The sequence below is a fragment of the Stegodyphus dumicola genome, chromosome 4, assembly GCF_044657685.1.
Source record: "Stegodyphus dumicola isolate Sdum_Otavi_A_Nest chromosome 4, ASM4465768v1".
NCBI classification, from domain to species: domain Eukaryota; kingdom Metazoa; phylum Arthropoda; class Arachnida; order Araneae; family Eresidae; genus Stegodyphus; species Stegodyphus dumicola.
In genome coordinates, this window is record NC_140771.1 from 205,506,833 (window position 1) to 205,774,948 (window position 268,116).

General features: G+C 32.9%; 2 protein-coding genes across 5 annotated transcripts; one reads left to right on the forward strand and one right to left on the reverse strand.

The window, feature by feature from the left end:
• The first annotated feature begins 44,768 nt into the window (after window positions 1-44,768).
• Chc (clathrin heavy chain) lies at window positions 44,769-120,031 on the forward strand. Of its 4 annotated transcripts, none has more exons than XM_035376535.2 (31): window positions 44,769-44,950; window positions 58,040-58,247; window positions 61,704-61,715; window positions 62,073-62,222; window positions 65,216-65,334; window positions 65,517-65,678; window positions 65,758-65,871; window positions 66,041-66,214; window positions 77,216-77,413; window positions 82,743-82,943; window positions 83,593-83,700; window positions 85,285-85,467; window positions 85,570-85,707; window positions 85,975-86,067; window positions 86,354-86,425; window positions 87,533-87,713; window positions 87,925-87,995; window positions 88,092-88,310; window positions 88,672-88,937; window positions 90,020-90,400; window positions 90,714-90,897; window positions 96,691-96,883; window positions 100,630-100,787; window positions 107,063-107,227; window positions 107,428-107,584; window positions 111,136-111,254; window positions 111,347-111,628; window positions 112,789-113,070; window positions 116,091-116,312; window positions 116,404-116,479; window positions 119,013-120,031. In XM_035376535.2, exons 1-31 carry the CDS (start codon window positions 44,906-44,908, stop codon window positions 119,114-119,116), a joined length of 5,037 nt encoding a protein of 1,678 aa, XP_035232426.1. In that variant the 5' UTR covers window positions 44,769-44,905; the 3' UTR covers window positions 119,117-120,031. The 4 variants fall into 4 exon arrangements, with proteins under 4 accessions (XP_035232426.1, XP_035232428.1, XP_035232427.1 ...); XM_035376537.2 differs by having other exon boundaries at window positions 44,770-44,950; window positions 83,608-83,700; XM_035376536.2 differs by lacking the exon at window positions 61,704-61,715 and having other exon boundaries at window positions 44,770-44,950.
• An 8,772-nt stretch (window positions 120,032-128,803) lies between these two features.
• Sbds (SBDS ribosome maturation factor) lies at window positions 128,804-169,827 on the reverse strand. The gene is made up of 5 exons (XM_085815917.1): window positions 169,603-169,827; window positions 151,989-152,118; window positions 146,096-146,296; window positions 134,315-134,476; window positions 128,804-129,136 (listed from the first exon to the last, which is right to left on the reverse strand). The coding sequence occupies exons 1-5, from the start codon at window positions 169,728-169,730 to the stop codon at window positions 129,008-129,010; spliced, it is 750 nt and encodes a 249-aa protein (XP_085672043.1). The 5' UTR covers window positions 169,731-169,827; the 3' UTR covers window positions 128,804-129,007.
• Window positions 169,828-268,116: the final 98,289 nt, after the last annotated feature.

Consider the following 268,116-nt stretch of genomic DNA (forward strand, 5'->3'; position numbering starts at 1 on the left):
TTCTCTATATTGTAATATAACTTTTTCAGGATGTTTAAATTATAAGTCTCACTAAAAACTGTCATCGTTCATCAATTATAAAACGTGTTTCACATTTTTTTTTTGTAAAAATATAATTACTCGGAACGGAACTCTTGTAATTGCACAGCACATTACTTGGATTATAACGAAAGAATATAATAATATATATGTAATATAATATCCTGCATTACATTGTGCAAGGAAAGTAAGGCACTTCTGCAAATTAGCAAAAATCATGTGCGGAAATTTCTGAGAAAAATCTTCGAACCTTAATCTTTTTTTAATACATCTAAAACATATATATTATTTAGAAAACAAAATATATGCGAACCTGCTTAGCTAAAAATGGATAATTGTAAAATCTGTAGGTAGGTAAATAATTCTTTTCTTTTTAAATGACAATATTAGGCAATGTAGCCCAATTTCGCAAAGTCCCAAAATTTCAGATTGTACTTTAATGCATTTCCAGATATTTAATTTTCGGAATCAAAATGTAAGTAAGAAACAAACACATACACATGCAACCTTAATATCTATATTCAGTGAGATCTCGCTTCACGAATTTAATTGATTTCTGAAGGCCGTTCGTCATCTCAAAATCTCGTAAGCTGAAACTTATTGTTACGTTTTTCTCTGACACCAGTTTTTACGCTATTTTCTTCCTTCACGTTCGTACGGGGTTCACGTGGATTTGGAGTGAATAACGATGAAACTACTTGATGAAGTATCGAAACACACTTTATTAGCCAGTATTATCAGGATAGCTCCAAAACACGTTTTACAGTCGTCGATGAAGTACTATAAACACGCTGACACGATCAGCGACGCAGTCTTCAGGTTATCGGGCTATCACGGTGAAGACAGCTTCACTGCAAAGCACCAGAGTACAGCTCCCGGATTTGTTCGGTCGTTCTGGGAACTCCACGTACTCTCGAGACTCTCCACGCTACAACTCGCGATGCACCCTACGACACACAGAGCACAGCTCCCGACTCTTCGGTTCAGTCGTTTCCGGAGCTCAAGACACTCTCTCGACGATGTACTATCCACGATACACTAAGAGACACTTTCGATGCGCTCGATGACCCACTCGGCACTCGCTGCCAGGCTGTCAACTCGATCGACTCCGCACGGACTAACTAGATGAGACACACTAACTCGCCCTCTCGACTAGGCACTCTCATTGACTGCGGACGAGCAGGGTTTATATAGATTTCGGCTTGTGTTCGAGAACATTCGGGGCTAAACTGGTAAGAATTCGTTCCAGAATGTTCTCCATCCTTCCATGGCATATCGCCAATTTTGTCGCCAAATGGGCGATTTCCCGCCAAATTTGGCAACTTTGTTAACTTTGCTATTTTATGGCAACCCTAAAATCGCTTTGCGGGAAAGCCATCTTACCGCGCCTGTACATTTCGTAGCATTATTTTCCTATAAGAATAAATGTAAAACTAATTATTCTTTCTTGAAGCACAGATGACTGTTCTCTTTGAACTTTACAACAATATTTTGTGTTTAAGTTTACAAAATCAATGTAAATCATTAAATCTAAGACAAAAAAGGTAAACGCAATATTAAACAGATACCATGGACAAAATCTTTGTACCTGTACAAAAGGAATGATGAGCAGGATAAGTGGAAAGTAATGAAGAAAAGGGAAGGAAGATATTTTATTGTTTCGATGAGGTGTGCCTTTCCATAAAAACATCATATAACTCTATTCCTGGGAAATCTTTTTTCACTTTTTTGTCTTTAAACGCCATTTCACTCTCCTTAAGATTCACTAGGTATCCGTCTCACTAAAAATTTTCCCCATGTCATTTGTTGTTGGGCGCGTTTAAAAGTGGTTCTTATCAAAGGTATGCATATTAATTGAAAACGCATATTCTGTAGCTTGTTACTGCTTTATCAGGGTGATATCATTAATTGAAAGCTTTGCTTCTTGCTCCTTTCCCATTTTATAAAAATTTCACAGGTCGAAAAATATAATTTCTCCTTTCCTCTTCCTCTGAGCACATTTCCTTGACATCGCCTCTTGTTGCTGCTTCTGAAGTTGTTATAGTTATTTCGCCTTGTGTGTGTGTGTGTGATTATGGCAAAGCCTCGAGGGCTATCCGCCTAAGGAAAGGGATGCCTTCGTGGAGGACTTTCTAAGGGAAACTGGCTCGTATACACGTTACACATGAGGAAAACCACAAAAACGCCCATGCAGCCAGCCCGTTCGCGGGATTCGAACCTCGGACCGAACTACCAGTATTCAGCGACTTTACCGCTCGGCCGCTGGTGGGCGATATTTCGCCTTGAGTTCATTTTTCAGGTCCTCTAGTAACTCCTCTGTGTGATCATTAATAACTTCCAAGGCCAAGCCTAGAAACATTTTATTGTAGATAACGGAAAATGCTCAAAATACGGTCTGCTTGCAATGTTTCCTGCAATGCAAACGTTTCTGCTTCCAATGCAGTCTCGCCGTAATTTACTCTGAGCTGAGTCACTTACTGTCAGGCTTTTTTGATGAGAATTAAGCAACAGAAAATATTAAAACGATATTTCATAAAGTCCCTTTATTATATAAAACAGCTTGCCTCAGAACACCTTTGAAAATCATGTGTTGCCGATTTGAGAGTTCTTTAACTGCAGATGTAATTCGCCATACGAAGTATATTTCGTGCAGATAATTTGTTTATGAATCAAACTGTTCGTGATGTGAGGCGTTCGTGATACAAGGATCCACTGTACCCACATTCTGCCCTAGGCATACTTCCATCCGGTTACAGTCTCTGCGAGTCCTAATTTCTCTTGCTTTATGTCTTCTTAAATTTTAAAAATTCTGCTACCCAGTTGCCTCTTCTAAATTAAAAAAAAAAAAAAAAAAAAAAATTGTTATCCCTAAATTTTTCTGCTTAGCGTTTTTCTAATTCTAAGAATTTTACCTTCTCTAAACTCTGCCGCGCGGTGGATGGCGTTGGTTGCACCGTTTCTGGCGCCAGCCCTGACCGTGCGTGAGTTTGGTGCATTTTTTTGTAGCTATTACTTTATGGTTAACAACATAATTGTTTTCAGTCAATGTTAGTTAACAACTTTTATAGTAGCAGAGAAGGCATACATTTCTTTCATAAGTTGAAATTAAGTAAAGGACAAAAATTGCAAACGATTCGGCTCATTTAGCAATACATAATTTTAAAAACATTTTCTATTAAATCGATGTATACAGACAGTTAAAAATGTATAAGATTATACTTGGCAGTACTGTGCTGTTTGCGACTTTTAAACGAATCAAAATGGGATCAATTTTGACAGGAAGTTTGCTGTCAGCAGTTAAAAACTTCATATTTAATAATTTAATTCTTGATTTTCGATAGGTATTTCAAAGTTAATTTTAACAGATACTGAATTTTTGCTTACACCTCCCTCTCTTAATATGCAGAATCAGTTCTAATTTTTTCAAATCCGATCTGAAGTTCAAGCTTGATCTTTCTTGTTAGAGAGAACACTGACTGTGAAATTAGAATTCTTTATTTTCTGAAGTCTTTGAAAGACGGCATTCAGTTAACTGACTTTCTATTGCATAAAATGTAAATTAAATTTTATCTATTTGAAATATATTCAATATTTGCATATTTTCGGCCTTTTATCGCAAAACCGAATAAGAATCTGTACCATCAACTAAAGTCTGATTAGGCCCCGGTCGAAGAACATTAGGCCTTAGAATGATCCAAAATCGTTGTACTTTTTTTAACGTTCCGTTCCAACAATTCCGTTTCTTCCTTGTAAAGGCTAGCAAAGTATTCATTGAGGATCCCTGAAGAAAAGCTATGACTATTTCATTTTGTTTTGAAATTCAAAATATTTGTCTATTTATTGCATTTATTCTGTGCATTGCATATTTTTTAAAATTTTAATATATTACACTCCAAAAAGTAAATAAAAAGGCATTAATGTATATATATTTCTCAGATTTTGAATTACGCCCAAAGGGGCTTTTATTTAATGTTTTGTGTGTTACCTTCATTTATCAAATATCGTATTCAATTCAACAGCAATATCTCAAAACAATTTTAAAAGAGCATATCTTTAGAATTTCCGATACACAGTCTCGCACGCTGGACATTTTTTTTTTTTTTTTTTTCTTACGGTGTTGCCATTGCTCGCTTTGGAATCATTGATTAGATGCCCATATTTGGGCGGAGGATTGCCTTATTCAAAATTTGATGGCTCTAGGTATCATTGTTTTATCGCAATGTTAGAAATATATATATATTAATGCAGATTCTTCATTATTTAATTTCTTTAACTGCAATGTAGGGTTGTAACATTTGGTGGCAACAATTTGAAAAATGATACGCCGTTTATAGTGATTCGGTGCAAAATGCCAAAACGAAATTAATAGCCCTTCTGCGCTAACGCCTTTTGGAATAAAAATATTTTTAATGTAGACTGAATATTTTTCTGCATCGTACATATTGTTTTTGAAATATTAAATATTATCTAAGGCCGGCGTCGCTCAGTGAAATCTTTGCGGCTTCTAAATTATGAACTCACAACCTCTCCAAATTCTAAAAATTTGGGTGCAAGCACTAATGCCTCAGTTGCACCCGTCTCTGGCGCCGGCCCTGATGCTATCAATATGTATATATATATATATATTCTTTTTCTTTAGCCCCTTTTCCATTTTCCTTTTAAAACATTTTCCCCTTGACAACACGTTTTGTATTCTGTAATCTAACATCACATGTCTTTCAACCCTCTTCCTCAACAGCCAGAGAAAAATCTCGTTTACTATCTCTCAATTTGCCATTCGTAACTTTCTGCTCTCAAGTGGATTAGTCCATGAAAAGAAAATATTGCTTCAATTTGCTGTGCTTTTGGTTACGAAATACGCTGAGATAGGACAATGATGCTCAGGTACTTCACTTCGATAATATTATCGCCTTATTCATATATAGTTATACTACCCCCTCTTCTTCTCGACCGGTTCAACAACTGGCTGCATGCTGGTCTACACAGAATAAGTCAAGTGTCCTGCCAATACAGAACGGAAAAACAAGTGAAAGGGGAGCGGAATTGTCGCCACTGCTACTCAATACGGAGCGACGTATCATAATAATGTAAAATCTCAATTTTTAACTTCTAACTGTACTCCTAACTATAGCTGATGTGCAATGAAGCTCAATTTCATTCTGAACATTTTTTTTTTTTTTAGGTTAAATGCATTTTATACTTTTGCGCAGTTTTCTAATTTAGTTTTTTCCGAACTCACAGTTATTAATAAAAGTTCACATGCTTGGTTACTGTTATTTGAAACGTCGAACAACGGGGCTTTTGAGATGGCGCCCGCCTGCAATGCACGCCTTACAGGTCTTCGTCGGCTAGTACCATGGACTACGAGTATATAATTGCAGTGGTTTAGACTGGGTTTGCAAAATATGAAGTTGTTTCCTTTCCCTGCTTTATCGCTTTAGTTCATCCACACTAAGACTAGCGCCAGAGACGATATAGCAGTAGAATTTAGGGGAGGGGCGGGGAAATTTTATAATTGAAAAAGTCCCGAGTGGCAAAATTTAAGAATCACAGAGATTGCACCGAGCAGCACAAAGAATGCAGCCGGCGCATTCCATACATATTATTATTTTGCAGGCCACATACATCCATTTGCTAAGTTACACGAGCTACAACACAGAATAAAGTATCTTCTAGTTTAATAATATAGAAATATAAATAAACCTTAACATATCTATCCATGTTTATTAACATGTTTATTTAAAAATTAGTGAGTTTTTGACGTTTGGACAAATCTTTAACTATTTTTGAGTAAATCAGGTTTATGAATGCTACATGAAACTATATATATATCATCAAGCGGTGCTATCAGTAAGTCGATTTCTGTGTAAACTTTTCGAATATTTCATTTTAGAATAGTATGATTCACTAAGACATGTTGATGAGAAAAAGGTGAGCAACCTTTGTGCACACTTTTGCACAGCATTTTAGTTTTCTGGTACTAACTATCAAAATTCGGAATACGTTTTTTCTTCTCTTTTTTAATTTCAAAATAACTCCCAGATTCGAATCATTTTTGAGCTCATCTCCTTAGTTCTAAAATTGTATCCTAGCGCAGGGTTATTTGGTTTAAAGTTATTAATTATCTAAATTAATTTTCTCAATGGAAAAAAGTTCTACTGTATTTCTTTTTTTGTACATCTAATTGTATGTTTTCCATACATGTGTACCGCACCATAAAGCTCATAATTACATATTAGTACATGATTTACATGTGCATTTACTGTCTGCTACATATAGCACGTCCCGTCTTACAACACAGGATGTTCGTGTAATCGGACCAGCCGGTTATTAGGACCAAAACGATCGCTTCCCGATGTGGTCCGATTAACCGAAATCAACTGTATACCTCTTCTATGTTGCAGACTTCTCTAAGACTATCTGCCAACACTATGCTAGCGTTCTGCGCAGTTCTACACTGCTTTTGCAGTGAAGTCTTAAAACATAAATCATGTAATTAAGACACAATAACACGCCGAACAATTGCTAGTTCAGAAGTCAAACAAACTGAGGATGGTGGTTCGGTAAAACCATCGAAATTAGTCCTGTGAAATTTTGAAAATATAACGCTGATTTTTGTTGTTTGACTTCTGAATTAGTATAAATCATGTAATGAAGAAAGTATAAATAATTTAATTAAGAAATCATGCAAAAGCACATCCGCATCACAGAAGAATGGTATTGTTAAGGGAAAGCGTGTATCAATGGCCAAAATTCCCAATTACTTCCGATCAAGAGCAGAAAAAGAGAAAGACATATTAAGAAAAATCATCACCTTTTCGACGAACCAGTATCCTCTCTAAGCAAGCCAAGTATATAGGTGTTATCATAAATAAAAGAATGACTTTGACTCGCCACCTTCAGCAGATCAGAACCAAGGTTAAAAAAGTTATGAAATACTAACTGCCAGTAATAGAAAATACTTCAAAATTGATCTGGCCAAAAAACGGTTGGGCCGACGCAATTAAAAGCCGATATAAAGAAACTCTAAATTTCGCAGAACAAGTTTCTTAGATTTATGATTAATGCCCATTATTTTGTAAGAAACAAGATTTCAAAAGAGGATATAAAATTTGAATTTCTGAATGAGTTTTTTCGAAAAACAAACGAAAATTCTTACAACATTGAATGCAAAACGTTTTGCATTTTTGCACTTTGGCAGCTGAGGGGGACGGTTCGCTAAAACCATCGAAACTAGACCTGTGAAAATTTGCAAATTTAAAGCTGATTTTTGTTGTTTGAGTTCTAAATTAATACTTTTACTAAGTTGGATAGTTCCTTCATATTGCAAAAGCCATTCCTAAACTGACTGCTGTCAGTCGTTGTCTAAACAGGGGGACGATCTTGAATATTTTGCTGCTTAGATCGTTACCAACCTCATTTAATTCTCCCTCGTTTTCGAGAGATTGGTGATAAAAAAGCATATTATTTATCAAGTTGTGGTGTTGCGCGGCCCCAACCTACACGCAACAATAATAGTGACTGCTATGAACTGGAAAGTACACAAAACTCTTAAGAAGGGTTTAACTCCCTTTTTATTCTACTTTAGAAGTTACAGATGCGTGCACTTGACGCTCACAAACTACGCCGACCCGGCGGTAAAATAAAAATAAGAAACTAAAAATGAATAATAACAAGTTACTACCTACGAGGCTCTCTAAACGTAACTAACCTAACCGCGTTCTAAGATACCGCTGATATTTCAGCAAACTTCTGAATATTAAGTTGAAAGATTCAACTATCTGCCGAGGCAAGCACACAGGCCGAAACGCGCGGTTCTTCAATTTCTACATAGCCACCTTCACGCTCGTGAAGCAAGAAAGCACACTTTCGAACTCGTTTCCATTCTATTTAACTCAAATTACTTCTGCTTAAAATTTTAATACTTTGCGCGTTCTACTAAAATTGACATACTCTGGCATTGGCAATTCCAGGGGAAAGTAAGGCTTGACAGGAAACATAGTTTAAACTTAAAATAAATGTTAGTTAAAATAAATATAAACCCTACATTTGCCGCTGCCATAATTTGGTAAACTTGGAAGCAGGTCCTAGAAACGACCTGTTGAAGAGTTTCCATATTCTGAACTAAGAGCCTCGTTTACATAAAACAAACTGTTCTCTCACAAATTAGAATAAATTTCTGTAGATAATCATTTTACCCTCTCTTCTTACAGCAACCTTTCCTGGACTTCAGCAATCAATCTGTTCTCTTCCTTCCAGCATCTGGAAGGAATAAGTATCAGTATCTTTCTAAATACATTATAATTTACACTTTCTTGACACTGAATAAAGTTTTTGTTCGTTTTATTTTTCTTAATTACTGCTTAATTCACATTCATTCAAGTATTCAAACATGAATTTAATTTTACCCTGGCTCTCCACCATGTGTGGTGCCAAACGGGAATATTCGTGTTTTAGTATTGCAACGCTTCCCCTAACCACAATGATTTGTTAGAATTCAACGACCAAATAGACACTCCTTACTCGACATTCTAAAACTCGATGAGCTATTTTAACATTCTTAAAATTCAAGTGTAGGTGGAGAACCCTACAAAACACATTCATTCTAACTCCCCCCTCATTCATCTTTAGACATGCAGGCTTTCGCTCTAAAGCATGATTTTTATCTGCTGTTTAATACTTAAACTTTAATTCATTTCTTTCGAGTATTATATATCTTTCGAGTATATAGTACTTTTAGCATCTAAAATTTTATACTTCTAGACTAAATTCTACTTTTACATAACTTTCAAGTATTTACGTATATTTACAAACTTCTAATACATATGATTTTTACAATTTACCATAAAATGAATAAGAGAAAAATAAATTTTTACCTCACGCATTCTTCGACAAGCTAGCGGCACTGAAACTAAAGTTCTCATTAATACAAGAATACGAAGTTATTTTACTTTCGGCCAAATTTTGGCTTTAACATAACAGAATTAGTCTTTCGACCAACAGGAACTGCTTGTTCTTAGATTTTATACTTAAAGAAAATAATACTTTTTGCCTTAGCTAAATAAGGTAAAACAAAACTAAGTCTCAACCGAGACAAATTGACTTCCCTCAAAACATAGAACTTCGTATTTACGCATAACATTTCGGAACAAAAGAAAAATTTTATAGAAGATTTTAACTTATCTTTGAGTTTTCGACGATTGGAACTCCGACATCCTCTTCTGGCAGAACTGCTCCCACGTTATGGAATTCATCGAAGTCAGTCGTCTCCTTTGTGTTTTACGAGTTTCGTCCATGTTGATTTTTCTTTTTCGCCCTCTGTATGCAGGCCTCTTGGAGTGGTAGTCGTCGGGTTGCTGTCTTTTCCGTTTTGCCCCTGGACGGCTGGTCTTGGCGTCCTCCGGTCTGGAATCGTGCTTGAATTTCTTCTGTTGGTGGTGGTCTTTTCGTTCCTCCTGCTGTCTTTTCGTTCTCGTGGACGGCGGCCTTGTTTGCTCCTGACTATCTGGCCCTGGAAGTGTTTTCCTCGATGCAGAATTTCTACTGCGATACGTTGTAACTGATCTTTTCCTCTTTATCAGAGATTCTTTACACGGCGGCGTTGCTTTCTTGTATTTCTTAAATGCTGGAGTCTGAACGTTTTCCTTTCTTCTTTTCGGTACCGTCGCATGACTTGTAGAAGGGCTAGGTTTCTCTTCAGTTCTTTGCTTCTTGGGTGGTGGAGCGGGTGACGTTACTTCTTGACCTTCCACTTCTTTTACCCTTGAGTCCTGCAAGAAAATTTTAAGGATTTCAAAATCATTTTGATTATAATATTTTTTCACCTGGTCGGGACTTGCTTTACATATTTCCCCTCTCTCGTTCAATATGTACAATACGACTCCCTTGATTTCCTGAATTAAATAGGGGCCTTCAAATTTTGGAGCTAACTTTGCAGTAAAATTGTCTGGGGCACTTGATAAAGAAAATTTCCGCTTCAACACTTTATCTCCAACTTTAAAATCTGCTTCACGGCGTTTTCTATCATAGTATAATTTTTGTCTATTTCTTGCCGTATCCGAGCTTTTAACCGCCTGGTCAATGAGTTTTTGCACATCTTTTTGTTTAAACTCCTGCTCTCTTTGTTGCACAAGAATAATTTATCTAGTGGCGTAATTAACTTCCGTCCTAAAAATAATTCTGCTGGAGTTTTTCCCGTAGTATCATGATTTGCTGTTCTTAAAGCATAAGCTAACTCATTTATGTAGCCATCCCAGCGCTTGTAATGTGTGCTAACATAACTTCGAATTATTTTTACAATATTTTTATTAACTCTTTCTGCTAAGTTTGCCTGTGGTCTATACGGAACCATTTTGATATGGCGTATGCCAAGTCCAGTGTAAATGTTTTCAAATATTTGGCTAACGAATTGTTTACTGTTATCGCTAATGACTTTTATCGGTGCACCGTATTTTAAAATGTATCTGTGTAAGAATACATCTGCGACTGTTTTGGCTGACGCGCGTTTAAGTGGAACAATTTCTGTCCATTTTGAAAAATGATCTACAATTACTAAAAGAAAACGATTTTTATTTAACTTACTATGGGGGAAAGGACCAAGAAGATCTATGCCTAAAATTTCATTCGGAAATGTAGCGCGAATGCTATTTAAGTACCCGGCCGGGCTGTAATTAATATAATTTATTAACTGACATTGATTGCAGGACCTGACATACGCAGTTACTATTTTGTATAATTGCGGGAAATATACCACCTCGCGTACCCTTTTCAAAGTCTTTCTGACCCCTAAATGACCCGCTGTTTTCGCGTCGTGTAATTCCTTCAAAATGCTTAATCGAAGCGAGGCTGGGATGACTGGTTTGCATTCGAAATTTTCGTTTGTTGTTTTCGTATAAAATAGCAAATTATCTATTATTTCATAGTTTTCTGCTCTATTTCTTATTGAATCGATATCTGTGTGTTCAAAGTTTTCGGGGTCTTTCAAATACGCATAGATACTTCCAAATTCAGGATCAGCTTTCAATTCAGCAATAATTGTTTCTCTAGAATCTAAAATTTTTGAAGTCAACACAGCGCATTTGAGTTCATTTCCTTCATCGTCCAATTTTATACGAGATAGTGCGTCAGCTACATTGTTTACCTTACCCGGTTTATATTTAATTCTGAGGTTATACTCTTGAAGTTTTAAAGCCCATCGTATTAACCTGGGCGTTAGGTTTTTCCCCGAGTAAAGTGTACCAACAGCCGCATGATCCGAAAAGACTGTTACTGGCGCTTTGCCGAAATAAACTCGAAATTTGTGTACAGCCATTATTACGGCTAATGTTTCTCTCTCTGTAGCTGTATAATTCCTTTGCGTAGGGCTCAAAGTTTTACAAAAAAAAAAAAATATTGCCAAAGGATGGCCATTTTGCATGAGAACAGCACCTACAGCATAGTCTGACGCATCTGCTGCAATTTCCAAATTTTCGTCTCCCTCCGGAAATTTCAAAACAGGGGCATTGATGAGCGCTTCTTTTAACCTTTCAAATGCAGTATTTGCTTCTGCTGTCCACGTGAATTTACTTTTCTTTCTTTTAATTACTAACAAGGGTTCAACAATATTCGCAAAATCTTTTATGAACGACCGATAATAAAAACATAACCCAAGGAAAGAAGAAAGTTTCTTGACGGTGTTGTTAGGTGGGAAATTCTTGATGGCTTTTATTTTTGAATCCTGGGTTTCTATACCCTTTTGCGAAATTTTATAACCCAGATATTTAAGTTCTTTAGTTGCGAACTTGCATTTTGACGCGTTAATTGTAAGACCGGCCTCTTTTAATGATTTAAAAACTTCTTCTAAGTCTTTAATATGTTGTTCCAACGTACTACTCGTTACAATTATATCATCTAGATAAATTAAAGTCGATTTTTCTAGGACAGGCTTTAGAACAATGTCCATAGCTCTCTGGAATGTTGACATGGCATGCGCAAAAATGCATAAGTGCCCGATTTTGTGATAAACGCGGTTTTGTGTATGTCTTCGGGTCTCATCGCTATTTGATAGAAGCCAGACGTTAAGTCCAACGTAGTCATGTATTTCGTAGACTTAATCTTTCTAATAATTTCCTCTATAACCGGCAAAGGATAAACTGGGAATTTAGTAACATTATTAAGCTTTCTGTAATCGATAGCAAACCTCCAAGCCCTTTTATCCGTAGGAGGAAAGTCATTCTTTTTCCTACATAGTACGACTGGACTCGCGTACTCACTATTTATGGGCGTTATTATTTGGTTCTTTAACATTTCCTGAATGTATTCTTCGATGATTTGTTCTTTCTGTTTATCATAGCGGTAAGGTTTAGTCCTACAGGGTTCGTCGGAAGTTAACTGTATATCATGGGTAACAATTTGACAGTTACCAGGCCGTTCTGAAAACAAATTCGAAAAAGTACTCACCACTTGCTGGATGGCTTGACTTATATGGTCATTCAAATGGCTACGGACGACTTGCGGCTGTTCCACTGGTTCCACCACCCTCCGATCCATCTCCAGCACAATAGAACTTTCCTGAAAATTCAGTTTGGCCTTCGCGGCTTTTAAAAACTCCATACCTAAAATAAGTGGACTTTGCAAATTTTTTACTACAAAAATTAATACTTTAAGGCTTTCGTCTTTAACCTGTATCTGTAATGATAATTTGCCAATACATTGACAAGTTTGTCCTTGCGCTGCTATGATTTCTGTGTTTTTATTTTTAAATAATCGTAACCTATTAAAATTCTTCTTAAAAAATGTATCACTCATAAAGTTACCTACGGCCCCTGTATCGATGAGGGCTTCTAAAGGTACATCGCCAACCAGGACTTGTAAAATCGGTAATTGTGAGTTTTTTACGACAACCGTATTTAAGTACCTTCTTGAGGGTTTTTTCGAAACTTCCGGGGTCTGGACCCTCGCTTTTACAGGCCCCTCTACTCGTTTAAAGCTTTCCTTTCAACTTCTGCCTTCTGGGTACGGGGGCGGTTGTTTTCAAATTTCCTTTTTGGGCCTTGACCTTCGAGCTTCGATGAGTTAGCTTGATAGCTCTTTCCCCCATAAGAGCGATTTGCGTTTCTGGTCTGCTCATTTGAAGATTGCCTACGGAGACCTTGAGAATACGATGCCCCTCTAGCTTTTTCCGCTATTCTGCGATTTTGCAACTTGACCGCCAATTCGAAGAGCTCCTGCAATGTGCTTGGGTTTCTAATTTCGAAGTACTCTTGAACAGCAGGTAGCAATCTTGGTAAGATTATTTCAATAATCTCCGCGTCGGGTTTCTTCCCATACAGCATATCCGTCAGCTTAATTTTTCGCAGAATAAAGTCCGTCAACTCTTCTATATTCCGTTGATAAAAACTATACAGTTCGGCTTCTAGCTTTACTCGGTCTTTCACTATGGGGAAGGCCTTTAATAATGATTTTTTGACATTTTCAAAGGTATATGCTTGGCCTCCGAATTCCCCAAAAAAATTTTACCTATATTCTTCCACCACAGCGAGGCCTGTCCTCTTAGTGCAGATGTGGCAATGGCAACGTTTTGTCTTTCAGGCACAGGGTAGAGCTGGAAATGATTTTCGAGGCCTTCCAGAAATATCGCCACCGAATTTTTTCCGTCGAAATTCACGTTATGCTTGATTGATGCTCTCATCGTCTGGACCAGGTATCCCAATCCTTCCAATTGGCTTGCCATTTCTTGTTGTTGGATTTGTCCAGAAGCTTCCTTCCAGTTTTCGGCCATTTCAGTTCGACAAGTGTTCGGGCGCCAATGTGGTGTTGCGCGGCCCCAACCTACACGCAACAATAATAGTGACTGCTATGAACTGGAAAGTACACAAAACTCTTAAGAAGGGTTTAACTCCCTTTTTATTCTACTTTAGAAGTTACAGATGCGTGCACTTGACGCTCACAAACTACGCCGACCCGGCGGTAAAATAAAAATAAGAAACTAAAAATAAATAATAACAAGTTACTACCTAATAGGCTCTCTAAACGTAACTAATCTAACCGCGTTCTAAGATACCGCTGATATTTCAGCAAACTTCTGAATATTAAGTTGAAAGATTCAACTATCTGCCGAGGCAAGCACACAGGCCGAAACGCGCGGTTCTTCAATTTCTACCTAGCCACCTTCACGCTCGTGAAGCAAGAAAGCACACTGACGAACTTGTTTCCCTTCTATTTAACTCAAAATTACTTCCGCTGACAATTTGAATACTTTGCGCGTTCTACTAAAATTTACATACTCTGACATTGGCAATTCCAGGGAAAAGGAAAGCTTGACAGGAAAGATAGTTTAAACTTAAAATAAATGTTAGTTAAAATAAATATAAACCCTACAATAATAATAAAAAATTAATTTTATTCAAATTTCGTTTTAAATAATTGTTACAATTTGTTCACTACAGAGGACAGCATGCATATACGTACATGCTTAAAATCTCTTCCCAACGATTTACTGTCATTGCATTTGAAATCCTTTCCTGCCTTGTTTGCAGTGATCATTACCATCTTCTAAATGGTAAATCTACAACTGACATGTACATACAGATCCCCCAAAATACCTTCATTTCGTCGATTGTGATTGAATTCATTTTGCTACTATTTTGTAACCTGTACCTATTGGATTTAAATGTCAAATGTTCTAGAAATTCCTTGCCAAACATAAATATTTCCAGTGGTTTTTTTGGCTTGATAAGCAGTATATTTGGGTTTCAATTCACTCTTTTCGGTAGATCTTTATCTACCCACTCCACAATTTTCTCAAACTGACATTTAAAATAAAATGTCTAAAATTACTTATTATGAATAAGAAATGGCAGTATAAGAAAATGTAAGCAATATTATATAATGTTTACTATAAGAAATTGTACTAATGTGGAAACAGAAGTAGCAGCCATTTTCCAAATAGCAATGCTTTACTTAGTGATGCTATACTGCCATCTATGATCAACAGTTGAAACTTCTAATAATATAGAATGAATAAACACAGGAATGGAATCTGTTAAGGCATTTATAGAAGAATAAACAAATTTAAACTTTTGTCTACTAGAGTGGACATGATGCAACAAAGGGTTAAAACCTTGACATCCGTCATTCTCAGGGCTTTCTGTTTCTCAGGATACCGGATGATGTCGATGAAGTACTGCATGGACACTATTTCCTTTGTTTCTGTTGTGCAGTGCGAAAATGCGAAATGAGACAGCCTTTCAACATCTGTAGCGACCTCCTGGTGCATTTTCGTTGACTGTTGACGAAATTTTAATTAAATCCCGTTGAACTTCTAATAATATAGAATGAATAAACACAGGAATGGAATCTGTTAAGGCATTTATAGAAGAATAAACAAATTTAAACTTTTGTCTACTAGAGTGGACATGATGCAACAAAGGGTTAAAACCTTGACATCCGTCATTCTCAGGGCTTTCTGTTTCTCAGGATACCGGATGATGTCGATGAAGTACTGCATGGACACTATTTCCTTTGTTTCTGTTGTGCAGTGCGAAAATGCGAAATGAGACAGCCTTTCAACATCTGTAGCGACCTCCTGGTGCATTTTCGTTGACTGTTGACGAAATTTTAATTAAATCCCGCTACACTCTTTTAAACACTTCTCTAGGATCTGGCTAGAAGAGTTTGAAGGATATCCGCTGCGTCTGTTCTCAGAGAGACGGTTAGATAGTAGGCTTTAGCTTCCGAATCCCGTCCATTTGTGTTTGCCATTATTAAGAACTACGTCATGTACCCTTGCTAGGAAGTTTTTCCATCATATGCAAATAGCTTTAGAGAGGGTCGGGACGATTTATGTTGGAATTTAAAGGCGATAGAAATGTGACCAGCTGTTCTTACTGATTTCTTTAAAATTTCATCTTCCTTGTAGAGAGCAGCAGAGAACCTGTCATCAATTTATTGTCAATTTATTGTTATTCGACAGCAGAAACTCTTAAATTTCTGCAACTTTGTCTTCGACCGTTTCTACTTTGCCCTCCATAACCTGGAATTTGTTTTCTAAAATGTCAGTAATTTCTCTTTTCATTTCTTCTTGAGCTGCTTCAAGCTTTTCTACGTACGCTTTCATCTGTTCTTTGACAGAATGGACAGAACCTTCCGTCTTTTTTCGTATGCAGCAAAGGCACTCATCAGCTGTCTTATTTTCTTTTCCATCGCTCTTGTCACCGCCATTCAACTACACTTCTACACTTCTGACACCAAAAATTGTTGCTTGCGTACAGGTTCGTAGTAGATTAAATGAACACAGAATTGATAACAACTTGATTAAATTTAATTTTCCAATTATAAAGCTTTTCAGAAAATAGTTATGTTAATCAACTATTTATTCATCCTAATGCTAGATAAAATTTTAACACAGGTACAGTTATTGCTGATATTGACAAAATCAGCAACTTTGTATTTTGAATTTCGCATATCATGTTACGAATAGTAATGGTGTTTACACATGATATAAACCTACGTATAAATTTATTTTTAATCTCAAGAGAGAAATATAGAACATTCAATTTAAATAATTCGTAGGACTAGAGTTTAAATATATTAAAATTTCGGATAAACTGAAATCAACAGAGGAGAATTTCTCTGCATTGAAGAAAATTCGCAGATTAGCACTTATTATACGAATCAATCTTTTCGCTTGTTTTTTTGGGCATGTTATAGTGTTACAAGACAACTAATTGATTTCACATTTTTCGATACATATTTCTATCTTGAGGGAGGAGGGGAGAATTGTTCTTCTTGTGCACTGGCTTTTTGTAACCTGTGACTATGCTTTTTGATTAAAATAAACTGAATTTTCCCTTCGCATGTTGCTCTTCCCATAGAAATTCAGTCATTCATTCTAATTTTAGTACCATTATAAGTTTCACTAACTGTTAAATAAAATATAGCATTAATATCTTCTGTTAAGAGTGTTTTCCTTCAATATTGCAATACAGGTATACAACAGAGTTTGTCTGATTTGAAACTCCAATGCACTTATCAGGTTCAATGTTCCTTCTTACCTTCTTCGGGAACATGCAAGGACCTGACTCGGAACAGAGAGCTTACTAAAGCTATGTTCACTAATTGTGGGAAGTAGACAGGATACACAAGAAGGGTATATAAAACCCTTTATTTTTCTCTATTTACAAGAACTTCCGTACTTCGGAATACACAGACCCGCCACTTGGGGTCTAACGTAAAATATAAAAATAGAACTAAACTCTAATTTAACTTTAAAATAATAAACGTGGAAGATTGGCGTTATATTAACAGGAAGCGTATGTAGTACAGAGAACTGTGAACACTACAATACGTTTAAAAATTATCAAGAGGATTAAAACCTCTGGCCTGGAAGGCAACAAGCAACTGCGTAACTTCTAAGGTAAGCGGCCTGCTTCGACTCACTGCTTCCTCTCTCTCGCTTGGCAAAAAGCCACAACTTAAATACTTGGCGTTCGCCAGACAAACTTTGCATAAAAACCTTAACGCTTATAATTCTGGCCGGAAGTAGAAAATAAGAAGTGATAGTAAAGATTTAAAATAAAATAAACGTTAGTAAAACTTAAGATCCTTACATACTTCCCGCCAGAGTTAATTAGTTTGAAACTGAGGTCTAAAACGACCTTGTTGAAAACTTTTAGCTCTAGAATCTAACGCGAGGCCAATCTTTTACAAATATTTTTCGCTAGAAACTAGAAATTTAAAAGAAAGAAATTTGTTTTTACAATAGCAGCTCCCAGGATACACAATATTTTTTCATCTGCACTGCATCCAAACAGGAGCTCTTATTCAAATCTGATTCCTTCCAGAGATCTGGAAGGAAAACTAGTTTAATGAAATGTTACACAATGAAAATGGCAAGTAACATGTATAATTATACTTCTCTTAACATTCTTATTTCATTCATGACTATTTTAATTATCTCTCCCCGTGCTCTCTGACATGTGTTGTAAAAGAACACCAAACACGAATATGTTTCTGTCTACGTGTTAGTGTTTTGATCTTACAATCAAAACACTAACGTGTTAAAATTCAACATGCCAAGACCTCGTAACACACCCTAATTCCAACTCTAAACCCTGAGGTACTATTCTGAAAGTGTCTAACTCTGAAGTGTAGCGTCAGAGAGCCTAACTACATCATTTAACCTTTAACACATATTCACCATGATTTAGTCTTTTTACAGTCACACGAATAAAAAAAATTTTAACATTGCTTTCACTTTTACCATATCACGGTATTTCTTAACATTTAAAATAACAGTTCACATTGTATATAAGAACATATTAACATGCCGTTAATTTTACATATTTGAAAACATACATTAGTAGTACATTGTTAACTTCTATTCTTTTCAAAGCAAGTGCCAATTCTTTCTACATTGAAATACTACATTTCAAAAAGTCTTTCAGACTAAAACTTCTTTCTTGCTAGAATGTTTTAAATAAAATTTATACAATAACTTTTTACCATATTTAAGTCTTTACACAACGCTATTATACATCAACTTTAGTTTTACGCGCGAGTAATTGAAGAACATAATACCAAAATCGGTAACAACTCATTTCTCGCCCTTTTGGCGATAAAGGTAGACCTCGCATGAGGTAAAACTTCTTGAAATCTGCCACTTGCAGTAAGAATGAAAGATTAACTTAAGTTTGCAAAGTAACATAAAATTTTACTTATCTTTGTGATATTCGGACATCCTTTTCTGGGCCCAGTCCTTAAAGGTATTGCAGATAGTTGTTTGATTTATCCTCCTTCTTGTACGGGTTCGCCCTTCAGTGCCTTCCTCTAGATGCTTTCTTTTTTCTCCAGTTCGGTCACCCTTGAATACCTTCTTTTTTGCTTCTGCCTGTGGTCTTGGTCGTTTGATGGCAGCTGGTCTTGGCGGAACCGGGAAACTTCTTTCGTGTTCCTGCTTGGACCTCGTTGCTGGCCATTCAAATTTTCCTTGTAACTTTTCCTCCGCCGCTGATGGCCCTTCCGCAGTTCGGCGACATTTGCTGCGGAGAGTCCTGTCGGATGAGTAGATCTTATGTTTTAGAGCCGGGTTATAGTTGCCGTCATTTCTCCTGGTTCTCTTCACATCCGTCGTCCTTCTCCCTTCTTCATTCTGGGGGTGTTCGTAAACTCTCTTTTCTGGACGGTGGAACGGCTTCTTTTTCTTGCTACCTTCAATTTTTCCGCGGGAAAATTTTCTTTTCACTTGCTCCTGCCTCTTAATGGCTTGCCCTTGTACTTGTCGTTTTTCCACCTCTGGATCTTGAGCCTGCGGTGTCTGCCGTGCCGGATCCTGCAAAAGATCTGGAAATATTTGTATTTTATTACGATCGAAGTAGGGTTTGATTTGATCAATGTTTGCGGAGCAGGTTTCACCATTTCTGGCTTTTAACACTACTACAGCGTGAGTTATTTTTTCTATAACATATGGTCCTTCAAATCATGGAAAAAATTTGGCAGTTTTATCTTTTGGTGCTGAAGAAAGTGAATGCTTAATTTTTAAAACTTCATCCCCTACTTTATAAGTTACTCCCCGTCGTTTCAAATCATAATAGAGCTTCTGTTTTCTTTGTGCTACTTCCGTATTCTTTTTTGCTTCTTTTATTAGTTTTTCTATATCACCCATTTTAAATTCTGGGGCTCTTTGTTGCACATAAAATAATTTATCTAACGGCGTTATAATCTTTCTGCCTAAAAATAACTCAGCAGGAGTTTTGCCCGTTGTATCATGTTTTGCGGTCCTAAGGGCGAAAACAAATTCATTGACATAGTTATCCCAGCTTTTATGAAAATTTTTAACATAACTACGGATAATTTTCACTATATTTCTATTGACCCGTTCCGCTATATTTGATTGCGGCCGATACGGGACCATTTTTAAATGACGTATGCCCAGTTTTTGGCACATGTCTTCAAATATATTACTTACAAATTGAGGACCATTATCCGATATAACTTTTAGGGGCGCCCCGTATTTTAAAATATATTTATTTAAAATAGAATCAGTAACTAATTTCGCGGAGGCTCGTTTTAAGGGAACAATTTCGGTCCATTTACTAAAATGATCAACCATAACAAGGAGATAGCGACTTTTATTTAACTGACTTTTTGGGAAAGGGCCCAATAAATCGATGCCAATTATTTCATTTGGAAATTCGGATTTAATACTATTTAGAAACCCGGCCGGGCGGAAATTAATATAATTAACTGCTTGACATGTTGGGCAGGACTGGACATACGCCCTTGTTAACTTTTGCAGTTCAGGAAAGTAGACTGCCTCGCGTACGCGTTGGATAGTTTTTCGAATACCAGCATGAGAAGCTAAAGGGCTGTCATGGAGCTCCTGCAGGATATTTAATCTAAGACTAGCTGGGATAACAGGTCGAAATTCGTTGCTGGAATTCGTAGTTATTGTATAAAATAATAGACCATCTATTAGTTCGTAATGGGCCGCCCTATTTCGTATCGCCACAATATCTTGGTGGCTAAAATTTTCAGGATCCTTTAAATACTCATAAATACTTCCAAACTCAGGATCCTTACCCAGTTCGGTTATTACAGTTTCTCGGGAATTTATTGTACATGCTATGAGCATTGCCACCTTTACGGTATTACCTTGTTCATCTATTTTAATTCTTGATAGGGAATCTGCTACGATATTTTCCTTTCCAGGGGTATGCTTGATTACCAGATTACATTCTTGCAGCTTGAGTGCCCATCTTATTAACCTTGGGGATAAATTTTTCCCTGAGTACAATCTAGTTACCGCCGCATGATCAGAGTACACTGTTATTGGCACCTTTCCAAAATAGACTCGGAACTTTTGCACTGCTAACAGAACTGCAAGTGCCTCTCTCTTGGTCGCGGAATAGTTTCTTTTTGTTTGATTTAAAGTTCGGCTAAAAAATGCCACGAGCTGCTGATTTTGCGAAAGTACCGCTCCTACCGCATAATCCGAAGCATCCGCTGAAATTTCTAAATTCTCATCCTTTTCAGGAAATTTCAACACAGGGGCTTGCGTTAATGCTTGTTTTAATTTTTCAAAAGCACTATTGGCTTCGGCCGTCCACGAGAATCTTGCCTTTTTTCTTTTTAATTTTAACAATGGCTCCGCGATAGCTGCAAAATCTTTTATAAAGGACCTATAATATGAACGAAGTCCTAGAAAAGAAGAGAGCTTCTTTGCCGTGTTTGGAGTCGGATACTTTTGTACAGCAATTATTTTTGATTCGTCTGTCTCTATTCCTTTCTGAGATATCTTGTAACCTAAATATTTTAATTCAGGGGCTGCAAATTTGCACTTTTCGACATTAACTTTTAGACCGGCCTCATTTAATAAAGAAAACACCTGTCTTAAATCCTGTACATGTTGGTCGAGATTATCACTAGTAATAATGATATCGTCTAAATAGATAAATGTGGACTTTCCAAGAACAGGTCTTAACACAATGTCCATGCATCGCTGAAATGTTGCCGGGGCCCCTGAAAGGCCAAACGGCATACGCAAAAATGCATAAGTGCCAGACTTTGTTATAAAAGCAGTCTTAGGCACGTCCTCAGGCCTAACCCCTATTTGAAAATAACCAGTCGTTAAGTCTAGAGTCGTCATAAATTTGGTTGATGTTATGTTCCTTAGAATTTTTTCAATGATCGGTAACGGATATACCGGATATTTAGTTATGGAGTTTAATTTACGGTAATCAATAGCGAATCTCCACCTTTTTGGATGCGTCAAAGGATAGTCATTATTTTTCTTACCTAAAACCACCGGGCTAGCATAACTACTTGAGATGGGCGTTATGATCTTTTTACGTAGCATATCGGTGATATGCCATTCTATAATTGTTTCCTTATTCTTATCATACCGGTATGGTTCTTGGCGAACTGGCATTGCATCTCCGGTGTCAATACTATGGTTAGTAACCTGAGTAAATCCTGGAATATCACTAAATAACGAAGCAAATTCACTTACCACTTGTCGGATTCTTCCTTGCTCGTCATTAGGGAGGTGGTCAAGTTTTAACATCGGCGGTTCAGCCTTTTCTGCACGAAATGGTTTCATTGTCAGCTTAAGGGACGCTTCATTAAAATCCAGAGTTGCTTGTGCGTCTGAAAGAAAATCTATTCCTAAGATTATATGTGCTTGCAGATTCTTTACTATAAAAAACATCACCTTTACTTGTTCGTCCTTGATACGGATATACAAAGGTACTTTACCTATGCACTTACATTTTTCTCCTTGCGCAGCTAACACTGTCGTATTATCCGAATTATATATGCGATATTTACGAAAATACTTCCTAAAAAAATCTTCTGCCACACAGGAACACTGCGCGCCTGTATCCAGGAGTGCGGTGGCTGGGATATTATTCACCAACACTTCAATATTCGGAAGAGTCAGATTTTTCACCATTACTGTATTTAACTTGTAGGAAGAGGGGTTTTCGTGGCCTTCGGATTTCCGCACCCTCCGGTCAGCAGAAATCCGTTTTAGTTTAAATCCTTTTTTGTTTTCATGCTTTCCTTCTTTTTCCACTTGAGACTTTTTTCCTGGATTGCTATTGAACTGTCGACGTTCGCCGGCTGTTTTTGAATGCTCGGGTTTCTTTGCCCACTGATTCGCTTTGCCTCCGTAGCCGTGTGCTTGAGTTTGCTGTAGTCTTGGCGTACCAAATTGGTTTCGCTGTTGATACTGGCGTCTTGTTTCGACGTCCGCCGTTCTTCTACTTTCAAACTGGATTGCTAGCTCAAATAACTTTTCCAGTGTAGTCGGATTTCTCAATTCAATAAAGTCTTGTACTTGGGGCAGTAACCTCGGCAAAATCACTTGAATTATTTCAGGATCCGGACGGTTTCCATACAAGAGTTTGAAGACGTGAATTTTTCTTAAAATAAAGCTTGAGAGATTTTCGATTCTTTGTTTATATATACTGAAAATTTCCGTTTCTAATTTCGCACGATCCCTTACAACAGGGAAGGCTTTTAGTACGGCAGTCTTGAAATTTTCGTAAGTATAGGTGGGACTTCCTGCTTGACCCAAGAGACTTCTGCCTATACATTTGAACCAGTTAAGCGCTTGGCCCCTCAAAGCGCTGGTAGCTAAGGTAACTTTTTGAAACTCGTGCACGGGGTAGAGCATGAAGTGGTCATCCAATTTTTCCAAAAAACTGGTTACCGGTGAGTTTCCATTAAATGTTGCTTCTGGTTTCATCGAAGCGCGCGTGGTCTGGACGATGTAACCAAATCCTTCCAGGGCGGCAGCTGGCATTTCTGGATTCTGAGCCGTTTCTGCAGGCAGCACAGGTTCTTCTTGAAACTCGGCCATGGTTATTCTTCTTCGTTGGGCGCCACTATCAGGTTCAATGTTCCTTCTTACCTTCTTCGGGAACATGGAAGGACCTGACTCGGAACAGAGAGCTTACGAAAGCTATGTTCACTAATTGTGGGAAGTAGACAGGATACACAAGAAGGGTATATAAAACCCTTTATTTTTCTCTATTTACAAGAACTTCCATACTTCGGAATACACAGACCCGCCACTTGGGGTCTAACGTAAAATATAAAAATAGAACTAAACTCTAATTTAACTTTAAAATAATAAACGTGGAAGATTGGCCTTATATTAACAGGAAGCGTATGTAGTACAGAGAACTGTGAACACTACAATACGTTTAAAAATTATCAAGAGGATTAAAACCTCTGGTCTGGAAGGCAACAAGCAACTGCGTAACTTCTAAGGTAAGCGGCCTGCTTTGACTCACTGCTTCCTCTCTCTCGCTTGGCAAAAAGCCACAACTTAAATACTTGGCGTTCGCCAGACAAACTTTGCATAAAAACCTTAACGCTTATAATTCTGGCCGGAAGTAGAAAATAAGAAGTGATAGTAAAGATTTAAAATAAAAATAAACGTTAGTAAAACTTAAGATCCTTACACACTCTCTCTAGAACTGCAGTTTTACTCAAAAATTTGAGCACTGAAATCAGACATATTTTACATTTCTTAAAACAAGTATTGAAAGCACATTGATCTGGTTAAATTCATAACTGCAAATTATCATGGCAAAAGAAAAATCTTTTTTTAACGTTATATTAACTATTGAGTTTCTTGTATTATGCAGTTTGCGTATGTCTTGAATTTTTACTTTTATATTTATTGCCTATGACGATTAAATTTTATGATTTTTAAGTAATTTTTATTTTTCAAAGCACGATCAAAATAGAAATATCGTTTGAATTAAATCCTTGAAAAGACCTTTGTTTCATTTTCAGCTACCATTTAAATTTCTTTAAAAAGATGTTTCACTTAATGTTACAAGTTTATGTGAAATTTTGAAAGAAGCGGAGAAATAAAAATAAACATCTTTAAAATAAACCAATTTAAACTAAACAAATTTAAACAAAGCTAAAGAACTTTCAACTTATAAACTTCAAAGTCGAACACTCGCCTTTGGATAAAAATGTTACCTGAAGCGTAATAATAAATTGCGCTAATTTCTGTGCTGAACAATGAACAATCATTTGTGTCTGCTTGAGTAATAGGATAAAAATGGCTAACTATTTCAACTTTGCGGAAGAAAAGGAGGGATAAAGTTTTCCCTTCGCCCCCCTCGTAAATTGCATTATTTCATTAATGATACTGGTATATGGATAGCGGGCAAAGGCAAAACTTGGGAAGACATAACAATGTGAAACTTGTTATGATTTGAATTTCTCATTCTGTCAGGCATCCAAAAATGTTCACGCTGTAGTTTTTAGTGAAAAATAATGACATAGTAATTTCGTTCATCCTTCGACATCATCCTTTGCTCTAACATGTTCACTTCAGAATTGCAGTTCATAAAGACACGACCGACACGCCTCACAACTCTGCACCTGTTGAGGAGAATGTCATCTTGACAGGGTGTCAGACGCCTTTCATTTGAATTTCACTTTTCGCTCCAGAGGCACGAAACTTTTAGGATGCCTGATAAATCAAATCGATGATGCAATGCAAAACTGTATATTTGAAGTAATCAGTAAGGCATTTACGAGTCAGTTAAAAAAAATATTACTTTTGCACAGTTTCAAATTTAGCCACATTTTAAAACAGAAGTCCTGGGTAATTATACACGATGAACTAGCTATTCAATTCAAAATTAACTATGTTAGGAAATTTTTAGACAAGTTTGATTGCTCACAGTTTGATGTTTTAAGCCCCTTTTCAGGAATTACAAACTTTTGCAATATCTACGGAGCAAAACATAACTGACTATTCAAATAATTTCGAAAAATGTCTTTATAAGTTTAAACCTGTGTTTCTCAATCTTTTTTACCCCATACATCCATTTTAACATTGCTTGACGATCATTTCCCCTTCCTTACCAAAACTCGGTAAATATACATGTATTTATTTAAATTTAGATTATTTTTAATGTATTTAAATCAAACATAAATCAAACAAGAAAAGGTATACAAAAATGCTGATGAATAATAAAAGTTGAATAAAAGTAATCTTTTATATTTCTTAACTAAAACTAAATACTTAACAAGTAATAAAAGGCTGACCATATTCTCCTCCCTGAAATTATGAAATTCTCCCCCCCCCCGTGTTGAGAACCCCTGATTTAAACCATTAATTATGTAGGCATGTATACACATAGTACTTTCTAGATTCAAATAAAAGAACACTGGGCTCGCAAATTAGATGCAAATTTTAGAAAGGGATCGAAAGAACTTCATGGCTGCCCACTATTTCGAAGCTCAATAATGTTAAAAAATTAGCTGAAAATTATAAATTAATGATTGAAATGGTGTTGTAACTGATAACTGATAGCATGTATATGTAATCATATTTAGTAGTACTGCGCTGTTTTGGCAACTTTCCGAAATGTTAAGCTACTACTAAACTTCGCCAGAAAGTTTGCCTTTGGATCAGAACTTCACAATTTTTTCCACAGTATTAAAAAATATATATCAGGTACTTTTAACTGATATTATTCTTTTTCGAAGCAGAGATTCAGTGGTATTTTTTTCTAATCTTGTGTGGAATTCAAGCTTGGTAAACCCTTATCCTTTCGTGGGAAATATTTGCAACAGAGCGTCCAGAACTTCTCGCATCATATTATGGAACTTTGAACTTGAAACTTCTTTCTTCTACTGGCTTCTACATTCGGGTGTACTTATCAGTTCATCACAATGGTGCCTTAGGATCTTTCAAGGTATTTAGCAATTATGTGCTTTTGTACAGTCATTCGAATAGAAGAAAAGAAAATATCAGAAGCGTTGAATAGGGCAAGGAATTTAATGCACAAGATGAGATCACGAGGCTAGTGCCACGTCTGTTGGCATGAAAGTAAATTGTGGTAGTATTTACTTGAAGATATAGTTCAATGTACAAAAATGGATCATGTATCATCACTTTGCTGCTGGCAGGAACTACTTTGAGTTTTTGCAGTAAATCGAAATGGCCCCTAAGGTCTTTCATGGTAGTTATAAAAATTAAGGTGCTACGCACCACAGCCGAGTGCGAAAGAACCAGTAGTGACAAAGTCAAGCAAGCAGTTTGAATTATGTTAGCATGTAACTTTGAATTATGTTAGCATTCATAAAACAATATTCATGTTTACAGCTACAACCAGTGTGAATTTTGATGAATAGGCTTGGGCGTTTTACAACATATTCTGTTGAAGGATCATATTCGGTAAGTTCTTTAATTGCAGGATAAAGTGAGTTCTTTGTTTTTTCGAAAACGTTATGAGCAGTAATTAACATTTGGTAATGGATAGGATTTATTTTTAATTCCTCGCAGATGATGGAGTTACACAAAAACCATGAGAGATTCATTAATAATCTTAGAATTTTGTTCTACAAGACATTTGTTTTTACTCTTTCCGTTTTATTTGCAGTGGCCCAAGCCGGAACTGCGTATAATAAAATAGAGCGAATGAGGGATAAGTACAGTGTTCTTTCTACACGAATATTCAGTTTTGACTTTCTTCCGATTAAACAATAATTGTCCATATAAGCAAAACTGGCATGGTTTAGTAAAGAAGGGATATGATCTTGGAAGGTGAGATTTTGGTCAATGGTAACTCCTAAATATTTGCACGAACTTGCAACGGCGATAATTTCAACGTTTATTGTGATGTTAGCGTTCACTTTTATTGTAGTCCTGTAACGTATATAGAGCACCAAACTGCATTCAGAGGTGTTAAGACTAATTTTCCACAGGTTATACCATTTTGCAACGATACTAACATGCAGCTGAATATTATTTATGGCAGTTTCAGGATTTAAGGACTCGGATAAAATGACCGTATCATCTGCATACGCCTGATTTGTGAACGAATGCTTGATATAAATTTCATAAGATTTAAGATATGGTGGGTTGTGATATGGTCTTTTCTAAATCCTAATTGATAGTTATCTATTCAGTCATTGAAGGTGATCTGTTAAGCGTTGGTTTAAAATTTTCTCAAAAACTTTTCCTATAGTGAGGAGAAGGCTAATCGGCTGATAGCTAGAAGTAAGTCTATAAGGTATTTCCGCAACTCTCCTAGAGTGCCTTCGTGGTGTAGTGGTTCTGCACGCTGGACCGATATTCCTGAGGTGCGTGGTTCGATTTCCGGCGAAGGCGGTTGCTAATTTTTCATCTCTTCTGCTTCTAAAAAATACCTAATGTGTCTACAGTGGCCCCCGAACAAAAAGGGTGTAGGATAAGGTTTCTCCACACCCAAGATTTGGCGATAGGGTCCGCCCTTTAAAAGGGGGAGTTTATAAGGCATTTCTTCCGCCTTCCTAGCTGCCTTCGTGGTGTAGTGGTCAGCACAATAAGCCGGTATTTCAGAGGTCCGTGGTTCGATTCTCGGTGAAGGCGTTGCATATTTTTCATCACTCTGGCTTTCCCAACTATCCTAATGTCTCTACCATTCTGTTAGCGATGTCGTGTTCTGAGTGATAAACACAGCCCATGTGAGTTATTGGATGTTTCTGAATTCTCCTGCCTTTTCTAAGTGAGCGTGTGACCTTCTATACTGTATTTCGGCTGCATATCCATGTTGAGTAAACGTTTATCCCAACTATCCGATCTGAATTCTTGGGTAATTTTCTTTAAAGGTAACTTTTTCTATAAAGAGAGTTTACTTCTGTCTTAATTCTTGGGTATATTGTGAGCTGACGGTGCTTTCCTAACCTATTTATTTCTTTAATGAGGTTCCTGTTGTTGTCGGGTAATTTAAGATTTTCCGAATCTTCTGATACAGTAGAGGATTTTTTAATGGCTTCTTAAATTTTGGGGAAGAGCTTGTAAATTTCTTTCTTCACATCACTACAATGTTGTAAGGCAAAGTTACACGGGAGATTTTTGAGATGATCAGGGAATTTTTTCCAGTTAGTTTTGGTGCGGGTGAATTTAGGAGAAGGTTAGAACCCATAGAAATAAAGAAATCAATATTACTGGAAAATGGTCCAATGGCAACTCTTTTTTAAGATAATGTTCGGCAAGCACCAAGGCAAGCAGTAGAAACATGTGCACTGTGAGGGCGGGCATTATTTTGACGAAATGTAAGCCCAGGGTGGCGTGACATGATGGGCAACAAAACGGGCCTTAGAACTTCGTCGACGTACCGTTGTGCTGTAAGGTTGCGACGGATGACAACCAAAGAGGTCCTACTGTGAAATGATATGGCACCTCAGACCATCAATCCTGGTTGTTGGCCTGTCTGCCGGAAGGCAGTTAGGTTGATATAACACCACTGTCCGGGGCGCGTAATGGCAAACCGCACATTGAGTTGATCAATGTTAACGAATTTCGTTTACTGCGAATGCTCATTGGTGTACCGTTGGCGTGGCAAGAAATACTGGCGACTAAGCAACGGTTACACAAGCCTGTTAATTATGTAGGTCTTATCGACTATTCACAATTACAATACTACCGAAATTTATTTGTTTCATTTCTTTTTGGTTTATTTTGTTCATAAGCGTTATATTTAATATCAGTTATTTATAATAATTTCCTTGACTTTAATTCAGTAATTTAAACTGGATTTATTCTTTAATTTGTTAAAGTATATATAAATGGAATATATAGTCATTTACCATACCCAATTGCTTTTATTCCTCACAAGTATATTCAATAAAGATCCAGCTAATATATCCTGTAATGTTTCCTGTGTTGTAATCATTCTTAAACGAAAATTTGAGTAGTTTACAATCGATAGTTACCCTCTAAATAATTGTACAACCTAACAAGTTTTAAAACCCCGAACTGTTTACGCCCAGATAAACAGAATATCAACCAAACACCACATTTATCTTAGTTTAAAGTTGTACCGTAAGTCGTAATTATGCCAAATTCTCTTCTGGGCATGCGCAGTATAAGAAATTCGTTTAACATTGATCAACTGAATGTGCAGTTTGCCATTACGCGTTCGGGCCATCTCCAGACTCGCCTTCGCTGGTCATCGGGGCTCAGTTCAAAGCGGGACTCATCACTGAAGACTATTCTATTCCAGTCAGTGACATTCCAATGCGAATGAGCCCGACACCACTGCAAACGGGGTACGGAGGTCAATGGTAGTCGGCCAAGGGGCGCCGTGACCTTAGCCTCTTTTCTGCGAGCCGTCTATGAATGATCCTTGCGGTCACTGAAGCACTAGTTGCACGTACAATCAATGATAATAATGCATCTGGGGCTGTGACTGCCGCTCTGACGATTGCTCGGTCTTCACGTTCTGTCGTTTCTCTAGGCCTAACACTTCCTTCTTGAAGCGGTGTGCGGCCATGATTCACCCATTCCTGCCAACATCGTGTAATAGTGGCATCGCACCTGCTCAAATGTCGATCTATTCGGCGATAAGACCAACCGGCTTCTTTGAGCCCAACTAGAGGACCTCATTCAAATTCTGACATCTGCGCTTATCGTTCGCGCACCTGTATGCGAGGCATAGTTACTGTCTACCAGAGTACACGGAATGAAATTCGTGAAGAATTTATGACCTGGAATCGTAATTTCTCCTCTTAAATATCCTGCTAGTTGCGCTGTAGCCACAACCGTTCATTCATTGGCAGCCAAAATGTAAAATTTTGCATTTTCCGTCGAAACTTGTATGCATATCATTTTGTGTCCAATTTGCTTTATATCTTCTCGGTGCGTCGTGGTGCGTCGTTTTCTTTCCTTTTCTTTTTTTCCTTTTCTCTCTCTCTCTCTTTATTTATTTTTGTGTGTGTGTGTGTGTCTAAGAGTGTATTTGGAGCACGAGAGTTCTAAGTAGCATGCTTGGCCTTTAGGTTGCCCGCGATGATAGTAGGTAAACCAAATAACTTGTCAGCAGTCTCTCTCCGTGTGTGTGATCAACCGAGATGAGAAGAAATTTTTCATTTGCAGCGCTGTAGATTACTGCAGGGGTAAATTCCAACCGGGAGGTGCTGGGAAGATAGAAACTTGAGTGTATGATGCAATTTTTATGAGAAAAAGGGTACCACCCCTCTTATTGTGCGCGCGATCTGTACTGATAATCTGGTATGCATAAAGAATTCTTCTGCTTTTGATAAAGGAACTTTGATCCAATCCAAAAATGAATTATCTTTGGGGGGAGGTTTGTCCTTATTATTGCTCCATGCCAAATTTGCTTTTTGAGTACTTTCGGTTTCTATTCCTGGTAAAGAAGGAAAATCTCCTGTATTTAATTTAAAATTTATGTTCTTTTTAGCAGTGGTGTTAGCTAAGCTTCGAGAGTCCTTTTCTCAGGTTTTTCGGATATTTACGACATCAGTTGTAAGACGAAACATTGTTCCCTCCATAAAGGGCGCAGACGGCAGGAGCTTCCTTTTTTTTGCTTGTCTGCTGCTTTTTTCTGCTTCTTATAAGATTCCTGAGGACCAGCGCATTTCAGACATCTCTCTTTATAGTGTCAGAGCTCGCGGGTTTTCCATAGCGCTGACACCTATGACACTGAACAGGCCCAAGGCGGGTTTTGAAGGACTTAAAAATAATAGCGAGGCCTCGCAGAGTGTCTATACCGTAATTTATTTTTGCTCCCGGCGTTTCGTTTTACCTCAGCCAATTGCAAAAAATTACAATAAAACATATATATATACATACACATGCATTATATATGTATTATATATGTATACATATACATATATATGTATACATATACATATATAATGCAAAACAATTTATACAATCTTAGTTGAAAGTCAAATTTCTCAGTATCAACTACAGAAATTCTGTTCTTTAAGTTTCTAGAGAGATGCTCTTCTACTGTGCTGTTAGTCTGCATGAAGATCTCACTTACGTGATAGTATGAGAAATGCTGAATAAATACGAACTACAATAATTTGATTTTTGAGCAGAATGAAAAATATACAATATATATAAAATTATCAATGCACATTATGATGAACAGTTCTCGGTCTTTGACCGTATTTTTTATTGCGGGATCATAGTCGATAATTCCTGTAATTGCAATGTTTGCAATATATTACGCGTTTTCTGAAGAAGTTGAGCGCTATAGTTAGAATCTCATGCAGAAGAGTTCGGACTTTTAGTTCAGTGCATCTGAGAATTTCTCACGTACCAGGGTGCACTAAGTATAAGTACAGGGTATTTTATTTTGGAAAACTTTTAATATTTTGGGAAACGTTTTCCTCACAGTTGCCCATGCAGGAACTTCATTAAAATTATTGTGCGAGTTAGGATAAGGTACAGCGTTCGTTTAATTCTGTGAATTTTCTTCTGTGATTATAAATGTACATGTGAGCTCCATTTGCTTTGCTCAAAATTGCAATGATGTGGTCTTTAAAATTCAGTCGGTTGTCGATGATTACTCTCAAGTATTTCTAAGAGTTTTTCACAGGCAGAAGATCTGTATCAGTGACAATGCCATATTAATTTTGATATTCCTCCTGTATCTTTGATAGAGAACAACACAACATTTAGTAGTATTTAAACGCATTTTCCATTGTTTATACCAGTGTTAAGCTATGCTCATATATAGCTGAAGATTATGGATGGCAAGTTTGAGGGTTCATTGACCCTGCGAGTATTGCGATGTCATCTGCATATACAATTAGGTGGAGTCACCTGCATATTTTAAGAGAGCTTAAAATGGAGTTAGAAAGTCATTAATAAAAATGTTAAACAGTATGGGAGCTAGGATAGGTCCCTTTGTGACTCCCATATTAAATGACATGTTTAGAAGAAAGGGTTTATCCACATCTTACTTGGTTGTGTTCTTAAGTAAAAATTTATGAGTTTAATAAAGCTGATCGAAAACACAATGTCTGTTTATCTGTGAATCAGACCCTTTTCCATACTTTAGTACATAGTGCTATGGCCTTTGCGAAAATCAGATTGAGAGATATTGAGAAAATCATATTTTTCCAGATGATCAGTGAGCCTGGAATCTTTTCTATACACGGAAGCAGGCTGATGGGTCTGTAACTAGAAGTTAATTTGTGATTTTTCTCAGGCTTGGTTAATGTGAGGATAATAGAGTGTTCCCACTGTTGCGAAATATGGCACTGCAATATGTTATGGTGGTTCCTGTCATATTGTTACCTATATGTTTTACCACCAATCCTCGCATTCCATATCACAGATTATGTTCTTACTGCATTAATATAAGTATTAACAAGACATAGTGCACAATAAAAATTAAGCTTTATTTCGGAACTTCGCGCACACCCGGCGACAGTCGGCCTGTTTTGCTGTGCTCGTTACTCGTAAGAAACTTCTCCTCTAGGGTTGCCACACTTATCGGAGGGCGCCAGGCGCGCTGCTTATCGCCATCACCACAGAGTTTCCCCCCAGCTCCTTTGATGGCTATTCAAAGGAACGACATCAGGTTATGAAATTATCTCAGAGGATTCGTACTATCGGGTATTTTTTTTCATGATTACAAAATTAGAATATCAAATTAGAAATGATCAAAATGCAGTTCAATATATAACAATGTAATGACACATATACGTAATAAACATGAAATAACAAAAAATATGTTACGATATGAATTTTAAAAAAAAAAAGGTTTTAAATTGTTATGTAAGGAGCAAATTTCTTAGGGAAGTGAACATGTCTTCCCGATCTGGTGACAGTTTGTGTATTAGAGAGTTCGTTTGCAGATTTATTCTGCTGAACTATCTTTAAGACTTTATTTGTTTTCAGTTCAGGCAAATTAGAGTCCGAAAGCAAATAGGCTGGTTTCACACGGTCTATAGACACAGTAGATTTCAGACCCTTAATATCAATTGTGAAAGTTTTGTTCGTTCTAGAAAAGACTTTATGCGGACCTGTATATGGTTGGCACAGAGGTGGCTTTACTCGATCGACACGTAAGTATACATACGTACACGACTTTAAGGTAGCACTTACTTAACACATTTCTTTGCAAAGTGCAGATGTTGCTATTGGATTTGATTGTTGCATTCTATGCCGAAGATTCGTTATAAATTGAGTGTCATACGGAGATATCTTAGATGACGTTATCATATCACTAGGCAGCTTGAGAGTTGTGCCGTACACCAGTTCAGCAGAAGATTACTGTAGATCCTCTTTACGGCTGTCCGAATACCAAGCATAACAACTGGTAGTGTTTCAGTCCAGTTATTGGTCTCGTGAGCCTTGAGAGAAGATTTTAAATGTCGATGAAATCGTTCAACAATGCCGTTGGACATTGAAAGATAGGCTGTTGTTGTGATTCTGTTCGTACCTAGAATGCGCGTAAATTCTGCAAAAAGTGCGGATCTCATTTGAGAACCTTGGTCTGTTGTTATGATCGATGGGTAGCCAAAACGAGATATCCAACAGTTGAAGATGGCTCTGCAAATAGTTTCCGTTTTCATATCCGGGATGAGAATGGCTTCAGGCCATCTGGAGAATCTATCTATTAGAGTCTTTAGGTACACGTTGCCTTTTTGATGGAGGTAACGGTCCGACGATATCCATATGGATATCTGAAAAACGTGCATCAGGAAGAGAGAATGTGCCCAGTGGTGCTTTAGTATGCCTAGTAATTTTCGATTTTTGGCAAGATTCACAGGATTTCACCCAATTTTTGATATAATTTTTCATATCGGGCCATACATAACGAGAACAAATAAGCTTCGTAGTAGCTGCAATTCCTGGATGTGACAGATTATGCAGATGGTTAAGATGAATCTGCGAAAGGAATTCGGAACAAATGGACGAGGAATGTCCGTTGATATGTCACAAAGAAGATTACCATTAGAATACTGGCACGGTTTAAATTCCAGTTTCAAAGATGATGTGTTGTTTTTGAGAAGGTCTTGTACCTCCGGATCATGCCGTTGAGCTTCCGAAAAATTTTTAAAATCCAAAAATGGAAATTTTGTTATGGAATCAATTTCAATTCTTGAAAGAGCGTCAGTAACGACATTTTTTGAACCTTGCACATGCCTAATATCAGTAGAGTACTGAGAAATAAAATCTAAATGTCGCAATTGTCGAGGTGAACATTTATGCGGGTTCTGTTTAAAAGCGTATATTAACGATTTTTGATCCGTATAAATGATAAAATTTCTGCCCTCTAACATGTGTCGGAATTTCTTAATTGCAGAATAGATTGAAAATAATTCCCTATCGTATGCGGACCATTTCTGTTGACTTTATCAAGGCCAATGTTCCTTCTTACCTTCTTCGGGAACATACAAGGACCTGACTCGGAACAGAGAGCTTACTAAAGCTATGTTCACTAATTGTGGTAAGTAGACAGGATACACATGAAGGGTATACAAAACCCTTTATTTTTCTCTATATACAATAACTTCCGTACTTCGGAATACACTGACCCGCTACTTGGGGTCTAACGTAAAAGTATAAAAATAAAACTAAACTCTAATTTAACTTTAAACTAATAAACGGGGAAGATTGGCCTTATATAAACAGGAAGCGTATGTAGTACAGAGAACTGTGAACACTACAATACGTTTTGAAATTTATCAAGAGGATTAAATCCTCTTGCCTGGAAGGCAAACAGCAACTGCGTAACTTCTAAGGTAAGCGGCCTGCTTTGACTCAACTGCTTCCTCTCTCTCGCTTGGCAAAAAGCCACAACTTAAATACTTGGCGTTCGCCAGACAACTTTGCATAAAAACCTTAACGCTTATAATTTTGGCCGGAAGTAGAAAATAAGAAGTGATAGTAAAGATTTAAAATAAAAATAAACGTTAGTAAAACTTAAGATCCTTACATACTTCCCGCCAGAGTTAATTAGTTTGAAATTGAGGTCTAAAACGACCTTGTTGAAAACTTTTAGCTCTAGAATCTAACGCGAGGCCAATCTTTTACAAACATACTTCGCTAGAAACTAGAAATTTAAAAGAAAGAAATTTTTTTTTTTTTTTTTTTTTTTTTTTTTTTACAATAGCAGCTCCCAGGATATACAACAATTTTTTTTCATCTGTACTGCATCTAAACAGGAGCTTTTATTCAAATCTGGTTCCTTCCAGAGATCTGGAAGGAAAACTAGTTTAATGAAATGTTACACAATGAAATGGCAAGTAACATATATAGTTATACTTCTCTTAACATTCTTATTTCATTCATGACTATTTTAATTATCTCTCCCCGTGCTCTCTGACATGTGTTGTAAAAGAACACCAAACACGAATGTGTTTCTGTCTACGTGTTCCACACTTCCTCCTACAATCAAAACACTAACGTGTTAAAATTCAACATAACCAGACCTCTTAACACACCCTAATTTCAACTCTAAACCCTGAGGTACTATTCTGAAAGTGTCTAACTCTAAAGTGTAGCGTCAGAGAGCCTAACTACATCATTCAACCTTTAACACATATTCGCCATGCTTTAGTCTTTTTACAGTCACACGAATAAAAAAAAATTTAACATTCACTTTTACCATATCACGGTATTTCTTAACATTTAAAATAACAGTTCACATTGTATATAAGAACATATCAACATGCCGTTAATTTTACACATTTGAAAACATACATTAGTAGTACATTGTTAACTTCTATTCTTTTCAAAGCAAGTGCCAAGTCTTTCTACATTGAAATACTACATTTCAAAAAGTCTTTCAGATTAAAACTTCTCTCTTGCTAGAATGTTTTAAATAAAATTTATACAATAACTTTTTTCAATATTTAAGTCTTTACACAACGCTATTATACATCAACTTTAGTTTTACGCGCGAGTAATTTAAAAACATAATACGAAAATCGGTAACAACTCATTTCTCGCCCTTTTGACGATAAAGGTGGACCTCGCATGAGGTAAAACTTCTTGAAATCTGCCACTTGCAGTAAGAATGAAAGATTAACTTAAGTTTGCAAATTAACATAAAATTTTACTTATCTTTGTGATATTCGGACATCCTTTTCTGGGCCCAGTATTTAAAGGTATTGCAGATAGTTGTGTGATTTATCCTCCTTCTTGTACGGGCTCGCCCTTCAGTGGCTTCCTCTGGAAGCTTCCTTTTTTCACCAGTTCGGTCACCCTTGAATACCTTCTTTTTCTCCTCTGCTTGTGGTCTTGGCCGTTTGATGGCAGCTGGTCTTGGCGGAACCGGGAAACTTCTTTCGTGTTCTTGCTTGGACCTCGTTGCTGGCCGTTCAAATTTTCCTTGTACTTTTTCCTCCGCCGCTGATGGCCCTTCCGCAGTTCGGCTACATTTACTGCGGAGAGTCCTGTCGGATGAGTCGATCTTCCGTTTTAGAGCCGGGTTATAGTTGCCGTCATTTCTCCTGGTTCTCTTCACATGCGTCGTCCTTCTCCCTTCTTCATTCTGGGGGTGTTCGTAAACTCTCTTTTCTGGACGGTGGAACGGCTTCTTTTTCTTGCTACCTTCAATTTTTCCGCGGGAAAATTTTCTTTTCACTTGCTCCTGCCTCTTAATGGCTTGCCCTTGTACTTGTCGTTTTTCCACCTCTGGAGCTTGAGCCTGCGGTGTCTGCCGTGCCGGATCCTGCAAAAGATCTGAAAATATTTGCATTTTATTACGATCGAAGTAGGGCTTGATTTGATCAATGTTTGCGGAACAGGTTTCACCATTTCTGGCTTTTAACACTACTACAGCGTGAGTTATTTTTTCTATAACATATGGTCCTTCAAATCGTGGAAAAAATTTGGCAGTCTTATCTTCTGGTGTTGAAGAAAGTGAATGCTTAATTTTTAAAACTTCATCCCCCTAATTTATAAGTTACTCCCCGTCGTTTCAAATCATAATAGAGCTTCTGTTTTCTTTGTGCTACTTCCGTATTCTTCTTTGCTTCCTTAATTAGTTTTTCTATATCACCCATTTTAAATTCTGGGGCTCTTTGTTGCACATAAAATAACTTATCTAACGGTGTTATAATCTTTCTGCCTAGAAATAACTCAGCAGGAGTTTTGCCCGTTGTATCATGTTTTGCGGTCCTAAGGGCGAAAGCAAATTCATTGACATAGTTATCCCAGCTTTTATGAAAATTTTTAACATAACTACGGATAATTTTCACTATATTTCTATTGACCCGTTCCGCTATATTTGATTGCGGCCGATACGGGACCATTTTTAAATGATGTATGCCCAGTTTTTGGCACATGTCTTCAAATATATTACTTACAAATTGAGGGCCATTATCCGATATAACTTTTAGGGGCGCCCCGTATTTTAAAATATATTTATTTAAAATAGAATCAGTAACTAATTTCGCGGAGGCTCGTTTTAAGGGAACAATTTCGGTCCATTTACTAAAATGATCAACCATAACAAGGAGATAGCGACTTTTATTTAACTGACTTTTTGGGAAAGGGCCCAATACATCGATGCCAATTATTTCATTTGGAAATTCGGATTTAATACTACTTAGAAACCCGGCCGGGCGGAAATTAATATAATTAACTACTTGACATGTTGGGCAGGACTGGACATACGCCCTTGTTAACCTTTGCAGTTCAGGAAAGTAGACTGCCTCGCGTACGCGTTGGATAGTTTTTCGAATACCAGCATGAGAAGCTAAAGGGCTGTCATGGAGCTCCTGCAGGATATTTAATCTAAGACTAGCTGGGATAACAGGTCGAAATTCGTTGTTGGAATTCGTAGTTTTTGTATCAAATAATAGACCATCTATTAGTTCGTAATGGGCCGCCCTATTTCTTATGGCCACAATATCTTGGTGGCTAAAATTTTCAGGATCCTTCAAATACTCATAAATGCTTCCAAACTCAGGATCCTTACCCAGTTCGGTTATTACAGTTTCTCGGGAATTTATTGTACATGCTGTAAGCATTGCCACCTTTACGGTATTTCCTTGTTCGTCTATTTTAATTCTTGATAGGGCATCTGCTACGATGTTTTCCTTTCCAGGGGTATGCTTGATTACCAGATTATATTCTTGCAGCTTGAGTGCCCATCTTATTAAACTTGGGGATAAATTTTTCCCTGAGTACAATCTAGTTACCGCCGCATGATCAGAGTACACTGTTATCGGCGCCTTTCCAAAATAGACTCGGAACTTTTTCACTGCTAACAGAACTGCAAGTGCCTCTCTCTCGGTCGCGGAATAGTTTCTTTGTGTTTGATTTAAAGTTCGGCTAAAAATGCCACGGGCTGCTGATTTTGCGAAAGTACCGCTCCTACCGCATAATCCGAAGCATCCGCTGAAATTTCTAAATTCTCATCCTTTTCAGGAAATTTCAACACAGGGGCTTGCGTTAATGCTTGTTTTAATTTTTCGAAAGCACTATTGGCTTCGGCCGTCCACGAGAATCTTGCCTTTTTCCTTTTTAATTTTAACAATGGCTCAGCGATAGCCGCAAAATCTTTTATAAAGGACCTATAATATGAACGAAGTCCTAGAAAAGAAGAGAGCTTCTTTGCCGTGTTTGGAGTCGGATACTTTTGTACAGCGATTATTTTTGATTCATCTGTCTCGATCCCTTTCTGAGATATCTTGTAACCTAAATATTTTAATTCAGGGGCTGCAAATTTGCACTTTTCGACATTAACTTTTAGACCGGCCTCATTTAATAAAGAAAACACCTGTCTTAAATCCTGTACATGTTGGTCGAGATTATCACTAGTAATAATGATATCGTCTAAATAGATAAATGTGGACTTTCCAAGAACAGGTCTTAACACAATGTCCATGCATCGCTGAAATGTTGCCGGGGCCCCTGAAAGGCCAAACGGCATACGCAAAAATGCATAAGTGCCAGACTTGGTTATAAAAGCAGTCTTAGGCACGTCCTCTGGCCTAACCCCTATTTGAAAATAACCAGTCGTTAAGTCTAAAGTCGTCATAAATTTGGTTGATTTTATGTTCCTTAAAATTTCTTCTATGATCGGTAACGGATATACCGGATATTTAGTTATGGAGTTTAATTTACGGTAATCAATAGCGAATCTCCATCCTTTTGGATGCGTTAAAGGATAGTCATTATTTTTCTTACCTAAAACCACCGGGCTAGCATAACTACTTGAGATGGGCGTTATGATCTTTTTACGTAGCATATCGGTAATATGCCATTCTATAATTTTTTCCTTATTCTTATCATACCGGTATGGTTTTTGACGAACTGGCATTGCATCTCCGGTGTCAATACTATGGTTAGTAACCTGAATAAATCCTGGAATATCACTAAATTACGAAGCAAATTAACTTACCACTTGTCGGATTCTTCCTTACTCGTCATTAGAGAGGTGGTCAAGTTTTAACATCGGCGGTTTAGCGTTTTCTGTACGAACCGGTTTCATTGTCAGCTTAAGGGACGCTTCATTAAAATCCAGCGTAGCTTGTTCTTCTGAAAGAAAATCTATTCCTAAAATTATATGTGCTTGCAGATTCTTTACTATAAAAAACATCACCTTTACCTGTTCGTCCTTGATACGGATATACAAAGGTACTTTACCTACGCCCTAACATTTTTCACCTTGCGCCGCTAACACTGTCGTATTATCCGAATTATATATGCGGTATTTGCGACAATACTTCCTAAAAACATCTTCTGCCGCACAGGAACACTGCGCGCCTGTATCCAGGAGTGCGGTGGCTGGGATATTATTCACCAAGACTTCGATCTTCAGAAGAGTCAGATTTTTCACCATTACTGTATTTAACTTGTAGGAAGAGGGGTTTTCTTGGCCTTCGGATTTCCGCACCCTCCCGTCAGCAGAAATCCGTTTTAGTTTAAATTATTTTTCCTTTCCGTGCTTTCCTTCTTTTTCCACTGGCCTTGAGACTTTTTTCCTGGGTTGCATTGAACTGTCGACGTTCCCCGGCTGTTTTTGAATGCTCGGGTTTCCTTGCCCACTGATTCGCTTTTTCTCCGTAGCCATGTGCTTGAGTTTGCTGTAATCTTGGCGTACCAAATTGATTTCGCTGTTGATACTGGCGTCTTGTTTCAACGTCCGCCGTTCTTCTACTTTCAAACTGCATTGCTAGCTCAAATAACTTTTCCAGTGTAGTCGGATTTCTTAATTCAATAAAGTCTTGCACTTGGGGCAGTAACCTCGGCAAAATCACTTGAATTATTTCAGGATCCGGACGGTTACCATAGAAGAGTTTGAAAACGTGAATTTTTCTTAAAATAAAGCTCGAGATGTTTTCGATTCTTTGTTGATATATACTGAAAAGTTCCTTTTCTAATTTCGTACGATCCCTTACAACATGGAAGGCTTTTAGTAGGGCAGTCTTGAAATTTTCGTAAGTATAGGTGGGACTTCCTGCTTGACCCAAGAGACTTCTGCCTATACATTTGAACCAGTTAAGCGCTTGGCCCCTCAAAGCGCTGGTAGCTAAGGTAACTTTTTGAAACTCGTGCACGGGGTAGAGCATGAAGTGGTCATCCAATTTTTCCAAAAAACTGGTTACCGGTGAGTTTCCATTAAATGTTGCTTCTGGTTTCATCGAAGCGCGCATGGTCTGGACGATGTAACCAAATCCTTCCAGGGCGGCAGCTTGCAATTCTGGATTCTGAGCCGTTTCTGCAGGCAGCACATGTTCTTCTTGAAACTCGGCCATGGTTATTCTTCTTCGTTGGGCGCCACTATCAAGGTCAATGTTCCTTCTTACCTTCTTCGGGAACATACAAGGACCTGACTCGGAACAGAGAGCTTACTAAAGCTATGTTAACTAATTGTGGTAAGTAGACAGGATACACATGAAGTGTATACAAAATCCTTTATTTTTCTCTATATACAAGAACTTCCGTACTTCGGAATACACTGACCCGCTACTTGGGGTCTAACGTAAAAGTATAAAAATAAAACTAAACTCTAATTTAACTTTAAACTAATAAACGTGGAAGATTGGCCTTATATGAACAGGAAGCGTATGTAGTACAGAGAACTGTGAACACTACAATACGTTTTGAAATTTATCAAGAGGTTTAAAACCTCTGGCCTGGAAGGCAAACAGCAACTGCGTAACTTCTAAGGTAAGCGGCCTGCTTTGACTCAACTGCTTCCTCTCTCTCGCTTGGCAAAAAGCCACAACTTAAATACTTGGCGTTCGCCAGACAACTTTGCATAAAAACCTTAACGCTTATAATTCTGGACGGAAGTAAAAAATAAGAAGTAAGAGTAAAGATTTAAAATAAAAATAAACGTTAGTAAAACTTAAGATCCTTACAACTTTTATCGAGTTTCATAGAGAAAAATGCTATAGGTTCCCATGTTTGTTGAGACAACTGCATAAGTGTGCCGTCTATTGCGATACTGAGGCATCTACCCAGATGCTTAGCTGGGCTCCGGGAATAGGGTGTCTCAAAAGGCTAGCCTGAGCAATGGCATTTTTGGCAGCAATAAAGGCTAGTTCAGCATTCTTGTTCCAGTTTAATTGTGGGGATGAATTCTGAACACGAGAACGAGATTTCTTTTTATTAATATAGCCTTCTAACAATTTTATTAAAGGAAAAAGAATATGTGCTGCTTTAGGTATGAAACATCTGTAAAAGTTAAACATGCCTAAAAATCGACGAAGCTGAGTGAGAGTAGTAGGTTGAGGAAAATCTAAAATACATTTGACTTTGTCAGGAAGAGGTTCAATTCCGTTTTCACTGAGGTGAAAACCTAAGAAATCAATAGACGTTTGACCAAAGGTGCATTCTGAAACATTTATGCAAAGTCTATATTCCTGAAGTTTGGAAAATAAAGCTTTCAAATGAGTGCAATGTTCCTCAGAATCTTTAGAGTTATGAGCAAGTCATCGACGAAAGCATAAACACCTTCTAAATCCCGCGTGACTTCATCTATAAAACGTTGAAAAGTCGCTGATGCATTGCATAAGCCGAATTGCATACGGGTACTTTCGAATAAACCGAATGGTGTGCATATGGCGGTTTTGTGGATGTCGGCTGGGTTAATTGGTATTTGATGGTATGCCTTAATCAGGTCAACATGACTAAAAATTTTAGTACCGTGCAATGCAGGAGTAAGATCGGCCAAGCATGGAATAGCGTATTTGTCTTTTATTGTTTAAGCGTTCAATGCTCGATAATGTCCTACAGGTCTCCATTCCAGACTTCCCTTTTTTGGAACCATGTGAAGTGGGGATGCATAATTGCTGCTCGAAGGTCTCAAATACCCCAATTGCATCATAGTTTGAAATTCTTGTTTTGCTATTTTAAGCGATCTGGAGCTAACCGACGAGGTTTTGCAACCACAGGTGGATCTTTAGTTAAGATATAATGAACGGTGTTGTGTTTAACAGGTTGGTTAGGATCTGGTAATCTAGTAATTGAAGGAATTCTTTTAAAATTTTGTGATATGGTGTATCACTAAATACAGTTTTTACTGAATAAATGCTTCCATTTTTCACGCAGCCGACGGTTTTAAACTGTGTTCTTAAATCTTTGAGACATTTGTTTCTGAGATCAGGCACCAATTCAAAGAAATGGAGAAAATCTGCTAAAAGAATGGGTGTACTAACATTTGCTATAAGAAAAGTCCATGTAAACTGTCGTCTTAATTTGAAATCCAAAGAAAGTGTTTTTAGCCCATAAACATGAATAGTGGAAGAATTAGCAGCGACAAGTGTTTGTTGGGGAGAATTCCGTTTTTGAGAATTATTTGCTGGAAGTAAGGACACGTTAGAGCCGGTATCGACCAAGAATGAAAGGTTTGTTCTACGGTCACGAACGAACAGGCGACGGGAAACTTGAGTTTCATATTTCTAAGCAAATCGGAAGGTTTTCGAGAACCTAATTCTTCTCCAGATAATAATTGGCGAATTTCTTGCTGAGAAGATTCTCCTGAAAGATTTATTAACTCAGTTTTGAGCTTTGTATATGGATCAATAGGATCTGGTTTCATAAGTAAATCCCTCACCAGTGATGCAATATCTGGAGGAAGATGAGAAACTACATAATTATATTTAGTAATGGATTCTGTGATAGGTTTGGGAGTGGCAAGAGCAAAGGTACTTTCACACATAATAAACCATAAAGATGGGTCTGATCGGTTATAAACCGTAATTTGGACGGCATGAACATCAGACATTGTGGAAGGTTTTTAAGCCAAAATGAAAGCAAAAATTTAACTAAAGAAAATGAAATTAAATGATAAGTAGAAAACAGAATTATAAAATGATCTATAATTACTACTCATCTGTGATCCGAAGGATGAAAACCGGTGTAATATATTACTTCTGGTTTGGAGATCTTGAGTAATGGCTTGTAGTCAAAACCGAAAGTGCTTGAGAACTGTTCATACGGCCTGATTTAACACAGTCCGGGTTACCATTATGGTGATTCCTATCATATTGTTACCTATATGTTTTACCACCAATCCTCGCATTCCATATCACAGATTATATTCTTACTGCATTAATATAAATATTAACAAGACATAGTGCACAATAAAAATTAAGCTTTATTTCGGAACTTCGCACACACTCCCTGACAGCCGGCCTGTTTCGCTCTCCTCGTTTTACTCGTAAGAAACTTCTCCTCTAGGGTTGCCACACTTATCGGAGGGCGCAAGGCGCGCTCCTTATCGCCATCACCACAATGTAAGAAATAATTATATTAGTGAGAAGATCAAGCCGATATATTTTAGGCAGGTCTTTAATGACGGATCATTTGAGATTTAAAAGCAAAATGCATGCTCAATACTTAATATCTTTAGTTTGCAATACTATTTGCATTTTTATGTAATGCGTCTAGTTCGTGTGATTTTCAATATACATAACTAAAAATTTTTGTAGTCATTTGTGTTATTTTTTGGTAATAAAAGATGTATTTGAGGCAATGTGCAAATGAAGGATATATTTACCCCTCATTTGCACATTGCTACTCAACAAACTTTTCCATGTGACTTCCCTAATATTTTCCCCATTATTTAACAAAAATTTGTATCCCATATTTTATTAACATACGTACGAAATATTTGTATTATTTCTAGTCGATATGAATTACGAAATAGGATTTCCGGCTTAATATCGGCTCTTCATTAAAGGAAAATCCCACATTGTTACGAGTTGCCTGTTATCTCTGGGCATTAAATATTATAGTGCATAAACAAACTAACACTGGAAATTTTAAAATTATAATTGATACATATTTAGGATGTCAACTGCAATTTTTAGTTAAACGCCCATTCACTTTCATAATTAATAACTTAAAGTCAGATATAAGCTTTTAACCGTTTACTGGTAACGTAAATAAAACTTTAAATATTTTCTTGAATTTGATTTTTGAAAACTTTGCATTATGCAAAATGAAAAAATTTTCATTTTGAAAAATAATTTCATAGTGAAGAAGCCGGGTTTCAGTAAACGCCATTTTGTGCCGTGGTGCGGTGGAGGTTGTAGGTGGTTACATGTCAATCTGTTGGACATTTAAATACATTAAACTTTAATTATTCTCTCTCTTATTTCATTTTTTCTGGAACGTTAAGTGTTCATCATGACGTCTCCAGGTTTACCAATACATTTTCAAGAGCACTTGCAAGTAAGTTTTTGAAATGGAACATAGTATTTAGAAGGCTGATGACCGCAGATATGTAACCGGGAAAGCTATGAAGTTATATTAACTGACCTCTGAAATTTTTAAAATAATAAATTATGGATTTCGACTCGTGAAAATTTCATATTTGTGATAAGAATAAGGTTTTTATTGCGATTTATCGGCTAGGAATTTCTTAAATTAGTAATATGATTATGTATGAAACGCCCCTCGCTAAGATTCTTCTACTTTTGTTTTTAAATGTTGACCTCTTAAATAGAATTAAACTGTATTAAGTGTGAATTGTATAAAATATTCTTGGTTCTGGGAAATTTAGATTCAAGCAAACACTTCAAAATTAGACGTTTGCTGCCATTACGTGGCCTTAATTATTAGCATCAGATTTTCATGCCTAAATTGTGTTATGGAGATTACGTATTAATTGGTTTTGAATCTTATACGTGCTAATGGAAAATATTTATTTGAAGGTAACAAATAATTTTTGTCGGATCTATGATTTTATAATTTGAGATTTTATGTAATATTTATTCTAACTAACCCAATGAAATCTTTTAATTAAATCTTGCCTGTTACAAGTTTTCCGAGATTTGTTTTGTCGGTTTAAAAGTGATTACTTGATTTGAATTGACTTTGAGTAAAGTAACTCATAATCTTGTTAGATGGTTTTCATGTATGCTATTCAATTGTGAAACTTTTTCATTTCGATTTGTATAATTTGCTATCATGCATTGTGATTGTAAATCTAATCTCGGTAAATTCTTAAATAATTTCGTGTTTTAAACGTATTTGCATTTGTTTTGATAGTGTGGTAATGTACGAAAACTTCAAATTCGTAGTATTGAATATATTTTACCTCCAATAATTCGGACATTCCGTATGTTTTCTGAAAGATCAATTTTTAATTTTTTTTTTTTTTTTTTTTGTGTGTGTGTACAAATTCAGTTTTTAAATCTTGCAGGAGTTACTTTTTTTAAAACGCTAAACAAGTGCTCAAATTTATTTATACTGTTCATCTGTGCTGAAAAATAAAATCTTAGACCTCTAACAGCTTACAAATGGAAATTACTTTGATCTGTAATCTGGCCATTATTTGGTGCAACATCTGATGACTATAACTGCATATTTCCATGTATTCAAAATGGTGAAATTATTATGCTTAATATATATGAAAAACAGTTAAAGGTTATAGGCATTTCTTGACTGAAAACAAAAAATCCCTGGTAACACTGAAGATACTATTTTATTAGCACTGCCCCACAATCACTCCACAGTTTGGCTATGTCATCTAGTTTCGGGTTCTATAAAATTATAGCTGTGATTCACAGTAAAATGTTCATATCCAGCATTTCTTAATTCCCCTTTTTTACATCTATTATGGCAGTTTGAAAATACGATGCTGCCATCCGCATTGCTTTCCTTGCACAAGTCCCAAATATCCATTGTTCTGGAAAAATACGTCGAACTGTTTTTTTCTTTTTGTAAAAAGATTTTAAAGTAGCTATTCCAATTTATTGTTGTATTATGTCCGATTTTTAACTGAAGTTAGCAAAATTCAGTCGATGTCAGTTCTTGATACCACAGACAGATAAAACGAACGGCATCGAGGAAAGGAAAATGCGAATCTTCAAACCATGTTTTGGTTTTCAATCCTTTTCCACAGCAAAAACGTACGTAACACCATCATATAGGAGAGGTTCGTTTGAGTCAAAAGTAAACTTCATCAGGCGATTTTGAGAACAAAGTCTATTGCTATGAATTATTCCTTTGTCCTGAAATAATCTTATGACAGCCTTTTGATCATTAAGTAATTGTCAAATTGTGTAATCCATCATGCTAAAAAAAAATGGTGAAATATGATAAAATATCTAGTGATGATACTTCAAACGAGAACTAGAAATCTCTAGCCATGTTATTTGGCGTGTTGTAGCATTATTTTTTTTTCTCATTTTATCTTCATTTTTAACTGATGCCACTCAAACAGAATAGTACCACGCTGAGAATTAATAAAATTTATTTTATTGTAAAAATTTCAATTATATGTAAAGTAAAAACTCATAAGTATTATACACTTTTACTAGAAAAATTTCAAAACTTTTGCTTTTATCATGGGTTTCTTTGGAATGCCTAAAGCTTAGATTTTCATGTATTTTATTAAACTGCATATTCACCGTATATGCTTTAAAAAAATGGCAACAACCATAAAGGCCTATTTTAAAGTAAGATTAAATGTACTTACTGTGTTTATGATGCTGACTTTTTCTTGTAATTCTATTTGTAAAGCTTTAATCTTTTCCTGGATAATTAGAAAACTCAACTATATCTGCTTCTGTATCATATCCTCAATCTATTAACAGAGCTGTTTCCCCATCTCTGAAATTGGACACTGCATATTGTGTTGGTAATGCTTGTGCACTTCAACATTACCACACCTTTCATATTTTTAACAAAGTAAAGTTTTATCTTTGTAGAATGTTGGTTTATATTTTGAACTATTACTGATATAATTTTTTGTCTTCATATACATTATTTTCAATGTTCCATCTAAAGTAATTGCAAGCCCAAATTTATCACTAATACATTGGCTTTAAGTTTTAAATCCATTTTCTGGGTAAATAAAGAAGGAACATTAATGATGATAAACAAGGGACTACACTACCTCAGAAATATTATTTGAATACAAGAAGTTATTCATTACTTTTGCACAGTTACGTAATCCAAATTTACATAAAAGGCGAGGTTATGATCATACAAATACTGAATTACATGCATAGCAGTTTACATAGACACATGTGATTTTTTATTCTTGGTAATTTAGAATTATGAAAATTGTATTTTTTCTTCACTTTAGATTCTGATTAAGAGAGAGGTTAATGTTATTTAATTTAACATTTTGAATTTTTTAAAAACATCTTGATAAAAGGTGTAATTATTGCATTGATTTTAATGGTCATTAAAGGAATATTTATATTTGACTAGACTGAAAATCATTAGAGAATCTTAAAACTGCATATTTTGAGCAATACTGTGCAGAACAGTCTTCATGTTAATTCACATTGGAATTCTATTAATAAAAAAAGCATTCAGAAATCTAAAAGATAAGTATACTTTCTTATCAAGGAGATTTTTACTAGGAGGTACATACACTTAAGCATTTTGATAAATAAAATCTAAGCACTAAAACTGAAAGTTACATCCATGTATAGCAATCTGCTTATTTTAGGTAATCAAATGTAAGGGTTGGGGCAAAAGTCATGGCAATTATTTTTTTCTTGTAGATATGTGAACAGATCACAAAACGTATATGTGTTGTGTGGAAGTTCTGCAGGCATAGTGTGTATGCAGAACAACAGATGTCTCTGTGCTCTGAAATCAGTCAGCTTGTCACGAATAATGGCCATCGATGAATTTTGGGCCAGTTCATACGAACCAGAACTGAAACGTCAGACCGCGGAGTGGCGACATCTTGCATCACGAAGGCAGCAGAAGGTCCGTCAGAATCCTTCCCCAGTCAAGTTGATGGTGATCGTTGCATATGACGTCAGGGGTGTCATTGTTTGCCACTTTGTTCCTCATGGCAGAAGAGTGACAGCACAGTACTACAGGGACTTTCTGGTACGACCTGGCGTTCGAGATAAACGTCCGGATCTTGTGGACAGTGCAATAATTCTGCACGACAATGCATAACATAAAGCAGACTACATATGACATAATGACTACATAAAGCAGAGTGTGTACGGTAGCTACTCCGACGTTTTGGGATGGGAAGAATTGGAGCACCCAACCGTACTCTCCTGACCTTTTACCCTATGATCTCATTCCCAAGATTAATGAACGAATACATGCTAGGCGGTTTGTAACACGAGAGAACATTGCTAATGCTGTGCGCCAACAGATGACCCGATTTACACATGGTGCGGCAAATACTGAGGCTGATAGTATTCAGTGCCTTCCACATTGTTGGCAGCGTGTGGTGACAGTAGTAGAGGATTACACTGAGGGTCTTTAGGCCCAGGTTTGTCATGTCAACTTAGTGCTATTCATTGTCCACACATGTAGTTAAGACCCTGTCCTTTCGTCTGTATATGTCACATTTTCCAACTGGACTGGTTTCTTTAAGAAAAAAAATAAGATGCCATGACTTTTGCCCTAACCTACGTAAATTAGAAATTGGCATAACTAATATCAGATTTATTCATCGAAACCAATTTTTACTGTTAAGTATAGTATTTTTTGTAAGTTCTTTTGTTGTATCTGTAGGATATGAGCAAAAAACAGCATTTCATTCTGTAGTGGGCGTTACGAAATGGTGAAAATGCTTTGATAAGAGAAGAAAAAATTTTCCAAGCACTTTCTGACATCCTATTTACTGTTTTGTACATACAAACAAATCGGATATGTTCTTGTTAGTAGGACGCCACTTAGCATGAAGCATAAATATTGGTACAAATATGTATCGACTAGATGGCATTAACCATAACAATATGTAAAATCTTACTAGATGACAGTAACTGTAACAATAGTAAAACTTCAATGGTAAAAATGAAACTTGTAATGACAGTAATGTATTGTAAAATATATAATTTTCAATGCACACAATTCTGAAGCTGTGAACAATGGATGTACTTTTTATTCGTAAACTAATGTAAAGAACATCACTTTATCGAGCAAGCAAACTGGGATTCATCAAAAAGGAACAGTAGCTCTTTTAATGTTTACCTGTTGCGTGTTTTTTGGAAGCATGCCAGAAATGTTTGATTTCCATTTTAAGGGAGAAAAGAATGTTTATCCCTCTGTGTTGAAAATGAGTTTAATTTTATCATTTCTGAAATGTTTGAACATTTTTTATTATAGAATTTTATTGTTTACCCTGTGTAATTTTGTTAATTTGATTATTGCAAAGCAATCAAGGTTTATCTGCCAATGGGCTAAGGGGATGGATGCCTTAGTTGAAAACTTTCTAAGAGAAACTGGCTCGTATAGACTTTTGGAAAGCCATAAAAAAAGTCCTATGTAGATAGCCAGTCTGCCAGAATTCAAACCACGTACCAAACTGTCAGTGTTCAGCGACTTTACACCCTGCCGCTGGTGAGCAACCACTCTGTGTAGAAAGAAAGTTTAAGGTAATCTTCATGTCTAAGTTGAAACAAATCTGTATAGGTAGATAGTGGTTCAGTTAAGTGAATTTTTCCAATCTCGCTGCTAGTTCGATTCTGCTCTTCGCTTCATCCTTCTATCATTCTTGGTGTTACTTTCTGCTCCTGATCTTCATCTTCTATCATTCTTGGTTCACTTCCTGTTCCTGATCTTCTTTAATGTAACTGTTAGCGAGTGGTAAGTTATGAAGTATAATTTATAGTTATTGATTTATTTTGGTGAGTGATTCCAATCTGATTCGATAAAAGATAATTTTTACCAGCCCATGTGATGCTGAATATGTGCAATTTCTGTTTTGTTTTTTAAATAAAATCAATCGGTCAATATCCCTATCGCCGGGATGTCGCTGTTAGAATGCGGCGTGTCTGGCTCAATGATACTAAGGCCTCATGGATCATGACAGTGCAATGTCTGGGTCGAGTAGTGCGTGGAGTCGGAAATGGAAAAAGGGGGTGACTATGAGAGAGTTGTTAATCGAATATTTTAAGTGTTCATAATGAGTGGATAGGAAAAAAACACACACACAATACATTTTACTAAGTAATTAATACATCTAATAAATATATATAGAGTATGAAAAATTAAATAAGATACAATTAAATATTCTGTAAAGGCAGGGGAGGCGTATGAGAAGTGCTGAGATCAAGTTTTGAAATTTTTCCGATCTGTGGAATGAGATTGTTGATAGCCGTGAGCGCTTTGCAACTTTTGTTCTAGTTAAATTTATTTTTTTTGCCCTAGTTAAATTTATTATTTAGTTTTTAAATAAAAACTCTCTGTGTATATATATAGAGAGAACAGTCTGATACGTGATCTGTTTTTAAGTAAAAGGCACAGCTATTCACATGATATAAACAATTTACCACATTTTGCGACATTTAACTGGAAAATCCTGCAGTTTGTTGTTCACTGTTTACACAAGTTAATACACATGGAAGAATTTACTTGATATATTCATAAATAAGCAGGGATACTTACTTACTAGTTTATGTGTGTATAAGATAAAAGATGCATAACTATAAATATACTTTAAATAAGCAATAGCTCCTTTAATCTATCGAACACATGATGTTGACACATGATGCACTGCACAATTTTGTATGCAGGGATTTACATCAATCCCTGCATACAAAATTGTGCAGTGCATCATGTGTCCAAGAATGATGTAGATTATAAAGTAATACAGTCAAAAGTCGTTAATTCGGACACCCATAATCCGGACCTCAAAGCTACAAACTTTCTGCGCATGCGTCACGTTGACCTTTACGGCTGCGAATATGCGTGTGTGCTTGCGCATAATACGTTTACGCATGCGCGTTTAATGTATAACAAACGGTATAAGCTAAGCTAAAATTATCTAATTCAGTTAATGTTGCAGATTGTGTTGTTCCTTAATCTTCGAATTGGATCCGGCTTATTATTTTTTGCAGACTGTTAGAGCAATTTTATAAAAGTAAGCTTGAACTTTCGATTATGTCAAATAAAATTTCCGATATATATATACTAATATGTAAAGGATCTACAAAGCGAAATTATGTTTCGAAGTCCATTAAACAAAAAATGGAATTGCTGCAAAAAATGGATAAAGGCATAATCCTTTGTTTATCTAACCATTCCGAAATCTGTTTATCAATGTCATGCTGCTCTGCGGCGGGAGGGGGGGAACACTGCGGCGCACAATGAACTGGAAGTTGATCTGTCAGCACTATCCTTATCTTCAGGGCAGATGTTTTTATTTTATTTGGCTTATAATTCCTTACTAAATGTAGTATTTCATCTCGATATACTCAGTCTTTGATATGATTTAAATCAAATTCCTCGTCATTATAATTCGCCTCCGATAGTGAAGAAAGTGACATGGAGGTTATTGAAAACGAAAAAAATTTCGATTCACAAATTAGTCGGTATTCTCGATACAGCAATTATAGGACTTATAATGGACGGTATAAGCTAGCCTAAAATTATCTATTTCAGTTAATGTGGCAGATTGCCTTGTTCCTTAATGTTCTAATTGGATCCAGCTTATTATTTTTTTGCAGACTGTTAGAGCAATTTTATAAAAAGTAAGCTTGAACTTTCGATTACGTCAAAAAGAATTTCCGATTCTGGAGCTGTCAAAGGATCTACAAAGTGAAAGCATGTTTCGATGTACCACTTCCAATAGTGAAGAAAGTGACAGAGAGGTTATTGAAAACGAAAAAATTTCGATTGACAAATTAGTCGGTATTCTCGACACAGCAATTACAGGACTTGAATAGTGGAACTTTGTAACTGAACAAGAAATTCTTTTTATAGAATTAAAGAGAAATTATTTGCACAAAAAAGGAAACAACTTACATTGAAAGAAATGTTTAATAAAGTAAACAAATAAATATTAAGCCTTTTTTTTTTTTTTTTTTTTTTTTTGTAAATTTTGATACCCTTTAGATCATAATTGCTCTTTATTTCATAAATTACGATTTCATATTTTTAATTTTATAATTTCTGCATGCCATCTTACCAGATTTAAATTGATGATCTATAATCAGGAAAAACCCCTAATCCGGAATCGAAGTCCTGACGAGTCCGGATTAAAGACTTTTGTGTTCTATTGCTTTGGCAAATCTTGGCTTAACAACTCGATAAGAATTTGATCATTTAAATGTAATGTAAAAACTAATTTTAGTTTCTGATGAAATATTTGTCATTGTCTTTAAATTTATTTTACATGACTGAAACAAAGTCATCGAAGGTAACATGTTAGGAAATAGAAAAGAAAGAATTTTTTCTTCCAATGCGTTTGAAAATATTCTAGTTGAGCTTTCCGGTTAGTTGAGTGCGAGATAGTTTGGCTTTTACAGTATTAAAAATAGTAGCATTCTGAAATGAAATAATAGATGTACAGTCTTACTAAAATTCAGAAAAATTAATTTGTGTTCTTCAAGTTGTATCATTGTAAATTTTCTGTGAAAGTGTTTACTATCATTTTTGCATTATTAGTTATTTAAAATATTTGGTCAGCATTATTCAGAAAGAGCCAAAAAGTAGTTTTTACTCTTTTCAAATGAACATATTATAAACATATTTAAATCAGTGAAAACAGTTCAAGGAATGATACCTTTATAGCAGTGGTTTCTGATTGGTTTTGCGATAAGTTTCCTTTTAAATTTCTTTTGTGCTTCGTGGTCATCCAGTAATTTATGTGTAAAAAATAACTTCATGAAAATGTGATTTTACTGGATAATTTTGTATTTCCAAGTAATAAGGAAAATTAATATGAACCTGCAAAAAACTGAAGAAAATCAGCCAAGAAAACTGAAATGTAGAAATGTGAATGTAGGTTCAGACTAATTTTATTTCTAATTAGAAAATAAAGAAAAGTGCATACTAAAACTAATTACTAGTACAAGAAAGTATTACATTGTAATTTATCTCATTACATCTTTTTTTGGGGGGGGGCTTTTGCCATTATAAAGGCCTGAAGCAATGGTCATTTTATTATGATGGCTGCCCATTACCTCCTCCGAAGAGACATTTTACATCCATGCCTTCGCTGGGTTTTGAAAATGGGCCCTTTGGTATCACAGTCAGCTCCTCTAACCACTATACCATCTAGGTGGCTGTCATTTGTTATTATTGTTATCTGACAACTTATTAAAATTTGACATATATTCTGATATTCAGTGTTACAGTACCATGTTCTTCACATGTTCTTTTAACATATTTATGCTATTTTAAGTTGTGAAGAAATCTGCTCACAAAGCTATGTACCCCCCCCCCCCCCCCCCCCCGAAAAAAAAGTCCTTGGTGGTGTGCACCTAAGTTTTTTTTGTTTAGTAATATTTCCTAGTTTAAAAACTTCTTTACATTTATTTTCAGTGCTTTTGAATATTATATCAGGGCAAAGAATAAAAGTCTGTAATTTGCGTTCGATTTGTTATCCCCCCCCCCCTCCTCATTGGGTTGATGTCATTTCTGTTATGCCTTATTCCAAGAAAGAATGTTTGTGAAATATGGGCTCCATGGAAAACAGGTCTTGAAATCTTTTAAATTATGAGCTGAATGACAGAAGATTTGTAGCATTCTTAGATGGATCATAATGCAGAATAAATTGTTGGTCTAAAATGAGGGTAAATAACAGAAAATGTTGATAGTTGTCCACTAAGTTGTTCTTCCACAAATCAATTGTAGCCAGATAAGCAGATATTGAGCTCTTTTCCAATACATATTTTTCTCTTCTTTGTAATGTGGTACAGTAAAAGCCTAAATGGCATTCATTTAACTGAAATATTTTAAAATTTTAGAAAAAATTTTGCCGTGAAAAATTTAGAAAATGAGAGATTTGTAATGCTATTATAGAGTTTGTAATACTATCAACACATATGCATTGTCACCAGACAGTGTGATTTAGCGCCAGTAATAGATGAGCATAAGCTCGTTTAATTTTTGTAAAGAATAATATTAGTTCTGTTTTTCCCTCTTCTGACAAAATGAGTAATATTTAGGACTACATGAAATGAATAGAATTTTTTAGTTACAAAATCTGGGTAACCCCCCCCCCCCCCTACAAAAATGCTGCAGTTTTAGAAATAGATAAACAATAGCAAATAGCAGTGCAACTTGAAAGATTATAAGCAGTTTGTGTTTTAAATGTTACATCTGTAATTTATCTCTTTGGTGTCTAACTGAATAGTCTGTCAGTTAAGTTTCTAACAGAAAGATTGGCAATATCTCCACCAACTTTATTTTGGGGGAATATATCATAATCAAAATATGTTGCCTTTTTAGGACTGAAATGTGTTTTTTTCTCCCTGAAATCTTATATTAACTTTAAGTGTAGCCTTTTAATATTCAAATTGGTAACAAGAATGATTGTTTTTATAATTTTAGAGTGGAAAATTTTCCCATTCATTTGGCTTTTCTAACATGAATTGTTTTTATATGCTCAACTATCCAGAGTTCAGCATCTAAGTTTTCTGGATACTTGAGCTTTTAACCGTATTTATTGCATTGAGTTTTGTAGTGATATCGATTAAAAATGTCAAGTCAGCAAGCTACTCCATATAATCTAATTTTTGGTTGTAATTGTTCTTGGATATCAAAGTTTTAATCTCTTCACTACAAAATATATGAAATAAAGTGTTATTTTAAAACTTGCGAAAAGCAATGCAGTTGGTAGCTGCTGCTGCAAACTTTTATCAACTTATTTCAGCAGTACTCGTGACTGTCAGCTGCATGGCCAGATGGATGAGTGATCGTTTGTGCAGCAGTGAACAGGGCTTGTGTTAAAACACGGAATTCTATAACTAATCTGCTGTGCAGACTGTGGAAACGGGCCGAAGTAAAAGTGATAATACTCAAGTATGTGATCAAAAATGCAATGCCCCCTTATGTGACGTGTAATTGTACCTATTTTATGGTTGTTTTTATACAGTCAAAAGTTTTTAATCCGGACGTCCATGATCCGGAATGATCTATAATCCGGACCTCAAAGCTACAAACTTTTCTACGCTTGCGTATGTGCATAATACATTTACACGTGCTTGTTTAACGTATAACAGACAGTATAAGCTAGGCTAAAATTATCTAATTATCTGTTTCAGTTAATGTTGCAGATTGCGTTGTTTCTTAATGTTCTAATTGGATCCGGCTTATTATTTTTTGCAGACTGTTAGAGCAATTTTATAAAAAGTAAGCTTGAACTTTCGATTATGTCAAAAAGAGTTTCAAATTTTGGAGCTGCCAAAGCGTCTACAAAGCGAAAGCATGTTTCGATGTACCGCTTCCGATAGTGAAGAAAGTGACAGAGAGGTTATTGAAAACGAAAAAATTTCGATTGACAACAGTATTCTCCATACAGCAATTATAGGACTTGAACAGCGGAACTTTGTAACTGAACAAGAAATTATGTCTGTTTATAGAATTAAAGAGAAAGTATTAGCACATAAAACGAAGCAGCTTGCATTGAGAGAAATGTTTAATAAAGTAAACAAATAAATATTATTAAGCTTTTTACTTCCTTGTACGAAGTAAAAAGGAAGTATTGTAATCGCGAAAAGTTTCAGGCAGCATATTTTAAAGAAAATATCCGTTTTGACCGCTATCGAATGCAATTTAACGATGTTTTTGCATGGTATCTGTACGTAAGGACAGAATAAAATACTCTTTTCCTTCAAAAAAATTATAAAACTGCTTTAAAATTAATTCTGAAGAGAATTTTTCGTGCCATCTGTACGAACGTATCTCGCATAACTCAAAAACGAGTAGCCTCAGAACGTTGAAATTTTGTATATAGGACTGCTATAACATGTAGATGTGCATCTCGTATTTTGGTTGCAATCGACCGCACCAAACGCATATAAATATATTTATATATATATCCACTATGTTACCAGGCTCGGTGATCTCAGTTTCTTTTCTCTTATATGTTTGTAAATTGTACATTTTTTGCTTTAAAAATGATTGTATTATGTTGTTTTTATCTTCCGGTTAAGGTTTTTATGCCTTTAGTAAATCTGTATGAATATTTTTAGAATTATCAACAATTTTAAAGTTGTCTAAGTGTAGCTAAGCCTTTTTTTTTTAGGGCGGCCATTAATGTTTACATTTGAAACAGGAGACTAGTGGATTTGTTGCTAATCTAGAGAAACTTAGCTTCGCAACAATGAAGATAACGCATTCATTTATTATTGCCAATTAAATCATGCTTAATTCTTTCTGGAATTTTTTCGAGGAAATAAGTGTTTGAGATTTACTTCGTAATTTTTAATATAGATATTTTGAGTTTTTATGTATTTTTGCCTTCTCGCGAAGTGAGAACTGAATTAATTAAACGAGAAATACTCAATCGGCTGTGAAAAAACTGTTTCTTTTTTGTTTTGTTTGCTTAATTTCTTTTATACATCATTCTAGCTTTATTATAGTATTTGAATAGAACATGTGGCAACGATTAGATAATTCTATTCTTTAAATGATATAAATTTTGTGCATTATGAGTTATAATATGAACGAAATATAATACTGAAGGGGAGTCATCCCTTTTGCGCAACACAAAAAGTGAGAATTTTAGCCAATTTTCGAGTTTTAATAAGTCAAATTGTTTTCATCATATATATGTGAAATTTTCAATATGTCTTCTTTACACATAGATGATTATCTTTCTTGATTTATTTTACTTAATAGTGTATAAGAATTTGTTTTATAAAGAAAAAACTAACTGTATTTTCCGAAAATTTAAAATTTGTACTGAAGCAGTGCGCACAAACTGAGAGTAATACAAATTTAGTTACAGTAATAATTTTTAAGTGAATCTAGCGCCAGAGTGTCGCTATGGTAAACAAATACTAGAGTGAATTTTAAAAATGCATTTATTCTATTGTGGTTTGTGCGCTGTCGGCGAAGTAGATTTAATTCAATCCAATAAGTTTAAATTAAATGCAAGAAAAATGCGTATAATTTAATATTCCGTACAAGGAAATCATGTGGTGTACACATCAGTTTTTGTAAATTTTGATAATCTTTAGATCATAATTGCTCTTTATTTCATAAATTACGGTTTCATATTTTTAATTTTATAACTTCTGCATGCCGTCTTACCAGATTTAAACTGATGATCTATAATCCGGAATCGCTGAAGTCCCGACGAGTCCAGATTAAAGACTTTTGACTATATTAAAGTTTTTGTCTGGTGACAACATTGCATTGTGGCTGGCAGGCGCCCAAAAATAGGATTGTGGGCTATGAGATGCCTGCAGTTAGATACCACTGCTTTATAAGGTCTTATTTTTAATTTTATAAATGAAAAAGTTAAGTTTTATGCTGATTTTTTTAAATTAAAATTTATAATGTCTTTTTATGTAATATTTATTATTTAATTTCAATTTAAAAGTGAATAATTGTTCTCTAAACATTATCATTAAATTTATTTTTAAATTTCTTTAGCTTACTACAGTTGGTATCAATGCAGCAAACATCACTTTTAATAACCTCACCATGGAATCTGATAAATTTATATGTGTTAGAGAAAAAGTTGGAGATTCGGCACAGGTTGTCATTATCGACATGAGTAATCCAACTAATCCAATTCGTAGACCAATATCAGCCGATTCTGCTATAATGAATCCTGCTTCTAAAGTTATTGCATTGAAAGGTAAACTGATTTTAAATTAATATAGCATTTTTTAAGGACTAAGATGGTTTTCTTATATTATTTGTCTGCAAATTATTTATTAATTTATTATTATATATATAAGAAACATATAATTAAAATATGTATTCTTTGAGTAATAATTATATTGGCTAATTTATTGCAGTTGAAGTTTATAAAACAATGGAAGATATTTTAATTTCCTAGGTCATCAAATATCTTTGCTAATTTTTCAACCATTTCTTAGTAATTCTAGCAATAGACAGAATAAAATTTGTGACCTTCATTTAGAGATTATATATTTTTGTCATTGAATTTTGCGTTCTTGTAATTTGTGAATTTGCTCTTAAAGAAATATTTTGTGACTTGTAGCCTAAAATTAAACTAATCTTTTATTTTACAGATATACTATGTAAGTTGCTTCTATTTCTTAAAAATTTTGTAAATTTAATATATAAATATATTTAAATCAGTTGTGCATTATTTAATATCCAGAGATAAAGCTGTTTGCATGATTTTCTCACCTTTCATTTTCTTTCACTCTTTCTTATTTTGTTTATAAATTTGTAAGTTTAATTTTTATAAATTTAATGGAATGACTGTTTGGTACTTTTGTAAATTTTGCTTTGGGCAGTTGCTAAAATCCAAGAGAAAGAAATATCCCAATTGCTTTTCTTTTCAAAACATTTCTGATATTGAAATGTACTTTAATTTTGAAAGCATTAGGTGTCTTTTAATTTTTAGCAAGGAGTTTCTTTAAAGTTTTTTCTAAGTTAGGTGTGAATATAATATGTGTGAAATAATTTAATTGAATTTTTGAATTACAGTCGAATTAAATTATTCACAATTTAATTAATTGGATTGTTGAATTGAATAATTTAATTAATTGGATTGATTATTTTACTAACATGTGTTGTGATTTAAAATTTCCTGCTCAAGTTTTAAATTTTATGTACAAGGTTTGTCATACATAATTGAATCATATTTGTCAGAAGGTGTTATGTCTAGAAATGTTAGTTAGGGTTGCTGAGAAGTGAATGAATAAGATTACAGAAAAGCTATTAATATATTTATTAACTATACACATACAGCATATGTAATCAAGCATTTCATACCAAGGCCACTTTGTAGGTAGTAAAACTTCCTTACCACCCATCAGCTTTGCAGTAACTTAATTTAGCATAAATGCAAAGTAATTTTTTGAGTTGAACCTTAGTAAAAAAATGTATAGTTAAATTTATCCAATTTTATGTATATTTTCCTTGTATTTATTATATATTATTAATTATTATATATTTATAAGAGATAGAAAATTCATATCCCACGTAGCTAGCCGGGACATCGGTTCCAACAAAACTATTTCAGCTAAGAAACAAATCAGTGTTAGGAAGAGAATAAATTCGTTTCTTGGAAAAATTTATCCTAGCTTCGCGCTTTAAAATATGATTATCCCATTATTGTGCTGTTGTTGCAGAACAATACCTAAGAGAAGTGGCAAGGCCATATATATAAATATGAAAACATGAGAGAGCTACACTCGGGAAAGTGGCCTTTTCATTATCGGATGGACAAAAGCCTCTACCACCCTAACATTAAAGCTTAAATTGCCAGCTAGTGGCAGTCCCAGTTGACTGTCCCTGGTTTTACAATATGACTGTAAGGTATACACATATAGGTTTGTGAAAGATGTTAACTAGCAGCTATCTCGATGTTTCAGTGCATTTACAAACACACCTTGGATGTGTCCAGCTATTTCAGCAACTCTTATGATGAGGTCATCTTGTACATCAATGCTGAAATCTGTGGCAGTCTTGTTGTGATGAAATTGTTTGTAAAGGTGGACGTTTGGAGAAGTGTCCTATAACATTTCTGCAAAACTTCCTCCAAAAATATGCTGCAGCTTATGCTAGAACAAAGTATGGCCTAATCAGTCTAAATCTGGCTTCCATTCAAATATTGATATTGAAGTACTATTGTATAACATATAAGGGATGTTATTTTGTCATGAAATATAAACACATCGTTACTATTAAAAACACAACATTGTTTTATCAGTGATGAAACCCACATCAGAATAAATGATTTAAGTATGTTGTTGTAGAAAGAGCAAGTGCACATATCATATGCTGATTATAAATTTCTCTCTCTTAACGTGTAAAACAATTATGTGTGATAGTGATGTAAGCATTTTTGTAATATTTGTCATATGCTAGACAAGACAGCAAAGGCTTTAAACTTGCAGCAAAGCCATGTACTCGTACATGAATTACATGCACATTCGGTTTGGTATACTGCTACTTTTATGAATATGGTTGTTCTCAACTGCAGCCAGGCCTTTTTTAAATAATCTGCTTTCATTTTGATATGAACATAGAAATGTTTGGTGATCAGGCATCTGTTATCATCTGTCCATTAGCAAACAGATGCAGTTGTACAGCAGCAACTTGTCAATTTCTTTTTGGTACCTTTAAGACAAGATGTATTTCCTTTTCATAGTGACCAGTTTTGTTTTCATGGCTATTTGTAACATGTGACATGTGAAGATCTTATCTTCTTAAGTTTGCATTACAGCAGTACCATTTTTTCTTGTCAATGCTGCTTTAATAAAGTTCACAAATTACATATCAAACAACTTGATAATTGTGATGTAGTATTAATAATGACTCATATTGCCCAACTTGCTAGTGATGTTTCTAGACATATGTTTCCATAATGAATGTGCTTTTTTGGTGTATGCTTGGCTGCATTTTAAAAAGTTTGCACATGATATTTAACAATTGCACTGTTTATTGCATTATATTGAAAATAAATATTATAGGCTTTTAACAACTTATATCTTAGTGGCTGTTCTGATGAAGTATTTAGAATAAATGAAATGTGCTGAATGTACTTTAAAAGAAAATTGGTTCTTATTAGCTTTGAATTTATAATTCTGTGAGCTAACAAAACAAGAGATTATTGTGGGATTTTGATTAGCAAACAATACACTGTTCCTAATTTTAAATCATGATCTTAAGTATATAATTAGGGAAGATAATTTTTTTCCGAACTCTTATTTTATAACAGTTAATAACCACTATTTGTATAATTAATCAGAATAATTTATCATTAAATCATTTTTCATAAAAAAACTAACAAAATCTCTTGAAATTTTGATACTGAATATGCATATTTTATTCAAGGCTAAAACATTTCATGTATCATCTTTGAATTATTGAATTCAATAAATTGCACTTGATTTTATGATCAGTTCAAAAATTGAATAATTTAGATTGTTTAAATTATATTGAAAGTTAATATTCATCTTATTGCACTGAATTAAATATTAATTTTTTTCCACTTTCTGGCTTATCTTTCCATGATATCTTTTCTATATTTTGATATAATTATTGAAACAAAATTCTGTGTGAATAATTGATTTGCATGCAAAAGTGAAGTATTTCTCTTTTATCTCTACAGCTTCATCAGGAAGTAAGTGACTTTTGCTTATTCCTTTCTATATTTAATATATTTTTAAATTCTTAAGGTAATTAGGTATTAGTTCTCTTATCAAATTAAATCTATTATGATTTTAATTTGAAAAAGAAAAAAAAATAACTTTTTCAGTTTCTATGAAAAATTTATTTATCATTCTTTATTATTCATAGCTTAGAAGGTAAAAAAGTATGTAATAGAAATAATTATTTCTAAGCTGTTAAGATTTCTTAAACTGGAAATTTTCATTTATGTCTAAACTTAATGACTGAATCTTGTTTCTATGTGTATTTATGATTTTTATTTTTAATTGTGAAAGAAATGATGTGCATAATCTTAAGTTTCACTTCTCAGCTATGAGAACCCTGCAGATTTTCAACATCGAAATGAAGAGCAAAATGAAAGCCCATACCATGAATGAAGATGTTGTGTTTTGGAAGTGGATTAATGTCAATACCATTGCACTGGTTACAGAAACAGCAGTGTTCCACTGGAGCATGGAAGGTAAATGCAGTTAGTTGTTATTCTGTAGAGTTAACTTGATATTGTTTAACTTACATTGTTTTAAGTCAAGGAATTTTGTAAAGTATTTTAAAATTATAAATGTAAACATAGGAATTTTTTATTGTCTGTTATATATGAATGTATTATACAGCATAGCTGCCAATGTCCCGGATTTACACAAGATTCCCAACTTTTCATTGAATCTTTTGGTTTTCCAGTAAATCACCAAACTTCTGTCTTTTAATTTTTAACCTGTACTAAAAATATTTACCAGTAATAAAATTTATTGAATTAACAAAAGACAAATTGTATTCTCCCACCTATAGTGATATCTGAAATAATATTTCTTAAATTTTATTTCATGTGAAGTGTTCTTTTTTACACTTCACATTGATACGTTTTTATTGATCATGACTTGTCGTAATCTGCTGCAGACATCTGTAGATTTTTATATGAAGATTCAAGTTATTTTCAGTCAGTTAATGTTATTTTACTTCGATATATGGTACATAACTAAGTTTATCCACACAAATGCTATGCACATTAATTATTAATTTTATTTTCATTATATGTGTAAATAATTTGATAAATAAACGTCCACTATTTGGGATTTTCACTCAGTGTAAAATTGTAAGAAAATTTTTTAAATAAAATTACCAAGAAATAAAATTCAGAATATCTAATTAAAAAGCTAGTATATTTTAAGTCAGAATTACATAATACAGGGCTTCTTAAACTCTTTTCAGTTGTGACACCCTTTTATCACTAAGATTTTTCCACGACCTCCCAGGATCCCATTAATATATACAAAAATTTTGTGGGACCCGATAAGTATTGCGCAAATTCGAAACACGCATGAGTGAAATTGTCAATTTTTTTTATTTGTACTGTAATATACTATTGCAGTTTTAGGTCATAATTTTAATTTCGAATTTTAAGACTTGGAACATTGTGAAAATTTTAAATAAGTAACAGATGAAATGACAGTGTCGCTGCAAAGCAAGGAAAATGAACGTTTCTATTATAAAAAGAATGCCTCGAAACCTTTTTCGTTTGTTTCTTTGTATGCATTGTCCTATCTTTATTTTCAGAAACACTGTGTAAAAATATTTGGTAATTGTAAAATTATTATAAGTTAACTGCTAAAATTTTTGGCGACCCCCTGCTGCAGGTTCCGCGACCCACAGTTTAAAGAAACCTTGGTATAAGAAATAATTCAGTAACTTTAATCTTGCATTTTGAAGTAAATTAAACTCTTCTTAGAGTTAATTGGAAATGGTGTTGCTGTTCAGCATGAAAACGTTCTGATTTCCTCAAAACAATCTTTTTTTTTTTTTTTTAAAGATTTCAAGATTGACAGCTATGTTATAGTGGCTATGTAAACATATCGGTGAAAATTTTAATCCTGATAAGTTTATCCAAGTTTTATTAATGATCTTCAAAATCCCACCTTTCGATAATTAGATTTTAAAATACATATTATTGACTTAAATGTAGCTTTTTAAAATTTTGTTCCCTTTTGTATTTTTCAAAGTAAAGAACAAAAATATACTTGTCATTTAAAGGGGGGAGACTGTTCTTGGCAGTAATATGCAAGTATGCAATTGCTGCATACTTGATATTAGTATGCAGTAATAGCTTACTTGCATATTGAAAAATGATTAATTTATAACAGTATATGGGTGAAATTTTTTATTTGTTAATTTGCTTAACTAGATGGTTAGTAATAACTTGATATGCATATTTGAAAGGTAGTATTGCCAAATTTAGTATATGAATCACCAGATATATCTGGTATAATTATAAGTGATAGGAACAATTTATGGTATCTTAAGTTTTTCATTTGTATATGACTTGATATGGAATTCTTTTTTTCAAATCAAAAAAAAAAAAAAAAAAAAAAAAAACTAATCCTTTTGTGGAAACTTTTCTTCCCACTGTTGAGCAGAATTCAAAAGTTACTTTCCATACCAATCTTGACTTTACAGTATCTAAGTAAATCAGCATTCAATTTTCAATCTGATTACCTTGACTTTATTTTGTATCATAATAGTCTCAGAATTTTCTCATATTTCAGATGAAAATTTCTAAATGTATTTTTGTGCATATGCAAATTATTAAATTTGAATGATTGAAGTTTAAAATTATTTAAGTTGCTTATTAATAAAATTAATTGTAATGCAAAATATACATTTGAAAGTTTACTGTAAAATCTAAAAAGTCAAAAAAGGAATTTAGTTGCATAAGAAAATTTCATTTTACTTTATAAACTGTATGAAGTAATTATTTTAATTTATTACTCAGTAAATCTTAATCACGCTTGAAATTCAAACTTTTATATGATATATTTGTAAACGTAGATTTATAACAAAATATAATTCTTATTGCAGCAGAAATGTTCAGAAAAAGTCCATTTTTGATTTGCTTTTGAGCAGAAAGTAAAATATGCTTAAGAATCAATTGTTTGTTACTTCTCCCAAAAAGCTTCTTTTTTTTTTTTTTTTTTTTTTTTTTTTTTTTTTTTTAAATCTATGATCTTTTACAATAACAATGTTTTTAAAGATTCTACCTTAAACCAATATAATGGCAGATCTATTAATATTATAAAATTCTCTGTTTAAAAAAGCTGTTACTAATTTCAATGTGGAATTTTTTATTATTTTGAATCTTTTATATATATATATATATATATATATATATATATATATGATGCTCAATTTGAAGCATACATGCTTTAATTTATTCTCGTAAGGTCTAAAAATAGGAAGCTTTCCTTCTTCGCATACACATTCTTTGCCATAGGCGTAGTCAGCTGCTCGCCAAAGAAATTTTTCTATTTCTCCTCTTTCCTCCCATAAAGTGAAAGTCATTGACCCCATAAGTTGCGGTTAACATAAGTGTTTGTACGGTAAAAATATGCAAGCATTCATATATATTGTAACTTAACACACGTTTAGGCTTTCTGTTTTAACATGTATTTTTTTTAATTTTAGGCGAGTCTCAGCCATTGAAAATGTTTGATAGACACGCTAGTCTCAATGGATGTCAGATCATAAATTACAGATGTGATCACAAATTGCAATGGTTGCTATTAATTGGCATCTCCGCACAGGTATTTATTGTGGATTAGAAAATTGAGATTATAAAAATGTGTCGCTATATGAAAAAAATGTATAATACTCTGTTGTAAATATGTTAATTATAAAAGTAGTAAATACTAAATAATGAATTTCTTCTAATTGTTTTAATAAGTTTTTGGGAAAAAATCTTTAATAAAATTTTTTTTAATATCAGCAAAACAGAGTGGTAGGGGCTATGCAGCTATATTCTGTTGAAAGAAGAGTCAGTCAACCTATTGAAGGCCATGCTGCTGCATTTGCTCAGTTTAAGTTGGAAGGCAATCCTGAACCATCTACATTATTTTGTTTTGCAGTAAGAACTGCACAAGGAGGAAAAGTAAGAGTTACTTCTTTTATTTCATGAATTTAAAATTGTCTTTGAGGTGCCATTTTGATTCTCTTTGTTTTTCTTCTAGTTGCATATTATTGAAGTTGGTCAGCCTCCTGCTGGTAATCAGCCATATCCAAAAAAAGCAGTTGATGTATTTTTTCCATCTGAAGCCCAGAATGATTTTCCTGTTGCAATGCAAGTAAGTAAATTAGTTTTATCCTTATCAGAATATTAAGTGACAATTTTTTAAAATTATAAAATTTAAATTAATTGTGTTTAATATGCTTTGGGTAGTATTACACTAATAATTTATTTCTATTTTCCCATTTGTTTCTTGCAATTATGTTAAATAATTATTCTCTTTTCAGGTCAGTTCAAAACATGATGTTATATACCTGATAACAAAGTATGGATATGTTCATTTATATGATATTGAAAGTGCAATTTGTATTTATATGAATAGAATTAGTGGCGACACTATTTTTGTTACTGCACCTCACGAGGCAACTGCTGGAATCATCGGTGTTAACCGCAAAGGCCAGGTAAATTCAGTTCACAATAGAAAAAATTTGCTGTTAAAAATTATAGTTATTGCATATTATCTTATTGACTGTGAAAATTGGCTGCCATTAACCTTGAAAATTGGTAGAGTGTGCCAGTCGCTGCTGTGGACTTCTGAAGGACGTCTTACTTAATAAACAATCAGTATTCAACCTACTTCATAAAAAGGCGTACATCAGTTTCTGTTATTTTGTTAGGCCCTTTGATTTTACCAGAAGCTTTGTTTTAGAACACTGAATATAAGGTTTGTAGGCCATATTCAACTGACCATATTATGTCCCTTAATACAAATTTTTTCTTTTGATATTGTAGGATACTATGACTTTCTGTTCTGTAAAAGGCAGGTCCCAAAATTTCTTTTTTTCCCAAAGGGGGGAAAAACAGTAGCAATAACAGATTATCTGTATCCTTGTTCATAAGAAAAGTGGCTTATTGAGAATCAGTTGAGGTAGAGTCAAGTGAAAGTGCAGATTCTATGTCATGCTCATCCATAATAGGCACTAAATCACACTGCTTCATGATAGTTTCACAGTCGCCAGGATAATATGCATGTACCAAAAATATTTTATTTATTTTTCAGGGTAGCTTATTAGTTGTGTTATGTGATAGCTTCCCTGAAACTTCAAGGAAACTGTATCTGTTCTGTGCACGTTGAGCACTGGCATACAGTGCTACCCATCTGTTTGTGTTCAGGTTTTTCAGTGTAAATATGGTTCATATGGATGTACTCTACCTCTGCTTAAGGTTTGTACGAGGACTTATGAGACATCTTGTCCATTAAGCTCAAAAATTATCATAAAATGTTTCTCAGCAGTAGTTTCATTTTAAAATTTTTGGGGAAAATTCTAATGGCTTGAGATTACTCTAAAGTTTATGATAAAGTACTCTGCTACTATTTCTTACAATGTGAATCTCTTAGATTCCAACAAAATATCTCCGATAGCTTCTCAATAGTATGTCAGATTATTAATGTAAATTTTCTGTGCAATCTAAATTTCCTGCTTGTTTGAAAGACACTTGTATGCTTTAAGAATCCATGAAGTTTTATATATATCAAATCTACTTATAGGATGGTTAAAAACAAAATGATTCTGATCAGAGCCTTCTGGAATTGGCTTTGATTTGCGTATGTCGATGGAATTGTCATGTAAGGAATTCAAATGATGAAGAAGGGATAACAGGAAAAAATGCTTAATGTTGGATTGATTGTGTTATTTCTAATCCATAGCTTGTGTATGGAAGAGCTATTTCGGCATGTATATTCGATTCAATTGGAACTTCAATTAAGTCTTAATGACTTTTTATTTTTGCACATCTTTATAATTACAGTATTCACATGATAATTGATAAGTACTTTAATGACAGTGCATTTTAGTTGATTTCGAAATCCGAAGTTCGTCTTTACGCTCCTCAGAGCGACTCAAATTTAATCTCCTTCCCAGATCTCAACTAAGGAAAAAGAAAGGAAGAATGCCCACCATCTATTGGCAAGAATGGGACATCCTTTCCACCTTTTGATTTTACATCGATAAGATAGGAAAATCAAAACAAATTTTATCAATAATCAAACAAAAGTTCAGGTACAAATTTCACAAATGGGAAAATTAACTAATGTTCTAAAAATTAATACTTACAAAGGACTATTACACATCTAGACATTTTCATACCATATCCAGATAACATATTCCAATTTACTACAGTTAAGACAAACTTCTGAGATACTGAAAAGAAATAAAAATGAGTGTAATTTAAAAATACGCAACAGGTTTTACAGTTTTACATCCATATCTAGTTTGATAGTTCATATCACTGTCGCACTCATTGTTAGAGTTCCTCCTGTTCATGTTCAAGTCACTAAACAAGTTAGGTCTATCAAGTTCGAGAGGATAAATACGTTTCGCAGGTCTTAGGAGTTCACCCGTTACAGTTTTCACTTTGACAACACGTACTTCGTTGTCTTTCCCAGGATATGTTTCTAAATGTGACTTATAGGCCAGATTGTTCTTTTCCTTCTGTCGTCCTCTACAAACACTAAATGATCTTTCTTGATGGTTCGCGAAGGTACGGTCTTTGGTCGATGTACTAACAGTCCAAGATATTCATCTCTAAGTCTTATGTGAAATTCTACACGTAATTTTTGGTGGTTTGCCATCTTTTCGATAAGTTGGTTTTATCCAAACTGTCCAGATCTGGAACACCTTCAATTCGCACATCTTGATTAAACATAGATGGAGTGAGTGCACATAAATCGATTTAATCTTCTGACTCGTATGTTAATGGTCTGGAGTTGATATTTGAATATTTCTTCATATGAAAGAAATGCTTTTCCCAGGACTACAAAATTTATGCCATTGTCGCTGTATACTATTTTAAGTCGTCTTTGTGCTGTGAATCTTCGAAATCCGAGGAAAAAATCCATTAGTCGATAAGCTTTCAAATTAATTCTAAATGAACCGCACGATAAACTCCACAGGTAAAAAGCAAGATCCAAGCCTTTCTATTTTCTTTTAAATAAAGTAGTCCTCCTACATCAACACCTGTCACCTCAAATGCATATGCATCTCTGACTCGATCTTCTGAGAGAGGACAAGGAACTGTATCGAGCTTTTGCCGAGTGTCTCTTACACCAAACTCACTTCGATATAACTCTTTGTATTGTTTTTCTTCCTTGTCCAAAATTTTTGACGAATATTGGTCAAAAGAACTTGAGTTCCAGCATGTAAAAGTTATAAATGGTAGTCTTGTATCATTCTTTCTACTAAATTCATGTTTGGGATGGAAGTACAATGGGGCATCGGAAGTTTTTATCGTCATGTTTTCTTAAAATCTTCGTCTTCAACCTTACGATTCCTTCTCCATCTCTGAAAGTAAAATGTCCTTTCAACTGTTCTTCGTTAGAAAATGCTTCTTGTTGAAAGATCTTCAATAATTTCCTCTCCACAATGTCTAATTCTTCAACACTCAGGGTTTTGTCATAATTTCTTCCTCCATGTCTACAATTATTTATGAATCTTAGAATCCAAGAAATCATTCTCACAAATTTAAAGTAACTTGAAAAGTAATTCAGATACCATTTTTCAGCGGTGATATTAGCCAAAGTCGAAGTAATGTACTTTCGCTTTTCTCTCATGATTTCCTCTTTGTTAGTAATCACTTCACTAGTTGGCCACTCTTCATCGTTCTTCATAAGCCATTCTGGCCCTTGCCACCAGCGAGATTTCACAAAACTCTTAATCGAACACCCTCGTGATGGCATATCTGCAAGATTTGAATTTCCTGGAATGTGATGCCATTCAGATTCCGATGACAATTTTCATATCTCTTTTACTCTATTTGCGACAAATGGCACCCTGTGGTCATCTCTTTGGATCCAAGAAAGAGCAGTACTCGAATCTTTCTATTAGTTCCTAGAAACGTTGTCTAATTTGAGTGTTTGTAAAGCAAAAGCTGCGAGTCTGACTCCTATACAGCAAGGTAATAATTCTAGATGATTTATGGTCATTTTTCTCACTCGACTCTCTCTACTTTTAGCTAGAAGAAAATACACCGATACATTTTCACTTTTTTCTTTTCTTAAATCGCACATCCATAGGCTTGTTTACTTGTGTCACAGAATGTATGAATACTAAGACTTTCATTTCCATTTATATCTAAAGCTCTTGGAATTCTGATACTGGATAAAAGTGACAAATCATCAATCCACGAATAGAACTCTTTTCCTAAGTCTTCGGGTATATTTGTATCCCAACCAATTTTTAACAACCATGTCTTTTGTATGAGTAGTTTAGGTGTTAGCGTTATCGGGCAGAGAAAACCCATGGGATGTACCACAGACAATATATTTCTTTTAGTAAGATTCATTGGTTTGTCAGTAGCAGTCTTCACCTCACGGAAAAGGCTATCATCTTCCTTATCCCACAAAATTCCCATCACAGGAGTAGGTTCTAAACTGTCTTCAGATTTCAAAAGAGAAGTGTGCTCCCACCCTCTCAGATCGAATGATGCAGAATCTAATATTTGTTTCAACTCCTAGATGAATCACATAAGTGTTTCTTCATCAGGAACAGATGTGATGCAATTATCTACGTAGAACGATTCTTTTAAATTTTCTGCTGTTTCAGGATATTTAGACTAATTTAGATCAATGTAATGGCTTAATACAGCAACCAATAAAAAAGGACTGCAACTCAATCCCAAAACAACGTTTTTATGTCTAAAAACTCCAAGTTCCTCTATGTCTAAAGTTGTTCCTAAAGTCTTTCCACCATAAAAATAGTAAGAAATCATGATCACTCTTATTCACTGACAATTGCAAAAAAGCCTTTCTTATGTCTGAAATAACTCCTATTCTATTCTTGCGAAATCTTAAAATTATACGTAATTTGTTCCAGCAAATTTGGATCCTTTTCTAGGCAATCGTTAAGTGAGCGTGAATTTTTGTCTTTACAGGAAGCATCGAATACCAGCCGCAGTTTTGTGGTCGAAGTTTCTTTGAATACCCCTTTATGTGGTAAATAGTGACACTGATTATTCATTTCATGTCCAGGGACTTCTTCTATAATTCCATCATTTAACCAATCTGTGAAAACATTTTCGTAATCCTCGAATTTGCCCTTTTGTATCAATCGGTGTGTCGTACTGTTTAAACGCTGTCTAGCAATATCGAAGTTTTGACTTAAACAGTTCTTTTCTATTATCCAAGGCAACTGAATTTCGTATCTTCCCTCTTTAAAGTTAAGTTTCCGTAAAATGATCCAATGCGACAATTTCAATTTTCTTGTTTCAACAGGGTCTCGAATCCCCAATAAATCTAATTTCCACTAATTTCCAATCTTCAATGAGCGAATTAATTAAGAAGTCACTGTGACGGCATGAGTTACATTTTCCCCATCTTTCATATGATCAGTTTTCTCATTTAAATCAACCCATTTTGGTTTCCATTGTAACTAATGTTGAGTCTAAATGTTCAATTATGTCCTTTACTAATTTTCAATAATTATCAGCTCCAATGAGCAACGATACATTGTTGTTATCTAAAGATTCGTGATCAACATCCGTTAAAATTATTCCCCTATCTTTTAACAACTCCTTAATATTTTCCAGGGGATGATAGTCTAGCTCAGCACTTGATATTTCATCAGTCTCTAAAACCTCAATAATTAATTCCTGGTTATCAAAAATGTGTTTTATTTTTACTTCTACTCGCACACAGTTCTGTTTGGTAGGCACTTGAGATCCGAAAGTATGAATCATTGTTTCTTCTTTTCGCACGACTTTTAATCCCAGTTGTTTAGATCTGGATAGATTTCTGAATATAAAAGCGTTGACTAGTGCTGTCAGATAAACAATGAACTAATTTATTGCGTGGCCTACTTTTGAGTTCTACTGTGTCGCCATCTGTAAAAATATTTTATTCTTACCGATGCAAATATGATCACACGCTGAATTTTCTACACATTTTGATTGTGATGCTTCGGGTTTTTTCTCATTTTTGTAACGAATGGTTGCATTGTGTTTTTTGTGGCAGTATACACAAGAGTTTTTCGCAGAGCAATTTGACAATCTATGACCTCGAGCCAGACAAATATAACATCTACCTTAACTTTGGCAATTTCATAGCCGTTGATGATACATTTGTTTCAGAAACAAATGTGTTGAAAGAATTTGCATCTGGTGCACTTTTCAGACAAATTTTCATCACATTTATTCAATCTTATTTTAATTCTAAACTTTGCAGACATAATTTGTTTATTATATTCATCACTTGCAAAAATATCTTTTTCAAATTCTTTAGCATCTTTTAACTGAGTTTCAATTTGTGAATTCAACATTTTCAACGTGTTTTCTCTTTCAAGAATTGTCATTCATCTCCTTCAATTCCTCAATGTTTGTGTTTTCGATATTTTATGATAACAAAGATTCTATTTTTGTAATTAATTTCGTAACGCTACTGTGTTCATTCGTGCGTTTCTGCTTCAGTTTGTCTAAAGCTTCATGTTTAAAATTGAGTAATCACAATATTGGAAGTCTGTTTTTTCTCAAATTTTCAAAGAAAAAAGGAATTGCTTATCTGTTCACAGGTAATTCATCTGCTAGATTCTAATCCAAAAGTCTCTTGGTGAAGGCACCACTAAAAATGTTTTCTATAATCCATAGCTTCTATGTGGGAGAGCTCTTTCTGCATGTATATTCGATTCAAATTGTAACTTCAATTAAGTCTTAATGACTTTTTATTTTCACATATCTTTATAATTACAGTATTTACGTGATAGTTGATAATTACTTTAATGATAGTACATTTTAGTTGGTTTCGAAATCCGAAGTTCGTCCTTACCACGGTTCGTAGCGGTCCTTACAAGTGCTTATAAGTCTTTATATTTGAAAATAAAATATAAAGGCCCTTATAGGTGCTTACTTTTTCTTTAAAGCCCTTATTTTTTTGTTTTTAGTGCTTATTTTTTGCTTTTAGTGCTTTTTTTTAAATCCTTTGTTTTTAATGAACGCGCATTTTTCCCCCATACCAAAAGCCGAAACTAAATAAACAACTTTTCTTCCTTATATGCAATGTCAGATGGTGAATCATACTCCCGGAAATTGCTTTCCCCCCTTCTTCTGCATTAACGTAACCAATGGTGCACGCGAGAGTACAGACAGGTGCACGTCGTTCTATTGGCCAAAGAATTGCAAAAACGGTAGAAAATTCCGGTACATTCGGTATTCTTTCCCTCCCACCCAAATACTACACACGTTTGAATTTCTATCAAGATTTTTATAATTTGCATTCTCGTTCCGCATGGTCGGTTCATATTCGTGTTTATTGTGATCGTTATGCTTATATTAGGAGCATATGTATGAATATTTATAATAATATAGTAGCAGTAACTGCTGAAGTATACATAAACTTCCAAAAAAGGGTGTGTTTTTACACAGATTAGCTTTCTAAGGAATAATATTCGGAATGGCTTAAATAAAAGGAAAGTAATCGAATAGTCAAAATAATTTCATTTTCTTTGCCAATACATTATACAGTACGGAGGTTGGGAGTTTCTCTGCAAAATCTCTAATATTGAAGCAGCGGACTTTTTTTTGTCACTGTCCAATCTGGATTGAATAGGACTAAAAGTTTTTGCGGTCTACCCAACCCAATCCAAGATTGATTCTATTCCGGAAATTTAATACATTTTGTTGAAAATTAGAATCAGAAACACCCTAGATTAGTAAGTCTCTTTCTTTTCCTTTATTTAGTTCTTTATTCTCCGAATACCGGCAGGTGTTGATTCCAATTGCGCAATATCACATATGGAAGAATTATGCCGCAAGTATTGCGCAGTAACGCATCAAAATGTCAAAATCATTTATTTAGCCTAAATTTAAATCTAAAGAACGGCTACTATCTCCCCCCCCCCCACTCCTCTTTTTCCAGTTACTATCCGGAATATTCGGGAATTTCCGAGAATGCGGGTTAGTAAAGCTTTTACTGTTAAAGGATGACTGCATGAAGCAATTTCTCGTCTTCTGATTTCAGAAATGTGCCTCTTTTTTACTTAAATTACTTTGTTTGGGATATATGTTAAGGAAAAACTGTTATGGAATGAAAATTTAGAAAATGTTCAGAATTTTGATTTAAGTTAAATTATTTAAATATTAATATGAGTGGGAAAATAAGTTGTATTTATTATTAGGTGCCAAACGAATACAATTAATATGGCTTATTATTATTGATTTTCTATATTTTCAACTGAAATATCATCATTAAATTTTGTAATATAGTTCTGCATAGTTTTTTTCTCTCATTGTAAACTAATTCTGTAAATTGAACTGTCATTTAAAATTTAAAAAAAAAAAGTTAATTGTTTTTCATTGTTGAGGTAATGCTCATTCTCGTAATAAATATTGCATTGCTCATATTTTAAATTACAAGTCTAATTTTTCTTTTAAGGTTACGCAGTTGTGTATAATGTAATTAGACAGGTGCTTATTTTTTCCTTAAAATGTGCTTTAAAAGTGCTTATAGGTGCTTATTTTTTTTAACTAAAATGTGGCTATGAACCCTGTTTACGCTCCTCAGAGTGGCTTGAATCCAATTTCCTTCCCAGATCTCCATTAGGGAAAAAGAAAGGAAGAATGCCTGCCATCTAATTGCAAGAATGGGACAGATTGCCATAGGGAGTTAACTGCCTTCTTCCTATTCAGTATACTATTATACTGCATTACTTGTCTGATTGTGAGAGCAGACTTTACCCTATATAGGACTCATTTTCTGTTCAGTATCACAATGTGAATTTAGGACATCCTTGCACTATGAATTTTATTGATAATCATCCATACATGCAGTGATTTTTGAAAGTACATCTCTTACTTAGTAGTTAATATATATTCATACCAGATTTCATTAATTCATTCATAATTTCATAAATTCAACATAAAATGCAAATTATCTTAATTTTGCACACGAGTATACAAGTAACAACCAATAGATTGCATTTATTAAGAAGTAAAGGGGTTACATTGAACAACTGTTAGGAAAACTGTAATTAAATAAATTTGAGAAAATAGTGCATAATTTTTAAAAGATTTCTCTCATTTATTTTTTGTGCCATTTGACCATTGATTTTTTTAAATGCAATATGTCCATGGGAATAATTTGCAGAAATGAAATTATTTACCATTTTATTTGTTACACTATTAACAATGATCAGTTTGAAATTGTTTAAATATTTAATACACATTTTGTAATTTAAGAATTACTCATTAAATTACTGATTGATAAAGAAGCCTGTCTGCTCAATTTGTTTCCAGACATTATATAATTTTCAAGATATATTTAAAAAATAAAAATGTTTGCTGCAAGAGAGTCGAATTTTAGGGCTAAAAAATTGAATGCTGCTTGTGAGCTACAGTTTAGCCATGCCTGCTATGAAGCCTCAGTATAAGACTTTCCTGAAAAAGAGTTCCTTTTTAATTGAAAAATGCTTTTGACATTGATTTTTATTTGTTCAGAGTTTTTTGGGCTTTGTACATTGATAATTTTACCTTGGATTATTATTTAACATTTTTTATTATGCACGGAACTCGCCTCATAGAATTTGTAATTTTAGCAGACAATTGTCTCCATATTTGTTTCAGAGATGAGTTGTTAAGACTTCCCTTAAAGAGAAAATATTGCATTATAAAATACTTATGCAGTTTACATGGAGCATATTTAAGAAAGGTTGTATTGTTCAACATCTTGTGTATATTTTTGCTCATGATTTCATTTTAAAAATGTATGTAGGTCTGTTACCTGGTAGTTATGAAATACCTTACAGTAAAAATACTGTGAAACTTTTAAAATTTTTGTTTTGGTTTTGAAAGGAGGGAAATAAATTTTGTCTGTCAAATTAGTTACTTTTCTCTCCTCCTGTCCCCGCTTTTTTTTTTTTTTTTTTTTTTTTTTGTTGTTGTTGTTGTTGTTGCAGGGAGGGGCTCTTTTCCTCCTGTTACATGTTTAAAATTTCATTACATTTTTAGAACCATATACAAGTAATGCTAGTTACATATGCTAAGTTTCCTAAAAGGTACTTTTATGTTAAAAACATTAATTTTAGAGTCATTAGTTTCAAATTCCTATATCTGGAATAGCAGTCTTGTAAAGAATGAAATTCAGTTTTATAAAGCAGCTAAATTCATATAGTTTGTTTTTCAAGTAAATATGGTTCAAGTTATTAAATTTTGATTTTTTTCACAATGAGTTTCTCATCACTGCAACTAATTCTTAGAAATAAATAAATAAAAAACAAGTAAGGTGGTGAAGAAATTACTTACTGTAACTTTCTTTAAAGAGACCTTGTATAAAAATTGAAGTATGTATTTTTATTAAAAAATGTCCGAAGACCAAAACTATCATAATAAACTTCTTCATTTGATTCATTTTTGGACTGAGACTACGTCTACATGACTAACCCTTCAAGAGAAATTTTGAAACACTGTTTATTAAAATACAAAGTATTTGGTTTGTTTTTTAAATTTACAAAAAGAAACAGGTCTTCAAGATTTCATTTTCTTAATTATATATTAGATCTTGAGGAATGAGTATTTTTTCAATTTTCAGAAATTTTATTAATCCATAATTTAAAGCAAGATATCATTTTACAAAGGATGCGTTATAAATAGGGCCCGTTTGTGAATACTGCGTGAAATTTTTTATGCAGGCTTCCAGCATTCTTTATGCAGAATCTCGTATAATTCGCATTCAAAGCATCAGTTTGCATGTTTTGTATTTTGAGGTAAAAGTGTTTTAAGAAAATCACATCCCTAACTGTAAAATGAGCCAGTCTAATTTATTGAGAACCAGATGACTGTGAAATAGTCATTCGTCTGGTTCTGGCTAGAAAGTGGATGTATAATCACCAGATATGTGAAGTATATATGATGGTAAAGTGTGAATATGAGAAAGATTGTTCAAGGAAGCTTGGGAAAATGGCTATAATGAATCTCATTCTGATTGACCAACTGTTATCTCTAACGATTTGGTGCAGGCAGTTGAGATCCAGTTTTCATGCAGTTCAGAGATTTGTTAGCAGGTTGTATAAAAAATGAAAACTATTGGTGAAGAATTAAAAATGATCATAAATAACCAGCCGTCATAAGAGTTCTGTAGCTAGGAGATCCCAAAACTCATCCATTGCATTATGTGTTTAAGCTGATGAAGAAATTGTGTAGACAAATGGGGAATTATATATGAATTCTGGAAATTTTTTTGGTATATATATATATATATATATATATATATTACAAAATGGACCTTTGAAAAATGAAAAATAGCACTTGTAAGTATTACGTTTTGAAAATTATTAACTGTAAACTGATATATTGAGAAGAAACCTTCATGCATTAAAAATATAATACTGTGAAAGTTTTAATTCTGGGGTACATTATTTCATGTATAAAGCATATGCATTATTTCATGCACTTAGCATTAAATGAGATGTAATTTTTTGTAGGTACTATCAGTAAGTGTTGAAGAAGAGAACTTTATTCCGTACATCAATAATGTTTTACAAAATCCAGATCTTGCACTTCGAATGGCTGTTCGTAATAATCTGTCTGGTGCTGAAGACTTATTTGTTAGAAAGTTCAACACTTTATTTACAAATGGACAGTATGCTGAAGCAGCGAAAGTCGCAGCAAATGCTCCAAAGGTGAGTTTAAACTTTTATGATAGTTATATTTGTAAAATCAGAAAATTTATGAGGTTTAAAAAATTAAGAATGTTGGGATACTTTGGTAGAGCTGTAGATTGTTATAATCTTGGCCTAATGTAACATTCTGTTCAACTGTCCACTAATGAAAAGCGTTCTTGATATCGTCGAAGATTTTTGTTAAATAAATGTACTAACTTCTCTTTTGATGCACTTTTTAAAATTGTTGTCAGTTGCTGTAGATATACTTTTTATAAAACTGCTTTTGTGTGACATTTTTAGAAAATATTTTGTTGCCAGGAAATTGAAGTTACCAATTTGAAGGTTTATCATGATTTTGCTGTTCAAAATATTGAAACTGAACAGTTTTTGTCTTTTTTAAGATGTTAATACAGTCAAAAGTCGTTAATCCGGACTCGTCGGGATTCGGCGATTCCGGATTATCGGTTTTTCCGGATTATAGATCATCAGTTTAAATCTGGTAAGATGGCATGCAGAAATTATAAAATTAAAAATATGAAACCGTAATTTATAAAATAAATAACAATTATGATCTAAAGGGTATCAAAATTTACAAAAAAAAAAAAAAAAAAAAAAAAGCTTAATATTTATTTGTTTACTTTATTAAACATTTCTTTCAATGTAAGTTGTTTAAGTTGCTTCATTTTTTATGTGATAATATTTTCTCTTTAATTCTATAAACAGACATAATTTCTTGTTCAGTTATAAAGTTCCGCTGTTCAAGTCCTATAATTGCTGTGTCGAGAATATTGACTAATTTGTCAATCGAAATTTTTTCGTTTTCAAAAACCTCTTTGTCACTCTTCGCTATCGGAAGCGAATTATAATGACGAGGAATTTGAATTTTGAAATCGTATCAGAGTACATAGAGATGAAATACTACATTTAGTAAGGAATTATAAGCCAAATAAAATAAAAACATCTGCCCTGAAGATAAGGATAGTGCTGACAGATCAACTTCCAATTCATTGCACGCCTGCCGCAGGGTTAATGATAAACAAACGTTAAAGTTTAGAGAAACAAAGGATATGCCTTTATCCATTTTTTTGCAGCACTTCCACTTTTTGTTTAATGGACTTCGAAACATACTTTCACTTTTTAGATCCTTTACATATTAGTAAATATTTATCGGAATTATATCGAAAATTCTATTTGACATAATCGAAAGTTCAAGCTTATTTTTTATAAAATTGCTCTAACAGTCTGCAAAAAATAATAAGCCGGATGCAATTCAAAGATTAAGGAACAACGCAATCTGCAACATTAACTGAATTAGATAATTTTAGCTTAGCTTATACCGTCCGTTATACATTAAACGTGCATGCGTAAACGTATTTTGCACACGCGCAAACGCATATTCGCAGGTGTAAAGGTCTTACGTGCATGTGCAGAAAATTTGTAGCTTTGAGGTCCGGATTATAGATCATTCCGAATATGGGTGTCCGAATTAACGACTTTTGACTGTATTCGTTTCAAAGGGGAATTGAGTACTTGATTAGATGAGCACATTAAATATTTCTTAAGTGGATGGATGTTATTAGATGGAACACAAGAGGCTGTCATGGATGGTGACACAGATATTAAGTTGTAAATCTAGCAACATCAAGAAAGTGAGAGGTTGTTATCAGACTGTTGTCAGTTGATCAGTGATAAGCATTGAATGTAGTAAATGATGGTGATCTATTTTTCAAAATTAAGACATTTGCAGTAAAGGGAATCGTATCACAATTTTCACCAACAGTCTTATAGTGAAAAGTACTTTTTCAGGGCTACATGAGTGTAAAAGAAAAGAGAATAGAAATATTGCAATTTATCCATAAATAAGCCTTTTAAAAATCTTTTGCATACATTTTCTTAATGTGGTGGCTTTTTTAAAAGCATAATATTTCATTAATATTGTAGCTTGTAAATAATGGGATATTCACAAAATGTAAATATTTTATTCTTGTAATATTTGGGTAAAAGTGTATTTTAAGGCTCTTAGATTTCATTATGTAATTAGTCAGTGACCTGCTGGTTCACCGAGAAGTTCTGTGCAGTAATCTGGCCATATCCCTTTTAATATTTTTGAAAGATGAGCTAAGTAAAGCTGCAGGACCATATGAAGCTTATTTCTGATTGTTTGCAATTATTAGTTAGCAAATGGGTGAAGCTGCCAAATGTTGATTCCCCCTTCCCCAGGATAAAAAAGCCAAATAATTAGCAGAAATTTCCATTCTAAAATTTAATAAATGATCAGCTTATTTGTTATCAAAGTAAATTTAAAATTATCTAAGATTTTGAAAAATAAGTACATTTTTAATTTGAAAAAAACTGATCATGTAAACTGATGTTTGTATTTAAACATATGAAAGAAATTATCCTGTTATGAAATCCTACTGAACTGTAAAAGTAGGTGAAGGTACTAGCAGGCAAGTCTAAAGCATTCTGGCAAAAGTTTAAAGGACAGATCATATTTATAGAATAATAAATAAAAATTTAAATCACTTGGTATAATTCTTCATGCTGCATCACTGTTGTTTATTAATTTTCAAACAAAATCTTGTATTGCACACTTTTCTTAAAGTCAGGTTCTGTAATTTTGAAAATAGTTCACTTCATGCTGCTTTGCAGACAGGAAGTCCCAAATTTTAATCATGTTTTCAAAATGTGTAGGAAAAATGATTATGATATGAAGATCTTGCAATTATGTTAAGAGTCCAGTTCACTTCAACGTTACTTCGCATCATCAAAACAGTGTGATTTAATGCCGTTATTGGCACAAATCACACTGTTTTGATGTAACAGTGCAAGTATTTTATTTGCCTCTTTTTTATTTATTTATTTTTTAAAGGAAAGCTTCTATTGCTGAATGGGCTTTACTATAGTGTATACTTTTAAATAATATCCCATTTCCTTTTATATTTTTGTTTTAAAAATTGGTACTAATCTTATAAGTAGTGATTGATATTTTTAGTAAATGAAATTGTAAGATACTTTAATTTATGATAATTAAAATACTACTTAAAACAATTGCACTGTTTATATACTAAATAAATGTATGGTTAATTATAATAAAATTACATAACAACTGCTAATTATATGTCTAGTTCAGCTATTTTATTAAGCTTGCATACACTAGACTGGTTACTAGTATACCCATAACAAATTTATAATTATTTTCTATTTTTACTTCCTGTAAAATATTCCATTTAAGTAGATTATATTTAATTCTAATGAGAACCATGCTGTGATCAAACATTCACCTGCATTTTTATTTCTTAAACTCATCATGACATTTTAAAGGGAGCCCTTTTTTTGAATGGAAAGTGTGGTGTACCTATGTAAGATAAAGGTATAAAAACATCCTAACTTAGATTTAAAATAACCTCTGAAATTTCCTGTTTGGGATTTACTCGTTTTGTTCTAAAAATAGTTATGTGCTAATTATTAAGGTGTATCTTTTCACATTTTTGCATAATGCTTCAGCTAATAATGTTAAAATTCGGAAATTTTAATTAGCCAATAGGAAATGAGGTCAAATCAAAATTGTTATTCTTAACCAAACTTTCATTACTGTAACAAGGCCGTTTTTTCTCGGCTTTGCTGTCCACTACTGATCTTTTTTTAAAAAAATGTAAAAAATATCCGTGAAACTATTCAAGAACAGTAAAATGTCTTAACCAGCTTAATTGTGTATGTCTGTCTTTGACAAGCATTATTTTGTTAGTTATGTAATATTCAGTGATAAAATGTTGATGTACAGCGAATTTATATAGTTTGTATAAATTTACTTTGTTATTCAGCTAAAGCTTATAAATTATTTAAAAATTAATATAACTGTAGAATTACTTTACATAGTTTGAAATTTTTGGATTCGTTTAATTTTATATGCTTGCTAACGTGTATGCTTAAAATTGTTCGTAGCAAGGAAATAGTGATTGCTTTATTAATTAGTACACCTTAAAATATTTTAAATTATCATTGAATGCCTTTTAAGTATGTGTTGCTGTTTTCATGGAAATATCAAATTTAATTTTCAGAATTCATGTGAAGTGAATTTAATGAGAGAAATTTTCACCATTTTAGTTTGGATTAATGTAATTAATTTTGAATTTCTAGAAATTTTGAGTTATTTTGAGAATGAGGTAAATATGAAACATGAATGAAATAATTTTGAATAGTATTGAAGTTGAAATAAAAGAATGTAATTTTGAATATTATAAAAGAATATAAAAATAATTATGATAGCATCAAATTATAAAATTACAAAATAATGAATGTGAGTAGTATAAAATATCAAAACGTATGATAAACAATATGTTAATTGAATGTGAAGAGTAGATTGTAAGGGATATTGGCTCAAATTCAGAGGATTATTTTTATGTTTGAATAATTGTTCATTTTATATCTTCATATTTACAGAAGATGAAGGTTAATATTAAGAATTAATGTGATATTTTTTATAGAATTTTAGGAGAGGTATGTTTTAATACAGTTCTCTAAGGCCTAGTTATCCTTGCATAGAATGGAGGCCTTTTTAATTAGCTGCTCAAGCAACCCATAACCATTGGTGAAATATCATGCCAATCAGTTAAACTTATCAGAGCTTAATCAAATTAAACTTATCAGAGTTAAATCAGAGCTTAATGTTTATCAACAAGAGAATTTTTTTTGTTAAAAAGTCTATTCTGCCACATTCTCTTTGAAGAGGATGATATATAAAATAAAATCCTAACTTTAATCTTTTTTACTTTTCTGTCCTAAAATGAACAAACTTGACTCTTTTTAATTTTCCCCTCCCCTCTGAATTTTCAATTTTTTTCAGTATGCAAGTTGGAAATGGAAATAGTAGTTAACTTTTATCCTTCTTCTTAAACGTACCTTACTGAAAATTTATCCGTGTAATGTAAAACCAAGGTGAAGATCTTGTGTGTTGCAACATTATTCTTATTCATTACTACCATTAAACTCACCATTTCTAAAAAATGGTTCATATGAGAGTAGTACCACTCTGTTAAGTTGTAGTTTGTTAATAAAATAAATGCTAAATGTTTTCTTTGCAGTTGTATTTAATTACATTACTTATAAATTATAAGATTGAAAATCTTAATCATTCTGACGTTTCTGTAATTTACCTTTTATGTCCTTGTATGTATGTAGCACATAGTGTCAAGTTTTATACACTTGTTTCAATAACAATGAGAATTGAATGAAATATGAATTGTAAGGTGTAAAACAAAGTATTTTTATAGCTTTTTTTTTGGGGGGGAACAGATAATTCTAACTGTTAATCATAGTGATTTTCATTTTTATTCAATTATCATAGGGAATTTTAAGAACACCACAGACTATTCAGAGATTTCAACAAGTCCCCTCTCAAGCTGGACAAACAGCACCACTTTTACAGTATTTTGGGATACTTCTTGATCAAGGGCAATTGAATAAGTTTGAATCTTTGGAACTTTGTCGTCCTGTCTTGCAGCAAGGACGTAAGCAGCTGTTGGAAAAGTGGTTAAAAGATGATAAGGTATAACTCATCTGTTAAAATTAGTGTGAAAAATTTTATTTTTTTTAGATTATTCTGTCAAATCTGTAGGTAGTTTTGTCAATGTTGGAAGACTTTACTGTATGTTTTTATCTTTAAGTGAACTTAACTTACATCGATATATTTCTTGAGTTATATGTGGTTATATTGTTCTCTTAATATTGAGTGTAGGTTGTGGTCATCTTTTCTGAATTTTACGAGTAGAAAGTATGAAAAGTGCACTTTGAATTTTTTTTAAGATTTTGATAGTAATGAATGTAACATTAGCGAATTTTAAAAATTGCATTACTGTTATCTATTGCCCTTGTACCTGATGTGAGTAGTGATTTCAAGCAGTGAATAAAATTATTTTTAATGTGTGAAATAAATAAAATTTTGTAAATTTAATTAAAATGTGTTTGAAATAATTTGCTCTTTTAATTGATTCCATGGACACATATTATGTTACTATAAAAGTCTGTACTGAGATAAGGTTTGTTCATTTTTTAACAACTAAAAAGAATTCAAGTTTTTAACTAATTCTTGACTTTTAAAATTTGAATCACCTTTAAATTTGTTTTTATTTTGACGTTAACAAAATGCTAAATTTTTAGCAAATTTTTTTATAACTATCTTGTTTTTTAATTTCTAGTTATGTGTTTTACAGCTTGAGTGCAGTGAAGAACTTGGTGATTTAGTGAAACAAGTAGATCCAACCTTAGCCTTATCAGTATATCTGCGTGCTAATGTGCCAAATAAGGTAAATGTTTTCATTAGTTCACTGTGATTTTTGTATATGTTTTTAATGATAATTTTTTAAGGCAAAATAGTTAAAATTTTCTGATAAGTAGATTTTGAAACTCGCTGTTGATTTAAAATTTAAAAACCTGTTTCTTCTTTTCCACTAAACTTTTCACTCATTTTAAGGTATGTTCTATGCTATGATTATGTATAGTTATATGATATATTATATATTTCTATGTTATACATTTTATGAAATAGTTTTTTATTTTGATTTTAAATAAAAAGTTCTTTTATTGCTTGACTGACTAAACACTTAGAACCTTGGCTGGCATTCTGCTAAAACACTTAGAATTTGCCGGCAAGAAGGAATACTATTGAAAGAGGAAAAAGTCCCTGTGCCATCAGGTCTTCCTGTCATCACTAATATTCTGTAAATTTGTTTCATATTTGCAGAAATAAATACAAAGATTAGCATTAATTTGCAACTCCAGAAAGCAAAAATGTTGAATATGTTTTCCATAATATATGAATTTTACGTGAATAATGCGTATTCCATTTTTTACTTTTAAAAATAATGAAACTATAGTTTAAAAAGAAAAGCTGGTTTCCAGCCCATGCCAGTATTATGATCTTCTGTAGAAGAATTTTTTCCTTCCCTCCTTTTCTCCACCTAAAATATCATTTCCCCCAAATTCAAGTATGTATAATGCATGTAGATTTTAGTGCAAAAGGAAATATATTTTTTGTAATTAAATAACTAAATAGCCATGGTAATCATTTATTATCGCATAAGTAATTAACCAATTCCCCCCCAAATGAGTTACTATGCGTATGTTTTCTCAGATATGTAATAATTAAAGTATATATATAATAATTGTTTATTATCATAAAATTATTATAGTTATTACAAGAATTTTTCCCACTAAAATTTTCCCCCTAATTTAAATATGTATAATTCATATATAGTTTAGTGCAAAAAGAATTATATTATATATATTTAATTAACAACTATAATCATTTATTGTCATTCGATTTTAACTAATTAAGGATTTTTCCCCTGTGTATGTTATTGTACATACATAGCTCAGAGACGATAATTATTTATAATTATTTATTATCATAAAATTATTATCAGTTTTATTTATTATATTAAATTCATTTAATAATATTGTAGTGTAAATTATACACTAAAATATAATTAATTTTAATAACGATCATTATACAGTAACAGTTATTTGTTACTTTTTAAAATGTATGTATATATATATAGCAAAATTAAATTTTGAAAACTCTTATTTTTACCAATATATAAATAAGTAAATGTGCAAAAATGTAATTGAACTGTTAATTACTAATCATGATTAGCATTTTTATATTATGTGACTTTTACAGTAATTTTCTGCTTTTTTAAATCTGCATTCAATGAACGGAGATGAATGAAAATGATGAACATAAAAAAAATCCCTACTACATAATTTCTATCCCTCCTCTATTTCAGTAATAAATCGATCCAGGTGGCTGATGCGTATTTGTACTCATGGTCGCGGCTGTTGCAATTGCTTTGTTTTAATTCCTTTCTTTTATTTATAAATTTTTTCAGGTTATACAGTGCTTCGCTGAAACTGGCCAGTTTCAGAAAATAGTATTATATGCTAAAAAAGTTGGATTTACACCGGATTACATTGGGCTGTTGAGGCAAGTGATGAGAATAAATCCTGATCAAGGAGCATCATTTGCTCAGATGTTAGTGCAGGATGATGAACCACTGGCTGATATTAATCAAGTATGATTCAAAAATGAAATTGGATGTAATTTTGCATTAATTTACATTTAATTTTATGGGGGTTTTGAATTTATACTGACATGCATGTATACATGTTTCCAGATTGTTGACATTTTCATGGAGCAGAATTTAGTTCCACAATGCACAGCTTTCTTGCTTGATGCATTAAAAAATAACAGACCCTCCGAAGGGAATTTGCAGACACGACTTTTGGAAATGAACCTTGTTGCTGCTCCGCAGGTAAATTTCATTCTACAGTTTGTATTTAAAATTTATTGCTGTATTAGCTGTATAAAAGTAATTTTATGTTGCATTGTTAACTTCCCTTTAACAACTTAATGTAGAATAAGAATTACATTGAATATTTACATATATAAAAGTTTAGTGTGTAGTAAAACCTATAGTGATTTAAGACTTCCTCTGCACTTTATTTTTCGAACACATCATAAGTTAAACTGTATATGTTTATGATGGAATATGATTAAAATTCTTATATTCATTATTTAGGTTGCTGATGCCATCTTGGGCAATCAAATGTTTACTCATTATGACAGAGCTCATGTAGCTCAACTTTGTGAAAAAGCTGGTCTTTTACAAAGAGTATGTATATACTTTATTGAACAATCTTTAATAAATGTGGCTGACTTCTGTATTAAATATGTAATTAACAATTTTTGCCTTCCACATGCCTTTTTAAAGAATAAAGAATCAAATCATTGTTTTTATGCGAGGGAGATTCATGTAATTTTCTTATTTGTAGATTGCTTCCAATATTCATTGAATTTTCAGACATATATGCTATTGCTTGTATGTGGTAATAAATAAGATCTGTAACTGAATTTAAGATTTTTAATATATTGTGCAAATTAGTTTTTTCTTCTTATAGGCATTGGAGCATTATACAGATCTATACGATATCAAAAGAGCTATTGTTCATACACACTTATTGAATTCTGAAGTGAGTTTATTTTTTGTAATATTAGGATTTAAAATTTTTTTAATATATATCAAGGAAATCTTTAGTTGAATATTAGAAATTATGAAGATTGTTAAGAAATTTATATTTCTAAATAAATGCGAACTTATAATTGTTACTAGAGTAATGCAGATCTTTTTTATGAATATATGCCTGCTTAGTTGAAATGTAAAGCAAAAAAGGAGATTGGTCATTAGTCGGTAGCTTATAGCTTTGTATTCTTCAGAAAATGGGGAATTTTTGGTTTCAGTGTGATCTGATTATTTTATACTGCTCTACTGAAAGTCCTTAAGTATTAAGATAAAAAATATATACTATAAGACATAGAGCATTTGAAAATTTGTGAAGGATGTGTTATGAGAAACATTTCTGGCGGCGGTAATGCAGGTGTTAGACTTGTGTATTTTTGTCTGCCAGAAAAGTACTATTGGCTTCTGTAGTAAGTATTTTGAACACTTTTACAATGGGAGAAAACCTGTAATATAATTAAAAAGAGAAATGAAATCTCTAGCCCTGTGTAACTTTATTATGTAATTTGTTTAAAAAATACAATAGCTTAAAAATTTATTTTCTTTACTTTGCATTAAAATTATTCAGTAATTAAACTGTTAAGTGATTTTTTTAATTCTGTCTATGGTATAGGTTAACCTGAAGTTTAAATAAAAATACTGTAGGATTCTGATTATCTGAATATTTGTTATATGTATTGTCAGATATGTAAGATTATCAAAGGATCAAATAAAAATGTTTTGAAATTCATAATTTAAAAGGGGGGAATTGTTCTGTTATGTTAAAATGCAATAAAACAAAACTTTTTGAAAGAGTTTTGTAATTTCAGTGTACACAGAACAAACGTTTTAAGCAGTGAATGTAACCATATAAGGTAAGGAAGGTGGCCAGGTGTACTAAATGAACGTTTTGTTGCCATGTTAAAAAAAAATGCCTAACTGATCTCGAGTATGTTTTGGTCATATATGTTAGATATATATATTGTCTTTTATAATGCAGAAACAAATTTTTGTTTTTGCTCTACAACATAAGATTTTTTATGTTGTTGATATATTTAGTTATTTTTTATTTGCTTCACAGTGGCTAGTAAACTACTTTGGCTCTTTGTCTGTTGAAGATTCACTTGAGTGTCTGAAAGCTATGTTGAGCCATAATATTAGACAAAATCTGCAGATATGTGTACAGGTGGCAACAAAATACCATGAACAGTTAACGACGACTGCCCTTATAGATTTGTTTGAATCATTTAAAAGTTATGAAGGTAAGAATTTTTTCCCTTTCATGTGAATTTCGTGTGAATTCCCTTTCATGTCAATGTGATTTTTAGCATTCATGCATGCTAATTTTTCTTTATTCTCCAATATTAAATATAATTTAAGGAATTAATTTTGTTGTAAGAGTATTGCATAATTGTATGTATCTGTAATGTGTGCCATGTTTTTCAATATTTACCATGAGCATGTGATTTTTAGGCCTTTTTTACTTCTTGGGATCCATTGTTAATTTTAGTCAAGATCCAGAAGTACACTTCAAATATATTCAGGTAACGAATGAGGTTTTATAAGCAATGTATTAAGAATTTCTATAGTCCATACAAGTTATTGAAATGAATTCTTAATTACTTAATTTTATTTTTCAGTCTGCATGTAAAACTGGACAAATTAAGGAAGTTGAACGCATTTGCCGAGAAAGCAATTGTTATAATCCAGAAAGAGTGAAAAATTTCTTGAAAGAAGCAAAGTTAACCGACCAGCTTCCCCTCATTATTGTGTGTGACAGATTTGATTTCGTTCATGATCTTGTATTATATTTATATAGAAATAATCTGCAAAAGTATATTGAAATCTATGTACAAAAGGTAAGTTTGTGGTACTAGAGGTTTATTTTTGTCCCCTGTAAATAGAATTAAATGTATATGTCTTTAAATTAAAAACAGTATCACATTCTAGTCAAATTTTAGAACATACTGTTTAATCTAAGTAGTTTAATGTGGGAAATTGTATTTCTCTTTACTTATACTATCAAGTATTGCTTTAGAGAGAAATAGTTTTTATCGCAATATCTGTAAAGGAGTTTGTATCTTTATTGCTTTGAGGAAAAAGTATCAAAATATCAAGTGAGATCAAATAGTAAATGTTGATTGAAATTAATTCTGTTAAACATTTGGTCTTTAAACTCAATGAGTTTATAAAATGTACTTAATCTTTCTCATATTCCAGGTAAACCCATCTAGACTCCCTGTTGTCATTGGAGGCTTATTGGATGTCGATTGCTCTGAGGATGTAATAAAATCTTTGATAATGGTTGTGCGAGGTCAGTTTTCCACAGATGAGCTTGTTGAGGAGGTTGAAAAGAGGAATAGATTAAAACTTTTATTGCCTTGGCTAGAGATGAGGGTTCATGAAGGATGCATTGAGCCTGCCACTCATAATGCTCTTGCTAAAATATATATAGACTCCAATAATAATCCTGAGCGATTCTTAAAGTAAGAACTTAATATTTTTAAAGTTTTTTTATATAAGTTGATAAACTTTTGATTGTATTTTTTCTTTTCTTTTTGGGGGGGGGATAGCCTGAAAGTCATAATTAGGGAATATTAAATTTTGTAAAATATATGCTAGCTAGAGTGTTGGAAATCAATATAGTCTGGTCAGATTACACATTTGCAATTATAGAATCTCTGGTCTACCAGCTGTATAATATGTAAAATAAACTTATACCTAATCAATATTATTTCTTTATTAGGTGTAGTAAATTTTTGTTTTATACATTTGATAATAGCTGTAGAAAAGCATCTTCCAATTTAAATATAATTTTGTTTTTTAAAATGTTTGAATAATCATATGGTAGCATAATTTTAATTTTCTTCTACTGTATATTATATCTTTTTTTACAATTTCAGATTAAAACAAATTTACTCCTTGTGGCCAAGGTACTGTGTCAATTGAAAATACAGTACTTACTCATTTGAAATGTTTTAAATATTAACTTTTAAATCGCAGATAAATTAATATCTTTATCCCCTTTTCAAATATGTTGGTTTGTGCGAGTGTAATGTTTTGTTTACATAAAAGAAGATTGTTTGATTTTTCATTGAGGTACACTGTGCAAAAAAAGGGGGGGTGACAGTTCTATATCTCCTGTTCTACTGGGCCAATTGACGAAGTTCAAATTCCATTTTTCATGTCTCGAAAGTGCAGCTTAGGATATGTGTTACATTTATATATAGCATTGTTCTAATTAAGTATTTTGCCACAAAATCTAACTTCTTCTGAAATGACAGGCCAATTTTTTTCCGTATTTCGATTCCAAGACTCAAATTATTCCTAAATACTAAATTTGGTGCAAAATTTACGGAGAAAGTCAAAAATTTACAGTTCTAATGCCATTCTGCAGGTATTTTTTAGAATTTATTGCTCAAATTGGGGGGGGGAGAGCTTAGATGTGTTTTAACATAAGATCAGTTTATTATATTTTTAAGAATATTAATAAATGTTACTTAAACCAATGGTTGAAAATTTTTAAATATATTTTATGTAATTCTGCTAATCATGTATTGTATTACAGGGAGAACCAGTACTATGATAGCAGGGTCGTTGGGAAATACTGTGAAAAACGAGACCCTCACCTAGCATGTATGGCTTACGAACGAGGCCAGTGTGATCGAGAACTTATTAAAGTGTGTAATGAAAATTCTCTTTTCAAAAGTGAAGCTCGCTACCTTGTAAAAAGACGTGATCAAGAACTTTGGGCTGAAGTATTAAATGAAAATAATCAATATAGGAGACCACTTATTGATCAGGTTGTTCAAACAGCTCTTTCTGAAACACAAGATCCAGAAGACATATCTGTGACTGTGAAGGCTTTCATGACTGCTGACTTGCCAAATGAGTTAATTGAGCTATTGGAAAAGATTGTCCTGGAAAATTCAGTTTTCAGTGATCATAGGTAATTCTTTTATATAATAGTTATGTGCAGTTTATTCACAGATGTGTTTTGGTCTTTGCGCATTTATTTTGTATGGATTTTTTGTTTCTGTGCTATTAACATTTTTAATAATTGGCTGGAATAGAACATTATTTTGTATTTTCAAGCCCTTTGACAAAATGTAAACACTTTTAAAATGTAACATGACTGTTAGATTAAAGTCTTGTTTTTTTTTTTTTTTTTTTCCCCCTGCTTAAGTGTTAATAAATTTTTAGTTCTTTATTATAATATACATATATGTTTGAAAAAAAAAATTTTTTTTTTGTATTTTTAGGAACCTTCAGAATCTCTTGATTCTGACTGCTATAAAAGCAGACCGTACCAGAGTAATGGAGTACATTAATCGTCTTGATAATTATGATGCTCCAGATATTGCTAATATTGCCATTGGAAGTGAATTATATGAAGAAGCTTTTGCAATTTTTAAGAAATTTGATGTAAATACATCTGCTATTCAGGTATGTTAAATTTGTATTTGATATAAAAAGTGTTAGATTATTTTATATTCTGTTAGGGAAATTAAAATAATTTCAAACTTATTGACTCTTTGTTCTTGTATTATGAGTTGGTGAGAATTAAGACTCCTTCAAAGACTGAATAAATTAAGACTTACGAAAAATAATTTGCTAAAGTACAGTTCTAAGTCCGAAATCTGTTCTAGTTGGCAATTCCAAATTTGTAATTTTTCTGGATATTAGATCATCAATTTAAATCTAATAAGATGGCTTAAAGTGTGAAATAGTAAAAATTAGGAAGCATTTATGACTATAAGGGAATTAAAATTAAAAAAAAAAAAATCAGTGTTTATTTGCTTTATTAAATATTTTTTCATTATATGTTGCTTAAAATGCTTGATTTTTTGTGCTAATACTTTCTGTTTAATTCTATAGACAGACACAATTTCTTGTTAAGTTCCATTCTTCAAGTTTAGTTATTAAGTGCGAAGAATTCCCATTAATCAATTTTTCATTTGCTATCACTGTTTTTAATATTGATAAAGATATTTTATGGATTTAGAACCGTATTATAGATTTTGCTATTTGTTAGTTGATTGATGGTTAGGGCATTGTCATCACAAATGGAAAGTTTATGTCATCTTCATATATTTCTATTTCTCTTGATTTCTTCAGAAATTCCATTAATTGGAAAATTTCGCTTTTTGTTTATGATGTTTGAAAACCTTCGTATTTGCTGTCTTATCATAAAGCTTAGCTAGTGTCTGCTGTGCACTATTGGTTGTGTATTTTGAGACTGAAGATGTTATTTCACTATATTTGTTTTGCTTCTATAGCATGCGTATGAATGTAAGCCTGAATTAAATTAGTTTAGCTATTTGTTATACTTAATGCCTATTTCCTGCACAAGTTTAATGCTTATCCAAGTCCAGAATGAATTCTCACATATACTTAAGGCTTATCCAAGTCCAATGCAGGACATTTTGTGGCCCAGTGCAATCTCTGCAGGTCTTGAAATTCTGCTGCAAGTACTCCCTAAGTTTTGAAAATTTATGCCTTCCTTTACTTGGTGCTTTTCTAAAAATTTTACCTTTCCTAAATTCTGCCATAACAGCTGATGCCAGTCTTGGCATTATCTCAAAATCAAATTTTTTTTTTTTTTTTTTTTTTTTTGTAGGGAAACAAATTTCTGTTAAATTTCTCTTCAATACTTATCAGTGTAGTAAGCCAAAGTTGGTAATCATCACTGGGCATAATGCCCAACATAAAAGTTTACCATGTTATCTGATATAGCTGTTACATAGCCAAATTGTTGATAATACATATTTATACTATTAAATTACTACTACTTTATTATGGAGGTATTTTATTTAGTGCCAAGGTGAAATTAAGAATCAAGTCTTTGCACGTCTTTGATCAAAAAGCATCAAATGTGTATACATAGAGTGTACCCCCCCCAAAAAAAAGTATTTCTGAAAGAAAAATAAAGTTTGCTGGTTTTTTGTAGGTCTGGTTTTTAATCATTCTGGATATTGGAAGTCTGAATTTCAGACTTTGTACTCTAATGTGTTGTAGATTGTTTCGGTACTTACGTATTAATGCCACCACAGCTGCAGATTTGGTGGATTTTAAATGCCATTAATCTACACCTAAATTTTCGCAATAAATCATAAATTAAAACTCTTTATTTAAAATCAAAGTCAATTGGATTTGGGTAGAAAATGGGCCGATATAGAGTTTAACATAGATTTAAAACAGTCTTTATTTTCTTTGACCTGATGTACTGGATGTTTTATAAAATTAAACATTACTTTCTGAATAATAGTTCCTGGCTTTAAATTTGGCATGGTAGCCATTCTAGAAGGATAAATCATGCAGTATTCACAAACTGTATGGGAATTTTTCCATGGTCTTAAATTTTGAGTGTAGTGTGAATATTGTATTCGTGGCTTTTCCATGTCACTAAATCGGTGAACTGATTGATATGTGTCATTGATGTATGTAACTCTTATTAGCTATCACTAAGAAGTGAATGAGGGAGTTCTAACTTATTTTCAGGTTAAAATATTTCTGAAATAGCTGTCCATGGGCATCTCTATCAAATGTGATATTGGGTTTGCTTGTGCCCAATTACTTATTAATAGAGCTGAGTAACTTCATTGGTTCCCAAGAGCTTTGAATTAGCTGGTAGAACAGATGAGTTGAATAGGATAATGTGTTAAATGAAGGGTTTAGTTTCATATCAACAGATGCACTATGTTATTAAGGCTAAGCAACCACAACAAATATTGCAAAAATCCCTCACAGATATTGTAAAGGAACAAAAGATTCATGATAAGATTTTATAGAGATGAGATAAAACTTTAAAAAAGGGGGGGAATCCTTTTCTATTATATCCACATAAAAAGGGAACATTCTCGAAAGAAATAACAAAAAATTGTTGAAACAGTTGATCCTGTTGAAATTAAAGATAAGAATTATAAACATACGTAAAATTCACAATGGTGGCATTGTGGTTGAATGTTTAAAGATGACAACACAGTTTTAGAGATGAGATTAAAGTTAATCCTTTGTTAAAGCATGAGATTTAAGAGAAATCTTTAATGAAGAAACAGCCTAAAATAATTTTGTATATCCATGGAAAATTAAAGAATAAAATTCCAGAAGCCATAAACGAACAAAATCAGATCTTAAGTGGATATATCAAACTGTTTTCAATAAAGGCCAAAATTTCTAGTTTACAGGATTGCAAATATTCAACCGCATAAATTTAAGGCAACCATTAACCCTTCCCAACACACTACCTTTTAAAGTCGGAGTTTTTTTTTTTTTTTTTTTTTTTCTTTCTTTCTTTAAGGTAGGCAGTCTAATTAGGCCTAGAGGTAACAAGTAAAATTTTGTGAAGCAATTATCGTTTTAATTCTGCGGGTGTGCCCAAAGTGGCACGCTGATTGAATAGAGCTTCGAAAAGAGCGCTGAAACAAGCATTGTTGTCAATGAACTGACTGATGAGATGGGGAGAAACAACGAATACAGACTCTCAGTTGTCCTAGATTATCGGTGAGCCCGGTCTGGGCACACCTAGGGTTCGCCGTTTGATTTTAGGCAAGATTTCAAGGTAAAAATTTTAAACTAATATAGAATAAGATTAGCATACAGCCAAAAATATAACATAGAAATTTCTTTTCAAACAATTCCTTTTATACCCTAAAAAAAAAAATCTGGAAGATTTTGAAAAATGAGGATCTTAAAAAACTAAACATTGGCTAAAATATATGGACTGGTTTTTGTTGAGCTGCCATCTACTATAAATAAAGAAGGTTCAGAGTAACCTATAAATCCTTTTTCATTTGATTTTTCTGTGCGTACGGAAAGAAATTTTTAGGTGTGTCCACACAGGACACACTGTGCCGCAAAGGGTTAATAAAAGTAAAATTAATTTGAAATGGTACCAGATATCGGTTAGAGAAAACCTCAGTGTAGTAAGGTGCTTTTAATGCCAAGAATTTAATCATTTTCACAAGAAATGTGTAAAGGAAGTGATTTACATTAGATGCTCACAAAAAGATCAGAATCGGTGAGATTGCAAGAATGATCCTGAATGTGCAAGTTGCATAATTGTGACTAGCAAGTATAAAATGGTCTAGACACTAAACAGTTCTAGTGTAGAAAAAAATTGTGCGCATCTAAAAAGGCAATTCAGTGTACTAATCGGAAGGACTGATTATATTTTAGATAGTCGTTTAAAAGGGGTTCAAATTTTGAACCTATTTTTCTAGCGCCTCAAAAGGAAAAGTTATTTGTTTGATTTAAGGGACTGTAATAATTAAATCGATGGTTATGGTGAAGTGGATGTTAATGATATAGAAGTTCCTCTTGATGCATCAGTGTTTCAAGCTGAAATATTGGCTAGAAAGAAAGTTTTTGGATTCAGGACATGGAGTAGTGAATGTCTTCTCAAATAGTAATTGTTAAAACGGTTAGTAATCTCATATAGCTAAAATAAAAGTGGTTATGTCGAAGACGTTATACAATTTAGTTTGATACACATAAGTTGTTGTTGCAAAATGCTTTGGAAAGAAATTTTGGAATATTTTTATTGGTTACATGGATGTATCTCTATTCATGAAAGATATTTGTATGCTAAATTTGTTACTGAATGAGACGCTGACATTGAACACATTTTATGTGAAAATTCAATCTTGCTCTTCATAAAACTAGACATAAATAAAACTTCTTCAAAATAAAGTAACAAAATTGGGTTTGGTTAGAATGATAAAAGAAATAACAAGACATGAAAGTATTATTTGTAATATGTAATTAAATTAACTCTGTTGTTCTCATAGTAGAAAGAATTTTTCATAAAATTTAAGAGGTTAACTAATCGAATGACATGTTTATACAATAAAAATTGGATGTTAACTTTGAATAGTATATTTTTGTGAATGAAATGGATGTTATATTTGTTAATTGTATTTTTGACACGAGTACTGTTTCTTTTATGTTCGATTTAAGTATTATCCTTTTGGTTGAGCCCACCAGCAGTCGAGCGGTAAAGTCGCTGAACACTGGTAGTTCGGTCTGAGGTTCGAATCCTGCGAAAGGGCTGGCTGCATGGGCATTTTCGTGGTTTTCCCCATGTGTAACGTGTATACGAGCCAGTTTCCCTTAGAAAGTCCTCCACGAAGGCATCCCTCCCCTTAGGCAGATAGCCCTAGTGTGCTTTGCCATAATTAAATAAACCAAACCAAAACCTGGTTGACTTATTCTCCTGTAAGTATAAGTATTATTAATTGATGTAATACAAGTTGTATTATGCTCTATTCTGTATGTTGTGTTAATTATTTTTTGTTTAATTATAAAGTTTGTATAATAAAGATATATGTTGATGGTCCCAGGAAGGTCTTTCAAGGGAAGGCTTAGTATGGTGGTGGTTAAGGATTATGAATTTTTAAATGATTGGTATCAATAATTCCTGCATTTACCAGATTGGTTAAACATGTATGTTTGAGAAATACTAGTGCATGCCAGATGTAAATACTTACTTGGAGTTCTATGATGTAAAAATAGGTCCCTGATACTAATAAAGCGCAATTGTCAGGGACCTATTTTATGTGAATTGGTACACTTGCATCTTTTTTTTTTTTTTTTTTCCCCCTCCCATGCAGTCCTTTATTTGTATTCCTTTGGAACATGCTTTAGCCAGGAATCTTAATATTTGAGAATAAACACTTAATTTACTGCTTAGAGAATACTTGTTATGTTGCAGAAAAGAAATAATGACTTGGACTGAAATATACTGATTACCAGGTAAAAATATTTAAACACCAATAAATAACCCCAATAAAATACTTTTCATGTGTATCATTTGCTAAGTGACCGTGAGAGATGTATTGATAGTTAAAGAGATAATATTTACACCTGTTTGTTTGAAATTCTTTCCAGCGGGGGGTAGTTGTTATCCGAACTACTGTGCTGACTGATTAATTGGATGTAATGAAAACAGTTTACCAAAACTTATGTAAGAAAGTAGGAAAATAAAGATTTTATGTATAAAATTCATTAAATAAAATCTTATAATTAAAAAATTTAGTCTTAAATCTTTTGAGCAAAATGAAAGGAAATACGATATACGCTTATTACTATCAAAATAATTATTACATTTTATTCAGCTAATGATGCTCATCATTCTAATAATTAATTCTTCTTTTACTATCATGCTTAAGAGATTAATAGCAATGTATGTTTATAACTTTTAGAACTATTGGTTGCCGACATCTTTTTTTTAATTTCCAGGTTTTAATTGAGCATATTCAAAATTTGGATAGAGCTTATGAGTTTGCTGAAAGATGTAATGAGCCTGCAGTTTGGAGTTTACTTGCTCAAGCTCAGTTGCAACAAGGAATGGTGAAAGAGGCAATTGATTCTTACATTAAAGCTGGTGACCCATCTGCTTATATGGATGTTGTACAAACAGCTCATAAAACAGGTATATTTATATTTTTCATATATCAAATAAAAAGAATGTAGTTTCTTCAAGTCATTTCTCTCAAAAGTTGACATAATGCATATTTTTTTCATACTTGGACCCCGAGAAGAATATGTTTCAAGAGATAGTATACAATTCTCAACTGCATAAAAAATGCAGTCCACGATTAATTCCTTCAGAGGTGATTTTATACAATTGTAGAAATCAGTCTGTATACTTTCTTCTTCATTTGCATAGTTCTTTCTTTGGTTATAGGGTGAATTTAATAGAATTTCTCAGTGAAAATATAATAAAAGTGTTTTTACAATGTGCAAGAATTTTCATCCATGACAGTAGTCTCGCCAGTGATCAAGCGGTAAAATCGCTTAACTCTGATAGTTTGGTAAACGGGCTGGCTGCTTGTGCTTACCCATGTGTAACATGGATACGAGCCAGTTTACCTTAGAAAGTTCTCGATGAGATTAATTTTTAACATTTTCATCAATACATCGGAATACAGATAATTTGCAGTATAAGTAGTTTTCTCATGTAATTTAGAATTTTTATATGAAATAAGGTTTATAAGAAATTTTTCGGCACTTGATATTATCACCGCCACCTTACTAAAAGTCATTAAATTCTGACAAACATGTGTATAACAATTCCTCATTTGAGCAATGTTGTCATTTTTATATGCAGTTTTTTGTTACTTTTTAAACTCCAATGGATTTTATAGACAGATATCGATATTTTTCATCTTTTTTTTAACCCTTTGTACTCCACAGTCGTAGCATGGCAACTTTGAAAGATAATTTGATAACACTATTTTCACTGTTGCGGAGTCACTCCAAAATTAGTGGACTCTTGTAAATGCTATGGCATTATTGTAACTGATAACTCTGTTGTTCCTGTAGTTATGCAGTTGTGTAGTATAAGCTGATAACTCAGTTGTTGTGGCACCTAGAAATAACTTTGTTTTTGTATAAATGCAGGGAGATATTTTGGCATATGCTTATTGTAATCAATATGGCAACTGAACTTCTTCCAGTTGTGCCTTTGTCAACATATTCCTTACCTTAAAATGGGAGGAAAAAGTATTTATAAAAAAATAGCATTACTTATCGAATAAATTGGTAGCTTGTATTAAAGTGATTGGGAATTACTGAAAAATTATATGAGAAATTGCTGAGAGTGCATAGGGTAAAAATATGTATCATTGTGAAATTTGCTAGTGAAGGAAGAAACTCCAGTAAAATTTCTACAGGAATACAGTATTTTGCCTTAATATGGCTAAAGAGAACTATAATAAAAGGTATTGGCGGATAGCTAGTGCACAATGCCGAGATTGCACAACTCTGCAATGTCAATGCAGAGAGAAAACAGATCATTGTGTACCTAGAGAGAACAGTGGGAGAAAAAGTACAGGACTTTTTGCAGAAAATTTAAGCATTTTATTTTTTTAATGTATCATATAATCCTTATTTAATAATTAAAATTTGTATTTTAAATTGCTAAAATGAGTACTTTTCCGTTTCGCCGGTGAAAATCTTGCCAAGCAGACTTTATTTGCGAAAACACACAGTATACATATAAAAAATGTTGACAAATGTTAGTTCTAAGAATTTTTTATTTTGAAGATATAAACATTTTTAAGTCGTATAAAATTTTGTAAAAAAGCCAATAAATGAAGACAATAAATTTGTAAAAAGACATTAATTTAAGAGTTTACTATGATTTCATCGTACAGCATCCTAATTCGCCGGTTCATATCATGTGACCCCAAGTGATCTCATTTTGCGTAAACTACGCTACAAAAATCTAATTCTCTCAGTAATTATCTACATTAATTTCAAGTTAAACCTTAATTTGGAATACAAGTTTAAATGCAAGAATTATTTCAGTTCGTACTCAGAAACGACTTAAGCTTATTCAGAAATTATGTAAAATTGCAGTTCTTTACTTCGCTAGTGCATTCTCATTTGAATTGATGAATTTAACCCTTGACTTTGCCTTTTCGATATTTTCGCCACCTGGTGGATGGTGTGATTGCATCCTAATTGACTTAATTACCGCCCGCGAATGGCCTTAGGGCATAAAATTGAATTATCCGGTAAAAATTCTCTGTAATTGTATGCCAGTATTGAAAGAAACAATCGATCTGAAATGGCTGCGACTTGTTTTGAAAATGTTAAAGTAAAAGGTTACCAGTGAGGATATTTTGTTTGGTATAGGTTGTGCCATTACTGGCAACTTTATCACTTGCACTGGCAAAACGGAAAAGTACCCTAAAATGTTTTTATTGATAATGTTTGCTGGCTTTCAATAAATATCGATAATTTGTGAATCTCCCCCTTTTTTAATGTTGTGAAAATCGGTTAATTTGCACCCAGTTTACTCTTAATACCTTTTACTTTTTCATATGTACGAGGGTTGGAACTTTAATAGTGGCAACTATTTTTTTACAAGGAATACAAAAGTGATTCATGTCACCATGTTTTACAGTCCTTCAATATAGTTGCCAGCATTGTGTACAACCCGTTTCCAACGACGTGGAAGTCGCAGAATACCTGTAGCAGCGCCTGTTTTGTTGATAGTTTGAATGGACCGGTCTACTGCCGCAAGAATCTCAGGAACTTCATCTTAAGAATTAAGTCATAGTCACAAGGGCTTAGATCTGCGGAGTATGGTGGATGGTAAAGCACTTCCCAGCCCCATCGCTTGAACAAATCAGTCACAGCTTGTGCTGCATGCGGCCGAGCATTGTCATGCAAAATGAGAGGAGTGTTCTGCAGAAAGTTTCGCCGTTTTTTTCTCAAAGCTGGTCAGAGATTGTGCTGCAAAAATGAGCAGTAATACTGCGCAGTAACGGTCTGCTGTGGGGGAACGGTATGCGTTAGGATGACATCATCACAGTCGTACACGAGAATCACCATAACCGTTCTTCGCGTCACTCCGCATGCGCGTGACGTAGGCAGGACGAGTCTTTTTGCTGAGAGATAAGGTAGGTATGTAGTTCACGTGTGGCATACACAATATTCTTTGGTTTAGTTGCATAGCGTTTTTTCAGCTGTGTTGCCATTATTAAAGTTCCAACCCTCGTATAAAACTGCTAAATTGTAGCAAGGTGGTTGCATTAATATGTAAATAGCATTTTTTCATGATGTGCAAGTCTAACCCTGCAATATTAAGACCATTATAATTTTTATGAAATTTTTGTCTTTAATAAGTCTTAGACATGTATGTAAAGATTATATTTTCAGTGTTTCATTTTCTTCAAAAATTAAGCTTCAGTAGGTTGATTTCTTGTGATACGTTATGATTATAAAATTATACATGACAGTTTGATAAATCTCTACTCACATCAAGTTGTTGGTTGATATAACTGATAACATTCTGAACAGAAATGTTTTGGTTACTTCGGTGTTAATTAGCGAACAAAATCAATCAGTGTATAATGTATGCTACAGTTTGGATACATCTGACTGTAGAAGACATTTTAAAAACTTCTATAATTGTGAAATCTAAAATATTTATTGATTCAAATAAACTGTAAATTAGAGCTTTTTAAAAATTTTATGTTAAATATATTAATTACAGCTATGTTGTTTTTGATAAGCTTTTCTTTTAATGAGGCTTCTTGCTTAAAATGTTTCTAATCCTTTGATTCTTGAAAACTTTTTAACTGAGTTCTGTTGTGGTTTATCTGTAGTTATGAATTTTAAAGTTTTCTTGACTAATAAATTTGTGAACTATATATTTAAATCTAGAGAGCTGGGAAGATTTAGTTCGATACTTGCAGATGGCACGAAAGAAGGCACGAGAATCGTATGTCGAGTCTGAATTAATATATGCTTATGCAAAGACAAACCGCCTTGCAGATTTGGAGGAGTTTATATCTGGCCCCAATCATGCTGATATCCAAAAGGTGCTTTCTTTTAATATTTATAATATGCAAAATACATAAACATTTAAATAATAAGCTTTTAAAAATCTGATATTGTTAAATAAGAAATTAGTTTTTGATGTGGATATATTAAAAAGGATTTCGTTAATTTTGTATATCAAGTCAAATGCAGTATGATGATATGATGAGACTTATCGATTTTTATGTACAGAATATGGCAGTGCCTCGTAACCCCATGTTACGAAAGCTGGAAGAGTGATCTGTTGTGTAAATAATGTGAGTTTACGTCTATAGGACCTATTATAGAAAAGGAAAATGTTAAATTATGTTACAAACTTTAAAGTTCATCTGAAAGTAATAAATTAGATAAATTTATATGTATACATATTTATCTGTTGTACAGATATTTAGGTTTTTGTGCAATTCAGCTCTATTAAGGAAGCTTTGTAAGGTGCAGACAGGCTCGGTCTTCTATTGATAACAGAAAACAAGATTTCATTTGTCAGAGTAAGAGAAATAATTATTCGAAGTATAAACAAGTCTGCACCCTTTTTTAATAAAAAAAATGGGCATTTTGAAAGAATGGTATGTTATGTTTTATCCAAAGTATTGTCCATCGCTAGCCACTACTTTTCCCCATCTTTGGCAGCATAAGGATTACCACATTGGAAAAATGCTTCATCTTTCGATGCTATCCACAAATCAATGCAATTTTTGGTATCTTCATATGATGGGAAGCGCTGCTCAGACATGCCATGGGTCATCAATGAAAGCAAATAATAATCAAAAGGAGCAATGAACTGGTGAATACAGCAGGAGGGAGAAACTTTTTGAGTGTTTCGGAGTAGGTTTTGACTAGAGCCTCAATGTGTGGATGAACGTGATCATGCAGGAGCATAATTTTGTAAGGTTTGGGATAGTAGTGGGCCCATTTCTCTTTGCTCAGCTCAGTCTGAAAAATTGTATTCTGTAGAGAGCACCAGTAATGGTTTGTTTAGTTTGAGCAACTTACAATACATGACACGAAGTTGATCCCACCAATATATACATGATTTTTTTTCAATGAATACTCGGCTTGGCATGATGGCCTCATGATTTTTTCTTTGGATTGTTTTCCATCACATCTGTTTCTGGATCTGTTTTCCATTACAGTGACTATGTAATGTACAAAGGCCTTTCATTTATACCTGGCAAAGTAGCATTTCATGTGTAAAAAATTGTCGTTTAGAGTTTCTTGGATTCAGTTCATATGGAACCCAGTTTCCTTGCTTTTGAATCATTCCCAATGATTTTAAACAGTGTGAAGTTACTTGTTGAGTCGCTTCTAAGAGCAAAATTGCAAAAATAGCTTAAATGATTGCTGCCTTAAGTGAAAAAAGTGTAAAGGAAAAAAGTTCATCTTCATAAAAGAAGTCTACGAAAAAATTTCGTAGAGATCTGAAACTGTTAATAATGTGGAGGCTTTCCATTTATAAAAGTAATTCTGGTGTTTATATTGCAATTAATTATAACTAAAAATTAGGAGCATGAATAAATTTCATGAATAGCACATCATATTGATGCAAGTATATAGCTTTTTCATTTTCTTTTAAGGATTAGGCTTAAAATCCTGTAATACCTTATTTCTTGTGCTCTAAGAAAGAGTACTACAAATAAAAAATGCAGTATACTGCATATATTTTTTTATTTAAATGCTAGTCATGTTTTTGTGTGGTTTATCAATTATATCTGTTAGCATAGCATCATATTATCCTTCCTAATTTTTTGTATGTCCTTTGGTATGTCTTGGAGTGTATTGTTGCTAATAGGGGATTGGTACTATTCTGTATTGATTGGAGAAGGCAAAATTGTATTAAAACTGTCAGGCACAATATGTTTTGGAACATGTTCGGATGCATTGAGCCTGAGAGGCACTTGATTTACTAAACTTTTTTTTACATAAAAAGTTTTTTCTTACAAAAATCAAATCCTATCCATTATTATTAAACTTCTAAAAGTTATAAACGTACTTAAGGGACAATAAAACAGTTTTTATAGTCTTAAAAGGAAACTATATTAAACAAATTTTGCAAAATAACTTTTATAAATTTGTTGTACAAGGGTAATTATAAATTTAATTAAAATTAGAACATAAGTAATAATCTTATTCATCTGATTAATTAGGAGATATCTTCTCTCGTATAGCACTGAGGAGGACACATGAAAACATATGACAGGCAGGTTGCTGTGCAACACTTTTTGCACTCATATTAGCTTAATCTTCTCATAACTCATAAGAATCTCCAAATAACATGTTTCACTTTTTTTTTTTTTTTTTTAAGGTATCTGTGGCTGATCTTAAATTTGAAGTTATTGTTCTTGGTTGGAAGCGTATCTCTTTAATTTTTGTTGTAAAATGTACTGGCATCCCATTAAACTTCGTTGAGCAAGTTGTCCTAGCACAAGTTCATTAAACAGTTGTTTTGTGAAACAGCCTTGTTTTAAGAGCTGTGTACTATTACTGGCATGTATGATCTGAGAATTGATTGAAGTGTTTAACATTGTAAAAAAGATTACCACCGTTTCACATTCCGAGGCGCTTTATACAAATCACGCATTTTATCTACAATATCTACTCCTACCTTGGTTTCATTGTAGAAACTGATAATTTCTGGTTCCTATTTTTCAAAGTAGAAAGATCAATGGTTTGGTCATTGTGGAATGATGATACAAGAAGGATAATTTTGTTTTTTACCTTGAAATGTAGGACATCAAAACATTATCATCACTGCTGAAACTAAAACTACTGGAGTGTTGTGGTCTGGCTTTATCCCAAATAAAAGTCCGTATTTTCCTAAATGTCATTTTCTTTGCAGTGACTGGAAAAAAAGCTCACATGGAAAAATGCTCACTTAGAAATATGCTCACATGGAAAAAAGCTCACATGAAATATGTTCACATGGACAAATGCTCACATTAACCTTTTCAGGGGCAATAAATAAAAGCATGAAAACTGTAGTAAAATTTTGCATGTACTGTAATATTTTTTACCATTGCCCCTGTACGACATTTTTTTCCTAACTGCTAATAATTAATTTTTGCTTCTTTACTCTATTTTTGCATACTTTTGATGTGTATATATAAAAATTGATATTTGAAGGTAGTTATTCAAGTTTTGAGCCAAAAAATTTGTAAAATTTCTGCAGAAATTTTAAATTTTAGAAATAAAATTAGCATTTTTAGGCACTTTGATGATGCCTCTCAGTTGAACATTATGAAGCAGCCTTCGAAAACATGGAAAACTGACATTTGGTAATCGTGAATCATCTAAGAAACTATGATAAAATCGATGATAAGATTAAATATTTTAAGTAATTTAAATAAAATAATCATTCTAAATTATTATTCATTATTCTTCTAAATGTTTATATTAAAAAATATGTAACGTATATTTATTATTTTTTACTGTATAATTCTGTTTCATGTTTACTTCCTTTCTCCTCTCCTTTTAATTCTAAACGGCCCATTTGTTAATCTTGTGTAGCAACTGAATCTATACATAAGTTATAAAGTTTTTGAAATATATACCATAGATGTTTTGGTAATTTAAATAATTTTTCTTTAGAAAATTCAAGTAGGTGGACGATGTTCAAATCAATTAATTATTGTTTCATTAATGTAGGGATATTTCTATGTGAATTATTTATCAATAAGCTTATTTCCATGTGAGCATACTTCTGTGTGAGCATATTTCTAAGTGAGCTTTTTTCTATGTGGGCTTTTTTCCTGTGTGCATTTATACCTGTGGGCTTTTTTCCTAGAACCCTTTTTCGCTTTCCTCTTGTTCTGTCTCTGATCCCTCTTCACGTTTCTCTACACCATCTTCTGAATCAATATAGCTTTCAACATCAAAATTTTCATCTTTGACATCCTCATCTTCTTCATCTGATATGTCCAATAAACTGTTAATTTCTTCGAGGTCCTGAGGGTTTCTCAAATCCATTTTGAAGCCTGAATCAAACAAATATTTATAATGTTGTTGTGAGAATGTCTTAGTCAGATTTTGTAATAAGCAATGTTTTTAATTATTAAAACATTTTACAATTCATGACATGATCAGGTGCAATGTGCTTGAAAATTCAGAGCCCAAAAACATACCCAATTTTGTGGATAATCATAAAATTATTTTATTGTATGAAACTGCTAACCAAAAGATGTGATAGTATTAAAAAACCATTGGAAACTTGTCAAATTGCAACATAATCTGGCACAATGGACCTATTAGATCATTTCATCTGTCAACTCGAAATGAAGAAATATGTTCACTGGCTAACCTTTCGACTGTCAGTGGCACTAGAAGAGGGAAGCTAACTGGATGGAGAAGTTAGTGACAATGTTTGAAGGAGGCAGGCAAATAAAAGTGTTCAAGGTCTGCCTAGCAGATCAAATGTCCCCGAAGAAGTGATAAATGGTGTCACTGAATATTGATAGTATTTCTCTTTTATAATAAATTTGTTGCAATCATTTAAAATGTTCTTATTTTTATTTTACTTCTAAAATTTTTCATAAATTTTTAGTAGTTTTATCCTTTCCTTTTGATAATTCTAACATAAAACCAATTTTCAGTATTTAGTTATCAGTCAGTGAACGATATAAGAAAGCTAATGATCACCCCTAATTTAGTATTAACATTTTCTGTAACCCTATCACTTTTTTACTGGATATTGACATTTCTGAATTTCTGAGTGGAAATAATCATTATATTTTTAAGTGTTTGCATAGAAAATTTCGGTTTCTTGAAAGTATTTATGATTTTTAATTTGAAATAAATATTGATCAAAAATCACTTTTATTTCCTGTAGTTAATATGAATTTCAGAAAAACTTTGGAAATTATTAGCAGCTATTGTGGTGTTGCTGGCCATGATCGTATAAAAGTAATTATACTAAGAGTATCAAATGCGAATTAATTCCGCGTAAAAGTTAAACTAAAAATTTAGTGGTTAGTACATTGCATGAATTTTAATAATAAGAATAAAATGACTTACCCAATAAGGCATGCATGAATCAGTATCTCTCTTTTAAATATGTATTTATTAAATCACAAAAACACACATTTCTTGATTAGCCTAGATAAATCGCAAAAACACACTTTTCTTGATTAGCCTAGATAAATCACAAAAATACACTTTTCTTGATTAGCCTATATTCGATATGTTAAAAAAAAAAGAAAAAAACACTCATGAATGCCCTTCGGCATGTCCTACTCGTTAGTCCTACGGGACTGTCATAGCGTTCAATTTTTACAGTATATTGCAATTCCTAATCTTGATGCATCACAGGCACATTACATATCAGCATCTTGCAAGAAGCTTAATTAGTATGCAGTGCAATTACTCGTGATAGAAGAGATCAAATTTCTGTTAGATAGGCTTGAAATTGGTGCACATGGTCGTCACTTCGAAACATCCAATTGTCAGGATTATACACTTTGAGTCACAGCACAGGAACAATTTTTACCTCGCAGCCTAATCAGTAAAGTTTACCTGAATTCTTATATTCTTCGTACAAGAACAGATTTTCTCCTCCATCTTATGAAAATGGACATCAGATCGAGTACCGTGGACGATGGCGAGAGCTGTGTGTCTGTGTGTGTGTGTGGCCCGAAGGCCCACACACTCGTTAACACGACGACAGGCAGAAAGAGAAAGACAAAACCAGTCCTTCCAGTTTTTATCCACTGCGATGCACGTGGCAGGGCGCGATAACGATTTAAGAATCGATACAGCCACTGTGTTCACTGAGAATTCTGTGTTCTCACAGCTATCAAAAAGAAAAGTAATATCATTTTTATTAATTAAAAAAAATCTAAAAATTAAGTTTTATGTTCTATTTTTCAAATGCCATATAATACATACCACTCTTGTTCTGTGCATAATTTATAAAAATATGTTTTTACACACCTGTTTGTTACTTTTGTGTACTGGAGTAAGTAGTCGAAGGCTATATTAGATTGTGGACTGAAATATAAGCTACACATGTTTTATGAATCTTAGAGACGCATATAATTCAATGTAGGATATGTGATAACATTGATAGCAATATGTATCTTATTTTGCTTCCTTTAAATATTCTGAAATAATTGTCCTTCCTATTTTCTAATTTACGATTCTTTAAATAGCTTTTTGATTATGGTGTCTGAGCATCCTCAAGGTAGATAGCAAAAGATTTGCTATCTCCTCTCTTATTTTCCGGTGTACATATTTTTATTTTGAAATGTATGTTAAATTTGCTAACTTCTACCAGCATCTTTTTTAGATTGGTGACCGTTGCTTTGAAGATGGACTTTATGAACCTGCTAAGTTATTATATAACAATGTGTCCAACTTTGCTCGTTTGGCTATCACTTTGGTGCATTTGAAAGAATTTCAAGGTGCTGTTGACAGTGCTCGGAAAGCCAATTCTACTCGAACCTGGAAGGAGGTAAAAGAATTTATCACATTTAAATTGATTGAAATTCAATGAAATATGCGTAAAATTACTTTTGTAATTTCTCTAGACTGTTATAAAGTGTGCTTAAATATTCTAGTAATATATTGTCATGAAACATCAAAATCAGTACGTATTTAATTTCATGGCTAAAGTATGTTTTCAATAATCGATGACTTTAATGCAATTTTCAGGTTTGTTTTGCTTGTGTCGATAATGAAGAATTTAGGTTAGCTCAGATGTGTGGCCTTCATATTGTTGTTCATGCTGATGAATTAGAAGATCTTATAAACTATTATCAAGACCGAGGATATTTTGAAGAATTAATTAGCCTTCTGGAAGCTGCTCTTGGTAATTTTCAAATGAATATGTAATGAATGTATTTTTAAATGTTTAATATTCACAAAAGCACTATAATCCAACAATAAACAGTCCAATTTATGGATTGTGTGTTGTTGGATTGTATAGTTTCAAATGGGAGTATAATGTGTGTCAAATGATTCCAGTATGTGTGAAAAAGGAATTTGATATGGATCTTTTCTATTGTAGGAACAATATAAAAAGATTAGAAATTTCTATAAGGTACTTGTTCCAATAAACGAACTAAAATAGACTGACTGCAAAAAGTTGCTGACACACTTTAAAAAGTTTTTGTTGGCATGGCTTATTTTGGAAACAAGAACACTGCTGTAAAATACGAGAAAAGCACGATTTAAAGATAGCCCGTACACAACAATCATCTGCTTTTGTGGATTTCTGTCTTTATTTCAGGATTTCTATGTGGATCGACATAATAAAGTACAGTAAGACCCCGCTTAACGCTGTTTCGGTTTAGCGCTCTTTTATTTCAACCCGGAGATTCCATGAAATCGCTCGCAGCATACGGGGATTCCCCGAAATATTATGCAGCGATAGGTTTCAAATACATATCCGAAAGAGTGTACTTGTATTTCTTGTTTGGTGCGGTATTGTACAGACATATTTTGAAGGGGTAAAAATGTGGAAGATGTCGAAGAAATAATTCAAGAAGCAGCGGCTAGTCTTTCTAATGATGAGCTCAAGGAATTAACTGAACAAGAAGAAAACAAAAATGTTGACAGCAGTGATTCAGAAGAAGAGCAAAAAGAACTTTCGATGGTGTTTGTAACAAGGAGTTTGTCTACCATAACTGAAATAATGGATCCATTCATTGAAAATGATCCGAATTTTGACAGGAGCTCAAAAGTAAGGCGTGGTGTTAGAGATGCTCTATCCATTTATGAAGAACTTTTAAGAAAACAACGCAAAAGAAAAAGGCAAACAACATTAGATGCTTTTGTCACAAAAAGGCAGAACACTGAAAACACGGAAGGCTAACTAAATATGACTGACTTAGAATTTTATTTGTTTTTTTAAGAATATTCGTTTTGTTATTTATATTTTGTTTTTATTTTTGCAAGAAATAATAATGTGGTATTAATTTGGGCTTTAAGAAATAAATGTTTGGTTTTATTTTTATTAAAAAAAACATACTTTTTAAATTTAATACCTAACCAATTTCCTAGCCATCTTCCCCTAACCCCAATATTTACATGTAAAGATAGCCTCGTTTAGCGCTGTTTCGCATTACGCTCTACTTTGATGGAACATATCCCCCGCGTTAAGCGGGGTCTTACTGTATAATAAGTACCATAATAGTTCTTTGGCTTGTATTGTCCTATAATGGAAAAGATACCTTGATATTTTAGAATTTTTTGTTCTTTTCAATGTTAAATATGACAAATCACTTTTCATATCTGTAGCATTAGATATCCATGTAATATATTTTATGGTATATTTATATATAGCATGATGTAAAAATGGTAATTATTTAATTCTCTAACAATATCTTTTAACAGAAAAATAATTATTTACTGAACATTTGCATTTAGGCTTTCTTTGGAAATGAAACATCACAGGAGCTTAAAACATCTCTTGGGGAAATCACGCAGTTATGACAGCTACTGTATATATACATACATTAGAAATTCAGAGCCTCTTAATCTTTTAGATGTATTGTCACAAAGCATTCTTATTAGAAGGACTTAATTGTTGGCATCTCTTGTGATTTCTTCCTGTACAAAGTTTTTCTGGCATTTTCAGTTATGAATAACAATTTTAACTAGCTCAAATGACTGGGCAACTGTGTGGTATAGGTTTAGTCAATGCCTTATTGTGAAGAAGCGCTTGTTAATCATATGCAATATTGCTCCTTATCCTTTGTAATCCTTTAATACCATGTCAGTTTGTCAGTGCATTTTGTGACGTGTTGTATTGCTAATGCTGTTTTGTTGAACCATTTTTTTAGCATATAATGTCCAAGGCAGATGCTTGCATAAGATCACAACCCTTTCTTGACTTATCTCCGGACCATTTCTCAAGAGAACATGCTATAAGAGCTGTTAGGGCATTGGCTTTAGCAGTCTTGAAATGTATAAAAGTTTCTTGAAAATTTGTAAAATGTATGGCAGCAGATTATGCTGGACAACTCAGGGGATTTTGTTTGCATGAGTTCTCACAAGATCAAATTTCTTCATGCGTTCACACCAAATAGTGTATATCTGATAATGTTTCTGAACCATATTCGCACAGTAAATGAAATAATTCTTTTCTGATTTGAAGTCACTTTTTCATATTGACTGTAAGTTAAGTTATATAAGGGGTGTTCAGATGAAAAGCTACAAAATGTTGTAACAACCAAACCAGTTGAAATTTGAATATATCGCTCTGGCATAACGTAACGAGACATCTAAGGATGCAAATGTAGTGTCTGACGCGGTTGTAGACAAGCACCTGCACATGATGCCGGAGTGAAGTAGGCAGCTGTGTGTCCCATCCAATTGGTGTGGCAGAACGAGTGATGTAGCATTCACATTGCAAAATTCGATGACTGAGCAGCAGTGAGATGTTATCAGATTTCCGATTGTGGAAGGGTTAAACCTGCCAATATTCATCACCGAATTGTGGCCATATACAGAGCAGACTGTGTGTAGGACAAGTTAGTAAGAAAGTAGAGCACCAGTTTTCGTGAAAGCTTGGAGTGTTTGAGTGATGACCCAAGACCAGGCCAGGTAAAAACAGTAATAACATCCGAACTTGTTGACAAAGTGGCCTTGGTGAGAAGTGACATCTCAAAGGGAAGCACTTCAGCTTGGACGACTAGCTGAAGGACATAGTGGAGGACTGGCTCTTGTCACAGCTACGGGAATTCTGGGAAGAGGGAATCCTCAGCTCCTGAAACAGTGGAATAATTGTGCTCAATCCTTTGGTGTGATTACTCTTGAATAAAGACTACAGGGTAGCTGTAGTGCTGTTTTGTACCTTTTCATTTGAACACCCCTAATGCATTTAACATTTAAATTGGAATAAAATGTACATGCTGTACAAAAAATGTATAAATTATTTAATGCTCTAATAAGATTTACTTTTTGGTATAAAATTGGGAATTTTATAATTTTTCATATATATTTGAAACTAAATATAGTACTTTATGTATGGGAAATACAAGAGGAGAAAAATTGCATATTTAACAGTAACATCAGAAAATTCATCTCGGAATGAGTATTTTTGTATTTCTATAAAAGTATTTTCATAAAGACAAGTGTATGTTAAAAGAATTGCAGTAATAAGACCATGCAGTAAAAACAAGATTAAAAAAGGGTTTATAAAACTTATTGCAAAATATTTTGAACTTGTATGTATTACATTTATTGACTGTGACTAAAACATCTAATCATAATCTGTCAAAAACTAATGAGAAAATATTAAGTAGGAATTTTGTTTTGAAACCTTAAAAACTGTATGAAAGCAAATAAAATATATGCTTGTATTTAGTAATTTCATGTTGACTATTTATAAAATTTTGTCATGGATTTCATTTTTAGGCTTGGAAAGAGCTCATATGGGAATGTTCACAGAATTGGGTATTCTGTATTCAAAATATAAACCATCAAAAATGAAAGAACATCTTGAACTCTTTTGGTCTCGAGTAAACATTCCAAAGGTATATGGTTGTAATGCAACTTTCATATGTTCATTTGTCTGTATTAAATATAAAGTAGTATATTTTTCAGTAATTCAAATAATTTTTTACAGGTGCTTAGAGCTGCTGAACAAGCTCATCTGTGGGCTGAATTAGTGTTCCTGTATGATAAATATGAAGAATATGATAATGCTGTTGTAACTATGATCAATCATCCTACTGAAGCTTGGCGTGAAGGACATTTCAAAGAAATAATTACGAAAGTTGCTAACATAGAGTTATATTATAAAGCTATTCAGTTTTATGTGGACTACAAACCCATGCTTCTCAATGACCTTCTTTTAGTTCTGTCTCCACGTATGGATCATACTCGTGCGGTCAATTATTTCACAAAGGTATTTAATGTTTCAAGTATATGAAGTATTTTTATTCTAATGGGATATTGTACAGTATTTTAGAAATTGAATGAAGTTTTCTATTATCTACTTCTTTTTTTATTTTACCTTAGGGAGAATATATATTTTTGTTACACTTTGGGTAAAGCATTTAAGTTTTCGTGTACATAGTATATTTTCTATACAGTCAAAAGTCGTTAATCCGGACCTCAAAGCTACAAACTTTCTGCACATATGCGTTTACGCATGCGCGGGAAACCTTTACGCATGTGCGTATATGCATGCGCGTTTAATGTATAGCGGACGGTATAAGCTAAGCTTAAATTATCTAATTATCTATTTCAGTTAATGTTGCAAATTGTGTCGTTCCTTAATCTTCAAATTGGATAGAGCTTATTATTTTTTGCAGACTCTTAGAGCAATTTTATAAAAGTAAGCTTGAACTTTCGATTATGTCAAATAGAATTTTCAATGCTGGATCTACAAAGCGAAAGCATGTTTCGATGTCCATCAAACAAAAAGAGGAATTGCTGCAAAAAATGGATAAAGGCATATCCTTTGTTTCTCTAACCATTCCAAAGTCTGTTTATCAATTTCACGCTGCTCTGCGGGGAAGGGGAACATCGCGGCGCGCAATGAACTGGAAGTTGATCTAGCAGCACTATCCTTATCTTCAGGGCAGATGTTTTTATTTTATTCGGCTTATAATTCATTACTAAATGTAGTATTTCATCTCGATGTACTCTGTCTTTGATATGATTTAAATCAAATTCATTATAAATATCACGAATACACATCAAATAGTTTTCTGGTTGCAATTTTCTAATTTTGACTGTGCGTAATATATGCTTTACGCATGCGCGCGTTGAAAGAAATGTTAGTAAAGTAAATAAATATTAAGCTTTTTTTTTTGTAAATTTTGATACCCTTTAGATCATAATTGTTCTTTATTTCATAAATTATGGTTTCATATTTTTAATTTTATAATTTCTGCATGCCATCTTACCAGATTTAAACTGATTATCTATAATCCGGAAAATTCGATAATCCGGAATCGCCAAAGTCCCAACGAGTCCAGATTAAAGACTTCTGACTATATTAAGTTCTTTTGGTGTCATATATTTTAAACATTTAATATTGATGAGATGAAATTATTTCAGGTGAATCATCTGCCTCTTGTAAAACCTTACCTACGATCTGTACAAAGTCTTAATAACAAAGCAATCAATGAAGCCTTAAATGGTTTGCTTATTGAAGAAGAGGACTTCCAAGGCTTGCGTACATCCATAGATGCATTTGATAATTTCGACAACATAGCTCTAGCGCAACGTTTAGAAAAACATGAACTTATAGAATTCCGTCGAATAGCTGCCTATTTGTATAAAGGCAACAATAGGTGGAAACAGTCAGTTGAATTATGCAAGAAAGACAGATTGTTTAAGGTATGTACACATTAGAGACTTATATATATATTTAAATAATTTAGTATTTCATTTACGTTCAGTAACTATTTATTGTAAACTACTTAAAGTTGTATGTTTATCTATACATCAAGTAATACTCTAAATTTGCAAATATATAAAACTATCCAAATTCTTGTTGGAAGGGGGGGGGGAAATTTGGTACGCATCGGTAATCTTCTTTAAAGGCTTAAATTCCAGGGTCTGGGAATAAGTGAACTATATAAAAAAGGTAGATCCATGTCATTCACAGACTAAACGATCATAGGCTTCAAGCATAACTTCTTTTAATTCAAATTTATTTAACATAGTTATTTAAATTTTCCTGCCGTCAAATAAATCATATTTAATGTTATGTGTGTTTCAGTATTTCTCCTCCAACATGCTATTGAACAAATGGTGGATTATCAAAATCTTTATTATGATAGCTGATGTTTCTGAATTTTGATTTCAAATAGATTGATTTTTCGGTATTCAAATCAATTATCGGTATTCAATTTCATGTTGAAGTACTGTAGAATTTTGTTTATCTGATGAAGTAACTGCCATAGCTATATTGCTGGCTCACTTTTTCAGGTAACTCATTGTCAGGTCTCTTTTCATGATAAAAAAGGATAAGTCTAATTTTTTTTAATAACTGTTTTCAAATATTTTTGCATAAAATAAATCTCAGAATTCAGTTTAAAAATTTTTTATTAAAGCATACAAAGAAAATGATACATCGATAATTTTTAAAAATGGTAAGTTTCTGCTTTATTATTTTTAAATGCTAAACCTCATGGATGAAAATGGAAAATCATGGTAAAAATGAATAGCGTTATAGTTAAAATGTTTAAGTGTTTATCTTACCCCCTCAAAAATCTCATTTTTTATATAACCTGTCTTCAATGTCAAAAATACTTTTTCAGAACAGTCTCAATCCATTGGCAGATTTCATTAGAGGACAACAGAATTTGCGAGATACGCACTTTAAGCATTGTTTAAAATATTTTTTTGAAGTGATTGCAATTTTTGTAGTTTATTTACTTTTGGGAAACTTTCTTTGTGAGAAGCAAATTCTATTTGACATAATCTGACAATGAACATACATTTTGAAAGTCATCATGTAGGCCAAGTACTTTGGTCCATGTAGGCCAAGTACAGACCAAGTACTTTGGTCTGTTTTTTCTTACTGTATTGAGATTACTTATTCATAATATAAAATGTATTTGCTTCTAAGTAAGAAGCTGGTGAAAATGATGATTTGAAACAAAATTGGCCATTCCTCATATTAATCAACAGAGCAGTATTTATCTCGACTTCATTTAACTAATGCAGTGAATTTAACTGCTTTTTCCCTCTTATTAGACATTAGCGTATCTGGAGATTTATAACAGTTAACTGCCTTAGTTAAAATGTTCATTGCTAGAAAATGCATTAGCAGAATTTTAAAAATCCTTGAATAGCCTGTGCTCAGTTTTGAATGTAAATAAAATTTAAATTTTCGAACAATTCAACGTGGCAAATTTAATGTCAGTTTTTAAACTTTTTAACAGCATGCTATATTTATAACACATTTTCAGTGAAGATACTGATGTGTGCATGCGGGATCATAGCACACAGAACGAATAATAGCTCGAAACTTATTGTCTCAAAAGAAAAAATTTACAGTTCTGAAACTTGTAAGCTACAAAAGTACTTGTATAGCTTTTCTGAGAATAAAAGAGCATAATCAGTAAGTTCCACCTCAAATTACTGAGAAGTAAGCACAGTGTAGTGCTAACACTTATAAATATCAAAGCTCCCACAGAAATCTGAATACTCCGAAGTCAACTGTTGAACTAAAAACTGAGAACTGATACTCTCTCCCGGCTTTTCCTTCAGTCGCCAAATCTCTAGTACCTTCCATTTCTCAAAATTACTTGAAGGCATTTAAGGTTAAAGTTACTTATAAGGGCCAGATGTAGGAATTAATTACAGGGATCGGACCAAAATGTCACCAAGTTTGGCAATAAAAATTAGTCGCCCAAAATTATAGCCAACTTGGTGTGATAGCCATTTATTTTCAATGTTAGAGACTGGTCCCTGTAGTTGTATTTTTGTGACAAAGCTTAGCTTTCTCAAGGCACTTCATTTTACATTATGTAGGAGATGCTACAATTTCACATAAATTTACATAGATACTAAATTCATGATAGTACAAATTTATTTTATTGATATTATTTAATATTTGTGCCTGTGCTGCTTTTTTCTTTCTTTTTAATAATAAATTAATTTTGTTGCATTTTTTGCTGTAGATAATCTCTAAATCCTTTGGCATTTTGTAAGGTTGCTCGATAAATTGACTTACAGATCAAAATGAAATGTAGAGAATTAGAATTTTAAAAAAATCATTGCAGTTATGAAGTGGTAATTGTTTTAGAATTTTTATATATAAGTTTTCTTTATATATTTTGCTATTTCAAAGCCAATACACACAGGATTAATGTCACATCTCTAAATAGTTTAATATCACATATTGTTTATTACAATGTTGAGTTTGTGCGGCTCTGAATGTAATTTTTTTTTTAAAGTTTTACTTGGAATTGTGTCATACATGGAGAAAAGTTTCATTCTCCCCATGTACATGGCGATTCATTTCCATTTTTTAAAAAACTAATCAGAAATTTGACATTGTGCACATTCTTTCATTAAGCTTTTTCATTTCTTTAAGGTTTGCTGCCATCTAGTTAGATTTCATGCCAATACGTGAGTTTCGTGCTAAATGACATTCTGTTAACAAAAAAGTACTGAAAATAGTATTGTTTTCATAACCATTTGTTTTTATGCTTAGCTTTTTGTTTTCAATATTACATTTAGCTGAATTCTGGAAAACTAAAAATGTATTAATATTTTATGTAAGCATTTTTAATTTGTACATTTAAGTTCTTGCTTAAAACTAAGATATATACAGAATAACATAAACATTTAAGTTCAAAAAATTTTAATATAAAATTTTATTAGGTAACTTTCATTTTCAATAGGATGCAATGGAATATGCAGCAGAATCTAAAATGGCAGAAGTAGCAGAAGAACTGCTGTCCTGGTTTTTAGATGAAAAGAATTATGAATGTTTTGCAGCTTGTCTATTCCAGTGTTACGATCTTTTACATCCAGATGTTATTCTGGAATTATCATGGCGGCATAACATCACAGATTTTGCCATGCCATATCTCATACAAGTGATGAGGGAATACATTAGTAAGGTGTGTAATTGAAAATGCATTTTGAATATCAATATTTATTCTTCTAAAAAAATGTATTTAAGTTTATTTAAAATGTAATTCTTTTTTTAAGGTCGATAAATTAGAGGAGTTAGAAACTCAGAGATTGGAAGAGTCAGCTCAAAATGAGGCAAAACCTATTGTTTATGGTTAGTTCTTATTTTCATGTCTTTTGGAATGCAGTTTTAAATTTGATTTTGTTATTACATTTTCTCAAAATTTCATTGTAATATAAAAACATGAAAAACAAGTAGAATTCAAGTGCAGAGTGATTTCAATTGTTATTAACCCCTTGGGTACATTTGACGTCTGAGACACGTCATTCACTTTTTTACCCCTAGGAGCAGTTGACGTGTCTAAGATGTCAAACCAAAAATTAAACTCTTGGGTACATTTGACGTCTGAGAAACAACATTCACTTGTTTTCCCTAGGAGCGGATGACATGTCTAAAACGTTATTTGAGGTTATGCACAATTCTGTTCAATTCATTGTAGCTTGTATCAGTCATTATAGAAGAGGCAATTACAGTATTTCGGTGAACATTATTTGCGATACACTGCCCCATTATGTCAAAAACAAGGAATATATTTTATGATAGTGATAGCGAAAGTGACTTTGAGAAATCTAAAGAAGAATTGTTTAGTGATCCTGAAATTGACAATTACAATGAAATACAAAGCGAAGGTGATATTGAACTAGAAAATGATGACAATTGTAATATGATATCAAGGTTTTGAAGACACGACGCATAAGACGTCTATCGAGCAGTGATAGTGAATCTTCTGGTGAATCAGTATCAGAGGAATGGATTTGGGAAGAAGAAGAAAATGTAGCCGATATAAAAAGTTTTTCTGAAATATCTGGAATTAATCCTTTGAGCCTGCATAGACTAGGTAGTAATCCTACGCCTTTAGATGTTTTGAAAGAATCTTGAATGAAGATTGGGACACTATAGTAGAAGAGACGAATAAATATGCCAGACAAGGGATAGAAAAAGAAGGTTCAGTAAAAAAAAAAAAAAAAAAAAAAAAAAAAGGTGGTTTCCTGTAAGTTCTGATGAAATGAAAGCTTATTTTGCATTATGCATCTTGATGTCGCACATGAAGAAGCCAAAAATGCATATGTATTGGTCAAAATGATATGCAATAAGTACTCCAATTTTTGCCAGCACTATGGTACGCGATAGGCTTTTGATATTTCAAGCTTTCTACATTTTACGGATGATAAAGAGGAAAATAAAGATGACAGAATAAGAAAGATTAGAAATATAGTGGATTACCTAAATACTAAATTTTGTTACATTTATACTCCTAAAGTGAAGTAGCTATTGATGAATCGCAACCAAAAATTATATCCGTTCCACATGCAAAAATTTTCTCAAATAAATCCGTACCCAAGGGGTTAAGTTTGAATTTGTTTCTTTACATTCACTCTACACAAATGGTTCTCAAATTTTAATTCATGTATCCCAACGTATATGCAACTTTCAAATGAATTTTAGTAGAATGATTAGAGACTCGAATTTTACAACAGATGTTTTTGATCATCAGATTTGTTCATTTTGTGTGCTCAGGAGTAATTTCCATTTTAAATGCATGTATACTTATATTTTCCTTTTTAATCTTAACTAAAAGTATAAAAAATTAAAAGAATACTGTCAAATACAAAACAGTCAGTTTACAGCAACACATAATTACAATTTAAACAACAGGCATAATTAAATCGATGGTTAATCTGAGGGTAGTTGCAGAAAAACACAGGGAAAATGAAGGAATGAATACCAATTAAATATATCCATATCATAATTCACAGAAAAGTACTTAATTTGCAATTTCTCTGAAAAGTATTTAAAATTTACCTATATTTTGTAAAATTTACCTAATACGGTCATTTTTCAATAAATTTTGATGTCAGTTTTACTTTTTTATGAATATTATTTTCTTGCCATTGCACACACTAAAATAATATGAGCAATAAAACTGTTTCACCAACATTGAAAGAAAGTGAAAAAGTATTCATAGAATAACAGCTGATCTATTATTTTCAACATTAAAATTGTGTTGGAAGTATAGTATATTGACAGTGTGTAGGAGCAAATTGAAATGCAACTGATAAATTCAATGATTATTTAAAAAAAAAAAAAAAAAAAAAGCATTTGTAATACTTTATAACAAAATTATTCAGTTTGTTAGGAAGAAAAATCTATCCATAACAGATAAATGTTTACTTTTAGCACTGCTCTTAGTATGAAATGAAATTTTTTGACAGTGGCCTTAAACATACATGTGGATTGCTTGTATGTAAACAAAGGCCTTTATTATAACTGAGGAGTGAAACATGAAATTGAGATTCACTGGTCAACCTTATAATCAGGTGGATATAGTGCAATACTCAAGCAATGTCATTTTGCTGTAAACATTTTTTTAAATCCTAGAACACAAATGTAAAATGGGAAACTATTCAGTGTTGTTTGTTTTATTTCAGTAAAATTATTATATTTTTGTGTAAAATGTATATGAATGACTTGAATAAAATGTAACTATATTAAGAGATTTATACAAAATGTAACTATAATTCAACTATAATTTAGAGAAAAAGCATTTTTCACTCTTAATGTATAGTATAGTAAGTTGCATTTAATTAAATATAATTCCTTAATTGAATAAATTTTCCTTTTACAGCTCCTGAGCCTCAGCTGATGCTGACTGCTGGACCAGGCATGATAGGTGCTGGGTATCAAACTTATGCTCCTCCAATGCCTGGATATCAAGGTTATGGTATGTAGGAGTCAGAAAGCTAGCATCTTCTGTAAAATTAGTGGAGTCAAGCAGCCTGCAGGTACCGGGCACACAGTGGATGAAATAGAACTATTTAATGTTTACATCCTGTTATATGTATATGAAAATGGATGAGGAAATGGGTGGAGTTATAGAGCATTTGAATTGAAATCTTAACATTTTCATCTTGTTAATAGGTCATTATTATTGGGCCCTCATCAGTGTAGAAATATGTTAAAACTTAATTTTTTTGACTTTTTAAGCACTTAAAAATTATGACCTGCATTGGAAAACTTTTTTTCTTGGGTGTATATGTGCGAGTTGGTGAAGGGTACCTGAATTCTTTTCATTTTTAAAATTTTACCCTGGTATGCCATTTTATTCAACTTAACCAAAGGAATTATAAGTTTACTGATCTTTATAAAATACATGTTTTGTTCTTCGTAAATAGTAGTATGTAATTTAAAAAAATATTTAATCTTGTTAGATTGTATGTGCTTGTTGATATTGCTTTGTTAAATCTGTTCTTTATAACTTTGTAAAAACTGTGACATGTATATGATTTGTCATTTTATTTAGTTAATTCATAAATATATGTATAAAATCTAATTGTATGGAATTTCTTTAAACAGGACTTATTATATCACCTTATTAAAAAGTAAATCTGAACTGCTTGCTGCAATGTAGATGAAGTGTTATGTATTATAAGAGATGTATCATCTTGATGCCTGAATATTATGTCACTAATGTGGGCAATTCAAAAGGCATATGGCAAAAGACTATAATTTGTATGCTGAAGTTTCTTCCGTTTCCTGTAGCTGACCTAGACTCTAAATTCAAATATGCAGTGTTGTAAGCATTGGGTTAATGCATTCCGTCTGAAGTGTCTCACTGAAGAATTAAATAAAAAAATACATTATGTCTGTACGGATTCTTATTTAAAATCCTATATTTTTTAATTAATTTAAAATTTAACTCTTTTGAATTCCTTTTTTCATTCAAGTAAATTATTTTTCTAAATAATGCATATATAACAGAAGGATTTTATTTCTGCACAAGTAATCTAAGATGAAAAAAATTTCCATATAAAATGACAGTATTAAAAAGTCTGTTATAGGAATTCCATAAAATAACAGGATTATTCTGAGAACTAATTAAGTGAAATGACCTTGATAATGTTAACTATATTCTGTTTGAAAATTTGTTAAAATCTTTAATAATGTAATAACATGTAAAATTTACTTTTTTAAATCTGTTTAATAAGATAATGAAATCATTGTCAGAAATTTTGATCTTTGACACCTACTCCCCCCTCCTCTACAGTATTTTAAATTTAACCGTTTAACTTTATTTTGATGTAGTATGTCCATAATGATGTAAATAACATACACTGTCCTAGGTCTTCTTTATTCAAATAAGGATACATTATTAGATATGAATTTTAAAGATAGCCTTACATTGAAACCTATTTAAACAAAAAGTGCAGTTGCAGTTTATGGTTTTGAAATAGCTACTTCATGCAATTGCCATTGAGAATTCATCATTAAATGACATTCCAAGTATATCTTAAATTTTAGAATAATCATGAGTGTTAGATGTTTAATCTGAAAAATTCAAAATAAATTCATGTTTACATAAATTCTTTCTCCTGTGAATTATTTAATTAACTTTTTATAAGTTTATAACTGACATTAAAATAAACTTATACGGAGAATTTTTACTTGAACAATTTTCCGATAAATATTTAAAAATTCAAGGAGGAAGTACGGAAAACTATTTTTTCGTTAGATTGTTATGAAAGATGATATTTTAGCAAATTTAAAAGCAGCTTTTTATAATAAGAGTCAAATTTGTCATTGGTTTGTAGACAACAAAGAAACTTAACAATGTCAATGCAGTTCTTTTCTAGCTTAGTAGCATTAAAGCAGATCAATAATTTACCGATATTCTGTATTGGTATAAATTACACAGTCCGAAATCCGGACATCCATTATCCGGAATGATCAAAAATCCGTACCTCAAAACCACCAACATTTTTCTCGTAGACTTTGCACATGTTCATTTGAACCCCCTCCCTCCACGCATAATAAAACATCTGGAGAGTCCCGACTATTAATGTCACTTCGACTCTAAATAAAACACCCTGTTATTGAAGAAACAATCATTTTAGCATAAATTTGTACAATCAGTATTTTGGCTTCATTGCTGCATATCTGCTTTTGGCACAAATCTCAAACTGAAACATTCCACATAGATACATCGTTGATCTGACGCCATCCTGGCAAATCATTATTTATCATACTTTTCTTTTATCACAGCATATTTACCAAAACATGACAATTTGAGTAATGACTCATGTAGCGATGCCTTAACAATTCTTTTATGTTAGTAATTGAATAATAAAGGAGTATGTTAACCTTTTATATTGACATTGCGCTTGCCGATGATTACAGATTTAAGTTAAATGCACTAAAAAATGTTGACGAGGAAAAATTTTACCAAAAATTTCTTTACATATGCTAAAAATAGATTTTGTTGATGATACTCATAGATTACATTTAGGGCTATTTAAATTAAGGTAACTGATTTGTTATTCACATAAACCCAGAGCCAGCGATGGGGCTCGTTATGGCCGCACTGAATCTTAGAATTTAGGACCCACAGTTGCATCAGACAGTAAGATATCTGGTGCCGGCCCTCAATAAGGCTTAAGTCTATGTGGGAATTTATTCAGAACTCTGATAGGCCTTAAGCATGTGCAAGAAATAGACATAAGTATAATAAATAACTAAACTAATACAATTCAGGCTTAATTGTCCCCAGTGCACGATTGAAGAAAGAAAAAAATTTAATGAAACAACTTGTTAGTTGCCAAGCTCATGATGCATAGCTAAATTTGATGATGATAGCCGCTAATTTTAAATGTTTTTGGATATCACAAAACAAAGGTGAAATTTTCCAATTAACAGATTTTGTAAAGAAATGTGGAGAAGCGGTAATAAATGAAGATGATATAAAAATGGTTTTTCATTATGATAATGCTTCTCAGTCATCAATAAATTAATGAACGGCGAAATCTATAGTGTCTCTAGGTCCAGAAAATACTGTTACCGATTGTGAAGAAAGTGACAGAGAAGTTGCTGAAAACGAAAAAATTTCGATTGACAAGTTAGTCGGAATTCTCGACACAGCGGTTACAGGACTTCAAGAATGTAACTGAACAAGAGATTTTGTTTGTCTAAAGAATTAAAGAAAAATTATTAGCACGAAAAACGAAGCAACTTGAACAACTTGCATTGAAAGAAATGTTTAATAAGGTAAACAAATATTAAGCCTCCTTTTTTTATTTATTTTGATACCCTTTAGATCAATGAGTACTTCATTATTTCATAAATCACGATTTCGTATTTTTTAATTTTATAATTTCTACTTGCCATCTTACTAGATTTAAACTGATGATCTAATATCCGGAATCGCCAAAGTATCGACAAGTCTGGTTTTGAGACTTTGTACTTTGCATAGAGGAATTCTCAGTATATCTAGAACAATTTATTCTGAGTGCAGTGTATTTAAAATAAATTTCATGTGATAGATGTAGATCCTTTATGTGAAGAAAGAACATGAATAATTTTTTAATTCTGCTTATTGAATAGATAATTAAAGGACCGCATACAACTTGGATTAATTTAATAATTCATTAGAAGTTAACATCTGAAGTAAATTTGTGGATAACTTAGAAACTTGCAAATAAAATTTCGTGTCTTAAAATGAAATTTTTTTATACACCACGAAAAAATATTTTGATAATGTCTTTTTAAACAGAATTCCAAAGCATGTAAAGATAATAATTTATATCATTCACTTGTATTGCTTGATTTTGATAGAAATTAATATATTTATATTAAATTATTTGGCATAAGGATATATTTGCATATAATTTCTATGTTAATATTAAAATAATAGTTTTTAGCAGTAAGACAGTTTTTTTAATAAAGCATTTCCTTCACTACTGTAACAATATGTACTGTCTACAGCCAAAAAACTAAAATATTTCATTAACACCACAAACTATCTTGTTTATTAAGTGGCAGATGATTTTATCACTATGGATAAAATATGTATATGCATTTTAAGGAAGTAGCAGCTAAGCAGTATTCAATTTAATAACAAAACAATAATTATTTTTTAATAACAGTAACTTAGTTATTCAAATGCAATGAAATCTTCATTGGCATGTTAAAATAAGCATCAAGGAAAATTACCTAGTCAGCATATGATTTTATTATTAGAAAACTTCATGTTTATCAGTTTAACCTTAGAAATGAAACTGTAAGAATATGATATAAACTGTATCAGTATCAACTAATACCTTGACCAGATGTTTCATCATTCCTCCCTGAAGCATAATCCTACACTGAGTACCTCATATCATAACGTTAGCCTGATATTAACCTATATTTAAATTTTATTCTTCCATTACTGTAACTTTCAAGAATGCAATTTTCTTTCAAAAAGCATTTTTCACTCTTAATGCAGAGTAAACATTAAGAGTGAACATGTAAACATTCTGAGTTTATCAAAATCCAATTCTTTCTCACTTCCCTGCTGCCATGCTAACAAAAGAAGACCACCATGAACAACATCCCACTCCAAACAAATTCATTTTGAAGCTTAACTTGCAGTTTCAATGAGACAGAAAAACGTGTTCCTCGCAACCACTTAAAGGCTAAAAGTGTGGTTTTGACCAAAATCAGTACAGCTTCAATCAATATACTGCTGTTTGCTACGGTGCAATTCCAACACGAGCTGGTGTTTGAAAATGACATGCTAATCTCTCTGCAGCTCCAGAAGTTAGAAGCTTCTGTTGGCTGGAACAGAAACTGCTTTTATGGTGCATCTGCTTTCCTTGAGTATTGTAGTTTCCATTCCTAAATACAGTTCAAAGTCTGAGATCTAGACATCTAACAGCCAGAATGATCTAAAACCCAGACCTTGGACATCAATAACACTTTTTTTTTTGTATGCCTTATGCATGCACATTTGATTTCCCCCCGTCCCCATAATAAATCGTGGTGAGTATGATTCTAATTTCACTTCAGCATTAAATAAAATACCTTGTTATTGAAGAAACAATCATTTTAACATAAATTTGTGTGATCAATAATTTGCCTCCGTAGTCCATTGGCGAAAGAAGTGAAATATTCTACATAGAAACATCGATGATTATACACCTAATATTTTATATCCCTGGTGCCAACCTCGCGATTCATTATTATATATTTTGCTTTCAACACTGCATGTTATCTTTTAGCATTAGTAATTGAATAAGAAAGAGTATGGTAACATTTTATGTTTTATGTTGACATTACGCTTGGCAGTGATTACAGGTTTATGTTTAAATGTGTTAAGAAATGTTGACGACCAAACATTTAACAAAAATTTCTTTTCATATGCTAAAAATAGATTTTGTTAATGATACTTATATGCCAAAATATTACATTTAGTGCTATCTGAATTAAGAATAACTGATTTGTTATTCACTTAAACCCAGACCCAGCGCTATAGCTCGTATGGCTGCAGTGGCTGGCAGAATTTAGGTAAGACAGTTTTTTTGGAATTTAGAGAAGCACCAAGCAACAAAATTAGAGGATTGCAAAATTTTAGAATTTATGGAAAAAATGGAACCCAAAATTTAGGGGAGGCCAATATTCAGAACTTAGGGAGGCACTTAGTAGAAGAATTTAGGACCCGTAGGGACTGTATCAGGCAGTGAGAATCTAGCGCCAGCCTTCGATAAGCCTTAAGTATACATGGGAGTTTATGCATAACAGAAGAAGTAACTTTTGTGAATTCAGACTTCTCACTCGCAATGAATAACAGAAAAATTATTCATTATGCTAAAAGTGACGATCATGACAGCAATGATTGAATGGGGCAGACAGCATCACACCGGTCACTTGCCATTGACAGGCTAATATGGCTGAAGCCAAAATATTTCATGAAGAAATTAACTTAAAATCTGAGTGCAAACATTCGATACCTTGGTTAACCAAATTTTAAAATCGCCATGGCAATTAAAAATTTCGGGTGAAAATGCTTCAGCTGATACGGGAGATGCTGAATTATTTGCAGATAAGCTCATTAGTAGTGAAAAGTTATTTCCAGAACAGTGCTGATGAAACTGGTCTTTTCTGGAATATGTACCACGAAATACCTTGGCAATCTCTACAAAAAAAAAAGCTCTAACTGGCTGGAATTTAAAGGAGTCCCATTACATATCTTTCAAATAAAAGAGCATGGGTGACCTAAGCATTAATGAATCATTTTACACCTGAGGCTTGGCAACATTTAAATTCAGTTGGTTTACCTGTTGACGCAAAAATTGTGCTGATTGTAAGCAGCTATTCGGCTCATACTTCTCTTAGTTTTAATGAAAGGTAATGTATCTGTATTATTCTTTCTTCCAAACTGTACGTATATCGTTCAGCATATGGATATCGGAATAGTGTGCACACTCAAATGAAAATATAAAGTAGCATTTTTAAAATCTGTGTTAAATTTCTTGAATAATTGAAAACCTATTCAAGAATTTTTGAAATATTTTAACATAAAATCTGCTGTGTGGAGCATCGTAAGATCATGGAAGGATGTGTTTCCAGTTACTTTAAAAAGTACTCGGCATAATTTATAGCTAGCTACGATATTTCATGGTGAGGCTGCTGAATACGATAGCCATAAATGTGAAGGTTTTTGGATATCACAAACCAAACATGAAATTTTCCAATTAATGGATTTTGTAAAGAAATCTGGAGAAGTAGTAATAAATGAAGATGATATAACAGAGGTTTTTCATCACGATGACGATGTACCAATCATCAGTCAATTAACGGATGGGGAAATTTGTAGTATGGTTCTAGATCCAGAAAATATCGCTACTGATAGTGAAGAAAGTGAGAGAGGTAATTGAAAAATTTTGATTGACAAGTTCGTCAGAATTTTTGATAGAGCAATTGCAGGATTTATATGCATTTCATTTAAACTTATTTGATTGAATTAAATCTAGTTTGTAGAGAGCACATAAACCACAATAGAATAAATGCACGCTTTAAAATTCGCTATATTTGTTTACCATAGCGACTCTGGCACTAGGTTCACTTAATAGCGTTATATTTCATTCATATTATGACTCAGAATGTAAAAAATTTATATCATTTGAAGAATTAGCTAATCGTTGCCACATGTTCTATTCAAATACTATAAATCTAGAATGATGTATAAAAGAAATTATACAAACAAAAGAACTTTTCACAGACGATTCAGTATTTTTCATTCAATTAATTCAGTTCTCACTTCCCAAGGCAAAAATACATAAAAACTCAAAATATCTATATTAAAAATTACAAAATAAATCAAACACTCTTTTTCTCAAATTCCAGGATGGATTAAGCGTGATTTTATTTGCAGTACTAAAAGTAGTAGTATCTTTGTTTTTGCGAAGCTTAGTCTCTTTAGATTTAAAGGGATAAAAAACCTTAACCGAAAAATAAGAAAAACATAATTCAATCATTTTTAAAGTAAAAAATACTCAATTTACAAAGTAAAGAAACTGATATCACAGAGCCGAGTAACAAAGTGGATATATATAAATATATTTATATACGTTTGGTGCAGTCGATTGCAACCAAAATATGAGATGCACATCTACTTATAGCAGTCCTATATGCGAAATTTCAACGTTCTGAGGCTATTCATTTTTTAGTTATGCGAGATACGTATGTACAGATGCCACGAAAAATTCTCTTCAGAATTCATTTTAAAGCAGTTTTATAATTTTTTTGGAAGAGTCTTATTCTGTCCTTACATACAGATGACATGCAAAAACATCGTTAAATTTCATTTGACAGCGGTCAAAATGAATATTTTCTTTGAAATATGCTGCCTGAACATTTTCGCAATTACAATACTTCCTTTTTTACTTCATACAAGCAACCTAACCAACTTACATTTAAAGAAATGTTTAATCGAGTAAATAAATAGTAAGCTTTTTTTTTTTTTTTTTTTTTTTGTAAATTTTGATACCTTTTATATCGTAAATGCTTCAATATTTTATAAATCACGATTTCATGTTTTTTAAATTTATAATTTCTACGTGCCATCTTACAAGATGTAAACTAATGAATGATCTAATAGCCGGAATCACCGAAGTCCCAACGAGTCCATCTCAGACTCAGTATTGCAATACCCCCCCCCCTCAAGTCCTGGTATTCCTGAGATCTGGATGTCCAGATTTCGGACTGCTTTTCCATAAAAAATCCTCCACAAATAAATATGTCCCTCTCCTTAAGTAAAATAATTCTAATGCTTTGCCATAATCAAAATTGGAATTAAACTACCAATATGATGAACTCCTTAACTGCCCCGAGCACACATACCCTTCTGAAATACTATTATTTGCTTTGCACTGCTACCAGTAAAATTATTCGCAAAACTTTGGAATGCAACACCACGATGACCTGGACAGAGTATGCAAAGGAGATACTATTTCGGAGAAGAGAGGGTGAAGAATTGGAGAAAAGAATGTTTCTGAAACGGTAAAAGTAATGGATGCACGTGTTTCTCTTTCAGTATAATGTAATTTGTTATTATTGTTTTTCGTTTATTGTTAGTAGTATGTGCTTTTTTTTACAAATATTTCTGAAAGCGAAATCCATAATTTTCTGTCATCTTCAGGATTGGACACCTCAGAATATATTATGTCAGATGAAGAGGATTGTGACTATTCTCTGAAAGATGCTCAACATTAGGTATCACTTGATATGAAAAACTTGCCTATGACATCTAACCAATTCAGAAGAAATACATGTTTTTTAGGTATGCCAATTTTGCAAGGTATAACACAGAAACCTGATATTATATTACACTTTACCAGTCTAAAAATAAATTGATAGAAACTCCATTTTTTGGATAATTTTTATTAACAACTTTCTCTAAACATTAAATTTTGTATTTTCATTTTTTCTTTAAACAGTTTTTAGACAGCAAAATTGCACTTATTTTCTCCCTAATATTGCATAACTACGCATGCCTATGTAAAAAAACGGTGGCACTGGGGAGTGAATCTTGTCCTTTTTCCGTGGCAGTTAAAGCACAGCAACTTGAGCACTATATAAATGGGAAGGGATACCTTTGTGAAGGAGTTAAAGGAAAACTAGCTCGTATTTAAATTACACATGGGGAAAATGTCCACGCAGCTAGCCTGTCAACATTACTAGATACCTATCAACGGAACTAGGAAAAACTATACTTTGAAATTCTGGAAAATTACCAACTAGTATTGTATTACCAAATATCCTTATAATTTATACTTTTTTTTTTCTCGTATACAAATATTAGCAACCAGTGTTTTTATTACCGTATATATTTAGATGAGCAGATTCATATGTTCATTTTTCAAAAATATTTACAGTTCATACTAGCAAACCTTTTATAAATTATGTGTACTGAAATTCAAAAAAATTATTCATAACCATTCTTGTAAAGTTTCTATAAATTACTATGAAAAATAATAAAACTGAATTTTACTTTTGTAGGCAAATTATGTAAATAAAAAAGTTAAATACTGTAGCAGTAGCAGATGAATCCTGCTCAACAACTAGAATCACTGAACTCAAAAGAACTAATACATGTATCCATAATTCACTTATAATAGCTCCATTTATTAGTTTTAAATAGCAAAATTTAATCATATAACAAATGCCAGAATATATATGGACAAGAAGCAAAATACACAACATGAAAAATCAGGTTTCATGCAATTCTCGCAGTATTCATAAAATATACATATATACATGTTTTAATAATAGAAAAACATACAAAGCTATTAAACTCTCAATGTATTATCACTCTAAAGCTTCATCTCCTTCTTGAACTTCTTTTAAACTGATTACTTCTAGCTGTCCTTTGCCTTTGGTTTCATTTGTAACTATTTCATCAACTTTCCTAAAATTTCCAGGATCAATCAAAAATACCTAAAGAAATAAATTCTATTAAAAGATGTATTTTGTATAAAACTTTTTTCTGAATAAAATGGAATAGACAAAATTCCTAAATTAAAGTTCTAGTTTTCTCCATAAACTAAATCAGCTTCAAAGGAAGGAAATTAATAAAGGGTTACTCATAAATTTTAATACTTGCTGAAAACAGTATGATGGAGAAATATAATATTTTGTATTAGTATCTGCTATCACTAGGAAAAAAATATGCTTTATCAAAGGACCAGTTATGTTATGATAGATCGTGACATATGAGGCATAAGAAATTATGGTTAATATAGTCCTTACTTTACAACAACATTAATTATGCCATGAACCAAATAAAACAAAGATAAAAATAGTATAATTTGGATAGAAATCTACACTGTACTTTACTCATAAAATTCCCAACACTCGCATGTATCAAGATATCTTTGGTTATTCTTTCACCCATATGCTGTTGAAGTTGGCTATTAACACTTCACATACTGTTGTCTATTAACCCTCTGAGTGCAGGTATAAAATTCAGAATAGCATAAAAAAAAAAAAATCATTCCTTCCTGCAAAAGTGATCCCAGTTTCTGCCAATGCGATACGAACGTTCCTCGCATATGTTCAGGATAAAAGTATCATGGATCCTGCATTCAGAGGTTTTAAAGACCTTGCCAAGAAAACCAGTGTGAACAACATCGAGTTCTAAACAAATATGTTTCGAGGATTAATTTACTGTTTAGGTCAGGTAGAAAAATGCCCTCCCTCTCAAACCAACACACAAACATTCAAGGGCCAAAAGGGTGGTTGTGGCCAACTTCAATATTGTTATTAATCAAGATATGATTCTCTAGCCAGTTGGCATTTCAAAATGACATGCAGGGATCTCTGGTAGTCAGGATAAAATTTGGTTTTACAGCACACTTTTTTTTTTTTTCTTTCAGTAATATAGTCTCCATTCATGGACTTTGTAAGGAATCTTTTTTTTCTGTTGTCCCAAGGTCTCTATATTAAACCATTTTGGATAGTGATTTTGGACTTTACCAGCTAGTTTATCTTAAAAAAATCCTCAAACAAACACATCCCTCTCCTGGCAGACAAACAGCCCTCTATGCTTTGCCATTATCCAAATAACCTAAACCTACTCAGGGAACTAGGGGTTAAGTTAGGTTAATAATTAAGGCAAAGTAACTTGAGAGCTATCTGAATTGGAAGCCTTCGCCGAGGACTTATAAGGAGCTTGCATCTATATTACAAATGGGAAAAACTATGCAGCAGGATTTGAACTTGGGTTGACTACCAGTATTTAAAGAATCTATTGCTCAGCTGCTGGTGCACTATCCTAAGAATCAGAAAACAGTATTTTGAAATTCTGAAAAATCAAATAGTATTGTATTGCCAAATATCATATACCTTTATCTCCTTACATACAAATATTAGCAGCTAACATTTTTATTACTGTGATGTTTAGGTGAGCAGATTCATATACACGTTTTTTCAAAAAATATAGTTCAAAATACTAGACCTTCCTTGTAAATTATACTACATATGTACTGAAACAGAAAAGATTTATTCATAACCATTCTTATAACCTTTCTATAAATTACTACGTACATTGGCTTCTGAAAATATGAAACAGATGGACTAGCCAAATCGGTTGTCAGACCTCAATTGTGTGGGACTCTCTCAGAAAAATGCTTTCTCTTCTCCATAACCTTAAACTAGAACAATGGCTGAAGTACATATGATTTTCATTTCTTAATGACATAATCAAGAACTTAAATGTCAGTATAGAAAATATATATATGCATTTTATAGAGGTAGAAGCTAAGTAGAACTCAATTTAATACCAAAGCAAGCACAGCTCTGTGCTTTTGTAACTGAAATATTTTTTTAATAATAGTAACTTAGTTATTTAAGTGCAATGAAATCTTCATTTGCGCTTTAAAGTAAACATCTACAAAACTTCATGTTGATCAATTCAACTTTAGAAATGAAACTAAGAATCTGGTGTAAACAGCCTGCCCTATCTGTTTCTGTATGGTACTTCAAAGGAAAAATGTTGCCAAAAAACTGCATTCTGCTATTTGTAGGAAAATGAGGTTATTCCTTCGGTCATGGATGAAGACAAAGGATATACAATGGCAGAGCTTCTGAACAGAGAGTACTTAGGGACAAAAAAGCATATGAATGACTAATAATAATATAAGACTAATGTGTTAAAATTTATGTTCGTTATATAAATTAGAAAATATGGTGTTTTCTTGCAGATTATATATGTAGGCAAGTCATAAGTTACCTACATGTTTGTCATAACTTTTCTTACACTGCGCACTTTGTCTTCTATCCTCGCATATTTTATTGTTATACTGTTGCGGTAATGTTGTGAAAGTTTGATCTTAATTCTTTCATTTTTCTTCCTTCTGATGCAGATATATCATAGCTGCTCTACTAGAAGTTTGTGCCAAAGAGAAACAACGATCAGTGATCCGATTTCTCTAGTCGGAGGGTGTTAAAAGTTCAGACATGAATAGGCAAATCACTATCAATGAGGTAGCATCTGCTTTGAACATAAGTCATGGCTCTGCCCATCAAATCATCCACAACGAGCTCAGTTTTCATAAAGTCTGTGCATGGTGGTTACTAAGAAAGCTTACTGCAGAACACAAGTTCACTCGTGTTAAGGTCTGTTAATGCTTTGTCAAAACACAGTTTTACATGATAGTACACTTTTCCCATATTGCGATGATAGCCTGTGATGAATGTCTCTGACCCTTTGACATCCTCCAACTAGAGGAATCAGATCACAGCTCATTGTTCCTCTTTGGTGCAAACTTCTAATGGAGCAGCCATAATATATCTGCAACAGAAAGAAGAAAAAAAAAAAAAAAAAAAAAAAGCAGGGGAGGAATTAAGATCAATCTTTCATAGCATTACAACAGTATAACAATAAAATATGTGAGAAGACAAAATATGCAATGTAAGAAAAGTTATGACAAAAGTGTAGATAATTTTTGATTTACCCTCGTGTATATGACCTATATCAATATTCCTTACCTCTCTTCCCCAAGGATATGTTAAGCAAAAGATTTCTTGTTTCTTAACTTTTGAAGGGAAATGTTAATCATTCAGATTTCCTACAAATATAGTTCTGATGAAGAACTTGTCTTCATTTCTTATTATTTAAGGATTTAATAGACACAGCAACAAATTGTTGCTGTAATACATGCAGGGTTAATCTGAACAAGTAGGCAAAATTTAAGGGGGTGATGGAAGGCAGAAGCAGAATTTGTCAAAGAATGTATGGTCGGGATGCACAAGCGGTGAGATTTAAAGAATTAATACAAGAATGAGAGAAGATACTTCAGAAAGCATTTTTTTAAATAGAACATGTTTATAAAAATTGCTCAAAAGACCCAGTTGTGGGATAGGGATTGATGCACATTTGCGAAGACACCAGGCAATTTCCAAATATCGCCGGCAACAATGGGGATCCTGGCGACTAGATCTATATCGGTTTCAACAGGGCACTTGTAGATTACTCTTTTCATATGGTTCCACAGGAAAAAGTCCAAATACGAGATCAGTAATATTAGTGGCCAACCTATGGGACCACCTCAACCAATCTACCACCCTGGGAACTTTAAAGTATTCTGCACATCTAAGCTGAAGTGTGCAGGTGCACCATCGCACTGGAACCACATTCTCAACCTGATGGAAGTAGGAATTGGACGCAGCAATTCCAGCAACACCTCTCGTAGGAATGTATATGATTCGCTGTCCAGATGGTGTGGCAGGAGATTTGGACCAACCAAATGGTCATGTAGGGTCCCTGCCCAAACACTCATGGAGAACTACAGCTGGAACGAATGAGTGCACTTGTCTGTATACAGAACATGTGCACCAAAATCCAGATGCTTTGCATTTTGATGGAGGTATCAATGTGTGAAATTAACACGTGGCTGATAGTTCACTGGTGACATTACTTGAACCTTCGGCATACAAAATAGGTGCATTCCTTCCTCCTGTAACACATGGCAAACCATAATTTGGGGCAGTGGAACCCCTTGTGTTCTACATCTTGGTTATCTTTTACCCTACGCAGAATGCCTTCTTCAAATTGTGGCATACTGACATTCTTTTCAACATCCTGTGTCTTACTTGGCTAGGACAAAAGATCCCGTTTCACGCAGCTGCTGATGCAAATGTCGAATTTTTCAATTTGGAGTGCGTCTCATCGGAAACCGATCCCGGTAAAGTTTCTGTGCCTTACTTGCATTCCCATCCATTGCACCATACAAGAAGTGTATATCGGCCATTTTGTGGTTCATATAACCAGCCATCTTCTTGGCAATCCACAGCAGAAAATACTGCTGAGTACGAGGACCGACCCTTTTATACATTTCCAGTGCCACATAGCGGCTCGCCGTTTGTGTTCTTACCATACATTCTATGACGAATATTGCTCATGCAGCTGCTTTCTATCACCCCCTAAAGTTCTGCTCACTATATTCAAACATCTCCGAATAACCACTTGCAGTTCTAAATAATTCTGGTCATTATTCTGCCTTAGGTAGCTAATGTTCGATACACATTCATTTATGTTCTATGGCTTTCAGAGATGATCATGTGATAAGGTTTACTGTATTTACATATTTTCTTTTTCTTGGAGGCATTTTACCGCAACATGGAACGAAAATGCTATTCAAACACTAATTAAATTCAATTAAGTGGTTGGTTATTTTAACTGTGAAAAAGACACACAGACTACCTGCTTGCAGGGACATTCCTAGGCCATTGGCTGGCAGCATACTTTCTTAAGATTGCCGCCCCCAAATTAAAAAAAAAATACTGAATGATTAATAAATTTTTATTTCATACTTACTAAGTACTTACATATGACAAGTACTTACAATAAATTTAAAATATTTATTCGTGTTATCACAAGAGTCAGGCCGCCCGTGTAATTTTACGCGCTGCACCTCCGTTAGGAACGGCCTTGCCTCTTTCTCAAGAACGTGCTTTACAGAAAATTTTCTTATATTACATAGCAACAGCAGGCTTTACAGAAAAGAATATTTTACAGGAAGCAGATTTCATCTACAAATTGTATATTTGTATGGCAATCTAAAGTTATGTATTTTTATATGCTAGCAAAATCAAACTATGTGGCACAAAACTAACCATTTGTAAATTCCCGCCATCAGTATTCTGCGATTCAACCGATGCTGCTAATTCTTTCAGTTTGTTCCTATATGCTTTGCCTCCAGGTATTACTACTCGTAGTTTCATTTGTGAACGAGCAATTGGCATAATATCTTGTAGTTTCTTCACGACTTCCAAAGCCTAGATTAAAGAATTATGCTTTAAATAATGGTTACTACTGCTTATTAAAGAAATATACTATAAATAATAGTTACTACAGCTTATTAAAGAATTATACTATAAATAATGGTTACTACAGCTTATTAAAGAATTATACTATAAATAATGATTACTACAAGCTTTACATATTTGAACAGCTTTTAAGAATGATTTCATTTCAACATAAAATCACTTTTTTTAATTTATGGTGATATTTTTCTAGTTGCAAATAAACTAAATAATTTTTTTTTATTTATTTATTAGTGGATTACTGCATTTTAAATACTTAAAATAACACAGTTCAGAAGGATAACAAAGTCCAAATAATAAAAATGTCTTGTGCATAAAAATTAGTTTCCAAACCTACAATAATATCTCAATTATATATGTTCTTCATGCATATATCAGTTATCAGTGATTCTAGCCAAAAGTAAGGCAAAATAATATGCCAAGATTTTCATTAATGTTTCTTGGTTTTAAAATTACCTTTTTCACTAATACATTGCACAAGTTTCATTCAACATTTACCCTGATATTCCTTCCCATCAAAATAAGTCTTTTAAGGACACAGTACGTATGGTGCTATTTTTCTACTCCCTGTCACTAACTATCACATTATTCGTGAATATTCCTGTTCAGGAATGATGTCTGCTCATTGTTATAAATCTTTCACATGTAATTCACTACTGAACATCTCTTATAATTTCAATCATGATGGTAACACTCTTTTTTAAACTGAAGAAAGAATTAACAACCACCAATCAAGGACATATTTAAGATGATGTCACTCATTTTCAGTTAGTATTGCACTAATGACAGTGTAGTTTGTTCTGTGATTTTTCAGTTTTCAAAATGGATAAGAAGATGAAGTCATTGATTCCACCCAAAACACACAATGAAGAAATTTTCAATCAAATATTTCTGTTGCTGCCTAATTTCACCAAAAACTCTTCTCTTTGCAATGCAACTGAGTAAATGCTGGAAGCTTTATAACAATTAAATAAATTATTTAATTAAATTAAATAGTTATTTAATTAATAAATAAATTTAAATTAAATTATTTAATTAAAATAAATAATTTAATTAAATAGGTTATTAATAACAATTAAATAACCTGTTTAATTGTTATAAATTTTCAAATTTTGTTTGTAGTGAATGAAAAATTTGAGGTCAAGTCAATGTGAGTAATTTATTGTACCATAAATTACTCTCATGACTTGACCACAAATTTTCCATAATGGATAAATAAAAAAATGGATACAACCGCTTTAAATAGATATCAAAACAGGATTTAAAGGTTCAATTAACGAAACTTCCAAAATTTAGTTCTGAAGAAATTCAAGAATTAGATAAAATTAAGAGTATTAAAAGATGATAAATTTGCAGATCGTGAAAATGTACTCATGTTCAGACTGTACATTTTGAAGGTAATCAGAAGTTATATCTTAAAGAAATAGCTTTATCTAAAATAGACAGAAGTTATGAAAATTGGAATAATTTTAAAACTTAATTCAACAGTATAATTACCTCTAATGAACTGTTATTTTGATACCCAAAACAAGTTTTATTTGTGACTATTTCTTACTGGAAATGCTAAACAAATTCTATAAGTAGATTCTTTATTTACTGCTCTTAAAAATTGATATGAAAATAAAATATTAATTTGTAAACAGTCACATAAATTCTGTACTATGTTTAAAAGATATTACACTTGATGGGCTGAAAAGCTAAGAATGCTTATGGATTGTGTTCTAAAACATGTTAGAGCTTTAAAGGCTACGAACACCAAAATGAGTAATTTTAATGAAAATTTGTTAATACACATTGTTTTGCAAAAACCAGGATAAGGTAACTTGGAAGGAATAGGAAATCTTAACATCTTCAAATTTGCAGCACTAGAATAAATTTATTTTATTTCTTAGAAATATATCCAAATTCTTGAAAATTTGTAAAAAAAAAAAAAAAAAAAAAATGTAGTAAATGTAAAAAAGGAAACCTCCACATTTGGTAAACAAGGTGAAAATTTTCATTCTAAATTCAAAGAGAGTATTACGTAATTGTGAAAAAAATCATCTCATCTTTTGAATAAGTAGGATTCTTTTTTTAAATGAACCCTATCCAAAGATTTGAGTTTTTAAAAGGCATATACAGTCAAAAGTCGTTAATTCGGACACCCATAATCTGGAATGATCTGTGATCCGGACCTCAAAGCTACAAACTTTCTGCGGATGTGTCGCGTTGACGCATGCGCATAGGCATTTACACATGCGCTTAAGACCTTTACGGCTGCAAATATGCGTGTGTGCATGCACATAATACGTTTACGCATGCGCGTTTAATGTATAATGGACGGTATAAGCTAACCTAAAATTATCTAATTCAGTTAATGTTGCAGATTGCATTGTTCCTTAATCTTCAAATTGGATCCGGCTTATTATTTTTTGCAGACTGTTAGAGCAATTTTATAAAAGTAAGCTTGAAATTTCGATTATGTCAAATAGAATTTCCGATATATATTTACTAATATGTAAAGGATCTACAAAGTGAAAGTATGTTTCGAAGTCCATTAAACAAAAAGTAGAGTTGCTGCAAAATATGGATAAAGGCATATCCTTTGTTTCTCTAACCATTCCGAAATCTGTCTATCAATTTCACGCTGCTCTCTCTGTGTGTGTGTGGGGGGGGGACGCAGCGGCTCGCAATGAATTGGAAGTTGATCTGTCAGCACTATCCTTATCTTCAGGGCAGATGTTTTTATTTTATTTGGCTTATAATTCCTTACTAAATGTAGTATTTCATCTCGATGTACTCCGTCTTTGATATGATTTAAATCAAATTCCTCGTCATTATAATTCGCTTCTGATAGTGAAGAAAGTGACACAGAGGTTATTGAAAACGAAAAAATTTCGATTGACAAATTAGTCGGTATTCTCGACACAGCAATTATAGGACTTAAACAGCGGAACTTTGTAACTGAACAAGAAATTATGTCTGTTTATAGAATTAAAGAGAAAGTATTATCATATAAAATGAAGCAACTTAAACAACTTACATTGAAAGAAATGTTTAATAAAGTAAACAAATAAATATTAAGCTTTTTTTGTAAATTTTGATACCCTTTAGATCATAATTGTTCTTTATTTCATAAATTACGGTTTCATATTTTTAATTTTATAATTTCTGCATGCCATCTTACCAGATTTAAACTGATGATCTATAATCCGAAAAAATCAATAATCCGGAATTGCTGAAGTCCGGATTAACGACTTTTGACTGTACTTTGTCTGAACTGCATCAGTTAATTACCTGCAAATCAAAATATGCATGCAGATTCTGTAAATTAAAATCTCATAACTACCTCTTGCACAAAACAGAAAATTTTATTTCAAGGCAAAATGATACCTCTGATATTGAAGCAACCAAACCAAAACTCAAAATTCAGGAGACAGTAATCATAAATAACCAACTAATGATGCACATGCTAATGCTATTTCACAATCTGTTTCTCCTTGCTAAAATTAAATGTGATTCTGGACACTGCTTTGATATACGTAAAATATATATAAATGGATATTCGATTAAGGCAAACAAATATAAATGGATATCTGATTAAAGCTATCAGCAATCTCTATATATTTCACTAATAACAACCTTGGTTTGAAACACAAAAAGATAACTGTTTCAATTTTGAGTTTAGCACACAAACTAATTAGTAAAAAAAAAAAAAAAAAAAAAAAAAAAAAAACCAATGGCATTTATTTTGAATGCTGCAGAAATGTTTTCTGCGTCTGCAGACTTTTTTTTTTTTTTTTTTTATCTTACATTGATTTAATACCAGCTGCTCAGGCAGATATTTCATGATTATGCATTTCATAAAACATCATTCTAGCTGATCCTAATTTTTACAAATTTACTCAAATAGCTACATTAATTGCAGAGGAACTAATTTTCACTCTTCTTTAGGGTTTTAAGGCCCAAAGAAGAGCACCACCAAGCTCAGAGTTGTATTTGATGCTTCTACAATAACTTCATCAGGAAATTCTTTAAAGGACATGTTTTTAAATGGAAGCAGGGTTCAAGAAGATCTATTTTCTGTCATTTGTAAATTTCAAAAACATAAATACCAATTTGTTGCAGATCTGAAGAAAATATTTCAAGAGATTCTAATAAATCACAGTCAAACAGATCTTAAATCTTGCGGAAAGATAGTGTCAGTGATCCTTTCAAAATATTTAAGTTTCATACAATTGCCTATGGTACAGTAAGGCCTTCTTACTTAGCTCAACTTAGCTCAAGTGAGGCCCTCAACTTGCTGATAATGGAGAGAACTTTCCTTTAACAACATTAGTCATTTGTAGTGATTTCTACTCAGATGGTATTCTCACTGGACCTTCAGATTCTCCATAGCCAAGGAATTAAATTATAGTTGATCAATTTACTTGAGCACTGTGGTATGAAACTATGCAAAGGGATGCTAACGTGAAACTCTTGAGTGATACTTTAACTGGGTCTGAAAAACATACATTTCACAATTCAAGTGAAACAAATTTTTTCAAGGCATTAGAAATGCTTTGGAAACCTCGAACATACTGTTTTTTTTTTATCATATATGTACACAAAGAGAATGTGCTTTCACTAAACACACAGTACTCTCAAATATCAGAATTTTTAACTCTCTTGAACTTATTGGTCCAGTAATTACAAGGGGCAATAATCTTCCTGCAGAAGCAGTGGATGCTAAAAATTTATTGGATTGGATAATTTAATGTAAGAAAGCTTGCAAATAGCTGGAATTTATCTCTACCATCAAAAACATTAATTCTACTAATATTAACTATTCTGTTTCGTTCAATGACTGGACACTGACTGAAAGAATTTATTGGGTAGTAATCCATGTTCAGTACATAGCATTGCAATAAAATCATGACAAATCTTTCATGCAACAAACTGACAATTCATACCAATCAAGGCAGTTACCATTCCTCAGCTGGAACTATGTGCAGCTGTGCTTTTATCTATGTTACTAGGGTATTAAAATTCTCTGAAATTGGATATCAGTAAGTTATAGTGTGACTCACAATCATTTTGACTTGGATTCAAATTTCACTTCAATTACTAAAATCATTTGTGACAACCATTTGTACAAATACAAGAATTGACAACGAATTATGCAGATTTAATTTACCATAGACAGAGATTTGAAATTCCCACATGCAGTGGGAAGGTCCTTTTCCTGCCAGAATTTAGTTTTACCTACAAACTGTGATTATATTCATATATAGATATATAGATGATTCAGGTGATTGAGAAATGAAAAATCCACCAGAAATTAACCTGCTTCTTACAAATGATAAAACTTCAATTCTGAGAATTGAATTATCAATTATTTTGCCTTTATTAAGAACTTTGTATTAGATACTCTTATAAGCATTAATAATGACTACTCTAAATTATTTCTGATTTAGATTATATTTTTAGATAATGTAACAACAGTTGGTATTCTCAAGTATGAAGAATTGGACCATTAATAATAAAAGGATTAAGAAGAGCAGAGAAATTAATTCTCAGATGCACTCAAGAACAAGAAATAACTTTAAGTAAAGGTAATCAATCATATATTAAGTAATAAAAAATCATAATCTTTATATCCCTCTTTAGATAAAAATCAAATATTAAAGGTATAGTAATTCTAATTTGAGTTATATACAAATGCACGAAGCTTTTTACAAGTAAAACAAAAACAGAGTAGAACAAATATGGCACACTTCTACATGAGGTTCTTTTATTAGTTTTTTCTTATTAGTCCACAAGGCTTATTGCATTCTGTGCATCAGAATTTTGGCTCACAAATGACAGAAACTTGGCAAGAAAGGTTATTCGTGACTGCATTACATCTTTCAGAAATAAACATCTCAGATGTAAGAGGCTGGTGATGTTTTAAACTGCGAAACTGTCAACACTAGCTTTCCTTGCAATTATAATTATTTTGGCTTAAATCAAAGATAATGGATAAACTTAAAATTACTGAAGTTTAAGTACAGACTAACTGCTTCCCAATTTAACTAGCGTGCAAGCTGGCTCTGACTGAAGTTGGTGTAAACAAGCCTAACTCAATAAAAATGTCGCAGAACTTATTACTCAATGTCATAGAATTCTAATCACTACAGAATCAAAGTTAGCAACGTAACCTTCAATCAGGCAGAACACACTCTGATTTCACCACTATTATTTCCTTCATTCTACCCAATTTGAATATTATGCATGCTGAAAATTTACATTATGGCAGGGAAATGAAATGAGGCCTGATTGAAGAGAAATTTATTTTAAAATAACAGGTTAGGAAATCAAAATGAATTTTTAAATGAATTTTTGATGGAAAATGAATTTTTAACGGATTTACATAATTTAAATTTCAAAACATGTAAGGGCTTAAGACATGTAATATATAATGTTACTATTAGAAAAAGTTTAAAATCAAAGGCTCTGATCGTTAAAACCGATAGTACTCGAACTCATGCGATATGTAAAAATAATAATTATCCACTACATTAATGTGACTCATTTTTAAAATTAAATCCAAAGCAAAGATACGAAATAGTTGAAAACAATAAATTGTGTTTAAAGCAGTGTTTTCCAATCTTTTTTTTTTTTTTTTTTTTTTGATATGCCCCACCTAATCCTGTCTAAAATTCTTAAGCTCTCCCTAGCATATACATAATTTTTAATATTTAAAAATTGAAATGTTCATGAAAGAAACTTGAATGATACCTTTTAGGAAGAAATGACTACGAAATTTTCTGAGTAAACACAGTAAGTGGACTTTCAAAACATGGAGAACTGAAATTCAAGAACAAATTCATTTTACTGAAAGTTGTTTAATGTTATTTTAAGTATTAATAATTTTTATTATTTAAATTTAGCGAGTTCCTTGCGCTTGATACTTGCGGCAAAGAAATTTTATGTCAGGTTCCAATTTAGATAACTTGAGTCTCAAGTCTCCCGGTTTCATTTCATCCAACCGATTTCTTTTTTTTTTTTTTTTTAACAGCAAATCATTTATGGCACTAAAGCTATGTTATTGCTCCTTTTATATTGAATAAAGTTTTAATTGACTCATCATTTTGCATTTCTGCGAGTTCTTTTTACTGCATATTTGAAATATCAGCCAAATCCACTAGCATTAGCTGCATTATCCAAGTTGGGAAATCAGTTTGGTTTAAGTTACAAAATCTTTTAAATCAGCAGATAAAATTTTCAGATGATCGATAATAACAAGTATAGCGGTATCAATAACAAGTATAGCAGTAGTCGCGCCACATTTTTTGGAGCCAATGAAACATTTCAAAATTTTTATAGTAAATAGTAAATGCCTGACATAATTCAACAAAGATAATGAAACCAAATATCTTCCTTTTGTATCGATATAATTTTTATTTGCTCCTTGAACAGGGTTCGTACACATTTCCGCACATGGAAATTAAGGACTTTTAAGGACCATTAATGAAAAAAATTAAGGACCTATGTGCATATGGGAACTGAATAAATTATATTGAAGATATTATCTATGCCTAAATTTCACTTTTGTAATACCATCCTAAAAATAAAATAGATCCATTATTACTAAACATGAATTAATTGACATAATTGTTAATAAGTTTGAGAATAAAAAAAAACTTTATGCAATTTATCAAGTAGCATTAAATATTTTACACTTATGATAGTTGGTCATATTTGAAGGAAGATAAGTGACATTTATGTTTTACTAACAATTAGCGTTATGTTGATTTTTTTATGTTTCATTTTGTCACATACTTAGTCAGTCTGGAGGTTTAGTAAATAAGCAGGTAGAATTTTATGTCAAACTGCATAGGTTAAAATAAGAAGATCATAATCAGCAAGCTGATGTGGCAGAATTTCTAGAATTTAGTGACACACCGAACAACAAAATTCAGAAATAGCAAAACTTTTAGAATTTAGAGCAAGCATTAGAAGCAGAATTTAGGATCCACAGAGATTACATCAGGTGAGAAAATGCTCAGTGGCAGCTATGTGTATGATGCATTAAGAAATATTAGATGAATCTTTTAAATATTAAGTTTTCAATGTCTTTATTAATAAAAAAATCCCTTTCTATAATGCCTGCCTATGTGATAAGATCAGAAGCATTTTTGACATTTTCCATGCTTCTGTCTAGTGAAAGGTAGAGAAAATAAAGGGAAGATAAAACATGTTAAGAAAAAGATTCTAGTATCAGGAGTAAAACATTCAAATATTATGTTTTCATTGTTCTTCCAGATGTTCTCCAAAAATTAAGAAATTCATTGCAAACTTTCTGTAAAATACATCCAATACGTCTTGATACCATGTAGACATTTTTCATTTTGTCACATATTTCTCGAATCTTCTAAAATCGTGGGTCTATAAATCTTGCCTTCAAATCCTTCTAAACTTCCCAAGCTGTAGTGTCTAAAATCCTTCAGAAATATTATCCCTACCAATTCTGTAACAACGAAAAGGCCAGAATTATTTTAGAAATAAAAATGGAGGGAAAAAGTGTAAAATTAATTTTATAGAGAAAACTCATGCATATTTTGAGAATTTTGAATATTCTGACTGAGACAATTACATGGGAAACACTCTTACTTTGAAAAATATTAAAAAGAAGACATTTTAAATTAATTACATAGCTAATTTTGCTTTTGCTAAGAGCTGTTTCATAAATTGTGCTTTATACCTTGTTTATTTTTCAGATTTAAAATATTGTATAAATTACCAAAATGAAACTTTATAATATGACAGCGAAAAATAAAAATGTTTTATTTTAATGTTATTTTCTAAATATAATTTCAATATATTACCATTATTTTAATAAAAATTATCAATGTTACGATGTTTTAAAAAAAAATCGTCTAAAAATTCTCATATTCTGGAATTAAAATGTTTCTACAGAAACTAATCTTAAAATCGCCAAAATGTTGAAAAGTTACCAAATTTAGAACCGCTTAATAAAAGAATTTACATCCCCAAAAGCGAAAAGTTGTTTAAGAGTTCTTTACTAGAAAAAATGAATTTCGAAATGCTTATGTTTCAGTTCTTGCTTAGAAACTCGAGTATCCCATCATTCATATTAGAAATAGAAACAAATTAGAACTCATGAACTCATTCAAAAGATAACCATATATACGGCAGTGAATCGCCAAAAATATTCCTCAAAATGCTAATTCACACTCAAAATGACAGTCGTAAAAACAGACAGAAATTTCAGATGATTAAAATTAAGGATCTTCTGCTGATTTTGGCCAAAATTAAGGACTTTTAAGAACCAAAAATCAATTCCAAAAAATCTAAGGACTTTTAAGGACTCTTAAGGACCGTACGAACCCTGTTGAAGTTGTTTAATTAAAATATTGAATTTTTCAAAGATATCGGTTAAATAACTCACAATTGCCTTGTTATCATCTGTTAACGGATTTTTCATTTCAGGTTTGTCGCTTAAAAAATAACTAAGAGTATCAAATAGTTTCATAACTCTTTCCAAGCAGTTCCTTTTCGACAGCCTTCTTACTTCAGTATGAAGTACAAGTCTCATATAACTTCATTTTCTTCTTCATAAAATAACTTGAAAATACGTTCACATTTGGCCCTAGCTTTAATAGCATTGATACACTATATAACTGAATTTACTACTTCATTTAGAACAGGCGAATTGTTTTTAGCTACCAGGTTTTTCTATAAATAACACAATGCACAAGAAGCATTTCTGGATTCTCATTTTTTATCATTTTTAAGCAACCCTTTCTCTTATTCCAAGCTTTATTTTATTTTTCAACCATCATATTAGGAGCACCATCTGCAGTACAAGATGTATTATTTTTATTGGTATATTTTTTACATCTATGTAATTTTTTAGCTTACTATTAATATCTTTAAAGGTAATGGTGCTTTCTAATGATTTACAGAAGGGCAAAATCCTCTTTATGAATATATCTTACATAAGTTACAAGTACAGCCTCACTGTCTCTTAAAGTTGGTTCATCCATCTGCACCGAAAATTTTCTTGTTTTCAGCTTTTCAACAAGTTGTGTTTCAATATCCTCACTCATTTCATCTTTCTTCTGCAAACAGTATTGTTATTTAGTGGCATAGCTCTAACGTCTTTGCCATCGTTTTCTAGAACAGTTTTAAATGCTGATATTGATGGTTTGATTAAATTCTCCACTATAGTACAGCTTTTCCCAGATTAAGCGATGAGTAATGAAATTTGATAAATAGCCTCAAGAGCATGATTAACAGTTGCATTATGAGCAGTAATTAGAAACTTTAATATTACTATTTTTTTCCAAAATTTTCCTTAAAGTGTGAAAATAATTCAAATCTGAATTAACATCAGCATTATGTTTCGCCTTCAAATGTGCCTCAAGACGACCTAGTTTCATTGATTCGTTGGTCAGGCATTGTTGGCATAAAAGACAAAAGTTGGCCGTTTATAGACCGGGTATGAAACCAAATTTTAAATATGCGTCCGAATACCGACAAACTTTTTTTCTTGCTTGCACCCCTCATTTCACTAAGGGCTGAAATAAATAAATAATAAGATCAATATAAACAAAGCTGAAAGCAGCTGCTGTTGCCATTCAAGGAAAGAATAATATACCAGTTGCCATTCTTATAGTAAAAAATTTAATAAATTCATTGGCTGAAATGTGCAAGAAACATCTGGAAAGCATAATGTGTCAGTTATTTAAACGTCTTTTAAAATCATTTAAATGTCCATTTGTCTACAGTGAGAATTCTTTATAAAATATTTAAATTGCACCACAATTTTAAATTTTTTTTACGTATACATCACTTACATTTTTCTTTATTTTGGGGAATAAAAGATGAAATTTCGAAAAATTTTAACTTCATGAAGCATATTTAGAAATTTGAACTTCCTTTGTCCCTTTAAACTCTGGAAGAGTCCATTTTCGAATTGCCCCCCCCTTAACAGTCGCATTGCCCCCTTGTGGGGCGAGTGCCCCACGTTGGGAAACACTGATTTAAAGTGTCTCAGGAAGGAAAATTCCATCGCAAAAGATGTTTCTAAATGCCATACAAAACATTTGTTAATCCATCCCCTACTCAACAATGGTGGCATCAACCAATAGTCAGACAAAACAAAAATGGAAACATGGAGTGATAAGATTATACATAAGAATGCAGATAGTTGTCATAAAAATCAAACAAGTTTTCTTTTGACAGGTAACAATTGTGCTGTTAATAATTGCAATAGTACATGTTTGTAGTTCAGACAGAAAAAATTTATGTTATAATATACTGTATTTTTGCCGAGAAGTTTATTTTCATATACACATCAGAAAAAATTACTATTAAATTTATAATGCTTAATTTTCTGAAAAGTCAATATTTTGCTTGTTTACATTTAAAATTGAACACAAATTATGAACAGTAATAAATTATGAGAATTCTACAGTAAATCACATAGAATAATGCTCTATCATCATTTGAAATTTATAATATAATGTAAAAGCAATTTACAGTTATAATTATCCAGCTTTAATATATGAAATAATTTCATATTCTAGGCACTGATTAGTTTACCTGTTGCTTTGAATTTTTGTTTGGCTTTAGAGATATGTGTACTTCTTTCATTGATTTTTCAATAATGCTCACTGGATAAGGTCTTTTGGTGTCTGGATTAATACATTTATCAGCTACTATGGTAGCAACATCTTTAAACATGGATTCCAGTTGAACATGTCTTTCTTTTTCAGATATTTGCAACTCTCCTTTAGACAGAATCTAAGAAGGGGAAAGAAATTGTAAGTTGATAAAAGGAAACAGTAACAAAAAACAATTCAAACAATTTTCTAGATATTCTAAAGTAATTTTCAATTCAGCATTCCTTTAGCTTTTCAAGCATAAATTTGCATTTTATTAAGAGCTAAATAAAATCAAATTTAAAATGAAAACTGAATTTACTTTTTAAAATCAAATATAGTGAATTCTCTCTATGATGTCTACATGTGGTTTCAGATATTAGCCTTTTTAGTACAGGTGGTTGTTTCAGAGGGGAATGCTTAATGCCAAAGCTTATATATATGTTCTTAGAAATATTACTGATCTCCAGAGGGAATTGCCTTAAGAAAGAGGTAACCATGAGCAACTTTACTGTACTTGTTTTAAGTTATTATATATCAGAACAAAGTAAAAAATTATATACATCTTTTCAATGAAGAGTAATAGGAAAAGCTAAGTTTTGATATCAAATTAAAATCTTACACACACACAAATATACACTCTGTCACCAAATATATATATATATATATATATATATGCACTCAGAAGAAATCAAGCCACAATCATGAAACTCAACACAGAAAGTAGTCTGCTAAGATATATGCAAATGATTTAAATTTCGATGCCAATGAGATTAGGGTAAGTGCACTATGCACATATGAGATACGCAGCTGGGAGATTTTATACATGATTGCTCACATGTCATAGGAATATTCAAACGAATCTGTCGACTCAGATAGATGGCATTGTGACTAATGCCGCCGAGACATAACCCACGGCATTACAAACAGTTGTCGGATTCTGAGAAGGGGCACAGTAGGCCTGAGTGAAGCAAGTTGGTCGAACAGGCGTATGGGTCGCCACCTCAACTGGAGCGATATGGCAGTTGCTCAGTGTTGCTGACAACGGATTACAGAAGCAATAGTCTATGATGGAGGATCAAGGCAACCCAGGAAGGCAAATGAGGATCATGCAATCATAAGAGCAGTAACTTCCGCCTCAACAATGTTGCTAATATCGATTCAACACCATTTACTACCTTCCAGGGATCTGGTGGCGTCAAGAGAAACCATTTGGAGATGACTGGCGATGTTTATTAAGATGCCTACGACTGACAAAACATCACAGGCAGTATCGACTGGATTTTTGACAAGCTCAGGCAAGATGTAATGTGACCAACTGGAGGCATACGATTCAGTGATGAATCTCAATTCAGTCTCTGTGCTGATGACCAATGCACACACGTGTGAAGGTGGCCAGGCCAATGGTCCGTTCCTGCATTTGCTGTCGAGCATTATATGGCGATTACACAAGCTGTGACAGTGTGAGGAGCAATTTGTCAGGAACCACGATCACTTCTAGTCATCCTTCAAGGCACTATGATGGCTTGTAGTTATGTGGACAACATTTTAACACCGACTGTACTGCCTATGCTATCATGTTGCCCATGTTCATCAGCAAGACAATGCTCATCTACATACTGTGCGACTCTCCCAATAATCTCTTCAAGGATACAACATACTACTGTGGCCTACCAGGTCACCAGACCTCTCACCAATAGAGCACATTTGGAACATGGTTGCAAGGTCACTGCAGCCGTCCTGGAATATTAGTTAATTAACTGCATGGATGCAAAGATTATGGCATAATCTTTTGCAGGAAGTCATAGGTAATCAACTCTATATAATGCCATGCCATGTTTTGGCTTGTATAGCTGTCATATGTGTGTAATGAAGCAAACTTATAAGTAATAATGATGCAGAAATATTGATAGGATAGATATGTAGAATGCTGATCCTTAATGAAGAGAAACTTGGCAGCCGAAGCACATTAAATATTCATTTTTATTTTAAAAAACATGTTGCAGCCACAATCAACTAGGCATACTACTTGTGCCTATTGTTTGGTTTGGTTTATTTAATTATGGCAAAGCACACTAGGGCTATCTGCCTAAGGGAAAGGATGCCTTCGTGGAGGACGTTCTAAGAGAACTGACTCGTATATACGTTACACATGGGGAAAACCATGAAAACGCCCATGCAGCCAGCCCGTTCGCAGGATTCGAACCTCAGACTGAACTACTAGTGTGCAGCGACTTTACCGCTCGGCTGCTTGTGGGCCCGGTGCCTATTGTTTATAATTTTTGATAGCTTTGCAGGAAGATGAAAGCAGCAAGCAGAGCAAATTTTTATGGTTTTGAAATACTTGCTGGTATATTTGAAATCAATTCATGATTTAATGCAATGGAAAAGTAATCAACTGAAAATTATTAAACTATTATCTCCTCTCATTTCCAAAATATTCTTGTGATTACCAAGTGGCAAGTAAAACGTCAGCCTAAATTCTCTTTTTATGGCCAAGGGTTTAAAAAAAAAAGACTGCCCCAGAACTATAAAAGTAACAACAGTTTTTATGACTCTAAGAGTGGTTGACCAACAAATCTTATACATAATTAGATTTTTCTAGAAGTATAAGAATTGTTCTTATCTGTTTTTTATAGTTTCCATTTCAGGCAAACGAATACTTTACCCATAAGGTAAGACTTGTTGAATTTTATGTTACTGCCTTCCTAATCGATGAAATTTACATCAAATATAAAATCAGATATAAATTTTTTTAAAATATTTCTAACAAAAATACTTAAAATATTTTATCTATCAAAAACTTTTTAAATTGCTCTCTTTTGGGGGAAAGCAAAACAGCCCAAAATAGCTATTTTAAAAAAGAAAAAACATTTAATGATTTTAATGTGTCCAGCTAGTGTAATTTCACTGGTGGATCTAGTAACTAATAACAAAACAGATGAAAAACTATGTTTATTGCTTTTAAATCATTTTAGTTTGTTAATCAATAACAGTCAAATTAAATCTGAAAGAAAAATTAAGCATCTTATGCTTTGGTAATACACTGGTGCATGGAAGACAAAAGTATGACATAGTAATACATTTCTTTCAATAGTGCTTTTCTATCATTAGATTTGCTTGAAACATAAAATATATATATATTTTAATTTCAAAATCCGACCACATGTTTGAGTAAAAGAATGTTAATGTAAGGAACTATGTACTAACAGCTCTAGATGCCGCCATTTTTTACAATGCAAGAACATGCATAACACATGCGATGACTTGGAAAATGTTGAAGCCATTTAAATGCAAAAAAGAAGAGCTTGCAGATGTGGATAAAGATAAAATATATAAATCAAAATACTAACTTTAATTTACAATAGTCCCTTAATTCTGTTATTTAATTCAGAGATTTTTCTATCCATCCTTTATGTCAGGGTTTCTTAAACTCTTTTCAGTCATGACCCTTTTTTATCACTAAAATGTTTTTGCAACCCCCAGGACCCCATAATTATTTTTAAAAAATTTTGTGGACCCCATAAGTATTGCACAAATCAGATACTTACGTGAGTGAAACTGTCAATTGTTTCACTTGTACTGTAATATACTGTTGTAGTTTTAGGTCATTAACATTAATTTCTAATTTTAAGACATAGAACAATGTGAAAATTTTAAATAAGTAACAGACGAAATGACAGCGTCACATGCAAAGCACAGAAAATGAACGTTTATATCATAAAAAGAATGCATTGAAACGTTTCCCCCCCTTTTTTTTTCCTTCTTTGTCTGCATTATCTTACTTTTATCTATTTTCAGATACATTGTGTAAAACTCTTTGGTTATTCTAAAATTATTATAACAAGTTAAAGAAATATCAAAACTGCTAAAATTTTTGCCGAAACCCCTGCTGCAGGTTCCGCGAGCCCCTTGGGGATCAGTTTAAGAAACCCTGCTTTATGTAATGCTGGTAACACAGATAATTCACAACTGAAACATACAAATGTAAACTTCAACCCACATTCTTTTGAACTGAGCTTCGATCTTGGAACCCAACACACTGGCTTTCTGCTTTTCTGCAAGTTAAACACTATGCTGCAATTTTTCTTCTTATCACAATGATATCAAATATGTAAACATTCTACAACAGGTGAACTGACCAGGGCTGTAGAGTCTATAGGAAAAATGACCGATTCCGACTTCCTCATATATATGTAAACATATACGCATAGGTTACAGCTTATTTTTTTAATATAAAAGAAGTAATAGATGCTACAGGAAAAACGATGGCATAGCAAATTATTTATATTAATTTAGTATTTATTATGAAATGGAAAAACTGGCATTATTAATGTTTAAGAAACAATATAGCTTCAGCAAGATCTTCTTTGTTAGAAAACCATAGATTCAATTTGATAAACTTCAGAACATAGAAGAGTCTTTCCACCTTAACTTGAGTGGGAGGAACAACTTCTAAAAGAGGCGTCTTGCCAGAGCAAGCATATTTATCCATTTCTTCAAAGGCCGTGTAGAAATCTTGTTTGTATTTTTTCATTTTTATACCTAAAGGCTCTTGGTTCTTTATTTTCATCCGCTTTCCCTTAGCCTTTTCAATATTATCCAAATACTTCTGAAAATCTAATTCTTCACTGGAAGAGGATGATAGAGACTCGGTTGCAATGTCTGCAGTTGGCTAGAAATTGCCAAAAGCTGCCAAACTTGGCAACAGTCTTTTGGTCCCATCCCTGTATAATTGTAATGGGTATTGTAATTGAATAACTGTAATTGATCCTATACGTAACTATGACCGTATTCAATCCTCATATACCTTCAAATTATTTAAAGAAGTGAAAGCTATTAGATTTCTTGGCAGGCAGGCAAAAACTATGTAAGACCAGCAACAGCATGAGTTTCTCAGTGGTTGCATCAGCATTGAATACAGAGTATTGAGATACCTCCACGTAAGCTGCATCTTTTAGATGCACTCTGCATTATGCTGTATTTAACATTCTTTTTGGTTTGATGTGTAACTACCGATTCTATGATACTAAGAGGAGTGTATGTGTATTTTTGTGGAACGTTCAAGAACTAGGAAGTGTTTCCTTTGGCTAAATAAATTTTATCAAGCTATCATCAGTTCTGCATGCATTTCATCCATTACAAACCCTCAGTGCATTCCATCCATTATAAACCTCTATGCATACTACAATATTGTATTTGTATGGACAAACTATGACACTTTTTGCCATTAACTCAATTTTAAATGCATCACGAAAAAAGATTCAGGATATGAAGAACCTACTGATGTCTCCTCTTGAACTCATGCTCTACTTTCAAAGCAATCAAATTTGTTCAGAAGAAATTGTTATAGTACTGTGAGAAACTGATACTTCATATATCTGGTAATTCAATGAGCAATCAATGACACAACCATTCAATGAAGCAATTCAACTAGTGATAACTGACATGCTGGTAAAGGCATTCCAAGATACTGTGTGCATTAGGGTGTGTTGTCTGTATACAAATAATGACCACTTTCAGCAGATCTTAACGATTATGTCATATTTCTTACAAAAGCCCTCTTCATATTTCATTGCAAAATCTTTGTTAGTGTCAAAATTATGAAACAAATGATGAGTTCAATAGCAAATGAAATACCCTATAATTTCAAACATTATAAACAAAAAATATGCATCTGATGTTTAAATTTATTTCTTAACCATCACTCATGTGCAACAATTTGTTAAAAAAAAAGCACCTGAAGACAAAAAATTTTTAGATAAATATAAACATCCCATTCTCTCCCCCCCCCCAAAAAAATGCAAAAAATCCATTAAAAAACTATATCTTACCTCTTCACATATTTCAGTCTGATTATCTTTGCCAAAACATTTTATAAGATCTTCTTTTTTTGCTACCTGTCCTTTTGAAACATTTGTGAAGACTACGTGTGTTTGAAGAACTTCATCAATATCCTTCTCTCTGTAAAAATAAATAAGTAAATAAAATAACACGTTAAAAATTATAGCATTTGATGGGAGGAGTTTCCATTTACATTAACTGTAAATGGAAACTCCTTTTGACAGTGATCCTTATACCAGATATTCTGCGTCTGATTTTATTTAAGGAATGTACATATCTTGACAGGCCCACCAGCGGTCGAGCGGTAAAGTCGCTGAACACTGGTAGTTCGGTCCGAGGTTCGAATCCCGCAAACGGGCTGGCTGCATGGGCGTTTTCGTGGTTTTCCCCATGTGTAATGTGTATACGAGCCAGTTCCCCTTAGAAAGTCCTCCACGAAGGCATCCCTCCCCTCAGGCAGATAGCCCTAGTGTGCTTTGCCATAATTAAATACACCAACACACACCAACATATCTTGACAACATTCTTTTCTCACGATATTTGATTGTGATAATAAACTATTCAATGCTTTAAATATATTACACAAAGATGTGGTAGAAAAGATACAAATGTAGTAGAAAAGTACAGAGACTAACAATAGAAAACTCTATACTGAAAATGACACTGTGGCAACAAAAAGTATGTGTATAATCTTGATTGTCCACAAGAATAACTGCAGCAGAAGAGCAGACTATAAACAAAACACTTTGTACTAACAATGATGCAAGAGAAACTGTATATAAACCTGACTACAATAGTACAATAGTGTTAAAACTCTATTGTACTACTGTAGCAATAAAAACTATATATAAACCAGAACAGCTACAGAGCAACTGTAAATTCCTTCAGGTTATTCAGAATGTTCCCATAGGTACAGCAACCAAATCATAGCTTTAGTTTACTGCCAGATATGAAAAAATATTTCTAAAAATTCACAAAATTGTAACTATTAAACTCAGAAATTTTTTCAATCAGAAATGTTCACAAAATTTAATAAGAGCTAAATTAAAATAATGAATTTAACATTGTTTAAAAAAAAATTCGGTACTTTTCTGTTTTGCTGCCACAGGCTTATCGCCTGCTCTATACATACAATAATGTCGCCAATAATGGTGCAACTGATGCCAAACGGAATATCCTCGATGGTAACCTTTAAGCCTAATATTTTCAAATCAAGTCGCAGCCATCTGTTATCAGATTGATTGTTTCTTTCAAGACAGGCATACAATTATATAGAATTTTTACCAGATAGTTCAGTTTTATGCCCTAAGGCCATTCGCGGTAATTAAGTCAATTAGGATGCAATCACACAGCTTACACGAAGCCAAAAATATAGAAACGGCAAAGTCAAGGGTTAAATTCATCAGTTCTAATGAAAATGCACTTGCAAAGTAAAGCACTGCAGTTTTACATAATTTCTGAGTAAACTATCCCTACTTTCTGAAAGCATTCAAACATCACCTCTTTAAAGTACAGTACAAAGTCGAAAATCCGAACGTCCATTATCTAGAGTGATTTAAATTCCGGATTTGATCCGAAATCGCCCGACGTCCCGACGAGTCCAGATTTCGGACTTTGTATTGTAGTAACTTCCATAAAGAGACCAAAGCCATCTAAAACCATGGGCAATCAGTTTAGAGCAAGTATGGTATACAAGAAATATCAACATTTTTATAACTAAAAATGTATGACTGAAATCTAAGGGAAGGCCTCTACTTTAATCCACAGACAGCTTGGCACAGATACAAATTTTGTAAATGAATTAGTAATACTAGCTAATTTACCTCCATAATGCTGATGATATCATGGTAGAGTCCTAAAACACTGATTAGGTAACTTTCTCTTTGTAGTTGATCTAAAGCTACTCTCTTATTACTACTAGCCTTGTTGGATCCTATATAATATTTCTTTAGACAAGTAAATGATCCCAGAATAAGACTTGTTATTTTTTTTTACATTCTGCCATTACATTAAACTCATTTTAACTTAAATATTACATTGATATGGAAACTGTTTATCCTTTGTATCTCAAAATACTGCTTTACAGTCAGCATGAGTTAAAGCATATTTTTTGTGCTCATTCATAGCTTATGTAATCTTCAAGCCAATGAAAACGATATTCCATACATAAAATTTATTTTAAGTCAACTAACCAGTGATTTGTATGTTTATATCCATGTCTATTTGTCAAAAACCTGCAAGTAATATTGATCTGCATAAAAAATGCTTTTCCCCTTAGGTTCTTTAAAAACTACACGCAGCTTTCATGTACAGCCTCATATTTAAAAAAAATATTAGCATCACTAGTGTCCTCTTAGAACTATGCATGTACTGCCTGCCTAAAAACTTAAAAGTTTGAAAAAAGAGACAGACTATATATTTAAAAGTCTGAAAAAGGAGAAAACTGGAATTAATGTCACCAATATTCACCTTTTTTCGTTAAAGACAAATTTCAAATTCAATCCTTCTTAACACTTTTAGAATTTTTTTATCTTAATTTTTTACATTTTACTACTATCTTCCTCGATACAAGGCACTTCATTTGCGTTCACTTTGCTCCATTCACTGCTTTTGAAATAAATACAGTTGTCACTAATTCTCTTTTACAGAGAAAAACCATCAGGTCTGACTGTATAGGTTGTAGTAGCTCCTGTTATTTTTCAACTTTTAGTGTGTGATTTTTTTCATCCTGTTCTTGGCTTACGATTCTTTTGTTATCATACATCTCTTTAGAGAGTCAATGAACTTCAATGTTTCCGATTATTCAGATATGGACTTGTTAATTAAATGTGATGCTTGTAAGTATTTTGTAGAGAGTTCTAAACATGAAAACGGATCCAATGTGTCTGCCAAGAAATGAAAAAATTAGAAATCAAATGCAGTGAAATCAATAATTGACTCAGTTCTTGCTGAAATAAATGGTCCTGTCTCAGTTGCTGCTGAAAGAAAAGAATTTTTTAGATTAGCTATAACCGTACTCAGCAAAGCACATATATGAGACAATTATCATTTCAGCCTGACAGCAGACCTGCTAAGCCTCATATAATATAAGAAACTGCACTGGTATAAATTTATCAAGTTACTGATGACCACATGAATGCAGTATAGTAGTGTCAGAACTCTAAACGAAGCCTGGTTTACCTCATCCAAAATAGCTTAATGCCAGTGAAACAAGTTTTACTGCTCCTGAGGTCCATTAGAATAACAAATTTGGTAATCTGAGTCAGGAAGAACTAGATGATGGCAATCTGCCAACCGACTTGCCACAGAAAGAAAGCATTAAGGCATAGCTGGTACTTTGTCCAAGATTTGAAGTGACAAGGAAACATGTACAAGAACATTTTTGCAGCTTGAAATTAAGGAGTAAGGGTTATATAGTTCAATGGAAAGTATCAAAATTGTTTTCAAGATCCTAAGTGGTCGACTCAAAGCCATAAATTTGTCTTCTAGGCAATAATATTCAATTTAACACATTTCAGCCTAGAAAGGATATGCCCATCAAATTGTTATGACAGATCTTAACTCGGATTTCATGCAGCATAAAATATAATATGAAATTTATAAGAAAGAAATCCCAATACAAAATGTCAACAGTTTGTATACATGGAAAATGAGAGAATTGTCAAATCACATGCCACATCATCACCAAAGACTGATGAGAGTAATAAAATTTTTTATCTGAAGTTTTAACTTGATACCAGGGTTCGAACTGTACCTTTCAGGACCCGGAAGTATCTTACTGGACAAGTTAAACAACAAGAATCAGCATACTGATTGTAATTTTTGCAGGACTCGTTTCAATGGTTTAAATACAGAACCATCTCCTTCAGACTGCCTAAATGCAAATGAAGGAGATAGAATATGGTGATAAGAATGGCTGAAAAGAACTCAATCAATTGGTGCCATCTATTGATGAAACAAGAAAACTAAAAGATAATTTCCTTAAAGGATGAGGGTAAAGATGAATTGAGTTACGATCATTAACTAGAACAGAAAGATTTTTTTTTTTTTTTTAATGTGAAATGCCTCTAGAAAATCTAATTCACAATGGAAGATGTTTTTTGAATAATTTTGGCTTCAGAAAAATGGAATGTGTGATTTTCTGACCATCAGTGCTAAGCAACAAACAAAGGATTTCCGAGTTTCGTTTTTCCTAACATATGCCTTACATTCTTTGATGAAAAATTTTAAGGCTCTCTTAGTTAAATCAATGTAAATTAAACCAAACTGGCAAGGAATCCTGTAAATGCCCCAGGAATTTATATCCAGAATGGGGTCTTTGTAAAAATATATTTACGGGTGCCCCTTGGCGAAAATTGACAGTACACGTACACCAAGTTTTTGCAATTCTTTGACTTGTTATTTCGGCTTTGTGTAGCACCGACTTTTGTACCAAAAATCACTGCTGGACAAAGACAAAATAATGAAATCTGGAACTCCGAGTCTGAAAATCGTCAATGACAGAATGAAGTGTTTACAGTATTTACTTATTTCTCATTTCTAGGTATAAGATTTGCACTCCTAACATAATTTCAAGCTTCTACTACTTTGATCCTGAATTGTAATTCCATAGAATGGTCCATGAATTTAAATTGAGAGATGCTAGGATAAAGTGACCACATTTTCATTGAGACAAAGCGGGACAAATGGAATGAAATGAGAATTATAATTTAGTTATGAAAGCAGACCAATAATTCAAAAAAAAAAAAGTATTTTATTATACACATTCATATACTTGTCTATAAATATACAAAAAATATATTTATTATTAACTATTGGTAACTATAAAAATATATGTAAAAAACAATAATTTGAATATTATGTTTCTTAATTAATTTAATATTTTATTTTAAAAAAATTATTTTCTTTCACAACCATATTTTTTATACGAGTGAATACTTTGCAACAGATTTAAATCATTTAATAAAATGTCGTGAAATTTCTCACATGAATTGGTCAAATTATATTTTAGGCTTAGTACAGATTTTAAAGTTTTTATGTTCAACTGCATTTTTTTCAGTTGTCCATATTTTAATGATACTAGGAAAAACACTTTCTGTTGCTGCATTTGTTCCTGGAAGGGAGAGTGTGTGATTTTCATAAGGAATATTATTCTGTTTAAAATGAAGGAATAACTCTGCCCCTCTTTTTTGTCTGCTTCCACATTTAATTTTTTTCATCAGTAATAACATCTTTTTAACAATGACACCTCATCAAAAATATCATTTTAGCAAATACAGGCAGAAGTCTTTAATCCAGACTCGTCGGGACCTCGGCGATTCCGGATTATCGATTTTCCCGGATTATAGATCATCAATTTAAATCTGGTAAGATGGCATGCAGAAATTATTAAATTAAAAATATGAAACCGTAATTTATGAAATAAAGAGCAATTATGATCTAAAGGGTATCAAAATTTACAAAAAGAAAGCTTAATATTTATTTGTTTACTATATTAAACATTTCTTTCAAGGCGTGCATGCATAAAGCATATATTACGCATAATTGAAACTAGAAAATTGCAACCAGAAAACTATTTGATTTGTATTCGTAATATTTATAATGACGAGGAATATGATTTACATCATATCAAAGACGGAGTACATCGAGATGAAATACTACATTTAGTAAGGAATTATGAGCCGAATAAAATAAAAACATCTGCCCTGAAGATAAGGATAGTGCTGACTCCATTTTTTGCAGCAATTCTACTTTTTGTTTGATGGACATCGAAACATGCTTTTGCTTTGTAGATCTTTTGGCAGCTCCAGAACCGGAAATTCTTTTTGACATAATCGAAAGCTCAAGCTTACTTTTGCTCTAACAGTAACTCAGAGCAATTTTAAAGCTTGCTTTTTAAAATTGCTCTAACAGTCTGCAAAAAATAATAAGCCGGATCCAATTCGAAGATTAAGGAACAACGCAATCTGCAACATTAACTGAAATAGATAATTAGATCATTTTAGCTTAGCTTATACTGTCCATTATACATTAAACACGCATACGTAAAGGTATTATGTGCATGTGTAAAGGTATTATGCGTATGAGTATACGCATTATGCGTATACGCATGCGCAGAAAGTTCGTAGCTTTGAGGTCCGAATTATAGATCATTCCGGATTAAAGACTTTTGACTGTATTATTTTTTGGAAAATATTTACTAATATATTAAAATATTTTTCCACATAATCCCATAAAATCTCTTTTTTTAAAGTCACCCAATGAAAGTTTTTAATATTCTCGAATTGAACTGTTTATTCTTCAAGATATTCGAATCAGTTATTATAAAAATTTCTGACTTCTTTCAGAAAATCAGGTCGTTTAATGGCACCTTGCTCTTCCAACCTAGTAATGTCCTTTCGAATAACTAAAGGAACATAATCATTAAATTCTTTCTCGCAATTTTGTTTTTATATTATTGATTTCATTTAACATTTCCGTAACTGAAATTTTGTCCCCTTCAATAATTTTCACAGCATTGTGAAATAATGTAGCTTGGTTGTGGATGAGCTGAAGCCAAAGAGTTGTGATGTGTCATTTTCGAAAAAGGGGTAGAGTAGACTTTAAGGTACCCCTTGTATTATGGCGAAGTTGTTCTTTGATTTATTGCCAAGTTGTTTCATTTATGGTAGCCCGAGTAGTTGAATGTTATGGAAACCCTATTGTGACGTAATTGGGTGCACGATTCTAGGAAATTTTGAATCATGGGATGTTTTGTAAGCGTTTTTGTGGTGTGTGATGGTTTTATTCTTTAGACAGTAGAATCAGGGTTCGTACACATTTCCTTACATGAAAATTAAGGACTTTTAAGGACCATCAAAGAAAAAATTAAGGACCTATTAGCAAACAAAAAAATGAATAGAATAAAGCAATTATCCATACAACCAACTTCATGCTTGTAATTTCACTTTAAGAAACTAACAGAAGTGTGTATTATGCACTATTATTAAATTCAATTTAATACTTACCATAAAACAATTTTGAAAATTAAACTAACTCCCTACAAGTTATGAAGTAGATAACATTAAATTAGGAACATAATTTCTTGAAAAACATGTATAAGTGTATTTTACACTAATAACAGTCACTATTTTAGAGATTTACATGATTATTATTTAACTTATTTGATATTTATTTAAACATAGTCAACTACTATTATAATCACAATGTAAGAATATTTTGCAGATTAAAATAACTGATTTGTAAACATACAATTTATTTCCTTTGTTTTTTGAAAGATATTAGAATAATAAACTGTACAATGAAAGATACAAAACATTTGTGCTTTTTTTAAATCTGAAATCATTTCAGCTATTTTAACATCTAATTTATTTATGTCTATTTCCTTTTCTTTAACTATTCTTCTACGTTCATTTGCTTTGATAAACAAATCAATGTTCCTGCTGGTCTCAGCTTCATCTGCTAAAGCATCTACTTCTTCATTAATATCTTTAATGTCCCTTTGAAGAAATCTTTTCTTCTGCTTCATATAAGCAATTTCTTCCTCAATAATATTTCTTTTCCTCTTTGAATTTTCAGATTTAGTTAAAGTTCTTCTAAATACTGCATATATTTAGACCTTGCAAAAGCTGCTGCTGATCTCATTTCTTTATTAAGAACACCTCCAGAAAATTTTATGTAATCAAATACTGTGCGTTGAAAAATGTATGATGAGTCACTTAAATTTTCAATTTCAATTGCTTTATTTACAGAGAAGCCCCTTTCCACAGAGGCCTGTTCATGTGACAAGATAAGATTACTTGTCACAGTGAATACTTGAATAGTGAAAATATACATTTTTTACTATATATATATATATATATATATAATTTATTTCCTAAACAATATTGATTAATTGATTATATTATCTCCTAAGTTTAAGTAAAGTAGAATTATTTTAAAAGAGTGAATCCACATTGGTAAGTTATACTTTGAAAGATGTATATATATATATATAGTACAAAGTCCGAGATCCGGACATCCAATATCTGGAATGACCTAAAATCCGAACCTCAAAGCCACCACCAACCAATTTTTTAGGGCTTTTTTGAAGGGAAGGGGTATGCTTTACGCACGCGCATTAGATTTTTTTCCACCTCATAAAAAAACATGCTGGAAATCCCGATTCTTAATCTCAGTTTGGCGCTAAATAAAATATCTCATTATTGAAGAAATAATTATTTTAGCATAAATTTGTGTGATTAGTAACTTGAGTGCATAGCTGCGTATCTGCTTGGCATAATCTCAAACCGAAACATTTGTTAATTTTACACCAACTAATATTTTATATCCTTGATGCCAAAATCACGAATCATTATTTATTGTATTTTGCTTTCATCACCACATGTTTATCAACGGATGATAACTTGAGTGATGAATCATGCAGCGATGCCAAATAACAGAGTATTATCCAATTACAGATTTAAGTTTAATGTGCTAAAATGTTGACAAGGGGAGATTTAGCAGAAATTTCTTTCCTTATGCTAAAAATAGATTTTGTTTAATGATACTCATAGGACAAATGATTATATTTAGTGCTATTTGAATTAAGAATAACTGATTTGTTATTTACATAAAGCCAGAACCAGCGCCAGAGCTCGCATGGCCGCACCAGGCGGCAGAATTTCACAAAGTTAAACAGAAGTTTTTCATTGCGATGACAATGCCCAATCATCAATCAATTAACGGATGGCGAAATCTGTAGTACGGTTCTAAATCCAGAAAATACAGCTACCGATAGTGAAGAAAGTAACAGAGAGGTTACTGAACAAGAAAAAATTTTGATTGACAAGTTATTCGGAATTCTCGACACAGCAATTACAGGACTTGAGCAATGGAACTTAATAACTGAACAAGAAATTATATGTCTATAGTATTAGTCTAAAGTATTAGCAGAGAAAACAAATCAAACAACTCACATTGAAAGAAATGTTTAATAAAGTAAACATATAAATATTAAGCTCTTTTCTTTTGTAAATTTTGATACCCTTTAAATCATAAATGCTTCATTATTTCATAAATCACGATTTCATATTTTCAATTTTATAATTTCTACGTGCCATCTTAGTCGATTTAAAATGATCTAATATCCGGAAAAATCTCAAATCTGGGATCGCCTAAGTCCCGACGAGTCCAGACCTCGGACTTTGTACTGTATATATATATATATATATATATATATAATACGGAATGTATATTTTCAGTTAAACTTCTACCCAATAACTTTAGTAATTCATGACAGTTAATTTTGCGTCTAGTTAATTCAGGAAAATTAGTTTCAATTAGTTGTTTTCAGCTTTAAAAATATTAAAAAATTTTTAATTAGTTATTTTCAAATAATAATTGTATCGCCATTAGCAAAAATTATGCATTACTATCAACAACATAGGTTTAAACCAAATACTTAATTGTCTATTGAAGCTTCAAAACGTATTTTCGAACTTCACTTTTTCTCGGCTATCGTTACCGAATTTGCCCTTGGCGACCTAAAATCAAAATGGAGCCAACAGATTTCCCGCGAAATCGATAACAGACCCTCTACAGAAATAAACTCATAATCCCGATATCCAATACATATAGTATGTGCAAAACAGAATAAACTCCATAGAAGGTGATAAAAAATTAATTTATGGCTTAATTGAAACAAACACAGAAATTAAGCTAAGCAAAACCGTGTAAAAACAAATTGAAATGATAAAACGAAACTTACTTTTCATGTGCATTTTCAGCGCTGACTCTCCCATTCTAGAAATTTCAATTTGTTTCAGACAAAGACCACATTTAAGGATTGACATCCATCAATATCCAGTCTTTGTAGTCAGCTTGATGAAGCCACAGTTTATTGAAAATGCATTTTCCAGGCATCCCGTTCCTATTGGCGTCGGAAGGGTTGTGGCCTTCCAGGTTGGAACTGCTCTGATTTTGGCAAATATTTTCAGAATCCACCCCCTTTTTTTTCCTCGAGCACCTTCATCATCACTTTCACCTCTTAAAGAACTTCCGGCTTCATGCTTTCGTCACAATCTGCCTAAATTTATGGATAACACCTGTTTCGAAAGATTGGGTGAATAGCCAATCAGACACCGATACTTTCGTTCGGGTAGCTAATTGTTTTTTTTTATCGTTTGCAATGCAAATCCGCCAACAGATTGGTTAAGAGTCATGTAATTTTAATTCCATATTCATGAGAAATCGTAAATGAGTAATCGTAAATCACTTAGAATGGCAATCATTAGAAATGATAAGAAATGTCAAATGAGCAAAATTAAGGCCTCTTTATTCATTTTGGCCAAAATTAAGGACTTTTAAGGACCAAAAATCATTTTTTAAAAAATTAAGGACTTTTAAGGACTGTACGAACCCTGTAGAATGGCCGAATGTAATAAGATTAATTTGAAGTTTCTATACGATTTGGAGCGAAAGGGGAAAAGAGCTTTAATTGACTGGTATGTAAATGAAGGTTTACTTAGTAGCCATTATAAGTGTCCTGTATGTAGGAAGGATATGCGTCTAGTCGAACATAAAAACTGTTTAGATGGATTTGAATGGGTTTGTAGGAAGAAAGGTTCAGATGGTCACTATGTGAAGCGTTCGATCAGAAAGAGTACCTGGTTTGAAAAAGGTCATTTGAGTTATGATTGATATTTTGATTTTTACGTGGCTCTGGGTGTACGAAGCGAACTCGAAAATCATGGTAAGGGAATATTTGCTTTTTGGTAGTGCTTAAATGTATAACATGGTTTTCCTTTTTTATGTTATTTTATTGTTCGGTTTAAAATGTATTGGTTGATCTTTGGATTATGGTAACTTGGCGATTTTTTGGCAAAAATTTGGCGACCAACTCTGCTACAGCAACCCTCTATTTTTTTTTCGCCGCCATTTTGTCTTCATGCAGTAAAGACATATTTCTTTTCTTTTTATTTACTCAACACTTTTTCCAACAATCTGCTAGCCGAATTACGCTTATGGTAGAAATTTTATGGAAGAAAACTGCTTAATCATGACAAATATTAACTGCAAAATTGGGAAAAAGTGCAGAATCGCAAACGTCTTGCCACGTTTTTCAAAATCGCACATACACAGTAACCATGTACACGACGACTTATTTTTACTTAAAAAAACATCCCAGAATTGCACAAACATGGCATTGCGCACACTCTTCACTATATCTATGTACACAGCTTTTTTCTCATAAATTAGAAAAATTTCACGAAAATGCATGAAAATTTTTTCAATCTTTAAATTTGGTAAAAAGGACATATATGAAATTACCTGATTGCGAAAAAGTATATACCCTTTCCAAGGATGAACATTTGCACGTATAAAATAAGTAAAATATCCAAAAACTTTTCCCTCTAAATTATATATTATAAACGTCACCAACGAATCTATAACAAAACATTAAAAATGGTTACAAATACAGGGGTTGGACAAAAATATGGAAACACCTTTCAAAAAACATGTTTCTTTGCTTAATGTGGTGTAGGAAACCTGTTGGCATCCAAAACACCTTGCAGTCTTCTCGGAATAGATAAATACAGTTCCTGTATGTTTGCCAAGGGAATATTATACCATTCTTCCTGCAAAACGGTGGCAAGTTCAGATAACGATGTTGGCGGTGGATAACGAGAACGCACTTTCCGTTCCAATGTAGACCACAAAGGTTCGATAATATTCAGGTCTGGTGACTGTGGTGGCCAGGGAAGATGGGACAACTCATCCTCGTGCTCAGGAAACCCGTCCTGGACAATGCGAGCTGTGTGAACAGGGGCTTTGTCGTCTTGGAAGACACCATCACCATCGGGGAACAAAGTTTGTACCATGGGATGAACTTGATCGGCCAAAATGTTCACATAAGTCTTGACAGTCATGTGCCCTGACACAGTTATCATGGGGCTAGCAGAGAACCACGATATGGCTGCCCAAACCATAACAGAACCCCCGCCATGTTTCACTCTTCGCAACAAGCAGTCTGTATTATAGGCTTGAGATGGCGTTCTCCAGACGTAAACTCAGCCAGAAGTGGGGAAACAATGTGAAAGAAGATTCGTCAGACCATATTACTCGCTTCCACTGCTCTATAGTCCAGGCTTTATGACTTAAACGCCACCTTTTCCTGTTACGGGCATTAGCATCACTGATGAGTGGCTTCTCAATTGCAGCACAGCCAGCAATTTCCTGTTTATGAAGCTCCCTTCTAATTGTTTTGGTACTCACAGGGTTCGGTAACACAACATTCATTTCAGCAGAAACTTTTGCAGCTGTGGTCTTCTTATTTTTCGTCACGATTGCCCTTAATGATCGTCTGTCACGATCACTCTGGACACACTTTCGTCCGCACTGTGATTTAGCAGATGATGTTTTTCCGCTTTTCAAATATGCGGAATAAATCTTCGATACAGTACCTCTTGAAACACTAAACACCTCGGCTACCTTGCTTACGGAAGCACCTACCATATGTGCTCCAACAATTTGCCCACGTTCGAAGTCTGTTAACTCTGACATAATGCAATGACAACCTCACATAACAGTACTCCGACAACAACTGAACTGTTTAGCACATTTACAAAGTTGTATAGGTGGCATCAGTAGTCAAAAATGCCAGCGCCATCTACATATTTCATTAAAATCAATCTTTCTTTTCAAACATGCATTTCACAAGGTGTTTCCATATTTATGTCCATCCACTGCACTTAGTCTCAAATATTTAAATTATTTCCATGCACATTTACTTCCACTGAAACGTATACCAAATTGCTACAAACATATAATTCACAAAATAACTATCATTTAATTAAAATATAATTAAACCATGTACACGTCGACTTATTTTTACTTAAAAAAAAATATCCCAGAATTGCACAAAAATGGCATTGCGCACACTCTTCACTATATCCATGTACACTGCTTTTTTCTCATAAATTAGAAAAATTTCACAAAAATGCATGAAAATTTTGTGAATCTTTAAATTCGGTGAAAAGGACATATATGAAATTACCTGATCGCGAAAAAGTATATACCCTTTCCAAGGATGAACATTTGCACATATAAAATAAGTAAAATATCTAAAAACTTTTCCCTCTAAATTATCTATTATAAACCTCACCTGCCAATTTCTAATGCAAACATTAAAAATGGTTCCAAATACTTAGTGTCAAATACTTAAATTCTTTCCATGCACACTGACTTCTACTCAAACATATTCCAAAATACTACAAACATATAACTCTCAAAATCACGATCATTAAATTAAAATATAATTAAATTAAAAAACACTACTTAAAATATAAATAAGCACATACATTAAATTAATAAAAATTAGCTTACAATCCTAATTACTTTAAACTAAATCATTGCAAATAACAATTTTCCAATAATACCATATTAATTTATTTACTCCTTACATTTAGAACAATGCATAAAAATAATATCCTCAAATAATTAAAAATACTAACTTACCTAATCTTCTACAGAATCTTGAGTGCATGGCGGATCACAAAATGTCCGTTTTCACCAGATTTCTTGCACCGCCATTCAAACTTATCTGTAATATCCTTCCTTTCACACAATCTCATTTCATACCCACATGTTCGACATTCATACTTATCCGCAATTAAGCAACTCTTTTCAATTACACATAAACGCAATAAAAATTTCGGATTTACTTTATATACAGCCATGGGATCCAAAATGTTTCACAGAACATAGAATGAAACATAATGCTGTACAGCAGATATTTTTACTAATTTAAATCCTTTTCCAATTAAAGAACAATGATTTGTCCATTAATGTCACATGACATATCTCATGATCTCTCATTTCCCTCACACAAAATAATGCGTAATCGTAACTGAGTTCTTCCCAAAGTCCTAGGTAGTAACAACCTTTATCGCCTCCAAAATGTCGCCAAACTACCTGTTACCATATTCCAAAGATCAGCCTTGTATTATGGTAACTTGGCGATTTTTTGGCGAAAATTTGGCGACCAACTCTGCTACAGCAACCCTCTTATTATTATTATTATTATTATTATTATTTTTCCCCCCCCATTTTGTCTTCACGAAGTAAAGACATATTTCTTTTCTTTTTATTTACTCAACACTTTTTCTAACAATCTGCTAGCCGAATTACACTTATGCTAGAAATTTTATGGAACAAAACTGCTTAATCATGACAAATATTAACTGCAAAATTGGGAAAAAGTGCAGAATCGCAAACATCTTGCCGCGTTTTTCAAAATCGCACATACACAGTAACCATGTACACGGCGACTTTAGCCACTTATTTTTACTTAAAAAAACATCCCAGAATTGCACACATTCTTCACTATATCCATGTACACTGCTTTTTTCTCATAAATTAGAAACATTTCATGAAAATGCATGAAAATTTTTTCAATCTTTAAATTCGGTAAAAAGGACATATATGAAATTACCTGATTGCGAAAAAGTACATACCCTTTCCAAAGATGAACATTTGCACGTATAAAATAAATAAAATATCCAAAAACTTTTACCTCTAAATTATCTATTATAAACGTCACCAACGAATCTATAACAAAACATTAAAAATGGTTACAAATACTTAGTCTCAAATATTTAAATTATTTCCATGCACATTTACTTCCACTGAAACACATACCAAATTGCTACAGACATATAATTCACAAAATAACTACCATTTAATTAAAATATAATTTAACCATGTACACGTCGACTTATTTTTACTTAAAAAAACATCCCAGAATTGCACAAAAATGGCATTATTCCCAAAGTCCTAGTCGCCAAACTACCTGTTACCATATTCCAAAGATCAGCCAATGTATTTTATTGAGATTATGCATTTTTTGTTTGCCTATACAGTCAAAAGTCTTTAATCCGGACTCGTCGGGACTTCGGCGATTCCGGATTATTGATTTTTCCGGATTATAGATCATCAGTTTAAATCTGGTAAGATGGCATGCAGAAATTATAAAATTAAAAATATGAAACCGTAATTTATAAAATAATGAGCAATTATGATCTAAAGGGTATCAAAATTTACCAAAAAAGAAGCCTAATATTTATTTGTTTACTTTATTAAACATTTCTTTCAACGCGCGGATGCGTAAAGCATACCTTACGCATAGCCGAAATTAGAAAATTGCAACCAGAAAACTATTTGATTTGTATTCTTGATATTTATAATGACGACGAATTTGATTTAAATCATATCAAAGACGGAGTACACCGAAATTAAATACTACATTTAGTAAGGAATTATAAGCCGAATAAAATAAAAACATCTGCCCTGAAGATAACGATAGTGTTGACAAATCAACTTCCAGTTCATTGCGTGCCGCGACGTACCCCCCCCCCCCCCGCGCAGAGCAGCGTGAAATTGATAAACAGATTTCGGAACGGTTAGATAAACAAAGAATATGCCTTTATCCATTTTTTGTAGCAATTCGTTTTTTGTTTGATGGACATCGAAACATACTTTCGTTTTCTAGATCCTTTGGGAGCTCCAGCATCGGAAATTCTATTTGACATAATCGAAAGTTCAAGCTTACTTTTAGAAAATTGCTCTTACAGTCTGCAAAAAATAATAAGCCGGATCCAATTCGAAGATTAAAGAACAACGCAATCATCAACATTAATTGAAATAGATAATTAGATAATTTTAGCTTATACCGTCCGTTATAAATTAAACGCGCACGCGAAAACGTATTCTGCACTTGCGCAGACGCATATGCGCAGTGGTAAATGTCTTGCGCGCACGAGTAAAACGCCTATGCGCATGCTTCAATGCGGCGCATGCGCAGAAAGATTTTATCTTTGAGGTCCGGATCATGGGTGTCCGAATTAACGACTTTTGACTGTATTGTAGAATTTGGTGCTCCTTTGACTTTTTAAATGAAAATATATTGATGTGTACATGGACAATGTAAAGGGAGTGCACAATGCAAGTTCGTGCAATTCTGGGATTTTTTTTAAGTGAAAATACGTCGGCGTGTACATGGCTAAAGTTAAAAGAGTGCACAATGCCATTTTTGTGCAATTCAGAGATTTTTTTTTTTTTTTTTTTAAGTGAAAATAGGTCGACGTGTACATGGCTAAAGTCAAAGGAGTGCCCAATGCCATTTTTGTGCAATTCGAGGATTTTTGTAAAGTGAAAATAAGTCGATGTGTACATGGATACCGAGTTTGTGCAATTGTTTGTCTTGTTATTTTAACTTTGTGTAGCGGCGATTTTTGGCGCTTCGCAAACCAAAATAACAAGTCAAAGAATTACACAAAATCGTTATCCATGTACCGCCAAAAATCGCCAAGGGGTACCCTAAACTATACTTTTACCCAAAAAAGAGCTGCAATATTCTTGGACATTTATCTTGCGATAAAATGTGATTTTAATGGTTCATATATTTTGAAAATACTTTCTACAGCTGGTAAAAGAGCTAACCATCGTGTTTTGCTGTAACCAATATTTCTTTTATATTCGATTTCTGCACTTTCACAAAAATCCTTCAAACTTTCAACACGCACAGTATATATATAAAAATATGAATAAATCTTTGCAATAATATTTTCAACATCAACTAAAAGTAATTCAGATGCTGTTTGAATAGTATTGTGTAGAATGTGCAGTGCACAGCACAACCTACTCGAACAATCTTTTGGTTCAAACGTTCGTTAAGTTTCAAAAAGACGTTATTGATGCCCCTTCTAGCTTTTCCAACAAAATTTGTGTTAAGTATTATCCTCACAATAGGTAATAATTTTATTTTTCAAATTATTCTTTTTTAAAATAGTACTTAATGAATCAAAAATTATTTATGAAGTTTCACCCGGCAACGAAACAAAATCTAATATTCTAATTTTAATTCCTGTTTTTGGATCAAAAGTCTAACAATTGCTTCGGTTTTTGTCCTTGCATGTGCAAATTTTTTGTCGTACAATGTTTTGATCATTTTCAACGTACAATCAATTGATCTGAAACTTTGATTGTCGTTTATGGTGTGGAAAGCAAATAGCCCTTCAGCTAATGCTAGCTGTTACTCCGTTGACAATACATATTCCTTGAGAAGAGGTAACGACAATGAGCGAACACCACCGAGTAAATCTAACTCCTTACATCACCTAATTTAGTTTACTCTGCATGCATTTTATGTGTTTTAGTATTTCTTTATATTCACTATAATAATTAATAAATAATAGGTAATATATTTTTACAGTACATTTAAAATAAAAAATGCAGATGTTTTCTAAAAAGCGGGACATTTTAAAAATTCGGAACGACGCGAGACAGTGCTCCAAAAAGCGGGACTGTCCCGCCAAAATCGGGACGTGTGGTTACTTTATTCTAGGATGGAATCATGAATTTTCTTATAACCCCCCCCCCCCCAAAATGAATCCGTGTAAAAATTCAATAGAAAAGCACTGAGGATTTTATAATAAAAAAAAATATGATTTTATAAAAAAAACTGCAATTAAATACTCAAATAATATACTTTTCAGAATACAGTTTTTGTCAAATTACACTACAGTAATGAATTCAAATAATAAAATAAGATTTATTACGTCTTACACTTTATTTCTCCATGACATAACTTTGTTTTTGTAACAAGCAATTTCAAATCGCTTTCCTCCTTTCTTCATGCGAACGACAGCAACATTTGTTAACCTTATTTGATTTGTTGGTGTGAATATTGACATCTCTGAAAACTTTAAAATGAGAAAATACTAATAAGAAGCAACTCTTAACAATTCCACCACCAAATACATTAAGAACACACTTAATCTTTTGGTGCACGTATATCAACTTTACGCACGGGAATTTAAAGTCTGTTCATAACAGCAAGGCCAACTTACACTCAAGGCCTGCCAGACTGAAGGTTCCCAGTTTTCAGTAGCTTTCGCGAAATTCATCACTAAGTGGCGCTCGCATTCTGCTACACTTTTGCTATACGTTCTGTATTTGTAACGTGGTTCGTTACTAACAAAAAGTGTAAAACGGGCCGGAGTGGAAGCTGCGATCACAGAGGCAAGTGGCTGCACGTTGGCAGCGCTCTGTAAAAAAGTGTAAAACAATACTTTCTCCTTAGTGATTATCAATTAAATTACTTTGAAATAGTGTGTTTCCTACAAAATCTACACGTTTTCTAAAGATTTTCGGCTCCGATGTTGGTGAGAATGACAGCAGACATGTGAGCATATACTACGAAAGCATGGAATTTTAAGATAAGTACCCTTCTAAACTAAATCAAATTTCTATAAATAAGTGCTTTTAAATCAATAAAGTTTAATTTTTAATCAGTTTTTAGCATTAAACAATACTTGAAATTGCTCATTGCTAGTGGCTTCCTTTGTGTTTCCAATTCCAAACAGACGCCAACGTTATCAGTTCACGTCTGTCAGCACTTACAAAGGCCCCACACCTTATCTTAAGGCTCCTCTCATTTTTAAAGCAAAAAATGTACAATTTACAAATATATAAGAGTAAAGAAACTGAGATCACTGAGCCAGGTTAAAGAGCGGATATATATATAAATATATTTGTATATGTTTGGTGCGGCCGATTGCAACCAAAATACGAGGTGCACATCTACATGTTATAGCAGTCCTATATACAAAATTTCAACGTTCTGAGGCTATTCGTTTTTGAGTTATGCGAGATACGTACGTACGTACGTACATACGTTCGTACAGACGCCACGAAAAATTCTCTTCAGAATTCGTTTTAAAGAAGTTTTATAATTTTTTTGGAGGAAAAGAGTGTTTTATTCTGTCCTTACGTACAGATATCACGGAAACACATCGTTAAATTGCATTTGAAAGAGGTCAAAATGGGATATTTTCGTTTGCTGCCTGAAACTTTTCGCGATTACAATACTTCCTTTTTACTTTGTACAAGGAAGTAAACAGAGGATTCATTTATTATTATTCAGGAGAAATAGTAATTACAAAAATCTGATCTCCGGAGTCAATAAAAATGAATTACTAATAACTTTTTGCATGAAGTTTACTGCATCGTTACATTAAAGGAAAGACCCCGATATTTCTTTGCGAGTCCTTTTATAGCCTCTGGAAAGGCGGAGCTTCCAAGAAATGACGTCAGCCATTCCAGTTCATGGACCTTATAAGAGATAGACTAACCCAGTGGGCGGGGCGCGCGTCACCGATATGTCGGCAAGAAAGAGTAGGGACGATCTGGTTTACTTTAACACTGAAACCTATGGCGTTTGTATCACATAACTCTTTTTAATTATTAAATGTGATACGTTGTATAGTGATGAGATTAAAAAAGTATTTCTTAAAAAATACATAACCTAAAAAGGTATTTCTAAAAATAGAGAAAACAAACAGCAGAGCAAAAATACGATGCTTTTTATTGGAATTACAAACTATAGCTTTTTTTGAACGACAGTATCGCGAAGCACGATCTCCTGATGACGACAACACTCACTGTTGCCAGAACTTATCTAAACTATATATTATATTATTATTATTTTTATTAACATACTTTAATACTTCCCCTTGTAAAAAAAAATAATAATAATAAATTAAAAGAAAAAAGTCACAAAAGTCCCATCTTATCACAAAGAATTAACAGTCTCGGTTTAAATAAAGGTTTAATCATTATGTCAGCAACTTGCGCCTCTGTAGGTACCTGCTGCACAATGATTTCCTTTTCTAGAACTTTGTCTCGTATGAAAAAGTGCTTGATATCAATGTGTTTTGTGCGTCGATGAAACTCCGGGTTTTGTGACAGTCTCACTGCTGCGGCGTTGTCTACTTGAATTACTGGAGTTTCACGTAAGTTGGTTACATCACTAAATAGAAGCTTTAACCAAATTACTTCTCTAGAACATTCACTAGCTGCAATTACTTCTGCTTCAGTCGTCGAAGTTGCAACAACTGATTGCCTTTGGCTAATCCATGATATAGCTCCACCACTATATAATATCACTACTCCACTCGTTGATTTTCCTGTTTCTTGACAGCCTCCAAAATCTACATCACTATAGCATTCTAGAATTCCTGGTTTGTATTTATTCTTGTATGTAACACCTTTAGTTAGAGAACCTGCTATGTATCTGAATACACGTTTCACTTTTTTCCAATCATCTTTCGAAGGATTTTCTAGGTAACGTGATAGAATGCCAACACAGTAAGCTAAATCTGGTCTTGTGCCTAACATAAGATACATTAAAGCTCCTACAGCTTCTCTATAAGGAAAAATTTCTCTGTTTGATTTATCTTCCTTTTTCTTTTCAGTTAGACCTTCCTTAGGATAGCCTCTGGAAAGGCGGAGCTTCTAAGAAATGACGTCAGCCATTCCAGTTCATGGACCTTATAAGAGATAGACTAACCCAGTGGGCGGGGCGCGCGTCACCGATATGTCGGCAAGAAAGAGTAGGGACGATCTGGTTTACTTTAACACTGAAACCTATGGCGTTTGTATCACATAACTCTTTTTAATTATTAAATGTGATACGTTGTATAGTGATGAGATTAAAAAAGTATTTCTTAAAAAATACATAACCTAAAAAGGTATTTCTAAAAATAGAGAAAACAAACAGCAGAGCAAAAATACGGTATGCTTTTTATTGGAATTACAAACTATAGCTTTTTTTGAACGACAGTATCGCGAAGCACGATCTCCTGATGACGACAACACTCACTGTTGCCAGAACTTATCTAAACTATATATTATATTATTATTATTTTTATTAACATACTTTAATACTTCCCCTTGTAAAAAAATAATAATAATAAATTAAAAGAAAAAAGTCACAAAAGTCCCATCTTATCCTTCAGGATAGGAGTTGACACTGGCTTGCAATCTTCCATCCCAAATTTTTGAAGAATTTTTCTTGCATAAGCTTGCTGACTAATTTTAATACTTCCATCTTCAAGATGTTTAATTTCAAGTCCAAGAAAGTATACTGCTGGTTTAGTTGTGATTCTGAATCTCGACTTCAATTCTCTGAGAAATTTTTCAGATTCTTGTAGATCTGTTGATGCTACTAAACCATCATCTACATATAAACATACGATTAGCTTCTTGCGTTATTGTTTCTTATATATAAGCATGGATCAGCTGCACTTGTCTTGAAGCCCAGCTGTGACACAAAATCTCCAAAATATTTATTCCAGTAGCGTGATGATTGTTTTAGTCCCTACAAACTGCGTTTCAACTTACACACTTTCTTCGAACCGTCACTATATCCTTCTGGTTGCTGCATGTATATAGATTCTTCAAGTTTTCCATATAAGAATGCTGAACCGATATCAAACTGAGAAAGATGCATTTTCTCATTGGCTGCGATGCTCAAAACTGAACGAATAGGTCCTAACTTTGTTACTGGACTAAACGTTTGATCATAATCAACTCCAAAACGTTGAGTACATCCTTTGGCAACAAGTCTAGCCTTGAATTTATCAATAGATCCATCAGGATTCCTTTTGATCTTATAAACCCACTTGCATGGTATAGCTTTAGCATCTTTTGGTAATTTTTCTAAACTCCATGTTTCATTCTCTATCAATGATTTCATCTCTGAATCCATAGCTTCTTTCCAATTAACACTTTGCTTACAGTTGATCGCTTCTTCATAAGATTCAGGTTCTTCAGAATCAATAATAAAAGCTTCACTTATCATTATATAATCTTCAAAACGCTTTGGCTTTCTCAAGTCAGCTCTATCTCTTAGGAATCTTGACTGTGCATTATTTTGCAAATTAATATCTTCACATTCTTGTCTTTCAAAGTGTTCTTCTGATATATTTCCAAATATTTCTTTGTTGTATTCTTTTTCTGAATTATCTTCTTCACAAAGAAACTTTTCTGACTTATCTTTTTCTGAATTTTGTTGATGTTCAGAGCCAGAAATTAGGCTATCTTGATCTTGAATAGGTAACTGCACCCTTTCTTCACAATTTGTGAGCTTTTCGTTAAATATAATATCACGTGAACAGATCACACTATTGGTTTCTTTGATCCATAGTCGGTATCTTTCGTCTCCATCATAACCAATTAAATAAGCTTTTGTAGCCTTATTATCCATTTTCCTTCTTTGTTTAGGAATATGGGCATAACACACAGATCCTACTATACGAAGATGCTTAATTCGAGGTTTCTTTTTAAACCATAGCTCATAAGGACTCATGCCTTCTACTGATGATTTGCCAGTTCTGTTTAGTACATATATGGCAGTGTTGACTAGTTCAGCCCACATTGCTGCAGGAAAATGAGCTTCAGAATTTGAGTACTTAAATGTTCTTGCCATTTCGATTATTGTACGTATATCTCTTTCACTAGAGCCATTTTGTTCAGGAGAATAAGGTGCTGTAAGTCTTTGAGTTATACCTTCAGAATGCAAAATAGCACGCACTTTGTCATTGTCAAACTTGCCTCCATTATCGCTGAGAAATTCTTTGACTGGATGTCCTAAAATTTTAGCGTATGTAAGCATGTGTTGTAACATATTTACAACAGCAGATTTTTCCTTGATAAAATACCCATAACGAAACTTTGTGTAGCTATCTTTAAACACAACTAAGTATCTTTTCTTCTGGAAAGATTCATCAAAAGGTCCACAGACATCAGCTGAAATTAATTCACCAGGCTTGCTGGCTGGCTTTCTTATGCCAAATGGTAAACGGTGTGCTTTGCCAAAAATGCATGGTTCACACAATTTTCTTTCAAATGGGATTTTAATTTCTAATTCTTTCTCAAGCATGTTCTTAATGTGACGTTTATCTTGATGTCCCCGTCTCTGATGATATAGCTCTAACAAGGAATTGTCTGCTTCAGCAGCATGCACTTCTATAATTTTATCAGGCATAATAGGTTCGATAGCTGCCTTGTATAAAGTACCATATACTTTGCGAGTTCCAAAAAGCACTACTTGACCATTAACCTTTAACCAGCATTCTGTAACTGTTGAAATAAATTTACTATTCGGATTTCTATCTTGAGCAGCAAGTAAAGAAAATAAATTTCTGTTTATCTCAGGGACATACCAAACATCTTTAAGGTAAATTCTTTGGATTTTACTACCAATAGTTGTTTTGACACATACTGTACCTTTACCAAGAGCAACTAAAGTTTCTTTTCCAGCAGCCTTGATGCTATAGGGACTATCAAACTTCATAAAGTCAATAAAGTATGTGAAACAATTCATGATATGTCTTGTAGCTCCACTATCAATCCAAAAAGATTTTTGATCAGTCTTAGCCTCTTCGTCAATGGACATCAGTATTACACTGCCTGTATTTCCTTCATTGGTTTTCATTAACCTATTCTTGTGTGGTCTTCCATCAGCAATCCACTGTTTACAATCTTTTACCCAGTGTCCTTTCTTTTTGCAATAATTGCAAATATCTTCTTTTCTTGGTTTTCTTCTGAATTTATCTTTTTTATATTGCTTTTGTTTTTCAGATTTTGACATTACTAATGCCACTTGTTCATTTGTATTGCCTTTCTCATGACTTTTAAATTCTCTTTCATGAGAGCAAAGCTGTGCTGTTAACTCATCAACTGTTCTTTTGTCTTCACCCAAGAGTAACCAACTTGACTTAAACAAATGGTATTGTCCTGGTAAGACATCTAAAATCTTGCAATTGAGTAGCATGTCAGGTAACTTATTTTCATTTTTCTTTTCAAGTCCTGAATTCAACTCTTTCCATAAGTTTTTTAATTTGGAAAGATGACCCGCCATATTATCATTTTCATTCCACTTGAATTGAAAAAATTGCATGCATATATTATACAATTTATTTTCTGATGATGCTTCAAATAACTTATGTAATTCCAACCACACTTCTCTAGCAGTCTGAAATCTCATAATTTTTTGCAGAGTTTCTTCCGTCATGGAATTCGTTAATACCATCATAGCACTAGTGTTTGCATTTTGAAACTTCTTAACAGCTTCATTATATTTCTCTTGTTGAGCAATCAGAGCATCTACAGGAAGAATTTCTGGTTTCACTATAGTTCCTTCTACAATTTCTAAAGCACCAGGATGATAATTTAAAACAAATTTTATCCTGTATTCCCATATAAGCCAATCGCTTTCACCTGATAAAGGCTTTACTTGGACCTTAGATAATTCCATACTTTGATTTCTAAACAACTTTCGATTGCTATAACGAAAACAAAACACTTACTTGATTAGGCTTAACGAGTTCCGTTTCTTCGAGAAAACATAAATTCAAAACATTTGACGCAATATGGGAGCTTGCTTGACCCATAACCTAAAAAAGTATTTCTTAAAAAATACATAACCTAAAAAGGTATTTCTAAAAATAGAGAAAACAAACAGCAGAGCAAAAATACGATGCTTTTTATTGGAATTACAAACTATAGCTTTTTTTAAACGACAGTATCGCGAAGCACGATCTCCTGATGACGACAACACTCACTGTTGCCAGAACTTATCTAAACTATATATTATTAGTCCAAAGGGACTTGAGTCCCGAAGGACTATTGCTTTCGTTTTGGCATTTTGCGTCGGACTCCTATAAATGTCGGTTCACTTTTCAAACTGTTGCCATAAAATGTTAGAGTCCTGCATTATATTTGAAGAAATTAAATAATGAAAATCTGCGTAAATGTATGTATATTTCTCACATTGTCATAAAATAACGGTACATAGAGTCATCGAATTTTGAATAACGTAATCCTCCAACGAATATGAGCATGTGGAAGACCAAATTTGAAATTTGGAATTTGTTTTATGATCGATTTCCTATTTTTTAAAACTTTGACGAATTTTTGATTAACAAACTCAAGGATTTCAAAGCGAGCAATGGCAACGTTGTGCAAAAAAAACATTTATATCTCCAGCCCGTGAGTCTCTGTATCGGAAATTCTAAAGATATGCTCGTTTTAAAACTATTTTGCGATATTGCTGTTGCACTGGATCTTATGGTTTAAGTGCGAAGAACATGATATTTAATAAAGAAAGGTAACACACAAAATGTTAAAAAACGCCCCTTTGGACGTAATTTAAAATCTGAAACATTTCAGATTTTGTTTTTTTTATTATTATTATTTTTATTAACATACTTTAATAGAGATTATGAAAGCCACAGTTTTTTCCAAATAGGATTTAACATATCTTATTAAAGCACTTTTTACTGCATTTTGCGCATTTTTTTCATGCATAATTCTTGTACAAATATCTTTACTTTGGTAAAACGGTAAAAACTCTAAGCACAAAATTTATGAACTTAATTTTGCGTAAAAATAAAGTAAAATTAAATGAGATTGATAGTACGCGATGCTTTGAAATAAATAAGGTAAAATTAAACAAAATCTGATAATTTGTTTTTAATTTAATGAACATTTTCAGGCAGTGATTTTCCAAACTATAACAACATTACAAAACGATCATATTTATTTGATTACATGATCATTAAATTATTAACATTAAAGTGGGTTAGTTATTTTAATAATTCATAAAATTCGGAGCATAAAATTTTCTGAGCGTAATAAAGGAAAAAAAAAAGAAAAAGACAAAAATCTAGAAGCACTCAGATTTTATATTACGCCCAAAAGGAAACTTTTTTTTTTTAAAGTTTGTGTGTTACCCATATTTACTGAATATCATGTTCTTCGCCCGTAAATCACATACATTTGAGAACAGCATATGTTCAGAATTTCCGCACTGGAGATAAAACTGTTATTTTCCGTACAGTGCTCGCTCTGAACTCGTTGAGTTTGTTAATCAAAAATTTGTTAAAGTTTTACAAAATATGAAATAGATTAAAACAAATTCGAAGTTCGGCCATCCAGATGTCCATGTTCGGGTGGAGGATTACATTATTCAAAATTTGATGGCTCTAGATATTGTCGCTTTTGTCACAGTGCAAAAAACATACATGTATTCATGCAGATTCTTCATTATTTAATTTCTATACATATAATACAGGGCGATAATATTTGGTAACGACAATTTACAAGGAGACACAGATATTTATAAAAAACAGCGCAAAATGCCGCTTCGAAACTAACAGCCTTTCTAGGCTACCGCGCTTTCGGGCTAATAAATTAAATTAACAGTAAATGAAAAAAATCTTATGCAGAACTAAAAATAAATTTAAAAAATAATCACTGTAAAATAAAGCAAAATTAATTATTACGGTTAAATACAATTTTAATATTAGAATTAAATGTATAAAAATTTTTAAGGAGTCAAAATTGTTTATCACTATGATGTATTATGAAATATAATTGAAATAAAACTCCTTTATAGAAATTGTGCTATAATACTCATCTATAATTTTTAAAAAGCAGCACAAATTATAATTTTAAACAAAACTTTCAAAAATTCGTTTTTAAATATTTTAGTATTTTTTACTTATTACACCATAAAAATTGCAAGAGAAAATTGCTTGTTTGAAATTTTCTATTAGTTTAGATTTAAAATAGTATTCTCTAAAAGAAGTAGTTACAAATTTCCTTACAGCATAGGAAAAGCTAAAAAAATATCCAGCCCTGAAAGCATGCAATAGCTTTATAATTATTTGGAACGCTAATTATGCTTGATAAATATGCTAAATTTTTAAAAATCAATCTCAGTTTCAAAAATAAAAATATGGAGAAATTCTAATTTGTGAAATGAGGCGCTACAACCAGCTTTTTCTTGACAATTATACACGCTGCAATAGGTAGCCACTGTTAAATTTCTCCAAGTCGTCCCTACTCCTCCGGGTGTGATCAAGGTGACAGCCGGGAACGCCTCAGACGAGGGAGATTGGACCTTATAAGAAATAGACTAACCATTTGGGTTAGTCTATTTCTTATAAGGTCCATGTTCCAGTTCGCTTTAAATATCTCCAGAACATCCTATAACTGTACGTGTAGAAAAGGCGGGAAAAACAACTTGACTACGGGGCTGTGGAGTTAATTCCACGTACTTTCAAATAAGAGACCGTCGCCATTAAAAATGAAAAGAACATACAATTAGAATTTTAAATGTATTTTTGACTATGGAATTTTATTATTACATACATATATGTAATTAATAAAAGTAATACTTTCTGCTTTAGGGAATATGGCTTTATTTTTTAAAATATGCTGTCAATGATATCGAAATACTTGGTGTAGGTGGGGTGTTAAATAAGTTTCGATGCAGTTTAGTAGAGATGGACATCAGTAAAATTAAAACGTGTACTACAGAGAATGTAATGCTGCATACTAGGTTTTCATTCTCAGTTTTTACTTTCCACAAATGTAGCACTTATTTTGGGACAATTTTATGGACGCAAGTTTAGAGGGTTCGCAGCTAATAAACCACGCCCCATTTTGTAAGTACTATACCGTCCGTATTTCGAAAAGATCGTGTTTATGTGATTGAGGCAAAGCCTAGAGGGCTGCCTGCCTAAGGTGAGGATTGCCTTCGTGGAAGAATTTACAAGATAAACTGACTCGTATAGACAAAACAGACCACTGAATTTATATTTAATTAGCCTGAAAATTTTAAGTGATTATTGATGGCAGAGTCCTTACAAAATGGGGCCTTGCTTAAGGGTGTGAGAAAGCTGGCTTTTTTTAAATCTAATTTGGTACTGATTTAAGGAGGGAATGCTTGGTAAGTAAAGTTGTTGTTGACTGATAACGTAGCACCCTGAAACTTCTGGAAAATGTGCAAACAAAATCATAAAATCTTCAGTATCAATAATCAGCTGTAGCAACTAATTTGGGACAGAGGGAGTGTATGATTCATTGTGATTAATGTCATACATGTTATTATTAATTGCTGTAGGTGATATTGAAATACTTGGTATTCATCACTAACAGGCTTAACATTTTATGTAAGTTTCATTGTGATTAATATCATGTATGTCATTATATGCGGTCGGTGATATTGAAATACTTGGTACTATTTTGAATATCTGTAGTGTTGCGTTTACTCTTCAGAGCTCTAAATCTGCAGTATTTAAAATTTTATTTTTTAATACTTCCTAAAAAAGTATTTTATATTAATGAAAAAATCTTCAGTACCTAAAACGAAATCTCTTTTAGAAATACTTTTTTCTTATGTATTAACAAATTTTAGATCATCATTTATTAATTTCTTAATTACATAGTTCATAGTGGCTCTAAATTACTTTGCTGCAGAGGACAATTGATATTAATACAGTCAAAAGTCGTTAATTCGGACACCCATAATCAGGAATGATCTATAATCCGGACCTCAAAGATACAAACTTTCTGCGCATGCGCGTAAGACCTTCAGGGCTACGAATACGCGTGTGCGCTTGCGCAAAATACGTTTACGAATGCGCGTTTAATGTATAACGGACGGTATAAGCTAAGCTAAAATTATCTAATTCAGTTAATGTTGCAGATTGCGTTGTTCCTTAATCCTCGAATTGGATTCGGCTTATTATTTTTTGCAGACTGTTAGAGCAATTATATAAAAGCAAGCTTGAACTTTCGATTATGTCAAATAGAATTTCTGATATATATTTACTAATATGTAAAGGATCTACAAAGCGAAAGTATGTTTCGAAGTCCATTAAACAAAAAGTGGAATTGCTGCAAAAAATGGATAAAGGCATATCCTTTATTTATCTAAACTTTAACGTTTGTTTACCTAAACTTTGTTTATCTTTAACGCCGCGGCGCGCAATGAATTGGAAGTTGATCTGTCAGCACTATCCTTATCTTCAGGGCAGATGTTTTTATTTTATTTGGCTCATAATGTTTTACTAAATGTAGTATTTCATCTCGATGTACTCCGTCTTTGATATGATTTAAATCAAATTCCTCGTCATTGTAATTCGCTTCCGACAGCGAAGAAAGTGACAGAGGTTATTGAAAACGAAAAAATTTCGATTGACAAATTAGTTGGTATTCTCGACACGGCAATTATAGGACTTGAACAGCGGAACTTTGTAACTGAACAAGAAATCATGTCTGTTTATAGAATTAAAGAGAATGTAATATCACATAAAAAACGAAGCAACTTAAACAACTTACATTGAAAGAAATGTTTAATAAAGTAAACAAATAAATATTAAGGTGTTTTTTTTTTTTTTTTGTAAATTTTGATACCCTTTAGATCATAATTGTTCTTTATTTCATAAATTACGGTTTCATATTTTTAATTTTAGAATATCTACATGCCATCTTACCAGATTTAAACTGATGATCTATAATCCGGAAAAATCGATAATCCGGAATCGCCGAAGTCCCGACGAGTCCAGATTAACAACTTTTGACTGTATGATGAAATTTTGCGTGGAAATAGTTTGTGTTCTGAAGCTACCTGCTAACTTCGTACTATATAAATTATTTAAAAGTAAAACATGTGCTCTAAATTACCCTTAAATTAGAATAAGTAACTCTAATTACCAAAAATTATTTTTTAGTACGCATTTTTTAGTAACGCATTTTTAAGTACAATTAAAAATAGCGTATATCTAGATGCAAGCAGGTATTAAAATCAGAATCAAGTAGCTGACGGTTACATATGAAAAAAGAAAAATGGGTTAACTTGAAATTTCATGCTTTCTTTCTAAATAAAAATATTTTTATTAAAAAGAAATGTATAATTTCTGACTACTACATATTAATCGTTTTTAAATTTCGCATATAACAAGACAATTATTTGTCTCGGATACCATTTTGCTTATTGTTAATGTCGCGAAACGTAGCGGAATAATAGCGCCCTCTTGCGGTCAGTAGAAATTTCATGGAGGCCACCGAAAACACAAAAGAATATTTTCACACTGACAGGCCTTAATAGCAGAAACACATAAAATAAATAAAGTACCATAATATGAAATGTTGAATGATCTTAAAATCACTTAGTTCGAAAACAAGTTTTTCTAATACTTGCGCAATAGCTGCAAAGTAAGATAATAATAAATTATTTACTAAAGAAATATTGATTATATTATCTCATATAAATTTAGTAGAAGTATCAAAAAAGAGGGAACCCATATGTAGGAAGTTTAATTCCGAAAATTGTGTTTTAAAGTAACTTGAATGTAAATTATTAAAAATGTTTCACGGGGACTTGAATTTAAATCATGAATAACAAAATTTCAAACTTTGAAAAAGAAATTAAATTAAAAACAAGTAATTATCGCTATTGATCGGAAATTACTTGACTTTTCAAGGGGAACAAATCAACTCCCGTTCAATGAACAATAATTAATAAATGCGAAAGTGTTTCGTCTTTTACTCAAGTAAGAATGGCTATGCTAAATTGGCAAATTAAGTTAGGCCAAAATTGTAGTTCCATGAAGTGATGGGATTTAGAACCAAAGTAGAGTACCAAAGAACTCATTCTGAATTAAGTATTTTAGATAATACAACAGTCTTTATAAATTTTGAGTGAAAAGTAATTTATGTAGTAAAATTTTACAAAATACTTGAGTAAATGTCCTCCAACACCTTCACTTTTATGCATGTTAATTCAAAACTAATTGTATAAAAATTAAACATTGGTAATCTTGATTGTAATTATGAAATAGAACTCAAAGTAATTGAAATAAACATTAGAAAATTAAGAAAGATAATGCTATCTTTGCAAAAACAAATCAAATAATAAAAATTGAAAAATTAATATATATATATAATAAGGAAAAAATCTGATGTGTACACCACATGATTTCCTTGTACGGAATATTAAATTATACGCATTTTTTCTTGCATTTCGTTTAAACTTATTGGATTGAATTAAATCTACTTGGCCGACAGCGCATAAACCACAATAGAATAAATGCATTCTTTAAAATTCACTCTATTTGTTTACCTCTACTCTGTTTACCTATACTCTGGCGCTTAACAGCGTTATATTTCGTTCATATTATAACTCAGAATACACAAAATTTATATCATTTGAAGAATTATCTAATCGTTGCCACATGTTCTATTCAAATACTCTAATATATCTAGAAAGATGTATAAAAGAAATTAAGCAAACAAAACAAAAAAGAAACAAATTTTCACAGACGTTTGAGTATTTCTCATTCAAGTAATTCAGTTTTCACTTCGCGACAAGGCAAAAATACATAAAATCCCAAAATATCTGTATTAAAAATTACGAAGTAAATCTTAACCACGTATTTCCTCGAAAAAACTCCAGAAAAAATTAAGCATGATTTAATTCGCAATAATAAATGAAGGCGTTCATCTTTGTTGTTGCGAAGCTACGTTTCTCTAGATTGGCAACAAATCCACTACTCTGCTGCTTCAAATGTAAACAAGCAATGGCCGCCATCAGGAAAATTATTAGGCTTAGCGGCACTTAAACAATTTAAAAATTGTTGATAATTCTAAAAATATTGCATACAGATTTACTAAAGCCATAAAAACCTTAACCGGAAGATAAGAACAACATAATTCAATGATTTTTAAAGCAAAAAATATACAATTTACAAACATATAAGAGTAAAGAAACTGAGATCACTGAGCCGGGTAACAGAGTGGATATATATTTATATACTACGTTTGGCGCGGCCGATTGCAACCAAAATACGAGGTGCACATCTACATGTTATAGTAGTTCTATATACAAAATTTCAACGTTCTGAGGCTACTCGTTTTTGAGTTATGCGAGATACGTACGTACATACGTTTGTACAGACGCCACGAAAAATTCTCTTCAGAATTCCTTTTGAAGCAGTTTATATATATATATATATATATATATATATATATATTTTTTTTTTTTTTTGAGGAAAAGAGTCTTTTATTATTCCTTACGTACAGATATCACGCAAAAACATCGTTAAATTGCATTCGAAAGCGGTCAAAATGGATATTTTCGTTGAAATATGCTGCCTGAAACTTTTCGCGATTGCAATACTTCCTTTTTACTTCGTACGAGGAAGTAAAAAGGGAATGTACATGTAGATATAAAAGGCCAGAAAAAGCATTAATTAACTTACTTTCTTTCTAGTATGATGTGGGCAAAGTGTTTTCTTCCGCGTCTTACTCAGAAGGGGTTTGTGTCCGAAATTCCGTTATCGGCAGAGGGGAAAAGTCTGAAAACAATTAGCTTTTTACATTATATACAATTTTGTAAATTATGAACAAATCCTCCAACTGATAGTCATCCAACTTATACCGCCTTCTCAGGTTTAGCAACAAATTACCATATCCCTATCAGTTAAATGATATAGAGTGAGTATTTAACGCCTGCACTTTTAGGACAATGGTTAATAAATCGATTAGATATTAGATTATTTTTGAGAATTTTAATAAGGAGCAAAATTTCGCGTTGTAGATCTATCGTATCTGTGCAAATATTTTTAATACGTCTTATTTGATTTATTATTGTATTACTAATAACTTTTTTGGAGATGTGGGAAGTCCAATTTATTAATGTGTTAGTATTGAAACTGAAGTTTCTTGTTTTGTAATACAGTAAAATTTTTTTGTAGTTACTGATTTGAAGATAGAGATAGTCAATGTTATTTTGCGAATGATTAGTTTTATTAAGTGTAAGGCATTCTGGATAAAGCTCGGAGTATTCAATCTTATTAAAATTATTAAATGTAATACGAGATCATCTATATATCTTTAAGTATGTTTGTAGTAATTTAATTCTTACTATTGTAAATTTTTTGGAAGTTAAATTCTTTGATAAATAAAAAGAGATTTCATATCGAAGTACTGGGATGGGAGCCTATTGGAAGTCCCCTGACTTGTTTAAAAAGTTGATTTTGAAATTTAATGTAGGTATGAAAAAGTGTGCATTTTAGGTAGGTTTTTCCATTTGCTAAGATTCATAATCGTTAGCATAGCAGGGAAGATTTTAGGCATATCTAGTAGACTAGTATAAATTTCTTCTAAAGGAAGTGACGTATATAAGTTTTCAAAGTCATAGCAGTTAATATTTTGTATGTCAATTGTTTGAATGGCATTAATGACAGGAGTGTTATTATGGATGATCCAGCAATAGTTATGATTAGTGTTAACAATCGTTGAAAATAAATTTACAAATTTTTTTAAGTTGAATTGAGAAATAATAGTCTACATTTTTCTTGTAGTTATCAGTTCCATTTGCTATAAATCTGAATTTTAATGGTGTTTTATGAAATTTGGGAAGTGCATAGAGGTTAGTAAATCTGTTATAGCCTGTATTTAAAGAGAAATTTAGTTTTTTATGAAAAGTTTTAATTCTGTTTATTATAGATGTTTCTGTAAGGTTTTCTAATTGATAAGTAGTTGCGTTGAAAAGTTCTTTATTAATAATTGCTGCGTAGAATTGTTTTCATATAATGCTAAAGTTATTATTTGCTTTATCTATTTTTGTAATAGTAAAATGTTTTTTTAAATTTTTTATATGACAGAAGTTGTGACCAATTTAATGTACTTTGAAACTTGAGGGGATTAAGTGCGGTGGGAATACGTTTAAGTATTTATTTCAGCTTTCCATTTTAAAAAGGTATCTATCTATAGATAAATTCAGTTGATAGCTTGCTTTAACTATAAATTCATTGATGCAGTTTTCGAAAGTCTTGTTACAGTAATTTTTATTTATGTGTCTGACTGGTCTAAATTTTACTCTATAACTCATTAGTGTTTTTAGTTGATCGTTTTGTATGATATTTAGGTTGCCAGTAATTATGTGCTGGTGATGAGCATCTACGTAAGTACTGTAAATTGGTAATTTGCAATGTCATTCTGCTGATTCATCTATTTCATGGTGGTTAGTAAGCAAGTTTCTTAACGTTTTTTGATATTTAAATGCAACTATTGGTATGGTGTCTACAGCTGGGAAGTAAACTTTACAGTCGTTGAAGATTCTAGAGAATCGAATATTGTCAAACTGCGGATGCAAGAAATTGACTTTAAAATAAATTTTGCGTAGAGCCAGACAATTAGAAAGTCTGAATTTACAAAAATCGAGAACCATGTCTTTAATAATTTGTATTTCATCGTAGTTTTCATGAATGAATTTTTCCAGTTTTATAAGGAATATATTAGTACAAGAGTGTAACCAGTTGAGAAGTTTCTTGGGGAAGTTTTCAGAAGCAAAAAACATTTCAATTGTTTTTTTAATGTAATTGTATCGAAAGTTGGTAAAAATCTCGTATTATTTATTTTGCTTCCTCTTTTGCCTCTTTGCGTTTTGTTGCTGTAAAGTTTATCTTTCTAATCTTCTAAAATTTATTGAAATGCATGTACTTTACCTACAACATTACTGAACCTCAAGTTATTAGTACAAGACAATTATTATAAGAAATCATTTTTATGGTTTTCATTACCAGTTATAAACTTGGATAGTTCGTGAATAATGTAAAAGAAGGATATATTTTCAAAATTCATGCACAAATGTTAATCAGCTGTTAAAATCCGAGAAGAAATAATATATGCGAATGAAAAATTACCATCTTCTACGATAAGTGAACACTGAAAAAATTTTTACACGTGATTTTGCATGTCCCTATTCAAGAAGAGGAAAATACGAGTAAAATTCTTTTTAACTGTAGCGAGCAACTCAGAGGTTCTGTAAACGCACTTTTCATGATTTAGAAACACTGTATTTAAGTTTAGAATATTAAAAAGAAAGGCAGAAATGCGCTATTTTTTCATTTTATTTCGTCACAGTGTTTGAGATGAATCAATGTCAACAGAAGGTTATCTCACTTAGATAAACAAAAGAAAAGCCGGTGAATCGTTCTGCTGTAATGTTTTCACTAGTCTCTCACAAACCCAAACCATCCCCAACTTAGCCAAAGAACATCTTATGCATATTCTTTGGCTTAGCCATATATCGCCAATTTAGCAAGATCGTCATTTACCTCAATGTTAAACAGATTTGCCTCCGTAATCTTATTTTTCTGACAAAGCTTCTCTTTCTCGAGGAACTTTATCTTACGTACACAAGAGATACTATAATTTTACATATAATTTCACTAAAATTATTTACTGGTACATTATTGTTTGTTGGATTGTAATGTATATGTTACAAAAGTTCATGTAATTTAATTCTCTCTCTCTATATATACTCATGTCCATAAATTAAGGATAATTCGGAGTCACGCGGAAATCGAGCTCTAAAATAAATATATCACATGTAAAATCACTACACACATCTTCAAGAATCATATGCAAATTTCAGAAAGTAACCAGATGACACCGATGGTACGTCACAATGACGAGAGTGTAAGAGAGTGATGTATAAGGAATACAGGCAAAGAAGTAAAATTGTTCGCAGGTGCTTTATAAGCATTTCAGTGCAATAACCGGATACTTATGACACAAAGGACGCATTTGGATGATTTTTTACGTGATAGAATTATCGGCCGTCTGGAATGTGGGCGTACCCAACTGGAAGTATCAGACGAACTTAAAATTGCCCAGAGTGTCATCTCAAGGCTTTGGCAACGATTCCAAGATGATGGTAATGTGAGCAGACGTTACAGCACAGGTCAGCCCAGAGTTACAACGCCGAATGAGGACCGGTATTTGGCAGTTACTGCCAAAAGAAACAGGCGGAGCACAGCCTCAGACCTGTCTCGTCAGCTCTCTTCAGCCACTAGTACGACAATTTCAAGGCAGACCGTGTACAGACACTTAAGGCTGATTGGTCTATATGCTCGTAGACCTGTCAGATGCGTTCCACTTACTGTAATCCACTGTCACCCGCGGTTAGCCTGGAGTAGAGAGCATGCATTCTGGACACCTCAACAGTAGGCTTGTGTGATGTTTTCCGACGAGTCCAAGTTTAGCTTGCGGTCTGATTCTCGCCTTACTTTCATATGGAGAGTTCCAGGTACCCGTTACCACCAAGAAAACATCATTGAACGACACCGTTACGGTGGTGCAGGAGTGCTCGTTCGGGGTGGAATTATTCTGTGTTCCAGAACTGACCTGCATGTTCAAATTGGAACCACGACAAGCCAAATCTATCAGGACCTCATTTTGGAACAACATGTACGTTTGTTTCGGGGCGTCATAGGCGCACAATTTGTGTTTATGGATGACAACGCCCGTCCTCACCGTGCAAACATCGTAAGCGAATGCCTTCAATCGGAGGATATCACCTGTATGGACTGGCCAGCATTCTCACTGGACTTGAATCCAGTAGAGCACGTGTGGGACATACTTGGCCGACGAGTCGCAGCCCGTCAACCTCCTCCTACATGTCTACCGGAACATTGGAGAACATTGCTTTTTGAGTGGTGTAATATCCCCCACGATCAGATCTATAATTTGATACTCAGCATGCCTAGGCGTTTTACGGACTGTATTGCATCGTCTGGGAGACATACAATGTATTAACAATCATACCAACCATGTAATATTGTTTTTTTTTTTTTTTTGGTTGTTGTTGTAATTTGCTCCAGGGAGAAAAAATCGCTATTCTTTTAATAATATGAGACATATAGCATCTTTTTTTTTTTTTTTTTTTTTTTTTTTTTCTCTTTACCTTTTGTTTAATAAATAAGCTTTACAAATAAGTTAAATTTGTTTTGCTTCTAACTCTTCCTTTGCCTGATTTTGCATTATCCTTAATTTATGGACATGAGTGTTGTATATGTGTGTATGGTATAAAATTTATACAGGAAGCTTCAATTTCTAGATCGTCTAAGTACAGTGAAACTTCAGTTAATGAATATAATTTGTTCCTGAAAGCTATTTGTCGTCCGAAATCTTCGTAAACCAAACCTATTTCTCTATTAGGTTGCTTTGGTTTATTGAGAATACGGCAATGCACACTAGGGCTATCTGCCTAAGGGGAGGGATGCCTTCGTGGAGGACTTTCTAAGGAAAACTGACTCGTATACACGTTACACATGGGGAAAACCCTAAAAACGCTGATGCAGCCAGCCCGTTCGCGGGATTCGAAGCTCGGACCGAACTACCAGCGATATTATCGCTCTGCCGCTGGTAGGCATTTCTCTCTTAGGATTTACTGTTAAAATGTATTGATTCATTCCTGTACCTCAGAGGGTTTCTGATTTAAACTTTTGCAGCGGTACTGTATGCACCAGTTTTTAATTGAAAATCAGAGGAAATCTTTAAATCTAAACTGGAAAGAAACCAACAAAGTAATGGGGAAAAAAAGGACAACTTAGTTTTACCATACATGTATGAAAAAGAGTTGATGATATATTTAGGAGGTAATGAAATATAGAAAGAGGAGAGATATTGTTATTAATTCTGAGAATGAAACCGAAGAAATTAATCTTGCTGAAAATGAAACAGAAAAAAATCTGGTGTGTACACCACATGACTTATTATTGGAATATTAAATTATACGCATTTTTTTTTGCATTTCATTTAAACTTATTGGATTGAATTAAATCTACTTCGCCGACAGCGCATAAACCACAATAGAATAAATGCATTCTTTAAAATTCACTCTAGTATTTGTTTACCATAGCCACACTCTGGCGCTACATTCATTTAACAGTATTAATAATTATATAACAGTTAACTTATATAATAATTATATAACGGAAACTAAGTTAACTGTTATGTAATCCAATAATTATATAACAGTTAACTTATATATTTTGTTTATGTTGTTAGGATCCTAAGTTTTACTAACGTTTATTTTATTTTAAATCTTTACTATCACTTCTTATTTTCTACTTCCGGCCAGAATTAAAAGCTTTAACTTATTTATGCAAATTTGTCTTGCTAACGCCAAGTACTTAAGTTGTGGCTTTTTGCCAAGCAAGAGAGAGGAAGGAGTTATTAGAAGCAGGCCGCTTGCCATAGTAGTTTTTACTCGGTTGCTGGTTGCCTTCAAGGCCAGAGGTTTAGTCCTCTTGATAAATTCAAACGTATCGTAGTTTTAGCAGCTCTCTGTACTACATACGGATTTTGTTAAATAACGGCCAATCTTAAAGTTAGGCACTTGTATATTAATCCAAAGTTAGTTTTAGTTAGAGTTTTAGTTAGTAGTTTTATATTCTTACGTTCAGACCACAAGTGGTTGGTCTCTGTATTCCGAAGTTCCGGAAATCTCTGTAAAGATAGAAAAATAAAGGGTTTCGTATACCCTTCCTGTGTGTATTGTCTACTTCACAATTTATTGAACATAGCTTGAGTAAGCTCCCTGTTCCGAGTCAGGACAGTTCATGGCAAGTAAAGAGAAACACAAGTCCTGATAGTGGCGCCCGACGAAGAAGAATAACCATGACCGAGTTTCAAGAAGAACCTGTGGTGCCTGCAGAAGGGGCTCAGAATCCAGAAATGCCAGCTGCCGCCCTGGAAGGATTTGGGTACATCGTCCAGACCATGCGCGCATCGATGAAACCAGAAGCAACCTTCAATGGAAACTCACCGGTAAACAGTTTTTTGGAAAAATTGGATGACCACTTCATGCTGTATCCAGTCCATGAATTCCAGAAAGTCACCTTAGCTACCAGCGCTTTGAGGGGCCAAGCGCTTAATTGGTTCAAATGTATAGGCAGAAGCCTCTTGTGTCAAGCGGGAAGTCCCACCTATACTTACGAAAATTTCAAGATTGCCTTAGTAAAAGCCTTCCCTGTCGTAAGAAATCGTTCAAAATTAGAAGCGGAAGTCTTCAGCATATACCAACAACGAATTGAAAATCTCTCAAGCTTTATTTTAAGAAAAATTCACGTCTTTAAACTCTTGTATCGAAGCCGTCCGGATCCTGAGATAATCCAAGTGATTTTGCCGAGATTACTTCCCCAAGTACAAGACTTTATTGAATTAAGGAATCTGACTACACTGGAAAAGTTGTTTGAGCTAGCAATCCAGTTTGAAAGTAGAAGAACGGCGGACATTGAAAGAAGACGCCAGTATGAGCAGCGAAGCCAATTTGGTGTGCCAAGACCACAGCAAAGGCAAGAACACGGCTACGGACGCAAATCGAATCAGTGGGCATGGAAACCTGAGTATCCAAAAACAACCGGCGAACGTCAACAGTTCAATAGTAAGCCAGAAAAAAGGTCTGAAGGCCAGCGGAAAAAGAAGGAAGGCATGGAAAGGAAGAAAGAAAATTTAACCTAAAACGGATTTCTGCTGATGGGAGGGTGCGGAAATCCGAAGGCCAAGAAAACCCCTCTTCCTTCAAATTAAATACAGTTATTGTGAAAAATTTGACTCTTCCAAAGATTGAAGTTTTGGTGAACAACATCCCAGCCACCGCACTCCTGGATACAGGCGCGCAGTGTTCCTGTGTGGCAGAGGAATTTTTTAGGAAGTATTTCCGTAGATATATAATATATAATTCGGATAATACGACAGTGTTAGCTGCGCAGGGAGAAAGATGCAAATGCATAGGTAAAATACCACTATATATTCGCATCAAGGACGAGCAAGTAAAGATCATGTTTTTTATCGTAAAAAATTTACAAGCAGATGTCATTTTAGGGATAGATTTTCTTTCAGAGGCAGAAGCAACGCTGGATTTTAACGAAGCGTCCCTTAAGCTGACGATGAAACCAGTTCGAGAAGAAAAAAGAGAACCACCGACGTTAAATCTCAACCACCTGCCTACTGGAGAGCAACAAAAAATTCGCCAAGTGGTAAGTGAATTTGCTTCGTTATTTAGTGATATTCCCGGATTTACTCAAGTTACTAACCATAGTATCGACACAGGAGATTCACTGCCAGTTCGCCACAAGGCGTATCGATACGACAAGAACAAAGAAAAAATTATAGAGTGGAACATTCGAGATATGTTACGTAAAAAGATCATAACGCCCATCTCAAGTAGTTATGCTAGCCCGGTTGTGTTATGTAAGAAAAATAATGACTATCCAGTAACACATCCGAAAAGGTACGTTTTGCAATTGACTATCGTAAATTAAACTCCATGTCTAAATATATGGTATATCCGTTACCTATTATTGAAGAAATTTTAAGGAACATAACTTCTACGAAATATATGACTAACGACTGACGACTTAACTTAGACTTAACGACTGGTTATTTTCAAATAGGTGTTAAACCAGAAGATGTGCTTTTATAACCAAGTCTGGCACTTATGCATTCTTGCGTATGCCGTTTGGCCTTTCAGGGGCACCGGCAACATTTCAGCGATGTATGGACATTGTGCTAAGGCATGTTCTAGGAAAGACCACATTTATCTATTTAGACGATATCATTATTACTAGTGATAATCTGGACCAACATGTACAGGATTTAAGACAGGTATTTTTCATTATTAAATGAGGTCGGTCTAAAAGTTAATGTCGAAAAGTGCAAATTTGCAGCCCCTGAATTAAAATATTTAGGTTATAAAATATCTCAGAAAGGAAACGAGACTGACGAATCAAAAATAATCGCTGTGCAAAAGTATCCGCCGCCAAATACGGCGAAGAAGCTCTCTTCTTTTCTAGGACTTTGTTCATATTATAGGTTCTTTATAAAAGATTTTGCAGCTATTGCTGAACCATTGTTAAATTAAAAAGGAAAAAGGCAAGATTCTCGTGGACGGCCGAAGCCAATAGTGCTTTTGAAAAATTAAAGCAAGCATTAACGCAAGCCCCTGTTTTGAAATTTCCTGAGAACGATGAGAATTTAGAAATTTCAGCGGATGCTTCGGATTATGCGGTAGGAGCGGTACTTCCGCAAAATCAGCAGCCCGTGGCATTTTTTAGTAGAACTTTAAATCAAACACAAAGAAATTATTCCGCGACTGAGAGAGAGGCACTTGCAGTTCTGTTAGCAGTGCAAAGGTTCAGAGTCTATTTTGGAAGCGCGCCAATAACAGTGTATTCTGACCATGCGGCGGTAACTAGATTGTACGCAGGGAAAAACTTATCCCCAAGGTTAAGATGGGCACTCAAGTTACAAGAGTATAATCTGGTAATTAAGCACACCCCCGGAAAGGAAAATATCGTAGCAGATGCCCTATCCAGAATAAAAATAGATGAAGAAGGTAATACTGTAAAGGTCGCAATGCTCACAGCATGTACGATACATTCCCGAGAAACTGTAATAACCGAACTGGGTAAGAATCCTGAATTTAAAAATATTTATGATTATTTAAAGGATCCTGAAAATTTTAGCCACCAAGATATTGTGGCGATAAGAAATAGGGCGGCCCATTACGAACTAATAGATGGTCTATTATTTTATACAAAAACTACGAATTCCAACAACGAATTTCGACTTGTTATGCCAGCTAGTCTTAGATTAAAGTCTTAGATACTGCTTAGTCTTAGATACTGCAGGAGTTACATGACTCCCCTTTAGCTTCTCATGCTGGTATTCGAAAAACCATCCAACGCGTACGCGAAGCAGTTTATTTTCCTGAGCTGCAAAAGTTAACAAGGGCGTATGTCCAGTCCTGCCCAACATGTCAAGCAGTTAATTATATTAATTTCCGCCCGGCCGGGTTTCTAAATAGCATTAAATCGGAATTTCCAAATGAAATAATTGGCATCGATTTATTGGGCCCTTTCCCAAAAAGTCAGTTAAATAAAAGTCGCTATCTCCTTGTTATGGTTGATCATTTTAGTAAGTGGACCGAAATTGTTCCCTTAAAACGAGCCTCCGCGAAATTAGTTACTGATTCTATTTTAAATAAATATATTTTAAAATACGGGGCGCCCCTAAAAGTTATATCAGATAATGGTCCTCAATTTGTAAGTAATATATTTGAAGACATGTGCCAAAAACTGGGCATACGTCATTTAAAAATGGTCCCGTATCGGCCGCAATCAAATATAGCGGAACGGGTTAATAGAAATATAGTGAAAATTACCCGTAATTGATTGAATTCATTGTTCCATTAGTTACTTATTACCAGGTTTTGTCTATAAGAATTGAATAATACAGAATATTAAAATAAGTCTGCAAGTGCGAACTTTGTGTTAGAAGTTACCTCAAAACATTTTGAAAATTCATTTATTGATAGCTTGTATGTTTGTCTTTTGAGACACTTCCTTTGGTTAGGAAATTTGTTCATGATGAAAGGTAATTGTAACCTGAGGTTCCACTTTTCATTGAGTTGTGTTGTGATAACAATTTTTGACAATAAAAATGATTAATTTTTTAAAAAATGTTACATGTGAAAAAAATTCTGAATAGTTGTATTTGCTAACATTTTATCATGCATGCTTCTTCCCTAATTTCTTCAGCATATTTAGGCGTGTCTAATTTATAGCTATATACAAGGTATGGACAGATAATTAAGTGCATTGCGTAACTTTAAAGAATACAGTAGACACTGCTTAATGTGGTCATGGATAATGTTATCGATCGGATATTGTTATCGATTTGCTGAAGTCCCATCTGTTCGCATATGAAAAACATAGAAAATACTTTTTTTATTGTGATCAACAATTCAGTTAATATGTCTAAACTCTTAAAGAATGAATTTTTTAATTTGAAATTTATTATTATATCAATTAAATTTTATTTATTTATTATTATTTGTTTAATAAAAAAATTATTATTAATTAATTTTACTATTATTTATTTTATTGTTATTTATTTTAAGGACGATCAGATAGATGTCTTTCTTTCTCAAAAGCCCTTCCCCCCAAAAAAAAAAATTCCTGAAAACATCGATAAAAATTAAGCTTGTTTTTAGCTTAATTTAAAATTTTACATTAGCAGAGTCTCTTCCAACAAGGAATACCTTCCTAATATTAAGACTGCGGGTACAGAAGCGGTCAAATAATTTCCGAAAACATTATGAGCAGTTCATGAACACATTTTTGCATTTTCTAATTTAAATGCTACGAATATTCTTGATATTTTTTTCTTAAATTAGTTAGATTTTATTACTATTTTGAAGATTTTTTTTTACTATGTAAAAATTGTGTTAATTTTATTAACAGTTAAATTTTGAGTTAACCTTCCTTTCCTATCGCTTCTTAATTTCAACTTACCACTTCCGGCCAGAACGTAGTTTTAGAATCACGTCTGAATGTAAATTAAGGAAGAGTGGTATTTAACCGCGAAGTTCTACTGTCGTAGTCGGACATACACCAGATATTCTGGCTAGCACTCGTCCGCCTTTTTAGGCTACACTCTCTTAAGCTATTGTTACGCTCGGCAGTACTTTAAGCCCTTGATAGCTTCGCAGTCATTTAGCGGTAAGGGGCCAACTCCGTTAGAATCCGTTAGTTATGATAGCTTCGGCTGTATTTTTTAGTGAAGATTAGTTAAGTTTTTATTCTTAGTTTCCTAAGTTGAAGCCCGAGTGTCGGCGTTATTGTACAACTCCAAAACGGAGTTCTGTTAAACTGGAGTAATAAAGGGTTATTTGCCCCTTCTCACTTGTTGTTTTCTACCTCACGAACTCAAGCGATTATTCGCTTACTAGTTCTTAAGATTCTTCACATTCAACCGAGAAGTACACAGTACAGAATCTTTACAACTATTTAATATTGTTATTTGGCTAACATCATGAAAATAGATGTGAACAAACATGTTCACACTAAGTGGCACCTATTATGTAGTGAATTGAAAGTAATATCTCTATGTCTTCTTTGGAACATATAGCATTTTAATTATTGTTACATCTGTTCACCTATGTTTTTGAAACTGTTTTTATTGCAAAATTAATCCTTGAATTAATTATTAATAATCATTTTCTTATTATTTTGTATAAGTACACAGGAAATTTTAAATCATGATGAACAGGAAAGTCTTTCAACTAACATGAAAATGTTCAGAGTCTTTCAAATAGTTTTATGTTATATTTGAGGACTGCTATACATAAAATAATGTAATCACATATCTTAATTTTTTTTTCATATGAAATACTTTGTGAATTGCAAGAGCAAATTTATTGCTACAGCATCTCATTCTACAGAAAAGAATCTATTGTTTGAGATTTTATAATAATAAAAATTTCCTCCCTTTACTAGTTAAGCAAATAATTTGAAAATTGTTTTAATGCAAAATGAATATTAACCCATTTATTATGGATAATATGCAAAATATCGTTTTCACGTAAATGCTTTTATTTGCGATATGTTGATGAAAACTTGCTCAAATCCCTCTGCTGATCACATCGAAATGAATAATAATAATAATAATAATAGCATATTCAGTATGCTATTAAATTAAGGTTGTTTGCTATTGTAAACTAAAAGTTATGTTTTATGGTAGTCTTTTAAATGAATTGTTATGTGAATTAGAATATTACACTGAAATCATTTGTTGAAAATAGTATGAAAAGTGCTAAACTGTACAGATTAAGGATATAAGCAACTACATAAGAATAATAAAATCTTTCTAAATTTTGGGGCCATTACGTTATCCTATATTACCAAACCATTTAAAACTATTCATAAATATTACCATTACATGGAAAATGCGATCTTCATTTTCCTCATAGTCGTACAAATATGCAGTTTTAAAATCGCTGCTATTCAGCATATTATAAAATATCTAATTTATCTTTTGAATTATCAGCAGTGTATTGTTATTTAAATTATACTTAGCTAACATTTTTATGAAAATTTCTGACATTATTGTAAGTAATGATTAATGATGCTGAACACCATGTGTTACATATCGTTGGTACAGAATTATTTAGTTCGCGTTTCTTTTTGTAAAGAAAATTTTCTTTTGAAATCTGGCTTTTTTTAAAGCAAACAATGAATTTTACATGGAAGATAATCTCAAAATTTCAATTACTCTCAAAACTGTTTTAGAAGCCATAAGTGACAAATAAAGGTTGTTTCCTAAATAGTATTTATTGACTGAATCTAAGATTTTTAGTCAGATATTGAATGTCAGTAACATAGTTTGTGTGCTACTAAATGGTAGTTAATTCTTTTTTAACTATTTTCTGTTAATCTCTGTAATTCTATTTATTGATAAAAAATCTGTAATATAAGTAATCTGCTAAAAAATTAGGTATTAGAGTTCATTATTTTATGAAAATTCTTACCTTTACAAAAATATGACCCTTTCCTGTATGAGATCTAAGTATTCCAATATAAGAATAATTTCATTTCTAAAAAGTATATTATTATCTTGGTTTCTGCTATTATGATTTTTCTGCGCATGGGGTCATTTTGACTCAAAAGCAATTTTGTTTCCGATTTTCTCAGGTACTAACGGAATTGAAAAAAAAAAAATTCTTGAATTTTCCTATTTTTATATCAATAATAATATGTGAAAATATGATACGTTAAATACTTACAATTTTTTTCTAATACTTATACCTAAAACCGCGGAATCAGTCATTTTGATCTCCTTGCCATTATAATCACAAGTACTAAATTTGCAATTCAACGTTTCCTGAAATTCGGAAAAGCTTTTTCAGTCATCTTTCTATTTCCCAGATGTAAGCAAAACAATACTTCAAGGTCATTAAATTGTTACTGATAACAGAAGAGCAGCTGAGAATTTTGTTGTATATATAGTATATATATAGTAGTAGCCAGTGTTGCAGACCTCCCCCCCCCCGTTATCATTCCGTATGGAAAAAATGCCTCTGGTTAGTGTATTCAAGGAATGTTTTCTCTCCGATGTTTTTTGTTTTGGCTTATTGAATGGTGGTGCAATGCTACCACAACCAATGCAGTAGTCTAACGGGCACATCTGGTTCTTTATGGCTGCATAACTAGTTGTTCTTGTTCGCATTGCTTTGGAGATAGTTTGAGTTTACCAGTCTGTTCGATTTTTGATACCTTGTTTACACGCAGAGATAAAATTGATCTTAGGGGAAAATGGCTGCAAGAAATATGCGTAAATTAACTGTTAGTGAGACCCTCGAATATTTGCGACAATTATCGAAAGATGAATCCGAAAACGATAATGATGACGAAATTGTTTTCAGCGATGATGAATATGTGCCTCCAGATGAAGAAAATATTTCCTCGGCTGAAGATACCGTATCTAATTTTCCTGTACAATTTACTAGCAGAAAAACCTTTTCTAGGAAGAAAGAACAATGTGTAAATAAACGTAAAAAGTTATCAGATTCAAATTCAGATGAAATGAACTCTGGAACTTTTGTTACAAATGATGGAACGTGTTGGGAAAGCATCACCTCTGGAAGTTGTATGCTTAGAAGAATTGCTGAACGTAATATTTTCAAAGAAAAGAGTGGCCCAATCAGTTATGCAAAGCGAAATATTGAAAATGCTATGAAATTAGTTCATGGAGGCTACTTATAGATGAGCCTATGCTTCGTCATATCAAAAATTGTACAGAGTATAGAATAATGAAGGTGTACTTTTAGTTTTTATAAACTATTTATTTATAATCATAGAATGTATTATATTACAGAGAACTGCAATACCAGCATTGTTCTATTTCCGTATATGTATCAAAGTGTTGCCAATTACAAGTTACTAAATATTAAATGTTACCATTTACAAATTATTAAATATTACATCTTCCTTTTTTTTAAAGAGTTTAAAAGTTTTTTTTTTACAGTCTAAAATTAGTCCAAATACCTAGTCGGCTTTCTAATCATTCTCCCATTCTCCCACTTCTTCTGATCATACCTTGTTTCTGAGTTAGCAGAATTTGGTAGTTGTTCTTCTAAGCTTTGCCCTTGAAAATATCTGGAATCATATTCTTTTACATCTGCTTTCTGTGCATTAACTCCTTGTTCTGTTCCTCTCATATTCTCTTAAACAGCTGAACTGTTTTCTCTAATGTATTTTCTATTTCTTCTCAATACTGATCCACCTGATCTCAGTATATATCATCTAGGCGTCTTTCTTGTACAACTGCTGGTTTGCAGCGATTATCTTGATATACCCTAACACACTCTCCTTTATTTAGCGATGGTAATGTTTTTGTATGACGATTATAATATGACTTCTGCCTACTTCTTTCTTGGTTGATTTTTTTCTTTTACGTTTTTCACAACTTGAGGTTTAAGTAATTCTTCGGATGTAGGAAGAATCGTTCTTGTTCTTCTAGTCATAAGTCGTTGAGCTGGTGATCCTAACATTAGCTGGAGTGTTCCTATGAGCTAAATAACGATCAGTATGATCTGCCTGAGCTTTCTTTAACAATTTCTTTGCTGTTTGTACTGAACGCTCTGCTAATCCGTTCGACTGTGGATAGTATGGACTGCTTGTTATATGTTTAAATTGGTATCTCTTTGCAAATTCTTTACTTGCCAACTGAGGTCCATTATCAAGTATCACTATCAATGGCATACCGTATCTTGCAAAATGAGATTTCATGTAACTGATCACTATCTGACTTCGAGTATCCGGTAGTTTGGAGATTTCAAAAAAGTTGGAATAGTAATCTACAATTAATAAGTATACATCTTTGTTAATCTCAAATAAATCTGTTGCAACTTTATACCAAAGTAAATTTGTAACTTCATGTGGTATCATAGGCTCTCTTAAGTTTTTATTCTGGTATTCATTACATATGGGAGATTTTGAAATTTTATCTTCTATCTGCTTGTTCATAAGTGGCCAAAACAAAACATCTCTAGCTCTTTTCTTACATTTTTCTATACCAAAATGGCCCTCATGAATTAAATTTAACATCTCTTTTGACATAGATAAAGGAACAATTACCCTTCCTCCTATGAAAAATAAATCATTTTCCATTGTGAACTCATCTCTGTAGTCCCAAAATACTTTGACTTGAGGTTCCACCTGATGTTTCCTTTCTGGCCAACCTCTCAGAATATACTTCTTTAAGCACTGTAGTGTAGCATCACATTCACTTTCTTTCTTCAGTTCAAAAATTTTGTTATCAGATGCTGGAATTCAGCGTACAGATTTCTGTATCTTCATCATTCTGTTGTATTCAAATATGCTCTACTCAAAGTGTCTGCTATTAATAAGTCTTTTCCCTTTTTATATCGTACATCTAGATCATATTTTTGTAAATTTAACAGCATTCTTTGCAATCGCTGTGGTGCCTTAAAAAGAGGTTTCTTAGTTATGCTTTCTAATGGTCGATGATCAGTTTCAACTGTAATACGCTTGCCCTATATATATATTGATGAAATATGGAACATCTAAAAGTAATAGCTAAAAGCTCTTTTTCTATTTGAGCATAATTTTTCTGACTTTTCGTTAGAGCTCTGGAAGCATAAGCAATTGGTTGATTTTCTTGTAGTAAAACAGCACTTAATCCTTCAGAACTTGCATCTACTGAAAGAGTTACATCCTTATTAACATCATAGAATTTTAATACGGGTGCTTTTTGCAACCAACTCTTTAAGTGTTTCGAAAGCTTTTTGATATTTTTCAGTCCAGTGCCAGAGAACACTTTTCTCAAGTAACTGTCTTAATGGTGCAGTAATAGTAGTTAAGTTAGGAATAAATTTGGCTAAATAATTTGTCATTCCCAGAAATCTTTGTAGCGAAGGCACATCTGTAGGTTTCGGCATTTTAACAATTGCTTCCACTTTAGAAAAGTCAGGTTTTAGTCCATTTTCACTTAATTCATGCCCTATATAATTCACACGATTAACGTTTATTTTACATTTAGCCTTATTGAACTTCAAATTATTTTCTCGTGCTTTCTGGAGTACTTTTTTTAAGTCGTAGCTCTTGTTCCTTTTCATTAGATCCCCATATTAAAATATCATCTGTAATACATTCAACGCCTTCTAGACCTTCTATTATTTGGCTTAATTTTCTTTGCAAATTTCTGGAGCTGAACTATGCCAAAAGGTAATCTTTTAAATTTGTATCTGCCGAAAGGTGTATTGAATGTACACAAGTTACTACTTTCTTCGTCAAGCTGGATTTGCCAAAAAGCACTATTAGCATCTAAAACAGAAAATATTTTTGCGTTTGGCATTCTAGTGACAACTTCGTCAATGGTTAACATAGGATAATGTTCTCGTTTTATAGCTTTATTTAAATCTCTAGGATTTAAACATATTCTTATTTTGTTCGGTTTGACAGCTGTGACCATTGAATTTACCCATTCAGTTGGTTTTCTTACTTTCTCAATAACATTTAAATTTTCCATTCTTTGTAATTTATTCTTCCCTTTATCTCGTATAGCTACGGATATTTTTCTTGGAGGATGAATTACTTTTGTTGCATCTTGTTTTAACTAGATTTTATATTCTTTATTCAAACAACCCAAGCCTTCAAATTGTAGGGTTTATATTTATTTTAACTAACATTTATTTTAAGTTTAAACTATCTTTCCTGTCAAGCCTTACTTTCCCCTGGAACTGCCAATGCCAGAGTATGTAAATTTTTGTAGAACACGCAAGGATTCAAATTATCAGCGGAAGTATTCTGTGTTAAATAGAAAGGAAACGAGTTCAAGGTGTGCTGTTCTTACTTCACGAGCGCGGAGGTAGTTAGCCAGGAATTGAAGAACCACGCGTTTCGGCCTGTGTGCTTGTCTCGGCCAATTGTTAATCGTTCAACGTGATATTCAAAGTTTGCTGAATTAGCAGCGGTATTGTAAAACGCGGTGAGATCAGTTACGTTTAGAGAGCCTCGTAGTTAGAATCTTGTTATTATTTCTTTTCAGGTTCTTATTTTTATTTTAACCGCCGGGTCGGCGTAGTTTGTGAGCGTCAAGAGCACGCAATTGTAATTTCTAAAGTTGAATAAAAAGGGACTTAAACCCTTCGCAGGACTCTGTCTAATTTCCAGTTTCAGCTGTCACCTCTTGGTTGCGTGCAGGTTGGAGGCGCGCAACTGTACAAAATACATCTTTGTATTCCTCCAGTAAGTCTTCAGTGTAAACAGACATTACTTTTTGAATCAAACCTAGTTGCAAACATGATTTTAATCCTAATATAGAAGGTACTTCTTTGTCAATAACTTGTAATTCCACAACATAATTATTTTTTCCATATTGTCAGCTAAGTACTACTTTTCCTAAAGTATCCATTTTATTCCCAGAGAATGTAACTAATCTTTTAATTTCAGACTTCTGTATAAGAACATTTAGCAATTTCACTTTGCTTTTAGAAATAACATTGCACATTGCTCCAGTATCTAACTGCAAATTTAGTTTACTTTTATTTACATTAACGTCAAAAGTCCATTTCTCTTCCTTGTTATCTGAATTAATGTTTAATGTGCCTACATAAAATTCTAACTCTTCATCAGAGTCATGATTTATTAATTTAATTTGTCTATCTTTTTTGTTTACCTTGACTGTTTCATTTTTTATTACATAGCTTTTACAATGATTCGCGAAATTATTTGCCTTTTTGCACTTATGACAGATTTTTCCATATGCTGGACACTTTTGATACTCATGAGATGTTCCACATTTCAAACAAACTTTTGTCTTTTGTTTTTCGGTATTTACCTCTTTGTAAGAACTCTTATTATGTTTACTTAGTTTCTTTTTCACTAAGTTTACAACAGTTTCCTCATCTTTTATGATTTTCATTTGATATGCACTTATTTCAGCAGATCTGCATATATCAAGAGCTTTTTCTAACGTTATTTCTGTTTCATGTAACAATCTTGCTCTCACTACATCATCTTTAACACCACAAACAATTTGATCCTTTATTAAACTATCTGTTAATTGTGCAAACTTGCATGCTCTAACTTTATTTCGAAGGTTGTAAGGATCCTAAGTTTTACTAGCGTTTATTTTATTTTAAAACTGTGCTATCACTTCTTATTTTCTACTTCCGGCCAGAATTAAATGCTTTAACTTGTTTATGAAAATTGTCTTGCTAACGCCCAAGAACTTAAGTTGTGGCTTTTTGCCAAGAGAGAGAAGGAGTTTTAGGAAGCAAGCCACTTGCCACTGTAGTTTTACGAGTTTTCACTCGGTTGCTAGTTGCCTTTAAGGCCAGAGGTTTAGCCCTCTTGATATTTGCAAACGGATCGTAGTTTCAGCAGCTCGGCGTACTACATACGTACCTTTTTTAAATAAAGGCCAGTCTTAGTGTTAGGCATTTGTATACTAATTCAAAGTTAGCTTTTAGTTAGAGTTTTAGTTAGTAGTTTTTATATTCTTACGTTCAGACCACAAGTGGTTGGTCTCTGTATTTTGAAGTTCGGAAGTGCCTGTACAGTATTGAAAATGAAGGGTTTCGGAAGTGCCTGTACAGTATTGAAAATAAAGGGTTTCGTATACCCTTCCTGCTTGTGTTGTCTACTTCCCACCTTCTTGAACATAGCTTGAGTAAGCTCCCTGTTCCTATTCAGGATCATTCATGTTTCCAAAGCAAATCAAGAGAAACACAAGTCCTGACAAGGTCAGTTACATATTCATGTATGGTTTCTGACGAGGTTTGATTTCTAGTAAAGAATTTTTCTTAGGAATACAATATTCCGTAAATTTTGTCTTAATTTCACTTAATTTAATTTCTTTAGTTTCTTCTATAGAATATGTATTATATATTTCAAGACTAGGAATTCCTATTACATGAAGAAAAGTATTAACTCTTACCTTCTCTTCTTTATTATGTCATCCACTAGCTACTTCATATATTTCGAATGACTGCAGACATCTTTGCCAATTTGAAGAGAGATTTCCATCAAATTTCATCGGCTCTAGTGGTTTTAAACTTTCCATTTTGAAAGCAAAATACTCCTGACACTATATAGAATAATGAAGGTGTACTTGTAGTTTTTATAAACTATTTAGTTATAATCATAGAATGCATTATATTTCAGAGAACAGCAATACCAGCATAGTTCTGTTTTCATACACGGATCCAAAGTGTTGCAATTACAAGTTACTAATTATTAAATGTTAAATGTTGCCATTTACAAATTATTAAATATTACATAGAGAAAGAAGCTCACCGGCAACTGGGAAAAAATGAATGGTCAACAACTTTAGACGAACTTTTAGATCAATTTTGTATGCTCGAGGTATATACAGTGCAAATACAACGCTGTTGAAACGAGACGGCAATCGACCTAATGCAACCTTAAAGTCGAAAAACAGGATTAATGGCGCCCCGCCCTTGATCAGTCTATCATGTCACGACCCCACAGAGCAAGGGCAAACAAGGCAGTACCCGTACGGTCCCTGCCAAGCCTTACTCTGTCCTGAGAGCCCTCAGGCGTTCTGACAGGATGAATAAATAACGAAATCACTGTTTATTTTCTGTTATTTATTTTCTGTTTATCAATCATTTATTTTCTGTTATTATGCCCCCGTGGTTGAGACTGCCTAGGTACAGATCCTAATCAGTACTCTCCAGGCATTCGCCTGAGTCAACCCTCGGGGGCTAACAGTACAAAGTTCGAAATCTGGACGTCCATTATCCAGAATGATCTAAAATCCGGACCTCAACACCACCAACAAAGTTTTTCTCGTAGGCTTTACGCATGTGCATTTGATTTCCCCACCGCGCGTAATAAAACATCCGGAGAGTCCCGATTCTTAATTTCACTTCGACACTAAATAAAATACCTTGTTATTGAAGAAACAATCATTTTGGCATACATATTTACGATCAGTAATTTGGCTCCGTTACTGCGTGTCTGCTTGGCACACATCTCAAACCGAAACATTTCACATAGATACATCGTTGATCTGACGCCAACCTGGCGTATCGTCATTTATTATTCCTTTCATCACCGCATGTTTGTCAAAACATGACAACTTGAAAATGACTCATATAGCGATGCCTAAACAATTTTTTTTATGTTAGTAATTGAATAATAAAGGATTATGATTTGTTAATCACATAAACCCAGAACCAGTGCCAGGGCTTGTATGGCCGCACTGAGTCGCAGAATTTAGGACCCACAGAGACTGCATCAGGATACCTAGCGCCGGCCCTCAATAAGGGTTAAGTATAGTGGAGATTTATTTATTCAGAACTCTGATAAGCCTTAAGCATATGCAAGAAATCGACATAAGTATAATAAATAATTAAACTAATACAATTCAAGCTTAATTGTCTCAGTGCGCGATAGAAGCAAGACAAAATTTAACAGAACAACTTGCAGTTAGTCGCCAAGCTCATGGTGTATAGCCAAATATGTATAGTGAAGGATAGCTAAATTTGATAATGATAGCCGCTAATTTTAAAGGTTTTCGGGTATCGCAAAACAAAGGTGAAATTTTCCAATTAACAGATTTTGTAAAGAAATGTGGAGAAGCAGTAATAAATGAAGATGATATAAATCGCACCGTCGGTGCTATTAGCCAGTGCGTTGCCTACATGGATGATGAAACACGAATTGAATAATTGAAGAGTTAGGTTTGGAGGCAACTTTCCCTTGATAAGTCTGTCTCCTGCCTGCTCAACAATTATTCACTTATGCTTTTTATAAATTTTTAGAATTAAAAAAAAATTATTGGAATTATATATTATACATTTATTATATATTCATAGATTTTGGTACTTGCATTTGATTTACATCTGCTCTCAGAATGTAAATGATATTGTAGATTAGTTCGCAGCAATAATTAATCATTTACTTGTAATTCAATTTCATTTAATATTTAATTAACTTTAAATTTGCTTTTTACGAATGGAGAATGTTTGATATGTAAATTTAAACAAATTTAAATTTAAATTTTAACAAACACGTATAAAAGTAAAAATGCAAATTTAAAGCCAAAATTAAAAAAAAAAAAAAAAAAAAAAGAAGAAGAAGAAGAAGAAGAAGAAGAAAAGCAAATTTAAAGCAAAAATAATTTTCAAAAAAAATTTTTAAAATCTGCAAACATATAAAAGATTTAATTCTCGAACTAATCTACAATATCATTTAAATTCAGAAGCATAAGCAAATCAAGTGCAAAACCAATCCATGAAAATAAATTCACTAATTTAGCAAATTAAAATTAATCCAAACAATATTTTTTAAAATGCATAAGTGAATGACTGTTGAGCATGCAGGAGACATTCTTATCAAGGGGAGCCTTCTTGACGTGCTTTCGTGGTGTAGTGGTCTGCACACTGGGCGCATATTCCAGAGCTCCGCGGTTCGATTCCCAGCGAGGGCGTTGCTCATTTTTCAAGTCTCCTGCTTCCATAAAATATCGAATGTCTCTACAATGTAAGTAAAGAAATATTCGACATAACAGATATTTAACTTTTTCTTATAATATAAATTTTGCGTGGGAACAGTTTTACATTGAGCTGTAAATACGTTTATATATTCTTTAATTCATTCAATTAATTATTTATGTATACTGAAAACTGATGTAAAATTTATCTTTAATTTAATCTTTGTTGTAGAAAATTTATGTAAAATTTATCAGGCGAAATTGAATTTAGAAATTTTCTTCATTGGCTATAATTTTCTTCCTTTTTCAGAGATTGATATATAAACGAGACATATTTTATCGTATGCCGTAGCACAGTGTCCATTTATTTATACGATGTTCCCATCATCGCATTTTTTGCGATCCTTTTGTGTTAATTTTGTTGCGTGCGTACGGGTTCGTTTGAACTGAAAGCACAAGTCCGGTGAAAAATGGACAAAATTTTATTATTATCACAATAAAGATGCTTAAATTCCCTCAGATATTCATTCAGTTGTAGGGTTTATATTTATTTTAACTAACATTTATTTTAAGCAATCTTTCCTGTCAAGCCTTTACTTTCCCCTAGAATTGCCAATGCCAGAGTATGTAAATCGTAGTAGAACGCACAGAGTATTCAAATTTTAGCAGAAGTAAATTGAGTTTAAATAGAAGGGAAACGAGATTGTAAGTGCTTCTTGAATCGCGAGCGTGAAGGTTGCTAGGTAGAAATTTAAGAACCGCTCGTTTCGGCCTGTGTGCCTATTTCGGCAGTTCGTTGAATCTTTCAACTTCTTAAACAGTAAGTTTGCTGAATCTCAGCTGTATCTTAGAACGCGGTTAAGTTAGTTACGATTATAGAGCCTCGTAGGTAGTGATTTCGTTATTTATTCATCCTGTCATTTATTTTAGTTGTACTTTTCTATTGTGTTAAATCGCCGGGTCGGCGTAGTTTGTGAGCGTCAAGTGAACGCAGCTGTATTTCTAAAGTGGAATAAAAAGGGATTTAAACCCTTCTTACGAGTTTGTGTAATTTACAGTTCAAAGCAGTCACTACCACTGTTGCTGACAAGTTGGGGCCTCGCAACATTATAAGATTTTATTAAAAAGTGCAATAAACACATATGTGCGTTAGTAAAATTCTACTTGAAAAATGAGCAATTAGGGGAAAATATGACTTTATTCTCATAGTCACTTGATATGTAATACAATAAATTAAAATATAACAGTGGTTCATCAATACAATATATTAGTTATGTACGGTTAATTGTTCATTTCGAATAAGATAAAGAAGAAACTTTTGAGTCAAAGAGAAACATATTTACAAAACAATGATTCTTAGTTTCCTAGTAAATTAAATCAAAAGCGCTGATGTTTCTTATGCATGTGAGATATGTTCTTAGACATGTTTCTAATGAAATTAGTGTATAAACGTCTTTTAAGAAAAAAATAGACTTCATGAGAAAAATCTATGACAATGCAAGGTCAGTGATTCTTTGATGATTAAGAGAAAATATTCAAATTTGTATGAGCTGGGTTAAAAGTCTCCATTATCTACATTCGAACATATCAGTGTTAGAGAAAATTAATCTATTCCTGTAGTATACTAAGATAAAAATTCTATTTATTTTCTTAATTTCTGATTTGGCGTAGTAGTGTTGTTGAACTTAAATCTTCCAAACGTGTAAAAAGTTATATTGTTTGATTTGGGAAGAAATTTTTTATTAAAAAGTTATATTGTTAATTTAATAACTTTTTAATAAAACTTTTTCCTCAAATCTTTACAAGGCGTTGTAAAAGATAAATAAGAAAATATTTGAAAATTCAGTGATTTGCAGTGGCAGTAATATTCAAAGTATTCAAAAGGTTATCGATAAGGTACTTCACAAAAACGGTTTATGAAAACACGAGCACATCATAGCCATCCATAAATAATGGCCGTCTAAACTGAAAATTTTATACTCAAAATTTACTTTGGATGCAGGATAAGAAACATTAGAAGGATTCAAAATGAAGATACTCATGTAAACTTTCCGAAATGAAATGTACAGTATTTTAGGAAATATTCACTTAACTAACTTGTTTGTAATTTTGTTAAATCATATGTAATGAGAGAATGCGAGATACGAAATGCATTCATATGCGAAAAAATAACAAACATTTAACTATCTGGCAATGAATCAAATTTCATTGGAAATATAATGGCATGAAAAGTAGAAAAAATATATCTGTATAGAAGACCTTGATGATAATTTTTGACTGTTTTTTTTTTCTTTCAAATAAAAAAATAGTTAAAGGCTCCTAGATTAGTAATGAACTACTAAATTCGGTCAGTTTTCATCAGAAACGCAGTAAGATGTTCTCCGTACTGATAAAAATATTACTTAAATTCTCTAGCTTCGTGACTTCCCTCAGACATTGGCAGGATCATCGGCTGTCTGAGCAATACAAGATAACTATGTGTTTAATAGGTTACTTCAAAGATATGAAAGAAATAACATTTGGATAAAAATATGGACATTTTCAAGAAACAAATGTTCGCTTATGTTCTTTCGGTATCATAATTGTAAACAAAATGCAAAAAATAAGTAAATACGTAGATAAATCTCAGGAAAATGTAAATTAACATGAAATGTTGTTATCTTAAAGTCTATGTAAATGAAAATGGTGATCATAATAAATTTTTAAAAAAAGCATAGTTCATATACGGTGCATCAAAATTTTGCTACCGATCTATGAATTTATGGAAATCAGCGAAAAAATGTCATTTATCACATTCGCTTGCTTATGGTATATTCTCTTGTCGTTTTAATCATTTCGTTTTTGAGTTTTTTTATTTCTGAAGTTGTAATATTTCTGAATCTGAAGCTTCAAACCACAAAATCACTCTGATTTATCAACTTGTGCCTAAATGTAGAATACAGCAGTCAGAACGGGAGATTTTAGTATAAGTAAATGTACAACAGGCAAAATAAAATTAACAATACTTCATTATTTTCCATGTTCTGTTCATGAAACTAGTCAAGGTTCTTATTCCTGACTTATCACATTCGGAACATTTTCAGAGCAAATATTCATTTCTTGTTCATGTTTGGCATACTAAGATACTAATTTTGTTAGGAACATGACATTTTCTTATTCCATTTTATATTTCACTGTTACAATCTGGCTTGGAAAAATTTTTTCCATGGATATGGCATACCTATCTTATATGTCTAATACTGTTCTAATAAATTACATTACTAACAAGTGAAAATCTCTAGTTATACAGGAATTATCTTGAATGTTTGCTTAATCTGAAATAAAAAAATGGAACCCATGTGCAAAAATAGAGCAAGTTTATCTTAAAAAGTTCTCGAATACATCTTTTTTCTTGGTCCTTACATGCCTTTCTGTATCTATCACTCAAGTTCATTGTGTACCTATCTTTTATCTAATTTGTATTCCTGTTTGAATACTTGCATTTGAATTTGTTTAACTCATTTTACAGTACATATATATTTTGATCAATGTGCGGGGAAATGAGGAACTGTGTGGCACCAAGTACTTAAAAGCATTCCATACTGCATCTTTTCTTAAGAATACAGCCGGTTAAAAAAGAAACGTGCTTCGTACTTTGTGAAATGTATTTTATTTACTTATAATGTGTCATGCTCAAGATAAATAAAAATGTTATACATGTGCGCAGGATTGTGTGGCTCAAATGTTTAATTAACATAATGCTTTTTTTGAAAGTGTGGTCTTTCTTGTGATAAGTCATACTAAAATGCGTTAAAATTTTTTTTAAGTTGATGACTATAGTAGATCATTATATGGAGTTTCTGTCATTATTACCTATTATGTATGATTATTTGTGTGTAATTTTATTTGCTATCTATGAGAAGTTAAATGTCAAAGAAGCTGTAAGAGTTCATTATTAAGCAATGTCAGTTCGAAATTTCTATCTAAAATGATTGTGTTAGATCTTTTAAGTTAATTACTATGTTGGATCATTATTTGGAACTCTACTCAATATTTCGTGTAAGGTATCATAACTAAGTAGGAGTTACTTGTCAGGTATGATAAATTAAATTTCGTTCTCAAAAGGCCGTAAGAATTCAGTGCTAAATAAATTATTGAATTCAGTGCTTTATGAAATCTAAACTAAATGAAACGAAACTTTTACAAATTAATAATAAATATGTACTTATACAGTACAAAGTCGTTAATCCGGACTCGTCGGGACTTCGGCGATTCCGGATTATAGATCATCAGTTTAAATCTGGTAAGATGGCATGCAGAAATTATAAAATTAAAAATATGAAACCGTAATTTATGAAATAAAGAACAATTATGATCTAAAGTGTATCAAAATTTACAAAAAAAAAAAAAAAGCTTAATATTTATTTGTTTACTTTATTAAACATTTCTTTCAATGTAAGTTGTTTAAGTTGCTTCGTTTTTTTGTGCTAATACTTTCTCTTTAAATCTATAAACAGACAAAATTTCTTGTTCAGTTACAAAGTTCCATTGTTCAAGTCCTGTAATTGCTGTGTCGAAAATACCGACTAACTTGTCAATCGATTTTTTTTCCTTTTCAATAACCTCTCTGTCACTTTATTCAACATAGGAAGCGCGCATGAGTAAACGCTTTACGCGTAAACGTAGCGGACGCGCGCATTAAACGCGCATGTGTAAACGCTTTACGCGCATGCGTAAGTGGCTTTGAGGTCCGGATTATAGATCATTCCGGATAATGGACGTCCGGATTACGGACTTTGTACTGTATTGGTTTGAGTGAACTTTATGCCATGAAAATTTATTACTCCTTATTAGATTTGTTCAAAGTCAGTAAGTCTTACAATAAAGAAACATGTGAAAGTCTGTGTTTATTTTGGGGTAAAAGGAATCAGAAATAGAGCATGAATATGTTTAAAAGCAGGATAAAAACTAAACATAAAGAGAAATGCATAAGTAGAAAGTGTAAAATTTACATTTCTTTGCCAAAGTTTGATGAATAATAACCATCAATTTCTTTGCCACAGTTTGAATAAAAGTAAAATGAAAGAGAATTCATAATGTTTTGCATAGTAGTTAGTAATAGTCATTAGTAATTAACACAATACATTAGAAGAGACAGTTCTGAGTATCTCCAACTTGGAAGTATAAAAAGTAAGAAATGAAGTATTCCAGTTAAACTATATACATAGAATGAACATTGTGCGTATTGGTTTAAAGTTACAGAAAATATTATTCATGAAAGCCTGTAGAGTGAAGTTATATGCATATAAATTCCAACTTAAAATTTCGTAGATAGAGAAATGTATGTAAGTTTACTTTTGGAGAAATGGAAATGTAACATCATGTTGTATATAAAACGAGGGAAAAATGTTAAAATAAAAATGTAAGAAGAAAAAAAATTTAAAGGAAAGAAAAAAATTAAAATTTACTTTTGGAAGTATAATACATAAGGGAAAAACATTAAAAAAAACTGCATTTGTGTAAACAAAAAGCTGAAAAAAAATTAAACTTATGAAAATAAAGATTACTTTTGTAAAAAAAAAATAAAGCTAAAATGTAGTAAAACTTTTTTTTTTTTTTAATATTGCAAAATAAAAAGTAGAAAGAAAATGTAAAGTCACTTTTGTACAAAACGTCAATGCAAAAATTCAAAATAAAACTTATGTTTGGAAAAAAAAAAAAAAGAGGAATGAAAAATTAATAAATTAACTTTAGTAAGAATGAGAAGAGGAAAGAAAACAATTAAAAATATCTTAATAAAGTAAAAAAGAGAAATTTAAAATGTGGGAAAATCTTACATTTAAAACAGCAATAAGTAAAGCAATGATTTAAATGGCAAAAGAAATCCAAAAATTTCAAGAAACAAACACGCTCATTGATGGTTATTAAGCTATTATTAGGAAGAATCTCATTGGTCATCAAGATTGCATTCGTTGGAAGTCGCAAAAAAACAAATGTGTGACGCGGTTTTCATGTCAAAGCAGGTTCGCGCATGCGCAATCCCTCAGCCTAGTGACATCATGGCGGTTTCCTCTGCACAAAATCAAATGGACAAAGAGAGTGTCAAATAAGAATATTTGAGAGATAAAGCTTAGCTTTGTGATTAAAACTCAGACTCCTATGCAAGAGATGGCGGGTTCGAATCCCACCAGTGGGAGGTTATTTTTAAAATTCAGGGAAAATAATATTAAATTCAATAAAAAATTCATTAAGGGTAATAATTAAAAAATAATGATGTATTAAATAATCAAAATTAATCGTATGTAAGAAAAAATTAAAAAGAGTAATTAATTAAAAATAATAACTTATTAATTAAAATAATTGCATATTAAATAAATGAAAATAATAAATTAAAAAACGATGTCGTTCCAAACACGTGGTTCAAGAGCTCGTTGCCATAAACGGAAAAAATATTGTCGTTGCCACAAAAAATAAAAACTTTGAAAAATAGGGTCATTGCCACAGAATAAAAACGAAACTATGCATGACGTCATTCCGTCAACGTCATCCAATCCCAGAGCTTAAATTGCGCCGGAGCCCAACGGAGCCCGGCTCCGGTACGCACATTTCACAAGTGCACATCAGTGTAGCCACTGAGGGAGAGATTTCGAAAACTGACCAATGAGCTTCTATTGCTCTTGTGACGCTAAATCTTCGAGCCTGTGAGGGTATGTTGTTTGCGTTTTAATTTGTATTTGTTTCGGAGTTATAAATGTATGGCATAATAGCAGAAAATCTCGTAGTGCTCGTTTTATGAGTTTAACTAATTGCTGACATTTCACTTTCACGATTTTTATCACGCAATCGCTGGCATTTCTTCGCGATTTTTATCACGCGTTAATATTTGGATTGATGTTCACGGCGTATTATCGCTCCTTGCATTGAGAAAATGACTCAAGCTACAATTAGCCTCGACTATTATGCATTTACCAACACCTGTGGATTAAGAGAATTCAAGTGTATAATTTTTTTGGACTGGAAGTGTTGCAATGAATCTAGTGTTTTCTTATTTCAGTGCTTGCTTTCTTTTGAATTTTAAAGTGTAAGATTCAGAATACATATTGTGTATGATCTGATTATATCCCTTATTAACAGTAAAAGTTAATATGTGAATAAATTAAATACATTCGTTGTGAATAAGATAAATTCATTCAGTTTGATGAATATTTATTGTGTAGACAGTACATGTAAAAGTGAGCAATTATTAAATGTGAAATTTAACACACTAAAATGTATACGAATCGAAATTAGTAAAGTTCACTTTAAATAAAATTCTGCATTGGTTATTAGAACATCTTTTCATAGAGACTGCAATAAAAAATCCTGACTTCTATTTACATATGTAATTGGTGCAAATATTTTTCTCATATGCATAGTTTTATGTAAAGAAAGCATTTTGGGCTCATATGTTTATCACATATTTCTTTCTACATATCATTTACCACTTATTAAGCAATATCTCACATGGATACTTTTGCGGAGTATCCAATATGTGTTTGTATTTATTTCAAATTCTTTCAACCAGGTGGTGAAATCTTCACAATTGCTTATATTTGATCTAATTTCGCAATGAAAAGTTTCAGAAGAAATCGTCGTTGCTTTAATTATTTTGTACAGATAGAATTACGTGGCAGAATGTTTTCAACCATCTTGCTTAAATCTTAAGGTATCTGCCTACGTTAAAAAAACGATTTTGGAGAAAAAATTAGATTTTTTTTTATTGCCCAATTTGAAAGGTCAGTTTTGTAGGATTCCAAAAATGGTTCATTTTTATGTTTACGATAATTAGAAGAGAAGATATAGCCAATTAACTGCACCGGAAGTGAAAGCAGAAAGACCGGAAGTGCCATTTAAAGGGCTAAACTTAAAGGTAAACAATGGTGTTATCCGTGTTTTTTTTAACCTGTTTGTATGTAAATTGTGCTAAAACATTTCATTTTAATTCTGGGTACTTTGTTTTGTTTCTGGCAATAATTATTTGCCTTAATTTTTAGAATTGGGACTGGCAACACTGCGATTTTTCTTTACATTTGTTCCATGCTTGTTCTTCGTTTGCTACACGCATATTCACGCTTTATTTTTGTTAAATTTTTATAGTTATCTCTTTGCTTCTTTTATTTATTTTCTTTTGAACATTTGTCGAATTGTTTTAAGTATTCTAAGATGCCAAAAGCGAGATCTAAGAGAAGTAAAAAGCGATCTTTTTACGGTAACCGTTATACAACTGGGACTCGAACTGTTTGTGATAATGATGTAACAACTGCAAGCTCATCGAAATTAAAAACTTTGGAATTTACAGATGTTATGACTGCAAAGAATGATCAAGACTTAAAAGGAAATAGAATATTTGATATTATAAAATTAGCTTCTATCTTTTCTATTCTCTGCTGTCCAGTGTGTTTCAAAACTGGCTTGCAATTAGTAGAAGATTCAAAATTTGGACTTTGCTCAAACTTTAACTTGAAATGCAAATGTGGATTTATAAAAGCATTTTCTTCAACTTCCAAAAATGGAAATAAGAATATTTTAAATTCTTTCTTGGTGCTTGGATTAAGACTTATTGGAAAAGGTTACACATCTGGTAAAAAGTTGTTGTTTACCTTGAATTTGCCATTCATATCAAAAACAGCATTTAGGCAGCATGAAAGCAAATTGTTAGAAGCTGTAAAATATGTATCTAATCAGAACATGAAAGAAGCTGCCAAAGAAATTAGAAATTTAAAGAAAAGTACAGCTTGTGGTGTTTCTGTAAATGGTACTTGGCAGCGTCGTGGCCATACATCACTGAATGGTTGTGTATCTGTCATTTCTATTGACACTGGTAAAATTTTAGACTTGGAAGTAATGTCTCGGTATTGCAAAATTTGTAATGGCAATTATAAAAAATGTGATCATGTATGCTCGAATCATAAGGGTTCTGCTGGAAATATGGAAGTCGTCGGAGCATACCGAATATTTGAAAGATCGACAAAAAGGTCGAGAACTGCAGTATATTGAGTACTTTGGAGATGGAGATTCCAAAGCATATATGGAAGTAAAAGACATTTATGGAAAAGACTCGGTTAAGAAACTAGAGTGTATCGGTCATGTCCAAAAAAGAGTTGGTACCCGTTTGCGAAATTTGAAAAAAACCAAAAAAGGGTTAGGTGGAAAAGGCAAATTAACGGATAAATTTATTGATAAATTACAGAATTATTACGGAATTGCTATCCGAAGCAACGTAGGAAATTTACAAAGTATGCAGTCGGCAGTTATTGCTGCATTTTTCCATTGTTGTTCTAGCAAGAAAAAAGAAATGCATGGACAGTGCCCAGTAGGAGCAGACAGTTGGTGCAGGTATCAAAGAGCACTACATAACGGATTGAAAATTTCAGAAAAAATCCAGGTCTACCTGAATCTGTTTTGAACATTATCAAGCCTACATATATGAGTCTATGTGATAAAGGCTTACTCTCAAAATGTTTGCATGGAATGACTCAAAATTGCAACGAAAGCTTTAACAATGTATTATGGACAATCTTGCCGAAAGAAACTTTTGTAGGTATAAAGACTATGTTGCTGGGTGCATATATAGCAGTTTTAATTTTTAATTTTGGGTATCTTGGATTACTTCCTGTGTTTGAACATTTAGGTTTGTCAATCGAACAAGAAATGATTAAAAATTACTTTGGAATTGATAATGAAAGAATAAAGAACTCGAAGCGTCATTCGTCACTCATTTCGAAAATAGCCAGAAAAAAATTAAAATCAAATAGGAAATCAAAATTACTTAAGTATGAAGATATGGAGGGTGTGATGTACAAATGTGGAGAATTTTAAGTGTGTAAATGCAACAGAACAGTTTTTCTGTTAATGTGAAATCTTTAAATGCGTTTTCTGGAAAACAAATTTTTGTAGTGTTTTTACATGCAAGAAATGTAATTACTCAAAATGTTCTATAGATATCTCTATGAAATTTCACTATAGTGTTTTCTATATTGTTTACTAGGTTTCAAGCTAAAATCTAAGTTCTATTTATTTATTTGATTGTTTTATATGCATTTCTATATAAAACGATAAGAAATATTTTACAAAAAACTGTTTTTTTTTTCATGTAATTACACATATTTTAGTAAATTTTAGAAATATCATAAACATTTTAGTTCATAACACAGATGAGTGTTGTAGTAGTATATAGTTCAAGTAAAATTGAAATATATGCAGTGGGAAAAAATATACGACATTTAACGTAAGTGTTAAATTCTCCTAAAAATTTGCATACAATTGCATATATTTAAAAAATTTATGAAAATATTCCTAAAAATTTACCTATTTTCATGATTTGATATCATATTTTTACTAAATGAATATATATTTAATCAGAAATCTATGTTTTTAAAAAAAAGTGCTCCGAACGTAGGCAGATACCTTAAAGCACGCGAAAGGTCATGTGACATGACAGAAATATTACTGGATGCCCATTGGGCCATCCTAGAAACCACTCCCTCGGCGGCTACACAGATGTGCACTTGTGAAATATGCCTCTGGTACTCTTTAGTTTTCGCAGTGGCTAATCACACCGGCGGTGCGATTAGCTAACAGGCTAGTCACACCCTCTACATTCGCGCAGGCGCACAATCAGCCCCAGGTACCAACAAGCGTCTGGCCCCAGCCACCACCCCAAGCTCTTATTGGACACGACTTCTGATTTCATACAGTGACGAAAAGAATTCTCCGCGGCATTATTGTGAGCCAAAAGCTTGAGCCCATGGTAATTTTAGCGCTGAAACAGGCGAAGCGCTGGCCGACGATAGAATAATTTGCCATATTTGGGAAAAAAATTACAAAAATAAAAAGCAGCTTCAGAAATATATTGTTAATATACATAGTATTAGAAAAAACGTGCAAATTGATGTGCAGGCGATAAACGTTTAGCAGTATTTTTGTCATTCGATGAATATCGTTTGACAATAAAAAAATTTTATAAGATAAAAAGTGACTTAAGATAAAAAATGATCACTTTTTATAAGTATAAAACACTTTTACGATAAAACTTTTTATAAGATATAAAAGTTAAGAAACAAAACAATAATGCATAAGAAAACAGCATGATAACTCCGATTGACAAAGTCCAATAAACGATATTATTAGTGCTTTAAAAATATCTTATCACTTTATCTTATTTTTAACCATAAATGAAGAGAAATTAATGCCTAGAATTAGAAAGAAAAACATTAATCTGACTACGAGCAATTTTAATACCAAACAATAAATGAAAGGAAGGTTATTTAGTTAACAAACAATTAATTTTTATAAAGCAATAGCTAGCTTTTACATTTATATCACTTTTAAAACACTTTTCTGCAAAATAAACCGCTAATTCATGAAAACTGCGGCAGACATTATTTACACAGTAAGAGTTAAGTGCTATTAAATATATAAGTTAAGTGCTATATATTAAGCATTAACAATTTATATAAAAAGTGCCGACATATTTTCTTATATTGTTAGGTTCGTTTTAATTGCAAATATTCTGTTACATTGCACAAATTCACATTAACACAGGACATAACCAAATCCGAAGTAGTTATAAGTTCCCCTTGCCATAACTCAAACGAAACAGATAATGGAATATTTTCAGCATGACGTCATAAACGGCAACCAATAAGAACAGGGGTTATGGCTGGGGCCAGGCGCTTGTCAGGTACCAGCATTTTACGCCGATTTCCGTAAGGCAGGCGGTAGCCAGAGCGAAGGTTGTTAACTCAGCAATAGAAAGGGTTGTTAATAGTTCACCAGCAAGAGAATAAATTGCAAGTAATAATTATTAGTTACAAAGACGAGGTCAATCTATATACATGATAATGTTCAGGAAATGATTAGATAAAATAGGGGTTTAAAGATGGTTCTAGTTACAAGCGAGGACGTGTAATTAGTTAAAAAATCTTTAATGTATTGACAGAAAGGCTACAGAAATTACTTAAATTCTTTTATTTAACAGAGGAATTTTTATGTAAACTTAGACCCTAATTTTATAGCATAGGACTGTCAGAATATTTATTCAATAAGAAAACTTACTGAAAGTTCTAATATTCTTATATATTCATCACTTTTTCAGTATCCACAAATGTTTATAGTTTCAAATGTCATATTTCAAAATTAAAATTATTTATGAAATAAAACCTTTTAAAATCTGATAAATCATTTATGTGTGCAAATTTTTAAATCTAAATCTCTGACATTAAATTATTTCTGTCTTTTAACTTACATCCAATTATTTATTTAAATTTAATTTATTAATGTGTTTGTACTAATATTTCAAAGTTCTTTGAAGTACTTTTTGTGTCCTGAAAATACCAAGTATTTCCACAAAAAACATAAGCAGGCATACAAAATTGTTAATAACCAGCATTATATGATTAATTATTCATTTAATCACATAATACTGGTTATTAACAATTGGTTGATTTAATCGGTTTTAACTTATTTCATGTAACTTATTTTTTTACACAGGAATCCTCAGTCTAATTTTTATAATCTTTTCTCGGACGAAAATTTTCAAAGAGGAATGAATTAAAGTCTTGATTGCGCAAAACACATCTTTGAAGCTAAATGTATTCTAATAAGAAGTACAAAAAATGTAAACAAGATTTTGTCCCCCCCCCCCAAATCAGTCATTTAAACTATTCCAACCGTTCAGGAAAACGATAAACATTGCTAAAATAAAAATCTGCCCTTTTTATTTCCTTGTACGAAGTAAAAAGGAAGTATTGCAATCGCGAGAAGTTTCAGGCAGCATATTTCAACGAAAATATCCATTTGGACCGCTTTCGAATGCAATTTAACGATGTTTTTGCGCGATATCTGTACGTAAGGACAGAATAAAAGACTCTTTTCCTCCAAAAAAATTATAAAACTGCTTTAAAATGAATTCTGAAGAGAATTTTTCGTGGCGTCTGTACGAACGTATGTACGTACGTAACGAATGATATTTACTCCGATTACTTTATACTTCGTGGTTCAACCTAACCCAGAAATCACTTACAGAATTTTAATTTAGATCCAAATTCAGACCCCAGATGGCAGTAGAAGTACGCGACATGAAATTTCCATGCCGTTCGTGACTGTGTGAGGGTGGGAAATGGTGCTAAAAAATTCGTTATTAGAAATTGCGGCCTGGAAAATATCGTCCCTTTAGAAGCAGGGTTTCTGAAACTGTGGGTGGGTCGCGAGACCTGCAGCGTGGAGTCGCCAAAAATTTTAGCTGTTTTGATATTTGAATATTTATTATTATACTTATAATAATAATTTTACAATTACCAAATATTTTTACACAATCCATCTGAAAATAGATAAAGATAAGACAATACAAAGAACGAAAACGTTTCGACGCATTCTTTTTATAATATCAGATTATTTTATATATCTTTTTTAATATATAATATTTTATTATTTTCATTTTCCTTGCTTTGCACGTGAAGCTGTCATTTCGTCTGCTACTTAGTTAAAATTTTCACATTATTCTATGTCTTAAAATTCGAAATTAAATTTAATGACCTAAAACCTAAACCAAGTGAAAAAATTGACAAAGGGGAAAAGTTCAAATTTATATTTCTTTTCCATTTAAATCTAAAGTTTGGTACATGTGAGACATTTTTGTTGGTTACATTTTGCAATTCAATTATATTTTGGCAGCTAAATATTGAATTCTTAGACGAAGATTTTTTACAAATGATTTTAGCATATTTAATTAATCATTAAATAACACACTTTAATTTAAAGTAAAGATAATCAAGTTATGAAACCTTTTTAAGATTTCAGAGAAAATTTACCAAACTTGAAAATAAATTAGTGTTTCTTTTATTTATTAAATTTTTCTTTGACGCATAAATACAAATACGTGTTTTTATGTAAATAATTATGAATTTCTTTTTTGCTTGATAGCGTTTCGATTGTGATTAAGTTTGTAGCTTTGGGCGAAACTTATTCGAAATTATCTTGTTCACGGATAGATGATCGTCGGTCATCATTCTGAAGAAATTCCATCTGTGGAGAAAAAAAAAAAAAAAAAAAGAAAAAAGAAAAAAAAGAAAAAAAGAAAAAAAAATCATATATAAATATATTCCCAAACAAATCTTGGTGCAATGAGCTCATTTATTTTTTGATAAGCATGAATGAAAGTTAATGAAATCTGTATCTTCAAATCTTTGAATAAGATTCATATCACATTGAAATTCGTTACCTCTATTTATTGATTTTCTGAGGCATTATTAGTGTTTTGGCATTTTGCGTTGAAAACTTTAAAAGTCTGTATCACTTTTCAAATTGTTGCCACCAAATATTATTTCCTGTATTATATTTAAATAATGAAGAATCTGCATAAATGTATATATGTTTCATTGTGATAAAACAACGGAATACCTAGAGCCATCTAATTTAAAATAACGTAATCCTCCTGCGAATATGGGCATCTGGAAGGCCAAATTTAAAATTTGGAATTAGTTTTATTATCGATTTCATATTTTGTAAATCTTTAACGAATTTTTGTTTAACAAACTCAAAGGATTTCAAAGCGAGCAATGGCAAGGTTGTACAGAAAAAACCATTTTTATCTTCAGCGCGCGAGACTCTGTATCGGAAATTCTAAAGATATGCTCATTTTAAAATTATTTTGCGACATTGCTCTTGAAATGAATTTGCGGGTCTAAGTGTGAAAAACAGAAATAAAGATAACACACAAAATGTAAAAAAATTTTCTTTTGGACGTAATTTAAAATCTAAAAACTTTCAGTTTTTTTTAATGGATGTTAAAATAATGTAAAGCCTTCAAATATTTGGCAACAAATACATAATCCAAATGTCTTCGCGGACAGCATAAAATTGCGTCGGCGGTCGCCAGTTTGAGACCACTGCCATAAACAATCAAATCATCGATCTACTTAGACTGAGAGAATATCGGCCCAAATTGGATCATGAGCTTGCATTTTATTTAATAAACGCTTCATTTAACAACTGCAAACAAATGATCAGTTTACATTCCTCTTGAAAATGCCTTGTTTAACATAATCAGACAACCAAATTTTGTATTATTATTATATTAAAGAAAATTATTTTTTTCTATTTGCCTAATGTTACATAATTTTAACATTACCCACACTAATTATACTGCTGGTTATGTTACATTAACTAGCATACATTAAAGAAGCTAAAATAAAAATAAAATTACAAGCAAAAGAAGGCCTACTAACGGCCGAGTAGTAACGTCGTTGAACACTGGTAGTTCGGTCCGAGGTTCGAATCCCGGCGAACGGGCTGGCTGCATGGGCGTTTTGTGGTTTTCTCCATGTGCAAGGTGTATACGAAACAGTTGCCTTAAGAGTGCCCGCCATGCCATGATCATGAATGTCCACCATGCTTTGGTTTATTTGATCATAGCGTGTCATGCTATGATTAAATAAACCAAAGCAAATCAAACCAGATAAAAGAAGCTAACTATATCCAATATCTTGTGGTGACCACCTCTTTACGACAACCGCCTCTGAAAGTAACCAACGTTTTGAGAACGTATATAAATAGGTACTGAATAACACCTCCTTAACATGACTACTTCCACAGAAGATTTATTTCAGAGAAAACAAAAACGATTTGAAGCTTTAAGCGTTAACCGTAGAAGGTAATCGTTACAAATAGTATCAAGTCCTGCGGTAAAATTTGTAAAAATGCAATAGCAAAATTAATGTCACGTTGTTTCGTAATATTAAGTTTACATTAAGATACTAAATACATTCATCAATCACGACAACCAATTTGTAGAGACCGATCAACCAGTTTCCTCATTTCGAAGCAGGAGATATGAAAAATGAGCGATGCCCTCGCTGAGACTCGAACCACGGACCTCTCGAATAAGCGTGGAGCGTGCTGACTACTACACCACGAAGGCATGCTAAGAAGACGGGAGAAATACCTTATAAGTTGATTTAATATTATTACTTTTTAGTGTCAATCAAATTGAAAAGATTTGGCTTAACTGGAAGGCAATAACTTTCAGCTGACTTTACTATGGTCTTTGCTTAGAAGTTATTACTGAATAATTAATTCGCTCCAACCAAAATGTGTTGCATGCATTTTTATATTTAAAAAATATGAAACAAATACTTTTCCTCTTTTTTTTAAACACATCGAAAAGGCATTTATCTTTTTCAGCAAGCGGGCACAGGGTCTTGAAGCTGACATCTGTTACCTTGAAAGAAATATCCGTTACAGATATCATGTGTAAGCGATCCAGTGAAAGAAATGCAGAGCTACGTCTTGAATAATTTTTTTCTTTACTAAATAACAGCAAAAGTCTCCAGGTGGCGTTAATTTTCGATACAGTAATATTATACCAATTTCTTTTTCTATCATTTGGTTTCACCATTTTGAATAGCTGGTTTTACATAAAGTTCTACACCTTTAATTTCTAGGAGACTAACATTTGAACAAATAGGATTACCATTAATTGCTCAGCTTAAAACTTTTTCAGGCATTAAACTGAAATCTGCATACCAAGATATGATCGCAATTCCTTTTAATCTTTTAATTTTCAAAATCTTGTTACATCAAATATTATATATCTCACTCGTCAGAAAGTTATGGCAAAGCGTGTTAAATTCAACAAATAGGTAAATAAATAACATAATAATTGCTAAATTAGTAAAAGGGAAGAATTCTGCGAAAGATTTGAGAAGAAAAAAATGATTTTAGGCAGTTTCTGAGTTGATAAACTGGTATCGTTAAATCTCGAAGGAAATGCTTTAGTTTTCGCTTAATTTTAAAAATGTATTCCACATAATATGTCCTATAGCCTCGGAATTGACGAACGAAGAAAGGAAAGCATCCAGAAGCAACGTATATGAATCATAACAATGGGCAAAATGTAAAACCACTCCCCCTTTCGAACAAACGATTCTCAGAGTGTTGTCATTCAGTACAACATAAAATATTTAAGAAATCGTTTAAATTTAATCATCTGTTGTTAACCAACAGAAAGTGGTGAAAAGCAATAAACACATTTCTTTGATAATTTAAATCTTTATTTCACCTCTTTAAATAATGTATCTTACTGACACAAATTAAAAAGACTTTTACATATAAATTATCCGACAGGTAATTTTTATAAATATTTCCAACTGTGTTGTAATTTATAACAATGGTTATAACGATTAAGCAATACAGAATCATTTGTTTTCTTATAATGCTTAACACTTTTTTTATTCTGTAGTATTTTCAAATTTTCAAATTTTTTTTAGCCGTAGACACTTTTTTGAAGTGCTAGATTGTAATCTGAAATTTTTAGATTGGTTTCTTTCTTTGTTTTCCTTAAATTTCTACAGCTTAGCAAGTTGATATTGTGTTGTAACTTCGGCACCTCTCATAAATTTCCTTGACATCGGAAATCTTTGAGTAATCAAAAGTAAACTCCTTTTGTGTATTTTAATTAGAATACTTTATATATAGTTTCTAAAGAGATCACCATGGTTTCAGATACTTTCGGTCTTCGCTGGAAGTGATCATTTTAGAGAAGTAAAGCTAAAATACTGATGTTATTTCTGGACTCAAGGTTATCATGAGACATTTTACTGTATTATGTTCAACAAAAAGTGTGGCAATCAGTTCTGCTATATTTTTACTCCTAATGATATTGATAAAACAGCTGAAGAAACCCGACAGTAATAGCAAGTGTTCCAAGTCAGCAGATGTTTTACATTATTTTTGTTGTATAAACAGAAGATCACGGACAGGAAGATTTCCGCTTCCTCCCAAACGAAAATGTAATGTTGCTGTCAAAACACGTTAAACCACTTTTTTTTTCCGCTGATCATACTGTATGTGTATCATTCATGGAGGTAGGAAGTAAGATTACCTCCATGGTATCATTGGTTGAGCAAATCCAGGACAAACCAGATCCCTGTTTAGGGAAGGAGTGCATTAAACGTATGGGTGAATCCATGACCCAGACAAGAGGGGTGGGTAAACATTGTGCAAATCTTTATAGTTTCCCTTGATCGTGTTTATGCTCTTAATTTAACGCGTTTCTTTTCTTTTGTTTAGCGTCATAGCGTGGAATGCCTACCTGCGTTTATTTTACATCAGACAGTGAAAACATGTTATTGCTGTTATCTTCTTTTATAAAATGCCAATATAATGAAAGATCTTAGTTTTGAAATAGAAAAGTATTATTTAATGAAGAGCATCTTAATTACATGAATAAAAGTACCTTTTCGATATCAACATAACTTGTAAAGGCCGAAGCTTTTGTCGGCTGTTTAATTATAAATACATCTAGGAAGAAATGACTTTGGTGTAAAATTAACAAAACTTTCAAAATAATTCGCTTCATTTTAAAATTTGACACAGTACGCAAAATTTCGATTTACGTGAAAAAAAATTAACAATTTATTTTATTACCTTCCTCCCTCTTTCTGTTCATTGCATCAGAAATATTAAGGTGTCAGATCGGTACAGAAAGATGCCAACGCAAAACTTAAAATCAGACAAAACAGCAACTTTTTTTTATGGCGTAAAGAACAACTGATTTTGGACAACGACCCGATATAAATCTTTAATCAACAGGGGCGTAGCTAGAGGGGGGCAAGGGGGCATCTGTCCCCGGGCGCAGAATCGAAGGGGCGCTAAACTGATGTTACGACATTTTAGAATTAAATGTTTTCTATCCTTGGCAAGCAGTAGGGGGCGCGAAATCTTCAGTTGTCCCTGGGCGCTGAAAACCCTAGCTACGACTTTGTAATCAATCGTCTTCAGGAAAACCGTCAATCTTCTTCAGGAACAAAAAACATTTTTGGGAGTGGTTGGATTCTAAATTAAACCGAGTAGATTACTGAATTATGGCAAAGGACTATGCTTCAAGGTGGTGGCTTTCAAACGGAAGTTGTTTCATATTTACTTCATATACGAAAATGTCACATCAAAAGAAGCGGTTTAGGGTGGTTTGTTTTTATCTCTCCCTTTCTCATATTTATTAATGTTTTTGGAAATACTGGTCTCTTTTAGAGGTGGTCATCTTAGAGAGGAGAGGTTCAGTGGTCTTCTTACGAAGATGATTGTAATAAGAATACTATGGCTGAAGCAAAATAAATGTTGGTCGGTCGATCTTATTCTTAATACCATGCTGAGTCTCTCTTTTCCGGAAAGAAGCATGCAAAAAAGTTTTCTTACTGCCGCAGTCTGAATATAAAGATTCCACTCATTGCATTACTTTTATTTTCGGTTAATTATTTGTCTTCGTCCTCTGGATTTATAATATAGGCCATATATAAATCAAAGTGTAATATTAATATTCCAAATCCAGAAGTGTTAATGGACTTAACTATTTAAAGAATTTTAACGCTTGGCGATAAATTTCCATATGTTGTATTATAAGGTATTTACTCCCTCTTTCCAGCATGCCTTCGTGGTGTAACGGTAGGACACGCGTGTTCGTGAGGTCCAGGTTCGAGTTCCGGCGAGGGCAGTGCTCATTTTCACGTCTCCTGCTTCAAAATAATCTAATGACTCTACAGTGGCGCCCGAACTAAAAGATGGTAGGCAACAATTCGTCACCATCAGGATTTGGCAAGTGGATCCCTTAATCCCCCTCCCTTCTTACAACATGCTTCGTGGTGTAACGGTGGCACACGCGCGTACTCCAGAGGTGCAGGTTCGAGTTCCGGTGAGGGCTTAGCTCATTTTTCACGTCTCCTGCTTCAAAATAATTTAATGATTCTACAGTACATATAACTCACAATGATGCTGATCATAGTATATGCTTGTAATTGGTGTTAATACAGTGAGCCCTTTCTAACAGTTCTAGATTGGGTCCCCTAATCCCCAGTTGTCCTTTAAAAGGGGGAGTACATAAGGTATTTTTCCCGCCTTCTTAACATGCCTTCATGGTGTAATGGTCAGCACGCTCGGCGCGTATTCGAGAGGTCCAAGATTCGAGTCCCGGCAAGGGCACTGCTCATTTTTCAGGTCTCTTTCTTAGAAATCGCCTAATGTCTCTACAGCGGAAACTCAGATATTCTTCCAGATATGGTTCGTATGGTACCTAATATGGAGAAATCAGAAAACATTATTTATCTCTTTTAAAATTTTGAAAAAGTTATGGAAATTACTAATAAAATTTCCGAACTTGTTTGGTATTTTTTAAGTTTAGGAATACTTTAATTATGTCCTTTTCTTGAGTCCGCAACATTTTCAGACGGAATTTTTGAAACGTTATCTTTAATATTGGTTTGAGTAGTCTGGATTTTATCACAATCTGCTATTCTGAATTTTTGGTCTGCTTCTCCTTTGGGATATTCGGAACTGCTTTGATCTTCGTGCCTGGATCAGCCACGTGTTTCTTGTTTGAAGTTCTCCTCTTCATGTTTATGGGATTTTTAGGGTCTAATCTGTAATTGAACTCGTGACCTAAATTGCAGTTGCAGCAATGAAAAATTTTAATCCATTTGGATTTGCACTCGGAGTCTTTTGTGGTCGCCAGCATATTATAACATTGTATTCACAATACTTATTCTATTTATCTCATTATGTTTATCTGTTACTTATTATGCTTATCCGTTATATTTGTTACATTAAAAAAGATCTTCAATTTAATTTGTAAATTTCAAATTGTATTGAAACTATATTTTAACCTCTTTATGTCCTAATTCATTATTTTTAATAAATACGCTAGATGCGGGATGTACGGTGGCATTGCACGATGTACCATAATAGGTAACTCTAGATCCTGTGGGAAGCTTCAGTTGCTCATTTCCTCAATGTTTCTTTGTAAACGCTTATAAACTTGCATTTTTTTAAATAGTTAGTTAGTATGGGAAGGCATTACCAGTTGATCCATGGTAGATCTCTGGTATTCTCCATATTTACCTGTATCTCTACCTGTAGTCGCCAGCACATTTGACACACCTTGGCTTGAGTTTACACTCAGCCGAAAAGTAAAATGAATGCTGGCTATTGTGGCATTGTGCCACACCATCCTTTAGCTTATAAGTATCAACAGAGACATAAAAACATAATAACTCCATAATTTCATAAATATTTTCCTGTTTTAGGCTCGTTAACCAACTACACCTAGAAAAGAGGCATGGGAGAATGTGTGCTAAATTTAAAAGCGAAATTCACCTTTTAGAGACATTAGAAGTTATTTCGAAGCAGGAGATATGAAAAATGAGCAATGCCCTCGCTGAGAATCAAGCCACGAACCTCTCGAACACTCGCTAGGCGTGCTGACACTACACCACGAAGGCATGCTAAGAAGGCGGGAGAAAATACTTTACATTCTTCCCCTTTTAAAGGGCGACTGGGGATTAGGGGACCCAATCGCTAAATCCAGATGGTGAAGAATCATCATTCACCACCTTTTAGTTCGGGCGCCACTGTAAAGGCATTAGGTTATTTCGAAGCAGGAGATATGAAATATGAGCAATACCCTCGCCGGGAATCGAACCACGGACCTATCGAATACGCGGCCAGCGTGTTGACCTTTACACCACGAAGGCATGTTAAGAAGGCGGGGAGACCTTATAACCTTAATGACATTAAATCCCTTGGCTGTTAATTCTTCTTTAAGTGGCATACTGTTCGTTTACAAATAACGAATAATTTTTCTGTGTACAACGGCATCAATCTGATAAATTTTAAGGAATTCTCTCTGAATTCTGGCCGTAAATGCAGTATTGTTTCATAAGTTATCTTTACAAATTTCCTAAACTTTAGGAAAAGAATAACCATAACTGGTTTAATTTTGAATTGTTTGCGTATATCCTTATTTCATAAGAAAAAGTATGTCCATATTTGACAAGAAAGTTTCACCTGTTACTTCAAAGGCACTTCAGGGTCATTTTCCCGTCCGGCTTGCCTCACAATTCATGGTAAAGACAAATGAGATAGATGGTCGAGTTTCTCTTTCCACTTCTATTCCATTTAGCCTGTTTCGCTTTGCGAAGAGTGGACGAATGAAGACTGACTTGAATTACAGTCCCAAATGATGTGCAGAAATAAAGTGCTGTTTAGTGATGAGAACAGATGTTTCTATAGCAAATAGGGAGGGTCATAAACACCTTGAATTGCCTGCTTAAAGTAATCGACTATATCCAAGTCTGGCTGTATCTCATAAAAAGTATTATTTAGAAAACTTTGTTCTGTAATATGAGGAAAGAACATTGAAAAACTTTTTAAAATGATAAAGACTCACAGTTGAAACGTCGATTTTACGGACGGTACAAAATCGAAAAGTGTGGCAAAAAAAATTAATGTTTAGAATTTTAGCATTTTAGAAAGGGTAATTTCAAACGTTTGTATAGCCAACTCCCAGTTTACTGGAGTAATACTGGGGATGTTCACGGATCAGTTAAAACCATGGTTAACCCGAGAGCAGTTTTAAAACTATATAGAACAGGAATAACCCACTAATAATTCATCTCTATTTTTAAGCAGTTTAATAACACAGTAAAATTAAACTTAATCTGGAGATTCAGTTTATTTCGTATATATATTAAATTAGTATTTAGAACAAAATAAGAACACACGGTAAATTAATGAAATAATAAACAACTAAGAAAGAAATTAAGATATAAATACCACTGAAAAGAACATTATCAACAAGAAAACTTGAATAATATCAATGAGTTCAAACTTGTGTAAAAAAAAGGTCGATTAGAGGCTTTTTGACTTTTTTACGTTCAGTGTTTGTTACAATTATATTCTGAATAACTTATTTTGCTGGGGCTAAAACACTGCCAATGCTATAACATTATTTGCTATCATTTTTGTCACGTTCGTTTACAAAATCACAGCTTCCACGAACGCCCTCTGGCGGATAGACTAGATACGAACGCTTTCTGAGGAGCGTCAAGACAAAAACTTTTGCGTTAGAAAAACAGCTAAATGTAATAATATATGTAAAGTGACCACACGTCCCGATTTTAGAGGGACAGTCCCACTTTTTGGAGGACTGTCCCACGTCCCGCCGATTTTTAAAAATGTCCCGCTTTTTAGAAAACATCTCCATTTCTTATTTTAAATGTACTGTAAAAATATATTACCTTCTATTTATTAATTATTACAGTGAATATAAAAAAATAAAAATACATAAATAAAAAAACACATAAAATGCATGCACAGTAAACTAAATTAGGCGATGTTACGAGTTAGATTTACTCGGTGGTGTTCGATCATTGTCGTTACGTCTCGCCAAGGAATATGTATTGTTAATGGAGGGACAGCTAACATTAGCTGAAGGGGTATTTGCTGTCCACACCATAAACCACAATCAAAGTTTCAGATCAATTGATTGTACGTCGCAAATGATCAAAACATAGTACCACAAAAAATTTGCATGCGGAGGACAAAAACCGAAGCAATTATTTGTAATGTTTTTTCACCACTTTCGTTTTCACAAATGCAGAAAGAATTAGATAAATCCACATTTATATCCATATATTATGATGCTTCCAACCACAAAGATTTAAAAGGATTTTTGTGAAAGCATAGAAATCGAAAGCAAAAGAATTTTTGGTTACAGCAAAATTCCAATACAAACAAAATGCTTTGTATAATTTTGCTTCCCTGTTATTCCTTCATTTTAAACATAATAAAACATTCCTTATGAAAATATTTTAAATATTGCAGAACACACACTCTCCCTTCCTGGAACAAATACAGCAACAGAACGTGTTTTTTCTAGTATCAAATATGGACAATTGAAAAAACGCAGTTGAACATTAAAACTTTAAAATCTGTATTAAGCGTAAAATATAATTTGACCAATTTATTTGAGAAATTTCACGAAATTTTAATAAATGATCCCAATCTATTGCAAAGTATTCATTCGGATAAAAAATATAACCGTGAAAGAAAATAATTTTTTAATAAAATTTTAAATTAATTAAAAAAATAATATTCAAATTATTATTTTTTACAAATACTTTTATAGTTACCAATAGTTAATAATAAATATATTTTTGTATATTTATAAACAAGTATATGAATGTATACAATAAAATATATATTTTTTTAATTATTAGTCTGCTTTCTTATATTTTGAATTTCATTACTTTTGTCCCGCTTTGTCTCAATGAAAATGTAGTCACTTTAAATATATGAGATAGCTATCTTAAAATAATTAGTGCCTATTTTTGTAAATAATGTATATTAATGTATCTTTCAATAAAGTATTAAAGACAAGATGGCCTGCTAATTGAAAGAAACTCTTACTGGCAAGAGAAAGTTTATTAAATGCTGGCGTTTCGAACACTGAAAGATGTATCAGGTAAGAGATTTTATATTACTTTTTGTAATAGATGAACAGGTAAAAGTTTTCAATTAGGTGCCCCTTGTTTTTTGGCGATTCTTTTTTGACGCCAAGATCAGCGCCAGGAAGGCACGATTTCAAGATGGCCGCTACACAAAACCAAAATAAGAAGTCAAAGAATTGTACAAACTCTGTGTCCATGTACACATCGATCTGTTTTCACTTAAAAAAAAAATCCTAGAATTGCACAAACTATACATTGCGCACTGTCTTAAATTTGTCCATGTACACATCAATTTATTTTCATTTAAATAAAATCAGGAAGCTAAAACAAAATTAAAACTATCATGGTAATCAGAAGTGAGATTTCATCGCCAAAATTTAAAAAAAAAAAATTGTCGTTAATCAAAAGGGCACCCAATTCTATACTACAGCCGATGAACCTGAAGAAAAATTTACATGGCGCCTGAAGAGGAATGCCAGATTTTGAAAGTTCTCATGAACTGAATTCAAACGCTGAGTATTAAATTTGAAGATTTTAAATACTTGAAGTGTTCAGCGGAAGAATAATTTTGTTTTCTAAGTAAGAGTTAAACATTTCCTTTTCATGAAGCGTATATTTTGTGTATATATTTAAATTTACGAAGATAATGGCAGAAGAAAGAGTAGATAAATTAAAAAAGAAAAGAAGTATTTTAAGGACTGCCGTTACAAAGCTATTTAAGAAAATCGCAAATGAATTACATAAAGCAGAAGTTAGTGTTTGAGCTCAAAGAATTGTTAGAACAGCTCAGTGTTAAAACCGAAACACTATCTAATGCCGATGCAGAAGTTGAACCAGTTCTGTGTGTAGATGAATTCGAAATTACTGAACAGTATCGCGAGAAGATAACATTATGTAAATTTAGGCTTAAGAAACGAATTAAAGAACTTAATCACGACTTGAATGCGAAGATTTCAGGAATTTCGGCCCAGGATTTAGTGACTTAAATACACCGAACAATCAGCAAAATATAAAGGTAAAATCCTAGTATACGGTGCAGCCTTGGCGCGATTTTGAAAATTATCGCTAACACCAAAAATTACCAAAAGAACGTTTATGTATATATAGTGATAGTATACTATACACTATATTCTATCACTATATGCATAGTATATTCTATGTATAACTATATATATTCTTTGAATACCCGTTTATGTCGTATATGTATATGTCCCGTTTTTACTGCTCATCATAAAAGTCGCCAAAAGTAGCCAAATCCCGTGTGCACCGGATACTAGGATTAAACGAATATAAAAGATACACCTAATGTTAAATTGCCAAAACTTTCGATACCCGTATTTTATGGGGACAGTAGTCAATGGCTTAATTTTTGGAATAGTTTTGAATCCATAATAACGAATCATTGGAACAAGGTAGACAAATTTAATTAACTAAAAGCATATTTAGGGGGAACAGCTGCCATTTGCGTTCAAGGATTTCCGTTATCGCTAAAACATTACGATTAAGTAATTCAAATCTTACATGATCGTTTTGGAAAGATTGGATTGGATTATTTAATTACGGCAAAGCACACGAGGGCTATCTGCCTAAAGGAAGGGATGCCTTCGTGGAGGTCTTTGTAAGGGAAACTGGCTCGTATACACATTACACATGGGGAAAACCACGAAAACGACCATGCACCCAGCCCGTTCGCGGGATTCGAACCCCGGACCGAACTACCAGTGCTCAGCGTCTTTACCGCTCGGCCGCTGGTGGGCACCGTTTTGGAAGGAGGGACATTCTTATTAATGCGCACATGAACAATTTGCTGAGTGTTGAATTATTAAAAAATGCGAATGACATAAAAGCATTTCATAATTTGTGTGTAAAGTTCAAACACAGATTAGATCTTTATTCCTTTCGAACGGTTTTAAGGGCACCTGCCAAAGATTTTGTAATCCAAGATCTCTCTCACTGCCGTCATCCATTAACGCCCGGCATAGTTTAAAGTTCCCTTCGAACAAGCCAGAGCGGTACAAGTTTGCAATAAAGCACTGCCATTTGACCCGCAATGTGACAAGCTGCACTGAGTCACCGCGTTTGAATTCCTCTTCCTTCCTTTGACTTCAGCTGATTTATTACTATTTTCGCATAGCAAGGAGTGGCGAGCTAAGCTGTTGCAATTCTTGTATGTATCGAGTTTAGTTTTACAGAATCGCGCTAAATCGAATTTTGAGAAACAGCGAAAATATCGATTATCTCTTTTTAATCTATTTTCCTTTCCTCCACACTTTCAAATTCGCAAAATTCATTTTCTTTACTATTACAAAATATGCAATTTCTTTTAACGTTTGCAGTATTTGTAGTAGCAGATGATATATTCCGATTAGTATTAAGCTTTCTATTTTCAAATTTTCCGGAATTACTTTTATATTTATTACCAAAATTATGAAAATTTTCAGTTTTGCTCTAAATAAATATGTCTTTTCTCTAGACCGCATCTCTTTGTCTAGAAAGGTAAATAAGTCCTTAAAATTCAATTCACTATCTGGATATGTTCTATTGAATTCTAAAATAAGTTCTTTTGGAATTCTTTCTAACAAAATGGGAATCAATAAAGTGCTGAAAGATTTTATTTCAACTTCTAATGACTCTAAACTTCAAAACTGAGTAACAGCTTTATCAAGGAACCTTCTCAATTCAGCTAAATCATTTATACTTCTAATAATAGAAATTTTAAGTAACTCATTCATATGGGTTTGCATAAGAGTATTCTTGTTACCAAATCTACTTTGTAATATATCCAAAGCATCATCATAATTTTCTTCTGTTAACGCGAAACCACTTATACAATTAGATGCCGTACCTCTTAAATATGACCTTAACTAATTCAATTTGTCTATCTTTGTAATATTACTGATATTATGAATAGCGCTTTTAAAATTCTAGCCAAGAAGCGGGATCACCGTAATATTTATTAATTATCAATTTAGGAAATTTAACTGTTTTGGTTTCTCTCAAAGTTTGGTTTTCTGGTGTACGCTGAGCAGTTGCAGGAACAGGAAAGGATACGTTACTTATATTCATTTCATCTTTCATTAATCTATCAATTAAATTGGTTATTCTTTCGTTTCCAAAGGACAACTTTTTCTGAATATTCTTCTGACACAGTAATTTCCTCTTCTGTATCACCAAAACTACAAAGATTTTTCTCTTCATCGTTTAATCGTTTTAAATTAGTTTCCTTATCTGTTATTTAGGCTCGAAATTCTTTTAAAGTATCTACATTATTCGTAATATCTATCTCGTTAGAATCTTCCATAACAAAAGCTTCAACTTTGTTAATTAACTTAGTTAACGTAGACCTGACTGCGCTACGCGCCTTTCTCAATTTAGTTAATTCCGACATTTTACAACAACTCAAATTTCAAACAAAACATCAAAACAAATCCTACCTTCACTTCCTGCAAAGTTCCACAAATTTCCAAACAAAGCTTGCAACTAAACCATTAGAATTCACAGTTTCCAAAACCGACCCGGTCCTTACTGGTGGCTCCAAAAAATGTGAAGTACACTCCTTCAGAATAGCTCCACATTTTAAATGGACACATTTAATTATATGCATTACATAGTACAGTTACATAGCAAATATGCGTTACACAGCTCATCACACTACATTCTCAAACCCGACGCCAGCTCTCGCTCAAACCGAAATTTTTTCTCACACAGTTGAGGGTTGCTACAATGCCCTCTATGAGAAATCTCAATAACTTGAATTCTGTAGAAGTGACGCCGAACTAAAATATGGAACACGATATTCCTGGCCTTGGCGACTGGGTTCTCTCAGCCGTTAAGTAAGGGAGAATGTAAGGAATTTTTCCCTTCCTAGGAACAACTTCCCTAGGTGTAACTAGGAAGCATGCCCGGTTGGCAATCGAGAGGTTCAGAGTTCAAACTCTAGCAAAGGCGTTGCTCATTCGCGTTTCCTGCTTCAACAAATACCTAATGCCTCTACGCATTCAAAAAATCGTGCAGTCACTTTAAAACCTTCTTGCATAGCGTAATGTAAAGATGATACAATTCTTTCCAGCATTGTTCCATCACTGAATGTACTCAACTTCATTGTTTCAGTATTTATAATTCCTTTATCAGATTTCTTTGGGAAAGTTTACGATCTTGCAGCACTTTTGGCTATCAGATCAGGGAAAGTATAATACTGTTGCGTTATTTTCTGACACCAGTTGTTACGTTATTTTCTTCCTTCACGTTCTTACGGAATTCGTGTAGATTTTTAGTAAATAACGACGACAGCACTTGATGGAATACCGAAACACACTTTATTGGCCGTTATTAATCAGGACATCTCGAAAGTCACGTTTTACAGTCGTCGAAGATATACTATAATTTCGCTGGAACAATCAGCGACACAGCCTTCAGGTTAACAGGGTATAACGGTGGAGACAGCTTCACTGCAAAGCACCACAGTACAGCTCCCGACTATGCTCGGTCGTTCTCGGATCTCCACGCTACAACTCGCGATGCACTCGACGACACACAGAGCACAGGATTCTTCGGCTCAGTCGTTCCCGGAGCTTAACACACTCTCTCGACGATGCACTAACCGCAATACACTAAGAGACTCTTCGATGCACTCGTCGACCCACTCGGCACTCGCTGCCCGGCTTTCAACTCGATCGAATCCGCACGGACCGTCACCATCGAAATAGATAAGGCCTGCGCTCTGAAACGAAACTGGCTTGTGACGTCACGGTTAAAGGACCCTCAGCAAACTTTTTGTTGGCTTTTATAAGTTGTAATTTTTTATTCATTATGTTTTAAGAATTGAATTTATGCTTACTTTTGACATCTGAAGCATCATCCCTTGTAATAATTACTAACACTAGTAATATAAAAATTGTCAGCAAAATTTATGATTATTTATTTTAATTGGAAACTAATTTTATATGAAATAACTGTCCTAAGGGGTTAAAAGCATAACACTTATTTCATTACATAATATGTAGAATATCAAATGCAGAGTAAATTGATTCTTGACAGAGTACTGTGTTCTTAAATTTAAATATCAATGTTTTTTGCAAATCATTAAATATCATTTTATCATGATGAAACTTAAATGCATATGTTTAGCTAATATAGCTTCTGTTCACTTTTATATATGTTATTATCATGCAATCAGTTTGTTTAAAATTTGTTATGCAACATAAATCTTTCTGAGAATGACAGAAAAGTTTCTAAAGTAATGTATGTAAGATTCATATTAATGTAATTAAATTGCGAAACTGCAAAATGAAATTTTAAAAATGTACAGTTATTGAAGAAGCAGTAGTAATTGAATTCATATGTATATATACTTGTTTTCATTGTATTTCAATTCAATGCAATTTTAAAAACAATTTTTTTAATTATATTTTAAATTACAATCTTTAATTTGAGTACGTGGCACCACCAAAAGCTATGTAAGTTAAGTTAAAAAAATTGCTTACATTATACAGAAAAGTTTTGAACATAATGTTAGGATTTATATTTTCTTTTCATGTGGATATTAATAGAAAAAATATTTTCAGAACAGAGGTAACGCTTATAGTTAAATAGGTATGATGTAAATATTTTCAAGAAATTTCAGTTTCTAAAAGTTTTTTAAGTATTTCGTATATTTTAAAAATATTTTCAAAAAAATTGTGTATAACTTTATTTAAAAAACTTTTTTCTTGTCTTATTTGGAATTTTAATATTGACAGTCTTCAGAGCTATGTAATAAACATTATCTCAATTTAACTACAGATTCTGTCGAATAATTATGTAGCATTAAGAGGAAAACATTAACTGTAATACAGATTAACATACAATATGTAAGTAAGAAATAATTTTAAGAGTAGACTATTTAGTAATTTATTACATTCAGAAAAATTTTCTGACTGATATAAGGCATTTAAATGTTAGTCTAAATATTAAGTAGTCTCTTGGATTCGTTTGATGTTTTATAATCCTGCTACATTAATATGATACATATAAAAAATATGCAATAATTATAGAATGAGAAATAACATGTGTTCCCACTGGCAAACATTTTGTTAAAGTAGTGGGTGAAACAAAAAAATTTGATGCGGTGATGAGAATCAACGAAAGACACAAAAACAGTGCAGAAAAATCAAAGTAAAAATTTTAGCTACTTGAATTTTAAAACCAATTTTTCTTCAAAGAAATGATTTGCTTTTAAAAGCACCACACCATTCTCAAATAATTTTGTTTTGAAAATAAATACCAACAAAAGAAAATGAAAATATTTCATATTCGTATAAGCTTTGTAAAACATTATATTGCCACTTGTAATTTTGTTTTAGACTGATTTTATAGTATGAGATACCAATTTCATAGAATAGGTTTCGAAAAACGGGTGTTTAGCAAGGAAGCTAAACTGCGCGAAGACCGGTCCCCTGGCAGTGACGTAGTAACTCAGCGCGCAGGCCTTATCTATCTCGATGGTGACGCACGGACTGACTAACTCGAGACTAACTATCTCGCACTCTCGAGGCACACTCACCGACTGCGACCAGCAAGGTTTACATAGCGTTTGGCTTGTGTTCGAGAACATTCTGGGCTAAACCTGTAAGAATTCGTTCCAGAAGGTTCTCCATCTGTACATGGCATATCGCCAATATTGTCGCCTAATGGGCGATTTCTCGCCAAATGTGGCAACCTTGTCTTCCCTTGCCATGTTATGGAAACTCTAAACTTGCTTTGCGGGGAAGCTATCTCACCGTGCCTGTACATTTCGTAACAATATTTTATAATGCACATTATCTTCATAGGTTACAGGTGAGAGCAGGTTCGGACACCCCTAACGGCTTGCATAGACTAATCGGGTATCGTCCGGATCCTGCAACTACTTAAAGCTACAGTCCGAAATCATGACCGTACATGACCATACAAGGGCAAAGTATCAGATTTTTTCTGTATGCGGAATTAAACATTCTCCTGGTTACATAGCATGTTATACTCATTACGCTATATATTTTATAATATGTATTGCATTGATCATTGCACTGTACTTAGAGCACATTTACAAAACTCATTGTAACACTTAATACATCATATATTCTATGCTACATATTATACTGAACATTATTCTTGATAAATCAGCATAGATTCTGAATAACGTAATTGATTATATAGTACATAACTTGGTTATATAAGACATAGGTTTTGATACAACAGGCCTAAATAAAGAGCAAAATTACACATTACAAACAAATTACACAGTTACACACAGAAATACACGTTGGCTATACTTAAAATGTTACAAAATACAGATAACAGATTTGAGGACACAAGACAGCCCATACTACTTTTGACTAAAGAATATTATGATAAAAGTTCACTGTTGCATAAATTTTGCTGTATTCTGAAAACATCCCAAAAATAACTTTGTAATTAAACATTCTTCTGGTTGCATTGCAAGTTAATACATTGCTATATATAAAACACTCAATACAATATAATTTTTATAATGAATATTACATTGAACACTGCACTAAATTTTAAACACCTTACAAAACTCATTTCTACACTTAATATACTGTGAGTATAAGCTACATATTACAGTGAATATTACTCTTGATTATATAGACACTGGTAATAACTCTTGATTATACACAACATAATTCTTACAAACATAATTCTTACACAACATAATTCTTACAAAGAGCTTTAAAACTGTTAAAAATACACATTGAAAAAAAAAGTTACAGAATGCGAAAACATGTACTCGTTACTTATTGCTGTGAATATACAAAGTACAGGTGTCGCATTATCTTAACAGTATCATTGAGATAAGAAAAAACTTTAATTTCAGGATTCACCTATTAAGATCTGAAGGCGGTCCAAGAGAAAAAAAAAAGCGACTTACAAAAAGTGTAATTATACCAGGATATATAACAAACAAGTTAATGAATTTATAAGAAAGTTTTATTTGATGTATTAAAAAGAAAAATTGGCCTATTTTTTATTCGTGTATTTATTATTTTTTTTGTGACAATCAAGAAGTAATTATAGGAGTGTGCAATCGGCAAGTATCAGATGTCTCATTTAAAAAGATGAACCTCCCTTATTTACATATTTAGTATTTTTTAAAGGAGTCTCTAGAGAAGCATGCCTAATACAAACGTCAGGAAAAGAAAGAAAAGAAAAAGGTATTAAAAAAAAGAAAGAAAAAACAACCAAGACACACAGGGTTAGTTTTTCAATTACATGGAACTCTTATTCTGAAAGATGAAAAAAAAGCAATGAGCGGAAGAAAGAAATAATTGTACAATACAAACTTTTCCCCCCTTTTTTCATCGCTCGGAAAGAAATGATCAGTTTGAATGAGAAAAGAGCGAAAAAAAATCGATGCAGTGAAATTAGCGCTCTTAATGCTATGACAAGACAGGTCGCCGAATATATATATATATATATATACTTTTGAATTCTTTAGGTTATTCAGCAGTGGTCTCAAACTGGCCCCAAAGCAATTTTACACAGTCTGCATTTATTATACATTTTATTTATTGTATTTATTTACTGTATTTGTTATATTGTATTTATTTACTGTATTTATTACATTGTATTTACTATAAATCATATTATGTATTTATAGTTTTAGATGCATACAGATATGGATTGAGCTTATTTATGCGCGTGAATGACGTTGAAGGAAGAAGGAATATTTCTATGATTTTCTTTTCTATGAATGACGTTGAAGGAAGATAGAAGGAATATTTCGGGGCTGTATCACATCAGTTTTGAAAGCATTTACAGCATCTTTCTAACTTAAAGCAATGATACTGAGTATGACCAAACTCCTGGCATTTAAAACATTATACGGTTTTTTTTTTGAGGGGGGGTGTACTTTTCAAGAATTACGTTACAGATGAAAAAGATTTAAGGCTGAAGATCTTTTCTCCTTCAGCATTTCTTTGAAGCTCGAGTTGATAAACTGTTTAGAAGTTTAGTTACCGTCAATTCTTTTGGTGAATTGCTTGAACTTTAATAACAGGAAAATGTTTGCGGTTTAGATTGTTAAAAACGTCTTTTTCTGTCACAGTATTTCGGATATTTTCAGGATAGCCTTGATAGCGGTTTCAGAACTTAATTTATAAGTATGAAAATTTATTTTCATTTTCTGTAAATTAATAGTAGTATTTCTATAATCTTCCATTGATTGATTGAAAATATACACGGCTGTGTCACTGTATCCCTTTTTCTTGTATATCACTATAAGTACACAGGGCTCGATTCAGCCAAATTGGGGCCCAGGGCAAAAACTACTTTTGGGGCCTCCCTCTGCTTCACTACTTCAAGTAGTGAAGAACCGTTTTTTTAATGGAGGTATTTAAATTTTTCACCTCATTATAGATATATAAAAAGTTTCCGAAATGCAGTTTTCTGATTGTTAAATTTGTCATCTAGCTGCGAAAAATTCATATCCTTGCTGACATTAGGGCGGAATTCAACTAAATTTTCGCAATTACGATGGCTCAATTAAGCCAATCAGAAGCCCGTATTTTTGTAAACATTATCACATTTTGCGATATGTAAAAATACAGGCTTTTGATTAGTCAAGGTTGTCCATCGTAATTGCGAAAATTTAGCTGAATTCCGCCCTAAAAAAACCACGGATTTAGGAAATATAGATTTTTTTTAGGCTCATTCGATAGATTAATGAAGAAGCTAACATAAAAACTGACGAATTTTACACTGTAGTGATATTTTGTTTTAAAAAAGTTCATTAAAGAAGGAAACGAAAAATAAACTTTCTATTCGATTTGGGGCACCCTCTGATGTGGGGGCCCGGGGCAACTGCCCCGTGTGCCCCTGCCTTAGTCAGGCTCTGTAGATGCATGTAGAAGACCTACCTCATTTACCTCTAAAATTCAAGGTGCTATTGAAAATGCTAGTGATACAATTGTAAATACAAACACGCTCTACCGACTACCGCCAAAAATACGTCAAATGATAAGGTATAGAAACCGCCTCAGAAAAATGTACAACCTTACCTGGAACCCTGTCGCGAAAAGAGCGATAAATCGCCTAAACCGGATCATCAAAACTGCTGTGAAGCAACACAAAGACGAACTTTGGTGTGAAAACATGTGCAATTTAGATTTCCGTGAAGTATCACTTTGGGACTTTAATAAAAAACCTCAAAGCAAATTCTGTTACCAATCGTCCCATCTTCCACAACGGAGTTGTTGCGCTTTCAAACGAAGCTAAAGCAAATGTTTTCGCTTCGCATTTGGAATTACAATTTACGCCAAACGATTGGCCTGTGGACAGAAACTTTGAACTCTGCACCCTAACTCAAGTGAAAGACTGGCTAAATGCCTTCACAGCACGAAATATTCCCAAATTTGCTACCCCTGCAGAAGCGTCTCAAATTATTAAAAAACTTAAACCACGCAAAGCACCCGGAAGTAATGGCATTTCTAATACTGCAGTTAAAATGTTACCTCCCTGTGCAGTAGCGAAATTCACTGGCATTTTAAATGCGTGTTTATTTAACTGTTACTTTCCACAGCAGAGGAAAAGTGCAAAAATTATTTTAATTCTTAAACCCGGAAAGGACCATACCGTACCAGATGGCTATCGACCTATTAGTCTCCTGCCTGTGCTCGGAAAAATTTATGAGCGCATTATTCTCTCACGTATGCAATCGTATCTAAACATGCTGCCTCCGGAACAATTTGGTTTCCGCCAGCACCTTTCTACTACTAAGCAGTTGTTACGCATTACTGATTTTTGTGGCTCTGCATTGCAAAAGTCATTGCAACAAACAAAGTGTTGCTCTCCTCATGTTGGACGTGGCGAAAGCCTTCGACCGCGTGTGGCATGAAGGGCTCACCTCAAAATTAATTACTGCTAACTTTGACAGAGAAATGATCTTGACAATTCATTCCTTCATTACAAACTGGACTTTTAGTGTTTGTGTGAACGGTGCTATCTCCTCGTCAAGAAATATCCATAGCGATATTCCGCAAGGGTCAGTTCTTCTAGGACCTTATATGTATCTGTTTTATGCTGCTGACTTTCCTCAAGCATCTCAAAATAACGCTATTTTGGCCTGTTATGTACACGATACTGCCCTGGCAGTAAAGTCTGTAAACATGAATCATGCTATCAAAAAAACTACAAGATCTCATTCTTAGCATTGAAAGATCGTGCGCGCAATAAAAAGTGCAAATAAAAGCAGCCAAATCTCAACTTCTCATACGCAGAAGAAAAAGGAACACACCTGTCAAAAGAGGAAAAATATTAATAATGGATAAAATATGAACCACAATAAAACAATATTATTTTTCAATTACCTTTCACATTACAATAGCGTAAACCTTGCAAAAGAGACACCAGTAAAACTAATACAGGTATTGTTTTGTTAATAATATTTTGCAAGAAGTATATTAACGTTTATACCATTAAGTATCGTTAATAAATGATGCTTCGGAAGAGATATGTATACTACGTCTGCTTGCTACAATTTCTCTTCCGTATGTACTCTACCACTTACATTACAAATAAAACGTAATGATTAAATATAAAATTGTATAACTGGCGTCTATTAGTGTTTTCCAGCTCAATTTATTTAAGGAAATTTTATATTTTGAATAACATACTTTATATTCTTTAGGTGCTTTTAATATATAATATAAAAGAAATGAAGTCATTGTAGGAAGAAAAGTATTGTAGTTTTGTGACATGCATTTAAATTAAAAGAGAAAAATCCATGGAAAATGCAACTGTCATTTTATTTTTCTTTCCACACATACAAATACAATTGATTTGTATATGAAATTCAATTGTATTATTTTAAACTTATTAAATTTGAATGATTATGTTAGATCCTTTATCATTAGTAGTGTTAAAAAATAAAAAAAACCTTACCATACAATTTTAATAAGCTCAAAATGAACAATCCAACATTGAAGTTACAAATTACACAGTTACGAATCCAACATCGTCTGACCCAGGCCCATGGCGTGAACAAGAAGTCAGGAAAGACCAGTTCGAAGACGGCAATTCAACCCCATAATTAAATTTGTAGAGTCTCCAAACAGGAAACCTACCAGGCAGGACATTTGCATCTGTAGTCCTACGACAAAATAATGTTGGGATCGCTGCGACACACTGCATATTGGAAACTTCATCTTGTAACGGAACCTTCCAAGATCCCGAATCCTGGACGTCCCTAAGGAATCACATAGCAGTCTTACGGGAGGCCGCTTCGGAATAATGAAGACTTTGCATAAATTTCGAGACCGCTTCCACTGGAGTAATGCAAGAATGATGTGCAAAAGGGGTGCCAATCATGCGATGCTTGCGAGGGTCGGGAAAGACCAAAGAAATGCAGCAGAGGGAAGCTGCAACGTTACAATGTAGGAGCGCCTTTCGAATGAATCTCCTTTAACATCCTGAGACCACTGCCATGAACTGCTGACGGCAACAAATATATCCTCGTTTTTATTGATTACTTCAGCAAATGGTCTGAAGCGTGTCGTATTTCTGATTAAGAGGCTGTCACGGTAAAAGAAGCAATGATACGAAATTGAATTTACAGGTTCAGAGTGTTTCTTCAGTTACATTCCTATCAAGGAAGAAATTTTGCATCGGCCATAATTTTAAAAAACTCTGCAAACTACTCGGCATCGACAAAAATCCAAACAACACCTTTACATCTCCAGTCAGACGACATGGTAGAGAGGTTTAATCGAACCATTCTTAACAACCTCTCGTTGGTGGTTTCCAGAGAGCAACAGGACTGGGACAAGACGTTATCTCTGTTTTTACTGGCCTATCGCAGTGCTGTTTACGAGACGACCAACTATTCCCCATGCCAGATTCTTTTTGGTCTTGATCTTCGTCTGCTTTGTGATCTCTTGTTCGGTCACCCTCTGGATGCGCCTTCATCACCTGAGGAATACATCCAAGATCTCCTGGCACGGTTTGAAGTGATGCACAATTTTGCAAGAGAGCGAGTCAGCTTGGTGAAGAAGAAGATGAAGCCCCGATATGACACGACAGCTACAAGAGATCGAATCAACGAAGGTGACAATGTGTGATTGTGGAATCCGCTTTGACAGAAAAGATTCTCTTCTAAACTACAGTGACCTCGGGATGTTCCTTACACAGTCCTAAAGAGGCTGAACGACATCGTAGTTCAGATCAGTAAGTCACCGAATTATAAGCCTAAAGTCGTTCATTAGACACTCTAACCCCTTACTATGGCCACAGTACGTAGTCCCATAGCGTATATAATGTAAATAGTATACTAAGACCATACTCCTATTTGTTTATAATTTTGTACATTTATCATTTGTTTATTGGTTCAGCATTTGATCTGTAATGTGTCATTTATTCCAAATATTATTTTAGTATTATATTGATTTGCCTTATTTGTAAATATAGCTTCCTGCCCACGGCTTATACTGTCCGGGACATGTAGTTTAAAGGGAGAGAGGTAATGGTACGAATTTTATACATAGAATAGATGATTTTAGTGCGATTATGTGAAATTGTTGTATTTTTCCGTGTAACGTAACATAAAATAAAATCGAGAGAAGTTATGCTGGAGAAATAAGAATACAGGGGCAAGTCCATTTAACATTGTGTAAATGGGTATCTCGGTAATTTGGCGAAATATCGCCAAGCTGTAAACGGTTTTGAGGATTAATTTTTTCGCCAAAAATGGCGAGAAATTGGCAAAACTCGCCAAATTTGTCGACATTTTTATCCGTTTTCTGTATTATCGTAGTAGTTATTGTAATTGAATAAGTAAAAGGGCTGACTATATTAGCTGTAACCTTAATTCGATCCTCATTATGCGTTCCAGTAAAAGCACTAGAAATACCTCGGCTATCGTGTGAAAAGTATATAAGGACGAAGAGAGCATCTGGTTTCGGTTTTTCTTGTTATTAGTTGTTAGGTCAACGTGAGTTCGGAATACTAAAATATCTCCTGGTTTAGCTTTCTCTTAGAAGCGCTTTGCATTGCGTTGAGTTTAACGTTCTTAGTATTCTGAAGTGTAACTACTGATTGTACTCTATGATACTGTGAGCAGCTCTATTAGTATTTCTGTGAAAAACTCCAGAACTCTGAAATGTTTCTTTTGATAAAATAAATTTCATCAACTTATCATCGGACCTGTGTTCATTCAATCTATTGCTAACCCGCACTCACGCAACATTGTATTTGTAAGTGCATTTGGTAGATGTATTTTCGATAGAATGCAATTATCGTCATTATCCCATGTCCGAAGGTAACAAAGAAATGTTCCGCATAGAAAAAGTTCTGCATAATAAAAATTCTGCATAGAAAAAGTATCGGGAATTCCCAGACAGATCCTTAGAACTTAATTTTGATCACATACAGCGATTTTTTCTTCTACTTCCAAAAATAAAAGATCAGCTAGAATTAGATAATTTCTGTGTGCTAGAAGAGATTTTTATACAGAATTGGTGAATTCCTGTAACTACTCTACACCATTTTCTGTAACTTTAACTAATTGTCTCCGATGTGACTGTTAAATCAACTTAAATAAAATAGTCCAAATAAAAACACAAGTCATAAAAACACAAACAGCATAAATCTAGAAATAATCTTGGTTGGTATGTTAAAAACTATAAAAAGAAAATTATTGCAACTTTTTGTCTGATAATTCAAGAGACAACTTTGCATAATTATTTACAACACTCCTTTAATATAACTAGAACTCAAATCACACTTAAGTCAGGTAAATAAAATCTCCTGAAATGATTCTTAACCATATCCACAGCAGCTGCAATTTAGATTCCCAGTAACTCACTGGAGTCCAGAAATAATTCTTAGAGACAGTTAATTTTAACCAAAATCATCACCAAGCTAACTCTAATCGATCATATTTATATTCTTTCTTAAGTTCTTTTATTCCCCCTTAAGTACAGTTTTTTGAAGCGAACAGAAAAGCGACAGAACTAAAAAGATTGACTAACTCTCTAGGAAAATAATAATTATAATAAATCTCACAATTTTATCGTTTTCTTGGAGTTGCTTTGCTAAGCCTGTGTTTTTATAGTAGAAATGATTTATAAATATTCTTAAGACGACCATCTTTGAAAGTGATTAGTATTCTGGAGAATATAAATAAACGTTATTTAAGAAACTAAAACGATCAATTTCAAAGAAAAGAAAAATCCTCTGTAATTGTAGAGATGGTTCATTGTTATCTTTATGGGATGCATTAATTGGTAATTGCACATTTTCATTTGTTTCATCTGTATCATCATTGCTTAATTTCGTGCAGATTATACAAATTAAAACTATCGAATATAAGATTGTTTGATATAGATGACAAATGCTGTATGTAACGAAATCATTCGCCATCTGAAAGAATTCGATATTTTTTATCGATAGCTGCAGTGCTTAAATAGCGCCGGAGACAACCAGAGCCCGGCTCCGGTTCTTCTCAGTTTTTGCGATGAATCATAATTCTACCCAGGCCAACCAGCGGCCGACCGGTGAAGTCGCTGAAACTGATAGTTCGGTCCGAGGATCGAATCCTGCGGGCGGGCTAGCTGCATAGGCGTTTTCGTAGTTTTTCCCATGAGCAACGTGTATACGAGCCAGCTCCTCTCAGAAAGTTCTACACGAAGGCATCTCCTCCTTAGGCAAATATCACTCGTGGCTTTGCCGTAATTACATAAACCAAACCATAATTCTGTAGAGTCATTAGGTTATTTCGAAGAAGGAGAGATGAAAAATGAGCAACGCCTTCGCCGGAACTCGAACCACGGGCTTCTCGAATACGCGCCGAACGTGCTGACCACTACATTACGAAGGCATGCTAAGAAGGCGGGAGAAATATCTTACAGACTCCCCCTTTTAGAAGGAGATTGGGGATTACGGGACCCAGTTGCCAAATTCTGGGGGATGGAGAATCATCGTCCACCACCCTTTTAGTTCGGGCGCCACTGTAGAGTCATTAGGTTATTTCGAAGCAGGAGAGATGAAAAAGGAGCAACGCCTTGGCCGTGACTCGAACCACGGGCCTCTCGAATACACGCCGAGCGTGCTGACCACTACACTACAAAGGCATGCTAAGAAGGCGGAAGAAATACCTTATAATTCTACATGGATCGCAGTGGGGCCTTAAAATGATCTCCGACACTTCTTTTTATGTGACTGAACTCAATTTTAGAAGAAAATTCTTTTAATTTCGCTACGTTTTATTTCAACAATAAGTAATATTTAGAATGTTGTACCGCAGAATTTGTAGGTCTTTACAAATTCTTTGGGTGTACTTTTCTAGGAAACTAACATGGATAGAAGTTGAGACTGTTAAAAGAAAAGCTCTCGTCACCCACTTGTCGAAATTTTATCCTGTAGAAAGCGTAATAAATTTTCCAGAACTTCTTCGGAAACGGGTAACTGCCATTGCATCCACTGTCTTTGTATCGGCGGTTGCAATTAGTTATCCTCACAGGATTGGATTTATATGTTCTTCAGCCCGCATCGACAAACTGGGATAAACTGTTAAAGCACGTTCTATGCTACACGTGCAAGGGAAATGGAGGGGGCGAAAAGTATCACTTATACGGAACCTTAGATTTCTTCTCAGCCAGAAGTCGAATTTTATTTATTTATTAGTCCAAAGGGATTTCAGTCCCGAAGGACTATTGCTTTCGTTTTGGCATTTTGCGTCGGACTCATAAACGTCGGTTCATTTTTCAAACTGTTGCCACAAAATGTTAGAGTCCTGCATTATATTTGAAGAAATTAAATAATGAAAAATCTGCATAAATGATTGTCTATTTCTCGCATTGTGATAAAACAATGGTACATAGAGCCATCGAATTTTGAATGACGAAATCCTACTGCGAATATGGGCATGTGAAATCCCAAATTTGGAATTTGTTTTATTATAGATTTTATATTTTGTAAAACTTTAACGAATTTTTGATTTACAAACTCAATGCTTTAAAAGCGAGAAATGGCAACGTTATATAGAAAAAAAAATACTTTTTATCTCCAGCTCGCGAGACTGTGTATATCGGAAATTCTAAAGATATGCTTAATTTAACATTATTTGGCGATATTGCTCTTGAACTGAATTTTATGGTTTAAGTGCAAAGAACATGATATTTAATAAATAAAGGTAACACTCAAAACGTTAAAAAAACGCCCCTTTGGACGTAATTTAAAATCTGAAAAATTTCAGATTTTTTTTTTTAATCTTTATTTATTTTTTTTATTATTATTATTATTTTACGTTGATATACATTATCCTTGACGGATGTAATTATATCAGCAGGGGCTCTCTGAACCCCGACACTCTTTATTTTCGTTCAAAATTCCCCTCAAACTCTCATGCTGTTTTTAGCATTCTCAGCATTTCCATCAGCAATATTTTAATCATATTTCCTTTTTGTACTGATAAAGTATTTTCCCTACGATCCCTTGAAATAATACATTATATTATATATTACAGAAAATGCATTTTTTTCCTTGCTCATTTTCTGGAGGATCAATGGTTTGGAATTCGTCCAAATCCGTCATGCTCCGCAGGTACGAGACAATATCCAGTGTATTTTGCATTACTTTATGTAGCATTACATTATGTAATATAGTGCAGCTTACTATATACTTTACTGTATAATTTATGAATTAAACTTGACTATATTTATATATTTTGCAGGAATACCCTGTGTTATAATACCCGTTGTTATCCCATCCTCCAAGTATCCGTAATAACAAGCCTTGGACAATAACACGCTGGAATACGGATACACTATGTATAAGCTGTTTTCTTTTAAATTAAATAACATAGTGAAATGTCATAATTTCAAATAAGTGAAGCTATTGATTCAAATATTGTACTAAGGCAAAATTAGATAATTTTCTGAAAAATCGTATTATGTAACAATATGAAGTCCAAAAAGTGGGGAGAAAAGAATATGGAAAAGACATTTAAAAAAAGAAATATAAAGCTTCAGTTTTTAAAAATATTTTAAAAAATTTTATTTCTTTAAACTTAATTTTATTTCTTTAAACTTAACATCAGAAACACGCGAAGATTGACAAGAAGATCATAAAATACATTAACATTAAAATTTATGTTGTGTATGCGGGAATTCGGTGGGCATCATATTGATCGTTCGGGGAACACCGCTCACTATCATGCCTACCAATCACTATGATCGTTTGGCGGGCACAGATCACTATGAGCATATTTCAGAAATGCAGGAGTGATGAAATGGCTCTCCACATTACCTTTTTTTTAACAATCTCTACAGTTTGTAGATACATTAGGTATCTTTTGAAAGCAGGAGTCATGAAAACTGAGCAACGTCCTCGCCGGGAATCGAACCCCGGACCTCTGGAATACGCGCCCAGCGTGCTGACCGCTACACTACGAAGGCATGCTAAGAAGTATGCTGTTCAACTTATAAGAAATACCTTATAGGTTGAACTGCATACTATGTAAACACTTTTTTTTATAATAATAAATGAAACAAAATTTTTCTTCCCGCTCAACGTTAAAATGACTTTACTTCTTATTTCTTTTTTTCTCTTAGTGGAACTCTGCTTTCAACTCGAAACACTAATTCATCAAATGATAGGCTTATGTATGAACATGTAAAGCGTAGCAGTGTTTGACTACAGTATATGAGGGTAATGGGGTTAGAAAATAGTTCACTGTATGCGGAATTAGATGTTTATAGCGGTTGCAAAGTAATTTATCTTGTCATGTAGTTTCATTCAGATGTTTCAAAAGTTTAATTTTATACGTTTTATAATTGTTAAAAAGACAAAAATAAACTAACAAATTTTACCATCATTTATCATTACAATTATGACTGTTTGTTGGCCAAATACCGAACATTTAGATTTTGCGTATTTGAATGTTAGGCACTTAAAAATGGCTTCACAGGCACCAAGGTGCCGTCCTTATTTTAAAAGCGTTGAAATAATGTGAAAAACTGAACTTTAGTATTTGAAGTAACATTAAAAATTATCTCTGTTTTTTCATTTCTCTAGAAAAATTATTTAGAATGAATATTTTCAATCACAGAAATAAAGATTGATATTGATTCCGGAATAACTGAATAAAAAGCACATTCCACAACTACAAATAAACTGAAATTTTACTTTTTAAAGTATATACTCCCTTTTCATGCTTTATAAGCTACCGTATTATTAATTTTCTCGTATTACATTTGTTCCCGGATTGATTTAATTTTTGAAAATTTTTATTACTTCCCTATACATAATTTGTTTTCTATCAATCAATAATGTATTAATCAATTTTATTTATTTTAATTGCACATAATTTATTGTTTTAATTATAATTATTAGCCCGAAAAGCGTTAGTCCAGAAGAGCTATTAATTTCGTTTTGGCACTTTGCGTTGATTCACTATAAACAGCGAATCGCTTTTTAATTTGTTGCCACCAAATGTTAGAGCCCAGTATTATATTTAAAGAAATTAAATAATGAAGAACCTCCATAAATGTATGTATGTTTCTCGCACTGTGATAAACAATGGTAACTAGAGCCATCAAATTTTGAATAACGTACGTCTTCACCCCAATATGGGCTCGTGTGCTTTGCCATAATTAAATACGCCACCACACGACCCCAATATGGGCATCTGGAAACCTAAATTTGGCATTGTTTCATTATCTGTTTCCTATTTTGTAAAGCATTTATGAGTTTTTGATTAAGAAACTCAACGATTTCAAAGCGAGCAATGGGTACGGGGGGGGGATTTATTTCCAGCGCGCAAGACTGTGTATCGGAAATTTTACTAATTTCTTATTCATTGCTCCTAACGGCATAACGTAGGGTTCCGGCAATTCTAATTTTAGAAATTAAGCCATGGATAGCTAAAAACTTTTCATTGTGCCAACAGTAATGAACGGCGAACCGTCTGAAGTTCGAATAGAACCGTATTATAAATAAATCACAGTTAATTTAGTGCTTCTACATTATTTGACAGAAAAAAATCACATTACACATCAAATCAGCGTTAGTTGAAATATCGCTAAGAGAAACATTATTGTATGTTAAAGGTACATGTTTAATAGAATCGACCACAGAGCATAGAAGTGAGGAGATAAGATTTAATTTTGCAGGAAGATAAGCCTTCTGGGAATTATAAATAGTCACACTAAGGCTTGACATATTGATACTAATACATCCACTCCATTATTTGCTCACTATACATTGCTCTCCCGCAGGGAAATAAGTTATTAAGCCCAACCTGTCTTTAGAATATTTTAATCGCCGTAATTGGCTAATTGTTCCTTTACTCTCATTTGCATACTTCTCTTCTCCTATTGTGTCTCATTCTTCTTTTTTTCTTTTTTAATTGTTCATTTTCCGCAGCGCTCTTTAAACATCTGCAAATTGCATAAAGATTGAAAAGAAAATCCAAACAGAAGAAAGCGAAACTTTGAAAGCAGTAGTAATAAGAAGTTATTAAATAGCAAAGCTGCGAAACAACTTTTTTCATTTCAGCAATTATACGATTCGCTTTTCTAAAGCCGATGGAAAAGTATAATATCTTCTGCTTTACCTACCCCCTTCTTTCCTTTTCCCCGCCTACTTGACTATGGATTTACTTTCCAAACACAATGCTCAAAGCTGAATATGTGACATTTTTTTAAACCCCCTTTTCTTTTTTAAGCGAAAAAAGATATGAAAGAAAATTTAAACATAGAACACTAATCTGAATAATTAGGTTTTTGTCAGCCGGCACGATGTACAGCTGTAATCACACCATCCAATAAACAATGAGAATGGCTGATTTGCATTGCTTATAAGAGTCGCCAGAAGCTCTCAGTCATTCTAGTAATTTTTACATTTTTTCCCTTTCCAAAATTTGGATTCGTTTAAATTAAAAAAAAAGGGGGGGGCTGGCGAATTTTTTTTCACTCTCCGCCACTACAAATTTCGCGCAGAAAATACATTTATACGCCTTATTAGAGCATTTTTGTTCCCCTTCGCATAATTCTGCTCGCACGAATTATCTTCTCTGTATCGCCAGGTAATTGTTATACATGTGACACTCCAGGATCAGACAATATGCTTGGGGACTTGCGTCTCTCTCATCCCGATTTGGCGCATTTTTGCTCCTCCCACTTGGATTAGAACTTTAATTTAGGGGTAAGGAGAACAGAGGAGACTGGTGTCATCTCCCCATTTTGTATATATTAAAAAAAGGAACAATGACGTTTGTTTAATAGCTTCGACGAAGTCGCACTGAACACTTCTTAAGATCCCCCACTAGACAGTCGCTGTTCGGATGGTATGGGTCATTTTAGAGGATAAGGGAATCGGTCAGCGAAGAGTAAGTAAATTTCATGCTGTTTGTAAAAAATATTTATCTTGAGCTCAAATAATAAACTGAGAGTTCTGTCTTTCATTTCACTTCCCCCCAAAATGTTAATTATATTTTTCATTTTTCGAGGCACTAATAAGTTGAATAATGCCCAAGATGCATTCTTAGGGAACAAAGTGCTGAATCGACAGCGTTAAACGATGTATTTCGACGTATGTTAAATATGAACAGGGGCCAATGTATAAATTCTCTACTATCTTATCAAACTCACGGCTGAATTTAAAAATCCTTTTTTTCTTTTTTTTTTTTTCTTTTTTCTTTTCTTTTCTTTTTTTTTTTTTTTTTGTTTTGTTTTGAGATGAAAAATTAAATCTCAGCATCAGTAGAAAATTTTCTTATTCTGCAACACTTTTTTTTAGTAATAAGACTAATATTTATAGCAACTGATTATGTGCTTCGCTTTCCTCGAGAAGAGTAAAACGCAAGAAAACCTTGAGCAGCTGGAGAAGAAGCATGCAGTGATCAGGTACTTCCTTTCAGTAAACGAAATAATATTTATGAGTTGTACTTATTTGGTGAAAAAGACTGAGATTTCAGAAAATCAAAAGGCAAAATAAAGGAGAAATTTTAGCGCTTGATCATGAGCATGTCTTGCTTCCTCTACTTACCATCTACTTTATTATTTTAAATAACTTTTTAGCTAGATCTATATTAATTAAATTTTTAGCTGTTTGTGATTAATTAAGTTTTTTAAAAAAAATTCTTTACACTTTTCCTGTGTTTAATGACCGCCAGTTTTACTTAGATAGTCGTCTATAGGGAATCCCTCCTCGTAGAAAAATAGCCCTTTGTGCTTTGTCGTATCAAATTAAACAAATTAACAAACATCTTCAATGACTGAATTTTAATTATTTTATTTATTATAACTATTATTAATTTGTATTGTCACCCCCCAATCCTTTCTAAACTGCCTTCTAATTGGGGCCCTATATGGAATTTTGGAAATTAAGCACTAGATATGAAAACGCATCCTCAGGAATAACGAAAGGTTTACGTTAATGTAACCTGATTCTTTTTATTGAAACGGGAGTAATAATATAGAATGTGCGGCAGAAATAACTCCTCTATAAGCTAATAAAATCCAAATTAAATAAGATATGAGCATTTTCTTTTTATTATTTGAAAGAAAACATACATAGCATTATACATCAATGGCGTTTTTTATTTTGTTTTGTTTTTTGTTTTAAGCAAAACATCACTCAGTTGATGGCCTTTACTGTTTATGCATTGACTGAACCTTTCTCCATAATTGTCCAAAACTTTGTGAATCATTTTTGGCATAATGACACCAACTTCTTATTATATTGTCTCCTTCATAGCTTCTAAAATTAGGCACTCAACGGTTTTTTTTTTGGGGGGGGGCGGTAGTCAAGAATAGGGTCTTATCGGATGAGAGAGAAGCGAATGCAAAAGATAAACTGCATTGTTATAGCATCTAGTCAGCAACCTGCCAATGTGAATAAACCGCTCGATAGCGAACACTTATGGTCTCCTGAAGAAGTTATGGTCTATTCTGAAATGGCATGAAAATCTTTATTCGACAGAATGATTCCAATCACTGTACTCCCTCCCGAACTATAGCTATGCTGCTATAATACGCCCATATCGTAAAATTCTGTCTACCTCGATCTGTATAATGAACTTTGCTTTTCCGATCATCTCTTGTAAATGACCACTTTTGAAAATGACCACTATTCAATATCAGGCCTCTAAAGTCCCAATTACATTATGTTTCGGCTACGAGGGACTTGACATTGAAAAGGACAATTCTCAAAACCCGTACATTTCCAGGAAACCCATGTAGCTAGGTTACCATTTTCACTCACTACAAAGACTTGAGCGCCAAACGGTAATCGATTATCGCTCAGATTGGGATCATGTGATCCTTCAGAAGCAGAACTTTCGTCTGATTGGTTGATCTCTAGGCGGGACAAAGCTGCAGCCGAAACGTCAAAAAGGCGAAGTTTAAAAAAAATCCCGCGTAGCCGGTACATCGTTTCCGTAGCTAGGCGAGACTTCGCTTCCTGCGGGGTTCTTTTTTCTAGATATCCTCCTGCTTAAACCAATGCTACCAGAATCATGTTTCTCAGAAAAGTCCCGTCTAGCAGGGACCGTCGCTAGATGTGAAAACCTCTTAAGTGGACCATTCCGCCAAAGATTAAAATAATCTAAAACCATAGCTAAGTGGCTCAGAGAGGACTTTAGCAGTCGAAATTTCTGTTTCTTGGAGGATCTTTAACTCCTGTAATGACGAATCTGTCGTTTTCTTTATCACTCATAAATCAGTTTTCGGTAACTAAAATTCAGTATCATGTTTATAATACCTCATTCATGTGAGTTTCGATTTTCTGTCAAAATCTAGACTTTTGATTAGTGTAGCTTCCTAGATAGAATTCCTTCCTAATTCCATTTGTTAACGTAATTTCCTAAAATCTAGATCATTTATTAGCTCAAATATTTAGCCATAGAAACCGAAGCGTAATTTTTCCTATTACAGTTATTATAGCTAAATGTTTATAGATGAAATCTAGAAGGATTTCCTTGTGCTTCTAACTCACAGAATTGATATCTAAATATTCTACATGATTATCTATTCTGGCAATTTTCGAAAGTTCTCATTTTTAAGGATTAAATACATTAGCCTGTTATATTAGTTTTGCTACTTAAGTTGATGCTGAACAATTTAATGCACACTAAACTCTTTTTGCTCAAACTCTTTGTATATATCATGGTATATAGATTTTCATGCAATTTTTCTTCGTTTCATTCCAGATCGTTCTGAACTGTTAGCCATATCTTTATGTTAAACATGTTAAATGGTTAGACCTAGCATTGAGAATGGCAAGTAGATTCAAACCTACCCAAGCCAGCCTTACACAAGCCTTTTGGAACAACTTCCTGTCACAAGAAAAAGTAAAAAGCACATGAAAACACTTGTTTAAATATTTTTTTCCAAATCAGTATACAAAATTGTTGAACAAAAATAAAAAAATATAAGCATTAAATCGATACTGCACTTTCTTATTTGTCGTTTCATGAAGCATTTGAACTTTTAAAATTCCTAGTTGTCCTAGATTACTAAATTTTTGAGTCACTGACATTCTAGAAAGTGATATTTATAAGTTTTGAATTGTATAAAACATCTTTTATCTGAAACTACAGTAACTGGAAGTGTCAGAAAAATTCTTAAAGTTATATTAACAAGTTAAGAAATAATCGTAATCAGTCAGTTTCCTGTAGTATGTTAAGTTTTACATGGAGATAAGATTCTGTTGTTAAAATTCTATAGGGTAAAGCCTACTCCGTGAATTAGTATAAAGCCTACTCCGACTCCGTGAATTAGGGTAAAGCCTACTCCGATTCCGTGAATTCTATAGAGTAAAGCCTACTTAGAATTATATGTTTACTCTGCTTGAATGCACGTTTTCCCTGTTTTACGAAATTATACCTTGCTTCAGTAAAACATTTCCTTAGTTTAAATCTCAATGAATGAACAAATAATTACTATTAATTTATATGAAAGTTTCGAGGGTTCCAAAGTTTCCGTAAATGTATGTATCAAATATGCAACAATATTTCATAAAGCCTATTTATATTTTAATTAGATACTGATATGTGATTTGCAAACGCTAAAAAAAGATTGATTTGACTAGACGCTAAAAGTAAACATTAATTTGACTAGCACATAACTGTTAAACTAATTTGACTAAAACTAGAAACAAGACTGATACAATAAATACTCGGAAAGAAAATAAACGGAAATAAAATGTGCAGTACAACTTCATTTTTCAAATCGCAGAAGACAACCAGATTACTAGAAAGTTAAGAAGAGATGGCGGTGACGATATTGCTTTAAGCCGAGTTGGTCGGGATTGTTGAGAGATGGTACAGATTAGATGCTAAGAAAAGAAATGATTATTGCTCATAACCTTTAGGACCAATATATTTACTATTTTTCAGGCCATCTCTTTTGGTATTAGTTCGAATGTCAACGTTATTAGATGCTAGAAATGATATGAGCCGCCCTAAAAGATATAGTGTTTAGTGGTGCGGCTGCCATATCGTTGGTCTTGATTCGAAACTTTAAGAAGGCACGGCTGTTTGTAAACGTATGTTGTCTTTGTGGCGTAGGGACAGTTAAAATATCGCCAAGCCGAAAGTCTCTTAGAGAGTGTGGTGTAATGCTACTCAGCTCTAGATGTAATACAGGGTTGAAATGAATTCCCAACTCAAGTTATATACAACATGAATTTTAATGGAAAAGGTAACTTTAACAGGTGCGGTTAGTAACGATCTGGGACTTGGATAAACTCAGCCCAGTAGTTTCAGAAAGTGTTTTACCAGAAATGTGCCAGCACACCCGAAAGGCCATAGTTCGGACGGGCAAAAATGACAATAGCCCCAGCAGGAAGGTCTAAGCAGCCGAATGCTGAAATGCTGTCTTGAAATCTTCTTCACTTCTCGCTCCAAAAACTAGACTGACTCTCACTCCTCCTCCTCTGAATCTGACACTCCTCCTTCTCTGAATCTGAGGGAGGGGTGCTCCTCCTTTAGTAGGCAACAAAAGGCGACCACAATTCGACCCCCGTGAAAGAGCTTTTGTCTCTGGAACTATTGGAGTAAAGAATAATACATAATCTTTGATTGGGGTGACCTTACTGAGTATAACCTGGATAATAAACAATGGGACCTTGTTGCAACAGGATTTCTTTGGTATGAAGGAGGCAGGATTGCATTTTGAGTCCGTACCGCTGGACGAAACCAGACAAGGAACATTTATGCTACTTTGTCACAAGAGGTTTGTGGTAGGGAAGTATAGTAAAAGACCCCTAGATTCCGTCCATACTTACGAGTATATATAATGAGAATGTCATTGCTGTTTATTGCAATAATCGCAATACATTCTATCACTAGTACTTATCTTCTTTTGTTGGCTTTATTATTATTATTTTCTTCTGCGCATTATATATTTGAACCCTATTTTGTAAATTTAACTAGTATCATCTGGTTCACGGCATATTGTTGATTATAAATTATTATTACATATTTTTTCCGCATGCGTTGTACATTCATTGTCTGTTACATCAGTATGTGGAGTAGACTAGTATAAAATTATTGTATACATATTAAAATGCGCCTATATATCTTATCTTCGTCTAAAATTACTTTTTACGCTGTTTTGTATCTTAGCAGAATATTTTTCTTGATTGTTCACATATAATTAGTTATTTTGTAACATACTAATCTGTCAACAAATGCCTGCCTAAGCTGTCTCCTCTCCCTTCACCGGGGACTGGTAGTATTCTCCATTGTTGGTGGATACTGTGCCTGTGCGAACAGTCTATGCTAATCTGCTCTGCCAGGGAGTAAAGGAGTGTTCTCCATCTAATTTAATGAAGCTACGAAAACTGATTAAGTCAATTATCAGATGCCCAAGTTCTTGATCAAAGCCTGGCATTCCTTTCCTCTTGTCCACGATTCTTTCGTGAACTCGATGTGAGTAGAACATCGCAGTAACAAGATAATAATTCTGTATATTAATAACAATCTGGTATAAAAAGAATCACGGCGCTGGGGATAGTTTTTTTACCATTCAATGCAATCTACGCGGCTTCTTATTTTTGCCTCTCCATGCGGTAACAATGGTTGCACTGGTTCTGACGCCAGCTCGCTGTGCCTTATTGTTCCTCAAATTGAAAATGTGTCTTCATTTAGTTCTTTGTACGTTATCAAAACAACCTGTAGAACTGCTTCAATCTGCGTAGTGTTCTACATTCCTCCGACTACCCATACTTATAGCATTAAAATAAACATTGAGTAGTTTATTTGCTTTTCGCTGTTTTCCACTAAAGCGGAAACTTTCTTTCGTAATCCGAAAAAGAAATGTAGATCCGTAAAAACAAAGCAGCGCGAAGTTGGTTTGGTTTGGTTTATGTGATTACGGCAAAACTTCAAGGGCTATCTGCCGAAGGGTAGAGATGCCTTCATGGAAGACTTTCTAAGGAAAACTGGCTCGTATACACGATGCAAATGGGGAAAACCACCAAAACGCCCATAAAGCCAGCCCGTTCGCGGAAATGGAACCTCGAACCGAATTTCCAATGTTCAGTGACTTTACCGCTTGGCCGCTGGTGGGCAAAGTAGAGCAGAGAATTTTCGCAAAGCAGTTCAAGTCCTAGAAACTGTTTTGTAATTTGTGAATCTCACTCATCGTATTAATTAGAACTGATGCTGACAAATAACTGTCTGAAATTAATTTTTTAATACTCTTAAAAAATTGTAGAATCTCCTTTACTTTTATAAATACAAATGGAATGTACTAAATCCTAATATCGTTAGATAAACATTGATATCAGTAAGTGATATTAGACTATAGGCAAGAATAAAAAAAGTATAATCACTTTTCCAAAAGTGATTATAATTAAGTAAGATTATGACGTTAGATCTCCAACGTCAGTGTTGGATGCGTGCCTTCTGCCGGATTAAGTAAAGGCATAAAAACTTTAACCGGAAGATAAGAACAACCAATAATTTAATCATTTTTAAAGCAAAAAAATGCACAATTTACAAACATATAAGAAAAAAGATTTGGTGATCTCTCCCTGGGTTCATCTTTTCTCACAGGCTCCAGATTTTTCTACGCTATGTAAAGTTTTAATGCAGATGCCTCTTGTCCAATCAAATTAATAGTAAACTGAACTAAACTAAACTCTGAACTGAAACTTTCCCACTTCCAACCTCCACCTAAAGAACTATAACTTTTCTCCATTTTTCGCATAAGCTCTCCTGCTGGCAAGACGCTATTCATCCATGCTGTTGCCGCTTACTTACTTAAGATGACGTCGTACTTCAAAATGGGAGTTATTCTATTCAAATATTATTAAGAAATATCTTGTCTGAAAAAAGGATTATTTGATATGCATGGAAAAAGAAAAAGGTTGTGATTTTTCAAAATCTATTGTGCTAAATGTGTTATCATGTTCCACTCAGCCACCTTCCAGCCACTACGATCTTCTCGGCCATCTACGCAGTATCGTAAGCTGTTCAAAGTTCTACTGTTTTCATCTACACATTTCGAATTATTATATATTTGTATACTTTTGTGCGGTCGATTTTGTGCTGCCGAGACGCCACGAAAAAATCTCTTCAGAATTCATTTTAAATCTGTTTTATAATATTTTGGGGGAAAATGACTCCTTTATTCTGTCCTTACGTACGGATGTCAAGCAAAAACATCGCTTAATTGCATTCAATAGCGGTCAAAATGGATATTTTCGTTGAAATACGATACCTGAAATTTTTCGCGATTTACAATACTTCTTTTTGTACGAAGTAAAAAAACTTTTAAAACTGAACACATTTCTCAAACTATAACATGTGAGATAATAAGACTGATTCAAACTCATTTTTTTCAGCGAAAAGGAAAGTATATATAAAATGTTAATACACCAAAAAAAAAAAAAAAATCTGATGTGTACACCACATGACTTCCTTGTACGGAATATTAAATTATACGCATTTTTTGTTGCATTTTATTTAAACTTATTAGATTGAATTAAACCTATTTAGCCGACACCGCATAAACCACAATAGAATAAATGCATTCTTTTGTTTACCATAGCGACACTCTGGCGCTTGGTTCACTTAACAGTATTATATTTCATTCATATTATAACTCAGAATGCACAAAATTTATATCATTTAAAGAATAGAATTATCTAATCGTTGCCACATGTTCTATTCAAATACTATAATAAAGCTAGAATGATGTATAAAAGAAATTAAGCAAACAAAACAAAAAAGAAACAGTTTTTCACAGACAATTGAGTATTTCTCATTTAATTAATTCAGTTCTCACTTCGCGAGAGGGCAAAAATACATAAAAACTCAAAATATCTATATTAAAAATTACGAAGTAAATCTTAAACGCTTATTTTCTCGAAAAAATTCCAGAAAGGATTAAGCATGATTTAAATAATAAATGAAGGCGTTATCTTTGTTGTTGCGAAGCTAAGTTTCTCTAGATTGCCAACAAATCCACTAGTCTCCTGTTTCAAATGTAAACATCAATGGCCGCCATTAAAAAAAGCTTAGCGGCAATTAAACAACTTTAAAATTGCTGATAATTCTAAAAATATTGCACACAGATTTACTAAAGGCATAAAATCCTTAACAGGAAGATAAAAACAACATAATTCAATCATTTTTAAAGCAAAAAATGTACAATTTACAAACATATAAGAGTAAAGAAACTGAGATCACTGAGCCGGGTAACAGAGTGGATATATACATAAATATATTTATATACGTTTGGTGCGGCCGATTGCAACCAAAATACGAGGTGCACATCTACATGTTATAGCAGTCCTATATACAAAATTTCAACGTTCTGAGGCTACTCGTTTTTGAGTTATGCGAGATACGTACGTACTCAGGTACGTACGTACATACGTTCGTACAGACGCCACGAAAAATTCTCTTCAGAATTCATTTTAAAGCAGTTTTATAATTTTTTTGGAGGAAAAGAGTGTTTTATTCTGTCGTTACGTACATATATCCCGGAAATATATCGTTAAATTGCATTTGAAAGAGGTCAAAATGGGATATTTTCGTTGAAATATGCTGCCTGAAACTTTTTGCAATTACAATACTTCCTTTTTACTTCGTACAAGGAAGTAAAACGAAGTTTAATTATATTAATTAAGCACAACATTCCCATACAATGAGAAGTCCACTCAAAAGATTGAATAGTAAACTTAATAAAAATTTGTTTCTAAAGGATAGGAGTGACTTATCTTTCTACACATTTTGCAAGAGCAATGCTTCCACAACTGCACTTTAATTTATTAAAATTTTCATTTCAGAAAATGCGAAGCTTCCGAATTAGCTAGCTGCGTAGGCGTTTTCTTACTTTTCTCCATGTGTAACGTGAATGCTAGACAGTTTCCCTGCAAAGCATACTCCCTTCAGGCAGATAGTGCTTTGCCATAAGCTGATAAACAAATCAATTGAAAATGTCAGGCACTCATAAGTTTTAATCATAATTTGTAATAAGTGGTCGGAAATTTTATAATTCATCAAAATTTGCTCCAAACTCTAAAGCCGCATGCGGTTCTCTTCGTAATAAGTAATAGTTTTATTTATGAAAGACATAATTAAAATTCCACGAATATATCTTCACGTTACGACGCTTGTTTATATGTATTACAAAGGAAATTATTTTAATAACATTATTATGATTATAATAAATTCAAAATGCACAGAACGTGTTAAATATGCAAATGTACAGTACGTGTTATATAAATCAATATTGTTTAGGAAATAAATTATATATATGATGTATCAGCTTTTGTCTGGAATAAATAGATTGGTGAAGAATCATAGATGTTGTCGAAGCTCACAGTATCAGACGATAAGTTTAAAAAACAGGACCCATTTATTATTTTTCAGGAGAAATAGCAGTTACAAAAAATCATATCTCCGGAGTAAATAAAAAAGAACTACTAATAACTTTTTGTATGATTTTTACTGTATCGTTACATTAAAGAAAAGCCCCCGATATTCCTTTGCGAGTCCATTTATCGCCTCTGGAAAGGCGGAGCTTCCAAGAAATGACGTCAACCTCGTCAGTCATTCCAGTTCGCTTTAAATATCTCCAGAACATTTTATAACTGTACGTGTAGAAAAGGCGGGAAAAACGACTTGACTACGGGGCTGTGGATTTATTTCCACGTACTTTCAAATAAGAGACCGTCGCCATTAAAAATGAAAAGAACATACAGTTAGAAATTTAAGTGTATTTTTGACTATGGTACTCGTATTTTATTATTTGTGTGTGTGTGTATAAAATGTTTGTACGTTAGGAATTAATGAAATGCTTTATTCTATTATTTTATTTAATGCTATGGTATGGTATTATTTTATTTAATGCTATGGTATTTTATTATTTGTGTGTGTGTGTATAAAATGTTTGTACGTTAGGAATTAATCAAATGCTTTAGGATTCTGCATTTTGGTTACCATATAGTTCTAAGTGAAAAATATATCTACAATAAATTTTCGTGCAATAGCTTCTAGGTTGATAGCATTTTAAACATACTTTGTGCTTGAATCTTGTTTGAAATTTCTCTTTACCGTCCGTTGTCCATGTTCCTTTGTTTTTATACTTTCTCTAAATTTGTGTATGGCTTGAGCATAGCAAAACAGAACAATTTTCTTTACTTGAGATAAAAGCTATTTTTGTTAGTCTGAAGATTATAACATCATTTATCGAATTCCGTTTTCACCAAATCAATTGTCAATTATGCAAATATAAACAGATAAAGACGGTAATTCATAAAACTATTTTCTAGCTAATAAAATATTTTCAGTGTAGAGAAGAAAAATTTTAAATTTGTATCGAGTAGCAACGTGTTTCTCTCAATACAGAATAACAGCAATAAGAAAGATTTATTTTTGTTTATAAACAGTAACATTAAGTAAAAGACTAAGAAATCCTTGTCAGTTTATCTGAAATGTTTCTTTATAAAAGCAAATTCTTTTTTGTTTTTAAAATTATATAATTATCTAGTTGAATACTTCTGAAATCTAAATTTCAACTTTTACTGGCATAAACTTTAGTCACTCCTGTTATGGAGTATATGCTGCTAAGTTGGAAGAACTGTCTAAAATAGGCATTCCGAGCTACGGGATTGTCACATTGTCTCTGAAATAAGCACATTATCTTTGAAAAAGCATAGGATGGATATACGCCCCTTCGCTCCTCGGGAAACTACTTCGTTGGACATTTTATTAGCTAAAGCAACGCAAATCTGCTTGTTCACTCCAGGTTACAGGAAAAAATTTGTAAAAATTATGTTTGTAAAATTATGTATGTTATGTATGTTGTTGTAAAAATTATTATGTAAAAATTATTTTAAAAATTATGTCCTGTTGTTCATCGAATCATCAACAAGATACCATAGTTAAATTTTAAATAAAAGTTTGAATCTGAAATACTCGGTTTTTGAGCTCCTTTCTTTTTCAGTTCCCCTTTTCTCATCTTTGATGATATTCATTCTGCAAAAAAAAAAAAAAAAAAAAAAAAAAAAATTGCGAGCATATCTCAGGATTCTTGTTTGGAAAAGTTTTACTTTAACAGCCTCAGATATGTTTTATGCATATTGGTGTCTCGTATTTTCTAAAATGATGAAAATTTTAGTAAATTGTAATGCTGCATTTGCAGGAAACATCATTCCTGCAAATTTAAACAAAGAAAAGTCAGGCCTATTCTGTTTGAAATTACGCAATCTTATCTACGTGCATTAAAAGGTACTTTTAATAAAGTTAGAACTTTTAATACCGTTAACTAAGCATTCTTTCGAGTGGCCTTTCTCATTATATTCGAATTTTGCATAATTAACTAAGGAAGAAATTTTTTTGTATATTATTTTTATGATACAGAATGGTAAATACCTTAAGGAGTAAGATACCTTTAAAATATTAAAATATCCCTAAAATACATTTTAAAGCTAAATATCTTTGTAACTGGTCTAAGAGTAATTTTATATTCTTATTTCGATATTCTTAATACTGTATATGTTTTTTTTTATATTCCAAATATTAAAATATTTAAAATCAAATACCTTTTTTGTCATCCACATAAAACTGCAATAAATATTTCAAGCAGCATTATTTAAATAAATCAGTATTTTTAGCTATTTTTTTTTCAAAGCAGAAAAATAATGAGCAATTAAAATGACTTACGTTAAAATAAAATTATATTTCCTTAAACAATAGCACTTTATTTATTTTATTTTCCTAACATCAAAATATATAAATTTTTTTTTAATCATTCATCATTTTTTAATTAAGTAAAGATAATTTCTAAAATTTTTAGGCGAGAGCCACTAGTAGTTGCTGATTTCAAACTCATTTCGGGTTTACAATGTTAGTCAAATTTTTTTTTAAATTCTGACCAATGATTTAAGAGAAAAAGTGCACGAAAAATTATAGTTATCCGGAATGTCTACCGTCAAAGTTGTAATGGACAGTATTTAAGACAAATCGTGTGAATATATTGACTATTTCTGACAGGCTATGCGGAAATGTCACTTATTATCAATAACTGGTTATAAAATTTTAAATAAAATAAATTATAATAATTAAATGCTATAAAATTTTATTTTCCTTCAGGGATGATGTGCACAAAATGTAACTTACGCGGAACTGTCATGCGCGCAAGTGTCGCCATCATCACAAAAATGTAAGCCAGATTCTTTTAAGACATCAATAAAGAAAGTATCCATCCAATCCTTTAGCCTTATCCATCTACTTTTATCAAAAAAAGAAAGGTTAGACCTCCTTGTTTCTATTCTAACCTCTTTGCTTTTATTATGCATGATGTCTTATCTAACAACGCCTTTTGTTGTCTTCAATTCAGTAGAGAACTGAAATGATTAACATGACTCCGTCTTTGTGCTTAAAATATTTCTGCAATGGCAATAGATACTTGGCTAGCTCTGGAAAGAAATTACATAGGCATGTAGATTCCTACTTTTGTAACGAAGAAATCTCATTATTCTATTGTCAGTTTAAATTTTGTTTCAGGTATCGGATAGTGATCATATATGATTTAATGCAAAATTTAAGCTGTGATGTCAAACATTTCGATAAATAAGAAAATAAGTAATGAAACTGATATTCGTTTGAAAATTTTATGCTCAAATGTTGACATATATTTATTATTTCCTGTAACTGAATCTCTATTTTACTAAGATCCCCATGCGATTCTCTCACTGAAACTCAACTACAATGACTTGATTTCTTGGTATCTAGCGTTTCGAAGGGCTCTCCAGTTTTTTCCAGTCATCGCATCTAAGTGGATACCGAGGATATTGTAAAAATATTCTTTAACGATGGGGTTCACTAAAGCTCCAATTTGTATTTTTGTTTTGTTTTGCAATTTTTGTTTCCCAGACTAACATAAAGTAATTTCCTCTCCCTAACAGTCGAATGTCAAGAAAGAATATATACGCTGATTTCCGTTACTCGGTAAATATCGTTGAGCTTTTGACTTTTTTCTTTTAATCATGGCGCACAGCCTCTGTAACAAAACCCTGGTATTCCAAGAGGTATCTAGTTGCAGAACTAAACAAGCTGCCCAACTCCCCACGTGTTGCGTTGAAGTCTTGACAGATTTTATTGCTGCGCAATGTTTTGCATAAACGTACGTGTATACAAATATTCTTGCGCACTACATGATCCCCTTCTTCCCCATTTTCCTGCAGACAAATGAAGCATTTTCCATGGGATTTTCCATGGAAGCATTTTCCATTTTCCAAGCGTTTTCCAGTATCTCCTTTCTTTTCAACCATTTCTATTTGTTTATCGCAACCACGCTTGAGATAGAAGGAATTTTCTTTTCTATGCGTTTTTTTCTTTAACGAAAGTGCATTTCTCTCCGCATCGCGATCACGACCGCTGTTAGTGTCTTCGAGCTAGTTCTAGTACTTTTATAAATTTTTAATGTTTGAATACGTTTGCCTCTAGATCTAGTAATTTTTCCCACTGAGTAATAGTAATAAAAATTATATGAGAAAAATCAGACATATGAATTTATACCCTTCCTTCAGTGCAGTATACGGCAGTATTTGGCAAACCAAATGAGTTTTAATTGCATTTCAAAATATCTTAATTAAATCACATTTTTTCTTCTTGGCATTCATCCTACCAAAAGTTAATAAATAAATCTGAACTTAGATTATAACAAAATAAATCTGAATCTATATAATTACTTTTGGTTTAATTTCATCAGAAGGAAACAAAATGAAGATAATTATGAATTATTTGATTTGATTTTATTATGTACAGTTCCACACCTGCTTGTATTTATTATGTACAATGCCACATTTCGCTGAACCAGAACAGTGGAGATTTGGTTTGGTTTATCTGAAGCACTCGAGGGCTATCTTCTTAAAGAGGAGATGCCATCATGTAGGACTTTCTAAGAGGAACTGGCTCGTATACACGTTACACATGGGGATGAACAGGAAAACGCCCATGCAGCCAGCCCGTTTCTCGGGTTTCAAACTCCGGACCGAACTGCCAGTGTTCAGCGACTTTACAGCTCTGCCCCTGATGGGCCCAGAATGATGCAGAATCTCTCAGAGTGTAAAGAGAGTTTCGAATCGATTCAGTACGTTTGAAAATATGTAGCTCATAATAAGCAGGATTTAGAGAAAGTATAACTCATACAGGTTTTTCCCTGAAACAGGAAGTGATGCGTAATGACATAGTCATGTTGACACTGACCCAGAAGATGCATTTCGCACTGAAAAAATAGGGGTTTTTAATTTGAAAAACCATCACTAAATTGAACTACTCGTGAAAAACAGTAATAATTTGAAAGGGGGATTATTACTGCTGTATGCATTTTATATGAAACTTTTAAAACGTTGAATACCATATTTACTGTCTTATCCCCCCCTCCTTTACTAATTACCACCTTAATTTTATGGTAAAAAAATCGAGAAGAAAAAATTATAGGAACAATTTAATTGCCATTACAGTAAGAACATAATACACTCTTTAACCCTAATTATAGGGAGCAAATCACTATTTTTGTCGGGAAACACGTGAGGCCAAATCTATGTGGAAAAGAAGTAATGGTATAATCTACGTCAGGAACTGCTAAATGACTGGGTAATGAACATGTTACGGTATTGTGATTGCTGCATCAAAGTTCGAGGTGAGCGTATTCGCTATTAAGAAATCATACTGATAGCACATATCTATTCATCCACTATCTATGCTGAACATTTGTATCTAAATTCTCTGCATAAAACTTGCTACTACTGCTTTTATTTATCAATTAATTTTGTGTTCGGTACTGAGAAATCGCACATACCCGGTTTTGATCTGTATCTGCAAACTACTATATCGTTGATTAGTACGTTTTCAACATACAATCAACTCCCGATTAACCGGGCGAATTCACAGATTTGCGGATTAACCAGTCTCGTCTAAAGAAGAATTAAGTTTGTTAACTGAGGAAAGAAGGTAAAATTTCTTTCACAAATCCTCAATTTAAAATATTGTCAAAGGAAAATACAAAAAGACAATAAATGCTTAGGATAATACTAGTGATAGTAGATGATACTTGCGGAATGAACTGTGCCAAAATTCGAAAAATTCAACTCGCCTTTTATGCGAATTTAGACTCAATAGCATTGCTCAAGTTCTCTCTTCAGGGATAGTCAACCTTTTTATATCTACCGCCCACTTTGTAGGCAGTAAAATTTCTATACCGCCCCCACCTGCTCACAGTAGCTTAATACAGCTTAACTGCAAAGAAGTTTTTAAGAGGAGGTTTCGTAAAAAATATATAGTCAAATTTATGCATTTATTTATGCTAATTTACAATATTTAACTTTTAATAGACAGGAAATTCATTAAAAAACAACAAAGCCGGAAACAGGAGAGCATTGCTCGAAAGGAATGGGCAAGTAGAAAATGAAACTTTAAAGAGGGTGTATATATCAACACATCCGTGCATGTTTTAATTTTACTTGATCATTATCGGGCAAAAATCTCCACGGCCCACCGTGAAAGCTTAAATCGCCCACTAGTGGGCAGTAGGGACGACCAGGTTGACTATCCCTAGAGAAACTGATACAGTGAAACGATGGCTTATGAACTTCATTCGTTTCTGAAGATATTTCGTCATCGGAAATATTCGTAAACTGAAACAATTTTATGCATAGGAATTAATGTAAAATGTAATATAACCGTTTCCAGATTCCAAATGATTGCTTAGAAAAGAGTACTTTTTGTGCAAATTCGTAACGCAAAACCACTGGAAAATCATAAGATCTAATTTGTACAAAATATTAACGTATGCAAGGGTTCTCAACCTTTTGACTAACGCGTACCATCTAAGCAAAAATTGAGAAACTTTAGTACCACCACCTACATTTTACAATGATTATTTTTCAAAGTGTCAATAGAAATATTTAAAAAAAATGTATTTTGCCATTTGCGCAACTTATTGACTATATTAAATGTGCAGACATAAAAAAATATTAGATTAAAAATTGGTTACCATTTCAATTATCAAAATTTAAGTTATAATACTTTAATTCTCAAATTTAGTGTGAAATTTGAACCTGTTTAAGAGAGATCAATTTCTTTATGTCTGCTTATTTTACTTAACTTTAACCGTAATTAAAACCCAATCTTAATTTTGTCTGTAATCCTTAAAAAAAAAAAAAAAAAAAAAAAAAAAAAAAGGTGGAAGAAAATCTTTGTTCACACAAATATGTTGAGCAAAAAGGCAATAAAAACTTAACAACTTTAATTAAAACGCTTTTAATTTTTTTTTTTTTTTTTTTTTTTTTTTTTTTTTTTTTTTTTGGGTTTAGCCAAAAGTTTATTAGTGTGTTATTTATACAATCTTCAGTTAGAGTTCAATCACAGGAAATTTCTATCAATTGTCCTTTTTCTTCACGAGATTTTAAAATTTAATAGTTAAAAATACTTTGTTTCTTTGCGTACCACCTATTTTTTTCCTACGTACCACCGGTTGAGAACCACTGGTATATACAATATTTAACACAAAAGCATACGAAAAAGTAGGAA

What these genes read in the sequence shown, in the direction of transcription:
- Chc (XM_035376535.2), top strand. Translation starts at nt 44,906, where the DNA reads ATGACGTCTCCAGGTTTACCAATACATTTTCAAGAGCACTTGCAA. An exon ending in TACACTTCAAATATATTCAG is followed by an intron (nt 87,996 to 88,091) that starts GTAACGAATGAG and finishes TTTATTTTTCAG; the next exon opens with TCTGCATGTAAAACTGGACA. An exon ending in TTGAAATCTATGTACAAAAG is followed by an intron (nt 88,311 to 88,671) that starts GTAAGTTTGTGG and finishes CTCATATTCCAG; the next exon opens with GTAAACCCATCTAGACTCCC.
- Sbds (XM_085815917.1), bottom strand. Translation starts at nt 169,730, where the DNA reads ATGTCAATATTCACACCAACAAATCAAATAAGGTTAACAAATGTTGCT. An exon ending in ACAAAAATTCAAAGCAACAG is followed by an intron (nt 134,477 to 146,095) that starts GTAAACTAATCA and finishes TCTTTAATCTAG; the next exon opens with GCTTTGGAAGTCGTGAAGAA. An exon ending in ATGGCGGGAATTTACAAATG is followed by an intron (nt 129,137 to 134,314) that starts GTTAGTTTTGTG and finishes TTATTTCTTTAG; the next exon opens with GTATTTTTGATTGATCCTGG.